General features: G+C 45.2%; 12 protein-coding genes, 3 long non-coding RNA genes and 1 pseudogene across 38 annotated transcripts; 8 read left to right on the forward strand and 8 right to left on the reverse strand.

The window, feature by feature from the left end:
* Nucleotides 1-8,712: 8,712 nt before the first annotated feature.
* On the reverse strand, nt 8,713-10,447 carry RNASE1 (ribonuclease A family member 1, pancreatic). Its single transcript, XM_019430652.2, has 2 exons — nt 10,325-10,447; nt 8,713-9,421 (listed from the first exon to the last, which is right to left on the reverse strand). Exon 2 carries the CDS (start codon nt 9,390-9,392, stop codon nt 8,937-8,939), a length of 456 nt encoding a protein of 151 aa, XP_019286197.1. The 5' UTR covers nt 9,393-9,421; nt 10,325-10,447; the 3' UTR covers nt 8,713-8,936.
* Nucleotides 10,448-55,504: 45,057 nt separating this feature from the next.
* On the reverse strand, nt 55,505-100,856 carry LOC109255788 (uncharacterized). Of its 3 annotated transcripts, none has more exons than XR_002075351.2 (7): nt 100,665-100,856; nt 94,018-94,152; nt 93,043-93,172; nt 90,336-90,523; nt 87,725-87,837; nt 58,250-58,538; nt 55,505-56,898 (listed from the first exon to the last, which is right to left on the reverse strand). It is a non-coding gene; the product is annotated as an uncharacterized LOC109255788 (long non-coding RNA). The 3 variants fall into 3 exon arrangements; XR_008417132.1 differs by having other exon boundaries at nt 94,018-94,169; XR_008417133.1 differs by having other exon boundaries at nt 87,725-87,840; nt 94,018-94,169.
* On the forward strand, nt 100,838-107,139 carry METTL17 (methyltransferase like 17). The gene is made up of 14 exons (XM_019430627.2): nt 100,838-100,962; nt 101,113-101,266; nt 101,355-101,489; nt 102,514-102,595; nt 102,856-102,937; nt 103,265-103,338; nt 103,805-103,899; nt 104,241-104,311; nt 104,512-104,619; nt 105,128-105,196; nt 106,000-106,050; nt 106,320-106,412; nt 106,632-106,819; nt 106,894-107,139. Exons 1-14 carry the CDS (start codon nt 100,882-100,884, stop codon nt 107,003-107,005), a joined length of 1,395 nt encoding a protein of 464 aa, XP_019286172.2. The 5' UTR covers nt 100,838-100,881; the 3' UTR covers nt 107,006-107,139.
* A 124-nt stretch (nt 107,140-107,263) lies between these two features.
* SLC39A2 (solute carrier family 39 member 2) lies at nt 107,264-111,065 on the forward strand. 2 transcript variants are annotated; one of them, XM_019430628.2, is made up of 4 exons: nt 107,264-108,974; nt 109,156-109,286; nt 109,522-109,572; nt 110,130-111,065. In XM_019430628.2, exons 1-4 carry the CDS (start codon nt 108,860-108,862, stop codon nt 110,757-110,759), a joined length of 927 nt encoding a protein of 308 aa, XP_019286173.2. In that variant the 5' UTR covers nt 107,264-108,859; the 3' UTR covers nt 110,760-111,065. The 2 variants fall into 2 exon arrangements, with proteins under 2 accessions (XP_019286173.2, XP_019286175.1); XM_019430630.2 differs by lacking the exon at nt 110,130-111,065 and having other exon boundaries at nt 109,527-109,576.
* Nucleotides 111,066-117,079: 6,014 nt separating this feature from the next.
* On the reverse strand, nt 117,080-197,209 carry NDRG2 (NDRG family member 2). Of its 6 annotated transcripts, none has more exons than XM_019430618.2 (17): nt 127,412-127,436; nt 124,517-124,583; nt 123,741-123,821; nt 123,365-123,406; nt 122,850-122,955; nt 122,515-122,635; nt 122,278-122,340; nt 121,265-121,325; nt 120,963-121,049; nt 120,711-120,767; nt 120,433-120,536; nt 119,710-119,754; nt 119,375-119,426; nt 119,076-119,123; nt 118,801-118,836; nt 118,345-118,396; nt 117,080-118,066 (listed from the first exon to the last, which is right to left on the reverse strand). In XM_019430618.2, the coding sequence occupies exons 3-17, from the start codon at nt 123,813-123,815 to the stop codon at nt 117,900-117,902; spliced, it is 1,116 nt and encodes a 371-aa protein (XP_019286163.1). In that variant the 5' UTR covers nt 123,816-123,821; nt 124,517-124,583; nt 127,412-127,436; the 3' UTR covers nt 117,080-117,899. The 6 variants fall into 6 exon arrangements, with proteins under 6 accessions (XP_019286163.1, XP_019286162.1, XP_019286160.1 ...); XM_019430617.2 differs by lacking the exon at nt 127,412-127,436 and adding an exon at nt 126,194-126,302; XM_019430615.2 differs by lacking the exon at nt 127,412-127,436 and adding an exon at nt 125,540-125,639.
* On the forward strand, nt 126,528-132,024 carry TPPP2 (tubulin polymerization promoting protein family member 2). 5 transcript variants are annotated; one of them, XM_019430623.2, is made up of 5 exons: nt 126,528-126,624; nt 128,701-128,883; nt 130,109-130,350; nt 130,584-130,737; nt 131,402-131,703. In XM_019430623.2, the coding sequence occupies exons 3-5, from the start codon at nt 130,178-130,180 to the stop codon at nt 131,636-131,638; spliced, it is 564 nt and encodes a 187-aa protein (XP_019286168.2). In that variant the 5' UTR covers nt 126,528-126,624; nt 128,701-128,883; nt 130,109-130,177; the 3' UTR covers nt 131,639-131,703. The 5 variants fall into 5 exon arrangements, with proteins under 5 accessions (XP_019286168.2, XP_053745220.1, XP_019286167.2 ...); XM_053889245.1 differs by lacking the exon at nt 126,528-126,624 and adding an exon at nt 127,646-127,696; XM_019430622.2 differs by lacking the exons at nt 126,528-126,624; nt 128,701-128,883 and adding an exon at nt 129,711-129,952.
* RNASE13 (ribonuclease A family member 13 (inactive)) lies at nt 132,726-134,084 on the reverse strand. Its single transcript, XM_019430625.2, has one exon. It carries the CDS (start codon nt 134,026-134,028, stop codon nt 133,564-133,566), a length of 465 nt encoding a protein of 154 aa, XP_019286170.1. The 5' UTR covers nt 134,029-134,084; the 3' UTR covers nt 132,726-133,563.
* LOC109255721 (uncharacterized) lies at nt 137,001-139,436 on the reverse strand. The gene is made up of 2 exons (XR_002075332.2): nt 139,258-139,436; nt 137,001-137,276 (listed from the first exon to the last, which is right to left on the reverse strand). It is a non-coding gene; the product is annotated as an uncharacterized LOC109255721 (long non-coding RNA).
* Nucleotides 143,496-144,669, forward strand: LOC109255668 (ribonuclease 7-like). Its single transcript, XM_019430479.2, has 2 exons — nt 143,496-143,596; nt 144,052-144,669. Exon 2 carries the CDS (start codon nt 144,091-144,093, stop codon nt 144,550-144,552), a length of 462 nt encoding a protein of 153 aa, XP_019286024.1. The 5' UTR covers nt 143,496-143,596; nt 144,052-144,090; the 3' UTR covers nt 144,553-144,669.
* On the reverse strand, nt 154,714-157,594 carry LOC109255754 (uncharacterized). Its single transcript, XR_002075338.2, has 3 exons — nt 157,531-157,594; nt 157,059-157,104; nt 154,714-154,824 (listed from the first exon to the last, which is right to left on the reverse strand). It is a non-coding gene; the product is annotated as an uncharacterized LOC109255754 (long non-coding RNA).
* On the forward strand, nt 158,214-161,238 carry LOC128772747 (ribonuclease 8-like). Its single transcript, XM_053888695.1, has 3 exons — nt 158,214-158,364; nt 159,106-159,198; nt 161,228-161,238. Exons 1-3 carry the CDS (start codon nt 158,214-158,216, stop codon nt 161,236-161,238), a joined length of 255 nt encoding a protein of 84 aa, XP_053744670.1.
* Nucleotides 171,726-191,067, forward strand: ARHGEF40 (Rho guanine nucleotide exchange factor 40). 6 transcript variants are annotated; one of them, XM_019430568.2, is made up of 24 exons: nt 171,726-172,145; nt 174,710-174,907; nt 175,494-176,739; nt 176,877-177,044; nt 177,173-177,293; nt 177,881-177,977; nt 178,089-178,169; nt 178,287-178,403; nt 179,735-179,830; nt 179,912-180,027; nt 180,407-180,533; nt 182,408-182,530; nt 182,633-182,776; nt 183,355-183,965; nt 184,101-184,332; nt 184,673-184,759; nt 185,352-185,567; nt 186,283-186,453; nt 187,656-187,833; nt 188,599-188,703; nt 188,932-189,075; nt 189,568-189,710; nt 190,362-190,408; nt 190,657-191,067. In XM_019430568.2, exons 1-23 carry the CDS (start codon nt 172,143-172,145, stop codon nt 190,401-190,403), a joined length of 4,566 nt encoding a protein of 1,521 aa, XP_019286113.2. In that variant the 5' UTR covers nt 171,726-172,142; the 3' UTR covers nt 190,404-190,408; nt 190,657-191,067. The 6 variants fall into 6 exon arrangements, with proteins under 6 accessions (XP_019286113.2, XP_053745215.1, XP_053745214.1 ...); XM_019430566.2 differs by lacking the exon at nt 190,657-191,067 and adding an exon at nt 190,537-190,644 and having other exon boundaries at nt 171,903-172,145; XM_053889238.1 differs by having other exon boundaries at nt 171,910-172,145; nt 189,580-189,710.
* On the reverse strand, nt 191,556-206,146 carry ZNF219 (zinc finger protein 219). Of its 5 annotated transcripts, none has more exons than XM_019430573.2 (5): nt 206,025-206,146; nt 195,001-195,092; nt 193,301-194,708; nt 192,859-192,990; nt 191,556-192,635 (listed from the first exon to the last, which is right to left on the reverse strand). In XM_019430573.2, exons 2-5 carry the CDS (start codon nt 195,004-195,006, stop codon nt 192,034-192,036), a joined length of 2,148 nt encoding a protein of 715 aa, XP_019286118.1. In that variant the 5' UTR covers nt 195,007-195,092; nt 206,025-206,146; the 3' UTR covers nt 191,556-192,033. The 5 variants fall into 5 exon arrangements, with proteins under 5 accessions (XP_019286118.1, XP_019286120.1, XP_053745216.1 ...); XM_019430575.2 differs by lacking the exon at nt 206,025-206,146 and adding an exon at nt 200,333-200,459; XM_053889241.1 differs by lacking the exon at nt 206,025-206,146 and adding an exon at nt 199,835-200,223.
* Nucleotides 202,626-205,289, forward strand: TMEM253 (transmembrane protein 253). Of its 3 annotated transcripts, none has more exons than XM_019430577.2 (8): nt 202,626-202,717; nt 202,837-202,980; nt 203,330-203,440; nt 203,533-203,589; nt 203,898-204,002; nt 204,121-204,267; nt 204,630-204,706; nt 204,791-205,289. In XM_019430577.2, the coding sequence occupies exons 2-8, from the start codon at nt 202,873-202,875 to the stop codon at nt 204,831-204,833; spliced, it is 648 nt and encodes a 215-aa protein (XP_019286122.1). In that variant the 5' UTR covers nt 202,626-202,717; nt 202,837-202,872; the 3' UTR covers nt 204,834-205,289. The 3 variants fall into 3 exon arrangements, with proteins under 3 accessions (XP_019286122.1, XP_019286121.1, XP_019286123.1); XM_019430576.2 differs by having other exon boundaries at nt 203,892-204,002; nt 204,791-205,288; XM_019430578.2 differs by lacking the exon at nt 203,898-204,002 and having other exon boundaries at nt 204,791-205,288.
* A 7,402-nt stretch (nt 206,147-213,548) lies between the features above and the next one.
* LOC109255707 (cytochrome c-like) lies at nt 213,549-213,956 on the forward strand (annotated as a pseudogene).
* Nucleotides 213,957-232,889: 18,933 nt separating this feature from the next.
* Nucleotides 232,890-234,356, reverse strand: LOC109255708 (olfactory receptor 5AU1). The gene has a single exon (XM_019430495.2). The coding sequence runs from the start codon at nt 234,136-234,138 to the stop codon at nt 233,203-233,205; it is 936 nt and encodes a 311-aa protein (XP_019286040.2). The 5' UTR covers nt 234,139-234,356; the 3' UTR covers nt 232,890-233,202.
* Nucleotides 234,357-244,873: the final 10,517 nt, after the last annotated feature.

Below are 244,873 nucleotides of genomic sequence, written 5' to 3' on the forward strand. Positions count from 1 at the left end.
GCAGGTGCACGGAGACCAGGGCCCCTATGCCCACCGTGTTCGCGGGGCGGGCAGTCTATCACACCCTGCATCCTCCTGTTGTGTCCGCCAAGCACAGGCCGGGGTATCTGTGTCCAGCTGGGCCAGCCCACGGCCAAAGTCGGTCTGGTACATGGCACCTCTGCAGGGTCCGCACCTCCTCCCACGGTTGCTTCAGGGTGCCAGCCGTCCCTCGGGGACCGGGTGGGGGACCACGGAAGCCCCTGGCTCTGAGGAGCACCCGTTAGATGAGACCCGGACCCCTGCCTCCCTTCAGGGCCCAGTGGGAAGAGCGTCCAGGAAAGATCTTGGGTCCCACGGTGAAGACTTCAGGGGCGCGGTGCGCCAGGGGCTGTGCCCAGGCTCTCTGTCCGGATTCAGATACGTGCTCCCCGCGCGCACATCGCCACAGTCTCCCACTTCCGAGCAGCAGTGTGCGAGTTACAGTCGCTCCACATCTTTGACGATATGTGGTATGGTCAGTCATTTTAATTTTGACCACTATAATAAGTGTGTAATGGTTCTAATTTGCATTTCCTTAATGACCGATGTTATGGAACAATTGGCTAGTTTGATTTCCTATTACTAAATGTTGAGTTTTGAGATTCCTTTATGTGCTCTGGATACATATTTTTAAAAATTAGGGGCGCCTGGGTGGCTCAGTCGGTTAAGCGGCCGACTTCGGCTCAGGTCATGATCTCGCGGTCCATGAGTTCGAGCCCCGCGTCAGGCTCTGTGCTGACAGCTCAGAGCCTGGAGCCTGTTTCGGATTCTGTGTCTGCCTCTCTCTCTGACCCTCCCCGTTCATGCTCGCTCTCTCTCTGTCTCAAAAATAATAAATAAACGTTAAAAAAATTTTTTTTAAAAATTTAAAAAAAAAATTAAAAAAATAAAAATAAAAATCAGATATCTGGTTTGCAAATACTGTCCTAGTTAGTAGCTTGTCTACTCATTCTCCTGATTCTTCTTTTAAAGAACAGAAGTTCACAGTTATGTTTAAAGCTTTATTGACATAGAGCTGAAACACCATATGCTACATGTATTTAAAGAGTATAGTCTGGTAAGTTTTGACCTATGCATCCACTCATGAAACCACCACCATGATCAAGATAGTAAACATATCCATGCTTCCCCCAAATTTTCTTCCTACTACTTTATAATCCCTCCCTCCTGATTTACTGCCCCCACCCCCACACCAACTTTATAATAAGTTTTGAAACCAAGTGGTGTTAGCCTTTCAACTTTGTTCTTTTTAAAGTTGTTTTGGCTATTGTAGGTTCTTTGTATTTCCCTGTGAATTTTAGAATCATCTTACCCTCCAGGGATTTTGATTAGGAATGATTTGATTCTATAGATCAATTTGGGGAAAACTGACATATTAATAATACTGAGTCTTTAGACCCATGAACATTATATAGCTCTCTTTACATTTTCTTGGCAAATCTTTTTATTTTTAATATTGATGAGGTTCAGGATGCACGTCCCAAACTATGGCACCTTGGCATAATATATGTTCATCAATCTGTTCCCATTGCTCAGATGAAGGAAAACATGGAGCCTTCCCTTCTGTCCCCACTAACACCAAGTTCCAGTGCTTTAGTGCAGGATGTATGATGGGATGAGTTACTTCAGGGACTGGGGGATGAAATGGTGGCACACAGAGCACTGATCCAAGAAATTAAGAGATTCAACTCAAGACAACTGGAAAAATTGGTGACAGAGTGTTATTAGTTTGCTAGGGCCACCATAATATGATACCACAAACTGAGTGCCTTAAACAACAGATGTTCATTTTCTCACAGTTCTGGAAACCAGAAGTCCAAAACCAAGGCTTTGAAAGGTTTGGTTTCTTCTGAGGCCTCTTTCTGCAGCTTGCAGAAGGCTGCCTTCTTGCTGTGCCCTTACATGGTCTTCTCTGCCCACATGAACCCCTGACATTTCTCTGTGTGTTCAAATTTCCTCTTCTTATAAAGACACCAGTCACATTGGATTAAGGTCCACCCTAAGGGCCTCATTTTGACTTAATCATGTCTTTAAAGGCCCTAACTTCAAATATAATCACATTCAGAGATACAGTCAAAACGTTTCTGAGAACCTAGGGCTTCACCATATAGCCTTTGAGAAAATACAATTCAGCACATAGCAGAGGGTATAAAGAAATGGATAAATTTTTAAAAAGTGGTTTATAGAAGCCTCTAAAAACCAAGTAATGGTGTGAGACATTCATGTGTTTTAGTCTCTAATTACAGCTTGGCTACTTCTGTGAGATGAGAATACAATGAATAAATTTAATCTGTACTCTGCTCTTATGACAGCTGTTTATTTGGTGGCTACCAAGAGTGTTGAGGATTTCACAGATAGCAGTTGTGTAAAGAAATGAGGAAAGAAATGATGGTTTTATATCTCCCATTATCTAGGCTGACTGAAGGAAATGCAGGTGCATATGGGTGCTGTAAAAAATACAAGGGTTGCAAAATGAACTACTGGGACCTTATCAAAATAAAAAAGTTTGTGCACAGTAAAGGAAACAATCAGCAAAACTAAAAGGCAACTGACAGAATGGGAGAAGATATTTGCAAATGACATATCAGATAAAGGGTTAATATCCAAAATCTATAAAGAACTGATCAAACTCAACACCCAAAAAACAAATAATCTAGTGAAGAAATGGGCCATTTCTCCAAGGAAGACATCCAGATGGCCAACTGACACATGAAAAAGTGCTCAACATCACTCATCATCAGGGAAATACAAATCAAAACCAAAATGAGATACCACCTTACACCTGTCAGAATGGCTAATATTAACAACTCAGGCAACAACAGATGTTGGTGAGGATGTGGAGAAAGAGGATCTCTTTTGCATTGTTGGTGGCAATGCAAGCTGGTGCAGCCACTCTGGAAAAAAGCATGGAGGTTCCTCAAAAAACTAAAAATAGAACTACCCTACGACCCAGCAATTGCACTTCTAGGCATTTATCCACGGGATATAGGTGTGCTGTTTTGAAGGGATACATGCACCCCCATGTTTATAGCAGCACTATCAGGAATAGCCAAAGTATGGCAAGAGCCCAAATGTCCATCGATGGATGAATGGATAAAGAAGATGTGATATATATATATATGTATATGTATATATATATAATGGAGTATTGTTCGGCAATCAATCAAAGAGAATGAAATCTTGCCATTTGCAACTACGTGGATGGAACTGGAGGGTATTATGCTAAGTGAAATTAGTCAGAGAAAGACAAAAATCATGTGACTTCACTCATATGAGGACATTAAAAGACAAAACAGATGAACATAAAGGAAGGGAAACAAAAATAGTATAAAAACAGGGAGGGGGACAAAACAGAAGAGACTCATAAATATGGAGAACAAACTGAGGGTTACTGGAGGGGTTGTGGGTGGAGGGATGGGCTAAATGGGTAAGAGGAATTAAGGAATCTACTCCTGAAATCATTGTTTCACTATATGCTAATTGGGATATAAATTTAAAAAAATAAAAAATAAATAAATAAATAAATAAATAAATAAATAAAGTGCCGAAGACCTAGAATAGCTAAGACAAACTCATAATTTGTGATTTGAGGAAGTAGTGGGGGAGATCTGAATTGGGAGGATTTTCTAACTGCTTTGGAACCACATTTATCATATTGTATCCAGAACTAGTAGTAAATAAGTTGTTTTAAATCAAAAAAAAGAAAAAGAAAACAGTAAGAAAAACTGAATTAAAAGTGGTTAAAAGATTTGAATAGACACTTCAAGTTGTGGATGACAAGCAGAGGAAAAGATGCTCAATATTATTAATCACTAGAGAAATGCAAATTACAGCCACAATGATACACCACCCTATGCCAGTCAGAATGGCTAAAACTAAAAGGACAAACAATACCAAGAGCTGGTGAGAATGCAGAGAAAATGATGGGAAGGCAAGATAGTACAGATTCTTTGGAAAACAGCTGAATAGTTTATTATTATGTCAAACATATATTTACCATAGGATCTAGAATTCCAAATCCTGTTAAGTAGCCAAGAGAAAAAAAAATACGTGTTCATATTTGAATATTTATATAGGCTTTATTCATAACTGCCAAAATTTACCATCTCAAATGTCCTTCAAATGAGTAAAGAAATTGTGGTATACCCATATAATGGAACACAAACGACTGATACATACAACAGCATGGATGAGCTTCAAATACCTTATGCTAAATAAAAGAAGCCAGATAAAACAAAAAAAAAATACAAGGACTGGATATCACCCTACAGAACTTAAGTAAAACATCAAGGCTCGCCATAGAGTTGGCCCACCATTCCTAAAAGCCCAAATAAAGAAGGTAGAATTCCGGAAAAGTGAAGCTATATTTCCTGTGAGGAAAAATAGATTTTCTTCCTACTCCTGAGTGATTTGATCAGTGAACTTCCCAGACCAGAAAGTCAACAGAACCAAGGGAGCTATGCACCCAACTATGCCATCCTTTCTAATCTTGTTTTCTTATCCCTTTTTATCTCCAAGTCTCTCCAGACCTACTTCTTTGATGCCATATCCTTAATTCCTTCTACCTTCCGTCTTCTGACTTCCTCTGCTTTCTCCACTGCCTGCCCTCCCCAACCTCAACACTCCCACTTATACAATCTCCAGCTGAAAGCCGATCAGTACTGTATTATACTGATCAGTACAATCTCCAGCTGAAAGCCGATCAGTACAGTATCAGTATTGCTGAGTGCAGTACTAAGAAGCATATCATAGGTCTCTCCACTGGACTGCCTCTGTGGAAACAGAGGGCAGGGGAAGGAAGATTTGGGGTGTAGAAATTTGGGGAGGGGAGTTTGCATGGTTCTTTATGATGTTGAATCACCATTTGTTGACTGGGCCGGCCAGGCGCCCCCCAACTTCTGTTAGGCGTGTTTCCAATGGTACGCAGGAAATTCCAGATCACACTTCTGCGTTCTCTTGTTTGCTGCCCAGATCTTGGCTCCGCATGAGCTGTCAGGGTCCAGAAAGCCTAACAAGCCCCGATAGGAGCTAGCTGCCAACTTTGACTCTCAGAGACTGTCTAAAGTTGTCTGAGAGGGAAATCGGCCCTAGAAGGGTGCTTGAAGTTGGCTAGGACAATGAGAGAAGAAATCTGAATGAAACCAGATCTCAATGATGTGACTATTCTAGAGATGCCTTCTCACACGTAACCAAAAACCACGTGCCACTGGCCGGCACAGCTAGAAAGGGAATAGTTGCTCACCTAGAAAGTCATCAGTGTGAGGGGACTTTGAAATTACCAAACCCATCCCTCTGGCTTTACACATTAGAACACTGTGGTCCAGGAATGTTTGGCTGGCTTAGTCAGTGGAACATGCAACTTTTGATCTCAGGGTTGTGAGTTTGAGCCCCACATTCAGTACAGAGATTATAAGAAAGAAAAGAAAAGAAAAGAAAAGAGAAAAGAAAGAAAGAAAGAAAGAAAGAAAGAAAGAAAGAAAGAAAGAAAGAAAAAGGAAGGAAGGAAGGAAGGAAGGAAGGAAGGAAGGAAGGAAGGAAGGAAAGGAAGGAAGGAAGAGAGAAAAGGAGGAAAATGGTGGCCCAAGAGGGCTACAGACTTGCCTCAGGGCACAGGGAACTCATAGTAGGACTAGGACTAAAACAGGTGCCCTGGCCCAATTATCCACCTGGCTGCATACTCAAAGAAGGTGAAAAAGGAAGGAAACTGACCCCGTGTGTAGGCCCTGTCCAGACTTGCAGCAAAACGAATGTAGGGAATGACGAATAGCAGTGATGAACTTTAAAGTATAGTCACCAAACTCATTAGTAGAAGCCGCCCAGTGATACTCTGTCCCTTCAGGTGAAGGACTCCTTCTTTATTGTTAATTAAGAAGACAATAAGAGAGTGAGAAGGGAGATAAGCTTGGAGGGAGGAGGCTGAGAAGACACCCACCCATCCACACTTACTACAAGCCACAGAGAAACCCCAAGTATGTGTGAATTTCTTGAATGATCTGTGGAGGTGCTATCGGTCTTGTCCCCTAGAAAGTGACTCCTGGCAACATTCTGAGATGCTTCCAGGTATGTTACTATACTAGTCATCTAGTATGTTTTCATTCTGTAAATTCTGTGTACGGACCTCCATCATGAAACACGAATCATACAGGCGGAGGGCCGTCCCACACTTAGGATCAAGTCCCAAAGGCAATACTGAAGTGCTTTCCATTGAGACAGATAGATTCAGTGCCCCGTTAGTGTTCCCACTTGCTCCATGAGGGCTGAATCAGTCTAAGAAGGCAGGAGGAGGGTGTTGGGAGCAGCCTTTCATTTCAGTTAGAGAGAAAGCTCAAACTGCAAGCACTAATGAAGCAGCACTTGGAAAGAAAGAACCTGAGTGATTCTCATTGACTATGCAGGGGTCTATTGGCTGCTAAACTGAAGGAGGAGTTTACCCCAGAGAGGGCCAGGAGAGGACCAGTGGGGCAGGAGCCACTGTGATTTTGTGGGTGCACTCGAAGCTGTGGGAGTAAGGAAGAGCTGGGACACTGAGCTGTGTTTACCTGTCCACTGAGAATGCAGAATTCCTGAAGCTTGTTTGGTTTAAAGAATTTTCTGAATATTAGCATTTTCCTTCTTAGAAGAATCACTGGATATGGCCATTTCTGCCTTTAAACAGATACTCAAATTAACGTGTTAGCACCTCCAACTTAAAATTAATCTGCCTGGATTAGTCTCCTGGAAGGGGTTACTTACGCCTTTATTTGTGGGGTAGCTACAGTCTCCCCGCTGAACAGAGATCTCTGGTTTGTCACCAGACTGTTTGAGGTCTTTCTCTCCTTGATTGTGCCTGACCCTCTCCAGGACAGGACTAGGTCTTTCTTCTCCACGTGTCCTCCTATTCAGAGCACTTTCCCTCTGCACCAGCTCCCTGGCTGTGCAGGTATGGACCTTTGTCATCACCCATCACTTTATTCCCCAGATGGAAGCCCCCAGCAGTCCCAGGCCCAGAATGTGCGGGGGGTCAGAAGCCAGAGCTGGTGAGTGCACAGATATTGATGCAGTCACACCCCAAGTGAGAGTTCTTAAAAGCTCCAGTGAAGTGTTCTCTCAGCACCAGCAGGAGGGAATTGAGGAGCTTTGGGTTTGGGAACAAAAGTGAAATGAACTTAAGACAAATTCTGGCTCAAGGAACATATCTAGAAACTCCAAGTTTCCTTCTCTTCCATCCTCACTGCTAGTAAGAACGTGATCCCCATTACCACAGAAATGCCCCCCCACACACGCAGAGAGGGACAAATGGCTCCCTCTCACCTGCAGCCCTCCTCCCTCATACAGATGTGAAAGATTCATGTTGCATAAGGGAAACACAGTCTCTTCTGATATTTATGAGTGTGGTACGTAAAGACAATGACAGAACTGGGCAAAGAGGTTGGAGGTAGGGCCTTTCTCTAGTTCTATGACCTTGTCTAGAGCCAAATGCAACTGTAAAGAGGGGGGTCAGATGTAACGATTAAATGACGACAGAAGCTGAGTCTAGCCTTTACAATGACTGTACAGAAGTGGTGCCAAGAATGGAGCATTCACAGGCCAAGTGCACTGGGAACCTGGGAGAGAGCCACCAGTGAGCTCAGGGAGAGAGCCACCAAACTCCCTCCACAGCCCTTAGTAAAAGAGAGACTACAGAGTATTCTTCCTGAGTCAACTCTGGTAGCAGAAAGGACACCAACTGGAAGGAAGCCAGGGGACTGGGGTCTAGCCCCAGCTCTGCCACTACCTAGCAGTGGCCATGAACAAGTCACTGAACCTTTCTGAGATTCAGGCTGTTCCTCTGTAAAAAGGCAGGGATGACATTAGGGATGGTGAATGGCACACACACCTTTACCTCCATCCTGCCTTTAATAGAGGCTATGGTTCAACCACATCACTTATTAGAATTTTTTTCTACAGCATTCTGGGCAGGACCTTCCAAAAGGGTTGGTACAGAAGCCAAAATCTCCTTATTCTCCAATTTTATAAACTCTACAGTGCCCTCTAATTCCTACATTGAAGGTTCCGACTTTCCAACTAGGACATAACTATTTTTTTCTAATTTAGTGATAGCTCACTCAAAAAAAAAAAAAAAGGAAAAGGACAATTTAGGATCATACTTTCATGCACTCCTGTATGCAGTCTGCTCCACCCAGGGGCTGAGCAGGCTCTTCCTGAGGTTACCCCGTCCTTCCTTCTGTGCCAGACATTCTTGTATTTGAGACTTGCCCTCTGTCAGTTCACCCAGCATGACAGTCCCAGACTGGAGCTCCCTTCTATCCCAAATCGCCCATACTTCACAGCTTAATATTTGGCATCAAGGAATCTACAAGGAGGGGAATGATCTCCGGTTACTAAAAACCAAGACGAGAGAAGGCATTGAATGATTCTATCCAATGCTTACCAAAGCTAACCAGAATGTCAGTTCTCACCCCTGGCAGGAAAGCAATCACACAAACAGTACGAGGATGAGGCCAGCTTCAGAAATTCAGGTGGAGGGGTGCCCGGGTGGCTCAGTTGGTTAAGCATCTGACTGCAGCTCAGGTTATGATCTCACAGCTCAGCTCACGAGTGTGAGCCCCGAGTCAGGCCGGGAGCTGGATTCTCTCTCCGTCTCTCTGTCCCTCCCTGCCCCTCCCCCCCTCACTCTCTTTCAAAAAAGAAAGAAAAGAAAAGAAATACAGGTGGATGCAACTGTATTTTATTGAAAGAAGCTGTGAAGTGGTTAACATGGGGCACACCTCACCCCTCAAACCATGCAAGGGCAAGCCTTGGGCAGGGAAGCATTTGTGTACTGGAGAGGAGCACCAACTTGAGTTATTTCCCTCAGGGCAGGGAAGGGAGAGGGGAGACGCAGGGGTCACAGTGGTGAGGGGGTGCATCTCACTGCTCCGGCCTCAGGTGGAGACCTAAACAGAATCATCAAAGTGGACTGGCACATACGGGTCCCCCTCACAGGCCACGATGATGTATTTATGTTTCTGGGTGGTCTCATATGTACATCTGGGGTATCTGGAGCCAGGCCTCAGGTGGCAGTCGGTGATACTCATCTTTGAGAAACTCTGGTGGCAGTTGGGCTGCCCATTCTTGCAGGTGACATTTCCCTGGAGGCAGACGTCCTGGACATCTGCCAGAGGCTCATGTACAAAGGTGTTCACCGGCTTGCACCGTCCATCTGTCATTTGCCGGCGCCTCATCATTTCGTTGCAGTAGTTGCGGCCATAGTTGGTGAGGTTCGAGTCCACGTGCTGCCGCTGGAACTTCATGGCCCGGGATTCCTTGCCCAGAGAAGGCTGGACGTACCCCAGCGCCAGCAGCACCAGGACCAGAAGTGGGAACCAGATGCAGAACCTTTTCTGAGCCATGGTGGTCTCACTTCCCTGGGAGAGCCTAGCTAGGAAAGGGAGAGGAGAGAGAAAGCGCTGCCTGAGAAAGAGAACCCCAGCTCCTACCTGTGGCCTCCCTGGCTCACAGTCTCCCTTTGGGTCCTCCAGAAAGATATCCCTCCCTCTGCACAATTTTCCAAGTAACAACACACTCACATACACTGTTCTCCCACTAGCTAGAGAGAGGTGGTCTTCCCCTCCGGGTGGTGACATTGAAAGTGACCTCAAATCCTGCAGTCCTGTGCCTGAATACTAGGGAGTTTTGGGGCGCCTGGGTGGCGCAGTCGGTTAAGCGTCCGACTTCAGCCAGGTCACGATCTCGCGGTCCGTGAGTTCGAGCCCCGCGTCAGGCTCTGGGCTGATGGCTCGGAGCCTGGAGCCTGTTTCCGATTCTGTGTCTCCCTCTCTCTCTGCCCCTCCCCCGTTCATGCTCTGTCTCTCTCTGTCCCAAAAATAAATAAAAAACGTTGAAAAAAAAATTAAAAAAAAAAATACTAGGGAGTTTTAAATTTAAAATACGTCTAGACCCAGAACTCAAGTGGCTCATTAGAAAATCCTTTTGAATAAACTGTGAGCTAAATTGCATCCCTGAGATACCACCAGAACATCTAGGATCATAACTGACAGAGCCCTGTTGTCCTCCAACACAAGGGAAGCAGCCCACTGCCCGACACTGGCATCACAAAGGGATGCCATTTTATTCCAAAGAGAGGTGCTTGTGTCCCCCAGCTTGGGGCAGGGGGGCTGCTGCTCCTTCTCCAGCCCCATTCATTAGTTGTCTGCAGCTCCCATGCTCCATCTGGATATTTGCCTAGCCCAAGCTTTCTCCATGCTAGCCTCACCCACCCTGATTCCTCTTCTCCAACCCTTAAGCAGAAGGAGTCCCTGAGACCGCCTCTTGGGCTACTGACCTGGGTCTCTAGCTTCGTCTCCAGGTGAGAGCAGAAGGCCAGTCTCTGCAATCCCTGGATCCCCGGGGTATGAATCTTATATAGATTACAAAGGGGCTTGGCTTCTAAGAAAAGAAGGGTGGGAGGAGCATCTTGCTTTCAGTCCAGAGGGAATCAAGGACGTTGGGAGCGAGGGGTGAGGAATCAGCCAGGCCAAACTTTTGCAGCATTGCTGGGAAGGATGAGTCTTTGCCTATAGGAACCTTCCTGTGAATCTCATGGGTCTGCTGGTTCACAAGGAGCAGCAGAGAAAGTCACCACAGCACTGGTGCCTGAACTCCAGCAAAGTCTTTGTAATCTCAGGGCCATTTTCACCAAAGAGCCCTCAGTAGTGGTTAGCAGAGGGCACATAAACATGTGATCACCAAGCAGGAGGGAAATGAAGGTCCTCTCTCTCCCCAGGAGTCCTGGAGCGGTTGAAATTCCTTCTGTGAGGAGAGGGGTGAGGCGTCCAGCTGGAGGCTTCTCAGGTCCAGGGGCAGGGAGGTAGTGCCCGCCTGTGACCTAGCCCAGTGTGGCCACTGCAGCCGACGTGGGTTCGGAAGGTGAGTGTGTGGGTGGTTCACATCTACAGCGACCACTCCTGTAAGGTCAGAGTTGAGGAGAGGAACTGAAGCTAAACCAAAACCCCAAATCCCTGTTGGAGAAAAAAAAGAGAACGCCATATTTCTTTTTATTTTATTTTATTTTTTAATTTATTTTTTTTAATTTACATCCAAGTTAGTTAGCATACAGTGCAACAATGATTTCAGGAGTAGATTCCTTAATGCCCCTTGCCCATTTAGCCCATCCCCCCTCCCACAACCCCTCCAGCAACCCTCTGTTTCTTCTCCATATTTAAGAGTCTCGAATGTTTTGTCCCCCTCCCTGTTTTTATATTCTTTTTGCTTCCCTTCCCTTATGTTCATCTGGTTTGTCTCTTAAAGTTCTCATATGAGTGAAGTCATATGATATTTGTGTTTCTCTAATTTCGCTTAGCATAATACCCTCTAGTTCCATCTACGTTATTGCAAATGACAAGATTTCATTCTTTTTGACTGCCAAGTAACAGTCCATTGCGCATATATATATACCACATCTTCTTCTTTATCCATTTATCCACTGATGGACATTTAGGCTCCTTCCATACATTGGCTATTGTTGATAGTGCTGCTATAAACATTGGGGTGCACATGCCTCTTCAAAACAGCACAACTGTATCCCCTGGATAAATACCTAGTAGTGCAACTGCTGGGTTGTAGGAGAACGCCATATTTCTTAATAGCAGGATTGCCTCTGCCAACCAAAAAAGAGGCAAAACTGATGAAGAACAAAGGCCTTTATGGGGGTGGGAGGTCTCAGGATTGCAGTTTGGGGAGCAGATTCCAGAGTACCCAGAAAAGTGTTCTGCCTACACAGGAAGAGTGGGGTTTTCAGGAGAAAGAGGGACATGGGGGCAATTACCTAATTCAAATAAGGGAGGAGAAGGAAAAATGTGATTGGCACTAACAAACTGAGCCATGGGTATTTACACTTTGACTAACTGACTTCTTGGTGTTATCAAGCCACACTCTTCCTGATAGGCATTAATTAATTATTCTGTTTCCAGAAAGTCCACACTGCCAGTTCTATGATCCAGATGCCAGGTGTCCTGCGGACTTTGTAAACAACTGCTTGTAAAACAATTTCTGTGTCTGGCCCAGATCAAAAGGTCTTCTTGCCCAATTCAAAAGTTCATTAGAAAAGGAAATGGAATTTCAAGATGGATTCTGTTGTGTCTAGAAATTTTATAAAATTTCACACCTCCTAGAAAGGGATCTGTTTTTGCTGGGTGACCATTTCAATTCTTGTGGAGTGAAAAAAATAAACATTCCCTCCAACTGTCTTGGTCCAAATTCTGACTTAGCATCTTACGAGTTGGGCAAGCTAGTGAACTTAATTTATTTCTCTGTTCCTCAGTTTCCTCATCTCTGAAATGGGGATGATGATATGTATGTCTTAGCTTTATTATGAGGACAAAATAAGGTAAGATATACAGAGGGCTTAGAAAGGTCTCTAGAAAGCATGATCAATGTTGGCTCTCGTGATTGCTCATGTAGGGTGGTGTTGAGATCCTTAAGGAGTCTGTTTCATTAACATTGTGCCAACTCTGACTTACTCCTTATAAGGGGTGAAGTAAGGGAACTGCCAGGCTTTTGCTTTACTGAAAACCTGAATTGAAAAAAGCACGAAGTTTTGAAGCCCTGGGGTGGGAGAGACAAGGGAAAGGGAGAGAAGAGAGGGACTTCTGGGAGAAGAACAGAATTCTTTAAAGGGAAACGTTTTTATTGTTTGCCACATGATATCCAAGAAATCTGTAGTAAAGTCAGCACTATTTGCTAATGCACATGAATTTGGAAGTAGCGGTAGGGCCAAGGAAGATGTGGTATGGTGTGAGTTTTCAGTTGTGTATTTCTGTAATTTGACCAACACACCACCCTCCACCTGGGTTTTGTCTTCTCTTAATCCTTAGACAGTACTCATATCATCTGGAGTAGTGTTGGGAGGAAAACTTTTCTTAACCACTTAGGTTCATGTTGGAGAGCCTACAAATTAACTGACAAAAGACAGTTTAACAGGCAAATAGACAACATTTATCCATATGCCTGTGTAAGAGCACAAAAGTGGCTTAAAGCTAAAAAGCTAAGGATGAGGGTTTATATGCTAACTTAATAGGGAGAAGGGGGGCTCTATAGGAAACAGGTGGGGTTTTGTTTTGTTTTTTTTTTTTTAATTTTCTTTTTAATGTTTGTTTATTTTTGAGAGAGAGAGAGAGAGAGAGAGAGAGAGAGGGAGGGAGAGAGAGAGGAAGACTGCAAGCAGGGGGAGGGGCAGAAAGAAAGGAAGACACAGAATCAGAAGCAGGCTCCAGGCTCTGAGCTGTCAGCACAGAGCCAGATGCGGAGCTCAAACCCACAAACCTTGAGATCATGACCTGAGCCGGAGTCGGTCACTTAACCAATGGAGCCACCCAGGCGCCCCTTGTTTGTTTGTTTGTTTGTTTGTTTGTTTGTTTGTTTTTTAAGAGAGATAAATGAGCTTTTAGGGGAACAAGTAGGAAGTAAGATAACTTGTGATAATGTTTGTTTATGCAGATGTGAGTGATTTGTCTTCTTTCTGGCTGTAAAACTGCCCCAGAGGGGATTTACAGTGCCTTCACTCTCAGAAGACTCTGCCTTTATTCAGATAAAAGAAGCTCTGAAAAGCCTTCTTCTGCGTCTTCTGAGTCTCAACTATCTTCAGTTTAAAATAATCTCCATAAGGTCCCAGTAATTCACTTTTGCTTTTAATTCCCTTGCCTTTGGGGATGTGTCGAGTAAGAGATTGCTATGGCTGAGGTCAGAGAGGTCTTTTCCTGCTTTCTCCTCTAAGGTTTTGATGGTTTCCTGTCTCACATTCAGGTCCTTTATCCATTTTGAGTTTATTTTTGTGAATGGTGTGAGAAAGTGGTCTAGTTTCAACCTTCTCCATGTTGCTGTCCAGTTCTCCCAGCACCATTTGTTAAAGAGACTGTCTTTTTTCCATTGGATGTTCTTTCCTGCTTTGTCAAAGATGAGTTGGCCATACGTTTGCAAATGACATATCGGACAAAGGGCTAGTATCCAAAATCTATAAAGAGCTCACCAAACTCCACACCCGAAAAACAAATAACCCGGTGAAGAAATGGGAAGAAAACATAAATAGACACTTCTCTAAAGAAGACATCCGGATGGCCAACAGGCACATGAAAAGATGTTCAACGTCGCTCCTTATCAGGGAAATACAAATCAAAACCACACTCAGATATCACCTCACGCCCATAAGAGTGGCCAAAATGAACAAATCAGGAGACTATAGATGCTGGAGAGGATGTGGAGAAACGGGAACCCTCTTGCACTGTTCGTGGGAATGCAAATTGGTGCAGCCACTCTGGAAAACAGTGTGGAGGTTCCTCAAAAAATTAAAAATAGACCTACCCTATGACCCAGCAATAGCACTGCTAGGAATTTATCCAAGGGATACAGGAGTACTGATGCATAGGGGCACCTGTACCCCAATGTTTATAGCAGCACTCTCAACAATAGCCAAATTATGGAAAGAGCCTAAATGTCCATCAACTGATGAATGGATAAAGAAATTGTGGTTTATATACACAATGGAATACTACGTGGCAATGAGAAAAAATGAAATATGGCCTTTTGTAGCAACGTGGATGGAACTGGAGAGTGTGATGCTAAGTGAAATAAGCCATACAGAGAAAGACAGATACCATATGGTTTCACTCTTATGTGGATCCTGAGAAACTTAACAGAAACCCATGGGGGAGGGGAAGGAAAAAAAAAAAAAAAAAAGAGGTTAGAGTGGGAGAGAGCCAAAGCATAAGAGACTGTTAAAAACTGAGAACAAACTGAGGGTTGATGGGGGGTGGGAGGGAGGGTAGGGTGGGTGATGGGTATTGAGGAGGGCACCTTTTGGGATGAGCACTGGGTGTTGTATGGAAACCAATTTGACAATAAATTTCATATATTAAAAAAAATTATGTAACTGAGAGAATAATAATTAAAATAAAACCTTCAGGATTCCTATAAAAAAAAATAAAAAATAAACAACTGGAAGCATAAAAAAATAAATAAATAAATAAATAAATAAATAAATAAAATAATCTCCATATCGGGGCACCTAGGTGGCTCAGTCAGTTGAGCGTCTGGCTTTGGCTCAGGTCATGATTTCATGGTTCATGAGTTGGAGCCCCACGTTGGGCTTTGCACTGACAGCATGGACCCTGCTTCAGATTCTCTGCCTCCTTGTCTCTCTCTGCCCCTCCACCATTTGTGCTCCTCTCTCTCTCAAAAAATAAACATTAAAAAAAAAAATCTCCCTATCAACTCTGGGGATCCAAGTGGGCCATGCTAAAAAAACAAAATCCAGCAGAGTGAGTATACAGATGTAATTGGCTTTATTTGATGATCCATGAATGGGGCTGCATCCCACTGAGCAGACAGAAGCTCTGAAGAGCTGTACAAAATGGAAGACCTTTATAGGCAGAAGAAATTGGGACAAGGAAGTTAATCTAGCAAAGAGTGGATTGTTCCAGGCATAAGTAATAGAGTAAGTCAAAATATCACGTGTTACCTAATTAAGGTACAACAAGAAGAACACAGCATCACTTCCCTGATCTTCCTATCAAAGATGCATAACTTGAATTTAATAATGAAGAAAATCAGGCGAACCCAAATTGAAAGATATGCTACAAAACAACTGTCAAAGTCAGGAAGTCAAGAAAAACCTGAGGAATTGTCCCAGGTGGAAGGAAAGTAGAGAGACACAGCAACTAAAACAACATGTAATTCTGAACTGAAATCTTTTGCTATAAAAGACACTATTGAGGGGTGCCTTGGTGGCTCAGTTGGTTAAGCGTCTGAATTTGGCTCGGGTCATGATCTCACGGTTCGTGAATTCGAGGCTGCTTCAGATTCTCTGTCTCCCTTTCTTTCTGCCCCTCCCCTACTCTTGTTCTGTCTCTCTCAAAAATAAATAAACATTAAAAAACAATTTTTTTTTAAAGACACTATTGAGGCAATTGGCAAACTTGAATGGGATCTGAGGATTAAATTGTGGTTCAGCATCAAGGTTCATTTCCTGTTTGATGACTGTGGTTAAGTAGGAGAATGTCCTTGTTTGTATGCAACACACGCTAATGTATTTGGTGGGGGTAAGGGTGGTAGGTGGTGGTGGGCATCATGGTTTCAAAGTGGTTTATGCCTCAATTGGCTCAAGAAAAAGAAAGCCCTTGGAATTCTACTTTCAACTTTTAGGTGAACTTGAGTTTCTTTTCAAAATGAAAAAAAAAAATCTCTTTAAAAAAATATATATCACAGTGGGAAAATCCAGACAGGATATTTTAGAAAGAGAGAGAGGAGAGGCAGAGGGAGAGAGAGAGAATCCCTGGGATCATGACCTGAGCTGAAATCAAGAGTCAGACACTCAATCAACTGAACCATCCAGGCACCCTTCAAGCAGAAGACTTCTAAAGTTTATTTGTTTATTTCAATAGCAAGAGAGAGACAGAGAGAGAATGTGTAGGGGAGGGGTAAAGAGACAGGGAGAGAGAGAGAATCCCAAGCAGGCTTTGCACTGTCAGCACGGAGCCCAATGTAGGCTCATGAACCAGGAGATCATGACCTGAGCCGAAGTCGGACGCTTAACCAACTGAGCCACCAGGCACCCCTTAGACAGAGGACTTCTAAATCTAAGAGGAACTGAGTCAAAATTTCAAATGCAAGTATGTTGCAAAATATTCAAAACCAGAGATGAGAATGAGCACCAGAAAATCTGGAACAAGTCTTAAGTGATCACCTAGGATCCTTGTAAGGACAGGGTAGGATATGATATCTGGAGTGGTCACATAGGTTGAAGGGCCAGAGGAAGTGAAAACAAAAAAGAAACAAATGGAGTCCAAAAATAATACACTAACTCCAAGAAAATTCCAAACAGAGCAATTAAATCTCTGATTTACTGTTCGGACTTGAAATGAAATGATAATAAATAACAGTCAAGCACAGATTCACATGAAAATCAAATGAAACTAATCTCATTCCCTGCCTTGACAAGATAGAATTAAGGAATATTTGGCATCTTTACTTCAGCAAAGCATTGGATAAAGTCTCGTGATACATGGCTACCTGTCTCCCTGGTTAAGTCAGATCTTATGATGCTGTGACATGGAGCTGCTTCATCAGACCTGTCCTGTTCATCACATTTACAGATGATTTCAACAAAGATGCAGGATCTCACAATACATGGTGCAACAGACAGATGACAGAGAGAGAAAAAAACATGGATGATAGAATCAAGACCCAAAAAGCTCTTGCCAGTCGTAGTGGGTTACATCCAAAAACTAAAAGATGAAATTTCACAGGTATAAGTCTTCTGACTTTGGAAGCAAAAAACAAAATGCATAACTACTGGACAGAGGTGGGATGTTGATGAGTTTCCCAGCAATACCTTCCTCCACGCTACGCTGAGTGCTTGCATAGTGTAGGCTGTGCTAGGCAATATGGATACAACAGTGATTCAGACAGAATTGCTGCCCTCAGTGACCTTACAGTCCTTTGGGAGATATAAGCAAATAAACAGTAAAACAAAATGCTACGTGACAGTCCAACTCTTGGCTTTGGCTCAGGTCACGATCTCACAGTTTGTGAGTTTGAGCCCCATGTCGGGCTCCTCGCTGAGTGTGGAAACTGCTTGGGATTCTCTTTCCCTCTGCCCCTCCTGGCTCGTACACTCACGTGCATGCGTGTTCTCTCTCTCTCTCTCTCTCTCGCTCTCTCCCTCTCTCAAAATAACTAAACTTTAAAATGTTTCATGGCAAAGACCACTAGTGTGAGAGATCGTATGGAGGAACACTTCGCCCTACTTTTGTAGGCTTCAGAAATGTTTCCCAGAATAAGTCACAGCTGAGTGGGGACCCAAAAGATGAGTAAGAGTAAAGTAATGTTGAGAGAAAGAGTTTTCCAGATAAATGAAGCAGCAAGTCAAAGATCTGTAGAGAGAGGGCATGGCTCTTTGGGCCTTGAAAGTCCTGGTGGGCCTGTGGGGCTAATGTAGGAAGTAACAGGTATTAGGAAAGACAGTAGGGAAGGACTAGAGACAGCTACATTAGAGAACCTGAGGGAATTGATGATGGCCTGAAATAAGCTATGGGAATGAAAAACAGCAGACAGAGATGAAAGAGCCAAAATCTACAGAACTTGGTGATTGGTTGGTTCAGGGCAATGAGAGAAAGGGGACATTGATAGGGTGCCTGGCTGACTCATTTGGTGGAGTGTGTGACTCTCGATCTCAGGGTGGTGTGTTCAAGCCCCACACTGGGTGCAGAGATTATTTTTAAAAAATCTGAAAGTAAGGGAAGGGACGGGAAGGGATGGGAAGAGAAGAGAAGGGAAGGGAAGGGAAGGGAAGGGAAGGGAAGGGAAGGGAAGAGAAGAGAAGAGAAGAGAAGAGAAGAGAAGAGAAGAGAAGAGAAGAGAAGAGAAGAGAAAAAGACCTGGTGAGTAGAACCCCAGATTACATTGCCCTATGTAGCAATTTAATTGTTCATTTAGTACTCCCAACAACACCAAGAGATGAATGCTGTTATTATATCACTTTGCAGATGAGCAACCTCAGAGAAGTTATATAACTTGCCAGACTTGAGGCCAGAAAGTAAAAGATTTGATATTCAAGCCCAGATTAACTAAAACACAGTGGACTGGGCATTTATTTTCACATATCAGGTATAAGACATAAGTAAGAAGTAATAATTTTTTAATTTATTTATTTATTTTGAGAGAGAGAGAGAGAGAATGAGAGAGAGAGAGAGAGTGCACACACATGAGCAGGGTGAGGTAGATAGAGAGTGAGAGAGAGAATCCCAAGCAGGATCTGTGCTGTCAGTGCAGAGTCCAACAGGGGGCTCGATCTCACAAACCATGAGATCATGACCTGAGCTGAAACCAAGAGTTTAATGCTTAACTGATTGAGCCACCCAGATGCCCCAAAGTAATAGTTTTTAAAATGTCATTTCCCATTTAAATTTGAAAGTTTATGGGGGCACCTGGCTTGCTCAGTCGCCAGAGCATGTAACTCTTTTTTTTTTTTTTTTAATTTTTTTTTTCAACGTTTTTTTATTTATTTTTGGGACAGAGAGAGACAGAGCATGAACGGGGAGGGGCAGAGAGAGAGGGAGACACAGAATCGGAAACAGGCTCCAGGCTCCGAGCCATCAGCCCAGAGCCCGACGCGGGGCTCGAACTCACGGACCGCGAGATCGTGACCTGGCTGAAGTCGGACGCTTAACCGACTGCGCCACCCAGGCGCCCCAGAGCATGTAACTCTTGATGTCAGAGTTGTGGGTTTGAGTCCCATGTTGGGTGTAGAGATTACTTTAAAAAATTGTTTTTAAGTTTACTACTTTAATGATCTTCTGGATTTCAAGTTTTTGTTCATATGTGTACATAGATGTCCAAAAGTGTTGACGCTTGAATGGCAAGTCATGGCAAAGGGAACAGCAAAGTATCTTCCAGGTCCTGCTTTGTTACCAATGGAATGTCCATTGGCAGAAGAGGCACAGAAGTGCTAGGAAGTGATGACTGTAGGAATTCTGGCTTATGTGATTCATTTATAAAGATGAAGAACACAGGAGGAACACCCAGTATAATGAGAAAGACTATGGGGTTTTTGAGATTATTTTCAAAGGAATGACAGACTGATAGGTGACTTCTCAATAGAGACTGTGGAAGGCAGAAAAGCAAGGAACTATTATGTTTAAAGTGCTGACAGGAAATCATTGCCAACTGTGATGAGAAAAACAATTTTTGAGTTGCTGCCTAGACATCTTACAGTATGACAACTGCTCAGAGTCTAGATATTTAGAGAAGAGCAAGTTCTTGCTCTGCTTTACCCAGGGCACCTTTTGAAATAACCACTTATAGCTGAGCTGGTGGAAAGTTAGTGGCCTCCACGCCAACCTTTTAAGTGATGGGTGCCTGTTACCTTGCTCTCTATCTCTTGCTTACTTGTGACCAGGGACAGAGGACTGCCCTGTCCCCTGGTTCACTGTGCCATTGGCTCATCCCCCAACCTTCCCTCCCCACCGCCCCACCACTGCCTGCCCGACCCTCCATCTCACCATTTCTGGGATCTGTAAGTAACAAATCTTGTGACTTTACTTCTATTTACGTGTACTGAAACTAGACCTCCAAGCAAAATGACACTGGGCTTTCCATTCCCCAAAGTGGCAGCTGGAAGGCTGACGGAGTAACATGGCCATGTAGGCGGCTTGCACCTCCTCTTCAGCAGGTCATAATCTGCATATTCTTAGTTTAATACATGAGCTCTGGTTTCTCAACACACCAGCCTAGAATTATTTACCCTGTCACATAACAATGAAGGTAAAATAAAACATTTGCAGACATAAAAATAAAATAAAATAAAACCTCATGGAATTTCTAACTAGTAAACCTTCACTAAAAAAATTTCAAAGCACGGATTTCAGGTTAGAGGGAAAAGCTATTCGATGGATGTCTGAAATTCAGGAAGGAATAAAAAAAAGATGATGATAAATATGTGAGCAAATATAAAAAACCTTCTCAACTGCATAAAATAATAATATCTTGTTGAATTAAAAAGATAAAATCAGGGGTGCCTGGGTGGCTCAGTCGGTTGAGTGCCTGACTCCGGCTCAGGTCATGATCTCGTGGTTCATGGGTTCGAGCCCGCGTCGGGCTCTGTGCTGACAGATCGGAGCCTGGAGGCTACTATGGATTCTGTGTCTCCCTCTCCCTCCTTCTCTCTCCCTCTCCCCCACTCACGCTCAGTCTCTCTCTCTCTCTCTCTCTCTCTCTGTCTCAAAAATAAATAAACATTAAAAAAAATTTTTAAGATAAAATCGAAATATATGTCAGTAACATAATTTGGAAGTAATATGAATTGCCAAGTGTTCAAGAGATGACTAAAAGGTATTGATTAGACTTTTATATGTTTAGTATGCATTTTGGAATCTCTAAGGTAAATAATGAAAAGAATGGGTATGAATTCCAAACTAGCAGAGACAATAAGTGCAATGAGGATCAGTTAGGATAGGCTTGGTTGTACTCCAGTAACAAAGAAACTCAAAATTTCCCATTTCTGCTACAGGTCTATCCTGGTCCAACCAAGGGACTCTGCCCCCTGTAGTTACTTGGGAATACAAACACACAGACTTCGTCTTGACACATACTTCATAATCACAGAGGCAGAGGAAAGACAAACAACCCACAGGATGGTTCTTAACCCTTCTACTGTAAGGGACACGTGTCATGTCTACTCACACTTCATTAACCAGAGAAAGCCTCATGGTCACATTTAAGTACAAGGGACAGAGAAATAGAATCCTTTTAGGGGAGGCAAGATGATGGAACAGCATGGAAGGTTTTTGTGTCTCTCGCGTCCATGAAATAGAGCCAGACCAACACTAAACCATCCTGCACACCTAGAAAATTGATCTGAGGATTAACACAACAATCTTCACAAACTGAACCACAGAATTCAGTAGGTATGCAGCATGGAGAGGTGAATTTAGGGAGAAAGAAGCCACAGAGGGCAGGGAGCCGGGTTTGCGTGGGTTGAGACGACGGAGATGGGGGGAGAATACGGGAAACACACCCCCCAAAAAACAGCTGGAGAGAAAGTGGAAAAGTGAAAACAGCTGCAAGGACTGAACTAAGAAGGGAGAAAGGAAAGGGTTTAAATTCCATTAAGACTATCAACAGGGGGAGCACAGAGTCTGAACTCCGCAGCTTGATACCTGGCGGTGCTCTGGTGGGAAGGGTGAATCCCCAGGAGCAGAGTGGAGTCCAGGGTTCTTCAGGCCACAAGTGGAAAGGCGGTTGCCTTGCCGGGAGGACACTTGGTAGAGGCTGTGTGGGTCCCCCGAAGGTAAGGCCCCAGTGGACCCGGGAGAACAATCACATTCGCTGGTGCTGGAACAAGGTCGTTAAGGGTGAAGCCTGGTGCCAGATGTGTGTTGTGATTTTCCATAATCCTTGAAACGCTGATGCTACACTATCTTACGAACTTTTTCTGGGGTGGGCTGGCACCCGGCCACAGTCTCTGGGCATCAGCAGCAGCACTGTCCCACAAATGTTCCTCGGTGCAGCTGGCACCAGGTCATTGCTCAGTGAGACCCTCCTGCAGAGGGGCAGAACAGGTCAAAGCCGCAGTCCTTCAGAAGTAAGAGGTGGGGGAAAACAACAGCATCTGAGACAAAACTCAAGAGGCAGATGCTGCCTGGGGCTTGGTCGCAGACTGTGCAAAAGCGTGGAGTAGATGGAAGCTGAAGACAAAGGATGGGTGCGCGATTGCTGATCGGGGAGAACAGAGTTGGATACTAAGACTGGGTGACTGGGTGACGCCATTTTAACCGCACCCGCGCATGCGCTTACGCACCTACAAGCGCCACAAGAATCCACCCCAAAAGCTAGGCAGCGCCATCTAGCGGAGAATGGAGCCATTACCCTATGCCCCACCCAACTGGGCCAACCTCATTCTTTAGGAACACAAGTCTCTCCACCTGCTTAGTTTATGGACCATAAAGTGCTTCATAGTTTGACTCCTAGGGGAAGACAAAATAGCTTTAGTCTTATTTCAGTCTGTTCATCGGTCCATGCATTCAATATTCTTTCTTTTTTTTCTTCCTTTTTTCTTTTTTTCTTTCTTGTTTCTTTTCTTTTTCTTGAATACAGAAAAGAAAAAATTCATTTTTATTTTCAATTTTCACTAAAAATATTTTCTTTAATTTTTTTCTACCATATTTTTTACTTTTCTGTAAATTCTTTCAAATTCTATTTTACTTCCATCATTTAATTTTAGTCTACTTCAGTGTTTTCATTTTTTCAAATTTTCAAATGATTTCTTTTTTTTCTTTCCCATTTTCTCTCTAAGTATCAAGCCCCTTTCCATACCCAGACCAAAACACACCTAGGATCTAGCATCATTTATTCGATTTTGTGTGTGTGTGTGTTTGTTCTTAATTTTTTAATTTTAATATTTTTTAGTTTTAATTTTTTTAATTTTAATTTTTTCTACCTCATTAATTCCTTTTCTCCCTTCAAAATGATGAAACAAAGGAATGCACACCAAAAGAAAGAGCAGAGAGAAACGACAGCCAGGGACTTAACCAACACAGATACAAGCAAGATGTCTGAACCAGAATTTAGAATCATGATAATAAGAATACTAGCTGGAGTCAAAAATAAATTAGAATCCCTTTCTGCAGAGATAAAAGAAGTAAAAGCTAGTCAGGATGAAATAAAAAATGTTGTAACTGAGCTGCAATCTCGAATGGATGTTGTGGTGGCAAGGATGGCTGGGGCAGAACAGAGCATCAGCGATATAGAGGACAAATTTATGGAGAAAAATGAAGCAGGAAAAAAAGAGGGAGATTAAGGCAAAAGAGCACGATTTAAGAATTAGAGAAATCAGTGACTCATTAAAAAGAAACAACATCAGACTCATAGGGGTCCCACAAGAGGAAGAGAGAGAAATAGGGGTAGAAAGGTTATGTCTGCAAATCACAGTGGAAAACTTTCCTAACCTGGGGAAGGACACAGACATCAAAATCCAGGAAGCACAGAGGACTCCCATTAGATTCAACAAACACCGACCATCAACAAGGCATATCAGAGTCAAATTCACAAAATACTCAGGCAAGGAGAGAATCATGAAAGCAGCAAGGGGAAAAAAGTCCTTAACCTACAAGGAAAGACAGATCAGGTTTTCAGCAGACCCATCCACAGAAACTTGGCAGGCGAGAAAGCAGTGGCAGAATATAGTCAATGCGCTGAATCAGAAAAATATGCAGCCACGAATTCTTTATCCAACAAGGCTGTCATTCAAAATAGAAGGAGAGATTAAAAAAAGTTTCCCAGACAAACAAAAATTAAAGGAGTTTGTGACCACTAAACCAGCCCTGTAAGAAATTTTAAGGGGGACTCCCTGAGGGGAGAAAAGATGGGGAAAAAAATAAAGACAGATCAAACTCAACACCCAAAACACAAATAATCCAGTGAAGAAATGGGCAAAAGACATGAATAGACACTTCTCCAAGGAAGACATCCATATGGCCAACTGGCACTGAAAAAGTGCTCAACATCACTCATCATCAGGAAAATACAAATCAAAACCACAATGAGATACCACCTGACACCTGTCAGAATGGCTAACATTAACAACTCAGGCAACGACAGATGTTGGCGAGGATGCGGAGAAAGAGGATCTCTTTTGCATTGTTGGTGGCAATGCAAGCTGGTGCAGCCACTCTGGAAAACAGTATGGAGGTTCCTCAAAAAACTAAAAATAGAACTACCCCACGACCCAGCAATTGCACTACGAGGCATTTATCCAAGGGATACAGGTGTGCTGTTTTGAAGGGACACATACATCCCATTGTTTACAGCAGCACTATCAGCAATAGCCAAAGTATGGCAAGAGCCCAAATGTCCATCGATGGATGAATGGATAAAGAAGACGTGATATATATATATATATATATATATATATATATATATATATACACACACACACACACACACACACACACACACACACAATGGAGTACTACTCGGCAATCAAAAAGAATGAAATCTTGCCATTTGCAACTACGTGGATGGAACTGGAGAGTATTATGCTAAGCAAAATTAGTTAGAGAAAGACAAAAATCATATGACTTCACACATATGAGGACTTTAAGAGACAAAACAGTTGGACATAAGGGAAGGGAAACAAAAATAATATAAAAACAGGGAGGGGGACAAAACATAAGAGACATAAATGTGGAGAACAAACAGTGGTTGCTGGAGGGGTTGTGGGAGGGGGGATGGGCTAAATGGGTAAGGGGCACTAAGGAATCTCCTTTTGAAATCATTGTTGCACTACATGCTAACTAATTTGGATGTAAATTTTAAAAAATAAAAAATAAAACAAATTAAAAAAAAGGAGTTAGTACAGAAGACACTGAAAATACAGCGCAAAGACAGAGCATAGCCCCAGGAACAGGGCAGAGATGGGTAAAGAACAGGAGACTGTGTTCTCTGTGAGCATCTTGGAAAGGGGGACATAGGTACCAGGCAAGGAGAGGGATGCAGCTGAGAAACAGGGAAGTTGACTAAGTATATGAGTAGAACAGGAACGTCCTTTCTAGCAATGGAATTTTCTCCTATGAAAGGGACTTGAGTGACTTCTCTTGTTTGCCTCGAACCTCTGCTTTAAAACAGGGTTCTAGGGGTGCCTGGGTGGCTCAGTTGGTTTAGCATCTGACTTCGGCTCAGGTCATGATCTCACAGTTCGTGGGTTTGAGCCCCGCGTCAGGCTCTGTGCTGACCACTCAGAGCCTGGAGCCTGCTTCTGATTCTATGTCTCCCTCTCTCGGTGCCCCTCCCCCACTCACACTTTGTCTCTCTCTCAAAAATAAATAAACATTAAAAAAAAAAACCAGGGTTCTAAGAATGTCTACATCATCTCTGTTGTCCTCTGGATCATAGGGAAAGTTATCCAGTATAGAATGAGTCTGTGACCCATTACTGAGAGGCCTCATTTCATCAACATTGATTTATCTTCACTATACATATCAAAAGGTGATGTCAATCTCTAGGAATTTTTCTCAAGTAGTTTGACTTACATCACAACTGTAGTTTATGCACATACAACGTGATATTTATTTCCATAAATTGCTTTTGAGAAACTGAATAGAACCAGTAGTGGGGTACCTAGCTGGCTCAGTCAGAGGAGCATGCGATTCTTGATCTCCAGGTCATGAGTTCAAGCCCCATGTTGGGTGGGGAGATTATTCAAATAAATGAAACTTAAAAAAAAAAAAAAAAGAATATATCCAGTTGAATGAAGAGACCGTATGTATTAGCTGTAACTTCACGACTGGTTTGCTGTGTTCAGGGAAGATTATTTCACCTCTCTGGATCTGTTTCATCTCTACAAAACAGACAGGCTTGATGATTGGCAAAGCAACAATAAAAGATAATTTAAATGTATAGGTATTGGAGTGTATTTGGACAGAGGTGTAGAATCAGTTACTGCAACACTGACTGGCATTTTTGGATGAGTAAGATTAATACACAAAAGTCCTACATTACTATTTTGTTTTTTGGGGTTTTTGTTTTTTGTTTTTTGTTTTTTTAATTTATTTTTGAATTTTTTTTTAACGTTTATTTATTTTTGAGACAGAGAGAGACAGAACATGAACAGGGGAGGGTCAGAGAGAGAGGAAGACACAAAATCTGAAACAGGCTCCAGGCTCTGAGCTGTCAGCACAGAGCCTGACACCGGGCTTGAACTCATGGACCACGATATCATGACCTGAGCCGAAGTCGGATGCCCAACCAAATAAGCTACCCAGGCGCCCCTCTGTTTTGAAGACCAGTGATATTTCAGCCTCTGTAATTTGTTTCCATATCTGTAATCAGGGATAATTAAAGTACTTACTCAAAGATGATACAGACTGAATGTTTGTTTCCCCACACCCACCCCCAAATTCATCTATTAAAACCTAACTCTAAATGTGATGGTATTTGGAGGTGGGGCCTTTGGGAGGTGATTAGGTCATGAGGGTAGAGCCCTTATGAATGGGATTAGTGCCCTTATAAGAGAAACCACATAGAGCTCCCTTACCCTTATTGTCATGTGAGGTAATAGTGAGAAACTGGTTCATAGCTACAAAACCATACGCCCCTGTTTGCCCAGGAGCATCCCTATTTATGCCCACTCTCTTGGCATAATACATAATAATGTCCCTTTTCACTCTCAAAAGTGTCCCAAGTCAGGGGCGCTTGGGTGGCTCAGTCAGTTGAGGGTCCGACTCTTGATTTCAGCTCAGGTCATGATCCCAGGATCATGGGATCAAGCCCTGCATAGGGCTCTGCACTGAGCATAAAGCCGGTTTAGGATTCTGTGTCTCCCTCTCTCTCTGCCCCTCCCCTCCATCTCTATCTCAAAATAAATAAATAAAATTTTTTTTTAAGTATCTCAATTCAGATGGTAAATTATACAGTCACCATATTCAAAGCACATAACAAGCCCTTAACAGAATTGTAACATTATTATTACCAGTGATGAGGAAAACAAAGGCAAGAGAAATGTAGCTTAAATTAAATCTCCCTGCAGCTTGTAGTCCACTGATAGACACCTGAAACATGCAGAGCATGACCTTCCTCAAGGAACTCATGGCTGCCTTACTGCCGTAATATTTGTGTTTTATTAAAGACTAAAAGTAACCTTATCTTAACAGCAGCTGGCCCCTCAAAGTCCTGACATCCTTGCTTCCAAATTCCTTAGAGACTTATGCAATCCCTAACCCCCACTAATTAAAAAGTATATAATCGGTCCCTCCTCCTCTCAGTGCAGCTCTTTCTGCCCACGGGTTCTATCCCCATGCTATAATAGAATCGCCTTTTTGCACCAAAAACATCTCAAGAATTCTTTCTTAGCCATTCGCTCATGAACCCCATTTTATAATTTTATCACAAGTACTGATATTGTTTCCTAAAGAGTCAGAATTAAAAGTTCAGTTTTAATTCTGAATTAGTAGGGATGACAATGGTTGAAGTTTTTGATTAGGCATTTTCCTATCAGGAAAATGCAGACAGATCTGGACTTGGACATCATTGTGGACACACTGAGATTTACATTGGGGGAACTTGCAGCAGGCAATGAGAAATTCAAAGCAATGCCTCTGAGAGAGACTTGGGACACCATGTACAACTGAGCATAACTCCATGGGGGCCATGGTGGGAGCCATGGCTGCACCCAAGGGGGAAAATGGGACAGATAAGTTTGTTAACAGGAGGCAAAGGGTGTGAATGAAGGCTGAAGGAAGAGGTGTCTAAACAACACAGCTTCCTTGCACCTGAAGGTTGGATACCAACCTTTGGATACCACCTCTGTGTGGTAGACAGAAGAGGGGCCAGGAAGAAAAGGGAGCAGATCTGGCTGTCTGGGCTGTGTCCCCTGTCATGCCCTATCTCCTGAACTCCCTCTCAAGAGCCCTTGATTCCTGGTAGGATCCTTGAAGCAGCTTCAAATCTCCCAGACACACCCTGGCCTCAGAAAAACAGACCATTGCAGATAGCATTTCAGAGCTGGAAGTTGGTCAGCCAGTTCAGATGACTGGAGTTACAGCCAAATAATAAAATCATTATTGACTTAGGGTCTCAGTGAACAATGCAGTATTTGTTTAACATTTCTGAGCTCTTGCTGATTGTTCAAGTTTCAGAAAATACTCTCTTCCAGAGAAAAGCAATTAAAATTAGACTGGGTATTTGGAGTGAGGGGAGGACATCTGGGGTTTGCCCTGAACTTTCACTGACCTTCAGCCCCTTAGGGCATGCTCCTCATAATCAGTTCATCATGTCCACTGACTAGTCTAAGGAAAGAAAAGAGGGCTCCCCCTGGGATGGCCAGATGCATCTGCCTACTTATCTTTCTGTTATCATCTCAGTCTAGAAACCACTTTCTGCTCCTGATTCTATGCCCAGTTAATTTCATTTGTGACTTTGTGGAACGTAATGTAGTGGAAAACAGCACAGGAATGAATTTGAGCCTGAAAGCCAACAGTCTAACCTAAGGTTAACAACGTTGTGTTGATTATGTATTGCTATACAGCACACTTACTAAACACCGACACTTTTATTATCTCTGATTTTATGGTTTAAGTGTAAACCTTCAGTCTTAAACAGGGTGGGGCAGAGGTAAGGGGAAAATTGCAAGCACATCCTTAACTTTTTGAGTGGTCTGATTCTTTATAGTGGTACTGGCAAAGCAATTCTCAAACTACGTTAGATGTATTACAGGAGTGAGCAAATGAGCCCAAGGGTTAATGTTGTGAAGAGCCAGGGTTCAACTTGGACATGTGATTACAGAATGGTTGGAGGAAACATAAGGGAGGAAGAAACTTTCTCTTCTACCCTCTAAGTTCAGTGATTGAGGACCTACAAATTAAGCTGACAAAAGAGAGTGGCGCCTGGGTGGCTGAGTCAATTGAGCATCCAACTCTGGATTTGGGCTCAGGTCGTGATCCACGGTTGTGGGACCAACCCCATGACGGGCTCTGCACTGAGTGTAGAGCCTGCTTGAGATTCTCCCCTACCTCTTCCCCCCCCCCACCCCCTCCCCCACTCACACTCTCTCTCTAAAAATAAAAAAGAAAAAGAAACAAATAAATAAACTGACAAAACATGGACTAACAAGAGAAAAAATTAATTACATACATATATACAACACCAAGAATGAACCCTAATGTATTCTATGGACTTTAAGTGATTATGATATGTCAATGTAGGTCCATTGGTGGGAACAAGTGTACCACTCTAATACAGGAGGCTATGCATGCGGGCATGGGAGGCAGAGGGTATATAAGAACTCTATACTTTCTGCTCAGTTTTTCTGTGTATCTACAACTGTTCTTTAAGAATTAGGTCTATTTAACAGGAAATCTAAAAAAGAGAGATGCTGATTTCTTCAAAACTTTCAAAGACCTAAAAGACTATGTAAATGTTACAGATTAAAGGTGGCTAAAGAGACATGGCAATTAAATGTGACACCTGACATTAGGCTGGAACCTGTACTAGAGGGGAAAAAAATATTCTGTGGAGATTATTGGGCCAACTGGCAAGTTGGTATGCAAATAGACCAGATAAAAATATTGCTTCAAAGTTACATTTACTGCTCCAACCAAATGTGTCTGTGTATTACTGTACAAATTTTCTTTTTGAATCCCTTGCCATTCCTGTTGTCCAGAGAGCTTTTGCCCATCTAATCTCATCCCAGCCACCTCCCAACTTCAACTAACCACCCCATGACCACCCAGAGAACCTGGCAGACCATTTCAGCCCTGAGTGATCTAATCTTGCTCTGAACTCAGAGAGGCTATTTCTGCACTGCTTACATTATGTTTTTAGAACCTTGTGTTTCAGGGGCACCTGGGTGGCTCAGTTGGTTAAGCATCTGACTAGTGATTTTGGCTCAGGTCATAATCTCATGGTTGGTGAGTTCAAGCCCCGCATCGGGCTCTGCAATGACAGTGTGAAGCCTGCTTGGGATTCTCTCTCTCCCTCTTCCTCTGCCCCCTCCCTGCCCCTCTCTCTTAAAAACAAACAAACAAACAACAACACCTGGTGTTTTCAGTCATCTCCCTGTATAAGTTTGCATGATACCTTTCCAACTAAACTGCAAGGAAACTAATACTGGGCCATTGTGCTATGTTTCTTTTTACCTCTTAGACTTTTCTTATGATAGATGTTCACTATAATTAATTTATTTGACAATTATGTATCAAGCATCTATACGCACTGGGCTTTATAGTACAAAGATAAATAAGATATGGTTCCTGCCATCAGGACATTTATAGTTCTATATGTGGACCCACACTGTAATCAAAGAGTTTTAAATGTGCAAGGAACATAAAGGAAAGAATAGGAACTGTCCCAAGGAAAGCCCAATGGAGTAATTGACCCTTAAGAGTTGAAATATTTGCAGGTGGTCACCAGGTGGACAGGAAACTGTTGGCAAGGTCTTAATATGCACAGCTGACACAGCAAGTGCTGCACAGGAAAGGGTTCTGCATAATCTCCAGGTCTGTGCTTCCAGTCCCTCAGCATGACAGCCGCAAGCCTTATCCTACACCAGCCCTACAGCTCAAATGCACAATGACAGGTAGGTGGAGATGGGTGAGCCCAGGAGATTAAAGCCATGGCTGGACACAGGAGGACCTAGAGTGGGGCACACACAGTTTCAGGGTTTGCCATAAGCAGAGAAACGAGAAGGAAGCCTTGATCTTAATCAAGAATGTATGGACAGGCCATGAGGTTGATACAATGAATCCATCCTGAGAACAAGCTGTCAGGCACCTGGGCAGGCTGCGTGCAGTGGCCATGCACCCAGAGAGGACAGGCTGTGTGCACTCTGTGTGGACAGACGGATTAGACCACAATAAATGATGCTGATAATGGAGGAAATTAGGCTAGCGAAAAAGGAAGGGACAATTCAACAGAAGACCTTTATTTCATCAATGATCTTTCATGATCGTTGACATGTGGGATAACTGATTCTTTTAAAGACCAGCCCAAATATTCTGCTTTTCTGGCAGAAAAAAAAAAAAAAACATATAGAGAGAACCAACAGAGGGAGAGTCAACATTTATCTTTTCGTAATCCAATGGAGCATCTCACAGCCTTCTCCACTGCTCTATAATAATTGTTCTAACTCTCTGTGTTCACATTTTAAATGCAATTAATTTTTCTCTATTCTCAATGCTTATGGTAAGTTAACATCCATACAGAATTTGTCACTACTTAACATAGTTTGTCACTGCCACCGTTGCTATCATTTGAAGGTAGTGGCAGAATGCTTAGCATGGCTCCTCCAGGGGAAGCATCACTCAGCTCCTCTCTGTCTAGTACTGAGGCTCATTGCATCTTTCTGTCGTCTGCAAGGGGATCTCAGAACCTCAGAGACACACCGCCTCACTTTCAGGGTCACAGTGGAGAGAATTGTTAACCTGGGATTTGACTGCTCGAGCTCAGGTTGGATCTTGCATAACTCCTTGTTGTGAGCTGATCCAAAATTTCATTCAAATGAGAGTCTGCAGTCACTGTTGTCCCTTCCTTTAAGAAACTGGGGCTTTCTGGGGCACCTGGGTGGCTCAGTCAATTGAGCATCTGACTTTGGCTCAAATCATGACCTCACAGTTCGTGGGTTCAAGCCCTGCATCAGGCTCTGTGCTGATAGCTCGGCACCTGGAACTTGCTTCAGATTCTGTCTCCGTCTCTCTGACCCTCTCCCATTTGTGCTCACTCACTCTCTCTTTCAAATATAAAATAAAACATTAAAAAAATTTTTTTAAGAAATTGGTGTTTTACTTGGGGCGCCTGGGTGGCTCAGTCAATTAAGTGTCCAACGCTTGGTTTTGGCTCTGGTCACAATCTCATGGTTCATAAGTTCAAGCCCCACATCGGTCTTTGCAATGACAGTGCAGAGCCTACTTGGGGTTCTCTCTCTCTCTCTCCCTCTCTCTCTGCCTCTCCCACTCATTTACTCTCTCTCTCAGAATAAATAAGAAATGGGAGCTTTCCTTTTCCCATTTTCCTGAGGCCATGCCGACTCTATGGCAAGAAATCCAGGAGCTGTTGACTCTTCAGCTGATTCCTTCTAGTATGGATTTTATTTCTTCCCTTTCTACCTCCTCACCATCATCTTGCACCCCCTTACCTCTCCCCAGCCATACTGGCCTCTTTAAGGACAGAGAAAATGCCAAGCTTTTGCCATTCTCAGGGCTTTTGCACTTGCTATTTTTTCTACCTGAAATGTTCTTTTATAAGACTGTCTCCTTATCTGACGGGTTTCCATTTAAATTTCCCCTCAGTGGAGATTCTTCCCTGACCACCCTGTCTGTGGTCCTTGTCTTGGTCCGTTCAGGATGCTACAACACACTCCCATAGACTGGGTGTCTTATAAACAATGAACTTTTATTTCTCACAGTTTTGGAGGCTGGAAAGTCCAAGATCAAGGCACAAGCAGATTTGGTGTCTGGTGAGAGTCCACCTCCCGGTTTATCGATGGCTATCTTTTTGCTTTGTCCTCATATGGTGGCAGGACCGGGACCTCTGGGGGATCTCTTTTATAAGGGCACCAATCCCACTCCAGAGGGCTCTACCTTTATGACTTAATCATCTCTCAAGGGCTTGACCTCCTAATACCATCACATTAGGGGTGAAGATTTCAACATTTCAAACATTCAGTCTATAGTAGTTCTGTTCTTCTACACACCAATTCCTCTATTACATCACATTTTTCCTTCATAGCTCTTATTGTAATCTGTATTATTTATTTTGTTACTTGTTTAATATTGTCTGCCTCCACTCAAATGAATGTTTCAAAAGGTAGGGCCTTTGATTTTTCACAGAACTACAACAAACAATCCTGAAATGTGTTTGAAACCACAAAAGATCCCAAATAGTCAAAGCAATCTTGAAAAAGAAAAACAAAACTTAAAATATACAATTCCAGACTTCAAGTTATACTATAAAGCTGTAGAAATCAAGGCAGTATAGTATGGCACAAAAATAGACATATAGATCAATAGAACAGAATAGAAAACCCAGAAATAAACCCACAACTATACAGTCAACTAATCTTCAACAAAGCAAGAAAGAATATCCAGTGGGGAAAAGATGGTCTTTTCAACAAATGGTGCTGGGAAAACTGGACGGCTACATGCAAAAGTATGAAACTGCACCACTTTCTTTCACCAAACCCAAAAATAAACTCAAAATGGATTAAGGACTTAAATGTGAGTCCTGAAACAATAAAAATCCTAGACGAGAGCATGGGCAGTAATTTCTCTGACATTGGCCATAGCAACATTTTTCTAGATATGTCTCCTGAGGCAAGGGAAGTAAAAGCAAAAATACACAATTGGGACTACACCCAAAAAAAGCTTCTACACAGCAAAGGAAATAATCAACAAAACTAAAAGGCAGCCAACTTAATGGGAAAAGATATTTGCAAATGACATATCCAATAAACAGTACCCAAAATATACATAAACTACATCTATATCTATATCTATATCTATATCTATATCTATATCTATATCTATATCTTTATCTATCTATAAAAAGAACTTACAAAATTAAACACCCAAAAAACAAATAATCCAATTTAAAATTGGGAAGAAGACATGAACAGACATTTCTCCAAAGAAGACATACAGATGGTCAACAGACACATGAAAAGATGCTCAATATCACTGATCGTTAGGGAAATGCAAATCAAACCACAATGAGATATCACCTTGCACCTGTCAGAATGTCTAAAATCAACAACATAAGAAACAACAATTGTTGACAAGGATGTGGAGAAAAAGGAACTCACATGCACTGTTGGAAACGCAAACTGGTGCAGCCATTGCAGAAAACAGTAAGAGCTTCCCTAAAAAGTTAAAAATAGAGGGGTGCCTGGGTGGCTCAGTCGGTTGAGCATCCGACTTCAGCTCAGGTCATGATCTCACAGTTGATGGGTTCAAACCCCACGTCTGGCTCTGTGCTGACAGCTCAGAGCCTGGAGCCTGCTGTGGATTCTGTGTCTCTCTCCCTCTCTCCCTCTCTCCCTCCCCTGCTCATGCTCTGTGCCTGTCTCTCAAAAATAAATAAATGTTAAAAAATTTTTTTTAAGTTAAAAATAGAACAACCCTAAAATCCAGTAATCTCACTACTGGGTATTTACCCAAAAAATACAAAAACTCATTCAAAGGGATACATGCACCACTATGTTTATTGCAGCATTATTTACAATAACCAAATTATGGAAGCAGCCCAAGTGTCCATCAACAGATGAATGGATAAAGAAGATGTGGTGTATATATATATACATATATATATATATATATATATATATATATATATGTGTGTGTGTGTGTGTGTGTGTATATGTGTGTGTATATATATGTATGTATATATATGTGTGTGTATATATATGTGTGTGTGTGTATATACATGTGTGTGTGTGTGTATATATATATATATATATATAATATTCCATTATATTACTCAACCATAAAGAAGAATGAAATTTTGGCATTTGCAACAACATTGATGGAGCTGAATATAATGCTAAGCAAAATAAGTCAGTCAGAGAAACACCAATACCATATGATTTCATTCATATGTGGAATTTAAGAAACAAAACAAACAAGCAAAGAAGAGTAAGAGAGAGAGAGAGAGAAGCTAAGAAACAGACCCTTAACTATAGAGAACTTATAGTTACCAGAGGGGAGGTAAGTGGGGGGATAGGTGAAATCGGGGATGAGGATTAAAGAGTGCACTTACCATGATATTAAAAAATTTAAGAAGTAGGGCTTCTGTCTGTATTTCACACAGCTGAGTTACAATGCCTAGCACATTTCTCACATTTCCTGGCAGATAATAGGCACTTAAATAACAGTTGATGAATGAACAAATGAATGGTGAAAATTAACCCTCTGGCAAGTGATTTTGCGGTTAGTTTTTATCAGATTAATGGAGTCAATGTGATCCTTGATCAGAACTTTATCAAAGCTTCTGATTATAAAGGATAAGAATACCTATTTCTGATTATATTTTCTTATTAAACTAGATGTAGGCACTTTAAAAGCAGGAACCACATGTAAGTTCACACAATCATGATAAAGCCTACATGAATATCATACTTATTAAGGTTAAAATCATTCGATAATAGTTGGAAATAGCAGAGGTTTTTTTCAATTACCCGTGGGCCTCTTTAAGCATGGTGCTCTTAGAAGTCTTTCAGACTTTTCTTCATATTTTTATGATCTCCCTCCACTACCACCACCACCGATCTCCCTCCACTACCACCACCACCCACACATGCTTTAATGTACTGATTCATTCCTTACCCTAACAGAGGTTAGGTCAGCACTCATTTTCTAGGGGAAAAATAACCTTATCTTTCATTTGTTCAGAAGGAAAGGAAGACACAGAAACACTAATAGGAGGATTACACATCTACTCTTCACCTAAGACTGAGTCTGGGACAAGCATCTTATTCTAGAACTTTCCTTGGAAGAGAAATGCTAAAGGGAAGAGGAGGAGTGGATATCTGTTGGGGGTTCCTTTTCTTTTGATGAAAAGAAAGGACCGTGGGTCCAGTGCTTAAGAAGTTGCCTCTCCCACTAGATGGTTCAGTGAGCTATGCTGTATGGCATCATTATTACCTTTGTGTTTGCTAAATTTCCTTTAGGTCTTTGTTTTTCCTTTGTTAGTAAAGATAGTTCCCAAAATGCCAAATGAATTTCCCATTCACACTGGGCTCGGTGGGGGTTAATGTGGCAGAGAAAATGAGACGGGGGTAAATGGAAACCGAGGGAACAATTCACGAGCGTTCAAAATTAATCTGATTAAACCTGAAAGAATTTTTCATGGTAGTAATTCTTTTATACCTCTCATAATAAATATGTCTAAGGCTTCATTAAGTTATAATTATGTTTTAAAATTTCTAAATGCTTGTGCTGGGAGAACTGGACAGCAACATGCAGAAGGTTGAAACTAGACCACTTTCTCACACCGTTCACAAAAATAAACTCAAAATGGATAAAGGACCTGAATGTGAGACAGGAAACCATCAAAACCCTAGAGGAGAAGGCAGAAAAAGACCTCTCTGACCTCAATCGTAGCAATTTCTTACTTGACACATCCCCAAAGGCAAGGGAATTAAAAGCAAAAATGAACTATTGGGACCTCATCAAGATAAAAAGCTTCTGCACAGCAAAGGAAACAACCAACAAAACTAAAAGGCAACCAACGGAATGGGAAAAGATATTTGCAAATGACATATCAGACAAAGGGCTAGTATCCAAAATCTATAAAGAGCTCACCAAACTCCACACCCGAAAAGCAAATAATTCAGTGAAGAAATGGGCAGAAAACATGAATAGACACTTCTCTAAAGAAGACATCCGGATGGCCAACAGGCACATGAAAAGATGCTGAACGTCGCTCCTCATCAGGGAAATACAAATCAAAACTACACTGAGATATCACCTCACGCCAGTCAGAGTGGCCAAAATGAACAAATCAGGAGACTATAGATGCTGGAGAGGATGTGGAGAAACGGGAACCCTCTTGCACTGTTGGTGGGAATGCAAACTGGTGCAGCCACTCTGGAAAACAGTGTGGAGGTTCCTCAAAAAATTAAAAATAGACCTAGCCTATGACCCAGCAGTAGCACTGCTAGGAATTTACCCAAGGGATACAGGAGTACTGATGCAAAGGGACACTTGTACCCCAAAGTTTATAGCAACACTCTCAACAATAGCCAAATTATGGAAAGAGTCTAAATGTCCATCAACTGATGAATGGATAAAAAATTGTGGTTTATATACACAATGGAGTACTACACAGCAATGAGAAAGAATGAAATATGGCCCTTTGTAGCAACGTGGATGGAACTGGAGAGTGTTATGCTAAGTGAAATAAGCCATACGGAGAAAGACAGATTCCATATGTTTTCACTCTTATGTGGATCCTGAGAAACTTAACAGAAACCCATGGGGGAGGGGAAGAAGAAAAAAAAAAGAGGTTAGAGTGGGAGAGAGCCAAAGCATAAGAGACTCTTAAAAACTGAGAAGAAACTGAGGGTTGATGGGGGGTGGGAGGGAGGGTAGGGTGGGTGATGGGTATTGAAGAGGGCATCTTTTGGGATGAGCACTGGGTGTTGTATGGAAACCAATTTGACAATAAATTTCATATATTAAAAAATAAAAATAAAATAAAATAAAATTTCTAAATGTTTAATTATTTTGAGAGAGAGAAAGAGAGAGAACGAAGCAGGGGAGGGGCAGAGAGAGAGGGAGACAGAATCTGAGCACAGAGTCCAATGTGGGGCTCAAACTCATGGACCATGAGATCATGTCCTGAGCCGAAGTCGGACGCTTAACTGACAGAGACACCCAGGCGCCCCTAGAATTATGTTTTAAATTGTTAAGTTCCAAGTAACTGATTACAATTTTAAAATAATATTTGTTTGATAATTTTTATGCATCAAGCTCTGCTATTCAGGGAACACCATCCCAGGGTCCTCCCTGGATTGCTCATGTCTTCATATAGAGACCCATAACGCTATGGAATCTTAAGGAGAGGCTTTCTGGACCTGAAATGCTCACCAGCATGAGGGAATAGATGTACATCAAGGAAGAAAGGCTTCACAAAATTCCACATGGGCTAACTTCTTCATTCTGCAACTTCTTTCACAAAGCCCCTCTCAGTTCAGACTATTCTCATTCCAACAATTCTCATATCAGAAGAAGCATGGAGAAGAGTAGGATATAAGCTTTCCTGCTTATCCTGGAGAAGGAGGATTAGAAGAGTTTCTTTATGTTATTTTTGTGGGCCCTCGGGCCATCAAAGTAAATGGTATGTTCTTTCCATTGGTATTTGAAAGCTTCTACCTGACAAGGCCCTTGTAATTTATTGGCACCATAAATTCTGTTCAGAACTGTGTGCCCTTCCTATTGTTCAGGTTTGTTGCCTAGTGTGACACCAAGATTACATTGACACTGAAGAGCAAACATGGGAAGAATCTCAGCACCCAAAGGGGATCGTGAAATAAATCAAAAGCATTTTCCAAAGTTTATCAGAAACCATGGGGAAAAGGGGTTCCAAGGCCTAAACAGTTAGAGACAAAGAACAAAATAAAGTTAAATTGAATTTATAACAGAGCTTTTCATGTTCTAACACACATTGTAAATATCTTAGAACCAACCATGATAAGCAGACTTTTAAATTTTTTATTTTATTTTATTTTATTTTATTTTATTTTATTTTATTTTATTTTATTTTATAGGAGAGAATGAGTGAGTGAGAGGAGCAGAGGGGGAGAGAGAATCCCAAACAGGCTCCACACTCAGTGTGGGGCTCAACACACAGCTCGATTCTACCACCCTGGGATCATAACCTGAGCCGAAACCAAGAATCAGATGCTCAGCCTACTGAGCCATCCAGGCGCCACAGCAGACTTTTTAAACTTTTCTTAACACAGACGACCTACTCTTTCCCCTCAACAGAGCATCCAGTACTACCAGTGTTTCTGCAATAGTATTCCTCTAAGATATAAGAGGATTAGTGATCTTTAAACCATTATCAGGAGAACAAAAAGGAAAAGAAATGAAAGTCAAAGGGAGAAAAGGTTTTATTTACTTTTACCTCCTCTGAATGGCCTTACTGACATTTTAATTATTCTTTTTAAAGCCTTAACCTATAACTATTGACTAATGTGAATTAGAAAAACTTACCTAATCCTTTTCTCTCTCCGTAGAGGACCTGGTGGAACCTTCTGTTCCCACAATACTAATCTTCTGAGATAACAGGGAATTAAAGACCTTTAAAGTTCACTACATTGGAAAAGAAATGAAATGCAAACCAATAGGTGCTATGGTTCTATGCTATGGTTTTAACCCCCCTGGATGGTTGACTGTCTAGGTAGCCTTTGCAAAGCCTTCTTAACCATAGTTGTTATGCGTTAGTGTGCGGTGGGATTAAACATTCCATCACACCGCCAGTTTTCAGAGAATTCATTAGGATACCTAAGATACTCACAAATGCATTTTCCAACTTCCCTGAAATCATGTCCCCACTTGACTACTGGTCACATGGAAACCCCTGAGATAGTCCACTGAGTAAAAAAACAAGGTGGTTCTTGTCAGGATATACTGAACTGGCTAAAAAGCTGACTCCCAAGGAGAGTGGCCAGAGTGCAAAGTAAAATGCCCTGTTGATTCAGGCTGATGTCAGAATTCTAAAAGAACCAGGGGCATCTGGGTGCCTCAGTCGGCTAGGCATCCAACTCTTGGTTTCAGCTCAGGTCATGATCTCATGGTTGGTGGGATCCAGCCCCCAGTCAGGCTCTGTGCTGACAGAGTGGAGCCTGCTTGGGATTTTCAATCTCTCACTCTCTCTTGCTCTCTCTCTCTCTCTCTCTCCCTAGCCCCCCACACATGCTCTCTTTCCCTCAAGATAAAGAAACAAACAAAAAAAAAATTCTAGAAGAACCAGCCCAGTGGGAGGACAGGTTTCAAGCACTACCTGACTCTATAAGTCAGGTGGGAACTGTGGTAATATTTACAGTGAATAGCCTGCTGAAAGAAGGCTTCTGCCACCAGCTCAAGGGTCTGGAACTAAGGAGGCAGCTCTTGACAGGAGAGCACTGGTAAGAGATTTGAATCTCTAGGGTTCTGGTCCTGGTGCCAGTCCTAGAAGACCACTAGAGTTAAAAACAGGAAACCCAGACAATCAATGAGATAAAGAACAGAAATTAGTATCACATATAATTGGCAGAATATTCCGATTTATATACTTATTGATGTTTAGCACACTCAGTGTACTGGGTCAGATGAAAATATGTCCCACCATTCATCAATCAAACATTTCTCAGCATGGACTCTGAGCAAGAATTCAAAGACACACCCCAGTCCCAGGGAGCCTCCAACCTCATGGACTCACTAGATATGGCCACTCATCTGCCTCCATGCACAGCAAGACCACAGGCATTATGGGAGAAAGTGTCTCTCACACTGGGAGATTTATCTTCTCATGGAGTCTTTGCTCATACCCTCTTATATCCTTCCTCCCTCCTTCTTTCCTCTTCTTGTCTCCTTTTCTCCCTTTCAGATATTCCATATCCCTTGGCCTATTTCAGTACATGGCTCACTCACATTTGATTACAGCACATGTGTGTCTCTCTGTTTTCAACAATATGTGCTGAACTGGAACATTCTAGAGATCATTATCTGGGTGTAATGTGGCTTGGATATTATTAGTGGGCCTTCACATATTTTTACTTAATAAACTTACAGACTATTGGAGAATGTTCATGCAGGAGATCCTGATAGAGTCTCCAGAGCTCTATCTCAGAGAAATCAGGAGCATCTGAATTTGTGATGATGCACAATTAGTGAGAACAAAAAGATGCATTCTAAGGTTGTTCACTTTTAAAATGATTCCATATTTGCATAGAATTACCTTCCCAAATAACAAGATCTGTTAGCAAAGGTCTATAGCACAGTAACTTTTTTTTTTATTTATTTTGAGAGAGACAGGGAGAGCACAAGCAGGGAGGGGCAGAGAGAGAGGAAGAATCTCAAGGAGGCACTGTCAGCACAGATCCCAATGCAGGGCTCCAACCCCATGAGACCATGACCTGAGTCAAAATCAAGAGTACTCAGACGCTTCACCAACTGAGCCATCCAGGTGCCCCTGTAGCACAGTAAGTTCTAATTTGAGGCAATAAGTTGGCTCTCAGGAATGTTGCCAGAAACTTCCCCATCCCCACATTTTTGAGACTAAGGAAGAGATGCTCAATCATCAGAAAACCAGTTCTCTTTCTCAGTTCACCTCCCCTGTAACACACACACACACACACACACACACACACACACACCCCAAAAAGCCTCCTTTAAGTTTAGGTGAGGTTAAGAAAGAGCAGCTGAGGGGCACAGTGCATGAACCCCTCTACCTTTGCAGAAACTGCCACAGTTCCCAGCAACTGGATCTCACATTGCAACTCAAGGTAAATTTGAAATTTCAGACTGGATACAATTATGTCATATTCTCTCTATTCTGAGTCCTTAGGTGGGAAGAGCACAGAGACAGTGCTCAGAAATTTTTCAGTAAGAAAATTAAAAGATAAATGCAAGGCAGAATATTTTTCTGAGATCTTACTTTTTCTTTCTTCTCTTATATTTTCCTCATTCCCCTCATTCCAACAGGAAGCCAGATGTTTTGTATTTCCTTGGCTTGGGGATATCTGCAGTCTTTGAAGGAGGGATGTATTTGAAGTCATACTTAATTTTATTGGGTTGTTTATCTTTTTTGAGAAACCCGAATTCAGTGTAAAGTATTAGTCTCAGCATGCCTATCAACGGTTTAGTGTCCAACTGTTGATTTCAGCTCAGGTAATGATCCCAGGATCATGGGATCGAGTCCCTTGTCAGGCTCCTCAGTAAGTGTGGAACCTGCTTAAAATTCTCTCTCTCTCTCTCTCTCTCTCTCTCTCTCTCTCTCTTTCCCCCCCCACCCCGCCCCTCTCCCCACTCTCTCTCAAATAATTTTAAAAAATAAATTCAAAAAAGTAGTAGTCTCTTAGAAAGTATGGGAATGTTGAGCTTGGGGAGAGACCATAAGAGCAAGGTTGGAGGGAAGGAATGATCGCCTGGGGAAGCAGCATGGGTGAACCTAGGAAGGCTGACCCCAGGCACAAATAATCCTCACCTCCAGGAAAATCCCTGTGTTCTCAAACTATTTGTGGGTACCCTCTGGTCTGAGGAGAGGGAGCCAGGAGCAGGTCCAGCTGGACAAGCAGCAACATGGAGCCCAGGTCACCATAAGGCTGGCCATTTCCTGCTCAAAAATAAAGAGAGACAAGGCAGGAGTCTAGGTTGCTGATCTCATTGTGCACTGCAGAGAGGTGCTCTCCTATTATTGCATTTTCTTTTTTAAGAAGAGATCAAGGCTCAATGTGCAAAATATTCTCATCAAAGATACAAATTCAAGCATGGTTTGTTATTATTATTATTTTTTAATGCTCATCTCCACAACCACAGACTACACCTCAACTTCTTGCTTGCTAGAGGTCCCACTCTCCACATTGTCTTCATTACTTCAAATTTCTTTGGTTTCCTTTTCCCTTAAGGATGATGTTCTCTCCAGCACCAGCACATGACTGCAGCTTGGCCTGGCCACGTGAATCACCACCCATCCCTGGAAGGCAAATTCTCCCCTCAACCCTGACTTACACTAGTCTTTTCTTATCCAAAACCTTGGTACCCGGCTTCCATTAGGAAACAAGTATTTCTTTGGGTGCCTGGATAGCTCAGTCCATTAGCTGAAGTTAGCTGAAGTCCAACTTCAGCTCAGGTCATGATCTTGTGGTTCATGGGCCCAAGCCCCGTGTCAGGCTCTGTGCTGACAGCTCAGAGCCTGGAGCCTGCTTCAGATTCTGTGTCTCCCTCTCTCTCTGCCCCTCCCCCACTCATGCTCTGTCTCTCTCTGTCTCTCAAAAATAAATAAATGTTTTTAAATTTTTTTAATAAAAAAGGAAATAAGTACTCCTTTTATTTGCCTCCATTTGGAGGCCTGATGCCAACAAAATAAGATTTTCCCCATTCCTACCCTGTAGGATTTCTTACATTTACCTACAAAGGTAATGTAGGTAATGCCTCCTCAGAGGAGGCAAGAGGTAGCCTGTGGCTCAGTCCACCTTCCAAGTCCAAAGGATAGGAAAAATCAAAAGAAAAAAGGGAGAGTGTTTTTCACACCTTTGAAAATTATCTGGAGAGAGTAAATTCTCTAGAAACTCCCTGGGTCTTTCCATTTTATGTTCAGTGCATCTCTTCTCCTTTTGTCTATAATGAAACTCTCTTGACCTAAATGCTATGCTCCAGACACTATCCCTCTCAGCCTTAAAGATTTACTTCTGTTCGATACATCATATTCTATAATCAGAATTATAGAAACTGCCACAGGCCAGTTTCTACAGGATGATAAGTACAATTTATTTTTTTCCAGCTTTGAGGCATAACTGGCTCACAAAAACCTGCACATAATTAATGCAGATCATTTGGTACATGTGGACATAATGTATATAATCAAGTTACCATCACACAATCAAGGTGTGATTTATCAAGGTAATAAACATATTCATCACCACATCCAAAAGTTTGTGTCCCTTTGTTGTTGTTACTGTTGTTTTGCGATAAAACTTAACCTGAGCGATCTATCCTCTTAACAAAATTTTAAGGGCACTGTACCTGTTAACTGTATGCACTATGTTATACAGAAAATTTCTGAACTTGTTCATCTTGTATGACTAACTTTATGCACATTGAGCAACTCCCCATATTTTCCCTCCCTCATCTACCATCCTTTCATTTACTTCTATACATATGACTATTTTAAATACTTCATATATAAGAAATCATACAGTATTTTCCCTCTGTGGCTCATTTATTTCACTTACAAAGTTTTAAAGTGTCACTTGTGACATTCACAGTGTCACAAGTGGCAGGATTTCCTCTTTAAGGCTGAATAATATTCAATTATATGTATACACAACATTTTCTTTATTCATTCATCTGTCGGTGAACATTTGGGTCATTTCCATATCTTGGCTATTATAAATAATGCTACAATGAACAGGGAGTCCAGATATCTCTCTAGGATCTTGACTCCAATTCTTTTGGATATATATCCAGAAGCAGAATTGCTGGACAATATGGTAATTCAATTTTTAATTTTTCGAAGAAGAGCCTCCACACTGTTTTCCACAGTGGCTATATAATTTGCATTCCCACCATCAGTACAGAAGCGTTCTCTTTTCTCCACACCCTCACCACACTGTTTATCTCTTATCTTTTTGATAAGAGTCATTCTAAGAGGTGTGAAGTTATATCTCAATATCTTTTAACAGGTGGTAAGTGGTTTTGTTTGCATTTCCTGACGATTAATAATGTTGAGCATCTTTTCATGTACTTGTTGGCCATCTGTATGTCTTTTTTGAATAGATGTATATTCAAGTCTTTTGCCACTTTAAAATTGGATTATTTTTTTGCTAGTGAGTTATAGGAGTTCCTTATATATTTTTGAAATTAACCTCTTATCAGATATATGGAAAAGAAAAGTAAAATTATTTCTGTTTGCCAATGACATGATCTGATATGTAACAAACCCTGAAGACCACACACCCCCACCCCCACCCCCACACACAATGGATACAACTAATAAACAAATTCTTTAAAATCACAGGACACAAATTCAACATATAAAAATCACTTGCATTTCTATACACCAACAGCAAACTATCTGAAAAGGAAATTAAGAAAACAATCCCATTTATAATAGCACTAAAGAGAATAAAATGCTTAGGAATAAACCTAATCAAAGAGGTAGAAGATTTATATACTAAAAACTATAAAACTTTGATGATAGAAATTAAAGCATAAACAAATAAATGGAAAGACATTCTGTGTTTGTGGATTAGAAGAATCAGTATTGTTAAAATGTCCATATTACCCAAATCAATCCACAGTTTCAATGCAATTTTTATCAAAATCCCAAAGACAATTTTTATAGACACAGAGGAAAAAAATCCTGAAATTCATATGGAACCACAAAAGACCTCCAAATGGCCAAAGCGATTTTGATCAAGAAGAACAAAGCTGGAGGTATCACACTTCCTGATTTCAAAATATATTACAAAGCTACAGTAATTTAAATGGTATGGTATTGGCATAAAAATAACTATGATTTAGTCTCCACTTACTTTCTGAGCTTCAAACCAAATTCCCTTTCTTTCCCCATTTTTCTCATCATCATAGATTTATAAATAATTCCATTCCCTTTCTCCACTGGCCCCATCACCATGAACTTACCATACTCCAGATACCCAGGGCCTGGATGAGGATAACTGGCCAATAAGCTTATGTCTCTGGGAACTCAGTGTAGTGTGTGCACACGTGTGTGCACATGTGCCTGTGTATGTGTGTATGTGTGTGTGTTTGTGTGTAGTCTGAGGTAAGACCAGATCTCTAACTGGATGGGGAGATGAGGAAATTGACTTCAGTAAGTATGTGTGGAAGTCTTCCCTGTGTCAAACACAGATCTAGGTGCAGGAGATATGTGGATAAATATGCATGGACTTTCTCCTGATGATCTCTCAATTAAATCAAAGATGAGAATCTGGACATGATAGACATAAAGACTGTACTTTCCATAGAATAATGGACGTACCTGTTAGTTATGTCTCTCTGTTCCATCATCCTATCTGAAAGAAAGTTCTTTTTTTTTTTTTTTCATAAGCATTGAAGGGTGAAAATATGTCAGATCTGGCAATAAGTTTAGTGTTGCTGCCTAAAAGAGCTTATGTCTTGCTTACTTTTTCATAGCTATGATGTTAACTGTATCACACAATGGGATATTTGTATATATAGCTTTATTTCTCATATAGTCACAGAACTTGTGAGGCAAGGAAACCTGGATTGGGCCCCCATTCATTCAGTTCCTTGCCTGTTGCAGTGTTTGGAAGACTTGATCTCTCTAATGGACCCTCAGTAGCTAATACAGGTTCTCTGCATGCTCCAGGGTGGCTCTGAAGGTGAAAGCACCTTGCTTGAGGTCATACAACTTAAAAGTATCAGGGCTTTTAATGAAACTTTTATTTTTGAGAGAGAAAATGAGTAGGGGAGGGGCAGAGAGAGAGGGGGCAGAGGATCTCAGGTGGGCTCTTCACTAACAGCAGTGAGTCCAATGCAGAGGTAGAACCCAGGAACTGTGATATCATGACCTGAGCTGAAGTCAGACACTTAACTGACTGAGCCACATTTTAATGAAACTTTTGATGATAATTGTCATCATACAAGACTTGTGCTTTCTTCCTAACATCAAACTGCCTTCTCAAGAAAATGGTAGGAGACCGGGAGAGGAGCCAAGATGGCGAAAGAGCATGGAAGTTTTTTGTGTCTCTCGGGTCCATGAAATAGAGCCAGACCAACACTAAACCATCCTGCACACCTAGAAAACTGATCTGAGGACTAACACAACAGTCTGCACAACCTGAACCACAGAATTCAGCAGGTACACAGCACAAAGAAGTGAATTTGGGGAGAAAGAAGCCACAGAGGGCAGGGAGCCACATTTGTGTGCGGTGAGACGACAGAGATGGGGGGAGAATACGGGAAAAGCACCCCCAAAAAACCGCTGGAGGGAAAGTGGAAAACTGAAAATAGCTGCAGGGACTGAACTAAAAAGGGAGAAAGGAGAGGGTTTAAATTCCACTAAGACTATAAACAGGGGGAACACAGAGTCTGAACTCTGCAGCTTGATACCTGGCGGTGCTCTGGTGGGAAGGGTGAATCCCCAGGAGCAGAGTGGAGTCCAGGGTTCTTCAGGCCACAAGTGGAAAGGCGGTTGCCTTGCCGGGAGGACACCTGGTAGAGGCTGTGTGGGTCCCCCAAAGGTAAGGCCCCAGTGGACCCGGGAGAACAACCACATTCGCTGGTGCTGGAACAAGGTCATTAAGGGTGAAGCCTGGTGCCAGATGCATGTTGTGATTTTCCATAATCCCTGAAACGCTGCTGCTACACCATCTCACGAACTTTTTCTGGGGCGGGCTGGCACCAGGCCTCAGTCTCTATGCATCAGCAGCAGCCCGGTCCCACAAACATTCCTGGGTGCGGCCGGCAACTGACCATTTCTCAGTGAGACCCTCCTGCAGAAGCGCAGAACAGGTCAAAACCGCAGTCCCTCAGAAGTAAGGGTTTGGGAAAAACAGCCACATCTAAAACAAAATTCAGGAGGAAGGTGCTGCCTGGGGCTGGTTGCGGACTGTGTAAAAGCTTGGAGTGGATGGAAGCTGAAGACAAAGGACAGGTGCACGATTGCTGATCGGGGAGATCAGGTCTGATAGGAGACAGTGGGTAACTGGGTGACGCCATGGTCAATGCTTCCACGCATGCGCGTACGCACCTACAAGTGCCTCAAGAATCCACCCCAGTAAGCTAAGCAGTGCTATCTACTGGAGAATGGAGCCGTTACACTAAACCCTGCCCAACTGGGCCAACCTCACTCTTCAGGAACACAAGTCTCTCCACCTGCTTAGTTTATGGAATATAAAGCATTTCACAGTTTGACTTCTAGTGGAAAACGAAGTAATTTCAACTGTATTTCAGTCTGTTAGACCGTTCATCTATTCAATTTTCTTTCTTTTTATTTTTTCTCTTTTTCCTTTTTCTTTTCCTGAATATAAAAAGAGAAAAAATTCATTTTTATTTTCAATTTTTATTAAAAATATTTTAATTTTTTTCTACTGTATTTTTTACTTTTCTGTAAATTTTTTCAAATTCTATTTTACCTCCAAAATTTCATTTTAGTCTACTTCAGTGTTTTCATTTTTTCAAATTTTCAAACGACTTCTTTTTTTTTCTTTACCATTTTCTCTCTAACTATCAAGCCCCTTTCAACACCCAGGCCAAAACACACCTAGGATCTAGCATTATTTATTCGATTTTGTGTGTATGTATTTGTTTTTAATTTTAATATTTTTTTAATTTTAATTTTTTCTACCTCATCAATTCCTTTTCTCCCTTCAAAATGATGAAACAAAGGAATTCACACCAAAAGAAAGAGCAGAGAGAAATGACAGCCAGGGACTTAACCAACACAGATACAAGCAAGATGTCTGAACCAGAATTTAGAATCACGATAATAAGAATACTAGCTGGAGTCGAAAATGGATTAGAATCCCTTTCTGCAGAGATAAAAAAAGTAAAAGCTAGTCAGGATGAAATTAAAAATGCTATAACTGAGCTGCAATCTTGAATGGATGTGTGGTGGCAAGGATGGCTGAGGCAGAACAGAGAATCAGCGATATAGAGAACAAATTTATGGAGAAAAATGAAGCAAAAAAAAAGAGGGAAATTAAAGAAAAAGAGCATGATTTAAGAATTAGAGAAATCAGTGACTCATTAAAAAGAAAAAACATCAGAATCATAGGGGTCCCACAAGAGGAAGAGAGAGAAATAGGGGTAGAAAGGTTATGTCAGCAAATCACAGTGGAAAACTTTCTTAACCTGGGGAAGGACACAGACATCAAAATCCAGGAAGCACAGAGGACTCCCATTAGATTCAACAAACACCGACCATCAACAAGGCATATCAGAGTCAAATTCACAAAATACTCAGGCAAGGAGAGAATCATGAAAGCAGCAAGGGGAAAAAAGTCCTTAACCTACAAGGGAAGACAGATCAGGTTTGCAGCAGACCGATCCACAGAAACTTGGCAGGCCAGAGAGGAGTGGCAGGATATATTCAATGTGCTGAATCAGAAGAATATGCAGCCACAAATTCTTTATCCAACAAGGCTGTCATTCAAAATAGAAGGAGAGATAAAAAAAAGTTTCCCAGACAAACAAAAATTAAAGTAGTTTGTGACCACTAAACCAGCCCTGCGAGAAATTTTAAGGGGGACTCTCTGAGGGGAGAAAAGATGGGGGAAAAAAAAAAACAAATAAAGACCAAAGCAACAAAGACTAGAAAAGACCAGAGAACACCACCAGAAACTCCAACTCTACAAGCATCATAATGGCAATAAATTCATCTTTCAGTACTCACTCTAAACGTCAATGGATTCAATGCTCCAATCAAAAGACATAAGGTAACAGAATGGATAAGAAAACAAGACCCATCTATATTCTGTTTACAAGATACCCACTTTAGACCTAAAGACACCTTCAGATTGAAAGTAAGGGGATGAAGAACCATCTATCATGCTAATGATCAACAAAAGAAAGCCAGAGCGCCCATACTTATATCAGACAATCTAGACTTTAAAATAAAGACTGTATCAAGAGATGAAGGAGGGCCTTATATCTTGGTCTATCCACCAAGAAGGCCTAACAATTGTAAACATTTATGTGCCAAATGTGGCAGCACCAAAATACATAAAGCAAGTAATCACAAACATAAAGAAACTCATTGATAGTAATACCATAATAATAGGGGACTTCAACACCCCATTGACAGCAATGGACAGGCCATCTAATCAAAAAATCAACAAGGAAACAAGGGCTTTGAATGACACAGATGGACTTAACAGATATATTCAGAACAATTCATCCTAAAGCAGCAGAACATACATTCTTCCCCAGTGCACATGGATCGTTCTCCAGAATAGACCACATACTAGGGACACAAAGAGCACTCAACAAGTACAAAAAGATCAAGATCATACCATGCATATTTTCAGACCACAACACTATGAAACTCGAAATCAACCACAAGAAAAAATTTGGAAAGGTAACAAATACCTGGAGACTAAAGAACATCCTAGTAAAGAATGAATGGGCTAACCAAGAAGTTAAAGAGGAAATTAAAAAGTTCATGGAAGCCAGTGAAAATGATAACACCACAACCCAAAACCTTTGGGATGCAGGAAAGGCAGTCATAAGAGGAAAGTATATAGCAATCCAGGCCTTCCTAAAGAAGGAAGAAAGATCTCAGATACACAACCTAACCTTACTCCTTAAAGAACTGGAAAAAGAATAGCAAATAAAACCCAGAACCAGCAGAAGACAGGAAATAATAAAGATTAGAGCAGAAATTAATGCTATGGAAACCAAAAAAAAACCCAAAAACAAAACAACCCAGTAGAGCAGATCAATGAAACCAGAAGCTGGTTCTTTGAAAGAATTAACAAAATTGATAAACCACTAGTCAGTTTGATCAAAAAGAAAAAGGAAAGGACCCAAATAAATAAAATCAAGAATTAAAGAGGAGAGATCACAACAAACACAGCAGAAATAAAAACAACAATAAGAGAATATTATGAGTAATTATATGCCAATAAAATGAGCAATCTGGAAGAAATGGACAAATTCCTAGAAACATATAAACTACCAAACCTGAAACAGGAAGAAATAGAAAATTTGAACAGACCCATAACCGGTAAAGAAATAGAACTGGGAATCAAAAATCTCCCAAAAAATAAAAGTCCAGGGCCTGATGGCTTTCCGGGGGAATTCTAGCAAACATTTAAGGAAGAGTTAACACGTATTCTCTTGAAGCTGTTCCAAAAAATAGAAATGGAAGGAAAACTTCCAAACTCTTTCTATGAAGCCAGCATTACCTTGATTCCAAAACCAGACAGAGACTCCCCTAAAAAGGAGAATTATAGACCAATTCCCCTGATGAACATGGACACAAAAATCCTCAACAAGATTTTAGCCAACTGGATCCAACAATACATTGAAAAACTAATTCACCACAACCAAGTGGGATTTATACCTGGGATGCAGGGTTGGTCCAATATCTGCAAAACAATCATTGTGATTCATCACATCAATAAAAGAAAGGACAAGAACCATATGATCCTCTCAAAAGATGCAGAGAAAGCATTTGACAAAACACAGCATCCTTTCTTGATAAAAACCTTCAAGAAAATAGGGATAGAAGGATCATACCTCGAGATCATAAAAGCCATATATGACAGACCCAATGCTAATATCATTCTCAATGGGGAAAAACTGAGAGCTTTCCCCCTAAGGTCAGGGACAAGACAGGGATGTCATCACTCCCACCACTGTCATTCAACATAGTATTAGAAGTCTTAGCCTCTGCAATCAGACAACACAAAGAAATAAAAGGCATCCAAATCGGCCAGGAGGAAGTCAAACTTTCACTCTTTGCAGATGACATGATACGCTACATGGAAAACCCTAAAGATTCCACCAAAAAACTGCTAGAACTGATTCATGAATTCAGCAAAGTTGCAGGATATAAAATCAATGCACAGAAATCGGTTGCATTCCTATACGCCAACAATGAAGCAACAGAAACAGAAATCAAGGAATCGATCCCATTTACAACTGCACCAAAAGCCATAAAATACCTAGGAATCAATCTAACCAAAGAGATGAAAAATCTATGCACTGAAAACTATAGAAAGCTGATGAAAGAAATTGAACAAGACACGAAAAAATGGAAAAAGTTTCCATGCTCCTGGATAGGAAGAACAAATATTGTTAAAATGTCGATACTACCCAAAACAATCTACATATTCAATGCAATCCGTATCAAAAAGACATCAGCATTCTTCACAGAGCTAGAACAAACAATCCTAACATTTGAATGGAACCAGAAAAGACCCGAATAGCCAAAGCAATCTTGAAAAAGAAAACCAAAGCAGGAGGCATCACAATCCAGGACTTCAAGCTGTACTACAAAGCTGTAATCAACAAGACAGTATGCTACTGGCACAAAAACAAACACTCAGATCAATGAAACAGAATAGAGAACCCAGAAATGGACCCACAAACGTATGGCCACCTAATCTTTCACAAAGCAGGAAAGAATATCCAATGGAATAAAGACAGTCTCTTCAGCAAGTGGTGCTGGGGAAACTGGACAGCAACATGCCGAAGAATGAACCTGGACCACTTTCTTACACCAGACACAAAAATAAACTCAAAATGGATGAAAGACCTCAATGTAAGACAGGAAGCCATCAAAATCCCCAAGGAGAAAGCCGGCAAAAACCTCTTTGATCTTGGCCGCAGCAACTTCTTACTCAACACGTCTCCAGAGGCAAGGGAAACAAAAGCAAAAATGAACTACTGGGACCTCATCAAAATAAAAAGCTTCTGCATAGTGAAGGAAACAATCAGAAAAACTAAAAGGCAACTGACAGAATGGGAGAAGATATTTGCAAATGACATATCAGATAAAGGGTTAGTATCCAAAATCTACAAAGAACTGATCAAACTCAACACCCAAAAAACAAATAATCCAGTGAAGAAATGGACAAAAGACATGAATAGACAATTCACCAAAGAAGACATCCAGATGGCCAACTGACACATGAAAAAATGTTCAACGTCACTCATCATCAGGGAAATACAAATCAAAACCACAATGAGATACCACCTTACAACTGTCAGAATGGCTAACATTAACAACTCAGGCAACAACAGATGTTGGCGAGGATGCGAAGAAAGAGGACCTCTTCTGCATTGCTAGTGGGAATGCAAGCTGGTGCAGCCACTCTGTTTAACAGTATGGAGGTTCCTCAAAAAACTAAAAAAGAACTACCCTATGACCCAGCAATTGCACTACTAGGCATTTATCCAAGGGATACAGGTGTGCTGTTTCGAAGGGACACATGCACCCCCATGTTTATAGCAGCAGTATCAACAATAGCCAAAGTATGGCAAGAGCCCAAATGCCCATCGATGGATGAATGGATAAATAAGATGTGGTATATATATACACACACACACACACACACACACACACACACACACACAATGGAGTATTATTCAGCAATCAAAAAGAATGAAATCTTGCCATTTGCAATTACATGGGTGGAACTGGAGGATATTATGCTAAGTGAAATTAGTCAGAGAAAGACAAATAACATATAACTTCACTCATGAGGACTTTAAGACACGGAACAGATGAACATAAGGGAAGGGAAACAAAAATAATATAAAAACAGGGAGGGGGACACAACATAAGAGACTCTTAAATATGGAGAACAAACAGAGGGTTACTGGAGGGGTTGTGGGAGGGGGAATGGGTTAAATGGGTAAGGGGCATTAAGGAATCTACTCCTGAAATCATCATTGCATTGTATGGTAATTTGGATGTAAATTTAAAAAATAAAATTAAAAAAAGAAAAGAAAAGAAAATGGTAGGAGACCAAGGGAGAAGTCCATGATGATTCTTCTTAGAGAAAAACATTTTTGTATCAAAATAGGGATTCCCTGTATGTGTATTACCAATCAGCCTTCTGAAAGACAACAAAGAGAAAATTGCAGTTACCCAGGGGGTGATGCATTTTTCTTGAAGTGTTCTTGGGGAGAAGAAGTGGATTGGCTTCATAAAAAGCAGTCAAAAAATCCTCTGAGCAACTCTAGAATTCCAAACATTCTTCCTCTATAAGTATCACCCACCTGGAGGACGAGTCCAAAAGTTTAGCTGAGTGTGCAGTCCCCAATGCAGCAAGAAGTGGGTTTTGGTGAGTCTGTAAAGAAACCTCAGAATGTCTGATTTAAGGAGCCAATATTTTAAATAACATCTTCATTTTTTTTCCTTATTGGAGAAGTAACACATTTTCAATACAGAAACATTGGGAAATTTGAGAAAATCACAAATCTTAAAAAAACAAAAACAAGTTAGCTGTGATCTCACCAGTTGAAGATACTCTTCATATTCACAAATGTCCAACTATTATTTTGTGTCTGGTTAAATTTAAAACTAAAATGTGTGATAGGATACATACTATTTTATGTTCTGCTTTTTTTCTTCTTTTCTTCTTTTGGTGTTCTTTGTTGTTGTGTTCTTTTGTTTGTTTGTTGCTTAACAACATATAGGGAATATTTTCCCATTCCTATAAGCTTTCTCCTAGGGTGTTTTTTATAGTGGCAGCATTGATTTCCATCCTAGATTCCCTTCATTTATTTTTTTCCATAGTTTGTTTATTTAAGTAATCTCTACACCTAACATGAGGAACAAACTCATGACCGAGGTCAAAAACAACCGGCTCAACCGACTGAGCCAGCCAGGCGCCCCTCCATCACTTTTTATCCTTTCTCTTATTGCAGAGTACTTCAGTTATTTTTCCCTACTCAGGACAACAGCCTGAGAACTGAGAACTGTGTTTGAAATTTTGCCTCAGTGGTGGCGGCCTTCCCCCTGCCACAGCTGTTTCAAGTGCATGTGATTACCAGGGTGGGGACCTGTTCTCCTTAAAATTCTTGTAAAGACTTTTTCTTTTTAATTTGGAGACAGGTTTACTGTGTTTGACACTTATTGGAAGGCTAAATAAAATTATATTATCAGAGGTTTTCCTTTAGAAAATAAGCACATTCCTTCATGGAGAACAAAATCCCATAGTTTAGCATTGTAAATCAAAACTTTCCAAACTATTCCCATGCATTATTCCCAGCAATTGTTCATATTGTCATATAGCTACAATTTCCAATGTCTTTCATTCCTTGTGTAGATTCCTATTTTCACCTGCTGTCATTTTTTCTCTATCTGAAAGACTTCTTTCAGGCAATGAACTCTTTTAGCTTTGGTATGTCTGAAAAAGTCATTATTTAGGGGGGTGTCGCCTGGATGGCTCAGTCAGTTAAGCGTGTGACTCTTGGTTTCAGCTCCGTTCATGATCTCATGGTTCATGAGTTCGAGCCCCCACTTGAGGCTCTGGGCTGACAGCATGGAGCCTGCTTGGGATTCTTTCTCTCCCTCTCTCTCTGCCCCTCCACTACTCATTCTCTCTCTCTCTCTCTCTCTCTCTCTCTCTCTCAAAATAAATAAACCTTAAGGAAAAGTCACCGTTTGGGGGGGGTCCCTGGGTGGCTCAGTCGGTAAAGCGTGTGACTTTGGCTCAGGTCATGATCTCATGGTTTGTGGGTTCAAGCCCCATGTTGGGCTCTGTGCTGACAGCTCAGAGCCTGGAGCTGCTTCAAATTCTCTGTGTCTCCCTCTCTCTCTGCCCCTCCCCCTGATCACTCTCTGTCTCTCTCTCTCTCTCAGAAATAAATAAACATTAAAAAAAAATTTTTTTTTAAGTCACTGTTTGGGGCTCCTGCATGACTCAGTCCATTGAGCACCAGGTCTTGATCTCAGGGTTGTTAGTTCAAGCTCCATGCCCATGGAGACTACTTAAAAAAAAAGTATTTGTTTAATAAGCCTAATAACAGAGACACATCTCATAGGTTTATCAATATAAAGGGTACAAATAAAATGTCATAACAGAAATAAGATGTAAAAACAGATGCTGCAAATATTAAATACCTTATGAATAGCTTTGTGTTGATATATATGTTTAAAAATTTTTTATTTACATACAGTATAACTTTAGTTCCAGGTATACTATCACTTCATACATCATCCAGTTATGCTGATATATTTAAATACTTTAGATGAAATGGATAAATTTCTAGATAAAAATACAACCTGATAAAGCTATCTCAAGAAGAAATAGAGGGCCACCTGGGTGGCTCAGTTAAGCATCCAACTCTTGATTTACGCTCAGGTCATGACCTCACAGTTCATGAGTTTGAGCCCCATGTCAGGGTCTACACTGACAGTGTGGAGCCTGCTTGGGATTCTCTCTCTACACCCCTCTCTCTGCCTCAAACTCGCTCTCTCTCTCTGTCTCTCAAAATAAATAAATAAACTTCAAAAAAAAAAAAAAAGAACAGAAAACTCAGTATCTACATAACAATATAAAGAGATTGAAACATAAGTTAAAAAACAGTCACATAGAAAATGCCAGGACCAGACAGCCTTACAGATGAGTTCTGTAAATAGTAAAATAACACACAATTCCAATTATAGGAAATAGAAAAAGAAGGTATACTCTTCAACTCATTTCTGAAGGCTAACATACAACCTGGATACTAAAATCAGACAAGATAATACAAATAATAATAATAATAATAATAATAATACATACATACATACATACCAATTTCATTCATGACCATAAATGCAAAATAAAATCCTTAAATATTAGCAAAGTAAATTCATTTATATATAAAAAGACAGTTTAGCATAACCAAAATGGATTCATCTCAAAGCTGGTCTAATAGTCTAAAATCAACTAATGCAATTCACCCAGAATTAACCAAGAAAATAAGGCAGAAGTGAAAAAGAACAAAGGTGGGGCACCCAGGTGGCTCAGTCCATTGAACATCTGACTCTTGATTTCTGCTCAGGTCATGATTTTGTGGTTTGTGGGATAGAGCCTGGAATCAGGCTCTTCCCTGACAATGCAGATCCTGCTTGAGATTCTCTCTCTCCTCTCTCTTTGCCCCTACCCCGTTCTCTTTTTCTCTTTCTCTCTCAAATAAATAAATTTTAAAAGAAAAAGAAGAAGAGCAAAGGCTTTTATTTGGGGTCTCAGAGTTACAATGTGGGACTAGATTTAAGGGTAACCAGAAAAGTGCCCCCTCAGGTGGGGAAAACTGGGGGTTTTTTATGAGAAAGAAGGAAGGGGTAATTACATGCTTTAGATAAGAGAAGGAAGAAAAAAACAGGCAATTTGGTGCTAATTGATTGAACCGCTCTGATTACTATCTTACTGATTACTTTATTGGTGCTATCAAATGAAACGGTCACTGGTATGTATTAATTAACTCTCCTGTCCTCACATGATCCTAATGCCAGTTGCTCATTTGAAATTTTATGAGGAACTGCTTGTAAAACCATTGTGGCTTCTGGCCCAGTCCAAGAGTTCATTAGTTGACAAGGAAAATAGAGCTTCAAAATGGAGTTGCTTATGTCCAGAAATTTTATTCAATTCCACTCCATTAACTGATTAGGACGGAAATAGTATATGACTGTGTCATCAGATGAAGAAAAATTATTCAACAAAATTCACAATCCATTTACAGGTGGCAACGGAGAGCAGAAGGGAAGGGAACTTTCCCATTCTGAAAACAGAATCTGCAAAAAATCCTTAGCACCAGCAGGACCTATTACAATGGCCCATTAAAGATTTATTGAAAGCTCTCTTATAGCAAGCAATAGGCTACGTGCTAAAGGTCACAAACGAAGACAATACAATCACAGCTCCTGGAATTATGGGGGGAAATGAAAATAAGAGTATCCAGTTTTGTCAACCTTATTCCAGGACAGTAAAATCTCCAGACCAGTTTCTTTCATGGGCACCCAGCCTGTCAGTCCATGGATGGCTGCCCTAGAGTCAGGTGCCTTCCTTTGACTTAAAGCCTTGACACGATTTTGGTGGAGTCACAGGGTAGAGAAGAAAGTCACCTACAGATTCTCCCTCTTGTGGGTAGAAAAACTGCCTTCAGAAATGGATTGTGTAGGGGCACCTGGACGGCTCCAAGGATAAAGCATGCAACTCTTGATCTCAGGGGTCTTTGGGCATGGTGCGCACTTTTAAAAAAAGAAAAACAAAGAAAAGAAATGAAGTGTGTATACAATGGATTACAAGATTAAACAAACTGGGGCGCCTGGGTGACTCGGTTTGTTGGGCATCTGACTTCGTGTCAGGTCATGACCCTGACGGGGTCAGGTCATGATTTGTGGGTTAGAGCTTAGAGCTTAGAGCCTGAAGCCTGCTTCGGACTCTGTGTCTCCCTCTCTCTCTGCCCCTTTCCTACTTGCTCTCTGTCTCTCTGTCAAAAATAAATGAACATTAAAAATTAAAAAAAAAAATGAAACAAACTCTTTTCCAGTACAGTGAAACTGTAAAGCTTATAGCATAAGTAGCTGCTCTGTACTTAATCTTTTCTTTCCTTCATATCTACAGTGCTGGAATGTAAATCTGAAGGTGGTAAATTCAATACTAAAGAGCATGAGAGCATGAAAGTTATGATAAAATTCAGAAATCTGTTCTTTGAAAGTTAGACTGTAATCATATCGGCTGAATTTTCTGCTTCTTCACCTGTTACCCCCCAGCCGTGTGTTGGTAACCACAAAACTTCCAACCCACCAACCCAGGAAAAATTTCTGGTCTCTGCTTGGCCAACGGATTCAGGTGGCGCAGCGCCCCCTGCAGGCCAATGAGGCGGCCGCGAGCACCTGCCAGAGTCCCTGCTTCACCACTTCTCTCCTCCAGGTAGCGGCTCCTTCCAGTGCTGTTTCCCAGCTTCAGGGCTTTGTTTCTGGAAAGGCAGCGGGCTTCCCCCGTTGGATGTTGTCCCTAATCCCCTCCGCAGGAGCCCGCTGGGGAGAAGGGAGCTGAAGGTGGGGAAGAAAGACCCTGTGAGCCGGACCACTCAGGGCTGCCTAGGGCCAGTGCCACTGCGAGTTGTTACCAGAGCACCTTTTGGGCAAATCTGCCCGGCCAGCCGGGCCTGTGTAGCCACTCAGTGAGAGCAAGGCTTTTCCACAGTAGATGCCCATTACCCAGGCTCTCCCCAACTCCTCCACCCCCATTTTGTCTTGCACCAAAAAAAATTGACACCGTGGCCGGCGTGTCCAGTGGAGTGGTGATTTGGGGGCAGAGGCTGGGAGAGAGATGCAGGAAGTGCACATGAATGGTTACAATGAGAGATCCCTATACGAGGGGAGAAGCATTACAGGGAAGTCTTTGGCCAGGGCCTCAAACGTTTGGAGGTGTGGGGTGCAAGTCACTTAGCTTCCTGTGTGAGGTGCAGGAGTCATCTAGCCATCCAGGTGAACAGGTGCCCCGTCCTCACAGCCTACAGGGATGGGCCTAAGGTGGTAAAGCAGTGCAGGGGTCTGGTTCCTATGCGGCAAAGCACACAGACATCGTGAGTACCTTTGTGACCGTTGTGCACGCAGCAGCTGTTGGTAGAGGGCAGAGGTGGAATTCTGCAGAAATATGCCAACGTGGCCACATCCTCATGAATGAAGGTGTTGATCGTCTTGCATTTACCCCTGTGCATCAGCCACCATCACCTCACCATCACCTCACAGTATCGGTGGTGTCCTCCAGGGACCCAGGACCTGGTGTTGTCTGTATGTTTTGTAGAGGAGAGCAGGCCTGGGGTGAAGAGTTTGCTCCAGGAAGAGAAGGTGGAGGAAGGTCCACATCAGATTCATGCTCCCTGTGAAAACAGGTCAAGAAGAGTGGGGTCAGAGAGTGGGCCATGGTACCCTTCCTCCTAAGTACCTATTTCTAAGAATTCCTTGCCCCAAATACTTAATGTCATAAATTCTCTTCTCCTGACCTATCTACACTCACTCTTCTTGTACTCACAGCAACTACTGTCCTCACATCCTCCTTCTACCTCACATCCCTTCATTTCTCTGGGTAAGAGACAAGGAGAGAGAAGGACTTGTCAATAAAGGAGGTGCCTACCACCTACTCACCCCTGTATGGGACTGTCATACAAGGTTATTTCCCAACCCCAAAGTAGATTCTTGCTCCTTAATTGAGCAGTCCAGTTAACCTGAAATTTTACATCTCTAAAGTGTTTGCATCTATCAGCCACATGATTCCTAGCCTGTGAGGGAAGTGGGTCTCCCTGCTAACTCAGAACGGAATTGACAAACCATATGCCTTGCATTCATAAAAAATGTTTACACTTCCTGAAATACACACACACACACACACACACACACACACACTTCTTTAAATATATATGCCTGTTTTATTTTTTTAATGTTTATTTATTTTGAGAAAGAGAGAGTGTGTGCAGGGTGTGAAAGCGCAGAGAGAGAGTGAGAGAGAATCCCAAGCAGGCTCCACACTGTCAGCCACAGAGCCCAGCTCAGGACTCCATCCAATGGATCATGAGGTCATGACCTAAGCTGAAACCAAGAGTTGGACGCTTAACCTACTGAGCCACCCAGGCACCCCTACACATGCCTGTTTTAAATGCTATTGAAAAGAAAATGTGGGGCATCTGAGTGGCTCAGTCAGTTAAGCAACCAACTCTTAAGTTTCTGTTCAGGTCAGAATCTCATGGTTCGTGAGTTCAAGCCCCACATCAGTCTCTGAGCTGACAGTGTGGAACCTTTGGGATTCTCTCTCTCCCTCTCTCAAAATAAATAAAATAAACTTAAACAAAAAAAAGAAAATGTGAGCATTTCAATTCTAAGGGAGTAGACTTCATGTTTCCCCCACATATTTCTTTGCCTCAAAATAAGGATCCCCAACTCTTCCTTGGATAGGGTCCATCATCAGGAAACTTTCCAACGATGTTCAGGGTTTCTGAGCACTGCCTGGGTGTCAGGTTCCTGTCTCTGAGTCTAATATTCTAACTCCTTTTTTTCATAGCTGGGAGTCCCAGGGAAGAGTTTTTGCCAAGCAGATGACATCTACAGAAATAGACATGTCCCTCTCAAGAGTGGATATGCCTAGCAAAAATGGAACCTCCACCGCCTCTTTCCTCTAATCCTGAAGAAATGACATTGTAGATATTTTCTTCCCAGACCTCAGGATGAAGGCCACATGGAAAAAGTCTGTAATGATCTTAAACACATTGCCTAGATGGACTAATTTCACGTTTACTACTTCGCATCTAGAATGTTTACCAGCATCAGACAGAGTGCCTATGACATCACAAGCATGAAGAGAGGAACCTGCTGTTTGGTGCCTGTCTGTCACAAGCTTGCTATGGGAGGTAGGCAAATCACCTCATCCTCCACTTGTAAGCTCTAAAATGAAGGTTATAGACTAAAGATTTTCCACTCTGCCATTCTTTCACTCCCTAATTGAGCATTACTTGTGTGCATCAGCCCACGTGGGATTTGTGTGTGTGCATATTAGTTTATATATGTTCAGGTAAGGAGAAATATTTTGTTTGCAAATCGGGTTTCCATTTGAGAACTGTTCATCTAATTAAGGCTAACTGTTCTTAAAAGTGATTGTTAGTTTATTCAGGCAAAAAATATATATTAGTCACTTTTATGTAAAGATTGCATTGTTTTTGTCCCCACAGTTAAAATGGTGAGTGTTCTCATTACAGAAGAAGCTGCCTGAGACTTGGGTCTGCATTTCAGTAAGACAAAGGATGGAATTAGTACATATGACTTCCCAGAACTCCAAAACTAGCTAGTTTAGGGACCTTGCTAATGAAGGTGGCAGGAGGTGCACATACAGTCAATCAACAAGTTATAGTGTAAGCAGGTTTCATGGCTCTTAATAGGTTTCCCAGGCAGATGGGTCTCAAAAGCCTTTTGTGCAATTAGGCAACAGGACAAAAGCAATTAGGCAATCTGACAAACTTGAGTTGAGATGGAATGCCTAGATTTCAACATCCTTTAACTTCTATCTACTTTATCATGGCCAAGAACAGAGCACTTCCTCTTTTTGAACTTTAATTTGCTCAGTTACTTTTGTTTAAGTTGCACAACAGTTCTTATTTACAGCTCTCACAATTTGGTGTGTTCGTGGCCCTGCATATCTGGCCATTGGGCTTAAAGTGTCCAATCTTCTGGTGTGTTCCACTTGGCTAAATTGTATGTACAGGGTCTCATTATTCAGAAGTAGTAGAGCTTTGACTCAAACCAGTGTCCTTTATCTGACCTTAACTTTCTGAAGAGGATATGCACCAGGCAGCAGGACAAGGAAATGTTTAGAGATTTGTTCTCCATGAAAACACTTGTCTTCATACTGAGAAGAAAGTTGCCTTTGTAGCGTGAGACTAACCTAGCCCTCGGAAGACACCCAAGAGGAAAAAGCACATTACCTAAAATTAGTAGCTGTGATTAGTAGTGGCAGTCACTGGACAACACTTAGCTTAATCAACAAAAATATAAGGAGATTTAGTTCAAGGTAAATATGTTTGCAGGACACCTGGGTGGCTCAGTTAGTTGAGCATCTGACTCTTGGCTCAGGTCATGACCTTGCATTTTGTGAGTTCAAGCCCCACATCAGGCTCTGCGCCACCAGTACAGAGATTCTCTCTCTCTCTCTCTCTCTCTCTCTCTCTCTCTCTCTCTTCCCCTCCACTGCTTGCTCTCTCTCTCTCAAAAAAACAAACATTAACAGGAAGTAAGGTTAATATGTTTGCTTATCTGCCTCATGTCTCTGTCCCAGAAGAGGGAGGGAGGACACAAAGAGTAGGGCACCTGCATTTGTTTCCCAAGATACTCTTCTCTCCTTGACCAGACCCCAGGCCCTCAGCACTTCCCATTCCCCACACCTGTCTCCATCTCTCCTCACCCCTCCAAACACTTATAGGAGCAACTTATTCCATGAGGTCCTCCTGCCTGGTCACACATCCATCTCTATCTCCCCCTTCTTTTTTCCCTCCAACTCACTTCCCTGGCCTTGCGGGTTCTCTCAGAGATCTATACAGATTAGATAGACCCATCCATTTAGGGATTGCCACATAGTACTAATAGATCCTCAGAGCAAGAAAACATGTTTTTAAATAACCAGTTCTATCATTAATTTTTTTTTTTAATGAGCTTGACATATCACTCTACCTTTGCTGCTCCTCAGCTGGAAACTGAGAGATTTGGTACGAATGTCTTTAGGAGTTCTTTTCAGTTCAGACTTTATTTAGAAATTAAATACTCCAGGGGCACCTGGATGGTCATGATCCCAGGGTTGTGGGATCAAACCCTACATCAGGCTCCACACTCAGTGTGGAGATTCTCTCTCTTCCTCTGGCCTTCTCCCCTGCTGGTGCGCTCACTCTCGCTTGCTCGCTCTCTCTCTCTCTCTCTCTCTCTGTCAAAGAAGAAAAAGAAGAGGGAGAAGGAGAGGGAGAGGGAGAGGGAGAGGGAGAGGGAGAGGGAGAGGGAGAGGGAGAGGGAGAGGGAGAGGGAGAAGGGTGCCTGGGAGGCTCAGTCTCTTGATTTTGGCTCAGGTCATGATCTCACAGTTCGTGAGATTAAGCTGACAGCACAGGGCCTGCTTGGGATTCTTTCTCTCCCTTTCTCTCTGCCTTTCTCTTTCTCTCTCTCAAAATGAGTAAATAAACTTAAAAAAAAAAAAAGAGGGGCGCCTGTGTGGCTCAGTCGGTTGAGCTTCTGACTTCCACTCAGGTCATGATCTCACGGTTTGTGAGTTCAAGCCCCTCTTCGGGCTCCGGGCTCTGTGCTGACAGCTCGGAGCCTGGAGCCTGCTTTGGATTCTGTGTCTCCTTCTCTCTCTGCCCCTCCCAAACTTGTGCTCTGTCTATGTCTCTCAAAAAATAAATAAATGTAAAAAAAAAATCTTTTTAAGTAAGAAAAGAAATTGAATACTCTGATTAAGAAGTCTGGTGTGTATGTGTGTGTGCGCGCGCGCACGTAGGAGAAGGCGTATGGGAAATTTGGTAGATGTGCACTATTTGTCTGTGTAAATCTGATTTTCCAGAATCGTTATGAATTTGTGCAGAAAAGGTATGGTTATTTGAAACAAAATTATTCTTATATACAGATCACATCATTATTTTAAGATGATGCAAACCATTTTTCAACGTTTTTTATTTATTTTTGGGACAGAGAGAGACAGAGCATGAACGGGGAGGGGCAGAGAGAGAGGGAGACACAGAATCGGAAACAGGCTCCAGGCTCCGAGCCATCAGCCCAGAGCCCGACACGGGGCTCGAACTCACGGACCGCGAGATCGTGACCTGGCTGAAGTCGGACGCTTAACCGACTGCGCCACCCAGGCGCCCCTAACCATTTTTAAGTTGATTTTATTACAGAGAAGATGCCAAGGCCTGTCACTCAGAACTGTCATTTAATTGAACAAGAGAAAAGATCAGCACAAAAGACTACAGGATGTTGCCAAACCTCTGAGACCAGCCAGCGAATGCACCGGAGATGCCTCTCAGTCAGCAGACGTGAATGCAGTAGTTTCTGTCCTCAGCTGTCTCTGATAAAGTTTCTTCCCTTCACCTACCTTTGGTCTAATAGGCAACGAAGAAACCCAGAACATTACACCCAGGAGGAAACTTTGACAGGTACTATATATCCTAACATATCTTGGCTTCATTCATCATTTATACACAGCGTAATTTCCCATTAAGCATTGGAAATGAAGGAACCCAACACCATATGGGTATGCCTATTCCATTCTAGACATTTTTATCAAGCCTTACAACAACGCTGTCCTGTCGGTAACCCCCTCCTCCACTTTTCTAGAGATGATATTGACTTTTACCTTTTGCCTTTTACCTTTTTTTACCTTTTTACCTTTTACCTGCTCAGAATCCAGGTTGACCTACCATCAAATTTATTATGTCTGTATCATAAAGAATTTTACTGTTTTCCTGGTAGAAAAGAAAGAGTGAGCTCCTGTCTGAGGTCATGAGGTTGGTGAATAGCAAAGCTTTGAGTCAAACTCTAATCTTTTCCCGCCCAAGTTTTTACTTAAATTCCAACTAGTTAACATACAGTGCAATTAGTTTCATATGTAGTATCACTTACATACAACACCCAGTGCTCATCACAGCGAGTGACTTCCTTAATACCCACCCCTTATTTCCCCCATCCCCCTACCCACCTCCCCTTCGGTAACCCTCAGTTTGTTCTCTGTTGTTAAGAGTCTGTTTCTTGGTTTGCCTCTCTTCCCCCACACCGTGTTCATTTGTTTTCTTTTATAAAGAAAAAGTGGTATATATATGTATATATGTATATATATATACACATATATATGTATATATATACACACACACATATATGTGTGTATATATACACATATATACATACATGTGTGTATATATATACATATACACATATATATGTGTGTATATATGTGTATATGTGTGCATGTTTGTATATATATATATATATATATATATATATATACACATATACACAATGGAATATCTCTCAGTCATATAAAAGAATGAAATCTTGCCACGTGCACCAACGTGGATGAAGCTAGTGTGTACTATGCTAAGCGAAATAAGTCAATCAGAGAAAGACAAATACCATATAATTTCACTCATATGTGGAATTCAGGAAACAAATTCTACACTTTTTAAAAAGCCTATGTACTTTAATAGACAACCAAGGTTGTCCCTCTTATGGATGTGAGATGAGTAGACAGAGATGGAAGAAGGAATGATGCTTTGTGCAGGAAATTATCTTGGCTTCGGAGGAAGAACAGGGTAAGAAGCCAAGTCTCCCTCTGAAGGAAAAGCCTCATTTCCTAAAAATTTCAGCAGTAATGAAATAAGTGGATTAGCACAAACTGAGAAATTCAAGCAAGTAGAGTATCGACTTACACAAGCCCAACTGCTTATCTCAGGGTTCTCTAGACATCAGGCACCCGGCCACAGCTCCATTCCACCTGTACTACTAATTAACATTATCCATTTTATGAACTCATGCTTTTACACAACTTGGCCCTAAGCAATAGTATACATGAAATTATGTGTATATAATTATTAGTATATCATGAAAGTGTGTGTTAATTACATAATACATGACAGTGAATACTTTTATATTTACCTACTAACATCAATCAGCTCATTTCCCATCTGTTGTACACATTTCAATGTGTACACATACAGTACAGCCATATCCAGAGTTGTCATTTTAAAAACTCCACCTTGAGGGGTGCCTGGGTGGCTCAGTCGGTTAAACGTCCAATTTTGGCTCAGGTCATGAACTCACGGTTTGTGGATTCGAGCCCCGTGTTGGGCTCTGTGCTGACAGCTCAGAGTCTGGAGCCTGCTTTGGATTCTGTGCCTTCCTCTCTCTGCCCTTACCCCACTAGTGATCTGTCTCTCTCTATCTCTCAAAAATGAATAAAAACATTAAAAAATTTTAAAAATAAATAAATACATACATACATAAATATATAAGCAAATAGTAAATAAATACCTTGAAAAATGCTTACAGAGAAGAGTAAAGGACCCAAGGACAGTAGAAAATAATGAAGCCCAAGGTCAATAGTTTGGCCATATTTATCAAATTCTATACAAAAGAGATACTAAATCATGCACGTCCTGATTTGTAACCATTAGGAAAAGGTGCTCTAATTGTTTGCAGAGACACTTCCTCAGATTCACCACTGACCTGATACCAGATGTAATTCTTGTGATCACCTATGTCTCTTTGCTCTGATGAGTAAAGCAAGATGTTAAAAGGTGATTTCCTCTATTTCAGTTTGGGTAAGTGTCTCTGAGAAATAAGGCCTCATCCGTAGGAGCTGCCGTCCATCTATGCAGGACTTACTCAAAAAGACATGAAACCCTGAGTCCCAGTTCGAATGCCTTTGGGAGTAAGGAAAACAAACGAGCATGTTCTCTCTCATTGTAAGCATCACAGAAGGGTCACAGCAGTACTGGATACCACATTGCTACCCTCATAAATAGGACTGATGTTCCTTAGTAAGATCATCTTTTACCTTGTAATGTTTTCTGCTACATATTTTACACACACGCACACACACACATTTTACCATATTAAATTTCCCCTGCAAACCTGTTATGTGTATATTATTGCTATCAATATTTTCCAGATTAGATGACATAGGCATAAGTAACTGACCAACCCTTTCTTTTGAAGTTTATTTATTTATTTTGAGAGAGAGAGAGAGAACAAGAGCTGGGGAGGGCAAAGAGAGGGAGAGAAAGGGAATCTCAAGCAGACTCAGTGCTGGCAGCACAGAGCCTGACACAGGGCTCAAACCCACAAACTGTGAGATCATGACCTGAGTTGAAACCAAGAATCAGGCACTTAACTGACTGAGCCACCCAGGTGCCTCTGACCAACTCTTATGATAAGTATTGTATAGAAGGAGTCAGGACTGGTACCTGGACAAGGCTGTTCAAAATCTACACTCTTCATCACTGTACTACAAAACCTGTATAGTAATTTCATTTACAGAACCTGTTTACATAATTAGTTCCCTGTGAGCCTTTAGATCTCAGTTAATGCCTCCATGTGCTCAATATGCAATGGGTAAACTTCACCTGAATACAATTTTTCAATATCTTAGGAAAACACTAAGTATCATCCCTCTTCAGACATGCCTCTCCATAATTCCATCTGAGCACTCTTTCTCCACTCTCCGGGTAAGGAAAGAACTTGTTATAGTAGAGGAAAAGAAGAAAGGCTCGGTCCTTTCATTTGTCATTCCAGAAACTTTATCAAAGGGGTCAATGCTTTTGTTCAATGGTGTTTGGAGGACACATTTAAAAGCTTCTGTACAAGAAGGCAGGCCTGGGGCCACCTTGCTGACCAAAAGACCATGAAAAGCCTAGCAACCAAATGTCTTTTGAATCTAGGTTAATTACAATCTTATTCCATTCACTGTAATTAAATTAACCTACACCGTGTTATCACTACAGTCCCTGTGGACAGGAGTGCTGTTTGAGCGCCCCGGGAGCCGAAGCACAGCATCCCAGGGTGGGAGCATGGCTTTCCAGAATAGACGCCCAGCACCGCGTCACCACCGCCCTGGAAGAAGGCGGGATTTGGGGACAGAGCGGGGAACCCGCGGAGAAATGGGCCAGGCCGGAGCTTGGCGAGCGTCCAGCACTGGATTGCGTGGCGGCTCCTGCCCACTGCTGGCGGGAAGGCGCATTTACACCCGCGGTCAGGGAGACTCACCCAGGGCGGCCAGCGCCCACCCGCTTTGCAGTCAAGGGCCTCAGCCATTGGAGACTCTGTGAGAGAGGCAGCGGGCTGGGGTCTATGAGGGGTGCGGATTCCGGAGAGGAAGCGTTAGAAGGAAGGATTGAAGTTCCCCACGGATAAAGAGGGGTTAGATCACCAGCACTTACCAGATAGGGAAAGGGGTTGTCTGCATCAGCTCCCCCCACCTCCCCCGCCCAAATTAGGCCTCATGGATGACCAGAGTGCAGATGCAGTTGAGCGAGAAGCTGGTAAGAGCTGGCCTGGAGCCCAAATCAGTCCGTGACCTTGACATCTCAGCAATATTGTGTAGTGGCAGTTGGGCCTTTCATTGGGGAGCCTTATTCAGCAATCATGTCTTGAGTACTTATTTGCTAGACACTTATGTGCAGACTTTGTGGGAGTCATCTAAGAATACAGCAGACCAAAAAGAGAGAGAGACAGAGAGTAAATATAAGAAGAATGTAAATTATGCAGACGGTTAAGGTGATAAGATCCATGGGATCTTACAGAAGAGAGGAAGAAAATAGAAGAGGAAGGAGAATGAAGGGCAGCTATGAATAGAATTTTTAAAGCTGTTTTTTTTTAAGTTTATTTATTTATTTATTTAGAGTGTGTGTGTGTGTGTGTGTGTGTGTGTGTGTGTGTGTGTGTGTAAGCAGGGGAGGGACAGAGACAGAGGGAGAGAGAATCCCAAGCAGGCTTCTAATGGACAACACGGAGCCCAATGCATGGCTCTAAATCACAAACTGTGAGATCATGACTTGAGCAGAAACCAAGAGTGGGAGGCTTCAACCAACTGAGCCACCCAGTCTTCCTGAATAGCATTTTTAAGTAGGGTAGTTAAGGGCCCTTGATAAGGTGACATTGAAGCACAGACTTAGAGGTGGTATGGTAGTTAGCCTTACATATATCTGGGGGAGAGGAGGTGATTTCTTAAAGAGAATATGTCTGTCTTTCACGAACAGCAAACAGACCAGACATTGGAGAAGAGTGAATTGAGAGGGAAGATAAATAGTAGGGGAATTGTTCTGAAAAGTAAGGGTGTAAGAGGAGAGATTGCTTAAGAGTGTAAGGACTTTTGTAAGGATTTTAGTTTTTACTCAAGAGTTAAATGAGGCATTAGAGGATTCTGAGCAGAGTTGTATGATCTGAGTTATATTCTGAAAGACTACTCAGGTTTCTGTGTGTGAAATTAAGGGTAGAAGCAGGGAGTCCAGGTCCCAGACTTGTGTAATGATCCTGGTGGGAAAAAACATGGTCTCTCAGACCAGGTGGTAGCAGTGGAGGCAGTGAGAGAGAGCTGAATGTGTTTTGAAGGTGAAAACAACTGACTTTACTGAGAGGTTGGAAGGGGGGACAAAAGAAAAAGAAAGGAATCAAGAACAACACCAAAGTTATTGGCCTCAAAGTGGAAAGGATGATATTACCTTCGACTGAGAAGGGAGATGTTAACAGAGGAGCAGTTTTAGGGTAGGAGAAGAAGAGAAATCTCTCCCTTTGAGACATGGTAAGTTTAACATGTCTATTAAACATCCAGTGATGATGCCATGTGGACACTTGGATATATGAGTCTGAAGTTCAGAAGAGAGAGCTAGACTAAAGATATAAATCTAGGAATTTTAGAATATCAATGCCAATGGCATTTAAAGCCTTGAGACCATATAAGATAATAGACTGTGTAGATGACGAAGGACACACACTGACCATGGGGCTTTCCAAAATCCAAGTACCAGGAAGAAGAGGCAGAACTTGTAGAGAGGCTGAGAACAGATGCCCTGTGCAGTCATGGAAGAGCCAGGAGACAGGAATGTCCTGGAGACCAGCCTGAAACTTGACATGACTATCTGCCTTGAGGGTACAAGGACTGATCTCACAGTGGTTTCTATCCTTGCCTCTGTCATAAGAAGCTACATTCCCCAGATCAGCCTCACCAAGGAGGAGGAGTGATCAACTGTGATGATGAGCAGAGAGAATCAACCGTGTCTGGAGAGGGAAGGTCTTACTTCACATCCATATCCCCAGTGGTAGAGTGGAGGAGTCTGGGGAGTTGATTACAAAGCTTGGCCTAGAAGGAGACAGTCTTGTCCAGGAGTGAGTGGGAAGAGGATCCACATGTGGGTCGTGTTTTCTGTCCCAAAAGAGGGAATGAAGAGACAGAGAGTAGGGCATCCGTGTCTCACTTCCCCTGGTTTACCAGTCCCTCCTTCCCCTGACCCCAAGACCCTCAGCACTTCACATTCCCTCCCTTTCTCCTGTCTCCTCACTCTAAGTACTCAGCTGAGGAGCTCACCTTGTCAGATCCTCCTTCTTCTTGCACACCCAGTCCCAGCTCCTGCCTCCTTCCTTCCCTCCATCCCACTACCTGGAGATTCTCTACAGGTTGCCCACAGACCCATCTCATTTGTTAAATTGCCACAGAGTCCTAATGGAATCCTTGTATCAAGGAGCCATTTATTTAATTCCCAGTTCTGTCAGCTAGACAAATTTTCTGTGTCAGAGAGACAAATCACCCCACCATTCTGGTCCCCAGTTGCTAAATGAAAGACTTGGAATGAAAGACCTAACAAATTCCTTCCAGCTCAGATTCTCTGTAGTTCTCTGAATCCCCAACAAAATAAAGGAGTAGGTATGTGGGCGTGTAGAAGAACATTTACAGAAAATGCAATTGACATTTCTGAATTTTTCTACTATGTAAACCTGATTTTCTTAAATGATTATGCCTAAATCCAGAAAAAATAGACTACCTGAAATAAAACCTATTCTATTATAAATACATATATGTATATATGTGATGTTTAATTTTATGTGTCAACTTGAGTGGGCCACAGGATGTGGGGGATAAGCTTAGGAATCCCCTGGGCTTACACCAATGGGTTAACAAGGCATAAAGAACTACAAAGTCAATAAAATGCTCACACCCGAGTTTGGGTAAACCAGATTGGCACTCCAAGAATAGGGGGGTGCAAAGACACCCGAGAATAGGGAGGCACAAAGGTGCCAGGAATGGGGAGGTGCAAAGGCACCCCAAAATAGGGAGGGGCTGCTGAGCCCCCAAAAATAGAAAGGGAGAGGCAAAGGCCTGAAATAGAAACAGTGCAAAAGTGCCCAATATATAGGAATAACAAGATTAGATATTCAGGGTGAAAGCACCCCAAATTTAGTACTATAGCAGAAAGCTGCTTTCATAGGAGAATAGGGCCAGGTTAGGTAAATTGGTGAATTGGACTTTGGACCACTGTGTTGCAGGCAAAGCAGGCCGGAGCTGAGATGGTTAACAAAAGAAAAGGTGTCTTGTTAACCCTGAGGTGATTCCCCCTATCTGTCTCATCCCCTAGGCTGGCAAAGATAAACAGGCACGGCACCTCCTGTCTGCTGTTAACTACCATCCACCCATCTGCCTGGCGCCTGGATTTTGTTTTATATTGCCCAAACCCCAAACACTGTATATCTTCAAAATCCCCTTTTCCCCCTCATGTCCTCAGGTTAATGTTCACAGTTTCTTTGTCTCTTTGTGTATGCCTGCCACATTTGTAAGCCTTCTGATCTGAATAAATATGGGGCAAGGACCCTTATTCAGGGCTCTTGTCTTTTCCCAGACATTAGCCATCTCTCACTTCAATCCTGTATCCGCTCTTTTGCTAGACAAGAGAGATCTTTAGACTTAGAGTCTACGACACCTGGATATTCAATCAAACATTATTCTGGATATTTCTGTGAGGATGGTTTAAGGTGAGACTAATATTTAAATTGATAGACTCAGTAAAGCAGAGTGCTCTCTCTAATGTGGGTGAGCCTCATCCAATTAGTTAAAGGTCTGAATAGAACAAAAACGTAGACCCTTCCCCCAAATGAAAGAGAATTCTCTGGCCTGATGGCCTTCAACTGGGACATCAGCTTTCTTCTGCCTTCTGACTCAAACTGAAACATCAGCTTTTCCTGGGTCTCAAGCCTGCCTGCCTTCAGACTGGAACTACGCCATCAGCTCTCCTGGTCTTCAGCTTGCCGACTCACCCTGGAGATCTTGGAACTTGCCAGCCTTCATAATTGCATGAACCAATTCCTTATAATAAATCTCTTTATGTATATTCTATTGGCTCTGTTTCTCTGGAGAAACCTGACTAATGCAACATGTATATTTGTTGTTGATGCTTTAAGATTATTAAGAAAAGCATTCACTATTACATTGAAGGCAACATGCAAATCCCTACCCCTCAGAGCTGTTGTTCAGTTGAGCAAGAGAATTGAGCAAGAAAACAGTTCAACACAGAAGACTACAGAGTGATCTTACACCACCAAGACTGTCCAGGTATGAAGTGTGGTAACTGGCTAACGCCCTGGGGGATACCAGTTGGTTAGTCAACAAATATCAGTGAAGTAGTTCCTGCCCTTAGCTAACTCCAAGAAGGTTCAAACACTGCTCTAAGAAAAACAAAAAAGGACTAAAACTCATTAAACCCAAGAGGAAGCTTTGATGGGTGCTATATAGCCTAAATATCTCAGCATCATTCATGATTTGTATGCCTCGTGGAATGTTGGAAATAAACAAGGAAACCACCACCTCTTTGGTGCACCTATTTCATACAAGGCGATTGGGATTAAGCCTCACACAAATGCTGTCTGGGAGGTCACACTCTCAGCACTTCCTAGTGTTTTTACCTGTGTTCAGAATCTAGAGTAGCCCACCACCAGACTTAGTATGTCTGTGTATCTGGAAAGAATTTTACTGTTTCCCTGGCAGAAAAAGGAAGACAAGAGCCTTGTCTGAAGTCACGTGGTAGGTGAATAGCAGAGCTGTGAGTCAAACTCTGATCTGTCTTTTTAAAAAGCCCATGCACTTTAGCAGAAAACCAGGCTTGTCCCTCTTAAGGGAAAGGTATGAGGCAAGTAGAAGACTGAGACAGAGTAGGGCATGACACTCCATGCAGGAAGATACCCTGGGTTTGGAGGAAGAACATACCTTAACAGTAAAGAGGCCAACAATTCAAGGGAAAGACCCAGCTACTAAATATATCAGCAGTAATGACTATTCTTGGAAAACAACACTGTTGGGAAACAAGTTCAAACTGAGAAGCCAGACAACTAGGGCGTTGACCCACATAAGCCTGTTTATCTCAGAGTTTCCCAGATGTCAGGCACCCAGCACCAGAGCTCCAGCCCATCCCTATTATTAATTAACATTTCCTTTTTCAACTCACTTTTTCACACAGTGTTGTTCTAAGCAACAATACATATGAAACCAGAGATGTCGTGTATTGATTATTCATTTGCATTAGAGTGAACACATGACAATGAAGGTTTTAGCTATTTATGCATCCTGCCTTCCATCAATCACCTCACTTCCCACCAGTTGTTCACATTTCATACTTCTACCAACAGCTTTATTTCAAGCTTCAACTCAAAAATGTGTACCTGGAAAACGTTTTCACAGAAGAATAAAAGACCTGGGGCGCCTCGGCAGCTCAGTCGGTTAAGCATCCAAATCTTGATTTTGGCTCAGGTCATGATCTCACCTGAGATGAGATCAAGCCCCAACTCAGGCTCTGCACTGACAGCAGGGAACCTGCCTGGAATTATCTCTCTCTGCTCCACCCCAGACCCTGCACACGGTGTGCGCTCACGCACTCTCTCTCTCTCTCTCTCTCTCAAAATAAAGAAAAAGGCTTTAAAAATAAAAGAATAAAAGACCCAAGGACAATAGAAAAAATGAAGCCCAAGTTCAAAGATTTTGTCATATTTATCCAATTCTGTTCAAAACCAAGCAGCCTCTATATTCTCATCATTCTGCAAGTGTTTCTAATTGCTCACAGAGCTGTTGCTCATATTCCTCATGGAGTTAATAAAAGAAGTAATTCTTATGACACTTTATTTCTATTTGCTCTGATTGCACAAGCAAAGTAGTATGTTAAAAGCTGATTCTTGGGGTGCCTGGGTGGCGCAGTCGGTTAAGCGTCCGACTTCAGCCAGGTCACGATCTCACGGTCCGTGAGTTCGAGCCCCGCGTCAGGCTCTGGGCTGATGGCTCGGAGCCTGGAGCCTGTTTCCGATTCTGTGTCTCCCTCTCTCTCTGCCCCTCCCCCATTCATGCTCTGTCTCTCTCTGTCCCAAAAATAAATAAAAAACGTTGAAAAAAAAATTTAAAAAAAAAAATAAATAAATAAAAGCTGATTCTTTGTGTCTCAGTTTTAGCAAGGGTCTCTAGCTGATGGTTACACTGAGGTAACGATGGCCACCTACTTGACTACATTAAGGCAAACCAGAAATCCAAATTTTCTACATGAAAATTCTCATTTGGATATCTTACCACCAACTTCAAAAATCCTATTTTAAAAACAAGCAACAACAAAAAAACCTATTGAATAGGCAAATCAGAGCAGCTCTTGAGCCAGATATACCCACTTTGACTACAGTGTGTGGGTTTTGCCTCCTGTTATAAACACTTGAGTGCAGCTCTTTATCCATTAAGACTGTAAGCATTAGGGGTGCCTGGGTGGCTCAGTTGGCTAAGCATCTGACCAGCTCAGGTCATGATCTCAGAGTTCGTGGGTTCAAGCCCTGCTCTGGGCTCTGTGCTGACAGCTCAGAGCCCAGAGTATGCTTCAGTTCATGTGTCTCCCTTGCTCTCTGCCCCTTGTCCGTTCACACTCTGTTTCTCTCTCTCAAAAATAAATAAACATTAAAAAAAAAAGACCGTAAGCATTACTATCAGCATTACAGAGATTATAAGCATTACAGCATTACACCACACTTAATTCACTTTTACATCCTCATCACCTATAAAAATGCTTCGCACACCAGGTATATGAATAAACTTTCTTAATAATCAGAGGAATTAAGGAATCCGACAGAACAAGTTGACACAGCCGAGTGCTATTAGCTCTGCATTGAGTCCTGTCCAGGTCACAGTTTGTGTCCATATTTACATAAGGACATCAACGGTCACATGAATGCATTTTCAGATAACAAGAATATAGAAAACTAGTAAAAAATTATATGGATTCACTTTGTCATGATATTATACCAATTCAAGAGTCTGATTCCAATTTTTCTTACCTAAAATCTGGATATCTATTGAACATCTATCTCTTAGCACTCAGACCTTCCCCACCTTTGTGCATTTTTCCACACCAACCCATCAGTCTAGAATGCTCATCCTTTCTGTATTACCCAGCAAACCCCTGCTCGTCCTCTTGGCCCTGCTCAGATGGAGCTTCCTCTTGGAAGCTTTCCTGGATCAAAGAGGGAAAATAACTCCATCTCCTAAACTCTGATAAAACCGTGTTCATACAAGTATTATTACTTCTATCACGCGTTTAGTTTCTCTAATTTCCCATAAGCTACTTAGAGGTCATGTATCTTAATATGCCCTGTGATTAACAGTTTCAGAAACAGAGAGCACAGTCCACAAATAGCTAGTTTCAAATAAAGATAAAATTCCCACTTTACATAATGAAATACAAGCACTGGAAATATAAATGACAGGTATGTAGAAAACAGCACATATGTGAAGTCATGAAAGATTCTAGAAACCTAGGTTAGTATCTTACACAACACTCATTCTCTTCCAGATTTCACAGGAAGACCTCTGTGTTTTTTCAGGTTGTTAGTTGACATAGACTAGAGGCAAAAATTAGGTCAAGGCTAAAAATTAGATAAAGTAATCCACTGCAAGTGGAGCAGAGGAAAAAAAAACCAAGAAGAACTTAAAAGGCTTTAAACTTCTGCAGATTTATGAACAGCAAAAAATTCACAGCCTCGAGTTTCCAGCATCAGGAGGTGATGAGATGGAGAATGTTTGTGTGAAGAAAAAATGGGGTATTACTAAAAACAAAAAGTAACATGGGTTCCTCTTTGCAAATGGCCCTCTCTTGCTCTATTTTTTCTAAGTATTAAGCCTCTATGTAATGTGGCCCTTTGGTGGGCTGGAGTAGAATTAAAAAGAAGGGGAGTGGGTGAGACTGACCTGGCCTGTAGAATCTTGGGATATTTTATTAATGTCTGATGCCCATAGCGCCTTCAGAGCTTGGATAAAGGCATCTTACCAAGATCAAAATGTAAATTTGGAACAAGAATTGTACAAGAAAAATAAGAGAGCTCTTCCCATAATACATTCCACTCCTCTCCTGGTTTTAGCCCCTAACACAGAGTTCGGGACATCTAATGCAGTCAGTAAAGAATCCCACTAACTCAGAAATGAAAAATCATTTCCATATTATAAATAAATATTTTTTCTTATTATACACCTTTCTCTCCTCCTTCTTTTCTCTTTCTTAATCCCTTTCTCCTTATATTTCTTCTTCATTTTCTTTTCTCTTCTCCTTCTCCTCCTCCTCCTCCTCCTCTTGCTTCTCCTCCTCCTTCTTCTTCTTCTTCATTTTCTAGACAACTTCTTGGGCTGGATAGCTGTGCTGGCCATTCCCAGTGATTCTCAAAAACACTGACATATCCTTCCAAAAAGTTCTCTCTTGAATTGGTCCTTGTTGCAAGATAATATATTAGAAACAGTATTTCTAGAAGGCATGGAAGAGTTAGTAAGTTAATGATAAATCCAAGTTTCCTTCTTGGAATTCCTCTCCTGAATCTGGACTAGAAACTGCTAAATTCATTCTTGGACAATGGGTGCCCTGACCCAGACCACTACGATAGGATAATTTTAAGATTTTCTTCAGTCATGAACTAAAAGCAAGAGGATGTCTACATCCCCTGATTGCCATAGCCATTCTGGCACCCATGTCAAAGTCCCAGTCCATCAAGAGAGACATGGGAGGGGTGCCTGGGTGGCTCAGTTGGTTAAATGTCCAACTTCAGCTCATGTCATGATCTCTGGGTTCACGAATTCGAACCCCACTTTGGGCTCCCTGCTATCAGTGCAGAACCCACTTTGGATCCTCTGTCTCCCTCTCTCTCTGCCCCTCCCCACCCCTCACTCTCTCTCAAAAATAAATAAACATTTTTTAAAAAAGAGAGAGACATGGGAGATTCCCAGTTCCTGCCCAGTCCTTGGCTTTTCCTCTAAGAGCTTATCCATGAACTAGAATCCACACCCTACCCCTAAGAAGTTTCTACATGAACATGACTCATGTTCTAAGGATGTCAGGGTTCCATTCATGCTATCCCATGCAGAGACCAGCACTGCTCTGTGATGCCATGTGGACTGGTGCTCCTCTGTCATGTATCTGTAGAGAGCCCTGACTGGGCCCACCCCAGCCAGAGTTTAAAAAATCTATGATCCTGGGGCACTTGGTTGGCTTAGTCAGTAGAGCACATTGATCTTGATCTCAGGGTTGTGGGTTCGAGCCCATGTTGGGCATGGAGATTACTTTAAAAATTTTTTTTAAAGTAAAAAAAAAAACAAATTTTCAACAACAACAAATGACCTCTGGAACCATCATGCTCTCTTCAACATAGGTTTTTGCTGAGGCAGCCAGATCCAATTGTCAAATCTCTGCCCTGTAGCAGGATGCTTTGTAATTGGACTAGTTTCAATAGCAGCAGCAACAATGCTGCCCTTAAGCATGAGTTAATCAGCTAATCACAAAGCAAGGAGACCCATACCATCCGTGGGATTGCCTCATAGTTGGGACTTATGCATCAAGATGCAGATCTGACTTGTGCCTCTCCCTGCCTTAGGCTGAGAGACTGAGGCTTCCCCACCTGGTATCTGCCACCCAAGAGATAAATAAGCCCCGGAGAGTAAGGAGAAAACAAATGTGATTGGTTCCATCTGATTTGCTTGTCAGTTTTCTTTTTTAAATTAATAATAAAATTTACATTCAAAGGTATCTTGTGTTGTAAAAAGAAGGTGAAGGGAGGGAGGCAGGTAGGGAAGGAGGGAGGAAAATAAAACAATAAAATAGAAAAAAAGAAATATAAAAGAAAGCAGCAAGAGACAGGAGACCAAGAACAAAAATGGAACACTTCGGGGCGCCTGGGTGACTCAGTCTGTTAGGCGTCCTGCTCTTGATTTCGGTTCAGGTCGTGATCTCATGGTTCATGAGTTCGGGCTCCACTCTGACAGTGTGAAGTCTGCTTGGGATTCTCTCTCTCTCTGCCCCTCCCCCACTTGCTCACTCTTGTTTCTATCTCTCTCTCTCAAAATAAATAAATACTTTTTTAAAAATTATTTAAAAAAAAAAAAAAAGGGAACACTTCAACATCCTCTGTCCTTCTGGTGGCCCAAGCAGAGGAAAGGGAGTGTGCCCTGAGCCTCACAGACAGCCATAGATAAGACACCATCACTTGGGCAAACACTGAGCAACTACTGCAACCAGTAATACAGTGGGAGGCACTGGGAATAAGGGGACAAAGTCAAGATGGCTCCTACTGCTGCAGGGGAACCAACAATGACTGAGAATCTCAGACAAGTCACACTGCAGGTGCTGTTCCCCTGGATGCATACACTACGAGCTGAGGTGAAACCTGTGTCTCTCCTCTCCTCTCCTCTCCTCTCCTCTCCTCTCCTGGAGCACAGACACTGGGGAAAGCCCCTGAATAGTCCCTGGGTGGTTGGCCCTGATGACAGCAAGTAAGATCTGGGGATTTCTTTGGACTCATTTCACAAAGCACAGTGTGCGCCCATAATTTTGATAGTGACACTTGGGGTCACGACATGGTCTCAACTATGTGAGTAGAAGTCTGAGGGAAACAGGATGTGGGATTTGGTCCAGATCTTCTTCCATTAGTTGACTGTAGAATCTTAGTAGATATTCCCTTCCTTTCTTCACTTGCAAAATGGTTATAGAGCAAGGCAAGGGCCCTTGCCACTGAGCTGAATGCAAACAGTCTCATTAAGCGACTCACCTCAAAATAGCCATAGGCCCTGACCAATTACAACCAGGCACAGTTCCTAAGATTACAAAAAAGGGGAAAAGTTCATACATCCCCATACTCCCTCTGCCTCACTACCGCCTCATCACGGACAGTCTCTCCTCTACTGTCCTGCCTACTGCTCCCTTGCAGTGTAGTCAGTAAATCTCTATCTCTTTTGTTCTTTATTTAAATTACTTTTTTAAATGTTTTTATTTATTTTTGAGAGAGCACAAGCAGGGGAGAAGCAGAGAGAGGGGGACAGAAGATCCAAAGAGGGCTGTGCACTGACAGCAGAGAGCCCTATATGGGGCTTGAACTCACAAACTGTGAGATCCTGACCGGAGCCAAAGTCAGATGCTCAACCGACTGAGCCACCCAGGCATCCCTTCTATCTCTTTTGGTCTACTTTGGGCAAATTCTTTCACCACCCACACCACCAACACCCACCTAATTGGGACACCCAACAATGGCCTGTGTGCATGTAAATTTGGTTTACATGCATAATTAAATTAAATCAAATAATTTTATTTGGATGGTGCATTATAAACATGAGCCCCTGCATGTAAAAACTCAAATTTATATATTATATTATATTATATTACATTACATTATTATATTATTATATTATATTGTATTATTATATAAAATATACAGAACAACCTTTGCATTTGAGCAAGATAAAAGATTAACACAAAAGAGTGAGGGGTGATCTCAGTAGTAACAACTTCTGAGACCATCTGGGTTAGTGGATTTGCCAACAGCCTGGAGAGAACAATCCATCAGTAAGTATTAATCTAACAGTTTCACTCCTCAGATATCTCTACAGCAGGAAGTCTTCCCTTTTTTTTAATGTTTATTTATTTATTTTGAGAGAGAGAGAAGAAGAAGGGAAAGGCATAGAGAGAGGAGAAAGAATCCCAAGCAGGCTCCACTGTCTGCATGGAGCCAGATGCAGGGCTCAAACTCATGAACCAGGGGACCATGACCTGAGCAGAAATCTATAGTTGGCCGCTTCACACACTGAGCCACCCAGGTGCCCCAGGAAGTCTTTTTCTTCCTGCCCTCAACTACCTCTAGCCCAATAGAAAGCAAAAGGGCAAAATATCTTTAACTCTAGGAGGATGTCCTGGGTGATGAGTTGTGATATATAGCTGAGACCCCCTCAGCATCCTTCATTTATCATCCCTATGGCTATCTAAGAAGGCACAGAAATATAGAAAGAAACCAGTAACACTTTTAAACACCTATTTTGTGTCAGGCATATACATACACACATATATCCTATATACATATAGAAAGAGATTTACTATATATTTCTTATATATTTGTAAATATATGATGCATATATTTGCTGTATAGCAAATCACTGAGTGACTTAAAACAGCAATTATTTATTAATTTTCATTATTATGTAAATTGCCTGAACTCAGCTAGGTTAGCTCATCTCTGGACAACTCTGGTGTCAACTGGGCTGGCTCTTGTGGTTGTCATTTAAGGTGACTTCACTCACATATTGAGTTCCCCCAGATGGGATGACTGGATGTTGGGCCTTTGTCTCCTCATGTTCATTCACCCTCTAAGACCCCCCCTCTCCACATGGTTCTCTAGAAAGAGATGCTCGGAGCTCCATAAGAGTGAGCACAGAGGTCACAAGATCCAAACTTGGAAGATGTACGTGGCCACCTTCCATCAGTCAAAGCAGCTTAGAATGAATGTAGGAGAGGATTATACAAGGTCATATATGTAGTATGATAGACCAGGGGCCATTCTGTAATATTCTACTACAGAGCAAAAGCATAAATTCCTACCACAGCCCCAACCATGCGTAGCTCACCAAGACCTCCCATCTCAGGTTCCATCAGGGTTTCTGTGATCACTGCAGCCTCCATCCCCAAATGGAGCAGGTTTATAAGCTCTTTCTGGCAGCCATTCTGGGCCTGCTGACTTTCCAAGTCAACACAGGGCTTATGCACCAAGCTGAAGAAATGGTGAAGGCTAGACTAGTCCCCTCACTAGAATGGCTGGACAATGAAACTCTTCTCCTCATGATCTCTTGACCTCCAGAGCCTCTCCATCCCTGTGGGCTCTCCAGTAATGAAGGGCTTTATAAAGACAGTTGGTTTTCATCTTTGTTGAGGGCAGAGCAACAAAAATACTTCCAATGCTTCCAAATTCTGCAATTTCCCAAATGCAATACAAGAAAAGGCAAAAATCACTTAATATGGGACTCTTTATGAATCAGGGGAACACAAGGATTATATATTAGTGATCAGCACATAGGCTTAAGGTCTTCTTAGGCATCTTAATAAATACTCAAAAGAACAAAAACAAAAATCCTCCTGGAATCCTACCTTATTTGACTCTTTAATGCAATAACTGCTCTTTTGCACATCTAGGAAAAGCCACTGATTGAGTGACCAAACCCAGATGTTTGGCTCACCTCCAGTTAACATCCTCCTGCCCTTGCCTTGGATATTAGCCTGATCATGGGTAACCACATTTATATCTTTAGCTTCAAAGAATGGTGGGGCAGAGAAGCAGCCGTAGGGATGATACAAATTCAATGTAAGACATGCCAGTGTGAAACAACTCCTTCCCCTCTGCCTAAGTATGCTACACTTGATAAAACCAGTGCATGATATATCCAAAGCCCTAATGAAAACACATTTACTCACATTACACATGAATAGGATGAGCTAACAAAGCATTTGAATGTGAAGTGTTTTTGTAGAGCTAATACTAATTATTTCTTTAATTAATTTACTTATTTTGAGAGAGAGAGCACATATCCATACTTGAGAGTGAGCGGGAGAAGGGCAGAGAGAGAGGGAGAGAAGCCCAAGCAGGCTCCTTGCTATCAGTCAGTGCAGAGCCTGATGCGGGGCCTGAACTCACAAAACGTGAGATCATGACCTGAGCCGAAATCAAGAGTCGGATGCTTAACCGACTGAGCCACCCAGGCACCCAGAGATAATACCATTTAAATCAGGTAATCAGAAGTACTGCTTGACAACTATATATGTAGCTGATCACTAAAAAAAACGGCCCCCAAAACATACCAGTTTACTTAGTATGTTCTAAAGACATGTGTTTCACAGGCAGGGATAATGACACAGGTCCTGGGGGATAAAAAGGGTGAGGACCACCAGAATGGAGACCCCCCCCCTCTTACATCCTAGAATGCATATTTTATTATGGCAACAACATTATTACCTAGAAAATAAACAGGATAATACAGATAAGTTATCCTGAATGATTGTCCCTATTTTAGAGACAAAGAAACTGAGACAAGAAGAAAGGATTTACCCTAAAGAGACTGTATACCCTCGATCCCTCTAAGAGACAGCCCAGAATAAATGGGAACACTCTGGCTTTGAGGGAAACACTCTTGGTTCTGTCACTACTGTCTTTCAACTATGTGGGCCTCTGTCTGCTCATGTTTAAAATGGAAATAATAGTATCTATTTTGTGGGATGTTTTGAGGGTCAATTTTGGTTTTGAGGGTCAATTTGTTGGATGTTTTAAATGAGTCAATTTAAGTACAGTGCTTATCCTATAGAAGTTGCATGAAAATGAGAGCCTACGATTTTGTCAAAAATTTTCTGTATGTGATTAGAAACTAAATTAGTTGCCCTTGTAACCAAGTTTATCTCACACATATAAACTGGTATTGCTTTCACTCTCTCCAGGATTAAAAGATCAGAATGTTGAAACAATAGTGCTGACTTCTATGTACAGACGTTACTGGGCTCTCATTACAAGGAAAACATTTTGCTGGTAATGTTGTTATATTCTGAAAAATAATACTTCCCAGAATTCCTTGGAGCCAATGATATACACGGGCATCTGGAAGATTGGGTGTTGCCAACCCACAGGTCCCTCTGCCCCACACTGCGCAGGATCCCACGCCAGGTCCTCGGAACACTGACAGTGTGCATAGGAGTGAGCTTGTCAGTAGCTAAATACACAGGGCTTGTTGCTGTTTTGTTCCAGGATATATATTCCAGCTTTATAGTCGTAAACAAAGTGTACACCCTGAATAACTGATTAAGGAAACCAGGAGAATATTATTCAGCCATTAACTAGAGTGAGGTACATCCTTTGCCAAATATATTGTTAGTGACCAAAAAAATAAGGTGCGGAACACTGTGTATAGGATGCTACTATATGTGGGGTAAAATGGGGGAGAGACACACAAACACACACAAACCTAAATGCACACCAATAAGTTTATGTATGCGTACAGGCTTATATATTATGTACACATAACATATGTGAAAAGACACAAAGAAAGTGAATACTTGCTGCTTTTAGAAAAGAAACTCGGGGGCGGGGAGGGTCGCCTGGGTGGCTCAGTTGGCTGAGCAGCCGACTCTTGGTTTCAGCTCAGGTCATAATCTCAGGGTCATGGAATGATGCCCCTCACTGGGCTCCATGCGGAGTGTGGGATCTGCTTGGGATTCTCTCTCTCTCCCCCTCTGCACCTCTCTCTCTCTCTCTCTAAAATAAAAAAAAAGAAAAGAAACTGGGGACTAGAACAGAAGAGCCAAGAGCTCTGCTGATATTCTCTTTCCAGCCCAGCTCCCCCTCCATCCTCACCCTGCTGTTGGAGGCTCATGGCACACAATGGATGCTCATTAGATGTGTCTGTTGCTGGCCTTCTCTCTTTGGAAAGTGTGACTGTCCCAAGGCAACAGGTAGAACGAGACAGAGCCTGGGGGCCAGTTCACAGAAGAAGGGTTAAAACTTTATGCTTTGGGGGTGCCTGGGTGGCTCAGTCAGTTAAGCGGCTGACTTCAGCTTAGGTCATGATCTCATAGTCTGTGAGTTCAAGCCCCGTGTCAGGCTCTGCGCTGACAGCTCAGAGCCTGGAGCCTGCTTCCAATTCTGTGTCTCCCTCTCTCTCTGCCCCTCGCCTGCTTGCTCTCTGTCTCTCTCTCTCTCTCTCAAAAATAATAAACATTTAAAAAGTTTAAAAAATAATTTAAAAAAACCCTTTATGCTTTGGAAGCCAATCTGCTCTGAGATATTTAAATCCTATGTGTCTGTTTCTCCATCGTCTTCCACAGGGCTCAAAAAGCCTTTCTTTTTTTTTTTTTTTTTTATGTTTATTTATTTTTGAGAGAGAGAGAGAGAGTGGACGAGGAGGGATGGGGGTGGGGGTGGGGGGCAGAGAGAGAGGGAGACACAGAATCCAAAGCAGGCTCCAGGCTCTGAGCTGTCAGCACAAAGCCTGATGCGGGACTTGAATTCATGAACTGCGAGATCATGACCTGAGCTGAAGTTGGACCCTCAACCGACTAAGCCACCCAGGCATCCCTCAAAAAGCCTTTTAAAAGCTAAAGCTGGTCTCAGCCTTTGCTCACAGAACCAAGAGGAAAAGAAGTTCCCCTCTTGGCTATCGGGGAGCAAGGCAATAGCGCCTCTGTGAGGGAAGGGGGTGCAGCCGCCAGAAGAGAGAAGCTGCCAGTGGGGATCAGGATCAGCACCTGCAGGAGTGTTATTAGAGCAGCTCTTGAACAAACTAGCCCCAAGACTCAGAGAGCATCACCTTAGGGTGGGATCAAGGCTTCCTGAAGTAGATGCTTCCCCCACTCCCACCCCTCACACTATGCACCCAGCAAAGATTCTCCGGGTGAAAGGGGAGCCGAGAAAACTTGGAAAAAAGGCAAGTGTCAGCCTAGGATGTCATATCTGGCCAGAAGGGGCATTTACCCACAGAGGAGACAAAGTGAGTGGCCCTTCTCCTGTTGTCCACCCATGATTCCTCTTCCCAACCCCTGAACTTGAGGAGCCCGAGAAAGCTGGCAGGCAGGGGTCAGTGAGGTGTGCAGCTTCTGGGAAGCCGAGTGAAGGGGAGGACCACAGAAGGCAGTCCTACTTGGGCACGGTGGTGCTGAACTCCCCAAACCGCCCACAGTGGTCCTAGAGTCTAGCCCTCCAGATGAACCGGCTAGCTCTGCACACAGGCCTGCTCGGGGACCAGATCCTAGATCTGTAAGGATAGTCATGGGGTTAGGACCCCTGGAAGACCACACACTCAGTGACCTTGGGTTTTCAGAGGTAAGTTAGTTGTCCACTGCAGGATCCCAGCACCTTGCAGGTAGGGCACTGCATATGTCATTTATCCTTCAGAAGCTCTAGTGAGTGAAGGTAATGATGGACTTGCAGACCTGGAGACCATTCCCCTGAGCTGCTTCCTCAACTGGCCATATCAACTAGACCCCCATGGTGAACTGGACCTCCAGGAGCTCTGATTCCACTATAGAAGTCCTAGGCCTGGGAGAAAACAGTCTGATCTAGCAGCAGAAGCAGAAGAGTCCACATCAGAATCATGGTTTCTGAGAAAGACATGAAGGAAGCATCAGACCTGATGAGACCTGCCTCATCCTGAGATGAGGATGAGACCTCAGACTCCTCAGACCCTGCCTGAGACACAGTGTCTTCCCCCTTTCCTCATCAGGAAATGTAGTGTTGCAAATTCCCTCCCCTCCACGTTTTTCTACACTGCCTTTTCTTTTTTTATTTTTTTAAAACATGTTTTTTAATGCTTTATTTTATTTTTGAGAGAGACAGAGAAAGCACAAGTAGGTGAGGGGCAGAAAGAGAGAGAGAGAGAGAGAGAGAGAGAGAGAGAGAGAGAGAGAGAATCCCAAGCAGGCTCTGCACTGCCAGCACAGAGCCCGATGCAGGGCTCAAACTCATGAACTATGAGATCATGACCGGAGCCGAAACAAAGAGTCCAACACTTAACCCACTGAGACACCCAGGCACCCCTACCTACACTGCCTTTTCTGCACCATCTCAGAAACACACTTGGTCACACCCTCTTCTACTTGACCCATCTTGTTCCCAGTGAGAAAGGAGCCCCCTCAAAGTCAGCTGAAAGGAAGGTTTTTATAGGTGTGCTTTCCCCCTGCAGAATGTCCGTTCCTGAAGGGAACAGTCTACAACATCAGTCTCTGATGTCTCTGCCCGGAATGTTATCTGTCATATGGAAGGGACTCTATAAATGTTTACAGTATAACCAGTTTGGGATCAGTGGATCACAGGACATCTTTTTGGCTTCAAACATATTGCAAACTGCCCTCCAAAACATTTGCACCTATTTACAATACCATCTGCTATGCACAGAGTATAGATTTCACTGCAACCTATTTTATTAGGAGAAACTGTGTCTTAATGTGTTTTTTTAATGTTTATCTATTTTTGAAAGAGCACAAGTAGGGGAGGGACAGAGAAAGCAGGGAGGTGTGGTAGGGGACAGAGGATCTGAAGTGGCCTCTGTGCTGACAGCAGCAAACCTGAAGCAGGGGCTCGAATTCAAACTGTGAGATCACAACCTGAGCCGAAGCCAGATGCTCAACCAATTGAGCCACCCAGGCACCCCACTGTGTCCTAATATTTTGACATGTCTTTCTTTACTAGTGAGGTTAGATATCTTCTCCAACGTTCACTTTACTAATCATAATCCTCTATTGTGAATTGTCTCTTTATATCCCAGTAATCCTTTTCTCAAAGTTTGCCAAGACTATAGCTCAATTTCTTTCTCTCCCTACGCAAGAAGCCACAGGCCCAACCTTAAATGGAGGACTTTTCCTAAACTATGTAGATCCGTATCAGTGTGCCCCAGAAGGCAGCTTACAAACTAAGTTTGCTACAAGGCCTAGGGCAGTTAGGATTCTCTGCATTATGGACTCTTTTCTCGGGATGAGCTTCAGGTAAGAAATAATCTCCTGGGTGGCTCAGTCAGTTAGGCGCCCAACTTTAGTTCAGGTCATGATCTCACAGTTCATGGGTTAGAGCCCCACATCAGGCTCTCTGCTGTCAGCACGAATCCCACTTCGGATCCCCTGTCCCCCTCTGTCTCTGCCCCTCCCCTGCTTGTGATCTCTCAAAAATTAATAAATAAACTTTAAAAAAAAAAAGAAATATAGTCTCACAGTTTTCAGCAGATTGCTAAAACTTCTGGGAAAATGCAAGTATATGAAAATGGTCCTTCCTTCCTATCCTTTAAAACTTGCCAAGTCTGGGGGTGCCTGGGTGGCTCAGTTCATTGGACTTCTGACTTGGGCTCAGGTCATGTCCTCACGTTCACGAGTTCAAGCCCCACATCAGGTTCTGTGCTGACAGCTCAGAGCTTGGAGCCTGCTTCGGATTCTCTCTCTCTCTCTCTCTCTCTCTCTCTCTCTCTCTCTCTCTCTCCTCAAAAATAAATAAGCATTAAAAAAATAAAAACAAAAAAGCAAAAACAAAACAAACAAAAACCTGCCAAGTCTGTTCTCTAGAACTTCTCCCCTTAAACCTCTAAATGGAGAGGGAAAGCAGAAGTGGGCTACAGGTGGTATTGACAGAGCATAGCTCAAGGACAAGTCCACACTGAGAACTTTTTAGCCAGCTGTGTGATCAGTGGTTAAGTTGTTGTGATACAAATTTGAAATACAAAGTCTTTTTCTTCAAAAAGTGTAGCCTGAGATTTTAGTCTATCCTTATACCTCCCTCATATGGACCTCCCTCTGTTTCCTCTCATTGACATTTACATAATGAACAAATATTATTTTACCAGGGTAACAATGACTTTCCACAGTACATACTAGATAGTGTTAGGGAAGATTTATAGCTACTATCTCATGCCAGACAAATGGTTTGGCCCAATCTCACCCACTCTTCAGACTTTGGAGCCTGCTCCAGTTTATTTCAAAGTCCTGTACTCCCAGTCCCCATTTTAGGCCAGGGCCATTTATCCCTTGATCTTGGAAGAAGCAGGTTCTTTCCATCTGAACTTAGGGCCCTCATGACTCAAAGAGAAACTGCTGCCTCACTTGTCCATACAAAGCCAGCTCAAGAGTTTATCTGTATTTTGTTTGGAGAACATTTCTAAACTAATCTCTTTATGGCCAGCAATTCTAAACTCCTCCTGCCCCGAAGGCCTTCTCTCCCTTATCTGTACTCTAAAGAAACTCTTAAAATTCATTAACTATAGGGCATCCAGAAGGCCAGGAACACATCTCTTTCAGGCGCTCATCCCATTCACTGAAAAATTATTTGATCAGGAATTATTAGGAATCACCTATTACTTTGTACTTGACTTTGCCTCAGTGCTGAAGATACAGCCAGAACTACCCTTGGGCCAAGACCCTTCCCTGGGCCTCACATTTAAGAAAGGCCCACAGGTAACTAACACTATTATTTTATATAAAATAATAAATTTATTACAGAACACAGAGGTGCTTCTGTGGCTTGAGGCCCAATGTGACCAATAACCCTTAACCTCTACACTTCTCTTGTCCAAGATCCTTAAAACAGGGCTATGTCTGAGTAATGACACTGCTTACAGATTGTGCCTCTGCCAGAATAGGAGACAAACACTGCTTCCAAGTTCTGGAAGAATCTGAGCAGCAGAAGCATGTCAGTAAAAGAAAACACTGACTTGTCAAATTCTTTCCTTCAGGTGGCATGAATGAAGCACATTTTTATATTGTGATGTATCTTGGTGCCAAGCATCTCTTTCCTTCTTTTGCTTCATGTTCCAAGGCACAGTTCTGAAGGTACTCACAAATTAGCACAATTTCCCCCAACGGTTGTACATGGCAACTGAGGAACGTTTTGCAATATTCAACAATTTCTTTACTCTTTTAAGTTTGTACATATGTAGTGTGACTCTTCTTACTAATTCTTTACAAGGCTCTATCTATCCAGATATTGCTGTAAGAAGTGGGAAAAATCACAATAGAAGTTGCAGAACTTCATATAATAAAATGAAAGTAATCCATAACAGTGTGATCATCTTAATTTAACATATGCAACCCCATTTCAATGTTACAACATTGTAAAACTCACAACTCATTTCTTAAAGTATTGCTTTAAGAATGGTATTGACAACACTAATCACGATCACCTTGCAAAATATCTTCAAACAGAAATTAATTTTTAAAAACAAATAACTTACAGGGTACCTGGATGGCTCAGTCATTTAGCATTCAACTCTTAATCTCAGCTCAGGTCTTGATCTCAGGGCTGTGACTTCAAGCCCCACACTGCACTCCACACTGGGTGTAAAGCCTACTTAAAAAAAAAATTAAAAATAAAATAATATAAATAAAAAGTAATAGCTTACAATGATCCAAGAAAGATTAGCTAATTGGATATCCATTACTGTCAGAGGAACATAAATTGTGTAAAAATCTAGACTGTAAAAACCACTGATATTGCTGAAATGGAGGCAAAAAAAATAAATTTCAGCTGTGCCTTTAGGCCAATCTATCTGCCTTCCTTCCTTCAAACAGAAGACATCCAACACATCATCGACTTGTATGCTGCTTTCAACAAGAGGGTTGTATGGACACAATTGTATGTATGGTAGCTATTTCAGGTGGAAAGGATTTGCAGGACTACAGAAAGGAGACTTGAGGACATGGGACCCTGGGCTCCTCATATGTTTCTGGGTCACTGATGCTATCAGCATCTGAGGGAAATGAGCAGAGGTTGGGAGATTTCAAGCAAGGGTGAGTCATGCACGTTTTGCCTCCTCCCAGCCCAGGAGCCCTTACATTCCCTTTCAGCCACCTGTGCTTTCAGCCATCAGCACTCTCTTTCCTTCCCACGACCATCGCCTTTCCTTTCCCAAGACCTACTAACCAGGACAGGAACCATCTTTAGCTGGAACCATATCGTATCAAGAGCTGGAATAAAGCTCGAGGATGGCTCCCTAGAGAGAACATCAGGATCAGAAAAAGGAACAATCAGATCATTTCCAAAACCTATGAATCCCCAGTGAGGAGTCAGAGAGGGCTATAAAGGAGCAGATGAAAGTGACTTTAAATGAGCTTGCAGTGAGGAAGGATGGAGTAAGAAAGGGCAGAGGGACGGAGCTGAGGACAGAGGGAGAGCTGAGGTAGCTGGACCCTGGCAACTGGAAGCCAGATTCAGGAGTAACTTAGGAAGGGAAGTGAGACCTGGGGAAAGTTAAGAAGAACCATGCCAACCACAGGAGGGCACTGCGTCCCCGTGGGCTAGCCTGGAATGTCTAGGACCAACAAAGTGAAGAAGTCAGACAAGGACAGCGAACCCCCTCTCCCTTGCTCCCAGCAGAAAGCATCTCTCCCTCTTCCTAACTCTTGGGTTTCTCATGCTGACACATCTATAGGAGAGGGACACACAGTCACCACCATGTCGCACACCGCCTGCGTGACAGATACATACACACGCACTCACACGTGTACACATGGTACCCTCCCTCTTCTGAAGATTACCTTGCTAACAGTGTTCTCTGTGTAGCAAATGAGCAGAGAAGGCCTGCCTTCCTTTCCATAATGCACAAGAGCACCTCTTGTCAGGCAAGGCCGATGCAGGTTGGAGTTCTTTGCCTTTCCCTCAGCTTAAAAATATCAGGGCTTTAAGATATGGAAGCAGCCTTGGGGTACCTGGGTGGCTCGGTGGGTTGGGCATCCAACTCTTGATTTTGGCTCAGGTCATGATATCATGGTTGTACAATCAAGCCCTGAGTCAGGCTCCACACTGAGAGAGTAGCCTGCTTAAGATATTCTCTCTCTCTCTCTCTCTCTCTCTCTCTCTCTCTCTCTCTCTCTCCCTCTCCCTCTCTCTCTCTCTTTCTCTCTCTCTCTCTCTCTCTCTCTCTCTCCTTGCCCTCCCTCCGCCCCTCTCCTCCTCTTGCACACATACTCTCTCTCTCTAAAATTAAAAAAAAAAATGTTTAAAGGAAAAAACAGATATGGAAGCAGATTAAATGCCCATATATGGGTAAATGAATTAAAAAATAATAATAATCCGGGCACCTGGGTGGCTCAGTCAGTTAACCATCTAACTTTGGCTCAGGTCATGATTTCATGGTTCATGGATTTGAGCCCCACATTGGGCTCTACACTGACAGTGTGGAGCCTTCTTGGGATTCTCTCTCTCTTATTCTCTCTCTCTCTCTCTCTCTCTCTCTCTCTCTCTCTCTCTGCCCCACCCCTACTTGCACTCTCTCTGTCTCAAAATAAATAAGTAAACTAAAAAAAAAAAATAATCCACACAATGGGTTATTCAGCCATGAGAAAGGAGAATATTCTGACGTTTGTGACAAAATGTATGGAACTTGAGCACATTATGCTAAGTGAGATAAGTCAGACAGAAAAAGACAAGTATTGTATGATATCACTTATAAGTGGAATCTAAAAAATTCAAACTTGTAAAAACCAGAGAGTAAAATGGTGGTTACCAGGGGACAGGGGGTGAGGGAATAAGACTGATGTTGCTTAAGGGTACAAACTTGAAATGAGTAGTAAATAAGTCATAGAGATCTAATGCACAGTATAGTGAATACGATAATAATGTTGTACTACAATTATCAAAATTGCTAAGAGACTAAAATGTAATTATCCCAAATACTAAAGGGAAAGGACAATTATATAATGTGTTAAAGGTGCTAAATATAGCTATAAAGGCAATCGTATCACAATATATAAATATATCAAGTTAGCACATTGTACATCTTAAATTTACACAATGCTGTATGTCAAACATTCAATTTTTTAGTCAGGGCTTTTGTGATATCCTACCTTTCCTCATACTAAGTTCATATGTTCTTCTTGACACCAAACTTTGCCTTCGTAAGAAAGAAGGGTAGGAGATCAAAGAAGAAGTCAATCATGATTCATCTTAGAGAAAAATATTCTTGTATCAAAATATAGGTTCCCTTGTATCAAAACATAGGTTCCCTGGATGATGTGTGTTACCAATCAGCCTTCTGAAAGACAACAAAGAGAAAATTGCAGTTAGCCAGAGGGTGAAACCATTTTTTTTGAAGTGTTCTTGAGGAGAAAGAAGTGGATTGGCCTCATAAAAAGCAGTCAAAAATTCTCTGAGCAACTCTAGAATTCCAAACATTCTTCCTGTATAAGTATCACCCACCTGGAGGAGGAGTCCAAAAGTCTGAGTGAGTGTGCAGTCCCCACCATAGCAAGAAGAGGATTTTGGTGAGTCTGTAAAGAACCTCAGAATGTCTGATTTAAGGAGCCAATATTTTAAATAACACCTTCATTTTTTTTCCTTACTAGGGAAGTAACACATATTCAATACAGAAATGTTATAAAACCAGAAAAAAAACTACAAATCAAAAAAAAAAAAAAAGAAAAGAAAAGAAAAGAAAGAAAGAAAGTAACAGTCTCTCTGTAATCTCATAAACCAAAGATAAACACTTTTCATCTTTATAAATTTCCAATCAGTATTTTTTCTGGTTATATTTAAAACTAAAATATGTCATAAGATACATAGTATTTTATGTTGTGCTTTTTTTGTTTCCCCTTAACAATATAAAGGGAATGTTTCCCCATTTCCATAAGCTTTCTCCTGGGGTGTATTTTATTAGTGGCAGCATTGTTTTCCATCCTCAATTGGTGTCATCACTTATTTATTCTTTCTCTTATTGCTGAGCACTTTGTTTATTTTCCCTACTCAGGACAACAGCCTGAGAGCTGAGTATGAAATTTTGCCTCAGTGGTGGCAGCTCCCCACAGGCTGTTTCAAATGCATGCGATTACCAGGGTGGGGACCTGTTCTCCTTGAAGTTCTTGTTCTTTGTTTCATTTTAGAGTGGTGTTATAAGACAAAATTCAACCAAGTAAATCTGAATATCTGGTTGGCTTTATTAATCAATGCATGAGAAAGCATCCTATCTAGTAAGTGGAGGGGAGCTCCTAGGAATTCTACAAAATGGAAAATTTTCCTAGGAAGGAGGTGGGACAAGAAGTTATTAGCAGAAGAAAAGAAAAGATTGTTTCAGGCCAGGACATTTTTTGAGGAAGCAGGGAGGGGAATGCAGGGTTTTTATCATACAGGTTACCACACTGGTGCTGATCAGGACATTTCAGATTGACTGTTAAAAGACTGCATTCGTGGAACAGATTGAAACTAATTCGATCTTTCTTTGCTGTTGTCAGGGACAAATGACTCCATTTTGGATTTCTTTCTTTTTTAACAACATTAACAACATACCTCACTTCTGGCAAAACAAAAATGCATGCTCTTCTAATCAATGGAAGGATACCTGGGCCATACCTACCTATGGCTGTAGGTATCTTACAGACAAAAACAAACAAACAAAAGAAGACAAAACAAAAAAACCAAAAGACTTAGGATGTACTGGCTTGACTTCACCCACTTCTAGTTTCATTCTTCTACAATTTTTCCCAAAGTGAGCATAAAACAAAATGGATGACTGTTCCAGAATTTTCCTGTTTCCAGAATGTTATAAAAATTGTCATTATTTTTCACTTTCTGCCCAAATGCAGAGATGACAGCACAGCTTGACTCAGTAAGTGGCATCCCGTGGCATAGAGATGTTGTTACAGGTTGAGGCAGAAGGGAGTTCTCTGCGTTCTTTTCCTCCTATGGGGAAGCTCTGCCTTAAGCCATGCACTTTCCATCACTCAGGTTTCCTTTAGGTTAATGACAAGGAGCCAGTGATGGAAACTCAGTTCCCTCAAAGGAATCTGGCCACCCCAGGTTGCAGCCCTAAACTGATGGTGTTAAAAAAAAAAAAAAAGGGCCCAAAATAGAGTCATTTGCCCTCCACAACAGCCAAGAAAGACTCAATTAGTTTCACTCTATCTCAGTAACAGGACTTTTAAACAGTCAATCTGAAATCTCCTGATCACTACTGCAGTAATCTGTAGGATGAAAACCCTGTGTTTCTGCCCCTCTCCCCACAAAAGACTTCCTGGCCTGAAACAATCCTTTCTTCTCTTTTGCTAATAACTTCTTGTCCCAACCTTCTTAGAAAAACCTTCTATTTTGTACAATTCCTAGGAGCTCCCCTCTATTTGCTAGAGAGCATGCTTTCTGATTCATGCATTGATTAATACAGCCAATTATGATGCATCCTGGCCAAGTTTGAGGACCCAGAGGGGTTCCACAGGACCAGCCAAGAGGATCCCCAGCTTCACACAGGATAGAAAGAAATCAAACATGAGTGAGCAGGCAGGAAGTAAAAGCAGAGTTTATTGAAGACATAGAGTGCAGACAGATACAGACAGAGCATCTGGGACACTCAGAAAGGAAAGGAGAGAAAGTTTTGTCTTTGTTTGGAGTATGAGGTTTTTACTGACAATTGTGCTCTGGTGCACATGCCCTCTCAGGCATCCAGGAACTGGTCAGAACAAGGACAGGGGCCAGGTATCCATCATGTCACTTATTCCCTGGAGGCAGGGGGTTTAGGCACCCAGATGTCCAGTGCCAATGGTCTAGAATACACACATGTGGCCTCACCTGCTCATTCTTGCCTGGTCACTCCTTAGATGTTATCTACTCTGCTGGAAGACTCCAAAGAAATCATTAACTCCTTGTCCCTTATCAGGAAGACATACACTAAAGCATGCATAAGGTAGAGGTGCAGGTCCTAGCAAGAATAGAAACAAGAGAAGGAGAAAAATAAAACAGCTTTTTTTCATGGGGTCCTTTCAGTTTCCCCTATCTCAATGAGATCTTCTAATTTACTCAGTTGGATTTTTTTTCTTCAACAATGGAAGGTGAGTAACAAGAAGAGATTGCTTATAGCTCTAAGATACATAGAGACAAATCAGAAGGATGTCAGTCAACTAATATTGGACACGTATTGTAAATTGTGAGAAATAAGCTCACTGCCCCAGTCAAAGGAGGGACAAGGAGACTAGGAGCACAGTGAAGGGAGGCTTTAATCAACATTCTTGTAAGAGCAGGTGTCTGATGGACAGGCACACTCCGGGTGGTTACAGCAGACAACTTAACTCCTATCATGCAAGTCCCTCCCCTGGGCCCTTATTGGCTGAGTACTACAGAGGTTACAGCCTTCACCCAGAAGTTGCCTATGCCCATGTGAAGCCAAAAAGTAGTCTGATTGGAACGAATCCTTGGGGTGATGCAGAGACTTCAGTTCTTTGGCACATGCTTACTGCAAAGCCCGCAAAAAAATAAGCCCTCAAAATGGATAAGAGAAGAACCAGGAAGTGAAGTGTCTAAGGGTTTGGGACTCCATTGTCGGGCTGGGCGGGGTGAGGGGGGCAGTGTTCATACATAGTTTCAATACATAGTTTCATACATAGTTTCAGTAAACCTACTGTTAACTAGACAGCACAGCTTTTATTTGGTATTTGAAAGTGAATCATCTCACTTCCCACATAAATCATGTGATTTGTTTAAGTATTTTTAATAGATGCCCCATCTCCACTGAAGTGAGCTTGTTTTGACAGAAGGTTTTCACCTTACCTTGTCAAATTACAAAATTATATTGTTCTTAAGAAATCTCATAGATAGGGTTGCCTGGCTGGCTCAGTTGGTGGAGCATGCTACTCTTGATCTCCAGGTTGTGAGCTCAAGCCCCACGTTGGGTGTAGGGATTACCTAAAAAATAATACAATCTTTAAAAAGAAAAGACAGAAAGAAATCTCATAAACATGTTTATGTAATCTTTTTAAACTTGTTTTTTATATTTATTTATTTATTTATTTATTTATTTATTTATTGAAAGGAGGGAGAGGAGCAGAAGAAGAGGGAGAGAGAAAAATCCCAAGCAGGCTCCAGGCCCAGCATGGAGCTGATGTGGGGCTCAATCTTATGACCATGAGATCAGGAACTGAGCTGAGCTGAGATCAAGAGTTGGGTTCTTAATCGACTGAGCCGCCCAGATGCCTTAAACTTGTTTTTAAGAGAATTTATTTTATTTTTTATTTTACTTATTTATTTTTGAGCAATCTCTACACCCAATGGGGGCTAGAACTCACAACCCTGAGATCAAGAGTCACATGCTTCTCTGAACCTGCCAGGTGTCCCTTCTGCACTTAATGGGGAAAGTTGCATAGGATTTTTGCAGACCATGAAGCCCAGTTTTTAAGGCTACTCCAGCCTCCTTGTGCAAAAATGAGGAAGAATATCTTGCAGGTGGAGGTCATTGATTAACATCAGTTTCTGGCATCATCAGCAGCCTGGCACTGAGACACTGATTGTTCCTACATAAGTTCGTGTGTCTCCCTACTGTCCTACCCTACACATTCACTTGCTCGCTGCTTAGCTACTTGACAGAAATAAATGTCAATGTTGTATTAATCAAGTGTGTGGATATATATCCTGAATATTTTCTGTCAGTACTGCCTACATTTTGAAATCATGAACCAAAGATTTTACGTGTAACCTTAAGTTATTACTCAAAATAAAACATGCATCCTTTCTTTTTGTAGTTTTTGACCTGCTGAATCTTTGAAAGCTCTAAGAGTGATAAGAGCAACCTATTGTTACTCAGCATTGTCAATCTAATGAGTCTTTGTCACTCTAAGAGAATTTTCCTGGCCTCATCCTCCTCTCTTGGACAACCATCACCCTGAGACCAGGGTCATGTTTAATTGCATTTCAGTCACAAAGAAGTCCAGCTGGTAGAAATACACAATGTCCACCTGTTGAATATGTAGCTCAGTCCCCAAAATTATTAACAGGACCTACTAACCTAAAAGGGCACAAAATCCCTCTTTGGGAATATATTAATGTCTTTATAATTCCTTATTTCTACATTGTACCAAGTATAGCTTACAAAGCTCAGTCAAATGTCAGGTACCTAAACACCTAACATTAGAATGAGTTTGGTGATTTGGTTGATAATGACATTTTTTCCCCTTAATTACAAGGGGGGAAAAAAGGACAATGCATCTCACTTGATTCCCAGAGAAATCAACCTACAATACACCAAGATTCCAAAAATGAACTTAGAACACAAGACACAGAATCAATAATCAAAAATAGAAGAGACATTCTTTGGCAGAAGGTGGGGCTGGTTTTAGAAATAGATGGGTGGGGGGGCGCCTGGGTGGCTCAGTCAGTTGAGCAACCGACTCCGGCTCAGGTCATGATCTCATGGTTTGTGAGTTAGAGCTTTGCATTGGGCTCTGTGCTGACAGCTCGGAGCCTGGAGCCTGCATCAGATTCTGTGTTTCCCGCTCTCTGCCCCTCCCCTGTTCATGCTCTGTCTCTCTCCATCTCAGAAATAAACCTTAAAAAAAAATTTTTTTTTTAAAAGAAAAGAAATAGATAGAGGGGCATCTGGGTGGTTCCTCTGTCTCCCTCTCTCCCTGCCCCTTCCCCACATATGCTGTCGCTTGCTCTCTCTCTCTCTCTCTCTCTCTCTCCCTCAAAAATAAGGATTGGATAGTTCTCAAATGAGCTCCAAGGTGTATATTTTAACTAAGAAGAGAAAAATCTTTCTATTGTAGCAGTTAATTATCCTCAGTAAGAGCCCATCATAACCAGGGACATTGCACACTGGGCACCAAGACTATGGCCTGGGATCTCTGTGTGCCTTGCATCAGTGGATCAAGTGAGGACAAATCATTAAATCTGGGAAAGATATGGAGCACCTGGGTGGCTCAGTCAGTTGAGTGGCCGACTCTTGATTTTGGCTCAGGTCATGACCCCAGGGCTGTGGGATCAAGCCCTGGGTCAGGCTCCGAGCTGATCCTGGAGCCTATTTAAGATTCTCTCTCTCTCTCTCTCTCTCTCTCTCTCTCTCTCTCTCTCTCCCTCCCTCCCTCTCTACCAACCAGCTCTCTCTAAAAAATAAAATTTTTAAAAATCTTGGAAAGATAAAAGGCAAATATCAAAGATGGAAAAGTAGGGGCGTCTCGTGGCTCAGTCGGTTAAGTATCCGACTTCAGCTCGGGTCATGATCTCGCAGTTCGAGGGATCGAACTGCTGACAGCTCAAAGCCTGGAGCCTGCTTCAGATTTTGTGTCCTGTCTCTGCCCCTCCCTTGCTTGTGTTCTCTCTCTCTCTCAAAAATAAATAAACATTTACCAAAAAAAATTAAAAAGATGGAAAAGTAGTGCAGGTCATCAGCAGATGGCTCTACCAGCTCAATAAGTCAAATCAAAGTCATACAGGACTATAACCAAGAAGAATTAAGTATGACATGCTATTTAATCACAGTTCAGAACAGCTCCCCTAATTTCTGCTGAAGACACTTCAATAATATCACTTAACTTTGGAAGAAAGTAGAGGACTAATGGGAAGAGTGGATTGGTGTTTACTTCAGAAAAAAAGAAAAGACAGGGGCCACTATAGCTCCAAGGGAGAGAGGTGGAGGGGGAGTGAAGGGAGAAGGAAAGAAGGAGAGAGACAGAGAGAGAGAAGGAGGAAGGGAAGAAAGAGCAGGGAGACTGGTTTTCTAAAGGCATAGCTAAAGGAACAACTCAGAGGCAACATTCTGAAAGGATGGGTACCATTCTTCAGGATACAGTGTATTTGTTAAACCAGAGACCTCTAAATGATACTGTGTCTCTAACAGGAAGAATACATGGTTCCAGCAACCAAAGAGTAGAAGCAGGAATGGCTCCACCTATCACCGCTCCCATTGACCCATTGAGAAATTTTGTACTTTCCTCTGTAACTCTGGGCTCGGTGGGGCCAAAGGTTCAGGTCCCCAAAGTGGATGCTCTTTTGCCAAGTGATACATCAAAGGTGCCACTGAACTACAAACTACAGCTGCTGCCAGGACACTGGATTTGTTGGGTCCAGGGACCAGCAGATAAGAAGAGCGGTTACGAGGAGCACCTAGCTGGTTCAGTTAGTAGAGCGTGTGACCTCGGGGTTGTGAGTTCAATCTCCACGTTGGATGTACAGATTACTTAAAATCTTAAAGGGGCATCTGGGTGGTTCAGTTGGTTAAAGCATCCGAATCTTGATCTCACAGTTCGTGGGTTCAAGCTCCGTGTTGGGCTCGGAGCTGACAGCAGAGAGACTGCTTGTGATTCTCTCTCTCTCTCCTCTCTCTATGCCCCTCCCCCACTCATGCCCCCCCTCAAAATAAATAAATAAACTTTAAAAAAATAAAAAATAAAACTGCAACCTATGATTTTTTTTAAAAAAATCCAAGACATGAAAAAACAACATGCATCAAAATTAGAAAAAATTTTCAGGAAAAAAAGGTGACAAATTCAGGAAAAGTTACATAATAAAAGTAAAAATCATTTAAAAGATAAAGACTAATCTAGAAGACACAAATGCAAATAAACATAATAATAAAGAAAATAAACATAATAAAGAATAGTAAAGAATATTTTTAGAGGGAAAACTTTATACAAAGAAATGAAAGAGATAAAAAAATCATACTATTTGGGATCTTTGATGGCAGAATTTCTTTAATTTACCAAGAAATTTGTTTCAGTTGCTTCATACCTTCATTGTTTCTCTCAACCTAATTGTTAGCCATTTCCCTCTTTCATAAACTTGTGAAGAAAACCAGCTGAACATCATGCCTCTCTAACTGAATTATCCAAACCTTCCTCGGAGAACTTTTTTCCCTTTACTTACTTTGGGAGTGGGAGGTGGGGGGTATTTCTTTTTAATGTTGCCTAATTTCTCCACATGTATGTCTGTCTTTTTAAAGGTAATTCAGAGTTTCTAACTCTGGAGTAGTATTTTCTAACTGGAAATACTACTCCATCCAAGGTATGCAACCAGAATTAATATAGCAGAATTAATAGATTAGTTATGAAACAGGCTCATCTATGCTTTGGGAGGGATTGTGACCCAGTCAAATGATTAGACTCAGATCCTCAACCCAGTCTACCCTGTTAAGTGTTTCCAAGCATGAAAACAAAGAGTGGTCACATTATCAACATCATCGACAAATATTGATTAAGCATTTTCAATGAATAAAGAATTGTGTTCACTGTTTTAGATGTCTTAAGGACATCCTTAATCCATAAGAAGGGTGGTGTGGAGGTTTTCATTTTGTTTTGTTTTCATGAACAATACTTTGGATTAAGAACAAAGACAGATAAATTTATGTCTAAGTCAGCTTTGGAGATGTATTACTGAAGGAAGAGAACAATCCCAATTACGTCAGTGTCAAAATAAAGGAAACGACCTGTATGTTGGCAGTTAATAGGAAAAACAGGAGGGACATTCAGAAGTACCACCAAGTTCTGTTCCTTATTTCAAAGTCTCTAGAGCTCAGTCATACTTTGTCCCAAATATCCCCCCTTTCAAGTCTGTTTTTGAAATACAACATGAAATTATAATAAAAATTAAAATGTGATTATGTCCCTTCAAGTTCCCAAAATACATACAGTAACACATATGATAATAATATCATCAGCATACTGGGAGTTTACTTGGACCAGACATTATGTCATTAAACGCTCACCCCAATAACCCTGTGAGGTAGCAGCCATTACTATCTCACTTTTCTATAATTCAAATTCAGACTGCCAGATTCCAGATGGCAAGCATTTTATCCCTATGTTCTGTTACCTTCCTATGACAAAAATAATAAAGCCAATTTATGTTAAATCTAACCTATAGTGATGAGGATATTTTTATTTTGCTAATACTTGAGCCAACAATTTAAAGTGAAAGCAAACTGGGCCACCTGGGTGGCTCAGTTGGTGGAGCATCCAACTTCAGCTCAGGTCATGATCTCGTGGTTTGTGAGTTCGAGCCCTAAGTCAGGCTCTGTGCTGACAGCTCAGAGCCAGGAACCTGCTGCAGACTCTGCATCTCCCTCTTTCTCACTGCCCCTTGCCCGCTTGTGCTCACTCTCTTGTGCACTCTGTCTCAAAAATAAACCTCAAAAGTTTTTAAAAAGAAAATAAAGTAAAAGCAAATTGTCACAAGAGATGAGGCAAAGTGTGTCCCTGTGACTCAAAGTGACGGAGGAGGGAAGAAGGTGAACCCAAAAGGAAGGAGAGCAGTGACTGCTGGATTTACACCTGTCTTAAGCAACTCTCAAGTCTCCTTCCAGAGCATTCAGATTATAAAGCCAAACTCTCCCTTATTAGAATCAAAGCTTAAGGGACGCCTGGGTGGCTCAGTCGGTTAAGCGTCCGACTTCAGCCCAGGTCACGATCTCACGGTCCGTGAGTTTGAGCCCTGCGTCAGGCTCTGGGCTGATGGCCTGGAGCCTGCTTCCCATTCTGTGTCTCCCTCTCTCTCTGACCCTCCCCCGTTCATGCTCTGTCTCTGTCTCAAAAGTAAAATAAACGTTAAAAAAAAAATTTAAAAAAAAAGAATCAAAGCTTAACCTAAATGCAAACCAGACAGTTCTGACTGATTTAGTTCCCATATTTTACCCCATAATTACCATATTTGGACTCTTGCAGTTGCAGCAAAGGCAAGAATTTCACCCATCCAGTCACCAGAGATCAAAACGTTAAGATATTCCATAGGTGACTAATGTTTGCTAACGCAATCAAGAGGGCACACAACACAGTGAGTCCGTTTTAATGCTACATGTTAAGTTAGCACTTCAGGACATTTAGCATATTGTTCTTAAGTAACTTGCTAACTTGCATTCCAAGTGCCAACAATATGCGATAGAGCATATGTTTAAAGGTGAGGCTGGGACTTAGGCTGCCCAGTTTTATATCTAGCTGTCATCTAACAAGCTTTGTGATCTTGTGCGTGATAGTTAACCATCTAAATACTCACTTTCTTCAACTGCAAAATGGGGTTAACAGAATCTATCTCTTAGCAGGGACAAAATGCAGTAATAGAGTCAATGTGCTTGCCACAGTGTCGGGTACCCAATGTTCTAAGTGTTAGAATTTAGTATTTATCTAAGAAGACTGCTTAATATGGAGAGAAACTAATATGTAAAAAACATTAAATCTATTAACCATTAATTTGTTATCTTCGGTTGCCTAAAGTTGATTTTTCTTATCTTTCCCTTACTGCATTCTCCCGTTCTCACACAGAGGGGAAAAAAAATCCCAAAACTTCAGAGTTCTCCAGAGAGAAAAACAAGGGACGCAGGTAGTTAATACATCCAGAAATACCGTTCCCTGTCTAGCGCGCTTTTCTGGAGGCCCTAGGAAATGGCCCACCCCTGCCCCTCGACTTCGGGACGCAGAGACCAGTCTCAAAGCTACCTCCAGATCACCTCGCCTCCAGCTCGTTACCCAGGCACCAAGGTCCTGGTCCCATCAGCGTACACCAACTCTCCGAGGTGATTTACATATCGATTTTTATTGGCTACTGGAAGCACTCGCTCTCCTCATTGGCTGACACTGCGCCGTGCCGAAGCTGCGCGGAGGATGTGCGGGTCACAGGCAACAGCATTTCCGTTTCCGGCTCGCCTCCGGTGCCATGGCGACCGCGAGGGCAGTGAGACTTCTGCAGTCTTCAAGCAGATGGCGTCTCGGCCGTAGAGAAGTTCCCCAGTCCCGCGTGAGTGCCTACTTTCCCTGCCCTCGGAGAGACCCTGGATCTCGAAAATAGCTCCGCTCGGAGGAATAGCGCTCTTGGGAGCTCCTCCCTTAGCAAACGCCATAAGCTTCCTTTCTGCCCCGCAATCAGCACGTTTTTCCCGGCCTGCAGGCGCTCGCCGCCCTTGTGCCCGGCGTATCTCAGGTGGATAACAGCTCCGATTTTCTGGGGAAGAGGCCCCATCGCCGGCACCCCGGCATCCTGCAGCTGCCATGCGTAGAGCTGCCGCAAGCACTGGCTGCCGCCGCGCAGCTCCTCCTGCTCCGTGAGTGTCGGTGGGAAGGGGAGGCCCGAGAAGTAGCGGAAAGCGGGTGTGCATGCAAGTGATGTCGCCTTTCATCTTTGGCCCATAGAGAGCGCGATGCCCAATGTGGAGAAGCAGGTGCAGGCACTGACGAATTATCTCTGGAGCCGGCATTTACCTGTAGGGCCGGAGGAGTTGCAAAGACGGGCTGTGTACCTTGAGGAAAAATTCTTGGAAAACCCAGGTAGGGCTTGAGAATAAAGAGTAGACCAAATTGAAATATTGGTGGGAAATGAAGAGCAAGAAATAATTTTACTGTCTCAAATTGATACTGTGGTTTCTTGTTTCACTTTCTGGCCAGAGCAGTTGTTACAATGATGCCTCACTAGAAGATAGACTGTTTCAGAGGTTGGTCTTGGGGCTTTGGTAAAGGTCAGTGAGGTGCTTCGGTATTTTGTCAAAATCTAGATCTTTGGGTTTTTTCCTCTAAATCCACTGGATTCGGACTAAGTTTTTATTTAAGTGAAATAAAATCCCCGTATGGCTCCCTGTCCAGTACAAAAGCCTTCTTCGGGGATAAGAGAATGAATATTATTCCTCGGGTTATTTTCATGATTGTGAGTCCCTTAATATTACCGACCTGCCATGTATTCATTAGGTATCCCTGCACTTCCCCACAGTACCTGGTTCAGTAGGTGCTCAGTAGGTAAATCAGTACTGAGCTAAACACAATCATGAGACTTAAGATTTTCAGGCCCCTTTGTAACCTACAAAAACAATGGAGATGTTACAATCTTAAGTTTTGGAGAAGTGAAGAAAATCTACAAAATATTGTCCTTATCCTATCACTCTTCCTGACGCTTACCTTTATTTTGTTTATTTTTAAGTGTATTAATTTTTTTTAGTGACCTCTACACCCAACATGGGCTCGAACTCACAACCCTGAGATCTAGATTCACATGTTCCTCCGTCTGAGCCAGGCGCCAAACACTTCTCTTTAAAAGAGAACAAAACTTGTGGGATAGGGCTGGTTGAATTGCATAAACTGCTGTTAGAGGCAAAATACTATCGGGTACATTCTGGTGGTGATGATGGTGGTTGCTGTTATTCTTACCTGAAAGTTTTCTCTAGGTTTGGCTTCTCTCTTAAGCTTTGAGGTTTTGCCTCCGACGGGAGTTGCAGAGGAATGGACAGGCAGTATATTCAGCTATTGGATCTGAGCCATGTTCTTCCTAGGTCCTCACTCCCAGTTCTCGTTCTCACCCCAGATTTATCTCAGTCAGAGGAGAAACTTCGTGAAACGGTGCTGCGTGCCCTACGCAAAACTACATACCATTGGCAAGAACTGAGGTAAGGAGGATTAGAAGAGCTACAGAAGAAAAAAAATCTTTAGAAGGAGACTGGGGAAGTACAATTATACAATTCATGTTAGAAAAGGCTACCTGGTTCATAGCTCAAGACTCTTCCCTTTGAGGACTGAAAGTGCTGAACTGGAAGAGCTCTTTTCAAAGATTTCATTTCCTAAAAATCTAAAGGTTAGCGAGGCCATGGAGGTTATTTCGCTGTCAGTATGACTCTCTGGTTTGTTTTTGTTTTTGTTTTTTTGACAGCTACAATGAGAAACTGAGCCTGGTGTATATGGCAGCAAGACTGGATGGTGGCTTCGCAGCAGTCTCCAGGGCATTCCGTGAGGTGAAAGCCCATCAGCTTCCAACCTGAATCCTTTTACCATCAGTTCCTTTATTCATAAAATAGTCTTCCGGGGTAGGGTTCTTGGGACTTGGCATGTGATTTTTTTTTTTTTTTTTTAAAGAGGCTCTCTTTATCCTCTGAAAGGATTTTGTGACCCAAGAAAGGTTTAAAATCATTGTTTTAGGAGGTTCCATTCTATAAAGTATTTACATTGAATCTCAAAAAACATTCACATCTCATCACTGCTGAGATCCCCTAATTCATATTTACCAAGGCCCTAAATAAGTGTCCACTTACGCTACTGTGGGGTGTTGTATATTTCTTCAGATCCAGGCTCGAGTTCCAGAGTTCCAGCCCCAAACCTTACTGGACTTTGGTTCAGGTACTGGTTCTGTCACTTGGTAAGTATCTTTCTGTCTCTGTCATTTCTGGCTCTAGAGAGTCATGTGTACAACATTCCAAGAGACTGGGAAACCAGAGGGAGAATAGGAAAGTTGGGAACTAGAATGTTTCTTCCCTGAGATTCAGTATGGCATAAGAAGGTATATGGATTAGGGCCAGAACTTAAAGAAACTTCAAGTGAAAAAAGACCCATATTTAGAAAGATAAAAAAGGAAAGGAATTAGTCTAGGGCATATCACCAAGATTTTTTTTTTTTTTTTTTTTTTTTTTGGCCTACAAATAGTTTTTATGTGTCTGCCCCCTTTTTAAAGAGTTATAAATGAAATAAGAAAATAACATTGGTAGTTTTTCCAATTGTTGTAAAATAATACTCTGTTTCCCAGGGGTGGGGTTGGTGGCAGAGGGGTGTCCTGTCGGGATGACTCTTTATCATGAAAATTGGCCATTTATATTTTGCCATCTTAGGGCTGCTCACAGTACTTGGGGCCAGAGCCTACGAGAATATATGTGTGTGGACAGCTCAGCTGCTATGTTGGATTTGGCGGAGAAGCTACTGAAAGGTGAGAAGAAAGTATAAGGAAGGACTTTTTCAAAGTTGAAGGAGTTAGGCAGAGAACTAGAAAGAGTGTTTTACTGGGGAGTAGAGGAGGGCTCAAAGTTAAAAATGAGTCTGATTTCTTTCCAGTGTTATGGTCAAGCAGAGGCTGGTGGAGGCCTTTGCTGGATTGTGGATGGTTTGGGTAAGATTAACAGGGCAGGTGACCCAATATTTTCTTACCCTATTGCATCTCACTCTCACCTAGTGCTTTTCTTTATTCTTAGGACCATGTTTCTTATCGAGAGATCCCTTCAGTGTATACCTGTACACTCCTAGTTGCCACGTCTCTGTTTTACTCCATAGGTGGCTCAGAATCTGGGGAGCCTTATGTTCCAGGTGTCTTTTTCAGACAGTTTCTACCTGTATCACCCAAGGCAAGTGACAACGTTTAGAGTATGTTAAATGTGGAATTTGGCAGACAGAAAACTGTAGCTTCAGCTCTGCTACCCAGCACCGAGTGATAGAAGATAAAAGAGAACAGAAGAAATATCAGAGGGTAGAACTTTGTTACAGTCTTGGAAGGGGAGCCAGGGGGAATGTCAGGTCTATTCATGTTTCTTATCTTGGTTCTCAGGTACAATTCGATGTGGTGGTATCAGCCTTTTCCCTAAGTGAACTGCCCAGCAAGGCTGACCGCACTGAGGTAATCCACACCTTATGGCGCAAGACAAGTCATTTTCTGGTGAGTTGAAATTGCTTTTTCCCTTCAAGTTGGTTTTTTTTTTTGTTTTTTTTTTTTTTTAAGTTTATTTATTTTGAGAGAAAGAGAGAGAGCAGGGGTGGGGCAGACAGAGAGGGAGAGAGAGAATCCCAAGCAGGCTGTACATTGTCAGTGCAGAGCCCAACAGGGGACTCGAACTCCCAAACTGTGAGATCATGACCTGAACTGAAATCAAGAGTCAGATGTTAACTGACTGAGCCACCCAGGCACCCCTCCCTTTAAGTTTAAAGCAGCTTCATTGGTTTCACGTATTTCCTTCTCTCCGCTGGAACTTGTGTTCATTCTTAACCAATTTTCTCATGCATAGATCCCTTCATCCCTCTTTTAGGGTCTCATCCCCATCTTATATGGGGCAGGCCCTTTCTTTTAGGGCCCCCTTCTCCCATCTGTGAATGTTCTTACAGAGCTGCTAACATTTATGTTTTCATGTAATTCAGGGCTTGTGCTTATTTTCCTTTTTTGTGAACAGGTATTGGTAGAGAATGGAACAAAAGCTGGGCACTCCCTTCTCATGGATGCCAGGGACCTGGTCCTTAAGGTAAGATTCTCCTTCTTTCATAACCACCCCCAATCTGTCACCAGTTATTGCTACTCCCTTAAAAACTGAAGAGACTCTGTTGTACAATGGTAGGGGTGACTCTCAGGATATTAGGCATATGAAGTCATTACGACATGTTATAGGGATTAGCAAATTAGGACCTGTGGATCAAATCCAGCCTGCCACCTGTTTTTATAGGAACCATGCTTATTGGTGTGTGTGTTGTCTGTGGCTGCTTTCACACTATAAATAGCAGAATTGAAATAGTTGGGACAAAAACAGATTTTACCTGTTCTCTGGGCTTTTAAAAAAGAAAAAGTGTGCCAACCCCTGATCTAGGGCATCACTAAGCCAAGAACCTTATCTTTTGGGGACAGTATGATCCAGTGTATAATCATAAATTTAATCGTCCTGGAGTGGGTTCTTTTTGAGAGTGGAGGTTGCTGACAAGGGAGAGCACCACACTATGTGCCAAGTTCCTGCCTTTCTCCTGCTACAAAGAGAAAGTTCTTTGTTTGGAGTATTAGAGAAGCAGCCAGCTTAACTCAAGGAACATAGTTAATAATTACCAGAATTGAACGTTAAAGGAGTCCTCAATTTACTGAGTGCAGAGATTGAGTTATGAGAATAGACCCCTCAGACTTAATATTTTTTTTAGGTAGGCTCCACTCCCAGCATGGAGCCCAACACGGGGCTTGAACTCACAACCCTGAGATCAAGACCTAAGCTGAGATCAAGAGTCAGACACTTAACCCACTGAGCCACCAGGCACGCCCTCACCAGCTTAATTTTTTTGGTTTTAGGGCAAAGAGAAGTCACCTTCAGACCCTCGACCTGGCTTTGTCTTTGCTCCAGTGAGTATTATTTCTGCCTTTCCCTCCCACCATGCAAAGATCTGAACTCAGCTATGGCCAGGAAAAGTGAGAGGGTGAAGCTAAGCCACCCTGTGCTATTTTGTGTCCCTATCCAGTTTCTTTCTTAGTTGTTCCCCTGGCCCTCCCTGCCTCCTGCTCCTGTGCTCCCATATCCCTAGCCCTTCTTGACTCTATCATTCTGAGTTTTTCAGTTGTATGATCTCTGTGGTTCGTTTGTCTTACCTCATGTCTTTTGTGTGTGTTCACAGTGTCCACATGAACTTCCTTGTCCCCAGTTGACAGCCTCTAAGCCCCTGGCCTGTAGCTTTTCTCAGGCTTACCACTCCATCCCCTTCAGTTGGGTATGTATCCTGAGAATGTTGCAACAGGGTGAAATAGCCTGGGGGAACAGCATAAAAAAGAGTCAGAGGTGGAAAGAGTTGGAGAAGTCAGAGAAGAGCCTGGAGATTTTCAAGCCTGAATGTGCATGGCTTATGAAAAGGCTGCAGGGATGGGGGGGTGGGGGGCTGTTTTTTTCCCATCTCTTTTTCCTCCAAATAGTCTCTATGTCCTTATCTTAGAATAAGAAGAATCTAAAAGAGGAAAAGTTCTCCATGGTAATTCTTGCCCGGGGGTCTCCAGAAGAGGCTAATCGTTGGCCCCGTATCACTCAGCCTGTCCTCAAACGGCCACGCCATGTGCATTGTCACCTGTGCTGTCCAGATGGGCATATGCAGCATGCTGTGATCACAGCCCACCGGCATGGCAGGTATAAAGGTTGTGACCAGAATTAGGGGGAGGAGGCAAGACCCTGCAGCCCACACTGACTTCCCTTTTCCATAGGGATTTGTATCGCTGTGCTCGTGTCAGCTCTTGGGGAGATCTTTTACCTGTGATCACACCTTCAGAGTCGGAGCTTCCTCCGTCCCCTGCTAAAGATCCCCCTGGAAGTTGACGAGGATGCATAACAAGTATTTGCTTACACAGGCCTGCCAAGGGTGAAGGTACCTGGTATCCAGGATGGGAGTGGTCACAGCCCTATGTATCCGTTTGAGGTGTTAATAATAAAAAGTTTGCAAAAAGTAGAAATGGATCTTGTGATTCTTAAAAGGTACAGAGGTCAGTTGTCATGGCCTATCCTGGGACGAAGAGAATCCTCAGATGTTCAGTGCCTGTTTCCCATACAGATCTCAAGCTCACCTTCTCCCGTAAGAGTACTGTTCCCTCCTGCCAGAGACCAGGGCTGCCCAGGGAAGTCACCCGAGGCAGAGAGATGGGGAGAGCTGCCCTCAGCTCTCTGAGCACTGGCTCAGCAGATGTCACGGTTGTTAGGTGGCCACCTGAACAGGGGGCCAGCAGCTGCCTCACCTCTGTGTTTTTCTCCCTCCTTTCCTTGTGTCTCTCTCAGGGTCCATCAGCTCCCCAGTTTGCTGGATATATTTTCCTCAAGTGTCAGTCCTCGTCAAGACTGAATTTTCCATCTTCCCCCACCGCAGATCCAGGCAGGACCCTTCAGTTTGCTTGGTTCATTTCTCAGCGTTCCCTGAGACCTTCCTGTTTCAGAGCTAGAGCAACTTTCCTTGTCTTAAAATTCTCACCCCTCTCCCCCGATACACACAATCCCTGACTTACTTACCATGGCTTGATTTTCAAGTTTTCAACTTTAAGATGATATGAAAGCAATGCACATCCAGTAGAAGCTGTACTTTGGATTTTGAATTTGGATCTTCTCTCAGGTTAGCGATAGTGGTATGATCATCTCGTGTTGCTGGCAGGCAACTGCCTGCTCCCAGGCAGTCACGCGATAGCGACTGTAAACGGTACCCTTAGAACCATTCTGGTTTTTGCTCTCAGTACAGTATTTGGTAAATTATAAGGAATTTCAACACTTTGTCATAAAATAGACTTTGGTTAGATGATTTTGCCCATCTGTGGGCTAATAGAAATGTTCTGAGCACAGTTAGGTAGGCTAGGCTATGACTGGTAGCTGAGGTGTACTAAATGCATTGTCAGCTTAGGAGGCTTAAGTATGTAGCCCCGTCGTACATTGAGGAAGATCTGCATACATCCGAAAATAGGCACAGTCAAAAGCTGGAACAGCATCAGTGTTGTAATACTAGAAATCTCAACTTCCCCACTAGACATTATCATGTCCAGAGCTATTTTTCTGGGGTTACAGGAAAGGGGAGTCCACTCATCTAGTTTCCACAGAATGGTGGGCGGCAGCACCACCTCTCAGCCCCACCTCCTTACCTGAAAGTGGCCCCAAATCCCCTCTGAAAGGGGAGGGTTCAGATATCAGCATAACCCATGAGACAGGGAGTGGGGTGGGGTGGAGAGGGTATGGAAGTCTTAGATGAAGTGTCTTGAATAAGGCAGGACCAGGTGTCCCCAGTACAAAACAGCTGGGAAGGCCCTCCCCAAACTCCCATTTTGGATTAGACCAGCCCCAGGCATGAACTAAGACTGTCCACAGCATTTGGATTAGTCATGGCAGCGAAGAGAAGAGGACCTACAGCACAGGCTGTGCCTGGCAGGGAGTCTGGAGTTTCTGGTTTCCAAGTTCTGGAAGGCATGAGCCAGGGGAGGGGCCTCCTTGTAGGGGGAGGGCGGGAATCTGGGGCAAGGCCCCAGTCAGCTATGCAAGGCTGCGCAAGCAGAGGCAACACCGGACAAGAGGAGGATCCCAACAGCCTCCTGAAACTCAGGAGAGGAGCTACTCCAGCTCTGACCACCTAAGACAGCACTCCTCTGAAGATTGTAACTCCATTTGCCATCCCGAGGCCTCTGCTCACCCTGCACCCCAAGGATGGAACCACTACTGGGAGTAAAAATTGGCTGCCTGTTTGCCCTGCTGGTTCTCACTCTGATCTGCGGCCTTATTCCCATCTGCTTCAAATGGTTCCAGCTGGATGCAGCCACAGGTATGGCCCTGCAGCACATGTCCCCATAACCTAATCCTGACAACAACCCCGTCACCCCGTCCTGATGCCTTGCTCTGATTCTCTCATCATCCCCAAGCTTGGGGTATTGCGTGCCACTGTCTCTCTCTTGTCACCTTTTCTATCTCACTGCCAACTAGATTGTAACTTTCCCCATTTTTAGGTCGTCACCGCCGGGTCCTCAGCCTCCTGGGCTGCACTTCTGCAGGTGTTTTCCTGGGAGCGGGGTTCATGCACATGACTGCTGATGCCCTGGAGGGAATTGAATCAGAGATCCAGAAGTTTATGATGCAGGTAAGCAGCAGAAATGCTGAGCTGCAGAGCCGGGAGGCCAGAATGATGAGCAGAACCAAGGGAGGAAGGGAGAAAGGTGACAGAGTTGAGGACCAGCAGGGAGGGACAGGGAAGAAGACAGCTCTCCTGTGGCATGGTGAAAACAGGTTGGACTTTAAGGAAAGCAGTGGAGCTGAAGGGGCAGGACAGGAAGCTGAGCTCCATCCTCCATTGATTGCTGCTTTTTTCTCCCTAGAACAGGACAAGAAGGGAGGGAAGTGTTTCTGATGATGCCGATTCAGCACAGGTAAGTATCTCCCGCCAGTCCCTCCCCGGAGCGGGAGGGGAGCCGAAACTCCTTTCCCACCCAGACCCTTTTGAGGGAAGTATGTGAGGAGAAACAGAAATCCCCTCTGCTCCTCAGCTCAGACATCACAGACCAAAGAGGAGCCCACCCAATCCTTTTGGGTTTGTGGACGCCCTAAAAAAACTCTGCTTTACTCTTTCATTCTTTCTCTGGACCCTTTCACATGCCTCACATTCTTTTCCCATTTTTCTAACCCTATCACTTTTGTGTCCCCTAGTCCCTCAAGGGTGGTGGTTGTCACTGTCCATACCTGCTCTTGGCTTCATTCCCCTGCCCTTCTTTCTGCACCATAGGCCACATCAATCTGGAAGCATTTGAAGCAGATGGTAATAAGGCCACTGGCCAGAGTGAGAGCCGGCCGGGCAAACAGGCAGCCAGATTTTACTAATTGGGCACAGCCCCACATTTCCCGTTCTCCTTGGTTTCCCACTCCCATGGCCACCCAGTGTACTTTCTTGTCTTCCCTTCCCACCTCACAGCCCTCTTTCTGTTCCTAGATGGAGTATCCCTATGGAGAGCTCATCATCTCCCTGGGCTTCTTCTTTGTCTTCCTTTTGGAGTCGCTGGCATTGCAGTGCTATCCTGGGGCTCCTGAAGGGGTCACAGTGCAGGAGGAGTGGGACGGGGCTCACGTCCTTGGACTCCACAGCCATGGACCTCTCCCCTCCCCCTCAAAGGGTCCCCTCCGAGCCCTTGTCCTCTTGCTCTCCCTCTCCTTCCACTCAGTGTTTGAAGGTCTGGCTGTGGGGCTGCAGCCAACAGTAGCAGCTACCGTGCAGCTCTGTCTTGCAGTCCTGGCTCACAAGGGGCTCATAGTGTTTGGTGTAGGACTGCGGCTGGTGCAGATAGGCACTGGCTCGCGATGGGCCACGCTGTCCATCCTGTCACTGGCTCTCATGTCCCCCCTGGGCCTGGTCCTGGGACTGGCTGTGACTCAGGGGGACTCTAAAGGGGGGCGTGGCTTAACCCAGGCTGTGTTAGAAGGTGTGGCAGCCGGCACCTTTCTGTATGTCACCTTCCTAGAAATTCTGCCCCGGGAGCTAGCTGGCCCCGAGGCCCCTCTGGCCAAGTGGGGCTGTGTAGCCGCCGGTTTTGCCTTCATGGCCATTATTGCTTTGTGGGCCTGAGAGATTCCTGATTCTTCTGATGGACCTATCTACAATGGCCTTCCTGCCCCTGGGAGACACTTCCCAGACAGCTTTGGCCCTCAGATATTTCTCTACTGAGACTAAGTGACATTCACTAGGCATCGTCCACATGAACTGGACCCCAGCTTTTCCCTACATGAGATCCCATTTCTCATCCAGGACTGAGAGAAAGATGTTTAAGTTGAGTGCCTATAAATTGGAGAATTGATATAAACACAATCACTCTAGATTTGACTCCCGTCCCATTTATGCTACTGTGAACAATAAAATGTCCATTTTACCCTTCCCCTTCAGCCATGCTATACATCATTTCTGTAGGTTGCCTAGGAGCTGCCCAGTACAGGAAGTGGTGGAATGAGGAGTGGAAAGGTGAATGAACACTGGATGGGGTATTTTCTCTGGAATCCGGGCCCCTTAGCCATTCTGTCAATTGCAGACCATGCCCTCCAAACATGGCAGCATTGCTGAAATTCCAACAACCTGCTCCTGTCTTCCCCACAGGTGTTGAGAAACTGAGCCAGAGTTCCCAGCATTTAGAGAGAAGAGGTGTAAAAACAGAAACCACACCCACGTCACTCCCAGTACCTATTATCAGTCAACTACAGTGTGTCCAACAGACTCTTGAGATCAGGCTAAATAGAGCCTCCTTTCATCTGGCTTTTATTGTTCACACTGAGCCCTGTGTGGCCTCGAGGATGCTATTGCTCTCCTTTGAGCCCCTGTCCTCCATCCAGCTAGCTGCCTTGAGCTGCGGGATTAAGAAGCAGTGTTTAGAGAGGGAGAGAGAGGCGCCAGATAAATGCCTAGGGTGATTACTTGGCTTTGCCACAACTTAGTGGCTTTCCTTCTGCCTGCTCTACCTGCCCCTCTGCCTCCAGCCCCTCCCAACTAGGCCGTCTGTCTTTCAGTTCAAGTAGCCCCTACACTGTGTTACATCTCTTAAAAACTACCAAGGACAAATATGGAGCTGATTATCTGCCTGTTACCCAGCCCCTTCACCCATGAATTGGAAGAGTATTGCAGACTTAGTGGAGAAGGAGGAAGAGGGGCGCCTGTGTGGCTCAGTTGGTTGAGTGTCTGACTCTTGATTTCATCTCCTGGTTTGTGGAATCGAGCCCCACATCAGATTCTGGGCTGATAGCGCAGAGCCTGCTTGGGATTCTCACTATGCCCCTCTCCCATTCATTCTCTCTCTGTCTCTGTCTCTGTCTCTCTCTCTCTCTCAAAGTTAATAAATAAACATTTAAAAAAAGGAAGAGAGAAGGTGTACCCTGTGAACTCACTCTCCCCACTTTGCCCCTTCTGATGTTGACAGTTGCAGAAGCCAAGTCACCTTCACATTGACAAGGTCTCCTGAGTTTCCTTCTTGCCAGAGTTGTCTCCTGTCCATCCCATTCCCCTCCCCACAAACTATGATACACAAACCTCCTCAGAAGCCCAGCTTACGCACCCAGGGATGAGTGAGAAGGCAAGGTTCAGGTACAACTAAATAAAAATGTCTGATACAGGAAACCATTTCCCTGAAATACCATCCTATTCTGTTTTCCCATCAGTATTAGGTAATGTAATATGTACTCAGAACAGAGCCTCAGATGTAGTAATAATAATAGAGTCTCCACACAGAGCACCTGCTATGTGCCAGGCACTGTGCTACTGCATTCACAAGTATGATCTCACCTTCCTGACCCTGCCAAGTAGGTATTATCCCCGCTGTAAGTTGAGGGAGACACATGCAGAACAGTTAAATACCTGATCACATAGCTAGGTGGGCTTCCAACCCATGTTTCTCTGATTTTAAGAAAAACTCAACTATATAGATTCTCTTCTTCCTTCCCTTTCCTTCCCTTTACCTCCCATCCTATGTGTTAGGGTCTCAGAAGAAAGCAGAGAGCACATGGGTAATTGAGGCAAGTTTAATAAAGGGAGTATATAGGAAGGTGTGGGCAGGGTTTGGACAGAGTAAGGAGTGGATGGTGCAATCCCCTGGGGCTGAGAAAGAACACTGCTGTGCTTGGTGGCGCAAATGTCTGCTGGAGGGTGAGCAAAAACAATGTTGCTACCCCGGCTGAAGAGAAGGGAGCAGTTAGCAGAAATGAGAAAGGGGCGTCCAGTAAGAGCTGTGGCCTCAGAGGAGGGATACAACCAGCTTGCAGGGATCCGACCAGGAGGACACTAGAGGAGCACCCTCCCACCCTCACTCCACTTCTACTCTGTGATCTACTGCCAGGGTCTCTTTTTGCTCATGCCCAAAGCAAAGAAGCCAAAGGACAAAATTGCCTGTTGGTGCATTGCAGGCATATCAGTCTTGTGAGGCACATAAGTCTGGAGGCTCATATCCAACATGCCATCGACTGTCTGCTACTTTCAACCTGAGTGGTCTTGCCAGGCCTTTTCAAGGCTGAATTGGGAGGGACACAATTTTATGGACGGTAGCTACTTCAGGTGGAAAGGATTTGCAGGACTACAGAAAGGAGACTTGAGGACATGGGACCCTGGGCTCCTCATATGTTTCTGGGTCACTGATGCTATCAGCATCTGAGGGAAATGAGCAGAGGTTGGGAGATCTCAAGCAAGGGTGAGTCATGCACGTTTTGCCTCCTCCCAGCCCAGGAGCCCTTACATTCCCTTTCAGCCACCTGTGCTTTCAGCCATCAGCACTCTCTTTCCTTCCCACGACCATCGCCTTTCCTTTCCCAAGACCTACTAACCAGGACAGGAACCATCTTTAGCTGGAACCATATCGTATCAAGAGCTGGAATAAAGCTCTAGGATGGCTCCCTAGAGAGAACATCAGGATCAGAAAAAGGAACAATCGGATCATTTCCAAAACCTATGAATCCCCAGCAAGGAGTCAGAGAGGGCTATAAAGGAGCAGATGAAGGTGACTTTAAATGAGCTTGCAGTGAGGAAGGGTGGAGTGAGAACAGGTAAGAGAGCCATGGGGAAGGAGGGAGAGCAGAGGTAGCTGAGTCCTGGCAACTGGAAGCCAGATTCAGGAGTAAACCTTGACACACTTCATTCAGCCTTGACAGACAGGTTGTAACCGAAAAACCTTAGAATCATGAGAGTTTTTAAAAAATACAGGAAAGATACAGGTTGGGAAAAAGGATAGAGAAGAAGATAGTTGCAATAGTCACCAAAGAATTTATGTGGAAGTGTTTTCAAGTCTCCTGAACCCCTGTGCCCTTTCCCCATCCCTTATTTTCCATCCCCACACATGTATTTTTTATATATTTAAACAGGAAAAAACAAAAAAAGCCGGAAGAATGAGACCTCCAACTGCCCTCCCACCTAGAACCAACTTTCCACTTTTGCAACAATAAATGGTTCCCTGAAGTAACCCTTGGGAGCTCCCCCACCTTTCATTTGCATACAGGCCAAGGCTTGGGTTTTTACAGTTGTAAGCTGACAGTGGTGAAGAAAAGGAGAGGAGATGGGGCACAGCATCAAAGAGAATGGAGGTTAGTGAATATCCTGGGGCAAGATGGGAGGTCAGCCAAAGACGGGCACCTGTGAACAAGATGCCCCAGGAACAAAACCAGAGAGCTCCAGGCTAACTCCTGTGAGACAGTCCGTTCCACTTCACCCCTTTGCCAGTGTCTTGCCTCCCTCACAGGAGACAGTGCCCATAGGAAATGGTCCCTTTCTCCCGGCTTTAGAGTACAAAGAATGGTTGCCAGAATCAGAATGGGTTGGTTATGTGTGAGTGTATGTGCGCCAGCTGGTCAGGCACCCTCATGTTCCCCGCCCCCGCACCTGAGGGAGGAGCCCGTGGCCACTTGCAAAGGTGAAGCAAAAGGGGTGTGTAGACAGGTGGTACACCCCCAGGCCCCAGTCTGCAGGGATGCTTAAAGAGGCCAGTTGCTGACTACTTCCTTTTTATTTGAATTTTGTTCAGAATTACTATCTTTAGATGTATTGAATGTCAAATATAGAATGCATCCTACCTTTACTATTTACCCAGTTTGGGGGAAATTCTGATGTTGGCAAGGAGAGACGGTGCAAACAACGTAATTGCTCTGGGCACCATTTACCTTGACCACACCCCTGGCCTCCAGTGACAACTGATTCTCACTTTCCATTTAGTACCAAAATCTCTAGAAAGGTGGCGTCTCCCACTCTGGCATTGCCCTAACTCTGTAAAGGAGTGCTCTCTGAAGTTTCACATCTCTCCCTCCTACTGCAGGGTCAGTTTTGTGTGTACTTTCAGAGACTCACTCTTTCAAATCTCTTCATGAGTTCCAGACTTTCCAAGCTGACCCACAAGATTCTCATCACTGTAGTCTTCTAGTTTTATTCTCTTTCCCAGTAAACCCTCTCTTAGTTATCTTGGACTTCCATCCCTGAAGTCAGGGAAACACATCCCTTGAGAATGAGAGGAAGAGAGAAACAGGAGTCCTAAGCCTGAAGCAGAGACAAAAAGTAGGGAATTTGTGATTCAGCCTTCTGTGAAGTCACCTCACCTCTCCTGAGCTCTGACCTTCAGAACAGGCAGGAGCCACAGACCATGGCTTCCCTATGTAGCTACTGCATAGAATCACAAAGAACACTGGGAGATTTGGGAGGGAAACCGAGACGGGGGGGGGGGGGGGGGGGGGGGGGGGGGGGGGGGGGGCAGTTAGGAAGAACCATGCCAACCACAGGAGGGCACTGCATCCCCATGGGCTAGCCTGGAATGTCTAGGACCAACAAAGTGAAGAGGTCAGACAAGGACAGCAAACCCCCTCTCCCTTGCTCCCAGCAGAGAGCATCTCTCCCTCTTCCTAACTCTTGGGTTTCTCATGCTGACACATCTATAGGAGAGGGACACACAGTCACCACCATGTCACACACCACCTGCGTGACAGATACATACACACACATTCACACGTGTACACATGGTATCCTCCCTCTTCTGAAGATTACCTTGCTAATGGTGTTCTCTGTGTGAGAAGACCTGCCTTCCTTCCCATAATGCACAATAGCACCTTTTGCCAGGCAAGGCTGATGCTGGTTGGAGTTCTTTGCCTTTCTGTCATGTTTTGTTTACCTAGGAGCTAGTCAGTCCAGTGATTCCAATTGTGCTATTTCTTTAGGGTGGCATTAAAGCACTCTTTGCTACCTGCCCGGCATGAGGTCACCCAACACACTTGCCATCAACAGCTAGCTCTATAACCCTGCGAGTCACCTGAGACCCCAGCCCCCTCCAGTCCTGGTCTCATGCATTTATAGCAGTCTCAGTCCTGAGAGAGTGACGAAATGCTCAAGAGTCAGTAACATATTCCATGCCTCCCTTCCATGTCAGTGTGTCAGCACCAGACAGCAAGCTGCATTAGTCCTCAGCTCAGTTGCATTGAGGAAAGCACATAATTGTGTGTGGAGTACTCTAGAAAGTACTCCAGCAAGTGACCTTGTAATAGTCCATCCACAGCACTCTTAACAATAACACTGTAAAGTACCTTCCCATTTTTTACTTTTTGTGCCCCAAGAGCCCAAGAATCAGCCTGCAACAGCCACAATATCTGAAGTCCTTTTGCTGAGTATTGTTCATACTTGTTGAAAAACTTCTCAGAGAACCAGTCTAAAACTCCCTGAATTCTTGGATTCATGGGGGAGGAGGATTCCTGAGAGGAAATCCTTTGTGCTCTCGCTCTCCTGAAGGAGTCTTCAGATTGGGGTCAACTATGACCAACCCAACCCCTGTAGTAACTGCGTGAGGCCTGGTCTACTGATTCTATTGAACCATCTAAAGTGGAATCTAGGGGCACCTGGGTGACTCAGTTGGCCAAGCGTCCATTCTTGATTTTGGCTCAGGTCATGGCCTCATGGTTTGTGAGTTTGAGCCCTGTATCAGGCTCTACACTGACAGTGTGGAGCCTGCTTGGGATTCTCTCTCTCCCTGTCTCTCTGCCCCTTCCCTGCACAAGTTCTCTCTCTCTTTCAAAATGAAGTTTTAAAAGTTAAAATAAAATAAAATAGAATTTAGGTGACCCCTAGGGAGGATCCTGCAGGAAGGTGGTCACAAGATGTCCTTGGACACTTCAGCCAGTATTCTGTACTTCCTGCTTCAGATCATGATGTTGGTGACATCAACTAACTAATAATAAGTCCCATAAAACCTACGTAGCTCCTCTCTCCCAAAACTTGAAAATACTATCAATATCAAGGACAATACCATCCTATTGGAATAGGGGCCAGTGACCATGTAGTCACGTTCTGTGAAGTGTCCATGCCATATCTGAGAAGAGAATGTGGTTGGGCAGGGGGAAGTCATGAACAGGGGCATGATGCGGGCATACTCAGACAAGGAAGAATGGCACTCAGTTCCTCTACAGTTTATTGTTACAGCAGAAATTGTGGGACACAGGAGGGCACCCTCCACACATAACACAGTGTGGTCAGAGCCCCAAGATAGCCCTTCCCACCCCTATGACAAGCCCCAAGCAGCCCTGCCCCAGCTTAGCTCCCTCCCCCTCCCACTCTAGACACACACTGTCTAGACAGCTACCAAAGTTAGTGCAGCCAATGGCCCCAGGCCCCTTCCTATTGCCCCAGCTCCGATCCTTCCCTCATACTTGCTCATTGCCCACCACCTCCCATTCCAACTTCCATTTCACACACTGGGTGTTTCTATACCATCCTGAGGACCATTAACCCACCAGCAAGCCTCCCCTGACACACATTCAGTTAGGTCCATACCCGTCAGAGATCTGAAGGGTTCATGAGAAGCCCTATCAGATTTGGTGAATGGAGTCCTGGCCCCAAGTCCCCCACCCTTGCAATGGGATAAGTAGGGAGAGTCTGGTGGAGGCACATGGGCAACTACAACAACCTCCTGTCCCTTATCAACAGACACCTAGATTAGGGAGAGGGGTATGTGCCCTCATCACCTTAACACCACAATGAGGGAGAGGGATACTTTAGGGGTCTGGGTCCCTAAGAGATATTGGGACATCTCTCCCAGGAGCTGAGGGGAATCACAGGTTAGAGGTCAAGGTTAGGGTAGCAATCAAAGATCAAGGTCATCTCCCCACATGATCTGCCCATCTTCCCTTACTCTGGCCCAGTGCCCTATGCACCTCCCAGGTTAGTGCTGGGGGAGGTGAGGGCTGGGTCCTACACCAGGGCGACAAAGGTCACTCAACAGGAGACCTCCATGGTATGCCCTGGAGGCCCTGAAGGGAGAGTTCCAGACTCGCTGCTCTGGGACAGGGTGCGAGAGCGGGACCGGTTGCCGTCAATGGATGCTGCGCTGGTCAGGGAGGCTGTGCGCGATCGTGACAGACGAGTCATGCAGGATGAGGCCACTGTGGAGACAGAAGGATGAGCAGGTAGGCATAAAGGAGGTGAGACAGAGAGGCTGGCAACTCAAGAGTGGGGTGCTTGGGTGAGCCGAGAGTCACAAATGGGGCTGGAGCGGGAGGTCAATGATTTGGCAGACGGTGGTAACTTCCAGAACTAGCCTGAAATGGTTCCCTCCCCCCACCCCCTCCCACCCCCCCCCCCACCCCCCCAGTGCCCATCCCTTCCCCGCTCCTGTGCAGCAATCACTGTTCTCATGATAGCTTCTGACTCCCATACTCACTGTAGCCCATGCCTTGCAGGAAGTACTTGAAGGCCTCGGTCAGCTTGCCTGGCTGTGGAAGTAAGAAGAGGAGAGGGGGACAGTGAGGTGAGGTTAGAAGCTGAGATGGAGGGTTGCCTGGGTGACTCAACTGAGCATCTGACTTGATTTCAGCTCAGGTCATAATCCCAGGGTCGTTAGATCGAGCCCCACGCCAGGCTCCACACTGTTAGTGCTTGGGATTCTCTCTCTCTCCCTCTCTCTCTGCCCCTCTGCTGCTCACGATCTTGCTCTCTTGCTCTCTAGCTCTCTCTCTCTCTCAAAATAAATAAATAAACATTAAAAAAGAAAAAGAAGCCAAGCTGGAACCCCAAGCCATGGCAGGTTAGGTGTGGAATGAGTGGCAAATGGATGAGCAACAAAGTGTATGGTTCAGAGCCACTAATATCCCATCCCATGGACGGCAGGGGTACTCACCTGAGTCAGCTGGGGCTGGCCTCCAGAGTCAGCCATCTGTGCAGGAGACAGAGACAACCATCCAGAAGACATAAATAAACGGAGCCATGCCAAGAGATAGAAAAGGTTCTCTTTTCCTTAGCCTCCCCACTCCAGGCCCTCAGGGTTTGCTTTCTTTATCTGCCCCACTTGCTCCCATGCAGGACCTGGAAGGCCTAGAAGCTGAATCTAGAGAGGATCTATGGCTCTGCACAGGGGGCCAGGAGTCAGGCAGGGTATGGAGTAGGGTTACTGACCTTGAGAAAAGAGGTCTGGGTGGGGTCCAGCTTTGAGTTACATTCCACCTGGAGTAAGCAGGAGGCTGAATGAATGAGGTCATACTCCCTGTGGCCCCTCCCTTCGAAGGGACCCAAGGACCCAGATCCCAGTTTCTTTCCCATTAGCCTCGTACCCATTTCCTTCTTACCAGGAATCAACCTCTTATGCCCCACAGTCACTCTCCCTGTTCCAGAGCTGGCCTCTTGGCAAGATACCCCTCTAACAACCACCCTGGATCTCCAACCCTCCCTCACCCACCCCAAAATTCCCTACTGACCACTGCATCTTCATGGGGTGCTTGGTCTCCTACCACCAGCATCACAGGGCACCTAGAGGCATAGTGTCGGGAGAAGAGGGTAAGGCCCTGGTGCTCTGTCACCTGCCTTTTCCCAGAAGAGCAGTTAGACAATGTTTGACTCCAAAGAGGAGACGGTCTTCTGACCCTACCAAGACAATTCAAAGGGGGATGGACCTAGACAGTGAGATTTGCTTCATAGGACAGGGTGGGAGGTAATGAGAAAACTCCCTGTTAAAAGACTCTCCTTCTAAAGAATATAAGCACCTAGGGAAGATCCAGAGAGAGAGGCAAAGCTTTATCTCTTAACGTCTTACTTGAGGGTGACAGCACCTCCACGCTCAAGGTTCAGGTCTCGGCGGCTAGAGAGGGGTTCAAAGAGGAGCAGGAATGTTAGGCAGACAATGCTGTCTATCCGGATGGAAGCCATCTCCTCCCTGAGGAAGCTCTCTTCCTCCCAGAAATTACAGTCAAATATTAATAATTAAAAGTGAGAAACAAGGGCATCTGGGTTGCTCAGTTGGTTAAGCATCTGACTCTTGACTTTGGCCCAGGTCACAGTTGATGAGTTCAAGCCCCACGTTAGGCTCTGCACTGACAGCGCAGAGCCTGCTTGGGATTCTCTCTTGCTCTCGCTCTCTTTCTCTCTCTCTCAAAATAAATAAAGTTAAAAAAAAAAAAGTGGGAACCAAAGGGCAAGGTGGCAGGCAGGCCTCAAACACAATCCCTATGGTCATTTGTGCCCCAGGTCTCTGGCCAGAGGTCAGTGAAGGGGGAGGAAGGGCACATGGACAAGAGACCATCTATCTCACTTCTGGGAATCCAAAAATCCAAGGGAGGTAAACAGGAGAAAGGGGGACGGCTCCATATAATTCATTCCACGGGGTCTGGCCCGCAGCTGCCCCAGCTGCACACCAAATCCTGCCCTCCTCGCACTGTGTACATCCCAGACTTCGCTCTCCTTCTCTGCACCTCCCCACGACCCCCAGCTGCTGCTTCTACATTTGCTTCACGTGTGTGCACACACACCACCCACTCACTTGTTGTAGCTATTCCAGTACAGTTCAATGTTCTCCAGATTGGGTGCATGTGTAATGATATTTCTGTACTTTTGTATCAACTCAGAATTTCCAGACAACTCCTCCTGAAGGAATGAAGAGGAAAAAAAATCAGGATTGAGAAAAGAAGTCAACAGTTACTGGATGAGAAGAGCCAAGCTTTCCTCCCTCCCCAGATCCCATCCCAGTTAAGGGAGTCACCCCAAGCATTCAAGACCCTAAGGTCCCCTCTACTTCCTCCAGCTTCCACAACCACTTACTTGGCTGAAGAGATGTCCAAGGATCATCTCCGGAATGGAAGAGGTGAGGCCTGTTAGCTATGAGGAAAAAGGGCAGGTGAGCAAGCTCAGGATACCACGAGAAGAAACCCAGGCTACAAAGTGACACACACATCTTCCCTTCTCCACTCCCCTTTCTTGACATTCACAGGCCAAGCAGTTATGCTAGTAGAGCCTAACTGGACCTACACAAGCCCCGCCCCCCCAGACATCAACACACAGGCTCCTCCAAACCTTGTGGGCTGCCCAATCCATCCAGCCCTTGGCATTGGGATCAATGTTGATGAGGACAAGACCTTCGACTGTATCCGGGTGAGTAAGCTGAGGAGTAGCAGGCGGATAGGGAATCAGAGGCTGGGCAGGGCCTTATCCCTTCCCACTGAGCTCCAGCAAGTCTTAGGGTCCCATGGGGCCTGCCCCCCACCCCCTCCCCACAAACACACACTATTAAACCACACTCTCCTAATCAGTCTGCCATGGGCCTTAAACCTTGTCTGGGTTGCTTTTGTGTTTTTGTTTTTGTTTTTATTTCTTACAGCATATCGTGACAGGATGTAGGCCCCAGCTCCAACACCAACTCCAATTATTGTGGAAAAACTGTGAAAGAGAAATGCATGTCTAATGGGCCCTGGTGTCCAAAACTTTGGCTTTTCAAACTCCTCACCCTCTCTCCCAAGGCCACATGCACAAAGGACAGAACACCATCTTCCCTTGAGGGGTGCTAAAAGGGAAGGCGCCAGGGAGCTAACAGTTGACACTGGTAATCAGTGTAGGTCCCTGAAGTCTATCTTCAGCTCTCTTGGGAAGCCAGGGTCTTGAAAAGAAACACCCATCCCCCAAACAACCAGACGCTTGTTTTCCTACATAGCTCTGTGTCCATTCTCAATTCTCAAGAGCTAGTTCAACTTGTTCTGTTTTAGTTCCTGGTTCCTCGTGAGAAACCGGGAAGAAGGGAACTTGAAGCAAGATGTTAAAAAAAAAAAAAAAACAACTTCAGTGAACAACAGGGACAATGGGGGAAACAGAGCCAACAAGGCAAACCGGAGCTGCCCATGGCCCGGGTGCCCAGGAAAAGCCAAGCTGGGAGTCCTCCGCACTCAGCATACATACCACAGAGGCTCACCTGTCTTTCCCTTCCTTCTCCCTCTCTCCCTCATACTCAGGGTGTGAGGGCTCCAGATCACAGGTGTGTGTGTGTGGAGGAGGGGAAGTAGGAGGGAAAGACAAGTCCATCTGGCTCCTTGAGATTATGTCACCCCTCCACTTCCTCCGACCTTCTGAATCAGAGAAGCCCCTCCTCAGCCTAAGGCAGGGCCACACATAATCCCTCCCTTTCCTGCCTCTATCCATTAGGGCTACTCAGCTGATTCAAGTCCATTTCCAAACCTACCCCTTCCTCTCAACAGTCAGGTGGAGGCATGGAGGAGGAAGGATATATCTAGGATAGAGACCACAACCCGTCTAGGAACCCTGGTGGACACAGGAGTTCTAAGGGCCCCATTATGCCAGACAGAGAACTACGGTTTGGAGGGGTACCCAGGCTTCTCACTTTAAGTACTGCAGGATGCAAGGGATCATATCCGCCAGCTGGTCCAGAGATGGGTACTGATATCTGGGGAAAAGAAGAATGTTAAGGAAAATACCAACCTGTCCCCGCTGCCCCGCACCTCAGGGTGTCCTATGTATCCTTTCCCGGAATCTCCACTGTTTCCTCCTCCCGAGTCCACTCTTCCCCACACCCCCTGTGCCTCACAGCCCAGTGAGGAGGGAGGTAGCTAATTCTCACCCCAAAGGGAACACAGGAGCCCCCTCTTCCATTCCAGGGGCATCCACATGAACTCGCACAAAGTTCTGAATGATTTCCTGCATATCTCCGAATTGAAACAGTGGCTGGAAGCAAGATTTATCTAAAGAGAATCCCCATCACCCAGATGGTAGAATCAGCCAGGGAAAAGCAACCCGAAGTCAGAACCCGCCCTCTTTCTTTTATGCCATAGTCAGAGGACAGAACCTCCCCTTGACATGCCACATGGGTGCTGACCCTTCCCCATCCCTTAGGGTTTTACCCTTCCCACCAGCCTCTTCCCAGAAAGGAGTGGGAGGGGAAGGTGAGGTCCTTACAATTGAGTCCCACATCATGGTAGGTGAGTATCGCTGGGCGTTTGGGTTTGGGGGTGCCATAGACAGTAAAAGTGACAGAGCCATAAGGTGTCTCCACAGAGTGAGTCTGCAGAAAAACAGGTCACCATCAGGAGGAGTCAGGCTGAGAGGAAAAAGAGGCAAGAGAAGGACGCCCACAAAAGTCAAAGTCAAAAGTCGGGGAGTTGAGGTATGGGAGGGGCAAAGCGAGGAGACAGGAACAAAGATTTAGAAATAGGATCAGCAAGACTTTGGTTCAGGTAAATAAAACAGTGGAAGATGATTCAGAGGGTGGAAAAGAATCCTAAAAGTTGGGAGAGCACCAAGGAACTCTGAGGAGGAGGAAAAAGGAAGGAAAGGGAGAGATGGGAAAGGGAAAGGACTGGAATGGAAGGAAAGGGAGCAGAGAGGGGAGAAAGAGCCAGATAGCAGTCCTCTCCCTACTGGGAGACAGGAGAACCCCTCCTCCCACCCTGGGACTACTCCCAAGCTGTTACCTGTCCCTGGTCCAGGAGGATTCCGGCAGCTAACTCAGCCTCCTGGAGAGACACACACAGACAGACACACGCAGACACACACAGCCATGCAGAGTCATAGATGGAGAGACAGGCACAGATAAAGAAAGGCAAAGAGACCAACCGAGACGAAAGACAGAAAGAGATGACAAAAAGAGACATGGAGAGGATGAAGGTTAGTGCAGTGACAGGACAAAGGCCTGACTCCCATTGTGGTGTATGGGGGAGAGACATGGGTACAGGTGGAGAAAACAGGGGTGTGGGTTAGAAAGAGATCATGGATTTGGGAAGGCAGGAGGCGAGGGGGATGCCCGCAGGCCTGGACTTCGGGTCTGGGAGTCGGAGGGTCTCTATTGACCTTGGCCACCTCGGGCGTCTGCCCTGGCAACAGCGGCTTCTCCTCTGTGATCTGCACCTCCTGCAGCTCTGCCATGGTGGCCTGGTAGGATGAAGAAACACCAAAACTGGGGAGGTTGCCTCCACCCCTGCACATCTCATACACCTGGCTCCCTCTCTCAGCCCAGGACAGTGTAGGGTGCAGAGGGCCCTAGGAGAGGGAGCACACATCAAGCCTTTCTCGCCCCCAGCTCCATGTCCAGGCCGCTGGAAAGGCAGGCTAATGGCAGAGGACTCAGGATACCACTTCTCTTCAGACTGGCCATCCCTCTGGCTACCCCTCAACACCCACACCTCCAGACCCCCCTCTCCTGTCATGCATAGAAATACCAGGGTGGGGCAGGAGTGTAGCTCCGGTTTCCCGTGCTATATTTAGGGGCCACCCCACACTCCCAGAGTTAGATAGGGATGAACCTCATGGCTCAGTGACTGGGTACGCCAATGATACTAAGGAACAGAGTAGTGAGAGTTCATAATTAACTGTGACCTTCAACTAAACCTCAAGGTCAGCAGCTCAAAGGGAAAGGGGTTAAAAATGACCCAAGTACCAGACCAAGAGGGTGAGAGGGAAAGAAAGAAAAGAAGAACAAGGGACACCTGTATCCAACTGACCCAATGTTTCCCTTCCTTCCAAGACTCTCCCTCCCTCCCCATTGTGAATAAATTAGCATACATTCAACATTAGTGGGGCTGGTGAGGAGCAGAACACCTGTGCAGCCTGGGGGTGGGGTCACTTACTGGGCTCCTATTGGCTGGATGCAGTGGGGTCAGGGGTCAGGGTTCTCTCCCCTCCTGGCTCAGGGGTCTGAGAAAACAAGGCAATGAGGTGAATGACACGGGAGACAGACGCTGGGTCTTTTAGGGACAGAAAGCCTCAGCCAAGATCTAGACTACCTGGGTCACCCACCCTCCCCAGGTCACTAACCCTCCCTAATCTGTACCCCTGAGTCCAATGAACATGTCTTCTCTAGGCTTCAGCTAGAATCAATACAGGCTGGAGGGGCCTGCGGGGCAACACGGAGAGCAGGTATCAGCCCAGGCTGGGGGAGGAGAGAAGGAAGTGCTGATGTGGAGGAAAGAGCGTGGCTTGTGTCGGAACCTCTGGATTCTAGTCCCGGCTCTGTCGCTGAGGGTGTGACCTTGGCCCACTCAGTTACTTCTCTTGGCTTCAATTCCCTATTTGCAAACTACAAGGGGGAACTAGGGGATCCTCAAGGTTTTTGACAGCTCTCAAGTGAGATGAGGATAGCTGAGCATGACTGTTTCGCATTTAAACGTTTAAAAATGAAATTCAAAAAGCCTCGTGCCTTCGAGTCTCTCCTCCACCCAGTCTCGGTGTGGGTGCCCCGAGCGGAGAAGGGAAGGGAGGGCGGCCCCACAGTCTCCTCCCAGCACCCCCCCCCCGCCCCTCCCGCCCCGACGACCCGCAAGGGCCGAGCGCCAGCTGGGAAGGGATGGGTAGGAAGGATGGGACTGACCCGGACCTGCACCCGTCCGCACCTACGCTGCTCGTCCGCGTGGGGATCGACACCCTAGCGCGGCCGGCGCGGAGCGCCCGGGACCCTGGACACAACCTCGCGCACGCCCCAAACACGCCCTGCCGCTCGCGGAGCCTCCGCCTTTGTGCGCCGCAGCGCAGCGCCCCCTCCTTGCGGGCCCCTTCCCCCGAGCGGTTGGCTCCGAGGGATAGGGATCAAACCGCCCACCGCCCCGACTGGCGCCATCCAGGCCCTGCGGCCCCTCGCCCGCCCCTCCCCCTACCTGCTGCCGCCGCGGCCGCTTCCACCTTCACTTGCCTTTGACTCTCCGGCCCGCCCGGCTCGGGCTCCCCACAGACCCGCCCCCGGCCCGCCCCAGCCCGCCCACGGGCCGACAGCTCCCTGCAGATCCGCCCCAGACCCCCAGTAAACACGCCCCCCCTTTATCCCGCCCCAGGCTGTCTGCCGCTCAGGGAGGGGCTGGGCTGGGGACCCGAGGGGTACCCTAAGGGAAGCAAACTGCTGGGTGCTTCCGCGTTCTGCTCGCGCTCCCCACGACATCCCCCCGCAACCGAGCGGTTGTGGGGTGTGCGGGGATCCCTTAGTCCTGCAGGGGATCCTCACTCCTGCCCTCCACACCGCCCCCACCCGTGACCTGGATCTGCCTATCGCACTGTGGTTCCTTCCTTCGCCCCCAGACCCAGTATGAGGACGGGTAGGGGGGAGACGAACCCAGGGTGCTGACACCCCACGATTTCGACTCCGCTTGCCCGTAAACAGAGCTAGGTTAAGGAAGGAGGAGGTGGGCGGGGATCGCCGCGGAGGAGGCGAGGGTCTCGCCCGCTGGGAGGGGCAGGTGTGCTAGCACCGACGGGTGGGGGTGGGGGTCGTCGAGGGCGCAGGAGTTTCAACTTCGGGGTGCCCAGGGTCCTGGTACCTCCTCTCTGTGCTGCGTCCCGACGCCAGCTCTCGGCTGCTGAGAAGTTGGAAAACAAGGCAGGGAGGGGGGGCGGGGAATGCGGGGGGCCGCTATAAATAGAGGGAGATCGCAGGAGGGGGGCGAGGATGGCCAACGGGGACTCCCGGGTCAAGGCCCCAAGGGGGGACGGAGGAGGGGCCAGGGACCCCCAGGGGCTCTGACTCTAGGGTAAACAGGCGTGGGGGCGGAGTTAACTCTGCGGGGGTGGAGTAGGGGCTTGGGGAGGACGCTGTGTCCCGGGCTGGAACCCAAGAGACCCTGTGGCTTCGGCGGTAACCCCTCCTAGTCCGGCCCAGAGGAGGAGGGTGAGACAGGCTCGGCCCGGCTGTATCTCAGTGCCCAGGCGGTGTTTTCTCAGAGACTGCTGCGTGTCGCTTTCGGGGCCTGGGGTGGGTTTGCGGTCTTAGACTGCTCACTAGCCCCATCCGAGCCCCACCCTAGATGCACCCTCCCTGTGCCCCTAGAGGAAGGCCACCTGGAATGGGATAGTTGGGTGGCCGAGGGGTTCCTAAGTTGTCTTAGACAAAAGGAAACCAGATTGAATTCCTCCCCACCTGCACCCTTACAGCGCCCCCACCCCCACCCCACCAGGGTTCTCACCCCATCTTCCTTCAGCCTGGTTCCTGAGTTACCATTTCGGGGGCTGGGCGGCAGGCCAGTTGGGAACAATGGCCAATGGAACTGGAGCTGCCAACCGCAACACCAGCACAAGCTGCTCCCCCCCCAAGACCCCCAAATTGCCCTCCCCCCTCCTGCCTGGGAACCACCCCCCCCCCACCCCCTCACCACCCACAACCCCCTCCCATCCAAGGAACATCAATGCCCCTTTCATCCCCACTTGGCAGGGTCTATTGGAAAGAAGGAGGGGCCAAGAGGGAGGAGGTGACCCAGAGTAGGAGAACTGGTCAGGATCAAACCCCGGGTCTCAACAACCTCGTATCTAAAGGACCCCGGAACCTTCTCCCAATTTGGAACATCGAAGTTTTCCTCATTTCCCTCCCCCCACCCTCTTCATAACTGTTTCCCTCAGAAACTGGCCCAGAGGCTGGGCACCCTGGCAGCTTGCCTAGTCCCCTCTCCCCTCTGAACGCCAGTTTAACACTCTCCTGGACAAGGAAAAGCTTGCTGGCCTTAGGATCATAGACAGAGCTGTGTAGGGCAGGAGAGAGGTCTTACCAGCCCCCCAGGAGCTGGGGAAGAAAGAATGCCTAGAGCTTCCGCCTGCAGTGTTCTCTGATGTGTACAAAGTAGTCTGTCTTGGAGTGGGGGAGGGAAGGACCTGGAGGTTCCAGCATCTAAATTCGTCTCTGGGTCAGGATGACTCAGGGGGAACCTGATAAGGGGCCTACGCAGGGGCGTGGGGCGGGCAGGAGGTGGGAAATTTCCACTGGGATCTGTTTGCTTCCGGGGCCTAGGGGTCTCAGCTCCTGCAGGCAGAAATGAGGCTGGTTCTGCCCTAAGGTAGGGTTCCCTTTGTCAGGGTAGGTCCCAGCCCAGCCATAAGTCGCCCAACCAGAGTAATCTCTAACTCCCTTCTCTTGGGCCAGAAGCAGCTTCAAACTGTACCTTCAGTTAAGCAACAGTTTTGCGAGCCTGCTGTGTGCCAGCCACTGTATAGATGCAATTCAGAGAAGTGTGAAGGGTGGTCATATCCGTTCTAGAAGCATATGATGAAGTAGGTGGGAGAAGGAATAAAGACAGAAAGTTAAGAAAAATGATGTCTATAGAAGATTAATTGTTTAGACAAAAAATCCTGTGCCAAGTGTTTCCCATTCTTCTCAATTGGGAGATGAGAGATTTCCATTACCGCTTGATGGTTTTAGTATCCCTTGACGGAGACAAACCATGAATTCAACAATACTTTTATTTTTTTAAATAAATTTTTTTTTAACATTTATTTATTTTTGTGACAGAGAGAGATAGAGCATGAATGGGGGAGGGGCAGAGAGAGAGGGAGACACAGAATCAGAAGCAGGCTCCAGGCTCTGAGTCATCAGCCCAGAGCCTGACGCGGGGCTCAAACTCACGGACCACGAGATCGTGACCTGAGCCGAAGTCGGACGCTCAACCGACTGAGCCACCCAGGCGCCCCTCAACAATACTTTTAAATAAGGTTGTTTTTTTAAGATTTTATTTTTAAGTACCCTCTACACTGAATGTGGGGCTCAAACTACAAAGAACTTACAACCCCAACATCAAGAGTCACATGCGTGCTGCACAGACCAAGCCAGTCAGGCTCCGCCGTTTGTACAGAATTCTGATATTCCTAATACCTATGTATGTAGTGATATCTACGTGTGCAAAGTGTGCTATTTATTCACTTGACAATATTTTCTGTACATATAAATCCCAGGGTCCCTTGCAATAAATCAGAAATCCTCTCCCCAGGAGACTGCAGCCCACAGACTAAGAACCATTATTTTGCTATAATTCAGAGGAAAAGGGTTTTTGTTGTTGTTTCCTAGAGTGTACCACCCATGAGGAGTACAACCACAGGGTATTTGAGTGGGAGAAAGGAACGTTCTGTCCAGGAAGAAAAGAGCAAGAGGGAAAGCTTGGGAGAAGAAATACACAAGTTACTCGGAAGAATTGAATAGTAGCTAGTAGGTGCAAGGTACTTCCCATATATCATCCCACAATACTATAAGGTAAGTTTTATTGTTACACAGTACAGGTGAGGAACCGCAGCTCAGACATTTCTGAAACAGAAGCTTCAGTGATTTGCCCAAGGCCAACCAACCAGTGCTGTAAATGACAAATCTAGGACTCAAATCCCCACCCAGATTCATCCCACTCCAAGGCTATTCTCTTTCAACCATGAGGTAGCTAGCCTCTAAAGTCATTATGGCCCCAGATGAAGAATAGTATTGATGAGAGGTAGGTGATGTTTGATAAAAGCATGGGCCAAGTGTGAAAGTCCTTGACAGTTTTGTGTTTTTTTTTTTGTCTTGTCACTGAAGATCCTTAGAGCATTCTTGAGCAGGATTAATGTATAAAAAATAGTTTTGTGGGGGCGCCTGGGTGGCTCAGTCAGTTAAGAGTCTGACTTCAGTTCAGGTCATGATCTCACAGTTTGTGAGTTCACGTCCCGTGTCGGGCTCTGTGCTGACAGCTCAGACTCTGGAGCCTGCTTCAGATTCTGTGTCTCCCTCTCTCTCTGCCCCTCCCCACCTCTCAAAAAATAAACATTAAAAAAAACATTAAAGTTCCTACTGAGGTTGGTGTGTCAAAGCCACTGGGATTCTCCATGTTGGTCACTAACTTGGACTTGAGACTAGAAAGGAGGGCACTGCTGGACTGATGCCAACCTGTTTCCATTAACCCCTTCCCTGGGCTCCTCTCAGCACTGTGCGACAGACCATAAACCAATCTGACCAGGACCCAGAGGACTGTGTCAGGCTGGGGGGAATGATGAGGGAAGTTTGATCAGCTGGAAAGATCAGAAGGGTGGCAACTTGCTCAATGCAAAGTGGGGAAATGAAGGACCCCTCTCCCAAGACAGGCTGTAGCTTCAAGCTGATGTCACATAAACACTGCTGAGGTCATAGAAGCTTCCCTCTCCTCCCGTTTCCCCATTGCCACATAGTCTCCCCAACCAGCTGGCTCCCACATATCTGCACACACTTATAAACAAAGGCTGAGAAGGGGCAGACACCATCCGGCTACTCTCAGGTGCACAAAAGTGGTGAAGACATAGGTGGTAGTGGTGATTATTCAGTATGTAGGATCCATACTAGTATCCCTGGTGCTGGGAACAGTAGGGGGGGATGGGAGCGATGGGGGGAAAGGAAAGAGAAGAACAGGGAGGAGGGACTTTGTTCCTGTTGCTGATTCTTATTTTGTTGACTAACACCCATCCTCATTACTCCTCAGTCGTCCCTTCTCCTCCTCCCTCACCCCCAAGTCTTCCTCCCTGCGGCCCTCCCCCACCTCCAGTTGATCATGGCATCAGAAGCAGAGAAAACGTTCCAGCGGTTTGCTGTCTTTGGAGAATCATCAAGCAGTGGCACTGAAATGAACAATAAGAACTTCTCCAAGCTATGCAAAGACTGTGGCATCATGGATGGCAAGATAGTCACCTCCACTGATGTGGACATCGTATTCAGCAAAGTCAAGTAAGGGGCCAGAGATGGGGGCCAGGCACACAAGGCAGTGGGACCTAGAAAGGTTCATGTGGGAGGACACAATAATGGGTCTACTGAGCACCTGCTGGGTACCTGGTCCTGTGCTGTTCCCTGTCCCAGGACCCTCAGTGTCAAGAGACCAAATCTCAGTCAGGGAAGGGTTGGGCCTTGGAAGGTTATGAATTCATGTTCCAGAGTTCCTGGATTTTTGTCTGACTGACCAGAGCCAAGAATGTCCGAACCATCACATTTCAGCAGTTCCAGGAAGCAATGAAGGAGCTGGGCCAGAAACGATTCAAAGACAAGAAGCCAGATGAAGCTCTGGAAGACATTTATAAACTCATGGAAGGCAAGGATCCAGCTACCACTGGTGTTACTGTGAGTGACATTCTTCATCCCTAACCCTTGACTCTACTTCTCTAAATCCCTGCTGCTCCTATCTCCCTTCCCCCTTCCAATGTCCCTAACCTCTGTCGTTAGTAATACTGTAGGGAGACAAGGCAGAAAGTCTCTGGGGCACTGTTGGGATTGGAACAGACTTTAGAGATCATCTAGTAATTTCAGGGATGAAGAGACTGTGGCTGAGAGAAGGGTCCACATCTATTTTAATAATAAAGTTAAGCCTTGTTTCCAAGTGTCCAGAGGGCTCTGGGGGAACACTGAGTGCAAAGGACTTGGTATCTGATCCCCACTCCTCCTCCCACTCTTGTATAAGATGTAATATCTGCCCTCCTGCCTCCCACCCACCGTCTGTTCTCTATTTGTCCCCTCTCTGTTTATGTTTATTTGATTTTGAAGAGAGAGAGAGAGAGAGAGAGAGAGAGAGAGAGAGAGAGAGACTATGATAGGGGAGGGGCACAGAGAGAGGGACATACAGAATCCAAAGCAGGCTCCAGGCTCTGAGCTCTCAGCACAGAGTCCAATGCAGGGCTCTAACTCACAAACTGTGAGATCATGACCTGAGCCAAAATAGGACGCTTAATGGACTGAGCCACCCAGGTGCCCCCTGTCCCCTCTCTATTTAAAGCCCCTTCTATTCTAGGTTTCAAATAGGGCCCACCCACTTGGAGGGACCTTGCGTATTGGGTCTGGGGTTGAAGTCCTCTGGCTGCAGTCTGGTCAAAATAGCTCCTCTGGAAGCAGAAAACTCCATACACACCCCATTCATTCCCAGACACCAGACTCCTCCACCCTCGTGAGTGGATGGCTCTTGCCACGTTCCTACCCATGGCTGCATCTGGGCCCTAAAGAAAGCAGCCCCATGCCAACAGTAGAATAGAGCACTGGGTCCTAGCAGAACCAAAGTCCATCTTTAGAGAAGGGATGTGACAGCAAAGGGGAAGAGAGAAGGATCAGACCCATCATCCTCTGGCTTGCAGAAGGCAACAACAGTGGGTGGAGTGAGCCGGCTGACAGACACCAGCAAGTACACCGGCACCCACAAGGAGCGCTTTGACGAGAGTGGCAAAGGCAAAGGCATCGCAGGACGGGAAGAGATGACCGACAAGTCAGGCTATGTGAGTGGCTATAAGGGTGCTGGCACCTATGATAAGAAGAGCAGCAAATGAGAAGTAGCCTCAACAACTAGGGTCAGTTAGTCCTCGACCCAGCATCTTACACACCACGGAGGAGCATAGGGAATAATAAACACCTGTGTGTGCATCAGCCAATGAGCTCTGTTTTTCCTTCAGGGAGAGGGATAGATAGACCCACTGGTGCAGAGAGAGAGAAGAGAAGACCCCACGAGTCAGGGTTTTGAGTTCTGCACCCTTTCTCTAGTTAACCTCATGCCTCCCAGCCCTAGGTTAGCATTCCCCTCTACAACTGCGTCTAAGAACAGAGCTGAGGAATATATTTGGGGATAAGAGATAAACCAGATGTGGAGACAAAAGCATTTGCTCCTTGCACTCATACATTTCTGGTATCCACCCTTCTTATCTCCCAAAGGGAAGTAGCAATTCTTGATTGGACCTAATATGACCCAGACACCACTTGTTAGACCCCTCCCTGTCCCTCCACCTCCCTCCCCTGTTGCAGCCCAGGTGGTGTTGGAGACATGGAACAGAAAATCCCACTGACTGCTAAGGGTAGCCCAGGAAGATGGCCAGAGGTGAGTGCCTCCAGGACTCCCAGAGCAGGAGTGCTTGTGTGCCGAAGAAAAAGGAATGAAATCAGAATGGCTTCAGATATATTTTTATATTTTTATTTTGGAATGATTATAGATTCACAGGAAGTTTGCAAAAATAGTACAGAGGGGTCCCACATACCCTTCACCCAGTTTCATCCAGTGGTTATATCTTCTATAACTCAAGGTGTGGTTTTAAAACCTTCTGTGACCACAGCGAGGCTCACCTCACACCTGTCTTGTCAGTGGCAGATCCTGTAACTGGAGGGGGGGGCGGGTTGTCAGGAAGAGCTTTGGGAAGGAAAGGGATGCAGTCATCTTGGGGGTAACAGGTCAGAGAAGATCATTTGAAACTCCAGTGAGCCACAGTGAGAATAATGGAAGGAAAAGAAGTCAGAGAGAGGAATACAGGGAGACTAAAGGAGGGGAGTGTAGGGGAGAAACTACCCTGGGCTCTGTGGTAGAAGGAGAGAAGAAAGAACAGGTTACATGGAGAGAAGAGCAATGATTTCGTAGAGAGGAACAGACTGGGGACTGAGGGCCATTCTGGAGAAGTGAGGCTAGAAAGACTCTAAGGGTCTTGAGGAGGACCTCTAGCTAGAGGTACCTACCATGTAGGTGAGTGAGTGGAGAGAATCATAAGGGAGATGGAGACAGCTGAGGAGAGAAGGGTAGTGGGGATGGGGAGTTGAGACATGGAGCTGGGTGCCTGTTGTCATGGTGTGAGCTGAGGCTCTGGGCCTCCATCCAGGATTCAGGATCTGGCCCAGTGGAAGGACCGTCACTGCCAACTGGACACAGTCAGCTTCTTGGGTGGGTAAGGCTGTCTGTGGGAGAAGGAAGATGACGGGGGAAAAGAGGAGGTAAACAAGTTGGAAAGGGTCTACAAGGCAGTATGAATTTGCATGATGACTGAAGCTCTGGACATTGGTCCTACTTCCCTGGTCTCTTGGGAGGGGGCCCTGCCTGCCTTTGAAGTCAGGGAGGAAGCCTTGTATCAGAAATCAGAGGTTTGGGAATGGGAACAGGCTGGTGTATGGTGGCAGTAGGGGGTGGTTCAAATCGAAAGCCTCCCTTTCCTAGTAGACACCAATGATATCTATCGGTTCCGCATCACGCTTTCCGGAACAGAGCAGGTAGAGCCTTTGGTTGGTTAGGGTGCTGTTGTAGTGGCAGCTGGTGGGCGGCTGATTAGGGGCCAGAGAACAGATCGTGATGGGGAAGGAGTCCTCTGTGAATGTACAGTATTCGTTGTAATTCTCACAGAAACTCTCACTGTACTTGCAGAACTTCTGGACTTCTCTCCAGGGGGCATGCACCATATAATGGATTTGCGGGCAATACCAGCTCTTCTGCTTTCTGCCCCGTACATAGGCCATGAGACCATTACAGTAGCCCTGGAAGCCCTTTGGGTAGTGCACCCTGGGATAATCGACGTGTAACATGTGGAAGTCCTTGATGGCAATCTGCATCTCGATGTCCACAACCAGAGCTGTCCCGAAAGCAAGCTGGAGAAACACAAGCCAGGCCACAGCTACTGCCATTTCTCCTGCTGGTAGAGTTAAGGTGGTTGGAGGCAGAGGTGGGCCTAGAGTGGCTGTCTGCCCTTTCCCACAGTCTCCAGTGTCCCCGCAGCTTTCCCCTATACCCTAAGAGCTGTACTGTATCTCAGATATCACCTAGCCCAAGTCCTCATGCCCCAGAGAGAGGAGACACTTGCTGGTTGTCCACCTTATATTAGCCATTCCCCCCACTCCCTTGGTCCACCTCGGGGTCTCAGCCTCAGCCAGTCCATGAGCTGTAACACTTACAGAAGAAGAGGTCCAACTGGTCCTTGGGTGAGTGACTCTTCCCAATCATCCCTGGCTCTGGTCAACCTTTCCGGTAAAAAAAAATGCAAAGGGGACAGAAGGAACAGGCTGAAGCACAATTCTCTGACTGCTCTGGAGAAAGGGCAGGAGCTGGAAGACCAGTGGGACAGGAGCAGGAATTCTTGCCTGGAGCCAAAGACAGCCCAAAGGTGAGAAGAGGCCAGAAATTTCTAGATAAAGACCAGTCTGGGAGGAGGGCACGTCCCCTGAGTTTGAAGAGCCCCTGGACTGAGGGGGTTGGGTGGGTGGGAGGATAGGGACATTGCTGTCTGGTCCCCTCCTTTCTGCTGTCATCGGAACACTTAGTTCCAGCTCCCTGCCAAAAGGCCCTACGTTCTTGGGCTTTCTTTGATGTTTTCTCTGGTCCATAGATCCCTCTCTGCGGAAAGGTAAGGAGGAAAACACTGTTGTGTTTCTGAGGAACAAGGTGCTGCTTGTTCCTAACCCTCAGAGAACAGAGGGTCTGCCACTCATCCCACTCACCGTGGCCCAGGAGGCCACACATGCACTCAAGGGCCTCCCTCTAGAGTGCTGGGTTGAGAATCAGAGACCTCGTTGTGGACTCCCCACAGTCCCCATCATCACCTTCCCACCAGTCACAATCACACTGTCACACCAGCTCCCTCACCTGTAACTTCAGGCCCTGTCAGAGTCAGAGCACTCCTGGAAACTGAAGCACACTGACCCTGAAGCCTCAGGCTTGTCAAGTTGGGTTACACAGGTTGAGTTGGACTTGAGGAAGTATGGGCCATCTGAGTCCAGAGAATCAGACTCTCAATGTAGTTTGTCATGCTGGGAAAGGGCCGGACTCTTCTTTTCGTCAATACCTGCCCCTTCATCAGAACTAAAGAGCCCTCTAAAGCCTGCCAGCCACTGTCCTTGACTTCCACATGCCTCTCAGCCTTGCCTCCCTGTAGGATGTTGTCTGGGTTGTGGGCCTCCTAGTAGGAAGAATGGGATGGAGGAGTCAGAACACAGACCCCTGAGTGTTCCAAGGCCAATGAGTAATTTGGGGGTGGTGCAGAGTACTGGAGGTGTCGGGGTACTGGCATTGTTTGTTCATGTTCCCCCTAGCCTTGCTCTTCCTGGAAGCATGAATTGAAGTCCAAAACTGAACCCATCCTCCCCACAACTTGCTTCTCCTCCTGTATTGTCTGTCTCTGTTTCCTCTGTCACAGGTGATCCTAGACCCCTCATTCTCCCTGACCCCACCTGTGGTTGCAAGGTGGGTAAGAGTAAGGCTTTTGAGTAAAACAGACCAGAAATCCTGGCTGAATCCTTGCTTTGCTGCTTACAGGCTGTGTATCCCCAATCTAAGTTTGCTAAAACACTATCAGCTTCAATTTTTCATCTATTAATAGGGGTAATACTTTATATACCTCACGGCAGTATTAGAATTCATTAAGATGTATATCAAGAGCTTGTAGCTCAGTGCCTGGCACATGGTGAGTACTTAATATGAGCATGAGTCCATCAATCCCACAGTCCTGACAGTCTTATCTAACACTAAGAACCTGTCCCTTCCATCCCTATCTCTGCCCCTCCTCAGGCTCCCCCCTTTCCTGGATACCACATGCTCTCCATCTCCAGTAAGGCTCTGCATCTCATAGGACAGACAGAAGGCTCTCCATGACCTGACTCCTGCCATGTCTCCTACTGCATACCCATCCCCATCTGTTTCCCCCTTTGTGTCACCCTCCACCTCCTTGTCCTTGTGCATGCCACCTCCTTTACCCCTGATACTGTTCCTCTCCTCCTCCCACTCTTGCCCCCATCACCTCCACTGAGCTAGCTCATGTGAAGACTCAACCCAGAGTTCCTGTTTAAGAAGCCTCTGCTTGGAAGACCTCACCAGGGAAGTGTGCACAGCCAAGCGAGTGAAGGAAAAGCCTACACAGGCAGGTGCCTCGCCTGTATCCTTCAGTCTGGGTCTACAAGCCAGCACCAAGTGGGAGCCATGCAGGGTGGCTCCTGAGACTGGCTGACTCATATCTTTGTTGTGAGGAAGTCTGCTGCTGTGGTCCCCACCTCAAAGCGTGCCTCCTCTTCCCTATTTGCTCAAGGCTGCAGCTTCCCTGAGAAGAGGAAAGGGCTTGTCATGGCCCTTGGTCGTCTTCTTCTTCATTCATTACCCACCTATCACGACTCACCTCTGCACACACAGTTACAGAAATGGAACAGCACATTGTAGAGGAGAGACTTCGGTACCTGATATAGATAACCTACGGAATTTCTGCCTCCTCATCTATAAAATGAGACTAATACCTTTCTTGCCTCATAAGACTACAAGAATAAAGTGAGATGGTCATCATGAACATGACTTTCAACCATTACACAGTGTATAAACAATTATAACTGGATATTATCTCCTAGGTTCTACACCGACTCACTTTTCCCCCAACTCCATATTGGCAAAGCCCCTTATATTCCCCAAATGATCCAAGTGACCTCCCCCATCCCCACTCTGCCAGTGTAGAGCCCCCTCTGACACCTGACTTAAGCTTCATCTTCATGAAGCTTTCTATTATTAGTCAGGCCCTGTGTGGATTACCTTAAGATTTTTTGAACTTAGTTTTTAGTTGTTAAATACCCTCTGAAAAGCACTATGACAAACGTTGGGGCAATACAAAGGTAAATAAAACAGCTCCAGCCCAGATTACATTTATAATGCAGCAGGAAAGACACACATATAAGCATATGTTACAAAGGCCTCGGAAAGGGGGTGAATGTATGATGGGCCTTCAGGTTCCAGACTGTAGTTCTAGAGGCCCGGTCTTTAAAATCCTGTCCTCGAGGTGCTGATCCATAGCCCTGCTGTTTCCACACTGACATCCTTGTCATGGTTTCATCTGCTCCCTCAGCCTGAGATTTGTGGAATTCATTGCCTCAGTACTCCGGGCTTTACATCCACGAGAATTCCCCTAGAGATGAAGAAACTAAGTTTGAGAGAGAAAGAGTAGTTTGCTCAAAGTCATATGTCCAATTTAGTAGTTCTCAACGAGGGGAAGGCAATTTGGTCATTTCTGGGGACATGTTTGATCATCACAACCGGAAGGGGCTACTGGCATCTAGTGGGTAAGAGGCCAGGGGATGCCTCTAAACATCCGTGGTTGCACAAGACAGCTCCCACAACAAAGAATTATCAAGATCAAAATGTAAATAGTGCTGAGGTTGAGAAACCCTTGTCTGGGGCACCTGGCTGGCTCAGTCAGAAGAGCATGTGACTCTTGATCTTGGGGTCATGAGTTCAAGACCCACGTTGGGTGTAAAGATTACTTTCAAAAAATAAACTTAAAAAAATAGAAAAGAAAACCCTGGTCCAATGAGTGAATCCGATTTTCTAACAATGGCAGAATTACTTATACCTCATATATTGAAAAGGGTCAGTAAATAGGCAGACCTTGGAAATGTTTTTGTTAGATTTTGCTTTTAGTGGTGCTGGGTTTTTCTGCCAGCAAAAGGGGCACTGAGAGTTCACCATTGAAATAACTTTGAGTCATTTTTCCTGTCAAGGTGACTCTCTGCCTGTAGTCTTCTACACATTCTCTCCTACCTCCTCTCCTTAGTGGTAAGCATTTCTAGAACAGCTGGCTAGAGTGGCAGGTGCAACGGTGATTCCCTGGGATGAGAGGAACCCCAAGATTCTGCCCAAAGTGAGCTCACCACAATCTCAGTAATGTCACTGTTTGCCCTGTCCACCCAAATTCCTCCAACAAGCAGACCAGGTCATGGGCACTTCCTGGGTTGTCCTTGAACCCAAAGGGATCACTTCATGCATCTCAACCTTCTTGTCATTACTTCACCTCAGCCCCAGGGTTGAAGTCCAGGAGCTGCCTTGTCAGTTCCTCCATCTGCCAACCAATGCTGCAGGTTGCTGGGGGTCCCACGCATGACTGGGGTCATCCAGGGGCCGAATGAATGCCTTCTAACCCAGAGATCAAATCAGTTAAGATCACTTATATGCAAGGCACTAAGCTACACCCTGTGAGAAGTACAAAAGAAGTATAACAGATGGTCCTTGTCTTCTGGAGACTGATAGTCTAAACTGGAGGAAAATGATAAATGTGAAGAAATAACCAATGATTTAAGGCAGAAAAGTACACATCTCGAAGACAGTAACTGTAGGAATTTATTTTTAAATGTTTACTTATTTTTTGAGAGAGTGGGGCGGGCGGGGAGTGGGGGGCAGAGAGAGATGGAGACAGAGGACCCGAAGCAGTCCCCGTACTGTCAACGCAGAGCCTGATGCGGGGCTCAAACTCATGAAACTGTGAGCCTGTGACCTGAGCCCAAGTTGGAAGCTCAACTGACTGAGCCACCCAGGTGCCCCTAACTGTAGGAATTTAGAGGTGAGAAAGATCCCTCTGAATTGGGAAGATCAGAGCAAATTTTCTGTGTGAGAGGAGGGTCATCCTGGGACCTTGGGATGCATCTCAAGGAACAGTCAATAATTAAACCGAGATAAAGAAGATTATGAAAGGTATGTTTAAGAAAATAGACAAAACCAGCTTGGCTAGAATTGAGGCTCTCGGTGGAAGAGAAGTCAGAGACAAAGTTCGAAAGATGGGTTTGCCAAATTGTGGCAGGCCTTGAATATCAGGCTGCAGAATTTGAATCTTATTCTGCAGATAAAGGGGGAACTGCCAGTGGCTCCCGAGATAGAGTGACCTAATGAGGCCTCTCAACCCCGGAGCAGGTCTCCCTCTCCTACATCCCAGCTTGTCTAAAAGCATTGGTTTGGGAGCTATAAAGATCCCAACCTCTGTCAGTACCGTGCCGCCTCCAGATCCACAGCTGTTCCAGGAAAGGTCATGAGAATTCAAAGACCCAAAGCAAGTCCCACATCTGACCCTAACTTGCTGTTTGTTTCACTTTCCCTGTCTACAGAAATGAGCCCATTACCTTTATTTATCCTATAGGAGCAATAAAATTAGGGTAACAGAACTTGGATCTGCTCCTGCTTGTAGGGAAACTCTCACGGGCTTTCCATCGGTATCCAGAAGCTGTGTGGAACTCCGGAAGGGGGAGAGGCCGGGCTCTGAAGGGTGGGCACCAATCCAGACCCGGCCCTCCTCCCAGCCAGCTCCCCTCACCCCCTCTCAGCCAGGCGAGAGGAAGTGGCAGCTGTTGTCCTGTGGGGAAGACAGGCAGAGGTCCACCTGGCACTGCTGGGATTTTCACAGCACCCGCCCCAGTGACTTTAAACACACACACACACACACTCACACACAAACACACACACACACACACTCACACACAAACACACACACACATACACACACACACACGCAGCAGCATGGCATTAGCCTGGGAGTGGTTGGGCAAAGAGCAGTGGCTGCGGTGATAGAATGAGAAAGCAGAGGGTAGCTACCTCATATCCCTGGGGTGAGGTTGCTTGTGTGAGGGGCTTTCTTCCCTCCCATCTTCTCCCACTATTTTGTCTTCTTGCTCACCCCTTTCTAATTTTTCTCTTTTCCCTTCTGCCAGACTCTCTGATCAGTCCTTGGCCTGATACCTGACCCTTTTTGTTCTCCCTAATCTTGTCCCCCTTCCTCCATCTTTTTCTCTTGCCCCTTACATGTGGTGTAGGAGAACTGGCAAAATTATCCCATTGACTGCAAAGTGAAGCAGATCTTGGAAGCTGGATACTTTGGGCAAATAAACAAAATCACCTGCCTTCTCCAAATAATTGAGGCAAAGTAGGGGTTTCAGCTTGAATTGTACAGATGGTAGTTTCAACCCTTTAATTTTTGGGTGCAAACCTAAACCTTTACTGTCTCTCCCTTTCGGCCTGAGACACAGTAGGGCCGTGTTTTACTTTCATGCAGCACTAAGGTGGCCTTCTGGAGAACCCAGCATAATGGATTTGAAGAGCAAACTAGGATAATTATAATGACAGGAAAACACAAGAGCACAGGGCAGTGCAAGTCGTGGTTTGGAAACATCTCACTCTAGAATAATGAGAAGTGAGGAGTCCTGGCTAGGAATTCAAATGAGCTCTTTCCCACCCCCCCTACCTACCCCCCCCCCCCCCAGCCTGCCTCCAGTCCAGGGCTGGACAGGCTTGTGCTGATCCACATTCTGTCCACAGTCTGCTTTAAGCCATGAATTTTATTTCCAAACATTTGCATTTCTACAGCAGCAGAGGCATAATTCTCTATCCAGAAGTTCAAACTGCAAAGATTCAGGCACCTTAACAAAGCAGTGAATGCTGTTCCACAGCCAAGGTCTCGCTGAGGGCAGAGCACAGGAGCCAGAGACCTGTGTGAACTTGCTCCTGGTTCTCTGTCGCCATCTAGTGGTGTTTCCCATCTCCAACACCACCTTTTCTTCCAAAAATCATCCTGACCCTCAGCAGGTCACTCCATCTACTAAAATCATGTTCCACCGCCCTCAAAACAAAAACCTCCTCTTCTCGACTTGAAATTCTGACTTCTAGACCAGACCACAAACTTTACAATCAAGAACGTTCACATGGCTTCGCTACAGTTATAATCTACAACAAGGGCCTTTCACTTCCTCTGCTTAGAACACCCCCACCCCAGGGCCTCCCCAGTGTGTGCAGAGTAAAAGTCACAATTTTTTGACTGGTCTCTGAGGCTTTCCATGATCTGGCCACTTGTCCCTCTCTGACGCATCTTTCACCTGCTCTGATCATCCTTCACCTGCTCCAGCCACGCTGGCCTCCTTGCTGTTCCAACACCCAGGCATCTGTCTGCTTTAGGGCCTTTGCAGTGCTGTTCTGTTTGGACCACTGTTCCCCACATAAGCACAAATTCACTTTCTCATCTTCAGGTCTTTGTCCCAGCATCGCCTACCTTAATGTCCCTGTTTAAAAATCACTGCCTAACCAAAAGACATGAATAGACATTTTTTTCAAAGGAGACGTCCAGATGGCTAACAGACACATGAAAAAATGCTCAACATCACTCATCATCAGGGAAATACAAATCAAAACCACAATGAGATACCACCTTACATCTGTCAGAATGGCTAACATTAACAGCTCAGGCAACAACGGATGTTGGCGAGGATGTGGAGAAAGAGGATCTCTTTTGCGCTGCTGGTGGGAATGCAAACTGGTGCATCTACTCTAGACAACAGTATGGAGGTTCCTCAAAAAATTAAAAATAGAACTACTCTACGACCCAGAAATTTCACTACTAGATATTTATCCAAAGATACAAAAATGCTGAGCCAAAGGGACACATGCACCCCAATGTTTATAGCAGCACCATCAACAATAGCCAAAGTATGGAAAGAGCCCAAATGTGCATCGACAGATGAATGGATAAAGAAGATGTGGTATATATACAATGTAATATTAGTTGGCGATCAAAAATAATGAAATCTTGCCATTTGCAATAACGTGGATGGAACTAGAGTGTATTATGCTAAGTGAAATAAGTCAGTTTAGTCAGAGAATGACAAACATCTAATTTCACTCATATGTGGAATTTAAGAAACAAAACAGATGAACAAAGGGGAAGGGAAGCAAAAATAAGATAAAAACAGAGAGGGAAGGGTGACTGAGTGGCTCAGGCGGTTAGGTGACCGACTCTTGGGTTTGGCCCAGGTCATCATCTTACGGTTTGAGGGTTCAAGCCCCACATCAGGCTCTGTGCTGGTGGCATGGAGCATGCTTGGGACTCTCTCTCTCCATCTCTCTCTGCCCCTATCCCACTCACGCCATCTCTGTCTCTCTCAAAAATAAAATTAAAAAAAAAAAAAACAGAGAGGGAGACAAACTATAAGAGACTCTTAAATACAGAGAACAAACTGAGGGTTGCTGGAAGGGTTGTGGGAGTGGGGATGGGCTAAATGGGTAAGGCGCATTAAGGAGGACACTTGTTGGGATGAACACTGGGTGTTTATTTAGGTGATGAATCACTAAATTCTATTCTTGAAATCATTATTAAACTATATGTTAACTAACTTGGATTTAGATTATTTAAATATTTAAAAAGAAATGCATACACTTTGCTGAATAAGAAAAAAAAATCACTGCCTACCAACTTCCCTCTTGTTCTACCTTTTTTCTTAGCAATTATCACTTCAAGCAAAGTATATGTTTATTTTTTACTATCTTTCTCCCAGTGGAATGTAAGCTCCACCACAGATAGGGATGTTTGTCTCTTTTATTCACTGATCTATGCACCTCAGCACATAGCGCTCAATACATACGTGTTTACTGCATGGATGAACATGAACTCAGTATTCTGAGATCAACTACTACTTACAGGTGAATCCTGAAAACAAAACTCTTGTTCATCTCAGTTTCCCAGGCCTTCCCACCCACAGATGGTGATGATTCTATTCCTCAGCGTCTCGGTTCTCCTGAGTGCCCTGTGCCAAGCTCACTAGAGCCCCCAGACCCGTCCACCTCAGGCTTTCCACACAGCTAGAACTACCCCAAGGAACAAGGCCTGCAAGATAAAGGCCTGTGGCAGAATGAGGCAACTGCCACCCCCAACGGCATTTTCAAATTTGGATGATGTTTAAATTTTGCAAATTTTAACAAAGTAAGGAGGAAAAGAGTGAGGGATGAAAGGTGTTGGGGGCCTTCTCCAGGTAAAGTCAGGTGGCCCTGCTCAGCACCTGGCACTGAGGGGCCCAGAGGAGTGAGCGACCACAGAATAGCTGAGTTGGGGTGGTGCTGGGCATCGTGACTGTGATGAATCATCCACTTCCCTGTCTCCTCCATCTCCTCCAAAAGATAAGCAGGAAGTCCTGATGACAAGAAATCATACAAATATTCTAGGCTGTTCTCTCTGCATCTCATCAGGTCAGAGAAAAAGCCATCCTTACCACTGCAGGGACTGGCTCTTCCAGTATCATGAACCAAAGGTGTATATGGGGGATAAATGGCAACTCTCTTGAAATTCGTTTGGGGTTGACACCTGGGTCAGGTGCTTTATTAGAGTCATTAAAACCATGTGGCTGGGGGCCAAATCTATTCTTTGAGCATGAGGTTTGAAGCTTCCTCATTGCCAAACCTGTTTAGGCAGGTACATTAGCTCCATAGGTATCCACTTATTTGGGACATGTAGGTGGAAAGGCATGAACCTGATTCATTTCCTGATCCAGGATGGCTCCCCAGCCCGCCCTCAAACAGAAGCAACATAGCTCAGGCCAGCTCTTAAGGAGTTAAAAGGCAAGTGATCTGAGGCCAGTGGCAGGTAGGGGCAGCCTAAACAGGGGCTAAGCTACAGCTGCAGAAGCACGAGAACTCAGTGAGGAGGTGAGACCTGTGGAGGGACCTCGGTGAGGAGAGAGGACAGAGAAGGGACAGGCTCTGATGAGAGTGAGGGATGAGATAGAGGAAGGAAGAAGGGATAAGGACACACACACAGGACAGAGGAGAGTGATGCCAGGATGGAGGCACAGAGTGGGGACACGGGGGCCAGGGGGTGTCATGGAGTAGATGAGACACAGAGCCAATGGATAAGGGTACAAAGAGGATGGGGCTTGAGGGAGAGGAGATAGAACAAAGAGTAGGAGGACAGAATGAGGGAAGACAGGATACAAGGTGAGGGGGATGGGGTCACAGTGGGTGAGAAGGGCACCCAGAGCAGGGAGGAAGGGATGAGACCCCTGGGTGAGGGAAGAAGGAGGCAGTGGGGAGGGTAATGGTGATGTGATAGAAGGAGCACATACAGGAAGACTAATTTCTCACCTCTTGTTCTCTGTCCCCAGCAAACCCAGCCCTCCATCCTGACTGTTCCCCTGAGAGAGATGGCAGCAGCCAGAGCAGGATTCAGCCCTCTGCTCCTGCTCCTGCTGCTGGGCCTGTGGCTAGCTGAGGTCCCAGTCAGTGCCAAGCCCAGCAACATGACCGCAGCTCAGTGGTTTGCAACTCAGCACGTGCAGCCCAAACCCCAGGGATGCGACACTGCAATGAACAACATCAACAAATACACGAAACGCTGCAAAGACTTCAACACCTTCCTGCATGAATCCTTCTCCAGTGTGGCCACCACCTGTCAGACCCCCACCATAGCCTGCAAGAATGGCCGTAAAAACTGCCACCAGAGCCAAAGGCCTGTGTCTCTGAGCACATGTAAGCTCACCTCGGGGAAGTATCCAAACTGCAAGTACAAAAAGAAGCAACTGGTCGCTTCTTACATTGTAGCCTGTGACGCTCCCCAGGCAGGAGGCTCTGGGAAATTCAAGCTGGTCCCTGTGCACTTGGACTAGGTCCTTTAGGTATGCAGCCTTCCTCCCTGTTGGGCTGTACCTTAATTCCCTCTCCAGGCCTCTGTGCAAGTCTTTTTTTTTTTTAATGTTTATTTATTTTTGAGAGAGAGAGACACTGAGGGGGAGGGGCCGAGAGAGAGGGGGACAGAGGATCCAAAGTGGTCTCTGCATTGACAGAGGCGAGCCCAATGCAGAGCTCAAACTCACAAACCCTGAAATCATGACTTGAGCCAAAGTCAGATGCTCAACTGACCGAGCCACCCAGGCACCCCTCTGTGCCACTCTTCATATGTCCAGAAGGTTCTTTTCCTCTCATCTCTTAGGGCCCTTCCTAGCTCTTCTGAGAGGCTGAAGGTGAGCTGAGGTAGACAGGTTGGAGGGCTAAGCTCCAGAAGAGATGGTCTTTCATCTTTTTGTTGCTGTTTTCCCGGAAGCTTACCCTCAAGAGAGGGGCTGAGCAAGCTAAGAGTATGGGTTCCCTGGCCTGTGCCTTGTACATCTTTCCCCTGTCCCCTCTTTTCATGGCAGCATGACAAGAGGGGGAAATAAATGGACAAGGAGGGTATGGGATTTATGGACAGAGCTGCTCCAGTTCCTAAACTAGGAATCTTCCCCAGATAACGTGGTAGTGACATGGCCTGTGTGTGGAGAGGCAGCTGGGAAGAAAGAAAACAAAGTACCACTTCATATTTATGTAGCATTTTAGGCTTTCATAGTGGAGCCACATGAGTTCCTTGTGAGATAGACTTGAGAGGGATTATGTGCCTTCTTTAGGGGAGGAAATTGAGATTTGAGAAAGTGTAATTCATTAAAAAGCTTGTCAAACTGGTTAGTGGCAGAACCTGGACTTGCACTTAGGACTCCTTATTCTAAATACGGTGTACTTTGTACTTGACCATTGTGCAAAAAAGGAGAGACCTCTACAGGGACTAGAGAACTAGGTAAGAGTTCACCCATATCCCCTGAGAGCTCTCCGAAGAGCCAGTTGTCCTGTGCTGGCTGCAATAAAGGTCACTACGTCTCTAGCCAAGAGCTGTTTATGAGGTGCTGCAGGGATCTTAATCCATTCTCTCTCTGCCTCTCTAACCGGGCTCCCCCTTCTCCAGCCCACTGTTCTTCCGACCCAGCCCCCCCACCCCCCCCCACCCCGGGCCTGGCTGTGGCTAGATCCCTTTGGCCTGAAGGCATAGGGTCAGGGGAGTGTCCCAGCTTCATTCCCCTGCTCCAGGATCACATTTCCCTTGACCTCAAGGGACTTCCGTGGCCCAGAGCCTGCTGGTCACAAACAGGCTGGTGGGAGCTGCCAGAGCTTCCTTCCTCTGATAATGATCTCTCCTGCCTCGGTGCTTCCCTGGCTCTCCAATCTGGCGGTCTGCCCAGGCCGGAGGGCTTGAGATGTGGAAATGCCATCTCCCTGTCCCCCCAGGTGTAGACACCACTTCTCCCTCTCTAGTGAGCAGAACTGGAGAAGCTGTGGCTTTACACTGGCTCTGTTCTGATAGTGCCCCCCACCCCCCACCACCACATCGCCTGCAGCCCTAACCATCACCAGCACATTCTCTATTTCAGTCCTAAACTGACTATGCCCATGCCCACCCTACTTCACTGTCCAATTACCTTGTTAGACTTTCCCTTCCCAGCTGGGGAGTCTGTTCCCTACCTGTCCCTGCCCGACACCACCCATGCTCCTGTACTCCTTACCAGAGTCAGAGTCAGTTTTGGAGATGGATAAAATTGGGTGTAAATCTTGGTTGGCTCAGTGTTCCTGGCCAAGTGACCTTGAGCAAACTACTGAACCTCTCTGCAGCTGTGCTTCCATACAGCAAAATGGGAGTGATACCACCTACCCAATAGGATTGCAGGAAAATTTAGAAATGATATTTATGATGCCTTAAGCAGCCCTCAGCCCTGGTAGGCAATTAATAATGACCACTAGTAGTTACAAATAGTTGTCCAGTCAAATCCATGGTGGCAAACATGCCGAAGAAGGCAAATGCCCCACTCAACTTTCCTTGAGGGCCTTCTTCTGCTAGAGTGATGTTCATGAGTAGCTAGAGGACAAGTCTGCAGAGTCCTGCTGGGTGGGCTGGTGTTTGGAGAGGAGGTGGAGGGAAGGTAGGGAGGGGACGGTCAAAAGAAAGAGTGGAACTTTGAACAATTCAAGCAGAACGTGGGGCACTACGTTGCTGAGTCTTGGAAGTAGAGGTGCACTAAATACACATTGTGGCCAGATTCCAAATTACAAAGTGTAAATCTATATATCCTATGGTCATTATACTCTACGTTTATCACTTTATTTTTTTAATGTTATTTGTTTTTGAGAGAGAGCACACGCACAAGCGAGGGAGGAGCAGAGAGAGAGGGACAGAGGATCCAAAGCAGGTTCTGTGCTGACAGAGGCAAACCAGATAAGGGACTGGAACTCACCATGAACCAAACCCCGAGATCATGACCTGAGCCGAAGTCAGATGCTCAACAAACTGAGCCACCCAGGCACCCCATTTATCACTTTAAATAGATGGTTTCAATGAGGTGCATAGAAAGCAAGATACTTGGGGGTATTGACTTTTTCCCTTTTTTTTCACAACTCTTTATATATTCATATAAATATAAATTGTATAAGTTGATATATATCATATATAAATATAAATTATATGTATTGATGTTTTTTCTTATGGATATTACGGTTTTGAAGACATCCTCCTCACAAAATTTTGAAGTGGCTATAATGATGCTTTTAGTGCATCCTCTCAAAATGAAAAGAATTTCCAGATAAAACTTTTTCTTAAAAGATTCATGACCTAAATAGTACTAAGTAACTAAAAATCAAGCATAATTCAAAAGTAATCTGTGGTGATGGAGTTCAAAATAGTGGTATATTGGGGAATACTAACTGGCAAGGGGTAAGAGGTAAGCTGGAAATGTTCTTTCTTGGTCTGGATGTTTACTTTGTGAAAACCCATTGAGTTGTACACTTAAGATTTGTACAGTTAACTGTATGTAAATTACACCTCAATAAAAAATCCTTCTGAATGTATAGTTCTTAACAATTATTTTACTTAACATGATAAATGCTAATACACCAATCAATTCTATAAAGATTATGATATAATGGAATCATAGATGGAATTATAATCTAGTTGAATTTCTGTTGCTCTGCTTTATACTATTTTTTGAATTGAATAGTACTTATACTATTTATTAAATTGTTATAAATACTTTGGCTCAAAAAGTATATGAGGTTCTTCTTAAAGTTGTCCAGCTAATACACTATCTCTTCTCATATATTAACTGTCAACTGATTTTCCTATTTTATGTGAAAATTCTTCATTGTTTTATATATAATATAATCTTTTACAATCATTAATTATTCAGCATTTTTCTTAAAATAATAAGTGTGCATTTATACTTCTACTGACTGACAGAATTTCAACACTTAAAAATTCATAAGGAAAATTTCACTGTAAGTTACATCTAGAATGCCCACTAATATTTGAAAGTGATTCAGATATTAACGATGAATCCAAATGACTTGCTTGTTCTCATCACTGATGATTTAACTGATTAGGTTTGACAGTCACCCATTCCTTCACATGACTTTGATCACAGCCAAGTTGAGAGATGCCAAGAATAATATTGAAATAAGCATTTGACTATTCAACTTTCCAAAGGTCAAAGGTGAGGTCCAAAGTGAATAACAGGTTTGGGCCAATTACTAAGGCCAGCTGAAGCCTGATGCAGTCCTACCTGATGGCTGAAGGATGAGAAAAGGAGGCTGATTAGTTATAACATTGCTGTTTCTGGGAGTGTGTAGGAGATTGTGTAGGGGAACATTGTCAAGCCTTGTGTAGGTGGCTTTAAAGGAAATTGTTTCAGGGTTCCTGCATGGCTCAGTCAGTTAAGCATCTGGCTCTTGATTTTGGCTTAGGTCAGGATCTCACAGTTTGTGGGTTTGAGCCCTGTGCTGTCAGAGCAGAGCCTGCTTAGGATTCTCTCTCCCTCTCTCTCTCTGTCCCTCCCCTGCTCATGCTTGCTCTCTCTCTTTCTCTCTCTCAAAATAAATAAAAAAGAAAAAGAGAAAGAAAATTGTTTCAACCCAGACCTAATATGGAGCAGACATGGAATCCAGAAAAGAAAGTAACCCAAAGGGCACCTGGGTGGCTCAGTTGGTTGAGTGTATGACTCTTGATTTCATCTCAGGTCATGATCCCAGGGTCATGGGATCAAGCCCTACATCAGGTTCCATGCTGAGCATGGAGCCTACTGAAGATTCTCTCTCTCCCTCTGCCCCTCTCCCCTACTTGCTCTCTCTCTTTCTCAAAAAGAAAAGAAAGTAACCCCAGAACTGGTTCTAGAGCTCACTCACTTTCCTACAAGTAAAAACTGAGGTATATTAGGTAGGAAACTTTTCTACATCACCCTGGTTTCCCAAAGTCTCCATACACTGAAGTAAATGACCCATAGACATTACAAAGAGGGCCAGCTGAGTCAATGTGAAAAGAAGGGTCCTGATCTCAAGGGCAGAATGTAGGAAGAGGAAATGCCCTTGAGATGAGGCCCTTCTCCACACACTGATTCATAGTGTCAATGGCTTTCTTCATAGTATCTATGGCTCTAAGAGAATAACTCTAGTGCTAAGGCAAGAAATACACCAATGACAATAACATCCAGGGATGTTCCTTTGAGAGAGCCTTGGCCCATTCTTATGCTCTTGCAGCTTCCAAAAGGACTTTGAAGACTTTAGATCCTCAGTCTTTTAAAGGTGTCCTCCTACCCCCATCCCACCATGGAAGTTAGAAAGAAGAGCAGATACAGCTCTTGCCAGGATGCTTACCTGTGCAAGACTCCAAAGCCAGTAAGCCTAGGAGCATCCATGAAGCCACAGGAGCATGAGAACACATCACTAACGGGGCCTTGTAGGAAGCCCTTGGTTCACAAGAGGGGAAGTAAGGAAAGATGTCTACCCCTAAAGGAAATACACACTCTGATGGAAAATCCTCCTGACTTAGGGAGATGGGAATTTCCTATCTATATAAAGGTAACCTACTTCATGGGAGTATCAGGTAGATTAAATGTGACAATATGTTTAAAGTACTTAGTACAGTGGCTGGCATGTAGGAAAAGTTCAAGAGGTGTTATCATATTTATTACTGTGGTGTCAAATGTTGGGTGGCCAAATCTGTGATGGATGGAGCAGGCGTGACTTCCGTGACAGAAGAACAAAGGATTTCAACAGAGGCCAAACTCCTCCTCACCCTTCCTTTGCCAACTGTAGTTCCTAGCCAAGAGTGGATAAAGCAAGGCTCAAGGTCAGACAAAAAGGACAATATGCATTCATCCGTCTAGGAAAAGTAATTTGGAGTGGGGTGGGGTAGGGAGCAATACTTTCAAATGGGACCAAAAAAGCCGGGGGGGGGGGGGGGGAGGTGGCTATCAAGTATTTCTGTTAAGACTACTTTACTTAAGGGTTTTTTTTTCTTTCCCCCAACTCTACCTTCCGTGAATCAAAAGATATAAAAAGAAGGCATAGGATTTAGGGCCACTAACTTTTGAGGGTATTCACCATGTCAGCTCCTCTCCAAAGGATTCAAGTATCACAGCAATTGATGGAGAAAGCACTCTAGTGACATTTCCAAGTTTCCCTCCTGAGACATTTAAACCAGTCCTCAGGTGAGTTTGGTATGCCCTCACCTCCATCATGGAAGACCTCTTACATTTTTCCCACTCTCCGATTCAGCTCCCTTTCATACTTTGTCTTCCATTACTCAAAACTGCCACCAGTGCCCATGGGTCATCGTCCTCCACTGCTTTCCAATGGACTTCCAGTGGGAAAGCATCATAGCTGTCACTTTCTATGGTCTTCACATAGAAACTTAGTTGAGCTTACACATTTAAAACGTAAACTGACCTGGTGTAAATTAGTACAAATTCCTGCTCAGGCCATGGCATTTAGCACAAGACAGATCTACATGTCTTCATAGCTTTAGACTCTTTCAGCAGATATTCATAAAATTATAATGTTACAAGAGATTGTATCCACTGACCTCAGACATCATCTAGTTCACCCTTCTCCATTTTGCAAATGAGAAAAGTAACACCCAGAGGACTTAAACACCTTGTCCAAGATCACGTGGCTAATTTAAGTAAGTACTCAGGTATCTTCAACCAGTCCAGTGATATTTACAAACTGACATTCTAATTAATTGTCCCAAATGGATCTCAGACATTTTCCAAGGTCAAATTCACTATCCATGGATTGGCAAATGAATCTGCAAATGGGCAGATTCCCGGACTTGAGACAAAAGCACGTTCATCCCAAAGAGTGTTCAGTGTCCATAATCCTGACACGTTTACATTTCTGCCTCTCACCCGCAGACCACATCCCCTTCAGCTGAATGTTCATATTGTGTCAGTGAGATGGGGAAAAACATAGTACCCAAGAACTTGATTATAAACTAGTCAAGCACGTCCTTGGGTCATGTCACTGGCTATTGGACACATAAGTAAGGGCATGCAGCAGGAACAAAGGTCTTCACTTCCTATCTGCTATTCGGGGCCAGGGTGAAAACATTGCAGAGATGCCACTTGGTGGACCTCCAGGTGGGTCTGAGACATCCCCAAATATTTTATCTTTGGTAAGGGTCACCATTCCTTACCTTCAGAGTTGGTATACCCAGGGCTGGGTTTTCATGGTCAACTAGAGCCCCCAGAGCAATGTTTCTCAGACTTTGCTAGAAATGTGCTAGAAATGACAGAGGAGAATTAATTAAAACACCTGAAGTCGTGCCTAGCAACAAGAGCCTTCTCTGAAGCCTCCTTTTTTCACTTAACTAATATTCATAGAATAGACATATGCATAAATGTCTTATATGTTATCTTAAAATTTCATTGTGGGTAATAGATCAATGCTAATTTCCTGGTTTTGATGGCTGTGCTGTGTTTATGTGGGCCAGGGTATTTGTAACTGAGAAATACTCACTCTCGTATGAAGGGGTAATGGAGCATCATGTCTATAACCTATTCTCAATAGTTCAGGATTGTCAATAATTGGGGGATATGGTTGGAGCGTATAGGGGAGTTCTGTGTACTCTTTCTGAAACTTACATATAAATTTGAAGTTATTTCAAAGCAAAAACATTTTAAATTGAAAAAAATCAGTAATTTATTTGAATTTTTCAACATACTCCATCATACAGTTTTATTTTATGTAAAAATAGTGCTTTAAATTACTTCCTCTCCCCCCAAAATAATTTCAGGAAAATTGGGAAAGAATACATTTATGTTGTGTCTTTGTATACCTGGTATACATCTGCATTCAGTCAAGGGTAGGAGTACACTGGCCTTAATGGGATTTTCCTTAACTTGCTCTCAGTGGGCCTTAGTCTCTGACCAGTATTTCTTTTCAAGAACTAGATGAGGAAGATAAGATAGTTATGGGGCAAGGGCAGTAGGAAGGTCCTTCACACGTGAAAGAAAGAAAAAAGAAAGAGGAAGAAAGAAAGAAAGAAGAAAGAAAGAAAGAAAGAAAGAAAGAAAGAAAGAAAGAAAGAAAGAAGGAAGGAAGGAAAAGGAAGGAAGGAAGGAAAAGAGAAAGAAAGAGAAAAAGAAAACAGACATAGAGCATTTGGAACAGTGACTGGAACATAGAAACCCCTCAATAAATATTAGCTATGATCATTTTTATCACTGTTGTTTTTGTCATCCCTGGGAGGTCCAAATGCTGCACACAGGCTCGTAGTAAGTCAAAGGCCACAAAAAGTGGGGCGCCTGGGTGGCTCAGCTGGTTAAGTGTTCAGCTTTGGCTCAGGTCATCATCTTGCAGCCATGATCTTGGGGCTGAGTTCAAGCCCCCATCGGGCTTTGTGCTGACAGCTCAGAGCCTGGAGCCTGCTTCGGATGCTGTGTCTCCCTCTCTCTCTGCCCTCCCCTGCTCATGCACTGTCTCTCTCTGTCTCTCAAAAATAAAAACTAAAAAAAAATGCATTACATTTAAAAAAAAAAAAAAAAAAAAAAGGAGGGAGGCACCTGGGGTGGCTCAGTCAGTTGAGCATCCAACATCGGCTTAGGTCATGAACTCGCGGTTCATGGGATGGAGCCCTGAGTCAGGCTCTGTGCTGACAGCTTGGAGCCTGGAGCCTGCTTCAGATTCTGTGTCTCCCTCTCTCTCTGCCCCTCCCCCTCTCAACTCTGTCTCTCTCAAAAATAAAGATTAAAAAAATTAATAAAAATAAACACTAAAAAACAAAAACAAAAACAAATGATGTGGATTCCGAGAGGCAGCAGTCACTGAGTGTCCCTCTGAGCCAGCGGAGAGCTAGAGGACATCTTCCATTTAGTTGGGAAGACTGGATACAAATCTAAGAATCAAATAACAAAACAAGGTAGCACACAGCTAAGTACCCAAATGAGTGCTACCAGAAGTATCATTGAAGAAGGTTAGATTCAGGAGGGATTAATTGGCCTCAGGAAAGCTCACATAGGCGATCAAGATGAGCTCTGCGAGATGGATAATATTTGAGAAAGGGCTCTCAGGGAAGAAACAAAAAAGAACAAAACATGTTCAGAAGACAAAAGGAAGACCAGTCTGTTAGAATAGAAATTTGGTCACCAACCTTAACCCATTAGGTAAGTTCAATAAACAGGAAGGCAGTGCAACAGAGAGAGACAATGTAACTTTGGAGCCAGACTTTACCTCATTTTCAATCCCACTTACTACATCTGCCACTTACTAAATCTGTGATCTTAACCTCTCCAAGCCTCAGTTTCCTTTTCTGGAAAATGGGACTATTAACATGGAACACATAATATTGCTTTGTAGATAAAACTGTATATAAAGCACAATGTTTTGGCACACAGTAAACACTTTTTAATTTTTTTTTAAGTTTATTTATTTATTTTGAGAGAGAGAGGGCATACGCAGGGGAAGGGCAGAGAGAGGGGGAGAGAGACTCCCACTCAAGCAGGGAGGAGAAGCCCGACCCAGGCCTCGACATGGGGCTCGAACCTACGAACCTCGACATCATGACCTGAGCCGAAAACGCAAGTCAGATGTTTAACCGACTGAGCCACCCAGGTGCCCCAGTAAACACTTTTTTAAATGATAGCTATCATTCTTCACGAAGTACCCAGCACTATGCCAAGCACACAGTAGACCTTCACGAAACGGTGGTTAATGCCATCCCTTTCCTTCTGTTGCTGTTGTCAGCCCTGGGCTGACCTGACCCTTAAGTAGGCCCGTGTTTCATGCCACCATACCAACCTAGGCACCTTAACACTGCATCACATTGAATATATTTAATATACATATCCCTCATTCAACATCGTTCTTGCAGAAATGTATCTGAAATGATATTTAAAACTTTATTTTTGAAATCGACCGCAAATAATTTGTAACTGGCACCGCTCCTTCTGCCATTGCTGTACCTGGGAATGCCTGTAAGATGAGAAAATTTAACCTAAGATTGTTTTTGCAATCTGATCAACTTTTTGTCAAAAAAGTTGCCAAAATTGCCAAAGCTGCCAAATTTCAAAACAGATGAAGTCGACTTTGTTCCTGTGATAGCAGGTAAGTACACATTTTAAATCTGAGATTTTGCAGTGGACGCTTTCCATACTCCATATGGACGCTTTCCATACTCCATACTCCATTCTTCCCAGTCTGGAACGCGTAGGCCCTTGGAAACCTCCCAGACCCTGGGCACTGAGCCTCTAGCACTTAATGGACGTAAGGGCCCTGAGACTGTGGCAGTTGGAAAGACATGACGAATGACTAGGATCAAACACACAAAGGAAGCCCTTCCCCAGGCTTCCTTGAGTGGGGCTGGCCAGCTGCAGGGTCAGCACCTACCTGAGGGAAAGCATGTTTGCAACTTAATTGGATTCAGCGCTTGAAAAGTCTGTGGTCAGCCATCTCTGTCAGCACGAAATGTTTTATTTTTTTAATTTTTTTTACATTTATTTATTTTTGAGAGACAGAATCAGAGCACAAATGGGGGAGGGGCAGAGAGAGATGCAGAATGCGAAACAGGCTCCAGGCTCTGAGCTGTCAGCACAGAGCCCGTCTTATCTCACGAACCATGAGATCTCACAAACCATGAGATCAGGAGGAAGCTTAACTGACTGAGCCCCCCGGGGCGCCCCTGTCAGCATAAAATGTAATGCCAGCACTTGGGTCCTGCTGCCGTCCCCATCCAGGACACTTGAGTCTGCGACCGTTGATGAATAACCACTTGGTGATCCTCCCATCCCAATGAGAGAGGCTCAGCTGAGGGCCTGCAAAAGAGAAATGACTTCCTGGATAAATAACTATATAACTATATATATATATATATATATATATATATATATATATATATATATATATATATATATAGTTATATATATGTATATTTGCTCCCTGGGGCCCAAGTCAACTGTTTGCTGGATAATGTTCTCCTGGGCACAAAAATCAATGTTTTGTTAGCTTTGTGGGGAGAAGCGCCTGAAGGGATCCCAGCTGTGGAAAAGGCAACCAGGCTCCACCTGGGAGGCGGAGGGACAGATGTCTCAGAAGTTTCGCCTCTGGCAATGCAGATCCTAGCAGCCTTGGAGATTTTTGCAACTTTGAGGAACATTTTATCTCAAAGGCAGTGAAGTCACACAAATCCCAGAGCTTGAGATGCTGGGTGAGAGCCAACACAGCAACACGGACTTGAGAAGCCCAGAGCAAGCGCCCCACTGCAGTCATTTGCTCGGTCCCTTGACAACTGTTGCACTATCCCCTTACTGTCAGTATTATAATTTACTGAATATATATGTACTCATTTAGCTCCAATAGTTCTTTTTATTTTTTTTAATGTTTATTTATTTTTGAGAGAGAGCACGTGTGCGCGAGAGCCGGGGAGGGGCAGGAAGAGGGGGATGTAGGATCTGAAGCTGGCTCTGCGCTGACAGCAGAGACCCTGACTCTGGTGGAGCTCAAGAACCAGGAGATCATGACCCAAGCCAAAGTCAGATGCTCAACTTGAAAAAGCAGACCTAGGCCGGCCAACTAGTGACTATGTCCCTGACATGGCCGCAGAAAGAGGTTCCCACTCAAACCTCAGACCACGCCTCCTCCCCTTGAGTAACTTACGTTTTCTAAGAAAGCAGGCTACTGATTGATGCATTCTTCCGAAGTCTAAAGTGGGAGGAAGGGAATATGAGAGGCGTGGAAAGTTTGAGTAGAAGAGGGAGGGCTTCTCTCAGGTAGGGGCCAGAGGCAGGAGCCCTCAACCCTGTCCAGGCTTAGAATGACCTGGGAGCATTTTACCCCTCCCCAAACCAATTAATCAGAGTCTCTGGGGATGGTGTTTGGTGCTAGGTATTTATATAGCACAGCAAGGCTGACAGCCAATGGTTAATGGGTGACCAGTGAGAAATGTTCTGTATACATGTTAGAGATCCTCAGACACAGTGGTTCTTAAAGTTCAGGTGCATCAGAATCTCCTGGAAAACTTGTTCAAACACAGATTGTTGAGCTCTACCCCCAGAGTTTCTGATTCAATAGGTCTGTGACTACCAGGCCCAACATTTGCATTTTTAACAAGTTCCAGGTGACGCTGATAATTGCTGATCTGGGACCACACCTTGGCAGCCATTGTTCTATCCTTCCCCAGCCAATCGGCTGACGCCACGACCCTTCCCCAGCCAATCGGCTAAGGCCATGATCCCTATAAAACCTTTGTGCTTTTGAAACCCGCTCACTTTCCGGTATCTCACCGCTGCCTCGGTTCAGGTAGGGGATTGAGCTCCCGCTAGCTCGAATAAAGGCTCTTTGCTTTTGCACCAGGGACTTGGCTCTCTGGTGGTCTTTGGGGATCACGAATAAAGGCTCTTTGCTTTTGCACCAGGGACTTGGCTCTCTGGTGGTCTTTGGGGATCACGAATAAAGGCTCTTTGCTTTTGCACCAGGGACTTGGCTCTCTGGTGGTCTTTGGGGATCACGAATTCTGGACATAACAAACTGAGCCACCCGAGCGCCTCTCAGATAATCCTTTTTCAATGAAATTGTGCAACACCTTATTTCAAGGAATACTGGTGTCAATAAATACAAGTAAAAATAAGTTTAATGAGAGGCGCCTGGGTGGCTCAGTCGGTTGAGAGTCCAACTTCAGCTCAGGTCACGATCTCCCAGTTCGTGAGTTGGAGCCCCACGTCGGGCTCTGTGCTGACAGCTCAGAGCCTGGAGCCTGCTTTGGATTCTGTGTCTTCCTCCCTCTCTGCCCTTCTCCCACTCACACTCTGTCTCTCTTTCTCTCCCAAAAATAAACATAAAAAAACATTTTTTTAGTAAATAAAAAAAGCTTAATGAATGTCATCTAATTTTTAGGGTTTTTTTAACACCGTTGATTTTTTTAAATTATATTTTAAGTAATCTCTACACCCAACATGGGACCTGAACTCATTACCCTGAGTTCAAGAGTCCTATGTTCTACCCACTGAGCCAGCCAGGTGCCCCAATGTCCTCCAATTTTTAAAAATTCTACCCAGATAATGTTTTTTATTGAAGACTCAGCCTGAAGTCTGTGGTCTCTGTTAGAAAAGGAGAGAAACAAACAATTTATTTACCTCCCTGCTCTAATACGAGACTTCCTCCTAAATTTTTATCACAGGGATCATAAGAGAACTATTGAAGGCAATGTTCATGCACCACCTAAGACTACAAACAGAGACACACTCACTGTGCTCTGCCTCCATGGGAACCATTTTCTCCTTCCCTTTTCAGCCTGGCATCACACCAAAGGGGTGGGTTGAAAGTCAGAAAGCTCCTGGCCCTGGCTCTGCCATTCACTCGGTGGCCTTGGGAAGGGCACTTGATGTTTTGCAAACTCCAGCTCCTTCATTGGTACAAGAGGGAGTTGATTGAGGTATTTCTAAGGACTCTTCCAGCTCTAACCCTCTATTATCCAAGACTCTCTCCAACAGGGCAAATATCTGCCACAAAAGAACCCCACTCACCATGTTGCTTGGCCGGCTGGAGCAGTGATTCTCTTACTGGAAATGACTGTTTTTCTAGCTTCTGTAAGAACAGAAAAGCATTAGCCTCACTCCCCAGCCTTAATGCTGACTTTCAGGAACTCCTGAGCTAACCTGGGAGAGTGGGGTGTGGACCCTTACTTAGCCCATTTTTCTTCCAAGATTGGTTCCCCCTGTGGTCTGATGTCTCAGTTTCAAAGAAGAAACATGAGCACGTGGAAGGAATAGGGGCATTGGAAACCAAGAGGCGTTGATTAAAATCTTATGTCTGACACTCTTTAGTTGTGTGATGATGGGCTATTTTCTCAACTTTTCTCAGACATTTAAAAAAGTAATCATACTCGCCTCATAAAACTCTTAAGAGGGGTGAACAATGTCACTATTTATTGAGAGCATAAAAAGGCACATTATCTGCGGAGACTGAACAATAAAATTCCAGTGGTGTTCTTAAATGTCTGCTGTAGAAGGTCTGCAATACTTGCCCTGGGGTATGAAATTCTTGGAAAGGCTAGCAGGGCTGTCCGCATGGTGTCGTCCTCCTCCTCCTCCTCCATGCCATTACTCCCCTAAGAAAGAGGGCAGCAGCCAGAGGGGGATCATGCCCTCTGCGGCTGCTCCTGGGGCTGTGGCCAGCTGAGGTCCCAGTCAGTGCCAAGCCCAGCGACATGACTGCAGCTCGGTGGTTTGAAACTCAGCACATGCAGCAGGGGTGCAACACCGCGATGGGCAACATCGACAAGTACACAAAACACTGTAAAGACCTCAACACTTTCCTGCGTGAAGCCTCTCCAGTGTGGCCGCTGATGAAGTTCTGGGGTGACGGGGGTTCGTGGGGTCCAGAGCCGACAGCCAAGAAAGAATTCTTGAAGACTTCTTTGGTGCAAAAGGTGATTTTATTAAAGCACGGGGACAGGACCCATGGGCAGGAAGAGCTGCACTGGGGGGTCCTGATGGTAACTCATTATATATCTTCAGGTTGGGAGGGGGGTCAGGGATAGACCTGAGAAATTTGGAAGCAAGGTTTCCAGGACCTCGAGGGACTAGCTATTGCTAGGGAAATGCCATTTATTACCGTTTAGTAAAACCTCAGTCATGAGACCCTTTATGTACATCGGTATGATATATCGATGTATAATGGCGGGGGGGGGGGGCATAAGCTTGGAGTATGATTGCCAGCATATATCTTGTGACAGTTGAGATAAAGGAAGTAGACTTACAGGATCCTCAAGGTTGGGATAATGTTAAGCTAAGGTTCTCTTTTGCCCCAGCAAAGTGTCATCCTTGAGGCAGCTGAGCTCCCAGAGGGAGGTCATTCTGCCGGTTTCAAGGACTTGTCGGTGGGCTGTAGGCAGTAAGGGAATTTAATTTTCCACTTGCCTTAGTTTCCCACATCACCATGGCAAGCACTTAAACCCCTTTCCTTTGTTCTTGTTCCTTGTCCAAGGAATATGACACAGATCCCACCTGGGGAGGGGATTGGGTGTTAGCTTGTGCTTTGGCCCCTCTGCCTGCCTCGTGCTCCCTCATCGGCCGCCACCTGTCAGACCCCCACTGTAGCCTGCAAGAAGGGCTGTGAAAACTGCCACCTGAGCCAAGGGCCTGTGTCCTTAACTACATGTGAGCTCACTTCAGGGAAGTACCCAGACTGCTGTACAGAGAGAAGCAACTGGCCACTCCTTGCACCATGGCCCGTGTCTCTCCATAACAGGAGGACGGCCTGGTTCCAGCTGATGTCGACTGGTCACTGTGCACTTCAATAATATTGTCTAAAGCCGGTGTCCACCACCCCCCAAGGCCTCACCCTAAGCTCTGCGGACTCTGGACATTGCTGCTACATTTCCACCCTCCAGTTCTTTACTAATCCTTACCCTCTTTGTAAATTCCACTTCCCTCCCACACACCCAACTTCACGCACACTTAATTGCGTAGGGGATTTTATGGATGCTCCCAATGATGCAGAAAGAGAAGTCATTGTCTTTGGCCCTTCACTGCTGTTTATCTTCCTGCGTGTGATACCGTGTGGCCCTTCAGGGGTCAAGCACAGAGGACCTCAGCAAAGACGGATCCAGGTTTTGTGGGGCCCAGGGCATACATAATGTTGAAGGCCCTTTTAAAGAAAAGGAATATAAAATTACAAATGCTAACCAAGTTTGGGCCTTGGAAGGGCTGTGTTTGGACAGTTCAGAGGGACCAAGGCAGGGGAGATTATCCAAGGAAAAAAGGCAGAAAAATCTTCACTGGGTTCCCTGTATTGGACAAAGGTGCCTGGTTTTGCTGCAATTAGAGATTTGGGTCTTCCTCACGAGTGTGTGTTATTATCCCAGGAAAGTATTGAGGTTTGGAAACCCTTATCTTTCAGGCATCAGCTGTACCTGTTCTGCAGGCAGGAGGGAGGGCAGCATCCTGAGAAGGCTCGGGCTGGAACGTCCAGCAGGGTCTGTCTCCCACCCACCTGAGACCTGCCTGGGGGTCCCATCTCGTGTAAAGGAGACGGAGGGGAGGAAGAGCAGGTGATGCCCCCAGATGCCAGTCAGGTCTGAGGTCTGACCCCCTTGTACGTCCTCATGGATCACCAATAAGACCCAGAGCAGGAACCTCAGATTTCTGAAGTGAGTCTCTCTCCCTTGGGAATTTCAGAATCAGGACCTTCCGAGAATCTTGATCTGGTCCTAATTAGTGTTTTTCTAACTGTGATGAAGGAGCAGTTTTGTATGCAATCTGCCAGACCCATGCTTTCGTAAAATACAATAAGGTGAATTACTAGAAAAATGAAATAGAACATATACATATAGAAAACAGCATCTGACTCCTGACTTCGGCTCAGATCATGATCTCACAGTTTGTGAGTTTGAGCCCTGCCTCGGGCTCCTCACTGAGAGCAAAAAGCCTGCCTGGGATTCTCTCTCCCTCTATCTCTGCCTCTCCCCCGCTCTCTCCCTCCCTCAAAATAACTAAACTTTAAAAAAAAGAAAACACAAAACCAAATTTCTTATTATTAGATTCAATTAACATAAAATCACTCTATTGAATTGGCATAAGAGTTTCTGGATGCTTCCTCTTCTATACTTTTCCCGTTTTCAGGAGAAAAACACATATTATACACACATGTACACATAAATACTAATATAAGACATACACATCCATACACATATACATACACAGGGACACATTCACACATGTGCACGTGTGTAGACAACATACACAAACATACATCGACACACATGAACACTCAACCAACCCCTCTCCCTCCCTCTACCAACTCTGCTTCCTTCTCACATTTTGAAAGAGACTTTCCTACACAGATTATGGCTCAGAACAAGCAAAGGGTGTTTGGAGAAACATGAAGTGGCAGAGAAAGAGAATCCAACGATTCTGACTCCCAGCCCCCCTCCCTGCTTTCTAGAAAGAGATTTAAGGCAGAGCTCCCTGTGACCTACCACACCACGCTAGCGCACCCCAAATATGGCCTTGCCATACTGTACCCTGCCCATCACCATCGCTATCTGGCCACTCCTGTGCTCTTGGCCAAGGAAGACATACTGGAAGTGAGAGAAAAACATTCTCCTACCCATCTGGCATCTCCCCAGTGTCGTGGGCAGGCTCCACTTCCTCTGTCTGCACCTTAAATGATGGTGTTTTTCAGGGTCCTATTCTTAGCTCTCTTTTCTTCTCACAACAGCACTCTCTTGAGTAACTTGATGCACATCCAGGGCTTCAACTGCCACTTACCTGTTCCCAAAATCTTACCTCTCTCCCTGATCTCCCAAGTTCCAGACACGTAAAGCCGTCTAGCTGCAGTTACTAGCCTCCTCAATGTCCTGTATGCATCTTAAGAAAAACACTCAGGGGGTGCCTGGGTGGCTCAGTCGGTTGAGTGTCTGACTTCAGCTCAGGTCATGATTACACAGCTCGTGAGTTTGAGCCCTGCGTCAGGCTCTGTGCTGACAGCCCAGAACCTGGATGGAGCCTGCTTTGGATTCTGTGTCTCCCTCTCTCTGCCCCTAACCCACTTTCATTCTGTCTCTGTCTCTCTCAAAACTAAATAAACATTTAAAAAAAATTTTTTTTAATAAAAGAAAAAGAAAAACACTCAGAACTGAGCTCATGATCTTCCTGGCTTCCAAACTTGCCCCTCCTGCAATCTCTCAGTCTTGGTTGGTAGAAACATCATACTCAATCATTCAAGGTCCTTATCTAAGAGACACCTGTATCAACTCATTCTTGTTTCCTTCTCTGGTAATTCACCATTTATCCCAGGTGCTGCCTTAAGAGGGCACAAAAGCTCTTGGTTTGTTTGTTTGTTTCCAAATATCCTGGGTTCCTAACATGTGCCCAACACATGCGATGGCTTTGGAGGGGAGCTGTAATTTGGAGTTAGACAAACACACATAAATTGTTGCAATCAAGGATTCATTATCTAGCTTCAGAAGCAAATAAAAACACCACCTTTGAAACATCATCAAACAATAACAAAAAGTACAATGACTCAAATAGATTCTATAACATTTTTCTCCCACTTCCCTCATTCATCCCAACTAAGCAAACCCATTCTCTGTTAAATACAAATCCCCCTGTTAAATGTTTCTGGGATACCACGGAGGCTATAACCAGAGTCAGGCAACACTAGGAGAAATTCGACCATTCAGTATCTATAAGAGTGAAGTCCTCAGAAGCTGGAGAGTGTGGAAAGAATTCAGAAAAGAATAAATCCTTCAATAGATTAATTATATCCAAACAAGTTGTACAGCAACCTGGGTGGGAGTCTCTGACTTCCGTGTGTAGGTTGAAGAATTAGATGAAGTGTAACTTGAACCTTGGGGGCCTTTGACTGTGAAACTGGCCCATTCAGAGTGTAATGACACAGCATCCATGAAGGAGGGCTCAGAGGGGCAGTTTGGGGCCTGAGAAGCTGCCCAAAAGTCTTGGGACAAAATCTCTGCTGGGCCACTGAGAACATGTTTCCGAAAAGTCACTTGAGAAGGGGCTCCCCAGCCATCTAAGACAACACAGTTACTTCTTAGTAGGTAAGTTTGTTTTAACATGCAGAACTTTTTAAATTAAGGATAGAAATATTTAAAAGAATCAAACACGTAGCATTAATATGTTTATATGAAGTAATTTGTACATATTTGGTATTTTAAGTATTTGCAGTATTTAAGAAAATTTAGTCTATTACAGTAATAAACTGGCCTTACAATTCTAATTTAAAATGTGTAATTGGTTTAGATGGGTGATTTGAGGTGGAACTTTGCTTTAAATTTAGTTTTGGAGGGGTGCCTAGGTGGCTCAGTCAGTTAGGGATCCGACGTCAGCTCAGGTCATGATCTCATGGTTCATGAGTTCAAGCTCTGCATCAGGCTTTGTGCTGACCAATTAGAGCCTGGAGCCTGCTTTGCATTCTGTGTCTCCCTCTCTCTCTGCCCCTCCCCCGCTCATGCTCTGTCTCTCTGTCTCTCTCTCTTTCAAATAAATAAACATTAAAAAAAATTAATAATAAATAAAATTAGTTTTGGAACATTGAAGGAAACAAAATTGAATCACCATATTTATAAATTGTTTAGATTTTAGTGTTTTAGGGATTCAGGAATGCTTTGTTGGTTTGCCAGATGACTGAATTACTTTATAAGGACAGGGAATATTTTAAATGTGTAAAATATATTTTTTAATGTTTAAAGTAGTCTTATTAACTACATGTATAAATAGTACCAAATAGTCATCAAATACAAGCATATGAAATGATTATCAAAATGTATGTTTGTGGGGCACCTGGCTGGCTCAGTTGGTTAAGCATCCAACTTTTGATTTTAGCTCAGGTCATGATTTCATGGTTCATGAGATTAAGCCCTGCTCCACACTGTCAGCACAGAGCCTGAGTGGGAATCTCTCTCTCTCCCTCTCTCTCTTTCTGCTCCTCGTGGGATTCTCTCTCCCCCACACTCACTCCAGCCCTCTTTCTCAAATAAATAAATAAATAAATAAATAAATAAATAAATAAATAAATAAAATTTAATCCTTTTAAAAATTATATTTGTTTATAAATTAAACATAAAAGCTTAAGGAAGAACTGGGCTTCTGATTTGCATTTTTAACATAAGGAACATAAATTTTCTTTTATTATTATTTTTTAATGTTTATTTATTTATTTACTTAAAGAGAGAGACAGTTGGCTCACACAGGAGGGGAGAGAGAGAGAATCCCAAGCAGGCTCTGCACTGTCAGCATAGAGCCTGATGCAGGCAGGGCTCAAACTCACAAACCATGAGATCATAACCTGAGCCAAAACCAAGTCGGTCGCTCAACTGACTGAACCACCCCAGCACCCCCTTTTATGATTATTTTTTTAATGTTTACTTATTTTGAGAGAGAGAGAGAGAGAGAGAGCATGAGCAGGGGAGGGGCAGAGAAAGAGGGGAGACAGAGAACCCCAAGCAGGCTCTTCACTGTCAGCACAGAGCCCACCATGGGGCTTGATCTCACAAAACGTGAGATCATGACCTGAGCCGAAATCAAGAGTCAGACACTTAAATGACTGAGCCATCCATCCAGGCATCAGGGAACATAAATTTTTAAAAGCCAGAGTAGCCCTCTGAATCTTTTCTTTCCAGGAACCAAAAGGACATTTTAAAAATTCACATTGACACTATAGGACCAGTCCATTTTCTACACTGTTTTCATCTATACGGTGAACCGTGAGCTTTGGTAATTGTGTTTTCTGGTGTTCCCATGTTTGTTGGGCTTACTGAACACTTCGAAGGGAGGTTGGTCACTGACGATGCAGTGGCCCAGGCTCAGGCCCAAGACCCACAGCGGGCGGCTTCAGCACCAGAACAAAACCTGGAACTGTATCTCTCCTCAGTGCCCTCCCTCCTCTGCCCACGCTGCCTCCCAGTGGCTCACTCGGCTGACTTGCATTCCGGAGAAGCTGAGAAAGGGGAGCAGGACTCCCCTGAGGCCAGTGTGGCGCTGGCAGAGGACATCAGCAAAGTATCTCCAAGAAAAAGTAACACTCAAGAGACTATGGTTGAGTCTTCATCCTCAACTGGGGCTCTTCCTCCTTGGCCAAATTTGGAGTTTTAAGACTACATTTTACTAGGTAGGGGACTTAAAAAAAAAAACAACAGATTGTTAAGCAACTGGCTCCATCAGTATATCAGGCTGCTTGCCTGGAAGAGAGAGAGAGTTTGTATGTGTAAAAAATACCCATCATGTTCAGGGTGATGAGGTGAAGTTATATGAGCGGAATCAAGCGTGCTATATTCCACCAATTAGAGATACTGTGGGGACAAAAACTCCCCATTTCTTAAAAAAATATCAATTTTAAATACAGATATATTTTTGGCAGAAATAAAAAAAAAGACAATGTAGCAATTACTTGGAATCAATCAGTTAGGTACTGGGTTTGGAGGCATGGCATAGAGAGAAAGTTTTGTAGTAAGGGCTCTTAAGAATGGGTAGAATATGGGCAGAGGCCTACAAGTAGTCAATGAGCACAGGAAAGGAGATGTTAAGGAACTGGAGAGAAATCTGCACTCACCGGCTTAGCAGTTCTGAAGTTGGGGGTGGGGTGGACGGATGATTTCATGCTGTTGTAATTCCCAGATTGCCTGCCCCTGGAGGATTTTGCTGGGAGGCATCCAGTGAGGGTTCGGGCTGCCCCTAGGTATACCTGGCACATGTTAGATCTTAATAAGTGTTTGTTTAACAAAACTTGTTTTCAGAGCAAAGGAATAGGGCTAGGAAAATATACAGATTGCAAATCTGGAAAGCTTATAAAACAAAATTTTTTTTTAAAACTCTCTCATTATGTTTAACATTTTCCAGAGAGGAGGAATCTACTACCTGTGGAGACAGCCTGTGCCATTTTCTGGCAGCTCTAAATATTTTAAATTGTCCTATATAGAAACTAATCTACATCTCTGTCGCTGCAGCAATTCGCCGATGCCCAGTCACTGTGAGCCCTACAGAATAAACCCAATTGTTCTTCACACCCAACCTCTGAAATATTTTAAGGGAGTTTCACGACCCTTGCCCTCCAAATATTGGCTCACCAGACAATAACAAGAGCTATAAAATGGCTCCCCCTTTGTGATCCACTAGTTCCAATAATATCCATAAGATATGCTCAATAGAAATAACCCCAAGTGGGGAGGAGTAAATTGGTGCACATCTGTTTACACTTTGTGTAACGGAGAAAAGTTAGAAATAATACAAAGTCCTAAAATTGAGAGTGACTTAAATAAATGACTGGCAACTACATAGTGCTCTAACTGAAGCAGCAAAAGTCATCACTCTGAAGACAAACACACAAAAATCATACTGATGCAGGGAAATGTGTACAGGCAATGCTGTGTGAAGAAATCAGAATATACAACTATTTTTTTTCATTTGGAAATATTTTTAAAGTTTATTTTTATTTATTTTGAGTGAGACAGAGAGCAAGCAGGGGAGGGACAGAGAGGGAGACAGAATCCCAAGCAGGCTCCACACGCTGTCAGCTCAGAGACTGATATGAGGCTTGAACAGACAAACTGTGAGACCAGGACCTGAGCTGAAATCAAGAGTACCCCTAAAACTGTACTTAAACTTTTTTTAATGTTTATTTTTGAGAGAGAGAGAGAGAACAGAAGCAGGGGAGGGGCAGAGAGACAGGGAGATACAGAACCTGAAACAGGCTCCAGGCTCCTAGCTGTCAGCACCGAGCCCGATGCAGGGCTCAAACTCATGAACCACAAGATTATGACATAAGCCGAAGTCTGACGCTCAACTGATTGAGCCACCCAGGTGCCCCTAAAACTGTACTTTCAAATGAACTACAACTATATAAAACAGTCTCTGGCTTTGTTCATCAAAAAAGGCCATAAGTGAATTTGGGAGCCTTCCAGAACATCCTCTCCAAGCCATGCTTCCTCCAGATTCACCTAGCTCAGTGAGCCTACATGTGACCCAGAAGACATTCCACATTTGTTTTTTATTTTTTTATTTTATTTATTTTTTTAACATTTATTTATTTTTGAGAGACAGATACAGAGCACGAGTTGGGGAGGGACAGAGAAAGAGGGAGACACAGAATCCGAAGCAGGCTCCAGGCTCTGAGTTCTCATCACAGAGCCTGAAGCAGGGCTCAAACCCATTAACCCTGAGATCATGACCTGAACCAAAGTCGGACATTCAACCAACTGAGCCATCCAGGCACCCGTTTTTTGTTTTTATAACCAAATCATAATTATAATAGTGTCAGGTACACAACATAATTCATATTTATTGCAAAATTATCACCACAAGCCTAGTTAACAACAGCCACCACACATACTTACAAAATTTTTTTCTTGTGATGAGAACTTGTACAAAATTTTTTTAATTAAAAAAAATTTTACGTGTGATTATTTATTTTGAGTGAGAGTGACAGTGCAAGCAGGGGAGGGACAGAGAGAGGGAGAGAGAATCCCAAGCAGGCTCCGTCTACACTGTCAGCACAGAGCGTGACATAACGCTTCATCTCTCAAATCACGAGATCATGACCTGAGGCAAAATCAAGAGCTGAACGCTTAACCAACTGAGCCACCCAGGTGCCCTTCTTATGGTGAGAACTTTTAAGATTTGCTCTTAGCAACTTTCAAATATACAATATTATTAACAATAGTCACCATGCTGTATGTACATTATATCTCCACGACTTATTTATTTTATATTTGGAAGTTTGTACTTTTTGACCCCCTGCCCCCATTTTGCCCACCATCCACCTCTGGCAACCACCAGTGTGTTCTCTGTGTGCTTGTGTGTGTGTGTGTGTGTTGTTTTGTTTTGTTCTGTTTTTTTAGATTCCACATATAAGTGAGATCATATGGTATTTGTCTTTTTCAGACTTGCTTCACATAGCATAATTCCCCCAAGATCCACTCATGTTGTAGCAAATGGCAAGATTTTATTTTTTATGGCTGAATAATATTCATACAAATACACACACACACACACACACACACACACACACACACCACGTTTCCTTTATTTATTCATCCATCAATGAACTCTTAGGTTGTTTCCATACCTTGGCTATTATGAATAACACTACAACAAACATAGGGGCACAGATATCTTTTCAAATTCATGTTTTTGTTTTCTTCAGATAAATACCCAGAAATGGAATTGCTGGACCCTATGGTAATTCTATTTTTAATTTTGGGGAGGACCTCCATGATGTTTTCCATAGCGGCTGCACCCACATTTGGCTTTAATTCTGTCCTGTGTATTTTCCACTTGCAAACATTGACCACCAAACAAAGAACTTGTAAGGGACAAATCCAGGGAGAAAGGAGAGCTAAGCAACAGACTCCAGGCCTCAGGCACCACTTGGGCATGGTTTTCACCTCTCTCTTCTTCCCACCGCTGTTCCTGTTCTGTGGGTCTTTCTGCTCCCCTTACCATTTTCACCTGGATTCGTAATATCTCTTGGGATCTAGTCAGACACTATCTAGGATACAGCAGGGACAAAATAGACAAAGGTCCTTATCTTTAAGGAACTTATTTTCAAATGATACATGGTGGAGCTGGTGGACCTATTATGAGAGACAGGACATAAATAAATACATGCACAATCAAAAAGAGATAAATACCGTGAAGAAAACAAAACAAAATAACATCATTGGAAGGGACGATGGGTGAAAGACCACTTTAGACCAGGTGGTCATGGAAGAGATTTGAAAATCCAACACTTTAGTAAAATCCCAAAGGATGAGAGCCAGCCCCCTAGAACTGTGAAAAGAAGTCTCCAGGTGGAAGAAAAAGAATAAGAAGACCCCAAATTAGGAATAAGCAAGGCATGTTTAAAAAACTGGAAGAAGGCCACTAGGGCTGGAGGGTCACTCAGAGAGATAGGCAGGAAATGATCCATATGCAAATTGGAAGCCATTAGAAGGGGTTGAGGGTATCTGACTGGAGTTTTTAGAAGATGCTCTGGGTGAGGGGTTGCAGAGAATGGCTTCTCAGGAAGTAAGAGTACAGAATGTCAACCAGTACGGAAACTAATTCACCAGCACAGACAAGATGGTGGTGGTGTGGACTTTGATGACACCTAGCTCAGAGAAAGTAAAGTTGTACATTTTTAAAGGAATATTACCAATAAAATAAAGCCAAAACTAAGGGGGAATTAAACAAAAAACAGTATTAACATATGTACTGTCTACTACACAGATTTCTTATCCTAAAATAACTAAGGCTTGGCTCCAGTTTCCTTGGAAGGCACAGGTAACAAGAACATGTTCTCTCAAGTCTGTCCCTTCCTGTCTCTACAATTCCCGTTTGTGGTCCTTCATCAATTCCCCCTTGTCTGGAAGCCCGGGACCAAAGCAGGGCCCTGGTCACTCCTAGTGGACAAAGAGTGGAGCCTATGGTCCCAAGCCTACCTCGAATGCCAATTACATCTCTTGGGGCACAGAAAGTGGGCAATAAGCATTACAGAAACAAATGTTTCTTCCACTTTCTCTCATGTTTCGATAACACTACTTCCCTACAAAAACATTTTGGAAATTTCTTGGGGATTATTTTAACTATTGCTTATTCTAGAACAGATAGGAAAAAAGGATTTTTATTCTCTGACCCACAGAGATGTGTCTGTCACTTTTAGATGCTCTTTCAGCACTGGCTGTTACAAAAATAAACATCTTCTAATATGCTGGTTAGATGATAGAAAAGGTGATGTAGTGTTCAATATGTTTCTTTTCTGGACTCTGACAGTTTAGACGAAACCCTGTAACTTAGTGTTTGAGAGTGAAGACTCTGGAGTCAGAGTGCGTGGGCTCAAATCCTGGCTTTTCTACTTACTGTGCACTTTCCAGCAAGTTTATTTAACTTCAATAAGCCAGAAGTTCATCTATAAAATGGGAGTTTGGTAACCTCCAAGGAATTTGAAATTGGTGAAATATGATGAGAACTGTTTGTGAATACAATAGAAGGCTTCAAAGCCTGGGCTGTTCCAAACTTCCAGTTCCTCCCATATCATCTGTCCCCTTCACATCTCCCCAAAACATACTCATCAACATACATTCTATTGCACAGACACACATGCATACCACACGCATTCACACCGTAGGTGACAGCCTGCATTCTTGCAGAAAGTGTATTTAACCATTATAAGGAAATTCACTTTACTTACTAAAATAAAATCTTTCTCATTTAGTACAGATTAAAACAACTCCTAGGGGCACCTGGGTGGCTCTGTTGGATGAGCATCAAACTTCAGCTCAGGTTATGATCTCACAGCTCCTGAGTTCAAGCCCCGTGTTGGGCTCTGTGCTGACAGCTCAGAGCCTGGAGCCTGCTTTGGATTCTGTGTCTCCATCTCTCTCTGCCCCTCCCCTATTCGCGATCTGTCTCTCTCTCTTTCTCTCAGAAATAAACACTAAAAAAAAAAAAAAAAAAAAAAAAAAAAATTCTGGAAAGGAGTAACTGGATCCCAGACCTTGCAACTAAACTCCATCACCCTACAGGCTCAAAAAATTTCAATGGCTCCCCTTTTTCCATAGAAAAAAATGATCCACCCTTTTTTTTTTCCAGGAGTGCATGAACTCCCAGAGCCAGCTCAATTTATGTCCACTTCCTAATTGTGGGAAACTTGGATTCTACCAAATGTTTCCCAGACAACTGCTTGAGTATAAGGAAGGTAAGACCCGGTAAGGGAAAGTTCAGACTCTTTCCCAACACTGGAAATGGGTCCGTTGGATTTGAAGCAAGTGAATAAGGTTCATAATATATTCTCTACAAAAGTTTCCTAAGTGTTGGCCTCTGTAACCAGCTACTGGGCAGCATTTATAAAGTGGACACCAGGGGGTAGCAAAATCTCACTCTCCCAGTTCCCCAGCAGTAATGACAAGGAAGCCAGAGTCTCCTTGACTTCAGGGCCCATAATCCAGTGGTGGAAATGAACTCCAGCTCCCTACCTCTAACTCTGCTGGGAACATTATCACTAAAGTTTGCTTGCCCTCGATTTTTTTTTTTTTTCTTTGACACCATGGAGCAGAGGGATCTTCTTGTCTCCAAGAAGAATCAACAATTTCTCTTCTTTTCCAGACCCAGTGGAGTGGAGAAAGGATGGAGTTTAGCTTTCAGAGGTAGTGAAAGAAGAGCTCATCACCTAGGCGACGCCCTCCTCTCCAGCGGTTCCAACCACTGCCCAGAGGCTCCAGCCTCCTGGCCTCACAGGTGCTGCACCCACTGGCAGGACGTTTTCCAAACGTCAGTCCCCACCCGCAGTGGCACATGCCTTCACGCCCCTCTCTGGGGACTATTTAGCTTTCCGATCTCCTCTCAAACGTCCACCCTTGGGAAGTGCCACCCCCACCCCCACCCCCTACAGGGCTTCCCTTTGCCCGCTCGCAGGAGGAACAAAAGCATCTCCCGTCTATGCCTAAGCCTCCCCTGCTCTCCTGGGAAACCCTCGCAGGGGCTTCATTTCACATCCAGATGCAGTGGAGGATGGGTGAGACTAGAACTTTCTTAACTAGACTACCCCTCTTTGCTGCGCCAGATAACCATCCTCACCGCCTTGAGCCCTAGCGACTTGTATCGCCACCCCATAAGAAGGAAGGGTCTTTCGAATCATGGGATCTGACTCGGGGAGAGGGGCGGGGTGTCTGATGCCTTCCCTCCGCCAGCCGAAAATGGAGAGACATGATGCAGAGGGGAAGGGGCAGGGAGAAAAGAATTCAGAAAACGTCTGCCAAAGTGCACACCCCTGCAGGAGGATTTGATCCGAAGACCCTGCTCCCCTTCCGTCACGATGTTCACCCCCACCCCCCACCCCAAGCCTTCCCAGCTCCCTAATTCCGCCTATCCCCCCGCCTCCGCCCTCCCCTGGCCGCACAGAGGAGCCCATTGTCGGAGCCAGAAGGCTCGAGGCCGAAGGAGATGGGAGGGAAAGAGGGCGGGCAAGCCCCTGGAGGGTGGAAGGAATCCCCTGATTTCCCTGCCCTCAGCTCCACCAGAGTCGGCAGGGGCCTGGGGGTCTTTTCCGAGCTCCAGGTGCTGCCGAAGTCTGGCAACCACGGGGAGTACAGGTTCCCGGGCGAGTTACAGACGGGAGGCGCCGGCCGCCAAAGGACCCCAGTCCTAGGCTAGGTACCCCAGAAAATTCACGCACGCCCCACCCTCTGGAGTGTCCCTTGCGGAAGCTAAACTGATCCCGCAGGGAGCGAGGCGGCGGCGGCAAAAGAGGGGCATCCTCGCCAAGGCGGGCGTCCGAGGGCCAGGGTCGGGGCTGCCCACTGGAGGGCGGGGCGGAGGAGGAAGCGCGTTGCGGGAGAGGGAGGCAGATCTGCTGGGGCGTCGGGGAAGCAGCGGAGAGGCTCCGCGCGGGAGAAGGAGTCCCGGCAGGGGGTCCGGCGCGGAGGCGGAGGCGGGCACTGAAAGGCGGGGCGGGGAGGGGCGGCCGTCTCGGCCCTCCCTGGCGGGGCCCCGCGGCCTGGGAGCCCGGGCGGGCCGATCCGCCACCGCGGCCGGAGCTGTCCCCCAGCCAGACCCGGCGAGACGCGAGCGGCGGGAGGGAGGCGGCGGCGCGCCCGGCCCCGCCCGCCCGAGCGTCGGACGCGGCCCCGCGCCGAGCCATGGTGAGTTCGGCGTCGCAGCCCCGGTGTCCCCCTCTGCCTTAGCGCAGCCCGCTCGGGGCCGCCAGCCCCCAGCCCAGTGCCTCCAGCGCCTGCCTTGGTCTGTCGAGCGCTTCTGGGACTCTCCTCCCGCCCATCCCCCCCTTCTTTTCTTTGGTCTGTCTGCCCCACTGTCTGGCTCTGTCCCCACCGGGTATTGCTCTCACTCTCTTTCTTCCCTTCTTCTCCGCCCCCTCCCCCATCCTCCCTTTGGTCGCTCCCCCAGTCCACACGCCTCCCCCCGCCCTCCTCTGTCCCGACCTGTGCCTTCCTTTGCAGGATCTTCCCTCCCCCTCCGGGTCCCAGCTCCTTACCCGCGGGAGACCCCTGCGGGTTGGTGCTGCAGTGGCCCTGGAAGGGGCCCGGCCTCGGGTCATGAGAACTGACCTGCCTGGAACCACCATTTTCCATCCCAGTCCCCAGCCCGGTGAGCTGGGCCCACCCATCCGGCCCTGGGGGACTGGCCACAGCTGTGGCTGGGCTGGGGCCAGGGACGTGGCCAAAGAGGGAAATTCCCGTGGAGAAAGACGGGTTGCTTCAAGATAGTGGACAGAGTGGGGAGGGGGCGTGACGCTGCCAGAGCAGACAAGAGATGGGGGGGTCTGGGGAGAGTGCCCCAGGGCTCTTGCTGCAGGGAACAGAAGCACTGTCTTAGAGTCCTCAGCTGCAGAGGGGAGGGAGCACCAGCGGGAGCTCCCCGCAGGAGGTAGGAGACTCTGGCAGCAGCAACTTAGGACACAGGAAGCAGGGTGGCACTATTAAGGGGGAGCCCCTACCAACAGGAGTGGACACTATTCTGGGAACTTTCACTCCAGAAGTTCTCTCTGAAGAATCATTCCAAGTAGTGAGCACTGCCAGAGAGAGCGCCCACTCCACTGCAGGGGGGTGGGAGGTACAAGGCTAAAGGGGCGCTCACTGCAAGAGTGGAGGAGGGGGGAGGCCCTGCCAGGGGGCGCTCACTGCAAGGAGGTGGGGGGAGGAGCACTACCGGGGCTGCTTCTCTACAGAAGGAAGGGCACCCCCTGGCAGGGAGGCTGGAGCAAGAAAAAAGAGGAACTGGGCCAGGGAGAGCTGACTCAGTCTCTCTGGTCTCCTTTTTGGTCCTGGCCGACTGGAGGCCCGGTCTCTGTGCTCCTGCCCGCCGCCTCCCACCCCAGACCCCTCCTCCCCTCCTGCCGCTGCAGTTTCCTGTGGCTGAGACTCTCGCTCAGCCATGAGCTCACCGCCCCTAATGGGTTGCAGCTGCCTCGCTGCTCCAGCTCTAGCTACCCCCTCCTGGCCTCCGATCGGACAGCCCACTTTGCCTCACCCCGCCACTCTCCACTCTCCCCTCCTCCCACCTCCCCCCTCCCCCCGCCCCTCTTTGCGCTAGCCGCTAGCCGGGTCCACGGAACACTGAGGGGTCTGTCTGCTCGCCCACACACCTTGGGGCTGGGTCTCCGCGCTGACGCACTGAATGTCCGACTCCGGAGTGGCTGCCCTAGCTTCTCAGAGGGTCAGGACAGATGGGCAATTGGTAAAATATGCAGTTTTGTCTGCAGGGCAAAGACAAAACTGGGGGAGGGTGGTCATAAAGAACTAGATGAACACGGCAGTGAGCATCCCCTTGCCCACTTAGAGCGAACAAATCTGATACAAAGAACTTCAAAGCCATCTTGAAAGAGAAATTAGTATGCAAAGGAATTTAGCCTGAGGAGTGGTTGTTTAGGGTACACATTGGAGAAAGATACCCATTGATTCACCTAGGGAGGCAAATTTAGAGAAAGCAGGGCTGAGTCTTTTGAGACAGTGGCTACAGGTGGAGTTGGTGGAGAGGTCCTACTGGAATCAGAAAATACATAATATCGAAGCCTCCTCCCTTCCCCACATGTCCCTTTTGTGACTATTTCCTCTTTCAGCTGTACCCACCCCGTTCTTTGTAACCCAATCCCCCATGTGGGGAAGTGGGTGATTCCTTTAGAGCCACTCTGAGAGGGAAGAGGTTGCTAGAAAGACGCCACAGACAGCCCTTTAGTCCTCCTTCTTCCCACCCAATGACCATCTCTAGGAGATGATTGTTCATGGATGGTGGCACCTCCACTTGAGATGGAGCTCCCCAGATGGTAGACCCTGTGAGGAGGGGCTTATAGGATGGCTGTGCGAAAGCTCTCCACCCTTCAGAACTCTCTCAGCCATCACTGAATCTTCTGGTGGCCCAGAGGCCTGTCTCTCCCTGAGGAGTCCCTATGCAATCAATCGTCCCAACTCAAGAACCAGGAATGGCCCTGAGATCAGAGACATTCACCAAAAATTCTCCCTGGCCCTCCAAAGCCAACGTCTCAGAGCTCCAGTGTGGAATACACCACTAGTCCCTATGCACTCTGACTGATCCAGTCCCACCGGGGCCATCCCAGGCTCATTCAGCCACCATTTCCTGAGTGTCCTCTCTGAGCACATAATGTGCATGAGGTGGCCCCTGGGAGTCACTCCCAGCCCCATACCAGGAGCCATGCTCTCCAGGGATCTGCAGCCCGTCTTATCTCTCCCAGGAGCCCGAGCCAGTGGAGGACTGTGTGCAGAGCACGCTGGCCGCCCTGTACCCGCCCTTCGAGGCAACGGCCCCCACACTGTTGGGCCAGGTGTTCCAGGTGGTGGAGAGGACTTATCGGGAGGATGCGCTGAGGTACACGCTGGACTTCCTGGTGCCCGCCAAGCACCTGCTTGCCAAGGTCCAGCAGGAAGCCTGTGTGAGTGGCCCCTAAGACCCACTGTCTCGCCTGAGAGACTAGCCAGACTAATTTCCACCTACGCCAGCTCCCAACACTGATGGCCCCCAGAGGCACAGGCCACTAAGATACTAACGCACACAGACACTCATCTTCCCCAAATATTGACCCCTAAAAAAAATATCAACTCCCACAGTCCCATCAGACCCAATTCCAGACATTTCCCCCCTCATATGGATTTCTCAAGATACTAACTCCCCCAAACAGGACTCAACAGAGATCCTTCACTTCTGCTGATATAAAGACTCCTAAGACTCCTAGGAGTCTCTGATCCCTCTAAGACAATGGCATCTGCTGACCATACCATATGTAATGACTCAGTTGTTACCCTCCCACGCATGGAACTTGTTTGCTAGAGAAGCTTCCTACTAGCAGAAAACTGAACAGTCCCAATCCTCCTCTGCTACATGAACATCCCTCCAGCTCCCCTGGGATTGTGACCTATCAGGCCAAAGGCCAGCCCTGCCTAGGGTGGTCCCATTCTAACTGCCTTCTCCTGCTGGCTTCATCAGCGGGGGCCTGAGCGCAGTCCCACCTCTCTCCCCAGGCCCAGTACAGCGGTTTCCTCTTCTTCCATGAGGGCTGGCCCCTCTGCCTGCACGAGCAGGTGGTGGTGCAGCTCGCAGCCCTGCCCTGGCAGCTGCTACGTCCAGGAGACTTCTACCTGCAAGTGGTGCCCTCAGCAGCCCAAGCACCCCGCCTGGCACTCAAGTGCCTGGCCCCAGGGGGCGGGCGGGTACAGGAGTTGCCTGTGCCCAATGAGGCCTGTGCCTACCTATTCACACCTGAGTGGCTGCAAGGCATCAATAAGGACCGGCCAACAGGTCGCCTCAGTACTTGCCTACTATCTGCGCCCTCTGGCATTCAGCGGCTGCCCTGGGCAGAGCTCATCTGCCCACGATTTGTGCACAAAGGAGGCCTCATGGTTGGACATCGGCCAAGCACACTGCCCCCCGAGCTGCCCTCTGGACCCCCAGGGCTCCCCAGCCCTCCACTCCCTGAGGAGGCCCTGGGCGCCCGGAGTCCTGGGGATGGGCACAATGCCCCCGCTGAAGGACCCGAGGGCGAGTACGTGGAGCTGCTGGAAGTGACACTGCCTGCAAGGGGGAGCCCCACAGATGCTGAGGGCTCCTCGGGCCTCTCCAGGACCCGGACGGTACCCACCCGAAAGGGTGCTGGAGGAAAGGGCCGGCACAGGAGACACCGGGCCTGGATGCACCAGAAGGGTCTGGGGGCCCGGGACCAGGATGGGGCACGCCCACCTGGTGAGGGAAGCAGCACTGGAGCCTCCCCCGGGTCTCCCCCTGGAGCTGAGGCTCTCCCAGAAGCGACAGCCCTAGAGGTATCTGAGTCTCCAGCAGAAACATTGGGGGAATCCTCTGAATCTTGCCCCCTGAGGCCAGGGGAGGTTGGGGGAGGGGCAGGCCAGGGGGCTGAAGGACCACCCGGCACCCCTCGGAGAACAGGCAAAGGAAACAGGAGAAAGAAACGTGCTGCAGGCAGAGGGGCTCTTAGCCGAGGAGGGGACAGTGCTCCACTGAGCCTTGGGGACAAGGAAGAGTCCAGCCACCAGGAAGTCCATGTCAGTCTGCCCCCGCCAAATGAGCAGGAGCTTCCAGGATGCAACCCGGTTGAGGAGGAGCACAAAGGCTCAGAGAAGCCAGAGTCTGAGCTGAAAGAGGAGCTCGGACCAGCAGACAAAAAAGAGTCTCGGCCCCCAGAAGCCTGTGGACCTATAGAAGAGACGGCCAGAAAGAAGGAGCAGGAGGGCCCCAGCCTAGTATGCATAGCAGGTGAGATGGCACCAGAGCTGGTAAGGCAAGGGTCAGCATAGATTGGGCCAAGGGAGGGGGCTAGAGGAGGAGCTGGGAACCTGACAGCCAGAACCCTCCCCACCTCAGGCCCAGCAGCTCTGCTTGTGTCTGTGCAGGACCCACAGGTCCAGAAGGGCTTCCATCAGACCCACCGACACCACCCTTGGAGGCTGTGCAGGAAATGAAAGGGGGCAGTGTCCCAGAAGAGGCCTCTCCAGTCTCCATCTCTGATGACCCGGATGTAGCTTGGGACTTGATGGCATCTGGATTCCTTGTCCTGACTGGTCAGTGGGCATCAGTGTTAGGAGGGAAAGAGAAGCAACCAGGGTGGGCTGTCGAGGGAGGCAGGGTGGTTGGGAGGCAGCCAAGGCCTGCCCCCAGCCAGGACATACTGTCCATTTTGTGTCCTCAGGAGGGATGGACCAGAGTGGGCGAGCTCTGCTGACCATTACCCCACCATGCCCTCCTGAAGAACCCCCACCCTCTCGAGACATGCTGAGCACTGCTCTTCATTACCTCCACTCATTGCTCAGGTAACCGAGGCCCAGCAGCGGCACCCTGGACATTAACCTCCTGGTCATGAGGACCCTGGCCCCCTTTCTTCTCAGAACACTGACTTCTTGACGTCTAGGATACCTAGTTCCTCACCTGTCACATTTTTAAGTCATTGACTGCTGACCTTGCTGACCTCTAACCTCCAGGATATCTTCATCAATCCTCAAAGTCAACATTGCTGACTTTCAATACCCTAAGGCACTACCTAGATTATCGGGGTATTGATTTACTCACTCAACAACTATTTACTAAGCCCCAAGAACCTAGTAGGCATCATGCTATGGACTGAAATTGAGTTCACACCCTTCCAGAGCATAGAAGTCCTAATTTTTCAGACCATGATCCTATGATTTAGTAGCCATGTGAATACAGACTCCTGAATGCTAGATCACTGCCTCTTGGACACAAACTCACACTTTGGCCTTTTGCCCATTGCTTCCCAAAAGTACCAGGAACTAACTTCTCCTGAGAACTAGTAACAGTAAAGCCAGACCCTGGGCCACTATCCCCTCAATACACACACAGGTGCATACACACTGCCTCCTTGGCTCTTCTGCCCCCACAGGCCTGATCTCCAGATATTGGGGCTGTCCATCCTGTTGGACCTTCGAAAGGCACCCCCACTGCCTCCAGCACTCATTCCTGTTCTAAGTCAACTTCAGGTAACCAACCACCCCTTGACACAGGTATTTCTCCTGACCATAACCCTTCCCCGGTAGCCTGGAATGGCACCCAGTTGCCCGCAGTTTAGGGCTATTCTTCTTTGCCCTTAGGACTCAGGAGACCCTCCTCTCATTCAGCGTCTGCTGCTTCTCACTCATGATGACCCTCTGACTGAATTCTATGGACTTCAGGTTTGAGCTCCTCACTCCCAGCCAGTCCCCCTTAATAGTGGAGAGAGAAGAGCCCCAGGCTGGTCCCTGAACCCCTGGGTGGCCAGGCCAGAATCCCCTGCCTTCACATGTCTACAGGGCGCGGAGTTGGTGTCAGAAAGTGATCTGAAAAGAGTGGCCAAGCCAGAGGAGCTGCCGTGGGACTTGGGAGGTCACAGGGAACCCTCGCCCAGCTACTGGGTAGAGACACACCAGGTAAGCTTCACCACCCCTACCCAGGACACTGGGAGCCAGGAATGACCCAGCTCAGAAAATTCTGGGAGAGAGAGGGCGGATCTGAGACATGACCATGGGGTTGAGAAAAAGTGATTTCCTTTCCATTCAATTCAATAAGGTTTTTTTTAATGTTTGTTTATTTTTGAGAGAGAGAGAGAGAGTATGTGAGCGCAGAGGGGCAGAAAGAGAGGGGGAGACAGAGGATCCCAAGCAGGCTCTGTGCTGCCTGCACAGAGCCCGATTCACAGACTGTGAGATCATGACCTGAGCTGAAATCAAGAGTCGGACACTTACCAACTGAGCTACCCAGAGGCCCCTCAATTCAATAAGTATTTATGGCTCACAACCCATGATCACAGTATTAAGCATGTACCATGGGCTACCGGGGAGATGAGAGGAATATGTTAAATGTTCTTTTTTTTTTTTAATGTTTATTTATTTTTGAGAGGGAGAAGGGCAGAGAGAGAGGGAAACACAGAATCTGAAGCAGGCTCTAGGCTCTGAGCATAGGCATAGAGCCTGATGCAGGGCTCGAACCCATGAACCATGAGATCGTGACCTGAGCTGAAGTCGGATGTTTAACCGAATGAGCCAGTCAGACACCCCTGTTAAACAGGTTCTTAATGTGATATCAAGCAGCATATGATTTTTGGTGGGACATAAGTAAGAAGCTATTGGAGAAGAGTGTAAGGTAGTTTTACTGAGGTTCTGGAACGAGCTGACAGTCATGAAGTCTGGTTCTAGTTCCATGTGACCTAGGACAAATTACTGTACCCCACTTCCAGAGATGGTACCCTTTCTGCACTTATTCCCTGCACCAACATCCAGGCCTCAGGGTCTTCAACGAAAAAATAGAGCAATTGTGATATAATCTCTGATTCTGTGAATCTAAGTGCTGTGAACATTCAAGAAAAGACAGGTGAACATGATCTGAGCTAAGTATGAAAGAGGGTTTGTAACATGGTCTCTAAACTATGCATCAAAGGGGATGTCAGTCTGAACAGGCAGAGAGGAGCATTTTATAGGGTGAACACCTAGCGCACATAGAGGAAAAGGAGACTTACATTTACTAAGCTGTATGCTGTACCAGTCCCGTGCTAAGTGCTTACTTAGCATCATCTCTTTAAACCTCGCAAAATCCTGTGTGTCTTCTCCTCACTTTACAGTTGAGGAAACTGAGGTTCAGGGAGGTTTCTGGACCTGCTTAATGTCGTACAGTTAGTAAACAACAAAGTAAGAAACTAACTGAGCATTGTCTCTGTAAGAGTCTCTGGGACTGCCCCACCTCCATCCCTGTGTGTGTGTTTCAGGAAGTGGCAAGGCTGTGCCTCCTGTGTCAAGGTGTGCTGTGCTCTGTGCGGCAAGCCATTGAGGAGCTGGAGGGAGCCGCAGAGCCAGAAGGAGAGGTAGGAAACGAGATGGGACAAAAGGGTTGGGATGGGGGCTCTCTAGTGGAACGCCAACATTCAACTGCTCCTTGCCCCCAGGAGGCTGTAGGAATGCTTGAGCCCCTACAGAAGGTGCTGGCAGATCCCCGACTGACGGAGCTGCAGAGGGATGGGGGAGCCATCCTGATGAGGCTGCGCTCCACCCATAGCAGCAAGTATGAGGGGGGATGGGAGGGGGTGGGCGGGTGGACATGGGGGTGTGGAGACACAGCAGAGAGCTGTCAATAAACCTTAGCTGCCAGATAATTCTTACTGAGCAGGTATCTGGACAGGAGAGTATGCATTTCCACTTATTATAATTTTCACATTACATCCCTAGGTGCTAGTTATGATTACAGACAGATTTGGAGGATGAGAAATGTTAAATGCCTTGGCCAAGATTAGTCAGTAATTCAGTCAGGATTCAAATCCAGGCTTGTACTCTGACCCACGATGCTGTGCTACATCTCATACTAAGATGCAAGGATGGAATGGGGTGGGGGCAGGGAAGGGTTGATAAGGGCAATAGTTCATTCTGCCCCTCTCTTTCCCCAGGCTGGAGGGCCCTGGCCCCGCTACACTGTACCAGGAGGTGGACGAAGCCATTCACCAGCTTGTGCGCCTCTCCAACCTGCATGTACAAGAGCAGGAGCGGCGGCAGCGTCTACACCGACTCCAGCAGGTGGGCCTGGACCCCCAGACCTCTCTTACTTGGCCCGGGAGCCTGGCCTCCAGCACTCCCTTTTCTGCTGACATTTATGGTTGATAGTGTTCTCCTAACCTCCTTCTTCTCACCCCACCCTGGAGGATGGTCTGGTCAGTGTGAGATTCAACAAGGGAGAGATAGCATCTAAGGACCAGCAAAGAAGAGAAGCCAGATCTCCCCTGCCCCACTGTCGATCTTTGATCAAGAATCCTTAGAGACTGTGAGATGCTTGGGTGCCCTAGGGGATTCTGGGAAGAGCTGATTGACTCTAGCGTGCCTATTAGCTTAAAATAATAAATGTCTCTTGGTACCAGCTCTTTAACTACACTTCTACCCAAGCTCCCTCAACTCTTTATACAATGTCTTCCCCAAACCTGAGGCTGGTAAGGTCCCAGCTTCCTCCACTTTGGAAGGAGAGGGCAATGGAAGATGCTAAGGCCTCTTATGTGGGGAAGATTCAGGGATAAGGCTGGCTTTTCTGAACCTTCATTATTCTCCTGGGGTTAAGAGCCCCACAGGGATCATTCTACCATGTAGGGTACGGGGGTGGTTTGCAATCTGATTGTTCCCTCAGAGCCCCAGGCATGGTGAGTGAACACCTCATGGACCTGCATGTGGGCATCAGGGGAAGAGTCATCGCAGGGTCAATGTCAAAGTGGGGGACAGGGCTTTCTGTTTTCTGGGGTTTCCACATAGTGCCTTCCTCCATCCCAGTATCCAAAGGGTGGTATCTCTTACTGTTTGTTTGCTTGCTTGTTAGCTGTTTTCCCCATTTCAAAACCGTTAGCACGCAGGATTTGGAGTCTAAAGTTCCCAGCTTGAGTTCTAGCTCTGTTAGGAATGAGATGTTGCACAGATCTTGAAGTGTCTCTGAGTTCTCAAGTCTGCATCTTTAGAATGGGGATGATAGGGGCGCCTGGGTGGCGCAGTCGGTTAAGCGTCCGACTTCAGCCAGGTCACGATCTCACGGTCCGTGAGTTCGAGCCCCGCGTCGGGCTCTGGGCTGATGGCTCAGAGCCTGGAGCCTGTTTCCGATTCTGTGTCTCCCTCTATCTGCCCCTCCCCCGTTCATGCTCTGTCTGTCTCTCTCTGTCCCAAAAATAAATAAAAAACGTTGAAAAAAAAAAAATTTTTAGAATGGGGATGATAATGACACTGACCTCTCAAGGATGTTGGGATGACCAAATGAATTCAGCAAAGGACAGAGAAGTGTTTATGGTTGGGCTCTAATTATTAGGAACATCCTCAGACTTCTCCTCAGGCTGTCCTATGCCAGCTTCCAGCCTTTCTTCAGAAGAAAATATTACCATCCCTTTTTGGTTAAATATTCCAGAACTAATATGAGAGTCCTTAGATCGCCATAATAGGCAGCTAGAGGTGGACACACGCACCCACATTGACACACACACACACACACACGTGCGCGCACTGTCTTGTCTCTCCAAGCCAGGCCCCTGGGACCCCTGCCCACTTGTCGTTGGACTCAGTGAATGTGAAATTTCTCCCAGCCCCCTCCGTTATCCAGAGGATCCTCATCCACCTCAGGCCCACACCAGCTTTATCTATGTCACCTGCAGACAGAGCCCTGGAGCCCTCATCCTCCTCCCTCAGTGCTCCCTGCCAGCCCAGCTTCCCCTTCTTCTTGTGCTTTACAAATGATCTCTCACTAGAGCTTTGTGGGAACTACTACCAACCAATGTTACCGTTCCCACACTACAGCTGATATGAAATGGTTTACCCAAGGGTCCGTGGATTAGGGTGGTGGGGTTGGAGCTGGATTTCAGCTCTCCTTCCCACCACATGGCCTCCTTCTCCCTCACGGCCCTTCTGTGCCCCCTTGTCTGTCTTAGGTGCTACAGTGGCTCTCAGGCCCTGGGGAGGAGCAGCTGGCAAGCTTTGCTGTGCCTGGGGACTCCCTGTCTGCCCTGCAAGAGACAGAGCTACAGTTCCGGGCTTTCAGCACTGAGGTTCAGGTGAGAAGGGGGAGAGGGGCAGGTGAGGAGAAGCACGCAGGGAAGGAGGGGCAGACTGACTAGGCCTGAGGACGGGGTCTGAGTTCAGCCTTCCTTATTCAGGAGCGCCTGGCCCAGGCCCAGGAGGCCTTGGCCCTGGAGGAGGACACCACCTCCCAGAAGGTTCTGGATGTCTTTGAACAGCGGCTGGAGCAGGTTGAGAGTGGCCTCCATCGGGCCCTGCGGCTACAGCGCTTCTTCCAGCAGGTGTGTGCAGATCCTCTTCTGGGCCCACCATTGCCTGCCTTCTGCATGGAGAAGCTGATCAGGTAGTAGCTAAAAGCAGGGACTCAGGAGACCATCTCCTTTGATTCTTGGCTCTGCCACTTACTTGCTGAGTGATCTGGGACAAGTTTCTAAACTTGAGCATGCCTCCATAGGCACCCACCTCACAGGGCTGCTGTGAGGATGACATAGGTAATATATAAAAGCACTTAGTACAGAGCCTGCCACTGATAAACACGGGGTAAGTATTGGCTCTTCTCACATCCAGGCCCCTTTGTCTCTGTACCAGCTTGGAGTGACACGGTTAGGCAGTGGTGCTGGGATAGTGAAGATGTTGCACAGATCTTGAAGTGTCTCTGAGTTCTCAAGTCTGCATCTTTAGAATGGGGATGATAATGACATCCCTCTCTCAGAGGGACTCTCAGAGGACTAAGAGGGTGACGGGCACTGGGAAGCCAGCGGCAAAAGAGGACAGGAGCTGTCATTGGGCAGCATGTGTGAGTGACACAGAACCTCACTCTTTCTCTCCCCATTCCCGACCACCCGCTTTGGCCTGGCAGGCACATGAATGGGTGAATGAAGGTTCTGCTCGGCTGGCAGGAGCGGGACCGGGTCGGGAGGCAGTGCTGGCAGCCCTGGCCCTGCGGCGGGCCCCGGAGCCGAGCGCCGGCACCTTCCAGGAGATGCGGGCCCTGGCCTTGGACCTGGGCAGCCCTGCAGCCCTGCGAGAATGGGGCCGCTGCCGGGCCCGCTGCCAAGAGCTGGAAAGGAGGATTCAGCAACACCTGGGAGAGGAGGCGAGTCCACAGGGCCACCGGCGACGACGGGCAGACAGCACTAGCAGCGGAGGGGCCTCCCGGGGCCCCCACAGCCCCTCGCCCAGCCTTAGCTCCCTGCTGCTCCCCAGCAGCCCTGGGCCACGTGCAGCCCCATCCCATTGCTCCCTGGCGCCCTGTGGGGAGGACTGTGAAGAGGAGGGCCCTGACTTGGCTCCAGAGGCAGAGGGCAGGCCTCCAAGGACCGTGCTGATCCGAGGCCTAGAAGTCACCAGTACTGAGGTGGTTGACAGGACGTGCTCACCCCGGGAACATGTGCTGCTGGGCCGAGCTGGAGGTCCAGACGGGCCCTGGGGAGTAGGCACCCCCCGGATGGAGCGCAAGCGAAGCATCAGGTGAGAGCCCAGGCCAATCAGTGCCCAAGAGGCAGGCCCAACGGCCCAGCAGGAAAAGACTACGAAGTTGTTGGAGGTGGTGACTCCCTCCCGTGCCCCCATCTCCTCTGACACTACTTCCTGTTGCTCCTGCAGCGCCCAGCAGCGTCTGGTGTCTGAGCTGATTGCCTGTGAGCAAGAGTACGTGGCCACGTTGAGTGAGCCAGTGCCACCTGGGCCTGAGCTGACTCCTGAACTGAGGGGCGCCTGGGCTGCCGCCCTGAGTACGCGGGAGAGGCTTCGCAGCTTCCACCGGACACATTTTTTACGGGAGCTTCAGGGCTGCGCCACCCACCCCCTGCGCATTGGGGCCTGCTTTCTTCGCCACGTGAGTGACCCCTCAAACTTCTTCCAGGTCCTCTCCCTTCTCATGCTTCAGCCCCATCCACTTGTCCCTCCTTCTCAGTATCCATTCCCTGCCACCTCCCAAAGTATGTGGTCCAAGACTCTGGGGCCCAGTCCTGTTCTCTGGGCCCCTCTGGATCTCCTTAGCCTGTGTCCCTGTCCTCGAGTGCTGCCTGGCCTTCACTCACTACATGGAAGCCGGTCGTTTCCTAGGCAGACCCAGTGGCCCATCTCTCCTCTGTGTTGTAGTGAGGATGGGGAGGAGGAAAAGGAGAGGCTTGTCTCTCACCAGATAATGGCTTGTCTCTTCTCTTCTGGCACAGGGGGACCAGTTCAGCCTTTATGCCCAGTATGTGAAGCACCGACACAAACTGGAGAATGGTTTGGCTGCACTTGGCCCCCCAACCAAGGTAACCTTTGCTCCAACCCTCATGAGAAGGAGAGGGGTCAGGAGTACCCAAAACGTGCCACCCTCAAAGTCTCTCAGGGAAAGAAAGTTTTCCTGGGTGTGCCCAGGAACATCACCTACTAATAATCTCCCAGAATTGCTGAGGGTGGGACAAACACCGGCCTGGAAGCCAAGTGAGCATGCATTTTTATCCTGAGGGACTTTGGGCAAGACTCTTGATTTCCTCTGGGTCTCTGTTTCTGCATCTGGTCAATGGGTGCAATATACACTCTGTCTAACTCACAGAGTGCTCTGAGGATCAAAAGACTTTACATCGAAAGATACGAAAGTGATGTCAAAAGTTAAAAGCCAGAGACTGTAAGGGATAATTTGTGTTCCTCTTTCATTCTCCTTCAAGATAGAGGATGATTGACTCTCCTGCAGGCCCCCTACCTGCTTTCTTCCTGGAGAAAGTTTTCATCTTACCTTTGGCTGTATCTGGGCTTAATCTACCCCTGAAAGCCTGGACTACTATCCACCTTCCCTACAGAACTCAGCCCCCACCAGCTCCAGCCCCCACCCTCCTCATCCCTGTCTGTCTCCTCCCCAACTAGGGCTCCACAGAGAGTGGCCCTTACCTGCCCCGCGCCCTGCAGCAGCCCCTGGAGCAGCTCGCTCGGTATGGGCGGCTCCTGGAGGAGCTCCTAAGGGAAGCTGGGCCTGAACTGAGTTCTGAGCGCCAGGCTCTTGGGGCTGCCGTGCAGCTGCTCCGGGAACAGGAGACCCGTGGCAGAGACCTGCTGGCCGTGGAGGCAGTACGTGGCTGCGAGGTAAGGCCATGGCTCATCACTCCAGTTCAAACGGTCTAGCCTTGTGGCCTTAGATGCAGTGTGGCTGGTGACAAGAGAACTAGACTCAAGGTCAGAGGGCCCAGGCTCTAATTCCTAATCAGCTAGATGGCCTTGGTCAAGTCACTGAACTTCACTGGGCCTCAGTGTCCTCATCTATAAATAAAGAAGCTATGTCCTGCCTGACATCCCATGTGCTTTCCTGTTCCATTCCCAATTCTTCTCTTTCCTTACCTACTCTGTTCTTCCTCAACACCCAACATATACCTTATTCTCCCCTACCTCGTTTCTTTCTAGCCCAGAAGTTCCAGAATAGGTAGGGAACCTGCCTCCTCTAGGATAGACCTCTTTCCCCTTCAATTCTTTGCTGATTCTCTTCCGGGGTCAGAATGGTGCTTTATCCCCAACGTTCAAAGATTTCCCCACTATAACCCTGTAACCACACTATGGGAGGGGGAGGCTATAACCCTACTATACAGCGTACCTTCTGTCTTGAAAGGCAGGGCTATGTTACTAGGCCAGGTGCACTGTGCATGGTGACCATGGATGGATTCTAGGTCAAGGCCCTCACTGATTTCCTAACTCAGCCTGAGAACCAGTACATTAGGCCCCTTGCCCTATAAATCTCATTTTTACTCCCCACAAAATATACTCAAAGGGCTCCAGGGCCAATTATCTTTCCTTTTCCTTTCCCCAGACAGATCTGAAGGAGCAGGGACAGCTCCTGCACCGGGACCCCTTCACTGTCATCTGTGGTCGAAAGAAGTGCCTTCGCCATGTCTTTCTCTTTGAGCATCTCCTCCTGTTCAGCAAGCTCAAGGGTGCTGAGGGGGGGTCAGAGACCTTTGTTTACAAGCAGGCCTTTAAGGTACAATGCTGGAAAGGGGAGATTTGGAGAGGGACGGGACAAGAAGCCATGCTCTTCTTGAGAACTCAAGATGTTTTGGACATTCAACCCCAACCGAGGTTCAGAATCTGCATCATCTAAAACAGGCTTTGACCTTAATCAACCATCAGGTTAAGGTGTTGGGGGAGTGATAGAAACTCCTGTTACTGTCATTGGGGTTTTCCTTATCATTCATGTGGGACACTCACGAGGCATTCTAACCCAGAATGGAGGAGGACCTTTCCCATTAAGAATATATGTTTTCTGAGTTAGGGGTGGTCCCTGGGGGTCAGGAGAGAGGACTCTATTATCTATCTATCTATCTATCTATCTATCTATAGCTTGAGTTGATGGAACGAGTAGAACTGAACCCAAGATGAGGGAGGCCTTGCTTCAGGAAACAGCTTTGGTATTCAGATAAACATCAGTAGAGACCTCTAATCCTAGGGGCACCTGGCTGGCTCAGTCAATAGAGCATACACCTCTTGATCTTGGGGTTGTGAGTTCAAGCACCACGTTGGGTGTAGAGATTACTTAAAAACAAAATCTCTAGGGGATGTCTGGGTGGCTGAGTCAGTTAAGCATCTGACTCTTGTTTTCAGTTCAGGTCACAATCTCACAGTTTGAGGGATGGAGCCCCACGTCAGGCTCTGTGCTGACAACGTGAAGCCTGCTTAAGATTCCCCTCCCCCACACATGCATGTTCTCTCTCTCTCTCTCTCCCTCCCTCTCTCTCTCTCAAAATAAATATTTAAAATAAAATAAAATAAAATAAGTAAAATAAAATAAAATAAGAGACCTAGAGGCCTAGGTCAAGCAGTGCGGCATGATTCTAAGGGTTTCTAAACTTTCCTCCCCTACGTTCGTTCCAGCTCTTTAGGGGCGAGTACAGTATAGGGAAAAAAGCCTAGGTTCGGAATAATGTAGACATGGGTTTGAACCCTCTTTCTCTGCTAAGCTGTGATAAACCCTTGGGCAAGCTGCTTCCTGTCTCTGGGCATTCCCCGTCTGTAAATTATGGTTGTTAGGAAGCCTACATGTAGAGCACTTGGCATATGGTAGGTGTTGAGCAAACATTTACTGAACATCCACCAGATGCCAAGCTAAGTGTAGTGCTTTTCCATGTGGTACCATCTAGCCAGGATTCACTCTGTCTTCACCCACTCTCCTCCGCTCTTTCTCAGACTGCTGACATGGGGCTAACAGAAAACATCGGTGACAGTGGCCTCTGCTTTGAGTTGTGGTTTCGGCGGCGGCGTGCACGAGAGGCATACACTCTGCAGGCAGCCTCACCAGAGATCAAACTCAAGTGGACCAGTTCTATTGCCCAGCTGCTGTGGAGACAAGCAGCCCACAACAAGGGTACCGGGCAGGGCCAGGGGAGGGTGTGCTTGGGGTCAAGGTTATGGCAGGTTAGCCAGAGCATGTGGAGACCACTTGGGAAACAGGGTGTGGGATGGAGAAAGAATGACTTCGGAGATGATTCAAGATCTGACTTGAGAGAGATTGCTGACATAGAAATTAGTGTAAGGTGTACCAAAAGGAAAGAGGAAGCTACCAATTTCAGGAAAGCAAGAGCAAATGGCGGGGCAAAAGGGAATGAGGGACAGCTCACTGGACCTGGGGTCCAGAATGTACTTGCTGGGTGACATAGACCAGTACGTGTGTTTCTTTTTGGGGTTTTTTGGTTGGATTTTTGTTTATAATTCTCTGAACCTCATTCCACTCATCTGAAAAATGGAAAGTAACAGCTACATTTTAGTGTGATAGGCCTGATTAAATAAGGTGATATATATGGATACACTTAGTAAATTATAAATGTATGCAAAAATGAGGGGTTTGCTCTTAATATCCACAATAAAGGGCAGAAGGTGAGTATGAGAAGGTGGGTGGCTGGAATGCCAAATAGGCAGAATGCAACAAATAAGATACAAGAGACGGATGTCTGAGGAGGAAGTCTAGGACCACCATCACCATCCGTGTAGTAACAGTCAACAGCAAGAGTAACAGGAGATAGCAGATGAATGAGAATTGGCAAGGAGCAAAAGAAGTGTCTCCCATTCCAGTGCTAGGGCTTGGAGCGAAGAGGGGCTGAAGGAGGTTGGTAACAGGGTCTCTGTTCCCTAGAGCTCCGAGTGCAGCAGATGGTCTCCATGGGCATTGGGAATAAACCCTTCCTGGACATCAAAGCCCTTGGGGAGCGGACGCTGAGTGCCTTGCTCACTGGAAGAGGTGAGGGCCAGAGTGCTGGGGGGGGGGTGGCCCCCAGAAGTCAAGACCTTGAGAGTGAGGGCACAGTGGGGAGGCATGGTGGAAAAGTAAGGAAGGGTAATGAGTGGACATGTCCTCCCAGAAATTGTGGGACTGACTGGGAGGCCCTCTATGAGACTGAGGGTCACTTCAGAGAGCCGGGAGGGCTTTCCCACACCACCACCCCACCACCACCCCCCCTCTCTGCAGCCGCCCGCACCCGGGCTTCCGTGGCCGTGTCATCCTTTGAGCATGCCGGCCCTTCCCTTCCCGGCCTCTCACCGGGAGCCTGCTCCCTGCCTGCCCGCGTCGAGGAGGAGGCCTGGGATCTGGACGTCAAGCAAATTTCCCTGGGTGAGGCACCTCTCAAGGGGTGGCTCTCAACAGCTGGGTCATCGTGGTGATATTCAGGCTGCTTGCTGCTAAGCAATTCCTTTTTCTAGCCAAGTAGCCCAGTTGCCATGACAACTATGTACAGCTTCCCCATTGCTAAAAGAGCTTTCCATCTGGTTGCTAGGGTAATGCTTACAGCAGCCTGTTGCTAAGAAGCACTTCCTCTGTACCTCTCTCTCTAGCTCTCCTTGAGTTTCTATGGAAACTGCTCAGCTTCCTGTTGTACCCTCCTGGTTCACCACGGCAATCCTTATAGTTTCCTGTCGCTTCTTCCCTGGTTGCTCTAATGATGCTGCTGACAATTTCCTGCCTCTTGGTAGGGGGGTTCTCTTGCAAATGGATTGCTATGGTGACTCACAGCTTCCTGTTGCTATGGAGCTTTTTCTTCCCTGATGGAGCAGCTTGGTTGCTTAAGGTAATCTAGAGGGGTTCTATACCCTGCTCTCACCCTAGCTTCCCCTCCAGCCCCAGAAACACTTGACTCTTCTGGAGATGTGTCCCCAGGACCAAGAAACAGCCCCAGCCTGCAACCCCCCCACCCTGGGAGCAGCACTCCCACTCTGGCCAGTGGAGGGATCTTAGGGCTGTCCCGGCAGGTAAGTCCCTGCGTTAGGGCTGGGAATGGGGTGATCTCTTCAGCCACTTTCTGGGTGGGATATTATGATCATTCAACCCACGGGGGCAGGGGGAACTAATGAGCCTGTGCACCCAGCAAGAGCGCAGGTTGTATATATTGTCCAGTCTGCCTTCCTCCTCTCCCACAGGCTTGGCTGAGAGGCATCAAGGTCTGAGGTAAAAAGGAATCTTAAGTAAAGAGCATAGGGGGCACCTGGCTGGCTCAGTCAGTTAAAAGTCCGACTCTTGACTTCGGTTCAGGTCATGATCTCGTGGTTTGTGGGACTGAACCCCACGTCGGGCTCTGTGCTGACAGCATGGAGCCTGCTTGGGATTCTCTCTCTGTCTCCCTCTGTCTCCCTCTGCCACTCCCCCACTCATGCTCTCTCTCAGGATAAATAAGTAAACTTGATAAAAAAGTAAACTTAATTAAAAAAAAAAAAGGAGCATAGTGCAGGAGTGGATGGAAAGGGGGTAATGCCAACAGCATTTGGACTTGGATTAAATCAGCAAAATTCAGGAACTTTGAGGAGGAGGACAGAGAGGTGAATTGGCAGGCTTAGGATATGGGGGGGAGTATAGAAAAGACGTTTCCTTAGCCTTTAAGTTCACTGCACTTCCTCTCCTTGCAGAGTCATGCCCGAGCCCTGAGCGACCCCACTACACCTCTGTGACCTGGGTGAGTCCGTACCCCTTCACTACATCCAGCATGCCTTCCCTTTTGCACGTGCTGCCCTCCTCCCGGCTGCTTGGAAGTCAGCTTCTCCCCTCTCCCAACCCATCTCCCTCTTCTCTCCTGGCTTCTAGAGAAGACGGAGAACTTGGCTCCAGCCTCCCTCTCAGCACATTTTGGTTTGGGATGGCAGTGGGACATAGTGGAGGACTGGAAGGGCACTGAATGCTTCCTTTCCTCTGCTTCCTGGACAGAGAGGAGGTCCAAGGACCAGCGTGTTTCCCTGCTGCTATCTCTAGCGCTCTCCAGCCGAGTGCCTTCCTGCAGGAACCAGAGTGACCACACTTGCTTGCCTTCATACTCCGGAGGTGGAGTATGATCCCTCATCCAGTCCTGCCCCATCCTGGGCTGCTGCATACTCCCAGGACACGGCTCCATGTCAGCCTGAGTTCTCCCCTTCGTCCCATCCCACCCTGACTCTCCCTGAGAACACTCATCTCTGCCAGGTCAGCTGTTGTTCCTGGTGACTCCATTCTGGGGTGTCACAGGAAACAGAGCTATGCAAACCATTATAGGAGGGTGGGGTGGGGAGGGGAACTGCAAACTTTATACATGTAATTACTGTTATTATAATACTATTGTTATATTAAATGTATTTACTCACACTTTGTCTCAGCAGAGCTAGAGCAGACCTCTGCGTTGAGGTGATACTGCTAACTTGAGCACTTCCCCTTCCCCAACCACTAACTAGAACACAGAAAATAAAACCAAGGCTTCGAGGTACCCAGTACCCATACAGACCCTGGGTGTAGGAGAATGTGCTTCTTCACAGTGGCGCCTAGAGGCTTAGTGCACCCTTTGAAGTTTCTCCTCTCTCACTGCACCTACTTCTTGAGGCTGAGCTGGTCACAGTCAAGCTGGGATCCAGCACAGTCCAGCGGTTCTCAAAATGAGGTCCTTAGACCACAGTGCATGAGAATCTCCTAGGCTACTTGTTAAATGCTAATTCCTGGCCCTGCCCCAGAGCTGCTGAAGCCAAAAGTCTGAGGGTAAAGCCCAAGATTCCTCATTTCTCATTAAGCTCTTTGGGTGTGATTACTAAGTGCCTGAAGTGAATTATTTCTGAACAAAATGGCTGAAGGAGGACAGGACATAGGCAGACAGACACAGTGCCCTGTGCCTCAAGACACCTGTTTATTGGGGACACAACTCTGCGACAGGGATGACAGTAATCGTACCAAAAATAGCGACGTCTACAGGGCCCCTGAAGGGGCTAGAAGGGTACAGTGCCCCCCACCCCCACCCATTGTACAAAAATAAACTCTCACGCCTATGGACCAGCAAAGACTGGCAGAGCGGCTCCTCAACAGGGACACAGCCTTCTGCCAGCCCTGGGACCCCGTTCTTTGATCCTCACCCCTGCCACTTCTAAGGCACTGTGACTCCCCTGGGCTGGGTGGGTAGCGCCCGCCCACCCTCCTACGCCCTCCACCCCCTCCACCTCTGGTCCGCCTGGGGCTGGGATATGGGTCCCACGCTGCCCCCTGCTGGCTGCTCTACCCAACTACCTCTAGCGCTCCCCCGCTCCCGCGGGGTAAGCTCACTAAGCTAACCGCCCCTAAGAGGGCTCCCTACCGTTCCTGTCCCCCCAGCCCCGCCTCTCCTGATCTCGACAGCCCGGGGCCCTCCTCCCCTTCCTGCGGAGGACTGGGAGGGGTCTCTCCCGACTGTACAGGGGTGTAGGACGGGGACGCATCGGCCTGGGGCGGCCTGCGGCCCCGAGCCCTGCGGCTGTGGTGCACTTGCAGGTGCAAGGCCATGAGCTCAGGCGCTCCAGTGGCGAAGGGGCAGAAGAGGCATCGGTGGAGGGCACCCCCCGGCCCAGCCTCGCCTCCTGGCCCCGCCCGCAGGGACAGGTCCAGGGGTTCGGCCTCACCGCCTCGCCCGTTGCGCAGGGTCCTCCCAGGGCTGGCAGGCTTCCGACGGGACCCCGGCGCAGCGCTCGAAGGGGGCCGGGGGTTCGCCGCGCCCTCCACCCAGGTCGCAGGCTGCGGAGCCGTCTTGGCTCCCGACGGCTGTGCGGAACCCCGCTGGGAAGGGGGCGGTGGCTCCGGGGGCGGTCCGGGGCCTGCTCCGCTTCTCTGCTCTCGGTGGTGGCGCTGCAGGTGATACTTGAGCGAGCCGGATTGGGTGCCCGCGTAGTCGCAGTGCGGACACTTGTAGGGGCGCTCGCCTGGAGAAACGGGTGGGACAGGGTCACAGAGGCACAATCACCGTTCACCCCCACCCACATTTCGCTCTAGATACAGACCCCTCTGGACCAGAAGAAAAAAAAAAAAAAACACTGCCACCCCACCCCCTCTGATTTAACAAAGCAGCAATCCGGATCTGGTACCCCTCTCATCTCTCTTCCTGCCCTCCAATTCCCTCCCCACCCCAGAGACTGGTCCCCTCACCTGTGTGCACTCGCAGGTGCACTTTAAGGTGATGCGCTGAGCGGAAAGATTTTCCACAGAAGGGGCAATCCTTTCCTGTGGCTCCCCGGCCCCCTTCAGGCCGGGACCCTCCAACTAACAGCCCATTCTCTTCTGCAATACACACATTAAGGAAGTCAGAATGGCCCTTTGCCCTAACCCTATCAGGGCCATGCGTTCCCACACCCACCCTTTAGGATTCCTTCCCCTCCAGGCCCAGAAGCAAACAGTACATTTGAGGGAACCTGAGGGGGTGGATTTGTTGTGAGTGGTGCTGTGCCTGTGAAAAGTGGCCTCCAGGAGCGGAAAAAAAATGGAGAATTAAGAGACAGGTCTTTTTAAAAGGAGGGGACAGGAGGGCAGTGGTGGCATCAGAGTGGGCCCAGGGTGTGGAAACCTTGGAGAGAAAAGACCCCTTACATACCCTGCGTGGCGGTGGACCTTGCTTGGGTCCCCGCGGCAGGCGCAGAGTGCCCTGGCCCCTCGCCTGGGCGGGGATGCAGTGAAGCCAGAGGGCCCAACGCCCTGCTCCGGGCCCAGGTCTCCTCCTCCGCCTCCACCACCTCCTCTTCCTCCTCTGGCTCCTCGGCGCGATGCCGGCGAGCCCGGGCCGGGAGAGTGGAGGGCAGTGGGCGGAAGCCTCCGAAGCTGCGGCCAGCCCCAGGCTCAGCGCCCTCACCATTGGGCCGGGCCTCGCCAGCTCGAAGGCTCAGATAGCCCAGGAGACTCGGAGGCTCACGGCGCTCTGCCGGAGTGGGTGCTGGGGCCAAGAGGAGCGCGGGGCCCAGTGGCTCATAGGCCAGCAGGCCCAGGTCAGGAGGCTGAGGGGCCCGGGCCGCCCCGGAACCAGGACCCGGGGCACGCAACGGGCCCAGCTTGCTGGCGTGCACCTTCATGTGGTTCTTAAGGAACCAGGGCTCCTTGAAGCAGCGGCCACACACGGGACACGCGTGATCGAAGGAGGCCTTGTGCTTGCGCATGTGGCCCTTGAGAAACCAGGACTGCGTAAAGCTCTGGCCACACACTTGACAGCGGAACTCCGGGGGTGCTGGGGGGTCCTCGGGAGCAGCAGGAGCGGGGGCGGGAGCTGCCTCACGTTCGGGCTCCGGCTCAGACTCTGGGACCGATCTGGGTTCAGGTTGGGGTGGAGGCTGAGGCTGGGGCGCAGCCGAGGAGGCCGCCAGGGGGCGCTCAGGAGCTCCGTGGGCCGTCAGGCTGTGATGCAGCAGCTCCTCCTCCTGGCTGGAGCCAAAACTGCACAGGCCGCACTTCCAGGGCCTGTGCAGGATGTGCAGGTGGCGTTCGCGCTCCGCCGCGGTGCGAAACTTGCCTTTGCAGAAAGGGCAACGGAAAGTGGACGACGAAGGAGCCTGGGGCCGCGCCAGGCCTTCGGTGGCAGGGGTGGACTGCATGCCCCCTGAACTTCGGGCTCTCCCCAGCCGGGCCTCGCGCAGTAGCGCGCGCTCCTCCAACTCCAGCAACAGGCGTGCGGCCGGGCTACGCGGGCGCTCGGGCTGGTGCGTGCGCAGGTGCGAGCGCAGCAGGGCCCGCTGCGCTGCGCGGTGGCCACAGTGCGGGCACTGGAAGGCCTGGGCGCCCGGGTGCGCCCGCAGGTGCAAAGCCAGGATAGAGTTGAAGCGGAAGCGCTTCCCGCATACAGGGCAGGGGAAGCGCCTTTCGCCTGCGCGACTCTCGGACCAGCCCACTGCTCCCATCCCTGGAGACCCGGCGCTCACGCCTGGCCCGTTGGAGTAGCGCTGCAGATCCAGTTCGCCGTCGAATGCTGGCGGCGAGGGCGCTAAGTGGCCGCCCGGGGCACGGGGACGTGAGCCCTGTGAAAAAAGATGGTAACAGTGCAAGGGGTGGAGAAGGGAGAGCTGTGGGAAAAGCAAGGGCGCAGAAGGCCAGAAGAACACCCGAGGGAGGGTGGGTTGGGGCCTGAATCAAGAACACCAAGTGCCCTTCCCACTCACCGTGGGGGAGGTGGGATGTGAATGGGAATTGAGCTGTTGGGGCCACAGACATAACTTCTAATAATGGGAAGTCAGAGAGAGAGAGAAACAGGGAGGGGGAGGAGTATAGTTGTAAGTACTTGCAGGTTCAAGCCAGAGCTTCTTCACTCACCTCCATGGACCCCCTTCACATTCTTTGGTTCTTGGGAGTGCAGGGAAGAGGAGGAGGAAAAGCTGCTAGTGAAGGCAACAGGTGCTGAAGAGCTAAAGCAAGGGAGACAGATTTGGAGGAAAAGATGAGCCCTGGTTTTCAGCAGTGGAAAGAGGCACCCCCAACCCCATACTCTTAGCACTCTTAGCTGAAACCTATCCCTTCATTCTCCTTCCTTGTATCCTGAGACAGGAGGGGACTACTGTCTTCAAAACTTGTACTCCTTGATTTGCCCAGCCCACAGGCTCCCTGATAACCCAGCTGTCTTCCCCCAAATTATTCATTTTACATGGCTTAGTCCAAACCACCACCACCACCACCACCTCTGCCACTAACCACCACCACCAACAACAACAACTACCACCACCATCACCACCCCCTGGTGGTGGAAACCATCACAATACACCCCTCTCTCATTTAAGTCAGGCTATACAGCTTGATGAGCAAATGGGGTGGGCCTGCCATGCTCCCCAGTTATCCAAGTGGGACTAGTTGCTCTCAGACCCCTAACTGACCAGCCAGCCAAACAACCTTCCATACTCCACAGTCCTTCCTTCTGCCCTTATCCTGTCTTTCTGTCTTTTCCCCCTCATTCTCCCTCCCTCCGCCTGGATTCCTGATCCATTCATTTCCATTCATTACAGAGACTCATTCATGCATGGGAGAGAAACACCTCCCAGCAGCAGAGAGTCTGGAGACAGACAGAGGGGGAGGGGCATGAAGGGGGAGAGAGCCAGAGGGAGAGGGAATGAAGAGAGAGTTGGGGGAGGAGTGGAAGTTAAGGGGCTCTGCTGGCCTGGGGAAGGGGTTAAAAACTGCAAATACCGGATAGGATTCATCCCCGTGTTTCAAACCTTGGAGCCTGCAGTTTGATGGGGCATCTCAGCCCCTTTGTCCAGGGCTGTTCCGAGGCAGGCTTTCCTCCTCTCTGCAGGGGAGAGGCTCCCTCACACAAGAGGAGGATTACACTGGCTCTGAGCTCAAGAGGCTGGAGTGAGGGACGGGGGGCGGGGCTGGGCCATCTGCACAGATAGGGGCTCAGCACATGCTCTGAGCAGGAAAGGGTTAAAATTCTCCAGGCTGAAATTCCCTGGGCCTGGGATGTGCAGAGCTCCAGTTCTGAGGAAGGAGAAGAGCACTGAGAAGATTGGGGGGGGGGGGGGGGGGGGCGGGGAGGAGGGCTCTCCTGATTCTAAGCTGCAGAGGTTAGCATTAGGACTTAGAAACAACCCCAGAATTAACATTCATAGAAATAGGCCTGAGAGGACAACCAGAAGTCAGCCAGCCTAACTTCCTACTTACATATAGAATTGTGTCTGGTCAAGGCCAGATGAATGTAGACCTAACCTATTTTTCTTGCCTGAGATAGAAAGAATATTTGAGATATAAAGAACTTCCTTACAATAGCCATTGTGAAACTGAAATGGGTTAGTGAGAAAGAAAAGGACTCAAGCATTACTTTGCTTAAGGATCTTTAACAGAAGAGAACTGGGCCAGGAGTCAGCCCTGCTTATCAGCAAAGAGAAAAGCCTCTGGAGGTCCAAGCCTTCTTTAATTTTTGACATTTAATGAATGTGATAAGAGTCTATGAAGGGGCAGGTACCTGTTACATGTGAAATCTGGGTTAAGGGAATTTTATGAACAGGAGGTTGACTGGCAAAGTGTCCTCATCCAAGGGTCACTAAACAACCTCCACCACCATCTTTAATATTTGCATTTCTGTAGTTCCAAATTAGAGCATCCATGGTCATCTTCTGGATCCTCCAAATAAACCCCTTTCCTGAGACTAAGAGCCCAGCTAGACTCAGTGAGTAGTCTCAGGAAAGGTGAATTAAAGAGTAGGACCAAAGAGTACAGGCTATTGTGGGTCCAGTCTGACTATTAATAGCCCTGCAACCTTCAGTAAATCACTTAACCTCCCAGTTTACTCATCTGTAAAACAAGAAGGTTGAACTAATTTATACTGATGGTCCCTTCCAGCTTGAAAATTTGTGGTTCTGAGTCACAGGACTCTTCTGGACCCCAGAGGGATGTTGAAATAAATGGTCATCCCTTCAGTACCATGGAGAGTGCAGTGGGCTACCAGAGGAGCCACTTTGGCCACCTCAGTACCATAGAAAGAGCTAGGAAGTGCTAGAAGGGCCACATTTGCCATTTTAGCACCACAGATAAAGCACTGAGAAAAGCTAGAGGATTTTTAAAAATTCCTATCTGGGAACCATGGGGAAGCGGGCCGGGGGAACAGTGATACCAGAGGGATTATTTTGGCCTTTTGGATGTCACTGAAAATAGATAAATGTAATAGAAAATAGATGTAACTAGAAGAATTTTAATTAGCTATAAGGAGTGTCCTGACAGTTACAGTTTGTACATCCTGGAATGAGTTACTGAGGCATCGTATTTGGGTCCATCACATTCTGTTGCTCTCCTGGGGATTCCCAGAACATCCTGGTGTACAGCCAATCTGGTATATTCAGAGGAAGCAGATGGTGGGGGAGGAGGGGGGGGGAGGCTGGGAATACTGCATGGTCATAGCTGACTAACCTATGGGCACATATTCTGATTCTGAGAAGATTCTAGGGCCCCTAAAACTGCCTGTAGGACAGCAAGCAAAATACCTCATGGGAGGCTGACCTCATATATAAGGCAAGTAGAGCAGGAACAGGGCAAAGTTTCCTTCTCCAAAACAAAACAAAAACAAAGACTTGCTTTGCACATAGCATTTTCCAGGTCAGAAAAAAAAGTGATACATAAGAAGGCCCAAATTGAAGGTGAATTCCCAAACAGGGTACCCCAGAGGGTAGCCTCAAATAAACAAAACCCACTTAGACACCTTCCTAGGCCCAGTCAAGACCTCCTGAATCATCTCCGCACCAAAGGAGGTCCCAGGCACGTGATCCCATGAGTTTGTGTTTGTTTGTTTTTCAATAGGAGACAGCACTGACAGGGTCCAAGATCTATGAACTGGCTTAGAACACAGATCATGCATGTTTTGCCTGTGAGCAATAATTAGAGTTTTCTATAGTCAAGCCCTAAACACCATCCACGAGATTTGGCCAGACAGTAGTACTGACCTACTTTCCACTCCCACTGGGAATCAGGGGTTATCTGGACCTTATTTGGGTTCTACACGGATATAGGGCTAGGGCTAGGGATCATAATTCCTTCTAAAGTAACAGGCCAATTATTTTTATGTGCTAGGAAAGCTGGTGGGGAAGGGGGATGTGGACCATCAAACCTTAACCGAGTTAGGGAAGAATGGAAGGGTTGGTGAGAGGAGTCTTAGAAACAAGGTCAGGTACATAGAAGCATCTGCTGACTGAAGGACCTAGAAGATTGTCCTTCAAGTCTGTGGTTCAAAAGTTTTTAGAGTCAGAGTGTAAGGGGCAAGAATTCAGGATTTCTGAGGTATAGTTGTAACTAAGCCTCGGTCATTGTTCATTTCTAATACTTGATGTTTTTCCCTCTGTTGAGAACTCTACACCTCTGAAGTCCACTACCAATTATGATTAACACTACACTAGATGACGTTAGAAAGAAAGAGAGCTTCTTAGGGGGTCTAGAGTCAAGATCACTTTTATCACACAACCACATGCCAGTAGCTCACTTTTATGGTCTCCTCTCCATGGCCTTCTGAACCTTACTGCTCAGGGAATTCCTCTAAATTGACCCCACATCACAGCATGCCCATCTTTTACGCTGAGTCCTTGCTAAAGCTTCCTTCCCTCCATCCTCACGGTCCTGATTTGGGGGCATGGCACCTCAGTCATTGACTCCAAATGTGCAGCAGGAGACAAGAGGAAGGTTCACCTGCTGACTTACTGCCACCCCACCACAGTGAATCTTATTCCAGAGGCATGTCCCAACTTGACCCCTCTTCTGAAAGTTCTAGAGAACCTTGATTTTGGGGAGGGGGCATGGAGCCAACCCTAAGTCCCCTTACCTGGAGCTGACCCTAGAAAGGTCAGAGCCTTAGCACCCATATGAGCCTCAGTCCTCAGATTAGGGGGTGGGGGGGGTGGGCAAAAGAGCCTCTGGGAAAATCTCCCTCCCAGAAGTAGGTTGGCAAGTAGGGCAGGACCTGTGATCCTGCACAAGAGATTCTTCCAGCAGCACCCCAGTCCCCTCCCGGGGAAGATAAGCTAGAAGGATGATGGGGGGGGGGGGGGGGGCAGGGTTGGGAGACTGGGAGGCCAGGGCTCAGCTACCCGGGCCGGGAGAACAAAAGCTGAGTTGCAGCCGCCTCCGCCGCTGCCGCCGGCCGAGCTCTTTGTGACACTTTGTTTGGGACGCAGAGAGGGAAGCACCCCCCATCCTCTCCCCTCCCCCACCCCCCGCTCCGGGAGAGTTTGGGTCCCTTCCCCCTCTTCCATCAGCCCTACCTGGGCCGGGGGGCGCTCATCCACTCTGGCTCCCGGCTCAGCCGCCCTGCACCCCCAAGGCCCCTCGCGCCCTGCCTTCGGGCCCCTACAAAGACGCCCGCGCGCCCCCCCCAACGCTGGCCTTTCCCCTTTGGTGTCCGCTTTCCCGTCTTCCCCACCTGGCCCCCCCCCTTCCTCGAGGCCCCCCAGCTCTCCGGGCTTCCGAAGCCGCCGCCCCCACCCCGCCCCCCCAGGAGCTCTGGGCGAAGTTTGCTTGGGGCCGAGCCGGCGCCCCTCCCCCGCCCCCGCCCCCTGCACCTGCTCCGAGCCGGGCGCGCGGAGCGGGCCCCCCCTCCGGGTGGGGGGGAGGGGGCCGGGGGCGGGGGCCGGGTGGCGGAGGGGGGGGGCCGGGAGTGGGGGGAGCGGCTACTCACGAGCCCCGGGCGGGCGGCGGCGGAGCGGGCGGCGGCGGCGGCGGCGGCGGGCGGCGGGCCGGCGGCGCGGGCGTCAGCGTTACGTGGGGCCGGGGGAGATGCGCCGGGCCCCGGCCCCCCCGCCCCCGGCCCGGCCCCCGCCCCCTCCCCGGTCCCCCGCCCCCGGCCCTGGCCCGCATTGTGTGCGGCGGGAGGCGGCCCGGCCATTAGCATGCGGGGGGCGGCGCGGCGGGGCTGGGAGCCGCGCGGGAGCGGGAGCGGGGCTCTGGCTCCGGGGACAGGGAGCTGGGGACCCCGGGAGCCGCGAGAGGCGGCCGCCAGGGGCGGGGTGCGGGCAGTTTGGAGACTGGGGGCGCTGTCGGAGGGAGGGAGGGAGTGAGCGGGGGTGGGACGCACAGACGATTCCAACGGGAGACTGGAAGAGATTTTGAAAGGTCATCTCGTCCTTCCCCCAGCCTCCAAGCCGGACTGCCCCTCCCACCCTAAACCCGGACATACCAGGGAAGGAGTTGGCTCTGCCGCTCTTTCTGCCCCAACATGCACAGACTCGGGAAGTTCTTCCTGGGGTTTTATCTCAAAGCCTCTCCCTTACAATTTCTGTCTCTCTTTTTGGGGAGGAGGAGGAGGGGCGATTATAGAGATAGTTAATGTCTGCCGTATAAGAAACATTATTAAAGTTACTCTTCGGTCCTTTCTGTTCTTGATAAACAATTCCTGCTCCTTCCTCTCGAATTCTCTTTTCCACTCCTTAAGTCACTTTAATGGCTCTTCAATACAACAAATATTTACTGATTGCTTACTAAGTGCCAGGCACTGTGCTCAGCACTGTGGGGGATGAACATATGAGGGGGGTTGTGATACCCTCCCATGAGCAGACTGTAATCTAGACGGGGGCTACAAATTTGTAAATAGTACACTCAGATTTTATCAGTATTTACCGAATGCCTGTTTACATATTTAATAGTGTAGAATCCTTACAATAACACTCTGAAATATAATCAGTCTGCATATACAGGTAAGGAGAATGAAGCTGAAGCGTCTCTTTCCACTGGCCTACCAGCTCAGGGATCATCAGAGCAAGCCTAACATTTCAAATTCTGTAAGGCCATTGCCACCAAATAGAATTAATGCACATGGGGACTGAAGAGGGAGTAGACACACAACTTCTCCAAATCCCTTTAAGTGTGATTCCCACTCCACAGGAAAGAAAAGTGGACACAATGCTCCAATGAGTGTTGGACCAGCACTAAGCAGGGCAGAAGTGGCTTTCAAAGGGCCGCTTGCCATCCAGGACCCTGCCTCTTGGTACTAACTCCCAGGACTCTTCTGCCCAGTCTTCTGCCATCAGTAATAATAATGATAATAGCCACTAACAATTGTTGAGCACTTATGTGCCAGGTACTGGGCTGAGCTAGTTCGTTGCATTTTCTTTTAATACTCAAGGCAACCCCTTGAGTATTGTATTGAGATCAGTATTATTAACTTCCCTTTATAGATAAGGAAACATTAAGTAATTTGCCCAAGGTCACCCTGGTAGATCTGGGATTTGAACATAGGTTCAGTTTTCTTCAGATCTCAGGCTCTGCACCAAGATGTGTCTTTCCTATTTTTGCTCCATAGAGTATATATTTGGGGCTAGCTGGTTCTGCTTCTCACTGTAGAAATAAATGCCCCCCACCCCCAACTTAGCTTCTGAATAAGCTTTTAGTATACAGGCATCAGGCACATCAGTGTGACCTCGTCACACCACTGATGGTTATTAAGTACCCTCCATGAGTCAACAATCTCTCATAGCCATATCATTAGCCCCCTTTTTATCACTCAGGTTGAACAAAGTAAGGTTCAAATAGGTAGAATAGTGTATCTAAGTTCACACAGCTGGGAGTGACAGAGCTGAGATTCTAGTCCAGGCACCTGACTGCAAGGCAACTTCTGTCTCTCAAAAATATTCATCAGTAGGGGTGCCTGGGTGGCTCAGTCCGTTGAGTGTCCAACTCTTGGTTCTGGCTCAGGTCATGATCCCAGGGTCATGGTATCGAGCCCCACATTGGGCTCCACTCTGACAGCATGGAACATGCTTGGGATTCTCTCCCTCCCTCTCTCTCTCTGCCCTCCCCGGCTTGCACTCACACTTGTGCACACTCTCTCTCTCAAAATAAATAAATAAATTTTAAAATTAACTTAAAAAAATATTCATTGATGTCCTTCCCAAAACTGACCATTTAGGGACAATCTTATACATATCTAGCTGCAAATTAACACTGAGAAACAATCCCCACTATAAGTAGGGATCCCCATCTACTTAGTATCCAATCCAAAGTAAATCCTTCAAGAAAGGAAGGAGAGAGGAGAAACTGTCCAGAAAGTGAGAGACAGGAAGGCAGGGGAATTAAACCTTGCCTGGTCTTGAGACAAATCTGCAAGTGGTAATGACAGGGGACCAAACTAGACAGTAATATGGGATTTCCCTAGAAACAGCCAGTAATTTGAAGAGGAAGCAAACAAACAAACAAGCAAACAAAAACCAAACAAGGGGAGGAGAAAGATTAGATGGAAATGTGGGGAAACTGAGGCCCAGGGTGGTAGTGTCCATGGGGATGAAGTGAACAATCAGAAGACTCAGGATGGGCAGAGAGGGGGGCAACAGGAAAGGACAGAGCAAGGCAGGAATGAACTGCCTTGTGGAATGAACTGAGGCTGGGTTTGCCCATGGCCACTCCCTGGATCCTTAGGCCTTCATGGGGACCTTTGCCCCACCACACCCAGCCCTGACAGCCTGTCTCTGCCAGCACAAGTTTATTGTCTGCTCTAAGCTACCAGACCCTGCTAGGAGCTCCAGGCCAGGCTGGGCCCCATCTCCTTGGAGTAGCTCCTTCAGACTAGGTAGGTGTGAGGCCCTGAGGCTCAACTCCCTGGATATTGGAAGTGGGCAGAGGGACAGCTCAAAGAGATATTGCTGCATGTGCTATCTCCTGCTAGGTGCCATAATGCATTTCTCCCAGCCTAGGAAGCATTGAATTCCAGTGGTCAAGGGAGCCATGGAGGAGAGACCTGCTCAGCGGGAACAGGAGAGACCCAGTGTTCGTCTGGAAAAGCTACAGCACTGGGCAAGGCACAGGCAGAGTGGGCACCTCTTGGTGCTGGCGGTGAGGCCAGGCTGCCCCACCCCAAGCTTCAGCATGCCCACTTGTATCCCAATTCAATTCCGTCCATTTTTAGGGAGCACCCACCATGTGCCTGAAACTGTGCTAGGCTCTGAGTGGGAGGAGGGTGGAGAAGGCATAGAACAATGAAGCAGGACCCTTAATCTCTAACTAGCTTCCATCATGTGGGGAAAACACATAGGTAAGTAACTAAAATTGGACAGGAGGCAGAAAATATTAAATAATATCCCATTCCTTTACTTGTCCTTGGTTGACTACTTTCTGCCAACATGCATTCCTCCCAATTGCTGATCTCTGGATCCCCTTCAACTCCCCTGTGTCCGGCCTCCAGGTGAGCCAGCTATGGCTGGCTGTGGCTGTGATGCCCTTTGCTGTCTCTGTTGCCTGCCTGAATTCTGCTTGTCACATGGCCACGGCGCTGCCACTTGTGCCTGGAGCTTTGGTAAGACCCACCACAAGGAAGGGTGGAAGGAAGATCCTGGAAGCCCCTCCCTCACAGGGCAGAGCTCAACATTTGCCTTTCTCAACATTCAGGGTCTCCTCACTGGGATGGTTACCCTTGAGCTGCGCAGATCACCCCGCCTCTGGAAGGTGAGAGGGGAAGAGAATACAGCACTGTTCTCCAACACTGCCCCCCACCAAACACACACACACACACACACACACACACGCAGGACTCAGCCCAGGAAGTGGCTAGATGTTAACTAATCCTGTCAGCTCTCTGCCCCTGACTGGCCTAAAAGGAGAGAAAGCAAGAAAGTTAGAGGGCCGATGGCCCTGTTTGGAGGTGGAGGAATAGGAGCTAAGTTTTGTTTTGGGGCTAGGCTGTAGGTGGGGCTTGGGATTGCAATGAGTCCCCTAGGCTGGGCAGAGCTGAGCTGGCTCACTGGCAGGTGCAGGCCATGATGATACTCAACATCTTCAATCTGATCTTGGGCTTCATCGTGGTGGTGGTCGAGGTGATGAAGACAGCCTTGGGGCCTGCCCCAACTGCCCCCTCCCAGGTATGGGTGAATAAAGAAGGTGGGAGGATGAGGAGGCAAGAGGAGATGGAGAGGGAAAGGGGCAAGAGCAAACAGGTGCTGGGTCCCCTGTAGCATTCTCAGCCCTGTCTACCTGCAGCTGGCTGGCTTGCTGGTGGTGGAGCTCAGCGCTGAGACCTTCACCTTAGGGGGAGTGCTCCTCTCAGCACACTCTCTATTCCTGCTGAGCCAGAGGAAGCCAGGATGCTGCCGGACCCAGAGTCTGCACTACCAGGAGCTGCAGGAGGTATTCAGGGCTTGGAGGACAGTATGGAGCAGTTAGCTAGCAGCTGATTTTTTCACTGGCTATTGTGGTCAGTGGCACTTAAGGGAAAACCATGGGGTTGGTGGGAGGTGGAGAGGGAGAAGGAGTTGTAGCCAGAAACTGGTTTTCTGGTTTTAGACGTTTCTCTCATAGTGGTGGGTAAGAGGGAGCTGGGCGTCTAAATGCCTGGAACTAGAAATGTGGGACAGCGTTAGGAAGCTGCCTAAAAGGAAGGACTATTGGAACAAGAAAAAATGGAAGAACAGGAGGAAGTTGTTTCTGTCTGGGATTCCCCCCTTCCTCACCCCTACAGTTTGCTCCCCTCACACCTATCTGGCTTTTAGGGTCTCTCTGAGTTGGAGGAAGTTGCTGATTTGGAGAATGGCCCCACGGTGGCTAGCACAGCAAATGGAACAAATGAGTGAGCTGGCGAGGGGAGGCAGAGAAGTCCTGCTCTGCTACCCGTCAGGAGCAGTTTCCAGACCCTCCTGTCCCCACTCCACAGAACTCAGAAGCTAGATGGAGTCAGTCCTCTGAGACCTACATGAAGTCCAGTGGAGTGCCTTCAATTTCATTCGGACTCGGCCCCTTTCTCTTCCCTTCCTCGCTAGGGGAAGCTATACCTAAACCAGAGTATTCCCTCACCTCACTAGCCTGAAAAGCTGCCCGCCTGCAGGACATCCTTAAGCCAACTTTTCAGCTGTACTCACTTCTCCCTTCCATCCTTCCCCTCCTTACCCATAGCCTCCCCATACAGCTTCGCATCTGTCTGATCTCACTTATTTCTCTTCTTTCCACATTTCACAATCCCATACTCCAAGCCCGGGTTCCCGTATGCGCCTCTTGGAAGTCAATCCACGCGGGCTTTAGTTTTCTCTTTCGATCCCGGTCCCTTCTACTCTAACAAAGACTACGAGTCCCAGGATGCCCCTCTGCCCCCTGGCCTGATGGGAAATAAAGAGCCTTCCCTCCGGGATGGGGGCGCTGTGCATCTGCTGAGTGACGCGAGGCGCTGTAAGTCGGGGCCTAGCCGAGAGTTTCCTCGGACGCGACCACTGGCCCTGGGTGCAGGGAGGAGCCGGGCGGGTTATCCTGCGCGGGGGCGCCGCCGCCCCAATCACGGCAACTGAGAGCTGACTGTGGGTCCACAGCCCTCCCTCTGGCAGCTTCGGGGACGAGCTGGGGCTGGGAGCTGGCCCTCGGCAAAGCTGCGTGCCCCAAATGCTGGCGCCGCGCCCCCTCCCATAGAGCCCAAATCCAGAGTCCTGAGACTTGGAGCGCGCGCGAGAAAGGGGTTGGAGATGATGAGTCAGAAGCCCAAGGCCCTTCTCGTCCCCCTCCCTTCGGGCCCCAGTGCCGGACGAGGACGGGCGCGTGGGGCAGATGGGTGGATGGGGCAAGAAGAGGAAAGGACGCGGCGACCCGAGCTAAAATTTTCCCGCCTCTTGCGAGCACGCCGGTGTAACGAGCCCGCGTTGCTGCCACCCTTTCTCTCCAAGGCGGGAGCGGGACTGCGCAGGCTCAGCCTCTCGCAGCCCCGCCGACCTTTGATCCCGGCAGCGTCCGGTTGTTGAAGCTCTGGTTGGGCTCAACCCCCACAGTTTATGACCTTCGCACGTGTGCAAAGATGACAAGCTCAAGTGGGCTTGAGAAAAGCCCAGGAAAACTGGGAGACCCAGTAGCACCAGCCGCTAGAGAAACTAGAAATTGACTACAGCTGGAGTACTAAGAGAACTCACCCCAAATTCACATAGTGCCCAGGATGGGTGTGCGCCTCACACTCATTTTTGTTCCCACTTGAGAAGGCTTCTTTCCCTAGAGAATGCTGTTTCTCCGAACTTAGTCAAGCCCAGGCATCAGTGAGGAAAGAGCGCAGCCTGGCTGCCTTGCCCTGACATTGCAGTGGTGCCAGCGGCAGAGCTCCTTTCTGTTTGTGACACCTTGGGAGTGGTGATAGTCGCCCTATGACAAGGTTGTGTGAGTACTAGTGGGTGGAGACAGTTCTGGAATTAGGCTCTTGAATGGAGAAAACAAGATCTGGGCCTCCCCCTTCTCCTCCCAGTCTAACCGCCACAATAATGCAGAGCTTATGTGTGCAAGACTGCGAAAATTATTTTCTTCAAAGTCAGAAGATGGTGGTGGATGAGGAAATTGGGGGTAAAAAAAACCAAAAAACAAAAACAATTCACTGTGTCTTCCAGATAGGATCGACAGCTTTTAGTGATAGGATCAGAAGTCTAGGAATTCTGGTTCTTGGAGAAGCTCAACCACTGTACAAATGAACCTTATCAGTCAGGTTAGGCTAGGCTTTGGTAACAATGCACCAGTTTTTTTCTTCCCTTAAGTAAGCTCTGTGAGCAGAGTGGGCTTGAACCCACAACCCTGAGATTAAGAGTCACATGCTTTCCCTACTAAGCCAACCAGGCACTCCCAAAATGCCCAAGTCTTAATGGCTTTCAACCACAAATGTTGGTCTCACAGTACATGTCTAGAGTAGTCTGGCAGTGAGCTCTACTCTTTAGAAGTTACTCAAGGTACCCAAGCTGTTAGAGCACCACCATTTTGAGATCCTACCTAAATTACCATGAGACTTAGAGTCCCCCACCCCCACCCGAGTGAAGTAAGCATGAGTTGTTCATGGGCTCTTAAATGCTTTTGCCTCAACAGGACATACACCACTTTCACTCCATTGGCCAAAGCCAGTCATTATAGCCACACCCAACTTGAAGAGGGCTAGAAGGGCAATCTTTTCAAATGTCTGGAAGAAGTGAAGCAGAAATATTTCATTAAAAGGAAAAATGTTAAATCATTTGTGGTGATTCTTGAGCAGCTTAGCAGATGGAACTCACCCATTCCAGCAATTATGCCTATATCAACCTCTAATTTTTTTTTTACATGAACCACTAAATGCAGTTGTTTTTTTTAAAGATTTTGTTTTATTTTTTAAGTAATCTCTACACCCAACATGGGGCTCAAACTCAGAGACCCCAGATCAAGAGTTGCATGCTCCATCCACTGAGCCAGCTTGGCACCCCTAAATGCAGTTTTTCATAGAAACTTTTCAAAAAAATAATAGGACTGGGAGCCTGGAACTTTAGATTCTGGTTTTGTTGTGTACATTTTGGGAAGTCAACCTTTTGGAACTACATTTTGCTTACATGGAGGTTATAATCATAGTATTTATCATCTCTGCCTTATTGGAATATCAAGGCTAAAATAAAATCACACATGGAAAAATACTTTGAAACTACAAGGCACTCCAGAGGCTGAAAATAAATTGCCTACAGGGTTATGGAGTAGTGTAAAGGAGTGAAAGAGATAGAGTATGAGGTAACAAGGATTGGTGGCAACTGTAGCAAACCAGAGAGCACACATTCTACTTCAAGATGTTCCCCTCTGGGGCGCCTGGGTGGCTCAGTGGGTTATGCATAGGACTCTGTTTCAGCTCAGGTCAGGATCTCACAGCTCATGAGATGGAGCCCAGCTTCAGGCTCCACACTGTCAGCAGATTCTCTCACACCCTACCACCCCGACCCCCCCGCCCCGTCTCTCTCTCTCTCTCTCTCTCTCTCTCTCAAAAATAAAAAAAGACGTTACCCTCAGTTACCCTTACTCCACTCTACCCAATTATTGCAAATGTGGGACTGTGGGCCTGGTACTGGCATAGTTCCAATTTTCCTATAAAAGTCAGAAATCCTAACTTGTTAAATGTGAGCTCTTCTGATTTTAAAATGTTGAGGGGCATCTGGGTGGCTTAGTCGGCTAAGCGTCCAACTTCAGCTCAGGTCATGATCTCACGGTCCGTGAGTTCAAGTCCTATATAGGACTCTGTGCTGACAGCTCAGAGCCTGAAGCCTGTTTCTAATTCTGTGTCTCCCTCTGTCTCTGCCCCTCCCCGTTCATGCTCTCTCTCTGTCTCTGTCTCTCTGTCTCTCTCAAAAATAAATAAACATTAAAAAAAATATTTTAGGGATACCTGGGTGGCTTAGTCAGTTAAGTGTCTGACTTTGGCTCAGGTCACGATCTCACAGTTTGTGGGCTCGAGCCCGCTGTCGGACTCTGTGTTGACAGCCTGAAACATGCTTCAGATTCTGTGTTTCCTCTCTCTGCCCCTTCCCCGCTCACACTCTGTCTCTCGTGTGAGACATAAATAATATAATAAATAAATAAATAAATCGTTAAAAAATTTTTTTAAATTTTTTCAATGTTGAGAACAATATTTTTCTTTTCAAATTGAGGATCAGATTCAGCCTAGAGTCTTTCAATTTTAGTCTCCTTGTTATTCAAACATATGATGGGAATTCAGGTTTTGGGTGTGCAATACACTTCTTGTAGGCCTTCAAGGTCTTTTCTGAAATTCAAGACTCTTGGAGAGACATTGTGTTCTTAACCTTTTTTTTCTTTTTTTTTTTTTTAAATCAATATCTCTCTACAGCATTAGTTCTCAGGGAGGGGGAATTTTGCCCACTAGGAGTTATTTGCCAATGTCTAGAGATATTTTTAGTTTTAACAACTGGTGTTGGGGGCAGGTGAGGGGTTAGAATGGAAGGAGCATTAGATGATTAGGTGAGAAGTCAGAAGATCAGAGATTTAGTCTCAGTGTTACTAATGCCCCTTCCATATGCATTATCTTCTCCCAGCTGCGAATGAAGATGGTCTGAGACATCCTGTGATCTTCATTATTCTCCCCCACACTGCTTGTCTCCAGAGTCCTGGCTGCTTCGGGAAAGCATTCTGCTTTGCTACAAATCTTCCCAGCAATCACCCTTATCACTTTGGCAGCCTCTGTGAAAGTCACTCATATTTTACTTGAATTACTGCCTATTGGAACTTCACAGAAAGAAGTGACTGTGACAAGGTTCCTGCTGACGTCAGTTTTTCAAGGCCTTGACCCCTATCCCTTGCTTTAAGCACTGTAGAAATGACCGATTCACATGTGGCTTCATATGCAGCTGAATTCTGTGGTGATTGAGAAATTCTCCGTGTTGATGAATTTTGCCCTCATTTCTTTGAAATTCAGTCATTTTTTTCTGGCCTTGAATACAAGATTATAGACAACAGACGGTATCTCCCAAATCAAATACCTGCTTTTGCAAATAGTTTAGGGTTTCTGTGCTGGGCTGTGTCCTCTGCTGCCATCTCGTGGCCTCTTGGCTGCCCGGGTCGAGGTCTCACAAAGAGCCTTCCCGCAAGGTAATGGCGTGTAGCAGGGGCTCTGTTGGAGAAAGAACCTCTTCAAGCAGCGAGATGCTCCCCATATCCCTCCCCTGCAGCGGGTCCACCAGGGCCGAGGCACCGCGGCCTGGCGGGGAACCTGGACGCGGCGAGCAGGCGGGAGGCGCAGGGCCCTTCCGTGTCCTCCTCACCCCAGCAGGCCTCCGTGTCTGCTCTGCGGGGCTGGACTTGAGCCACCGTCAACTACCCAGGAGTAATGGGAGATCGCCTCGCCTGCCTGGTCGGATGAATGATCCGCAGCCTCTTGCCTCTACCATCCCAGGGCTGGGATGTTCTTAATCTCAGGGAGGAGAGATTACCCCGTTGGGTTTCTGGATTCCTTTTTCTTGGCTAGGCCCATTCGGTGTTGCTTTGTGTCCACGCTTCATCTTGGCTTGCCCAGCCCATGCTCCTCCAAGTTCGGTATTTGATTGACGGGTTTGATGGGGCGCCTGGGTGGCGCAGTCGGTTAAGCGTCCGACTTCAGCCAGGTCACGATCTCGCGGTCTGTGAGTTCGAGCCCCGCGTCAGGCTCTGGGCTGATGGCTCGGAGCCTGGAGCCTGTTTCCGATTCTGTGTCTCCCTCTCTCTCTGCCCCTCCCCTGTTCATGCTCTGTCTCTCTCTGTCCCAAAAATAAATAAAAAAACGTTGATTGACGGGTTTGAGCAGGACAGAGGCAGGGCGGTCGGTGTGAGGTAACGTTTCCTATAAACATGACAGGATCTGTGCCCTGTACTGATCAGAGGCCCCTCTCTAGGGTACAGGGAATCTGAGCTACTTGTGACTGAGCAGTGACTCTGCAAGAGGGGAAAGGCAGAAAACACTTTTAGTTGATGCTATTTTTTTTTCACTATAATACTGTATTAAAAACTTTCCAGTTGTTAAAGCAAATGTGTAGAACTGTCCCTCATGTTAGCCCCTCCCGTATACTTTCTGTATGTTCACCTTTCTATGGAGAGCCCTGATTGTACCACAACCCCATTACCCCTAACCCTAGAAGGGGAGGAGGAAGAGGACACCCTTGGTGTTTATTTTAATCAGCTTTCCCCCAGTATAAAAATTCAGGGGGAAGGGCCTCCTTGTATAATTTCTTAGGGCCTCACACTAGATGGCTTGCTACTAAGCCATCCGTGTGTAGTGCTTCTCTTGAAAATTCAGATGCTATTTACTTAATGGGAGTTGTCTTCCATTTCTTTTGTTTTTCCTTTGTGTATATTTTTTCTGCCTTATTTCATTATTTTATACTCCATGTTATTTTTTATTCTACTTATCATCTGAATCTTCGGTTTATTTTTATTAGAAACTTTTCCTATATTCTGTCCAAAATTAATAAGTTCTCCTTGTTGATTCTTGGCTATTTTACCTTGCCTTTATAAAGTTTTCTTGTTTGGGGATGCCTGGGTGGCTCAGTCGGTTAAGCGTTTGACTTTGGCTTAGGTCATGATCTCATGGCTCATGAGTTCAAGCCCCTCATCGGGCTCTCTGCTGTCAGCACAGAGCCTGCTTTGGGTCATGGGATTGAGCCTTGCGTTGGGCTCCACACTAAGTGTGGAGCCTGCTTGGGATTCTCTCTCACTCTCTGCCCCTCTCCCCTGCTCATGCTCTCTCTCTCAAAATAAATAAATAAACATTAAAATATATATATATATATATATATATATATATATATATATATATATATCTCAACTGAATGATTAGAACAGATGACCTTTGGGGTGCCTGGGTGGCTCAGACAATTAAGCGTCCAACTTCGACTCAGGTTATGATCTCACAGTTCTTGAGTTCAAGCCCTGCGTCAGACTCTGTGCTGACAGCTCAGAGCCTGGATCCTGCTTCTATTCTGTGTCTCCCTCTCTCTCTGCCCCTCCCCCACTCACGCTCTGTCTCTGTCTCTCTCTCTCTCTCTCTCAAAAATAAATAAACATGAAAAAAAAAAAAAGAACAGATGACCTCTAATTTATTTTACAACAGTAGGATTTGGTTTTTCATCAATGGTGATGTTTTTAATTGACACATCCATCCTCTCTAATTTGAATGCCTGGCCCTGGGCAAAATTGTAAAGTAAGGTGTAAAAGATTCCTCTAGTCTCTAGAACAGAGTTTATCAACCCTGACTACTGACATTTGGACCAGATAGCTCTTTGTTGTGAAAGGCTGTCCTGGGGAATGTAGAATGCTTAGCAGCAGCCCTGACCTCTAACCACTAGATACCAATAGCACCCCTCCCCCCTCTCCCCCAGTTGTGACAATTGAAACTGTCTCAGACACTGCCAATGTCTCCTGGGGAGCAAAACAGCCTCCTCCTTGAAAACCAATGCCTTAGAGAGATATAAGATTTCAAGAACTTAATGTCTAACTTCACCCAGATTCTTATACTGAAAAAGAAGAGACGTACAAAGGCCTACAAGAGCCATATTGCACATCCCAAGCCCGAAATCCTACCCCCACTGTCCGCCTCTTATTCCTCCTCTGAATTTTCTGTCTTAACTGATATTTTCATTTGGTTACACAAGCTGCATGCTAAACTCTTCTCCCTCATTTCCTATGGCCAAATGCTCCCATGTTCTATAGATTCTCCTCCTGCTCTTGAATCAGTTCTCTCCTTCACCACTGCCCCACCTTAGGCCCTCACTTCTTCACCTAGACCACAGGAAAAACTTCATAAAGTTTCTGTGCCTCCAGTCTTGTCCTTCTCATACATCTTCCATGTAACCACACAAATGTGACCACATGGCTTCCCTGCTTAAAAGCCCTTCAGTTGTCCCCATCACCTATAAGATCAAGTCCAAGTTTTTTTATTTTGTTATTTTTTTAGATGTTTATTTATTTATTTGGAGAGAGAGAGAGAGAAGGAGAGAGCAAACGGGGGAGGGGCAGAGAGAGAGGGAAACAGAGAATCCCAAGCAGTCTCCTCACTGTCAGCGCAAAGCCCCACTTGGGGCTCGATTCCACAAACTGTGAGATTGTGACCTGAGCTAAAATCAAGAGTCAGATGCTCAACCCACTGAGCCACCCAGATGCACCAAATTCAAGTTTTATAAATGATACAATGACCCCTATGACCTGGCCCCTGCCTGCCTTTCCAGTGCCATCTCCCACATCCTCTCCCTTCACTCTTCAGTGACAGCAATCTGAGGAAGGTGGCATTGGCATGCAGCCTTAACATTTAAAACAAAATTATTAATGTGTATGATAGACACTTCCACCCTATCTTTGCACTTCACCCTCTTACTCTCACTCTTTTATTTATTTATTTTTAATTTTAATTTTTTTTTTTTTTTTTTTTTTTTTTTTAGAGAGAGAGAGCATACACACAAATGGGGAGGGAACAGAGAGAGAGATGGGGAGAGAGATAATCCCAAGCAGGCTCCATGTTGTCAGCTCGGGACCTGACTCGGGGCTCGATCTCACAAACTGTGAGATCACAACCTGAGCCAAAATCAAGAGTCAGACACCTAACTGACTGAGCCACCCAGGTGCCCCTCGGCCTCTCACTGTTTTCTTTTTGATTAGCCCAGGGATGATGATGATATGATGATGATGATGACAATGACAGTATTGACTCAGTGATGGGCTGGAGGGTGGGGGTCAGTGCTGTTTGTTGCAGACATTACTGAGAAGGCAAAACAATTAGAACACTAGTAGGGGGGGCTCCTGTCTAGCTCAGTCAGTAGAGCTGGCGACTCTTGATCCCAGGGTTCTGAGTTCAAGCCCCACATTGGGCATAGACATTACTTAAATAAAAAATAAATAGAGAGCAGGGCCCATGGTTTATGAGCAGGCACCTTCATTTCATGCACGACCAAAGAGTGATTTAAAAATGGGTGATGTTGAGGGGCACCTGGGTGCTCAGTCGGTTAAGCATCAGACCTCGGCTAAGGTCATGAGCTCACAGTTCATGAGTTCAAGCCCAGGGTCTGAGCCTGACAGCTCAGAGGCTGGAGCCTGCTTCAGATTCTGTGTCTCCCTCTCTCTCTTCCCCTCTTCCACTCTCACTCTCTTTCTCTCCCCTCTGTCAAAAATAAATAAACGTTAAAAAAAAATTGGGTCACTTTGAGAAGGGCAAGAAGATTTTTGTTCAGAAATGTGCTCAGTGCTATACTGTGGAAAAGGGAGGCAAGCACAAGACTGGGCCAAATCTCCATGGTTTATTTGGGCAAAAGACAGGTCAAGCCCCTGCATTTTCTTACACGGATGCCAACAAGAACAAAGGAGTCACCTGGGGAGAGGAGACACTGATAGAGTACTTGAAGAATCCCAGGAAGTATACTCTAGAACAAAAATGATCTTCGCTGGCATTAAGAAGGCAGGGGAAAGAGCAGACTTGATAGCTTATCTCAAAAAAGCTACTAAGGATTAATATTTGGCGATTGCCTTATTTATTACAAAACAAAAATGTCTCATGACTTTTTTTTATGTGTACCATATTTAAATTGATCTCATACACCAGAATTCAGATCATGGACTATTTCTTTTGGACAGTCCTGATTTAAATAAGATTAGTTTGTGGTTAAATGAATATGATCAGCTTTTTAAACTTTGATAGTAATTCTGGTTCAGCAAGTGCTGTCCCCATTTTCCCCTTCGAAAAATAGATTGGAATTAATTAATAATGTTCAGCTTTTCACAGAGATGGTAAATGCCATGTTTAAACTTATAGAAGATTGGTTTTATATTTAGATTTATACAAATGTATATATTTAGATTTATATTTTTATATTTAGATTTATATAAAATAGATTTATATTATATTAATATATTTAAATACTAAGGAAATCCCTTCACTGTATCAGAACAGCAAGACTCAGCTGTGTTTCAAGTTGTTTGTTAGCCTGTTAAAGGCAAGGGCTGAAGATAAGCTGGCAATGTCCACTTTATCTTTTTAGTCTTAACTATGCCATTTAAAATGTTGCCTTTTGCTTAATGAAAGGCATTTTAGTGTGGTTAATGTATAACATTAAATCAAGAATATTAACAGTTCTCACATTTTATAGATGATCTGCAAGGTCAGATGCTTTTAAAATTCAGGTATAAGGTATAGCAGCAGCCTTGGCTTGTGAATTCTTTACGAAGTTATAATTTGGGGTTGTCTTCTAAACAGCTATTTAAAACACAACTGTGGAATTACCATATATATGTATGACTGGTAATGGCTATTGCCAACTAGTGGGTTAAAGTAGAGGAGATATGTCATCAACACAAATTTGTAAATTGTGTGTTAAGGCTTAAGATAATGAAAAACAAAATCACAGATCATGGAAAAAATTAAATAAATAAATAAAAACACTAGTAGGAGGTGAAAGCCATATCATGAAAAAATAAGTCAGAACATCTGATTTGGGCACATATATTTCTTTTTTTTTTTTTTCAAGTTTATTTATTTATTTTGAGACGGAGAGAGCAAGCAGGGTGAGGGGCAGAGAGAGAGACTCCCAGGCAGGCTCTGCGCTGTCAGCGCAGACCCCGATGTGGGATCTGAACCCATGAACCGTGAGATCATGACCTGAACCAAAGTCGGACGCTCAACTGACTGAGCCATCCAGGCGCCCCCAGTGCATATATTTCTTTCTTCCATGCATTATTCAAGCTGTTGTATCTAGTCCTAGCCCTACAACAGCCCTTCACAACAGCTACTGATCCTTAAAGACTCAGTTCCGTCCTCACCTACTTTGGGAAGCTTCCCTGACCTCTCCCACTAGCACCCAGACTATACTGTTCAATACTGCCTTAGTGCTCTATGCATAGTTCTATACTTACAACATTTTATTGTGAAGGGGATCAGAATATGCCACATCGGCATAAGGATTGTTTGGAGCTGAAGGCAAATAAGAAGCAGCAAACTCAGAAAGAACTCTCTGCCTTCCCCCATCTGCCTTAAAGTGGGATATAAAGTTCCCTTTGTGAAGCTCTTCCCCTCCCCTCTCCCCAAGCAGGAGGAGGAAAGACTAGCATTATCACTGCAGATGGAGTGCCACCACTGTGATGGGTCTGCACAAACAAACCTTACTAAAATAACCCTTATCTTCCATCAATTTCCCCCATATATTTGCTTTTCTACAATTTACCTCCCCTCGAAGCCCAAACCCCTTTCCTTTGTCTTGTCAGTTATAATCTCAAACTTTTTTTTTAAAGTTCTATTTATTTAAGTAATCTCTATATCCAATGTGCAGCTCGCACTCAAAACCCCGAGGTAGAGTCCCATGCTTTTCCGACTGAGCCAGCCAGGATCCCCTAATTTCTGACTCTTTATTAAAATGGTATGTAATGGGGCGCCTGGGTGGCTCAGTCGGTTGAGCGTCCGACTTCAGCTCAGGTCATTATCTCTTGGTCCATGAGTTCAAGCCCCGTGTCAGGCTCTGTGCTGACAGCTCAGAGCCTGGAGCCTGCTTTGGATTCTGTGTCTCCCTCTCTCTGTGACCCTCCCCCATTCATGCTCTGCCTCTCTCTGTCTCAAAAATAAATAAACATTAAAAAAAATTAAAAAAAAATAAAATGGTATGTAATGCTTTGTATCTAATCTCCTCTTTGGGTCTCCATCTCTTCTCTATGAAAGCCCTCTGTGCACAGAAAAATTAAAATATTAACATAAAAATTTGTATGCCTTTTATCCTGTTAATTTGACTTATGTCAATCTAATTTGCAAACTCCAGCTACTAAACCTAAGAGGATAGAGAAGTTTTTTCTTCCCCTACAATTGAAAGTATCATTTATGTGTCCACCTTTGAAGTGAGAAACATTTTGTTTGTCCTTAAGACCTCAGAACTTAGCCAAGTGAATGACGTATAGGAGACATTCAATATTTACTGAATAAATAGACTAAGCCAGAAGGAACCTTAAAAGGCATTCTACTCAACATACAAGCTCCCGTGTAATATTCTGACTTATTCAGTCTGCTGAAACATTAACAATTATAATGCCATTGCAGAAAGTCATTCAAATGTGGCAGCTGGTGCCACAACAAATTCGTGATCTCAAACTGCAACTAGTTCTTAAAGGCTACACCATAATACTACTATTGGCAGCTGTCAGTTTCCACAGCTGCTACTTCAAGTTTTTCACTTTGTTCTCAATGGTTGCTGTAAAGTGCTTCTAGAAGAATAAACAAATGATCATGAAAAGAAGGAAGGAAGAGAGGAAAGGAAAGAGAAAGCTTCTAACAAGTAATAAGGTGAGACCTGGTCTATCAGCTATTAATATATATTAGAAAGATTAAAAACATTAAAACAGTGTGGTATTGGCACCAGAATAGACAGATAGATGAATGGAACAGAATAGAGTAAAAAAAAAAAAAAAAAAAAAAAAAGAAAGAGCTCAAGTGGGTGTGCCTGGCTAGCTCAGCTGGTTGAGTATGAAACTCTTGATTTCAAGTCCCATGTTGGGTATAGAACTTACTTAAAAATATATATTTAAAAAGAGAGCTCAAGTATATACAGAGATTTAATATATTTTAATGGCACTACTTCTCAACAGTCAGTTAATTACAAACTGATTTTTCTCAGGGCACCTGGCTGGCTCAGTCAGTGGAGCATGGGACTCTTGATCTCAGGGTTGTAAGTGCAAGCCCCGCACTGGGTGTAGAGATTACTTAAAAATAAAATCTTAAAAGAAATGATTTTTTTCAATAAATGATGTTGGAACAAATGAATACCCATTTGCAAATAAATTAAGTTATACTTCTATCATCAACTTTACGCCAAAATAAACTCTAGATGATTAACAACTTAAATGAAAAAAATCAAAACCATAAAAATATGAGAAGAAATATAGGTATATATTTATATAATCTGGGCAGATGAGATCTTTCTTTTAAAAATTTTTTAAAGTTATTTACTTATTTTTGAGAGAGAGAGAGCATGAGCAGGGGAGGGGCAAAGAGAGAGGGAGACACAGAATCCCAAGCAGGCTCCTCACCATCAGCACAGAGGCCAACATGGGGCTCCATCTCATGAACTGTGAGATCATGACCTGAGCCGAAACCAAGAGTCAGACGCTTAACTGACTGAGCCACCCAGGCACCTCCAAAAGGTAAAGTTTTAAAGGTAAATAACACCAAAGAATCTGGAAACTATTACACTGAAAATGGAAGAGAATATTCAGAAACAAGTAAACACGTGCTTAGAAAGAAAAAAAATAAATAAACCTCTTGCATAGCTAACTCACAGACTCAAAAATGTCATTATTGTGAGGGAGAATTCAAAAAGGCAAAGGCAAAAAGAACGAGGATGCAACCAAATCATATTCAGTGCTGCAGAGGAGAAATTGCTTTTGGAGCAATGTGTGACAGACAGCACCTGGGAATTTCAAAACAAGTCAGAGAAGCAGTTAGAAACCTGTGGTCAAACTGTGACCTCTGACTACAGCTGGCCACTGGGTTGCAGGACAGAAGGGCTGCAAATGTGGTCCGTGTTCATGAAAAGGCCTTTGGAAGGGGCCTGAGAAAATAACAGTTATGAGCAATTATGTAGCATTTATACTACTGCTACTACTAATGATACCTGATACCTTCATTTCTTTTTTTTTTTTTTTTTCAGAGAGAAAAAGCAAGAATGGGGGAGAGGGGCAGAAACAGAGACAGAGAAAGAGAAGCAGAGAAGTCTAAGCAGTTTCCACACGTAAGGCAGAGGGCAATGTGTGTCTCGATCCCACAATCCTGGGATCGTGACCTGAGCGGAAATCAAGAGTTGGTCACTCAACTGACTGAGCCACCCAGGTGCCCGACCTACATTTCTAATAATAATATTTACATGTACCTTTGTCATGCTTACTATGTGCTTGACACTATCTTAAGCACTTACAGTGTTTTAACTCACCTAAATCTCATAACATCGCTAAGAAGCAGGCACTATTATCCCTATTTTACAGATAAGGAAAATGAAGCACAGGAAGGTCGAGTAGTGTCACACACTGATGTCACCAGCTGGTAAGTGAAAGAGCCAATCATATCCAGCAGTCCTTACTCTAGAGTTCATGCACTTAACCACCATGTTATATCGCCTTGATGGTTAAAACATCCCTTCCAGCAGTCATTCACTAAAAGTAGTCCTTTCAGGAAATCCTGGAGGTCAAAACTATTTTCATAATAACCCTAATATTTTTTTTCTCATTCTTTTATGAGTACCTAGAGTTTTCCAGAGGCTACAGGAAGTGCGATGACGTCATCCACTTTAATGGCCAATAGAATATGTGTTTGTAAAGTCTTGCATTTTTCTGGGATTTTCTAAGGCAAGTTCTTTGGGATCCTGACATCAAAATGTTTGAGAACCATTGCCCGACATAAGGTAAAGGGAACGTGGTTTCTGAAGGAATAATTACAGCCTCTTGCTGTAATTCATTCATTCACTCATTCACTCACTCCTTCATTCATTCACTCACTCATTCATTCATTCATTCATTCGATAATTGTTGAGTACTACATTGCACGTATTGTGCCGGGCGTGGAGATTACAGTGGTGGACAAGAGTAGCATGGTCCCTTGGCTCATGGATTTTAGTGCAATGGTCCTAAAACATCAGAGTGCATGGAATCCATTGCTAAATTAATTAAAAGTGCAAATTCTGGGGGCGCCTGGGTGGCTCAGTTGGTTAAGCATCCAACTTCAGGTCAGGTCATGATCTCAGGTCAGGTCATGATCTCGGAGTTTGCGAGTTTGAGCCAGGCATCCGGCTCTGTGTTGCCAGCTCAGAGCCTGGAGCTTATTTAGGATTCTGTGTCTCCGGCTTTCTCTGCCCCTCCCCTGTTCATGTTCTGTCTCTCAAAAATAAATGTTAAAAAAAATTTTTTTTTAAGTGCAAATTCTGGGGCTTTACCCCAAGAGATAGCAATTCAGTCTTTAGAAGTTAGGACTCAAGAATTTTCTTTTTTTTAAGCTGTAAAGTTGATTCTGAAGTAAAATATCCACTAACCACATATTGAAAAACACTGGCTTAGTGGTTGTTTAGCCTGCAAAGAAAACTTGCAGAGATGAAAGTGATCACCATATAAGAAGACCGGTGTGACTCCAGAAGTAGACTAGATACCAGTGGTTCAAAGCTAATCTGGAGACAGGTTTTCATCTAATATTAGGTAGGAACGGTCAATCGGGGGAGGCAGAGTTCCCAGTCCACTGCAGGGTTGAGTTGGCTAGAATGCCACACTGCTGACTAAGGATTCTCACATCCGGTGTGACTTTTTCTATATGGCCTCTAAGCATGAGAGAACTTTATGAGAACTGGAAGGGAGGGTTGATAAAAGACCTAACTGATTTGGTGCACTATTTCAGTCACTTATTTTCCCCAACAAATTACGTCAACTCAGATGATAATACAAATTACAAAGTGACCACTTAGACTAGAACAGACAATGAGGGTTGGCCAAAGTTCAAGGACCTTGAGGATGAGAGAATGAGGAAAAAGTTGGAGCAGACTCCCAGACCTTCCCTTGTTTCTCATGGGGCTGTGCCCAAAGTTCAGTGACCTCAACCGTAAGGGCCAGGAACAACAGAACTTTCTTCCATTTTGAACCTTGGGAGAAAATGTCAGGGCTCATCACCCCAACTAACACCTGAGTTCCAGGTTCATATAATCCATTCTATGCCCTAGAAATATAACCTAGTCACAAAATCCATAGGAAGCATTAGCTTCCAAGTGTCATTTCAAGCATTCCAAGTGTCATTTCTTTTTTTTTTTTTTATTTCCAATGTTTATTTATTTTCGAGAGAGAGAGAGAAAGAGCACAAGCATGAGGGGGGAGGGACAGAGAGAGGAGGACAAAGGATCTAAAGCTGGCTCTGTACTGACAGCAGTGAGCCCAATGCGGCACTCGAACTCACAAACCGTGAGATCATGACCTGAGCCGAAGTTGGACACTTAACTGACTGAGCCACCCAGTCACCCCTCGAGTGTCATTTCTTGCTGTGCAATTAGGCCTCCTGGAGATTTCAGTACAGCAAACCTAGCCATGACCTATATACTGTATGTGACCTAAATACATGAACATTAACCCTTGGAAGCAAGCACTATTATCTCCATTTTACGGATAAACTATTATTAAAGTAACTTCATGACTCACTTCATATTTTATTGAGAAAATAGAAGAATCCAGTTGAAAACTACTTCCTCTTCCTCACCAAAGCTATCAAACTGCCTGGGCCTGTACTTGTCTGTCTTCTCTCCTTATACAATCTCAGGCCAATCCCCTCATCTGTGTATGGGACTCCAACCCCTTTTCCTTCCTCACTTGCTTTGCTCCTCTAATTATACCTTCTTTCTTCTACATCATCTTTTCTTCCTCTGTATAATTATTCCTATCAGCCTAGAAATATGTTATAGTATCTCCCCCCCCCTTTTTTTAAATAACTTTGTTTCTGTAGGGATATTGCCTCTTTTCTTTGCTCTCCTATGTCAGTGTGAATTAGGATTAGTCTCATATAACAGGAAACCTAAATTGGAGTCATATATAAAATAAGGTTTGGGGCGCCTGGGTGACTCAGTTGGTTAAGTGTCTGACTCATGATTTCAGTCATGATCTCACAGTTTGTGGGATCGAGTCCCATGTCGGGCTCTGTCCTGACAGCACAGATCCTGCTTGGGATTCTCTCTCCCTCTCTCTTTGCCCCTCCCTGTTCGCACATGCACTCTCTCTCTCTCTCTCTCTCTCAAAATAAATAAACATTTTTTTAAAAAAGGTAAGTTTTGTGTTCCTTTATGTGATGGAGGCTCAGAGGTAGATAGTATGGTTCCATGTTGTCACTAGGGGCCCAGGAGCCCTTTGTCTTCCTGCTCCGAGATCTTTAGCACAAAACTTCCATTCTCAAGTGCATATAACGATCCAACAGGGCTACAGTAGCGTCAGGCATTTTATCTGCATTCCAGGTAGGAAGAAAGAGAAAGTTGGAGGGAGGGAAAAAGGAAGTAAAGCCCGGGCTTTTCTCCACACAACTGTATGAAAATGCCTTTGTCAAGTTCACTAATTATTTCTATCTTTTCATATCTAATATTAAATTTTCTGGATCCTCCTTCTCTTCCCAATATCTAAATATCAGTTGCCTCGGGCTTCATTTCATGGCCATCTTCTTTATATATACGATTTCCCTAATGATTCCATCCAGTCCTATGACTTTAAATACTCTATTTGCTGCTGATCCCATAAGCTTGTAGCTCCAGATGTGATTCTGTGTAGAACCCCAGGCTCGTATATCATCTCCACATGGACGTCTAACAGGAATCTGGAGTGGAGCATGACCAAAGCAGAACTTCCAATTTCTACCCTTAGGAAAACGTTCTCCCTCGGTCTTTCCCATTTCAATTAAATGGCACTGCCAATCACAGAGCTGTGCTAGCCAAAAACCTAGGAGTCATCCTTGGTTACCTTATTTTCTTCCTCTTCCTTATCCAATCCTTTAGAAAATTCTGTCTCCTTTATATCCAAAATATATTCCCAATCCAATAATCTCTTATTCCTCCAACATTCTTCCCCACACCGTCATCACCTGGTTTATAATAATGACCTCCTAACTCTTTCCTTCCTTCCAGACTTGTTTCCACTAACAGTCAGGGTTAATAGTTACAAATATCAGAAACTAACTGGCTGAATTAAACAGAAAATGAAATAACTTGAGGGGCACCTGAGTGGCTCAGTCAGATGAGAGACAATTTGAGCTCAGGTCATGATCTTTCAGTTCATGGGTTGGACCCCTGCATCAGGCTCAGTACTATCAGCTCAGAGCCTGCTTTGCATCCTCTGTTGCCCTCTCTCCGTGGTCAACCCTGCTTGTGCTCTCTCTCTCTCTGTCAAAAATACAGTAAAACCTTGTTTTATGAGCATAATTCACTCAGGAAACATGTTTGTAATCCAAAGCACTTGTATATCAAAGCCAATTTCAAGAACCATTGGCTCAGTTGTGACCATGTGACGTTTGACATCACATACTACTTGTATTGCAAGACATTGCTCATTTATCAAGTTAAAATTTATTAAAAATGTTTGCTCCTCTTGTGGAACACTCGGGGAACAAGTCATTTGCAATCCAAGGTTTTACTGTAAATAAAACATTAAAAGAAAGAAAGAAAGAAAGAATTTGAAGGACTAGAATAGTAGCAGGGAATTTGGAGGCAAACTGGTGTGCAGCCCTGGTAGAATGGATAACAGAATAACAGATAAAATCATGGAGTATTGTGCAGTTCTTAGAGACAGCCCCATGAGTACCACCCTCAACGGTCTAGCATGTTGCTGTGAAGGGGCAGGAATGATTGTCTATCTCAAAACAACCCTGCAAAAAGACAAGAGAGAGTTTTTTTTTTAGCAAGCAAATATTCTAAAATTTATTATTGGACTATAGCTGACATACAATGTTATATTCATTCCAGGTGTGCAACATAATGATTCAACAAGTCTATACATTACTCTGTGCTCACCACAGTAAGTGCAGTCACCATACAACCTTATCACCGTATTATTGACTATGTTTCTTCTGCTGTACTTTTTTTTTTCCTCTCTGTGATTTATTTTATTTTATGTTTTAAAGTTTATTTATTTATTTTGAGAGAGAGAATGTGTGGGAGGGGCAGAGAGAGAATGAGAGAGAGAGAGAATCCCAAGCAGGAATTGGTGCAAAGCTCATACTCACAAACCGTGAGATCCTGACCTGAGCTGAAATCAAGAGTCGGACACTTAACAGACTGAGCCACCCAGGTGCCCCATGACTTATTTTATTTTCTAACGGAAAGTTTGTACCAGAGAGCAGACTTTAGGAGGCTTTTCTCCACCTAATCTCTCACTGCTTCCCAGAGCATAGCCTGCTGACTCTATTACTCTCTTCCCCCTCATCTTCTCCCATCTCTTTGCACACATTCCAGTTCAAGACACTGTGGCTTCCCCAGCAGTGTCTCATAGAGGGTGTAGTTATGGTGGTTCATTCCTGGATCCTGTGCTTTCCTCTTTATATTTTCTTCAGGACTGATTTTAGAGGAAAGAGCCAGCAACCTGAGCTAATGTTCCCATAGTTATTGGAGGAGGTTACTACACTGTTATTGAAAGGAGGGATTGGCATAGAGATGTTTTTAACCTCCAAACTGCGCAACTTATAGAAGTCTGATTTACTGTCATCGATGCAATAATTAGCACCCTGGGAAGGGATCTGGAATGCATTGTTGATTCAGATTCATCTTAATTAACTCAACAAATACTTGGGTGGTTAAGCCAGACATGGTGTTATATACTAGAAATAAAAGTGAAAAGAAATTGTCACTACATTCTAGTAGAGAATAAACATTATTTTATTATAATTATAATATCGTAAATGATGATAATCACATCCCTTAATAGAGATATGTACAAGGTTATTGAGAGTATAGGGTCCTTGGCAAAAGGAGCCTTCACAGAAAGGTGACATTTGAGTAAAGAACTTGAAGAATGTGTAGGATTTTCCCAAGAAAGCAAAGGGAAGGAAAATATTACAGGCAAAGAACACAAGTATGAGGCCAAGAAAAAAGATTTGAGGAAGCATGGTGTACTCTGGGATATTCAAAAAGGTCATATTTCTAGAGCATAAACTGTGAATGGAAACAGGCACTCTAATTCATTGCTGATGGGTATATACATTGGTTCTTCAAGGGGTACCTGAGTGGCTCAGCTGGTTAAGCATTCGACTCTTGGTTTCAGCTCAGGTCGTGATCTCACAGTTCATGGGATGGAGCCCTGTGTCGGGCTCTGTGCTGACAGTGTACAGCCTGCTTGGGATTCTCTTTCTCCTTCTCTCTCTGCGCTCTCTCACTCATGTGCACATGCACTCCTTCTCAAAATAAACTTAAAAAAATTAAAAAAACAATAAATAAATTGGTTCTTCAACTTTTTAGGAAGGCCATTTGGCAATAACTACCAAAACTTAAAGTGTATATACTTTTTGGTCAGGAACTGCATATCTCCCAGCATTGTTTGTAATGGCAAAAGATTTGCAACAACCTAAATATCCATGAAAGAGGGAGCTGGTAAAATAAATGATGGGATATCCAAACAATGAAATTATAAAAAAGAACAAGAGATCTATAACGACTAATATGGACTAGGTTTTATTTTAATTATTTATTTATTTATTTATTTATTTACTTATTTATTTATTTTTAATTTAATTTATTTTTTAAATTTACATCCAAGTTAGTTAGCATATAGTGCAACAGTGATTTCAGGAGTATATTCCTTAATGCCCCTTACCCATTTAGCCCATCACCCCTCCCACAACCCCTCCAGTAACCCTCAGTTTGTTCTCCATATTTAAGAGTCTCTCTTGTTTTGTCCCCATCTCTGTTTTTATATTATTTATATTTCCCTTCCTTTATGTTCATCTGTTTTGTATCTTAAAGTCCTAATATGAGTGAAGTCATATGATGTTTATCTTTCTCTGGCTAATTTTGCTTACATAATACCCTCTAGTTCCATCCACATAGTTGCAAATGGCAAGATTTCATTCTTTTTGATTGCCGAGTAATACTCCATTGTGTGTGTGTGTGTGTGTGTGTGTGTGTGTGTGTGTGTGTGTATACCACTTCTTCCTTATCCATTCTTCAGTCAATGGACATTTGGGCTCTTTCCATACTTTGGCTATTGTTGATAGTGCTGCTATAAACACTGGGGTGCATGTGCCCCTTTGAAACAGCATATCTGTATCCCTTGGATAAATACCACATAGTGCAATTGCTGGGTCGTAGGGTATTTCTATTTTTAGTATTTTGGGGAACCTTCATACTGTTTTCCAGAGTGGCTGCACCAGTTTGGATTCCCACCAGCAGCGCAGAAGAGATCCTCTTTCTCCACATCCTTACCAACATCTGTTGTTGCCTGAGTTGTTAATGTTAGCCATTCTGACTGGTGTGAGGTGATATCTCATTGTGGTTTTAATTTGTATTTTCCTGATGATGAGTGATGTTGAGCATTTTTTCATGTGTTGGTTGGCCATCTGGATGTCTTCTTTGGAGAAGTGTCTATACATGTCTTTTGCCCATTTCTTCACTGGATTATTTGTTTTTTGGGTGTTGAGTTTGAAAAGTTCTTTATAGATTTTAGATATGAATCCTTTATGCAATATGTCATTTGCAAATATCTTCTCCCATTCCATTGGTTGCCTTTTAGTTTTGCTGATTGTTTCCTTTGCTGTGCAGAAGTTTTTATTTTGAGGAGGTCTCAATAGTTCACTTTTGCTTTTGTTTCCCTTGCCTCTGGAGTTTTGTTGAGTAAGAAGTTGCTGTGGCCGAGGTGAAGGAGGTTCTTGCCTGCTTTCTCCAAGGATTTTGATAGCTTCCTGTCTTACATTTAGGTCTTTCGTCCATTTTGAGTTTATTTTTGTGTCTGGTGTAAGAAAGTGGTCCAGGTTCATTCTTCTGCATGTCACTGTCCAGTTTTCCGAGCACCAGTTGCTGAAGAGACTGTCTTTATTCCATTGGATATTCTTTCTTGCTTTGTCAACAATTAGTTGGCCATATGTTTGTGGGTCCATTTATGGGTTCTCTATTCTGTTCCATTGGTCTGAGTGTCTGTTTTTGTGCCAGTACCATACTGTCTTGATGATTACAGCTTTGTAATACATCTTGAAGTCCGGGATTGTGATGCCTCCTGCTTTGGTTTTCTTTTTCAAGATTACATTGGCTATTTGGGGTCTTTTCTGGTTTCATACAAATGTTGGTATTGTTTGTTCTAGCTCTGTGAAGAATGCTGGTGTTATTTTGATAGGGATTACATTGAATATGTAGAGTGCTTTGGGTAGTATTGACATTTTAAAAATATTTGTTCTTCCTATCTAGGAGCATGAAGTATTTTTCCATTTTTTTGTGTCTTCAATTTCTTTCATAAGCTTTCTATAGTTTTCAGTGTATAGATTTTTCACCTCTATGGTTAGATTTATTCCTAGGTATTCTATGGCTTTTGGTGCAACTGTAAATGGGATTGATTCCTTGATTTCTCTTTCTGTTGCTTCATTGTTGGTGTATAGGAATGCAACCGATTTCTGTGCATTGATTTTATATCCTGCAACTTCGCTGAATCCATGGATCAGTTCTAGTAGCTTTTTGGTGGAATCATTTGGGATTTCCATATAGAGTAACATGTCATCTGCGAACAGTGAAAATTTGACCTCCTCCTGGCCTATTTGGATGCCTTTTATTTCTTTGTGTTGTCTGTTGAGGCTAAGACTTCCAGCATTATGTTGAATAACAGTGGTGAGAGTGGACATCCCTGTCTTGTTCCTGACCTTGGGGGGAAAGCTCTCAGTTTTTGCCCATTGATAGCGTTGGGTCTTTCATATATGGCTTTTATGATCTTGAAGTATGATCCTTCTATCCCTAGTTTCTTGAGGGTTTTTATCAAGAAAAGATAGTGTGTTTGTCAAATGCTTTCTCTGCATCTATTGAGAGGATCATGTGGTTCTTGTCCTTTCTTTTATTGATGTGATGAATCACATTGATTGTTTTGCAGATATTGAACCAGCCCTGCATCCTAGGTATAAATCCCACTTGGTCGTGGTGAATTATTATTTTAATGTGTTGTTGGATCTGGTTGGCTAGTATCTTGTTGAGGATTTTGCGTCCATGTTCATCAGGGAAATTGGTCTATAGTTCTCCTTTTTAGTGTCGTCTTTGTCTAGTTATGGAATCAAGGTAATGCTAGCTTCATAGAAAGAGTTTGGAAGTTTTCCTTCCATTTCTATTTTTTGGAAGTGCTTCAAGAGAATAGGTGTTAACTCTTCCTTAAATGTTTGGTAGAATTCCCCTGGAAAGCCATCTGGCCCTGGAGAATCTTTTTGGGAGATTTTTGATTCCCAGTTTGATTTCTTTACTGGTTATGGGTCTGTTAAAATTTTCTATTTCTTCCTGTTTCAGGTTTGGTAGTTTATATATGTCTAGGAATTTGTCCATTTCTTTCAGATTGCTCATTTTATTGGGCATATAATTGCTCATAATATTCTCTTATTATTGTTTTTATTTCTGCTGTGTAGGTTGTGATCTTTCCTCTTTCATTCTTGATTTTATTTATTTGGGTCCTTTCCTTTCTCTTTTTGATCAAACTGGCTAGTGGTTTATCAATTTTGTTGATTCTTTCAAAGAATCAGCTTTTGGTTTCATTGATCTGTTCTACTGGGTTTTTTGTTTTGTTTTGTTTTGATTTCTGCTCTAATCTTTATTATTTCCCATTTTCTGCTGGTTTGGGGTTTATTTGCTGTTCTTTTTCCAACTCTTTAAGGTGTAAGGTTAGGTTGTGTATCTGAGACCTTTCTTCCTTCTTTAGAAAGGCCTGGATTTCTATATACTTCCCTCTTATGACTACCTTTGGTGTATTTCAAAGGTTTTGGGCTGTGGTGTTATCATTTTCATTGGCTTCCATGTACTTTTTAATTTCCTCTTTAACTTCTTGGTTAGCCCATTCATTCTTTAGTAGAATGTTCTTTAGTCTCCAAGTATTTGTTACATTTCCAAATTTTTTCTTGTGGTTGATCTTGAGTTTCATAGTGTTGTGGTCTGAAAATATTCACAGTATGATCTCAATCTTTTTGTATTTGTTGAAGGCTAATTTGTGTCCCAGTATGTGATCTATTCTGGAGAATGTACCATGTGCACTGGAGAAAAATATGTGTTCCACTGCTTTAGGATGAAATGTTCTGAATATATCTGTTAAGTCCATCTGGTCCAGTGTGTCATTCAAAGTCATTGTTTCCTTGTTGATTTTCTGTTTAGATGGTTTGCCCATTGTTGTAAGTGGGGTGTTGAAGTTCCCTACTGTTATGGTATTATCAATGAGTTTCTTTATGTTAGTGATTAATTGATTTATATATTTGGGTGTTTCACATTTGGAGCATAAATGTTTACAATTGTTAGATCTTCTTGGTGGATAGACCCCTTGATTATGATATAATGCCCTTCTTCATCTCTTGTTACAGTCTTTATTTTAAAGTCTAGATTGACTGATATATGTATGGCTACTCTGGCTTTCTTTTGTCGACCATTAGCATCATAGATGCTTCTCCACCCCCTTACTTTCAATCTGAAGGTGTCGTTAGGTCTAAAGTTGGTCTCTTGTAAACAGCATATAGTTGGGTCTTGTTTTCTTATCCATCCTGTTACCCTATGTCTTTTGATTGGAGCATTTAGTCCATTGACATTTAGAGTGAGTACTGAAAGATATGAATTTATTGCCATTATGTTTCTTGTAGAGTTGGAGTTCCTCAGGGTTGTCTCTGGTACTTTCTAGTCTTTGTTTCTTTTGGTCTTTTTTTTTTCTTTTCTCCCCTCAGAGATTTCCCCTTAAAATTTCTTGCAGGGCTGGTTTAGTGGTCACAAACTCCTTTAATTTTTGTTTGTCTGGGAAACTTTTAATCTCTCCTTCTATTTTGAATGGCAGCCTTACTGGATAAAGAATTCTTGGCTGCATAATTTTCTGAGTCAGCACATTGAATATATCCTGCCACTCCTTTCTGTCCTGCCAAGTTTCTGTGGATAGGTCTGCTGCAAACTTGATCTGTCTTCCCTTGTAGGTTAAGGACTTTCTTTCCCTTGCTGCTTTCATGATTCTCTCCTTGCCAGAGTATTTTGTGAATTTGACTATGATATGCCTTGTTGATGGTTGGTTTTTGTTGAATCTAATGGGAGTCCTCTGTGCTTCCTGGATTTTGATGTCTGTGTCTTTCCCCAGGTTAGGAAAGTTTTCCACTATGATTTGCTCACATAACCCTTCTACCCTTTTTTCTTCTCTTCATCTACTGGGACCCCCTATGATTCTGATATTGTTCCTTTTTAATGAGTCACTGATTTCTCTGATTCTTAAATCATGCTCTTTTGCCTTAGTCCTCCTCTTTTTTTTCTGCTTCATTATTCTCCGTAACTTTGTCGTCTATATTGCTGATTCTCTGCTCTGCCTCATCCATCCTTGCCGCTGCAGCATCCATCTGTGATTGCAGCTTAGTTAGAGCATTTTTTATTTCATCCTGACTAGCTTTTACTTCTTTTATCTCCTCAGAAGGGGATTCTAATCTATTTTCGATCCCAGCTCGTATTCTTATTATCATGATTCTAAATTTTGTTCAGACATCTTGCTTGTATCTGTGTTGATTAAGTCCCTGGCTGTTGTTTCTTCCTGCTCTTTCTTTTGGGGTGAATTCCTTCATTTCATCATTTTGAAGGAAGAAAAGGAATTAATAAGGTAAAAAAATTAGAAACAACACACACACACACACACAAATCAAATAAAATGATTCTAGATCCTAGGTGTGTTTTGGTCTGGGTGTTGAAAGGAGCTTGATAGATTAAAGAAAAAGGAATTTAAAAAAAGGAAAACTTTTGAAAATTTGAAAAAAGGAATACAAAGAAATAGAATAAAATGAAATGGTGGAAGTAAAATAGAATTTGAAAAATTTACAAAAAAAGTAAAAACTATAGTAGAAAAAATTTAAAGAAAAATATAAAAAAATTTTTTTTAAATGTTTGTTTATTTTTGACAGAGAGAGAGACAGAGCATGAGCAAGGGAGGGTCAGGGAGAGAGGGAGACACAGAATCCAAAGCAGGCTCCAGGCTCCAAGCTGTCAGCACAGAGCCTGACGTGGGGCTTGAACTTACAAACTGTGAGATTGTGACCTGAGCCAAAGTCAGACGCTCAACCGACTGAGCCACCCCGGTGCCCCTAAGGAAAAATATTTTTAATAAAAATCAAAAACAGAAATAAATATTTTCTCTTTCTGCATTAAAGAAAAAGAAAAGAAATGAAAAAGAAAAACAAAAAACAAAAATTGAATAGACAGACCAGCGAACAGACTTAAATACGATTGAAATTACATTGTTTTCCCCTAGAAGTCAAACTATGAAGCACTTTATAGTCCGTAAATGAAGCAGGCGGAGAGACGTGTTCCGAAGAGAGGTTGGCCCAGTTGGGTTGGGCTTAGTGTAACAGCTCCATTCTCCACTAGATGGCGCTGCTTAGCTTACTGGGGCGGATTGTTGCGGTGCTTGTAGGTGCGTATGCGCATGCGCGGGAGTGGTCAAACTGGCGTCACCCAACTACCCCGTCTCTAGTATTTGAACTCCGTTCTCCCCGACCAGCAATCGCACACCTGTCCTTTGTCTCCGGCTTTCGTCCACTCCCTGCTTTTACACTGTCCATGACCAAGCCGTCAGGTTGCTAGGCAGCACCTCGCTCCTGAGTTTTATCTCAGATGCGGCTGTGTTTCCCGACCCCTCACTTCTGAGGGACTGCGGTTTTAACCCGTTCTGCCCCTCTGTAGAAGGGTGTCAACGAGCAATGGCCAGTGCCGGCTGCACCCAGGAACATTTATGGGACTGTGCTGCTGCTGATGCCCAGAGGCTGAGGCTGGACTCCAGCCCGCCCCAGAAAAAGTTCATGCGATCGTGTAGCAGCAGCATTTCAGGGATTATGGAAAATCACAACACGCATCTGGCGCCAGGCTTCACCGCCAACGACCTTGTTCCAGCACCGGTGAATGTGGTTGTTCTCCCAGACCCACTGGGGCCTTTTCGTGTGGGGGGCCACACATCTACCAGATGTCCTCCAAGCAGGGGAACCGCCTCTCCCCATGTGGCCTGAAGACCATTGGACTTCACTCTGCTCCTGGGGATTCGCCCTTCCCACCAGAGCACCACCAGGTATTGAGCTGTGGAGTTTCAGGCTCTGCACTCCCCGTTTATAGAGTCTTAATGGAACTTAAACCCTCTCCTTTCTCCTTTCTCCCTTTTCGGTCCCTGCGGCTGTTTCCACTTTTCCACTTTCTCTCCAGCTGATTTTGAGGGAGGTGATTTTCCTGTAATCTCCCTGGCGTCTCCATCCTCGATCTGCATGCAAAAACAGCCCCCTGCCCCTGCAGCTTCTCTCCAGTTCACCTCTCTGCGCTGCATACCTGCTGATTTCTGTGGTTCAGGTTGTGCAGATTGTTGTGTTAATCCTCATATCAGTTCTCTAGGTGTTCAGGATGGTTTAGTGTTGATCTGGGTGTATTTCATGGATGCAAGACACACACACACACACACACACACACACACACAAAACTTCCATGCTGTTCTGCCATCTGGGCTCTGGACTAGGTTTTAAAACAGATACATTGTTAGGGGAACCTGGGTGGCTGAGTTGGTTAAGCATTCAACTTAGGCTCAGGTCATAATCTCATGGTTCATGAGTTCAAGCCTCACATCAGGCTCTGTGCTGACAACTTGGATTCTAGAGCCTGCTTCAGATTCTATGTCTCCTGCTCTCTCTGCCCCTCCCCCACTTGTGCTCTGTCTGTCTCTCTCTAAAATAAATAAGCATTTAAAACAATCCATACATGTTGTTAAATGAAAAAATCTGGATGCTGAGCACCGGGTATACAATATTATCATTTTTGAGTGTGTGTTGGGGGTGTGATTTCCCAGAGATGCATAGAATATTTCTGGATGGGTTTGCATGAAACAGGTAAGAGGAGCTGCCCCCTCCTTCTCCCCATTGCCCCCAGAATAGGCTCTGAGGCTGACAGCATGGAGCCTCTTGGGATTCTCTCTCTGCCCCTCCCATGCTTATGCTCTCTTTTTCTTGAAGTAAATAAACTTTAAAAAATACTAGATATAAGTTACATAGATAAGCAAAGATATGAGGTCTCTGGATAGGGAGAAATTATGAACAAAGTCATAAAGCATTAATAAAAGACACTAAAGAAACCTAATAAGTACAAGGATAAAGCATGTTCATAAAAAAATTCAGTATCCTAAAGATGTGAATTCTCCCAAACAAATCTATACATTTAGTACAACTGGAATTCGTACAATCTATACATTTGGGGCTCCTGGGTGGCTAAGTCGGTTAAGTGTCTGACTTCAGCTTAGGTCATGATGTCACAGCTCGTGGGTTCGAGCCCTGCGTGGGGCTCTGTGCTGACAGCTTAGAGCCTGGAGCCTGTTTCAGATTCTGTGTCTCCCTCTCTCTTTGCCCCTCCCCCACTCACATTCTGTCTCTGTCTCTCAAAACTAAAACATTAAAAAAAAAAAGTCAGTTTTTACAAAGAGGAGATGGTAAAGGAGGGGAGGAGTCAAAGTCTTCAACTTAGTTAAGGAGAGATTTATTATGAGGAATATAAACATCAGTTTCTAATAATAAAGTACTCACACATGGAAATATGAGTGAAGCATCTGAACAAAGTCATGACTAAGTCTTGCCAGTGGTCCAATTATGCAACAAGCTGACACCCTCAGCTGTGTTTAGTCTCTATGATATCAACAATTCTTTGTGTGGAAGGTAGATGCAGAAGCACCGGCAGACCAGAGTGTATGCCGGTCATTCATAGCAGGGAGTGAGCAAATGTGCACAGGTTGGCACCACAACTCCCAACTGGTAAAGTTCCCTTGGCTTGCTTGCTTGCTTTTTTTTTTTTTGAGAGAGAGAGAGAGAGAGCGAGCAGGTGAGTGAGCGGCAGAGAGAGAGAATCCCACAAGAGCCAGAGAGAGAAAGAGAAAGAGAAGTGGGGCTCACCAGAAGCAGGGTGCTTGATGTGGAACCTGGACTCACAAACCATGAGACCATGACCTGAGCCAAAGTCAGATGCTTATTAGCTGAGCCACCTAGACTCCCTCCCTTGGCTTTCTAAAGGTATGTGGGAAAGAGAGAAAGAGACAGGAAGGGAGGGAGGGAGGAAGGAAGGAAGGGAGGAGGGAAGGAAGGAAGGAAGGAAAGAAAGAAGGAAGGAAGGATGTGGTAATGAGTTGAGAAGATCATTCCATTATTTTCCTGCCCCAAACCTTTCTTAAAGCTTCCTTCACATCTTTGTTTCTCAAAGAATAAATAAGGGGGTTCAACATTGGGATTACCACTGTGTAGATCACGGCCACCATGCGGTCTTGAGTCAAGGAGTAGCTGGACCTGGGGCGCAGGTACATAAAAAGTGTTGTGCCATAGAAGAGGCACACAGCAGTGAGGTGGGAAGCACAGGTGGAAAAGGCCTTGAACCTGTACTGGGCTGAGTTCATTCTCAGGATGGTGATGAGGATTAGGAGGTAGGAGACCAAGATGGTGAGGGTGCAGCTCAAAAGGTTGAAACCAGCAAAAATGAAAAGCAAGATCTCACACAGCGAGGTGTCCACACAAGACAGAGACAAGATAGGTGGTCCATCACAGAAGAAGTGAGTGACCACATGGGCACCACAGAATTTCAGACTAAAGATACAGCTTGTGTGGATAAGAGAATTGAGAAATCCTGCACCGTAGGAGCCCACAATGAGAGACAGGCAGATCTCAGGAGACATAGTGAGTGGGTAGAGTAGGGGGTTACAAATAGCAGCATAGCGGTCATAGGCCATGGCAGCAATGAGATAGCACTCGCTGGTGGCGAAACCTGCATAGAAGAACATCTGAGCCATGCAGCCAAAATAGGAAATCACCTTCCTCTTGGCCAAGAAGTTCACCAGGGTCTGAGGGACAACCGTGGAGGAGTAACAGAAGTCCAAGAAGGAGAGGCTCTTCAGGAGAGAGTACATAGGTGTATGCAGAGGGGTGCTCATGTGAATCAGAAGGAACATGATCAGATTTCCCAGCAGAGTGATGGTGTACATGCCCAGGAATACCATGAAGAGCAACCTCTGGAGTTGGGGGTCCCTGGTGAGGCCCAAGAGCTCAAACTCAATCTCTTGGCTCAGGTTTGCCCCTTCCATATTTCTCCAGTGCCCTGGTGTGTAAAGAGGGGACCACCAGAAATGATGTGGAACCCTCAGGGGCTCTCACTGGGTTTAGTTCTGCTTTGGCTAAGGACAGCCTTCTGAAGACTGGTCTCACTGAAAAAGTCCTTTGTAGCTGGAACTCGGTCATAGAGAGGGTCTTCTCCACTTGGTTGATTGGATAGTCTGTAAGCATTACTAGAGCAGCAATGAAAAATAGAAAAGCAACATATACCATTTGGTCTCTCAGCGACCTTAAGAAGTTCTCAATAATGAAGCAGTTACTTACCAAATATTTGTTGACAGTCTTCCATATGCTTAGCTCTGTGTTCTTCTTGTCAGCAATACAAAAGTGTCTGACTTTAGGGAGCTTATATTCTAGAGATAGTATATTTTGTGTTAAAGCACTCAGGCTCTGGCATCAGACTGCCAAGTTTCCATGCTGGGACCTCACCACTAACTAGCTGTGTAACCTTGGGAATGTTACTTAACCTCTCTGATTTCAGTTTTCTCATCTGTAAAATAGGGATAATGGCACTAATCTTAAAAGACTGTTGAAAGAATCCAATGAACTAATCCATGCAAAGGCACTTGAACAAAGCCTGGCAGGCTAAGAAAGTTCAAAGAACGTTAGCTTTGATTATTCTCACAAGAGAGACAGACCTAGCACATAACTAAATATGATAAATAAAATGAAACAATGACAAAATTTGGCAAGCAACCCACCACCAAACAATACAAGACAGAGACACTTGTACTAAGCAGGAGTGACTGAACAGGCCTTCAGAGGATCCTGAATATTCTAGGGGAGTTAGGGGTGATTTCTTGGCTCAGCTATAAAATTGCCTCTGTGAACTTGGCACAAGCCAAACCCTACTGTGAGTTCTAACAGTGATGAGGGTTGGGGATGTGGAGACATGGGGATGATGTAGGGCTCTGAAGAGCAAACTGAGACTTTGTTCTTGGGAGCATCCTTTACAAAGTCACCAGTCATTGCCAGGAAACAGGTTCATCCTGGACTGAGAAGCCATTGGAGCCAGAGGGGAAGGAACAGCTCTGTAAAGCTCTGTAAATAAAATGCCTTTCCTACTCAGAGAATGAATGAGGCCATGGATGCACTACCTAAATAAACACCATACTATTTTCCCCTCCATTGGCTGCTCTGCCACCATGTTCCTGAATTACCTTTGGGTTCTGGAGTCAGTTAAGTCATTTAAGAGCTCTATGGTCTTAGGTGAGGACACTCAGCTGTGAAGACTTTGAAGCCAGATGTAATTGGGTAAGACAGAAAAGTGCGTAAGTGAGCCCCCTCCTCCTGCCCTGAGGAGTGTATGTGAATGACACCATGGAAGATATTGGGAGGATTCGGGAGAGGAGAGCTGAATTCAGCAGGCAAAGATTCTAGTTTATCCCACTAGCAAAGTTCCCAGAATCATCAAACTACCAGGGCAGGAGAAGATTCTAAACATATGAACAACTAACTTTGACTGTCAAGTAGGTAATGAAGGCACTGTGGCCATTGATAGAGTACTGTGAATGGTGACAAGAAAGCATTGTAATGCCCAAAGAGGTCACACACTCTACTAAAGCTGGGATGCTCAAAATATAAGAGGGCAAATTTGAACACAGAGCATTGGTAACTTCTTTTAAAGCACATGGAGCATAACTCCGTGATTGATTTGATGTCACTGAGGTGTAACATTCAGCCATTCTTAACCCAATAGCTGCTAGTTTGTAATACACCGCATTATTTCAAGGATGTGCGCAGCCCTAGATTTGGGTTGCAAATGTCACTGGCTCCATTGGTTTCAAAGCCAACCCAGCTTCAAGGCAAATTACAAGGACTTCAGAGAAGTGAGTAAAAATCTCAGGATGGAATAACTTACAGGAACTTCAAGGAAGTAGAGAAGTGGTTGTTAAGAGTGGAATAGGACTTCTTGAGATCCAGCTTTGCATCTTTCCTCAATAGACTGTTTCAGTGTGGGTAACTGGTCAAGTATCCCTGATTCTCTGATTAAAAGGATGGACAAAAGCTAAGTCAAGTAGGAATGTGACCAATTATCAGGAGAGCATAGATGAGGTCCAGAGGTGGGATGGGATGGGGTAGGGTGGTAGGTAATACAAGGGATAGCTGATCAGAGGCTCCAGGTTTGTTACTCGCTTTAAGTCCACTCTCTCTCTTCCCCTCTGCTTTCCCCTCTTATCTCTCTTCTCCACTCTGCACTAAATTCAAAATTACTCTGAACATAGAGAATACACCAAGCGAGGGATTGTGAAGAAATTGACATCTCTGACAGTTTTTCAAAGGATGCTGGAATACCCTCTATTTCTGTTGGCTACAGTTTGTACCTGTGAATGAAAACTAGGAAGAAAACTTAAGGATGGTCTTATCATATGGAAATAGGCTGGGGAGGGGAGTGTCTAGGAGTGAGAACCAATACCTTGGGCCTGTAGGTGAGGGAGGAGTAGGCAAGAGGCTTTATTTACTCTTGCCTCTTTGCCCTCCTCCCTGGGATAGCAGCAGAGCAGGAGCACAGATAGAGAAAAGGCTGCCAAAGGAAGCAGCTAGTGGGTCTCTTTGAGCAATGATGACCCCAAACAGTGGTTCTTAAACATTAAGCTGCCCTTCCCAAGGTTCACTGGAGGAGCTTGCTATATGTGCAGATCCAGGTCCCAACCTCAGAAAATTTGATCCTGTGGGCCCAAATCTGGTGATTCTGAAACAGGTGATCTCTGAACCACACTTCAAGAAACACTAAACCATGGGATGCCTGCAGGAACAGACAGATCCTCCTGAGCCACATATAAATATCCTTTTCTAACCTACTGGAATCCTCTGTGTCCTGGAAAATCAGCCCGTGGGTAGGATAGTTGTCTTGGTCATTTTCTTCCTAAATGTGTATCAATAGTCATCAATTTCCAGAAATCGAAGTATTACCTGATGATAATCAAACACCAGAAGAATTTCCTCCTTCAAAGTTGCTTGACATGTTCTTAAGCAAATACTTTATTTCAAGTAAAGCATATGACTTGATGGCAAAGCTGTTATTGCTCTGGGGGTCAGAACACAAGCCTTCAGTAGAAAAACCATAAAGACAAAACCAGATTTACTGGGTACATAGACTGAATCTGGAGATCAGAGATGCTACTGACTTTAACCTCTCACGTGGTGATGGGAGGAAGACAGCCCTGTTCCCCAAGGCATCCCCTCAACTGATGCTGTCCTGAGGAGAGATATCCCTTCCCCTGGGCAGCCTAGTAGCTCACAGCTGGGGAGGATGATGTGTTCACTGATGAGGGTTTAGGAGGCAGCTGAGGAAGTGAGAATAATTGGCCCCAGGTAGACCCATTAATGTGTTGGCAAAGTTAGTAACCTCTCCAAGAGCCTCTATCCTGAGGAATAATAAGGTGATTGGGAAACTGGGAATGGAGAGAATGGATCCACACGAGATCCCTACCAATATGTTCATCATTAGCCCCCAAAGACTGTTCTCTATTGACCCTAAACTTAACTCTTATGTAATTATTATCTGTACTTCCAGTACAGTGGAAGACGAAGTATTCTTGGTGTTCTTGTATGCCATTTTACCAATGTACACTGTAACCTAGACTATGGCTGAGGACCTTCCTGCCCAAGATCATAGTAAAATTAAAGATGTATACTAGTTTCCAAATATTTGGGGATTTTCCAGGGATCTTCCCATTATTGATTTCTAATTTAGTAGCATGTGGTCAAAGAACATACTTTGTATAACTTGAATGCCTGTGAATTTATTGTGACTCATTTTATGGCCCAGAATATGTTCCATCTTGGCGAACACTCCGTGTTCACTTGAAAAGAATGTATATTCTGCTGTTCTTGGGTAGAGTGTTCTATAATAATCAGGTCAGCTTACTTGATAGAGTTGTTCAAGTCTACTATATCCTTTCGGATTTTCTGCCTACTTGTTCAGTCAAGGATTGAAACGGGAGTATATTGAAATCTCTAACTATAATTGTGAGTTTGTTTATTTTTCCTTATTGTTCTTTACTTTTGCTTCAGATATTTTGAAGTTTCTTTATTAGGTAAATAAACATTTAAGATTGTTATGTCCTCTTGATAAATTTACCCACTTATTATAAAATTACTTTCTTTGTGCCTGCTGATACTTTTTGCTGTGAAATACACTTTTTCTGATAGAAAAACTGTCACTACAGTTTTGATTACTACTAGAATGGTATATCTTTTTCATTATCTTTACTCTTTTTATTTGCAACTTTTCTGTGCCATTATATTTGCAGAATTTCCCCAAGCAGACCTGAAATCTGGGTCTTTCTAGGATGATGATATGCCTGGAAAACTGATTTCAGATGTACCTTGTCACACAGTAAACATTCAGGAATGTTTTCAGGCTTTACCAGAAAAGCTGGTATGGACTAGGCAAAAATCAAACAAACCCCCTCAAAGGCAACTTTGTGAAGAATGGGGTAAGATCCTCACCCCAATCAGATGCTATCATAGGTAGCTGAATACCTTAATGGAGACCTGAAAGCCAGGGATACTTGTCCCATTGATAGAGTGCTTCTGTGTCTTCTCTATGCAGGTATCATTCAATTCATTTCTCATATCCTTTATTTATGGTTAAGGAAGTTGTGTCCTTTATTTGAGTCTGTTGGCTTGTCACTCATTAAAATCATTTTGAGAACCAACACTCAAAGTTTTAGGTGTGGCCTTTGTAAACATCATATATCTGGAATTTTTTCTTTTAGCCATTCAGAGTATCTCTGTCTTTATGTTGCTGAGATTGGGGGGTTTTGGTTTTTGGCTTTTTTTTTTTTTTAGTTTTGGGGGCTTTTTGATATACATTGAATTTATTTTTACATCTCACCTTGATTTTTCTATTTATCATACTTTTTCCTATTTGCTTCCCTCTCCCATTCTCTGACCTTATTTTTATTTCCTTTTGGGTTAACTTTTATTTAGTTTTTTAAGGTTTATTTTTATGTTTGAGAAAGAGAGAGAGCATGCATGCAAGTGAGGGAGGAGCAGAGAGAGTAGGGGGCAGAGGATCTGAAGCAGGATCCACACTGACAGCAGGAAGCCCAATGCAAGACTCTAACTCACAAACTGAGATCATGACCTGAGCCAAAGTCAGACTTTCAACTGAATGAGTCCCAAGTGCCCCTCTTTGTTTTTCAGTGTACTTTTCCCCCTTCCACTGATTCTTCTCTTTCTATTAGTAGCTATCCTTAAGTATTTAACAATAATATTTAGCAGTCTATCAGATATGCTTAAACCCATGAGTTTATAATGATATGTAAGTAAATTGGTTGATCACTGGGTTAGTTACCTATTGCCATACAACAAATTCTCCCCCAACTTAGTTAAATCAATAAATTTATTTTATGCTACTTGGGAGTGATATACTGTAATTTCCACAATATCCTATTGGTTACACAGGTTGGCCCTATTCACTGTGGGAGTGGACAACACAGAGGTATCAATACCAGGACATGAAAATCTTTGGGGCCATCTTGAAGACTGGCTATCACAGTCTGCCCTCTGGCCCTCAATGATTCATGTCCACCTTACATGCAAAATACACTCATCTGCTCTCAAGGCCCTCCACAGTCACATCTCATTACAGTGTTAGCTCAAGTCCATGATCACATCATCCAAATCAGGTACAGGTATGGAGAAATTCATTAGGTAGAGTTACACAGCATTTCTCCTGTACAATTCCTCTCAGTCATAAGACTGATGAACTAAACACACAAGTTACATCTGGCTTCTACACTCACAACATATAATGGCAGGACAGAGATGGGATAACTACTATAGAATAAAGATGGGGGGTAAGGGAAGTTAGGCACACAAAAGTCATTGAGTCATAGAAATTCTGAAAGCCAGTAAGCACTTGTTGGCAATTCCTTGATTAGGATTCAAGTCCTGGGAAATTCTCTGTGGTTCCTGGCTCCACCTCTGAGATCACGGTTCTGCTCACTGAACTCTCCTATATATGAAAACTAGCCTGTGTTTGTGGCTGAGTAGTTTTTGTGGTTTGCTTCCTGGCTGAAGAAGTTTGGCGAATCAAAACACTTCGTTTTATTTTCTACTGTTCTACAGCTCAAGCTGGTAGTGGTTCTGCCACTATTATTCTCTTAAAAACTTCTCTGAATCTTACTAGGATTTTTCTGCTAGACAAAAATCGCATTAATACATGTCGTTGAGATAACTCTCTTCCTTGAGCCTCTGCTGAGACTGCTGAGGCACAATACCTGTGAGCTTTTTAGAAACCCTATTGTTTGACTGAACTAATCTCTGAGGTACCACCACCTTGGATCTTTATATGGTCTTTTTTTTCTTTTAAGATAAAAAAAAATTGTTATTATTTTTTCAGCTTATTTATTTATTTTGAGAGGGAGAGCGAGCAGGGGAGGGGCAAAGTGAGAGGGAGAGAGAGAATCCCAAGCAGGCTCTGCACTGTTAGTGCAGAGCCCAATGTGGGACTTGAACTCACAAACCATGAGATCATGACCTGAGCTGAAATCAAGGGTTGGATGCTTAACTGACTAAGCCACCCAGGCATCCTGTATCTTTATATGGTCTTAACAAAATTTACTGTCTTCTTCAACTTCATCTTGAGACAATGTTGTCCTGAGAATGCCTTAAGTTTTACGTTTCCCACTTGCCATTTGTTAGTGTTAACTTTAAATCCTAAATAGGTATGGACCAAACAATAGAGGTCCAAATGCACAAATCAAAATCTGATAGATATGAAATAAGTAGATAAGTCCACAATCATAGTTGGAAATTTCAATATCCCTCTCTAAACACTGTATATATCTACTAGATTATAAACATGGACATGGAGGGACACCTTGCTAGCTCAGTTGGTAGAGCATGTAACTCTTGATCTGAAGGTCATGAGTTTGACCACCACCTTGGGCTTAGTGCCTACTTAAAAAAAAAAAAAAAAAAGATATGGAAAATCTGGATCACACCATCAGCCAATAGGATCTTATTGAAATTTATACAGCACTCCACTAAACAACAGAGTAGGCATACTTTTTAAGCATCCGAACATACACCAAGATGGATCATATCCTGGGTCATAAAACAAACTCCAGCAACTCTAAAATACTTGAGAGGTGTCTGGTGGCTCAGTCAGTTAAGTGTCCAACTCTTGATTTTGGCTCAGGTCATGATCCCAGGGGCATGGGATCAAGCCTCATGTTGGGCTCCATGCTGAGCATGGAGCCTGCTTAGGATATTCTCTCTCTCTCTCTCTCTCTCTCTCTCTCTCTCTCTCTCTTTCTCTCTCTCCTCCCTGCCATTCTCCCCCACTCCTGTTCTCACTCTCTCTCTTTCTCAAATAAATCAAACAAACAAAATAATCAAAATAGTACAGAATATGTCCTCTAATCATAATTGCAACAAACCAGAAATAAATAAGAGAACAGGAAATAGGAAAATATGCAAACACCTGAACTTTAAACAAAACAAATATGAATAATTTATGGATAAAAAAGAAGTCTCAAGGAGAATCAAAATTACATTGAACTGAATAAAAATTAAAATACAACATATTAAAATTTGTGGGAAACAGCTAAAGCAGAGCAGAAAAATACATTTATAGTAATAAATGCTTATATTTTAAGAAACTAAAAAAGAGCAAAACAAGCCCAAAGCAAGCAGAAGAAGGGAAATTATATGGGGAAAAACTGAGAGCTTTCCCCCTAAGGTCAGGAAAAAGATAGGGATGTCCACTCTCACCACTGTTATTCAACATAGTATTGGAAGTCTTAGCCTCAACAGAAAACACAAAGAAATAAAAGGCATCCAAATTGGCCAGGAGGAAGTCAAACTTTCACTCTTCACAGATGACATGATACTCTATATGGAAAACCCCAAACATTCCACCAAAAAACCAAATGCACAGAAATCGGTTGCATTCCTATACACCAACAATGAAGCAACAGAAAGAGAAATCAAGGAATCAATCCCATTTACAATTGCACCCAAACCCATAAAATACCTAGGAATAAATGTAACCATAGAGGGGAAAAATCTATACACTTAAAACTATAGAAAGCTTATGAAAGAAATTGAAGAAAATACAAAAAATGGAAAAAGATTCCATGCTCCTGGATAGGAAGAACAAATATTGTTAAAATGTCAATACTACCCAAAGCAATCTACATATTCAATGTAATCCCTGTCAAAATAACACCAGCATTCTTCACAGAGCTAGAACAAACAATACTAACATTTGTATGAAACCAGAAAAGACCCCAAATAGCCAATGTAATCTTGAAAAAGAAAACCAAAGCAGGAGGCATCACAATCCCGGACTTCAAGATGTATTACAAAGCTGTAATCATCAAGACAGTATGGTGCTGGCATAAAAACAGACGCTCAGATCAATGGAAAGGAATAGAGAACCCAGAAATGGACCCACAAACATATGGCCAACTAAGCTTTGACAAAGCAGGAAAGAATATCCAATGGAATAAAGACAGTCTCTTCAGCAATTGGTGCTGGGAAAACTGGACAGCGACATGCAGAAAAATGAACCTGGACCACTTTCTAACACCATACATAAAAATAAACTCAAAACTGGAGCACCTGGGTGGCTCAGTCAGTTAAGCGTCTGACTTCAGCTCAGGTCATGATCTCATAGATCATGAGTTCGAGCATCACCTTAGGCTCTGTGCTGACATCTCAAAGCCTGGAGCCTGCTTTGGATTCTGTGTCTCCCTCTCTTTCTGCTCTCCCCCTGCTCACATGCTGTCTCTTTCTCAAAAATAAATAAAGATTAAAAAAATAAACTCAAAACGGATGAAAGACCTAAATGTAAGACAGGAAGCCATCAAAATCCTTGAAGAAAAAGCAGGCAAAAACCTCTCTGACCTCAGCTGCAGCAACTTCTTACTCAACACGTCTCCAGAGGCAAGGGAAACCAAAGCAAAAATGAACCATTGGGACCTCATCAAAATAAAAAGCTTCTGCACAGCAAAGGAAACAACCAGCAAAACTAAAAGGCAACCAACGGAATGGGAGAAGATATTTGCAAACGACATATCAGATAAAGGGTTAGTATCCAAAATCTATAAAGAACTTATCAAACTCAACACCCAAAAAACAAATAATCCATTGAAGAAATGGACAAAAGACATGAATAGACACTTCTCCAAAGAAGACATCCAGATGGCCAACTGACACATGAAAAAATGCTCAACATCACTCATCATCAGGGAAATACAAATCAAAACCACAATGAGATACCACCTTACACCTGCCAGAATGGCTAACATTAACAACTCGGGCAACAACAGATGTTGGTGATGATGCGGAGAAAGAGGATCTCTTTTGCATTGATGGTGGGAATGCAAGCTGGTGCAGCCACTCTGGAAAACAGTATGAAGGTTCCTCAAAAAAACAAAAATAGAAATACCCTATGACCCACCAATTGCACTACTAGGTATTTATCCAAGGGATACAAGTATGCTGTTTCAAAGGGACACATGCACTCCCAAGTTTATAGCAGCACTATCAACAATAGCCAAAGTATGGCAAGAGCCCAAATGCCCACTGATGGATGAATGCATAAATAAGATGTGGTATATATGTATATATATATACACACACACACACACATATACAATGGAGTATTACTTGGCAATTAAAAAGAATGAAATCTTGCCGCTTGCAACTACGTGGATGGAACTAGAGGGTCTGACTTCAGCTCAGGTCAAAATGCTAAGCGAAATTAGTCAGAGAAAGGCAGATATCATATGACTTCACTCATATGAGGACTTTAAGATACAAAACAGATGAACATAAGGGAAGGGAAACAAAAATAATACAAAGACAGGGAGGGGGACAAAACAAAAGAGACTCATAAATATGGAGAACAAACTGAGGGTTACAGGAGGGGTTGTGGGAGGGGGGATGGGCTAAATGGGTAAGGGGCATTAAGCAATCTACTCCTGAAATCATTGTTGCACTATATGCTAACTAATTTGGATGTAAATTTAAAAAATAATATTAAAAAAATAAAAAAGAAGGGGAATAATTAAGAGCAGAAAAAATGAAATTGAAAATAGAAAACTAGAAAAATCTGAACAAAATGTGGCTCTTTGAACAAATCAACCATCTTAATAAACCTCTATCAAGACTGACAAATTAAAAAGACACAAGTTACCAATATCAAGATTGAAACAGTAGATAATCACTACAGAGCCCACAGACATGAAAAGAATCATAAGAGCATAGGTCAAACAACTCTACCCAAATTCAACAACTTAGATAAGATGGATCAATTCCTAAAAAATAAAAAAAAAATTATAAAAATCGCTCAATACAAAATAGATAATAGGTAATTGGGTTCCTAGTTTTAAAAATCCTTACAAATAAATCTCTAGATCTAGATGGTTTCAGTGGCTAGTTCCACCAAATGTTTAGAAAAGAATTACACCAGTTCTACATAATCTCTTCAAGAAAATAGAATCCTTTCCAAATCATTTAATGGAGCCAGTATTACCATGATACCAAAGCACACCAAACCCAAACCAAAAACCAGAACAACACACACACACACACACACACACACCCCTCATGAATATAGACACAAAAGTCTGCAACAAAATATTAGCAAACAAAATCTAACCATGTATATAAAAAGAATTATGCACCATGGCTGGGATTGATTCTAGGGATGCAAGATTGGTTCAACATTTGGAAAGCAGT

This window comes from Panthera pardus, unplaced genomic scaffold (genome assembly GCF_024362965.1).
Source record: "Panthera pardus isolate Hobbes unplaced genomic scaffold, ASM2436296v1 HiC_scaffold_24, whole genome shotgun sequence".
In the NCBI taxonomy this organism is placed as follows: Eukaryota; Metazoa; Chordata; class Mammalia; order Carnivora; family Felidae; genus Panthera; species Panthera pardus.

Coding starts and splice junctions, on each gene's coding strand:
- RNASE1 (XM_019430652.2), bottom strand. CDS start 9,392: ATGGCTCAGAAAAGGTTCTGCATCTGGTTCCCACTTCTGGTCCTGGTG.
- METTL17 (XM_019430627.2), top strand. CDS start 100,882: ATGGCGACCGCGAGGGCAGTGAGACTTCTGCAGTCTTCAAGCAGATGG. Junction 101,490..102,513: donor AAAATTCTTGGAAAACCCAG/GTAGGGCTTGAG, acceptor TTCTCACCCCAG/ATTTATCTCAGTCAGAGGAG. Junction 106,413..106,631: donor ACTCCATCCCCTTCAGTTGG/GTATGTATCCTG, acceptor TCCTTATCTTAG/AATAAGAAGAATCTAAAAGA.
- SLC39A2 (XM_019430628.2), top strand. CDS start 108,860: ATGGAACCACTACTGGGAGTAAAAATTGGCTGCCTGTTTGCCCTGCTG. Junction 108,975..109,155: donor CCAGCTGGATGCAGCCACAG/GTATGGCCCTGC, acceptor CCCCATTTTTAG/GTCGTCACCGCCGGGTCCTC. Junction 109,573..110,129: donor ATGATGCCGATTCAGCACAG/GTAAGTATCTCC, acceptor TTCTGTTCCTAG/ATGGAGTATCCCTATGGAGA.
- NDRG2 (XM_019430618.2), bottom strand. CDS start 123,815: ATGGCAGAGCTGCAGGAGGTGCAGATCACAGAGGAGAAGCCGCTGTTG. Junction 121,326..122,277: donor TGCATCCTGCAGTACTTAAA/GTGAGAAGCCTG, acceptor TCTCTTTCACAG/TTTTTCCACAATAATTGGAG. Junction 118,397..118,800: donor GCCAGCCCCAGCTGACTCAG/GTGAGTACCCCT, acceptor TTACTTCCACAG/CCAGGCAAGCTGACCGAGGC.
- TPPP2 (XM_019430623.2), top strand. CDS start 130,178: ATGGCATCAGAAGCAGAGAAAACGTTCCAGCGGTTTGCTGTCTTTGGA. Junction 130,351..130,583: donor ATCGTATTCAGCAAAGTCAA/GTAAGGGGCCAG, acceptor CTGACTGACCAG/AGCCAAGAATGTCCGAACCA. Junction 130,738..131,401: donor CAGCTACCACTGGTGTTACT/GTGAGTGACATT, acceptor CTTCTATTCTAG/GTTTCAAATAGGGCCCACCC.
- RNASE13 (XM_019430625.2), bottom strand. CDS start 134,028: ATGGCAGTAGCTGTGGCCTGGCTTGTGTTTCTCCAGCTTGCTTTCGGG.
- LOC109255668 (XM_019430479.2), top strand. CDS start 144,091: ATGGCAGCAGCCAGAGCAGGATTCAGCCCTCTGCTCCTGCTCCTGCTG.
- LOC128772747 (XM_053888695.1), top strand. CDS start 158,214: ATGACTGCAGCTCGGTGGTTTGAAACTCAGCACATGCAGCAGGGGTGC. Junction 158,365..159,105: donor GCCGCTGATGAAGTTCTGGG/GTGACGGGGGTT, acceptor CCCCCACTGTAG/CCTGCAAGAAGGGCTGTGAA.
- ARHGEF40 (XM_019430568.2), top strand. Junction 180,028..180,406: donor CGCTCCACCCATAGCAGCAA/GTATGAGGGGGG, acceptor CTCTTTCCCCAG/GCTGGAGGGCCCTGGCCCCG. Junction 188,704..188,931: donor TGCCTTGCTCACTGGAAGAG/GTGAGGGCCAGA, acceptor CCCTCTCTGCAG/CCGCCCGCACCCGGGCTTCC.
- ZNF219 (XM_019430573.2), bottom strand. Junction 192,991..193,300: donor AAGGTCCACCGCCACGCAGG/GTATGTAAGGGG, acceptor TGTGTATTGCAG/AAGAGAATGGGCTGTTAGTT. Junction 192,636..192,858: donor GCACCTGCGAGTGCACACAG/GTGAGGGGACCA, acceptor CCGTTTCTCCAG/GCGAGCGCCCCTACAAGTGT.
- TMEM253 (XM_019430576.2), top strand. CDS start 202,873: ATGGAGGAGAGACCTGCTCAGCGGGAACAGGAGAGACCCAGTGTTCGT. Junction 203,441..203,532: donor CACTTGTGCCTGGAGCTTTG/GTAAGACCCACC, acceptor CTCAACATTCAG/GGTCTCCTCACTGGGATGGT. Junction 203,590..203,891: donor GATCACCCCGCCTCTGGAAG/GTGAGAGGGGAA, acceptor GCTCACTGGCAG/GTGCAGGCCATGATGATACT.
- LOC109255708 (XM_019430495.2), bottom strand. CDS start 234,138: ATGGAAGGGGCAAACCTGAGCCAAGAGATTGAGTTTGAGCTCTTGGGC.